The sequence below is a fragment of the Oryctolagus cuniculus genome, chromosome 2 (genome assembly GCF_964237555.1).
Source record: "Oryctolagus cuniculus chromosome 2, mOryCun1.1, whole genome shotgun sequence".
Taxonomy (NCBI): domain Eukaryota; kingdom Metazoa; phylum Chordata; class Mammalia; order Lagomorpha; family Leporidae; genus Oryctolagus; species Oryctolagus cuniculus.
Window position 1 is genome coordinate 58081729 of NC_091433.1, and position 288358 is coordinate 58370086.

At 37.5% G+C, this 288358-nt stretch overlaps 5 protein-coding genes and 2 long non-coding RNA genes across 14 annotated transcripts; 4 read left to right on the forward strand and 3 right to left on the reverse strand.

Moving 5' to 3' along the window:
* The first annotated feature begins 1407 nt into the window (after positions 1-1407).
* WDR17 (WD repeat domain 17) lies at positions 1408-107327 on the forward strand. 4 transcript variants are annotated; one of them, XM_051832497.2, is made up of 31 exons: positions 1459-1589; positions 24192-24314; positions 35640-35768; positions 39897-40080; positions 45562-45792; positions 47840-48091; positions 50884-51006; positions 53352-53536; positions 56328-56496; positions 60594-60685; positions 63355-63437; positions 64460-64546; positions 68198-68362; positions 69858-70060; positions 71860-72009; positions 72097-72227; positions 72526-72651; positions 74097-74252; positions 76713-76777; positions 83615-83747; positions 84111-84202; positions 85933-86032; positions 87015-87154; positions 88793-88813; positions 90790-90901; positions 95417-95558; positions 95878-95980; positions 97649-97750; positions 103436-103534; positions 103819-104002; positions 106479-107327. In XM_051832497.2, the coding sequence occupies exons 2-31, from the start codon at positions 24249-24251 to the stop codon at positions 106596-106598; spliced, it is 3945 nt and encodes a 1314-aa protein (XP_051688457.1). In that variant the 5' UTR covers positions 1459-1589; positions 24192-24248; the 3' UTR covers positions 106599-107327. The 4 variants fall into 4 exon arrangements, with proteins under 4 accessions (XP_051688468.1, XP_051688457.1, XP_069924407.1 ...); XM_070068305.1 differs by lacking the exon at positions 1459-1589 and adding an exon at positions 11606-11710; XM_051832508.2 differs by lacking the exon at positions 24192-24314 and having other exon boundaries at positions 1408-1589.
* Positions 107328-111757: 4430 nt separating this feature from the next.
* On the reverse strand, positions 111758-123154 carry SPATA4 (spermatogenesis associated 4). The gene is given in 7 exon segments (XM_002709324.5): positions 111758-111922; positions 111924-111987; positions 115848-115967; positions 120408-120628; positions 120739-120857; positions 121909-122038; positions 122872-123154. Coding segments are annotated over 7 exon segments (1011 nt in total). The 5' UTR covers positions 123090-123154; the 3' UTR covers positions 111758-111783.
* A 16900-nt stretch (positions 123155-140054) lies between these two features.
* On the reverse strand, positions 140055-214249 carry ASB5 (ankyrin repeat and SOCS box containing 5). 5 transcript variants are annotated; one of them, XM_070067913.1, is made up of 8 exons: positions 214161-214249; positions 194446-194730; positions 149764-149843; positions 146488-146595; positions 145262-145412; positions 144955-145089; positions 141748-141939; positions 140059-140686 (listed from the first exon to the last, which is right to left on the reverse strand). In XM_070067913.1, the coding sequence occupies exons 2-8, from the start codon at positions 194639-194641 to the stop codon at positions 140559-140561; spliced, it is 990 nt and encodes a 329-aa protein (XP_069924014.1). In that variant the 5' UTR covers positions 194642-194730; positions 214161-214249; the 3' UTR covers positions 140059-140558.
* Positions 214250-222697: 8448 nt separating this feature from the next.
* LOC138848470 (uncharacterized) lies at positions 222698-231510 on the forward strand. Its single transcript, XR_011386285.1, has 3 exons — positions 222698-222938; positions 227811-227942; positions 231260-231510. It is a non-coding gene; the product is annotated as an uncharacterized lncRNA (long non-coding RNA).
* On the reverse strand, positions 229933-240946 carry LOC138848471 (uncharacterized). The gene is made up of 3 exons (XR_011386286.1): positions 240809-240946; positions 237051-237195; positions 229933-230990 (listed from the first exon to the last, which is right to left on the reverse strand). It is a non-coding gene; the product is annotated as an uncharacterized lncRNA (long non-coding RNA).
* Positions 240947-241074: 128 nt separating this feature from the next.
* On the forward strand, positions 241075-251025 carry SPCS3 (signal peptidase complex subunit 3). The gene is made up of 5 exons (XM_002709480.5): positions 241075-241490; positions 243865-243938; positions 246223-246299; positions 249830-249945; positions 250870-251025. The coding sequence occupies exons 1-5, from the start codon at positions 241348-241350 to the stop codon at positions 251000-251002; spliced, it is 543 nt and encodes a 180-aa protein (XP_002709526.1). The 5' UTR covers positions 241075-241347; the 3' UTR covers positions 251003-251025.
* A 14249-nt stretch (positions 251026-265274) lies between these two features.
* Positions 265275-269241, forward strand: LOC100351224 (FAST kinase domain-containing protein 2, mitochondrial-like). The gene has a single exon (XM_008250029.4). The coding sequence runs from the start codon at positions 267088-267090 to the stop codon at positions 269062-269064; it is 1977 nt and encodes a 658-aa protein (XP_008248251.3). The 5' UTR covers positions 265275-267087; the 3' UTR covers positions 269065-269241.
* Positions 269242-288358: the final 19117 nt, after the last annotated feature.

Sequence of the window (288358 nt, forward strand, 5' to 3'; positions counted from 1 at the left end):
TAATTTCTATCTCCCATCATATCTTTGGATACAGACCCCTGCCTCCTCTAGAGAAGTCACACAAGTCAAAATCAACAAAATCAATTGTCCACTTTCACCACTCTGTGCTTTTTGGCAATGCTCCTTTTGCTACACAGTACATTCTTTCTCCCTTTCTATCAAGTGAAACCTTATTTATTAAGTTTCTGCTCAAATAGGACTCCTTTTTTTCTTGAAAGATTCTTTGAATACCCTGGAAGAAAAATTTTCTCTTCCCTCACCGGAAGTAATTTCATATTACTTTTATATGATTCTATTTTATAGTATATATTTTATAGTATTTTATTCTATTTTATAATATTTTATAGTATTTGTTCCTAATACTTTCTCTAGTAGGTTACGTGTTCAATTTTTTCTTTCTTTATTGGTTCATGCATTAGATATTTGTTGAAGACCCGCTGTTCATCAGGCACTTTGTTAGAATGTGGGGAACAGAATTGCAGTAACTGATGTGAGCTTTTAACCAGCTATTGTCCATGTGGAAAGTCAGCTTTAAAGTAAATTTTAATTTACAAAACAGGATATGGGACCTGGTAGGGAATAGTTTCTGCAAAGAACACTTTAAAAGAAAGGAGAAAAATCTGCACAGAAGGGATTGCATCTAGGGACTTCCCTTGTTTGAGATACACCACTCACTTATCAAGTATTCACTGCTTTGCACATAAAGCTTGATAGATTTTATTAAACACACTGTATTTGGAGTACATGCAGGCTTTCTCTAGGGTGTTGGGTAAAGGCCATAAGTAGTGGAGGTATTTCAGAGGTAGAAATAATCTAGTAAGAATGACAGTTCTCAAGCAACCCAACAACCATATTTCACAGGGAACATGTCAGTGTTGCACACTGTGAAGGCACATATATTATCTTCACACAACTCGAGTAATAAAACAATTTCAGCCGTACTGATCTGCCTCAGAACTACTGGAGTCCAAGAGACAAGAATGGAATGCATCAGAAACAGCATTCTGCACTCACTTTGCAGGAGACAGTTCTAGACCAGTGCAGCCTGGCCGCCCAAAGAAGCTCAAGGCGCTCCTCCAAGCTCCCCGCCCCCGCCCTCAGGAGCTAGAGATAGCGTGATTTATTGATTGTATATTTGACTCATTTTCCTAAAAAGCGCAGACTCAGTATGAAAGGTGGTGAGAACGTTGGAGGGCCGTAGTTTTTGTTCACGTTTCGGTCCCACTGCAAACCCTCCTGCGGGAAGCCTCACCCAATGCACAGACGCCCCAGTGCACAGCCACTCCGTTGCCAGGTAACCACCTCACCCTTAGCCAAGTCTCCGGAGGTCGCCAGCCGCTTCCGCCTCCCCTCCCAGCCGCTCCAATCAGCGCCCAGTGTGTACGTCACGTGAACCTCAGGGGCGGGGCTGGAGGGCACAGCCCGCCTCCCAGCCTCGCGGATCCCGCGAGCCGGGCCGCCCCGCCCCCGGCAGCCCGCGACCTGGCGGCGGGGAGGGCGGGGCGGGACCGCGCGCATCCTTGCTCACTCTCCCCGGTGCCGGTTTCAGCACCTTCGGCTGTCCGCAGCAGCAGCCGCCGCCTCCTCAGGTAAGGAGCCGGTGGGGCTTCAGGGTGTGAGACCTGGGCAAGCGCAGCTTTGTGAGCCGCTGCAGCGTCGTCTAAGGAGAGTCTGGACGTCCCTTAGATCAGACTTGGGGTATGTGCGTCCTACAGGGCCTTCCACGCGGTGATGCCTGATGGGTTAATCCCCTGGGTTGGAGTGGCATACACCTGATGATTGCAAGGCACAGCAAGCAGTCAACGTGTATGTACCTGAACTACCTCTGGAATGTATGCTGACCGTTTGGCGAGACGTTTTATTTTCATTCCCTAAAATGATTAGATGTATCCAGATTGATATATAATATAGTTCAGATTGCTGATTCTCAACACTGCGCTGGGCAGATAGTTCTGTATAGTTTCCTTATCCCTTTGAACGTGGTTTTAATATTAGCATTGTAACAAGCTTTGGGTAGAGAAGGAAATGCATTTCAGAAAAACTATTGAATGTAAGAGAGGTGTAAGTAAGCCATAAAGCAAGAAAAGTGCAGACTTTTACAATCAAGAATGAAAAGGAAAAAGACATTCGAGATGACTTTTTTACTGTATTAATGAAAAGCAATTGATTGTAATGAGACTTAGTGAAAAGTTTGATTATGCATCAAAAGTCTCTCTCGCTCTCTCTCTCTCTCTCACACACACACACATAAACACACACACACACACATACATTTCTGAGTGAGAAATATTTTGACTCCAGAGAAAACTGAACAACAAAACAAGCATAAGTTCATTTTTAAAAATTTTGCAAAATTTATTCAACTAAAAACTCAACAACATGAGTTTAAAATCACCAATTTTATCATTCAAATAACATTTCTAGGTAGCAGCAACCAGAAAATAAATGAAAAATAATTTATGAGGATTTGTAAACCCAACAAGGATTTAAAATTCTGTATCTGTAGATTTGTGAATTCTCTCATCACTGCCCTGCTTGAGCAGAGCTGATGCAAGGCTGGCAGTAGAGATTCTGCCTCAGTTGCTTAACTCTGCAAGAAAATGCATAATTTATATATATATATACATATACATATATATATATATATAGTATTACCTGTTGGAAAGCAAAAGTCTGACAAGGTGTCTGACAATATTTCCTGTTCTGTGATGTGAAATTAAATAATCAGTGACTATGAAAGTTTCAATTCAATAAAATTTTTGGAAACAATGCTTTAGGGCTTTGTTTACAAATTAATGTTATAAATAGTACGTTTAGGTCATTACATTAAGAATTCCTGGAAAGTTTTCTGATTGGAATAAACCAATGATCTATTTCAAAGGACATGCATGGAAAGGAGATTCACATACTTCTTAAGTGAGCCCCACAAATTTCTACTGCATAGAAACACCAGCTAACTTTTACTTACATTGATCTTACTTTCTCCTGTGATGGTATAAGAGGAGTGCTTAAATAGCTGTGAGCATCCATGAAGAAAACATTAAACATCCTTACTTAAAACTTTTAAAAGTCTTCTTTTTTATTTTAATACCTAAGTTGGTATACTAAAATTTCTCAAGTTATCCATTATATATAATAATTCCATGATTCAACAGTCACAAATTAATTTAGCTTAGAAAAACAATCTTTTAAAGTTCCTCTATTCCCAGGAGAGGGACTAGTAGGACTAGAGTGTTTTTGTTGTTGATACAGATTCTCCCTCGCAGCCCTTAGCTGGGCCAGAGAGGCTCCTGGTGATTTTTAAATTACTCAAAGAAAAGTAGGAACAATTTTATGTTTGTTTTGCCCAGATAGATACTTGAAGTCTAATCAGAATGATTAGGTTGTCACTACTGATAAAATGTGCTGCAGACTACCTAGTTTTATTCACCTAAACAGTGCCATGAGACTAAAATGCAGTTTCTCAAATGACCCTTATATAGGCCAGCGCCACGGCTCACTGGGCTAATCCTCCGCCTGTCGCACCCCAGGTTCTAGTCCTGGTTGGGGCACCGGATTCGGTCCCGGTTGCTCCTCTTCCAGTCCAGCTCTCTGCTGTGGCCCAGGAGTGCAGTGGAGGATGGCCCAAGTGCTTGGGCCCTGCACCCTCATGGGAGACTGGGAGGAAGCACCCGGCTCCTGGCTTCAGATAAGCACAGTGCGCCGGCTGTGGTGGCCACTTGGGGGGGTGAACCAGCAGAAAGAAAGACCTTTCTCTCTGTCTCTCTCTCTCTCACTGTCTAACTCTGCCTGTCAAAAAAAAAAAAAAAAAAATTGACCCTTATAAGGTAGAGTGTGAGTGGTATTAATTCAAGGCGCATTATGATATTGGACGTGGTTGCTTCTTGTGCTGGTAATGTCCATGAAGCATTCCATTTTTGAAGCTTTACTTGGGAGTACCATGAACTACTAAATGAATAGCACTCCTGAAAATGTAACAGCAAGTATATTTGATGAACATTTCCATTTCCATTGTAGCTTTTTGTACATAATGTTTCACTTTCATAATTCATTACATTAGTTCATTAGTTTAGAGGAAACTTTATGTTGACTGACCCCATAAGCTTTTAAGAAGGGGGCTATCTGGGCCGGTTCTGTGGTGCAGTGGGTTAATGCTCTGGCCTGAGGCACCGGCATCCCACGTGGGCACGGGTTCGAGACCCGGTTGCTTCACTTCCCATCCAGCTCTCTGCTATGGTCTGGGACAGCAGTCGAGGATGGCCCAGGTCCTTGGGCCCCTGCACCTACGTGGGAGACCCGGAAGAAGCTCCTGCCTCCTGGCTTCGGATCGATGCAGTTCTGGCCGTTGCGGTCATCTGGGGAATGAACCAGCGGATGGAAGACCTTCCTCTCTCTCCCTCTGCCTCTCCTCTCTCTGTGTAACTCTGACTTTCAAATAAATAAATAAATCCTTTTTTTTTTTTTTTAAAGAAGGGGGCTATCAATGGGATTAGCAACTTATTTTATCTATGCATAAGTCCTGTCTTTGCTGATACAACATTTTACTTAGAAAATTTTAGGATTAATTTCAGGTCTCTGTCAATATATTGGATGCATATATCTAGGAAATTTTTTAGTTTAGTGACATTCCATTTGCTGTTTCCTTGAATTCTCCTGTTTGATTTCCTTTGCTGGCTTTTCTCAGTTGGATTGCCAAAAATAATTTCATATTAATTTCTTAGGTTATTTATGTATGTGAAAGAGTGTTAGAGGGAAAGAGGGAGAGAGAGAAAAAGGGAGGGAGGGAGGAAGGAAGGGAGGGAGAGAGGGAAGAAAGATGCTTCTGTCTGCTGGTTCATTCCTCAGATGGCCACAGTAGCCAATTCTGGGCCAGGAACTCTGCCCTGGTCTCTCACGAAGCTGGCAGAGGCTCAAGTGTCTGGGCCATCTTCCTCTATTTTCCAGGTACACTTAGACCAGGTCACTTAGACCGAGGACAAGGACAAGGAAAGGGGCTTAGGAGGGGGTTCTGTGGTCACCCTCACAGAACCCAACAGCACACAAAACACCGAGGGGCCTACTTGCCAAAATCCAGGGGGGACCTTCCAAGTCCGACACGCTGTCTCTTTCTCAGTCACGTTAGCACGCCAGATGTTGAGGTTGATTTCTCCTTTAAAAACTCATATACAAAATCCTACTCAAATGAGATTAAGTAGAAGAGGGAGGGAGTATTGGGGTTTACAGATTAATTTATGACACAGCTCCTCTACTCTTCCTTCATGAGGAATGGTTCTATTTATAAGAATAAAGGTAAACATTTTGGTCATGCCTATTATAGAAATAATCCTAAATCTTTTATGAAAATATTTTGATAACACTCTCAATGGATTATTTACTCGGAATTTCTTAGCTTATGGATGACAGTATGTGATTTTGTTTGACTGACTCAAAATGGAGGTATGAATGAGTTTATTGAAGTAACAGTGAATTGCTTGTTCAACCAGATGAAAAAAATCATTTCCACATTTTAGCACCAAAGACTCCATAATCTTCCAAGCAGCTAGATAAATCTAAATAAAAAAAATACAAATTTGTATAATTTTCATTTTAGTGGTTAAGATGTAGGAAAGTAATCAGATAAATATATGTAGATGTGTGATGAACACAACTACATTCACCTTTCCACATCTTTGAATCAGTTTCTTGCTTTTCTTGGCCTTCTCTGGAACCTCTGTGTTTTACTGACCAAATTGGAGTTTATACTGGTTGGTATAGGTGGTCATTTGTTGAGACCAAATGAAAACTGCCATATTGACCTTAATTTTCCTACTTAGTGCCTAATCCAGGATCTTAATGGAGGCTAATACTGTACTTGGTGTGACCTATTTTATCATCTAAGCTTTTAAGAACTTCATGATTTAACTCAATACGCAAGTATTAGGAATATTCAGATAAAAATGCCCTGACAAGCATGTAAAAGGTAAACTCAGGAATGGTAGAAATTTAAGAGATTAATCCTAGTTAGAAGATAACAGAGGCAGTTTTTTTCTGCTAATTTGTTTCTAACTTATCTCTACTATTATTGAACTAGATGAGTAGTTCTAAAGCTTTATTGTGTATGTAAATCATCTGTAAGTAATATTTTAGAGTTTTACCCCCAAGATTCCGAGTTGTTAGATTTGGGGTCTGATCTCTAAATTGGAATTTTTAGCAAGTTTCAAGGTTAATTCTTATGGAAAATCCTTGAGAACCACACTTTGAGATGCACTGATTTAGAGATCTTTAAAATATTATTTATGCGTGATTATCTATGACTCTACAAATCATAGTGAGAATAATGGTTATTTAGAATAATGGTTATTTAGAATTATGGATACTAGACCCAGGAAAACATAAATTTAGTGAGATAATGGCTGATTTTTCTAAAAAAAAGTTTTCATTTACTTAGTTATTTACTTATTTGAAAGGCAAAATGACTGGGAGGAGAATGGGGAGAAGAGAGAGACTGAGAGCGAGAGAGACAGAGAGACAGAGAGAGAGAGATTGATTTTGCATCTGGTGGTTTGCTTCCTAAATAGCCACAGTAGCCAGGTCTGGGCCATGCCAAAGCCAGGAACCAAGAACACCTTCTGGACTCCTATGTTGGTGGCTGGGGCCCAATAACTTGGACCACCAACCATTGCCTTTCCAGGTGTTTTATGGAAGAAGTGGGATTGGAAGTGGAGTAGCCTCAACTTGAACTAGCACACTAATATGGGACGCTGGTGTCACAAGCTACAGCTTAGCCTGATGTGCCACAGTGCTGACCCTTCACAATGGCTGTTTTCCAAATAATACACATGCATTAATTATATAATTATAAAAGATAATTGCTAACTTGTCTAACTTATCTCTATTATTATTGAACTAGATCAGTAGTTTACATAGGTCTGAGACTGTGGTATATTTGGATTTTAAACACTGATTTCTCAAAAGACTTTTTTTTTTTAGTATTTGCTTTTTGTTTTTAGCAATAAAGGCAATGCATTTTTATTACAGAACATTTACAAAGATAAAAAGAATATAAATGTGAGTTTGACAAAACTTCCCTGAATGTCAATATATCTCTGTATATATCTCTGAATTTCTAATATACATTTTTAGGTATTTTTATTGATTATTTTATTTCTCAAGCCTACCAGAAACATGAATCAGAATCTTTCCTTTTGCTTTTTCTTCTCCCTTTGTTTAGAAAGCTTTTCCATCAGATATCTTTATATTTTGTTCTTTCATCTCCTTCAAATATTTGCTTGATAGACATGTGAGATCTTCCCATTGCATCTTTTAAAAATTGCAATGTGAATTCCATCTCCAGAACTCTGAATCCTCTTTCCTTGCATTATTTTTCAGTGTACAATTTATCTAGTAATATATATCATTACTAATATTCTTTTCTCATTTTCTGATTTGCTCCTTCAAGGATAAAAGCTTTGGGAAAACATATCTTTTATGTTTTATTGGGTGCTTTACCTTCAGTGCTTGCCTGGCACATAGTTAATTGCTCAATAACTATTTGTCAAATGAATGAATGGAGAATTGAATATTAAATTAAAAAAGTGAAAAGAATAATAACATTTCCCGAATCCTACCACTCAGATATAGCTATTTACCTTATGATATATATTCCTCATTTTAAAATGTATATGTGTATAAATATAAATTTTAAAATACAGAGCTGTAGTACACAATTATGTTAACTGTGTAGACTTTTTTCAAATCATTGGTTCATAGTAACTTTGTGCATTAAGTATTTTATATAAATGACAGTACTTCAAAAAGTTCACGGAGCAAAAATTTTGAAAGGGCAGGCACTGTGGCGTACTAGATTAAGCCTCTGCCTATGGCACCAGCATCCCATATGGCCACAGGTTCTAGTCCCAGCTGCTCCTCTTCTGATCTAGCTCTCTGCTGGTGGCCTGGGAAAGCAGTGGAAGATGGCCCAAGTTCTTGGGTCCCTGCACCCACATGAGAGGCCCTGAGGAGGCTCTTGGCTCCTGGCTTTGGATGGGTCCAGCTCTGGCCATTGCGGCCATTGCAGAATGAACTGGCAAAGGAAAAGCCTTTCTCTCTGTCTTTTCCCCTCTGTCTGTAACTCTGCTTCTCAAATAAATAAATAAATCTTTAGAAAAATGTTGAAAGCCAAGCATATTATGGGTCTTCAAAAAGTTTATGGAAAATTTGTGTTATGGAAAAACTATTCATGTATTTCATTTTTCTGTACCAAAATAAACATATTTATTTGTGTATGTGTGTGTGTGTGTGTGTGTTGCACCAAAATAAATTTTAAAAAATTTTAGAGACTTAGAGATAGCACCCATTTGCTGGTTCATACTTGAAATACCCTCAATGGTTGGGACTGGGCAGAAGCAGAAACTGGGAGTTAGGAACTCCAAGGAGGTCTCCCTTGTAGTGGTAGGAATGCAATGACTTGAGCCATCACTTGCAGTCTCTCTACACCTGCATTAGCAGGGAATTTGCATTCAGTAATTGAAGCTGGGAATCACACCGAGTTACTCCTTTGTGAGATACAAGCATCATCATTACAGTAAATATTCACCCTCTCATCCTTTTTTTTTAAGTTGTAAGAGTGATGTTGACTCTATCTCTCTCATGATATTTTAAGTTTCTAGAAGTAAGTTGTCTATTATTTACTTTTATAAAACAAAAATTATATATGTGTTATTTTTTCTTCTTTACCTAATTCCCAATGTCTGGTTAAACAATTTGAGCTTTTTTTGGTGTTTATAACTAACATTTTATGCTGTCTATGATTCTCTTTCCATAATAACTTCGTTATTTCCATAATGGAAATGAGAAAGAAACAGTACTATGACTTCCATGGCATTGTGGAATAGACACTGATAAAAATTGTCATAGATCTGACTGAAATAGACCAAGTTTTTCTAACTGAGCAAATCTAATGAGACAATGACAGTTTAGATGTATACTAGGAGAGAGGCTTTTGAAATTTCTAGCAGATTTTTGATGGTCCACCTATGACACTCTGTTGTACCTTTTCCATAGCACCTATGATACCAATTGTAGTACCTGGGTATAATGGAAATGTCTCCCAGATCACAATGTGGTTGATGCTAAGATCTTGTTTTAAGTGTTACTGTGAGGTTTGTGTATGTGTATGTGTGTGTGTTTTTCTATGATCTTATAAGTACCATTGAGGGTTCTTTCAATTGTAGGTAACAGAAAATACAATTCTTATTACTGGCTTGTATAAATTAAAATGTCCAAGGACAGAGTTGCATGATGAGTTATGTCACTCATAGCTAGCTCTAGTGCTGAACTGCTATCATTTTGAGTCACCCACTGTGTATTATGGTAGTTTTTCCTCAAGTTTCAGGTAGAAGTTTCTGGTAATTTTATATATCTCTTCATGATGACCAAGATGAGATCTGTTACCTGTGTATGACTTCAGATGATCTATTACTTAAGTCCACAGAACAAAGCGCCTCTTTAGTTCATCTAAAATTCCTATATTTCATGATAAGACATATATGCTCTGTGTTCCTATCAGTGAACCATAAAAATGATCAGGGAAATGATTCACATAAGTCAAAATCATGTTCTTTAGTTAAGGGATTTGAATTTTTCCTAAACCTGCACAGAAGCAGAGGAGAGAATCACAAATACAGATGTAGTTCTATTTCAGAAAGAAAGGAATAGAGATGGTGGGGAGGCAAACCAATACTAACTACTGTGTTTAAATGAAAAGTTGTAAGAAGCCCTGTCAGGAGTTCCTAGAAATATTGTCATAACCTAGAACACGTCTGTGCTCCTGTAACACAGATGACTACAGGTACATTGAACCTATGAACAGAACAGGGCTTTGACCTTTATTCCTTGAGGGGAAATTCCTCCTTTGAAATATAAAAGTGTAGAATTTTTTATTAGAATTATATTTTATGGCTGGCACCGTGGCTCACTAGGCTAATCCTCCACCTGCGATGCCAGCATGCCGGGTTCTAGTCCCGGTCAAGCGCCAGATTCTGTCCTGGTTGCTCCTCTTCCAGTCCTGCTCTCTGCTGTGGCCTAGGAAGGCAGTGGAGGATGGCCCAAGTGCTTGGGCCCTGCACCCGCATGGGAGACCAGGAGGAAGCACCTGGCTCCTGGCTTCAGATTGGCGCAGCGCGCCGGCCTTAGTGGCCATTTGAGGGGTGAACCAACAGAAGGAAGACCTTTCTCTCTGTCTCCCTCTCTCTCACTGTCTAACTCTGCCTGTCAAAAAAAATTATATTTTATGTTTATCTTTCCAGTTCTACTAATACATTAGTTTTTGTCATGGGTTTTTTAATAAGTGATGGAATGTAAAATAAGGAAAAAACATTAGATTTGGAAAAACAAAGCCTAGGTTTTGTTAGTGATAAAAATATTTTCTCTTTCAGTGCTTTTAAAAATATACATGTATAGGCTATACTAAAATACAAACACACCCCTCAGTTTAAATAATTTAAATTTTGATTATCTATAACCCGAAGGTTCATATTAAGGAAAATTAAGGAAGAGTGCTTTATATATGGTCTTCAGTAGTTACTTATTATAGTTAGGTTTGTGGTCATTTGCCAAATTACAATAAAAATAAAAATAAAAAGAAGATAGGGATATATGTTGTGGGGTACATCAGAAGTTTTGTTTTGATGGTGAAGTTAAATTTAATTATAGACCCTCATCATTTCCCATCTACTTCTTTATGTTTTTACTACCCTCTCACCCTCATACCTTCTTTTAATAGTGTAAGATAATATTTGTCCATTATGTACTCTTGTAAGTTAGTTGTAGAAAAATAATTTTTACTTACAAGTTTAAATCCCACTTGTTTGTTGTAAAGTCCTGACCATTTGAAGCATATGTAGGCAAATTTTTCTTTCTTTTTCTCTAAGCATCTTGTTCATCATCAATATGCAATCAGACATTGCATATTGCTTTACACATTTATTTGTATCTATGGAGAATGAAGTCAAGTGCAAATAACAGAAAAATCAGTCGGTAAAGCAGACATTGTTTTTCATGTAACATGATGACTAAAGACAGGTGTTGTGGCACACTAGGTTAAGCCACCACGTGGGACTTCACATCCTATATCAGAGTGCCAGGCTCAAGTCTTATATGCTCCACACTGCTGATCCAGCTTCCTGCTAACACAGAGAGGGGGCAGCATCTTTCCCCCTTTGTGGTAAGCCCTAATGGAGTTCCTGGCTCCTGACTTCGACGTGACCTGGTCTTGGCTGTTGTGGGCATTTGGGGAGTGAACTAGCACATGGAAGGTCTCTCTGTCTATCCTGTCTGTCTTTGTTACTCTGCCTTTCAAATAAATGAATGAATATATCTTTTTTTAAAAAAGAAAAAATAACACATCAGTAATGCTAGGATTGTAATAGTTCCTCAGTTTTATTGGCTTTTCCTTCATGTATGCAAGGTAGCTACTGCAGCAATAGCATCACATCCACATCCAAGTCAGAAAGCAGATAGGAGAATGATGCCAGAGATTTCCATTTATATCTCATTAGTAGAAACTGGGTCAGGTATCCACATTTAAGTCCCTAATTACCCAAGGAGGATGGAATTTCTACAATAGGTTTAGACCATCGCCATTCTCCTAACGGTGGAATAAGAACCTCTCCTCCCTTAGATGAACATATTTCTACCCGTATCAAAGTGGGAGCTTTGTTAACAGATAAAGGTAAACTTTCCCCTCCCCCTTCTGGAGTAAGGGAAGTGGTTTTTGGTTAGACAACATATATTATCTGCCTTTCGATTGTCTGTCTCTGCTCTAAGCTTCTTGAAATAGTGATTTTTCTTTTCTGTTTGTTTCTTGTTCTTGTATCTTGAGGAACCTGCTTCAGTGCTTAGCCATGATACATGTTCACTACCTGCTGGAAAGGAATGAAATATAATGATGCAGCAGAGCTGTATGAATTCATATATTTTCATGAAATAATATGTGATATTAATGAAGTGGATACATAGATAAATAATTTATTATTTAGCTAAAATAGTGTCAACGCTGCTTATATGTTTTGGGTCTTATTCAGTAAATCTTCTACTTCAGAGATTCAGTATTATTATTTTAAAGCTTTACTATTTACTTTGCATATTAAAATTTTCAGTTTCGCATTTGTTTGTATTCTGTGAGATCAGTGTCAGGTTATTTTACATTTTCTCCTAGGAGTATTGAATTACCTATAAGTACTTATTGAATGTATATTCTTTACTCCAATTACTGCATTATTACCATCATTATACATTATATAACAGTATATGAAAGGAACCATTTTGTACTCAGATTTTGTTCTGTTAGTCCATTTGTGTATCCTTGCGTCAATCCCATACTGTCTCTATTGTTATAGCATTATGAAAGATATTGATAACTAGTAGTACAAACTTTCAGCTTGTTGGTGTAAAACCTCTGATTTTTCAAGAACACCTTTGCTATTCTTGGCTATTTGCATTTTCTTATACATTTTAGAATTCACTTGCAATTTCCACAAAAACCTAATAATTTGATAAGAATTGTATTGCTTCCTTTTTTAAAAGATTTATTTGAAAAGCAGAGTTGCAGAGAGGGAGGGAGAGACAGAGAGAGAGAGAGAGGTCATTCCTCCTGTGGTTCACTCCTCACATGCCTGCAATGGCCAGAGCTGGGCTAGGCAGAAAGCCAAGAACTGGGAGCTTCTTCCAGGTCTCCTACGTAGGTGGCAGGGGCCCGAGCACCAGCCCATTAGCTGCTTTTCCTAGACCATTATCAGGGAGCTAGATGGAAAGTGGAGTAACCAGGACACAAACTAACTTCCACATGGGTTGCCAGCATCCCTGGCGGCATCTTTACCCACTATGCCACAACAACAGTCCTTATATTGTTTTTTTAGATTAATTTGAGCTAATTTACATGTTTACAGTATATAATCATTTGTCATGATTTATATTTACTTATTCTACATTTGATTTAAAAGATAAGTTTCTTTGTAATTTCCTTTCTTGTAAAGTCTTTTTTTTTGAGATTTCGGGAGGATATAAATAATTGAAAGGTAATTATTTTATTATACTCTGAGAAAGTATGTAACTTTTCTTCTTTAAATAATTTTGTAAATTTTGTAAATTTACTGATGACACTATTTGGGCCTGAGAGATTATTTTTGGAAAAGTTTTAAATGTGGACTCATTCATATTCAGACTATTTAATTTTGTTGTTCTTTCATTAAATTTGGCAATTACTTGAGTAATATTTCTGTTCATACTTATTGCTACCATATTGCCGTAGAGGTGTTCTTAATATTCTTTTTTGATGTCAGTAGTTTGTATAGTGGTATTGAGTCTATTTCTAAGATTAATATTTGTACTTTTTTCTGATTTTGTTTGTTTTCCTTCATTGAACTTCTAGGAGTTCATCTAAAGGAATTGGCATTTTGTTTAGTTGACTGTAAATTTCTAAACTTTTTCATTGATTTCTCCACTTTTAGGAATGATTTCCACTCATATCTTTTTTTTTTTTAGTCTTATTTTATTTATTTGAAAGACACAGAGAGGTAGAGCGAGAGTGAGAGCAAGAGAGAGAGAGAGAGAGAGATCTTCCATCCACTGGTTCATTCCCCAGATGACTGCAATGGCCAGAACTGAGCTGATCTGAAGCCAGGAGCCAGGAGCCAGGAGCTTCTTCCAAGTCTCCCATGTGGGTGCAGGGACCCAAGGACTTGGGCCATCTTCCACTGCTTTCCCAGGCCATAGCAGAAAGCTGGATCTGAAGTGGAATAGCCAGGACTCAAACCAGCACCCCTATGGGATGCCAGTGCTACAGTGCTTTAACCCACTGCACCACAGCGCTGGTCCCACATTTGTAGCTTTTTAAGATTCATTTCCCATTCTTTCTCAGTTTTTTGAGAACCTTCATTTTTTGAACCTTGATTTTCCTTCATTTTTCTTTTCTATTGGGAAAGCAATCAAAGCTGTAACGATCCTCAACCCAAGCATTGCTTTATCTTCAGCTCACATATTTCTGTGTGTTGTGACTTTGATATTTAGTACTAAACATTTTACAGCTTCCATTTTTATTATGTTTTTGATTCGAGGATTATTTGAAAACAATGTTTTCTAAATTACTAGCAGTTGTGGATTTTCTGGTTATTTTTCTTACTTAATTCAGACTAAATTCCACTGTGGCAAGATTTCAATATTTTGATGTTTTGTAAGGTCTTCCTTATGGTTCAGCATACAGTTCATCCTTGTAAATATTTCACATACATTTGAGAAAAGGTGAATCCAATCATTGTCAGGTATAACATTCTATATAGTAAATTGAGTCAATTTTATTGACTATATTATTCTGATGTTTTATACCCATATAGAATTTCTAGGACATGGCTACTAAAATGAATTTCTTACATTCGGTTAGCATGAAAACGTCATACCTTTGCCTTCAGTTTTTGAGGGATATTTTTATTAGGGGTGTAGTTATCTTTTTCTCAGTGTTTTAATTTCATTCCACTTTTTCTGACTTCCATTATATCTATTTTTTTTTACTGTAATGTTACCATTTTTAAAATTTAAGATGTTTTCTTTAGTTTTTAGAAATTTATTATGGTATGCCCTAATAAAATTTTGTTTAACTTAACCTGCTTGAGATTTGGTGAACTTCAGAAGCCTGATTTTCAGAATCATTTTTTTGGAAATTTCTTTTCTATTTCTCTGAATGTTGGTTCTGTTGTCTCCTTTCTGCACTTGTTCAGCATTGTTATTGTCTCTTAGCCTCTGTTCTATTTCACTCTTCCTTTCCTCTTTGCATTTATTGTGGTATGTAATATTTATTTATATTTCACTGCACTAGTATTAACTTATCCTAGATCCAACCAATGACCTCATTCTTTGAGATACAAATTCCATTTTTTTTCAGTTTTAGAATATCCATTTTATTCAAGTATCCAGTTCTCTAGTAAAAATACTTCACTTTTTAAAAATATTTATTTATATAAATTTGAGAGTCAGAGTTACAGAGAGAGCGGGAGAGAGAAAGAGAGATCATTTGTCTTCTGGTTCCCTTCTCAGGTGGCAGCAATGGCCAGGACAAAGCCAGGAGTTACATTTGAGTCTTCTGCTTGGGTGGCAAGGGCCTAAACACTTGGGCCATCTTCTGCTGATTTTCCCAGGCCATTAGAAGGGAGCTGGAAAGGAAGTAGATCAACTGGGACTCAGACTGGTGTCCACATGGGATGCCTGCGACTCAGGCAGCTTTACTCACTGTGCCATAGTGCTGGCCCTGAACACTGCACCTTTTAAGCTACTTGTTTGTAACTATACTGTAAAAGGACTATGTTGCCTAAGCTAAAGGGAAGTGTATTGAACATTTTGTCACTTAAAAATTCTGCTGTTGGGATGCTTACATCTCAAATTAAGGTGTCTGGGTGTGAATCCTGGCACCAGTTCTGAGTTCAGGTTCCTGATCATGTGCACCAACAAATGATGGCTCAATTTGTTGGTTCTTTGAAACTCTTATGAGAGACTTGGATTGAGTTCTGAGTTCTTGGCATTGGCATTTGCCCAACTTTCATTTTTATGGGCTTTTGTGGGAGTGAACCAGTGGATGGGAGCATGTGCTCTCTCTCTCTCTCTCTCTCTCTCTGTCTCTCTCCCTCACACTCCTCCTCAAAATACATAAAGAAAAGAAAAACAACTGAGAATATCAGTGACACCAAGAAGAAAATTACAAATCAGAATTAAATACCTGGAATTTGTTGTTGCATTAAAATGTTGTTACTTTAAAAGATAAGCTTTCAGAGTTCTCAAGATGTAGCTAGTACTTTGGAAAGTTTTATCTAAGTATGAATTGCGGGATGAGAACTACTTGTGTAGCAGATATTTTCAGACATTTAGGAACCTGCTAGTGGAGATATGCTGCAGTACACATTTTCAGTGGAATAGAAAGAATTAAGATTCAGAGGATCTATTGTTGATGTGACATGAATAAGGCATCAACTGTGGATGATCATGCAAGGTTACCAGATTCTCTGTAAATGTTCCTTTGAGTCCCCAAACACATATCATAATCAAACCCATCTCTCTCTTTTTTTTTCTTTTTTCTTTTTTTTTTTTTTTTTGACAGGCAGAGTTAGACAGTGAGAGAGAGAGAGAGACAGAGAGAAAGGTCTTCCTTTTCCTTTGATTCAACCCCCAAATGGCCACTACAGCATGCGCGCGCGGCGTGCTGTGCCGATCTGAAGCCAGGAGCCAGGTGCTTCCTCCTGGTCTCCCATGCAGGTGCAGGGTCCAAGCACTTGGGCCATCCTCCACTGCCTTCCTGGGCCACAGCAGAGAGCAGGACTGGAAGAGGAGCAACCAGGACAGAACCAGTGCCCCGACTGGGACTAGAACCCGGGGTGCCGGCGCCGCAGGCGGAGGATTAGCCTAGTGAGCCTCGGCGCTGGCCAAACCCATCTCTCTTGAAGCTTATTTAGATAGGATTGAGTTTTCACTCTGTCCCATCATGGTGATTATTTGTTCTTGTGTCTGCTTTGTTCATCTGCCTGTCTGTGACATTGCTTCAAAAATTACTTGTGGAATAGAGCAGTATGAGCCGGCGCCGCAGCTCACTAGGCTAATCCTCCGCCTTGCGGCGCCAGCACACCGGGTTCTAGTCCCGGTTGGGGCGCCGGATTCTGTCCGGTTGCCCCTCTTCCAGGCCAGCTCTCTGCTGTGGCCCGGGAGTGCAGTGGAGGATGGCCCAAGTGCTTGGGCCCTGCACCCCATGGGAGACCAGGAGAAGTGCCTGGCTCCTGCCTTCGGATCAGTGTGGTGCGCTGGCCGTGGTGGCCATTTGGGGGGTGAACCAACGGCAAAGGAAGACCTTTCTTTCTAGCTCTCTCTCTCACTGTCCACTCAGCCTGCCCAAAAAAAAAAAAAAAAAAAAAAAAAAAGAGCAGTATGAGGAAAATGGAGCTAAAAGATAGGTTTATTTTGGTGCAAAATCATTTGAAATCCATTTATAACTTCTTCATAATATACATTTCAGTGAACTCTTGAAGACCCCACCTATTAGTGTTTTATCTGAGAGATAAACTTAAATATGTCTGAAATATGATGGCTGGGGGTGGTGAGTGGAGCAGGAAACTCCAAGGGAAAAATGAAACGATAAATGAAGTTTCCCAAATATAATATAAAATGTGATTCGAGTATACATTATCTGTAAATAGACTTGTTCATTCCAGCTGTTTTTCTCTCTTAATTTTGTTAGTATTAGAAATCACTACTGTGGATGATAGTGTTGTGTAGCTACCAAATTTACTTACTGGCATCCTTAGCAAACTCTGTACTCCCTGAAGTTCCCTCTCATGAGTTCTTGCTGTTAGTTATTATTTCATTTTCCCTGAAGAAATATCTCTCATAACTTCTAGTAGCATAGATTAATTTTATTTTAGAACATTTTATAATTGGAGTAATGGAGTATGTATCATTTTAAGTTTGACTTTTGATCATCCTACTTCATTTTAATGATGGTATAATAAACCCAGTGTAGGGTTATACAACAATGTTTATCTCCCAGACTGGGAGACTCTGCTTCTTAGGGTGTGTGTCTCTCTCTCACTTCAAACTCCCTTCTGTGGTACCAAACTCTGCTTTGTGTGTATATATGGTAAGTGTTGAGTAAAAGAGATCTTTTTGCACAACGTGTGCTTTGTTTTAGTGTAGGTTGTGGCCTAACGTATTTTCCTCCTCCCCTTCCAGGGGCGGACACCTTTGTTTCTTGCCTTCTCCCAGAAGCAGTCATCTCTGCCTGTTTCTGAGGTCAGAAAGAGTGTTATGTCTCCTCCACAGAGGCAAATGAGGTTTGCTTTTACTTTCTCCATTGTCCCTGGAGTGAAGGTGTTTACACTTTTCTTGCAGCTGAAATATTTTGCTTCATATGTAAGAAGCTTCGGGGGAGTATATAGTGTTTCATGGATAGCCATGGTTCCATGAATAGCCAATTGTAAAGGATGAGCCATTGAGGAAAATTGTCTGATTCTTCCCCATTCTCCTAACCATCAAATTGAGGCCTGTGGAGAAGATCATAAAAGTGAGTGCGAGCTCACCTTATGTGTCAGTATTCTAAACTGATACTCCACACTTGACCTCTAGGAATTACATATACTTTTATCTAGATTTTTACTATTAGATTTTATGGCCTACTTTGTCCCATACTCTGTGAAATACAAAAGATAAATATGTGCTGTTGCTTTCCATAGGGGTTCTAGATTCTTTGAAATTCATTAGTGTGCTCAAAGAAAGATATAATTTTTTGTTATCCCTTTTTTCTCATTATAGGATAGGAACAATGTTTATAGCTTACTGCATTAGAAATGAAAACATAATTCCCACTTCTTTTGCATTTTTACCTACCTGTTTATTATTTTAGCAAATGCTAATAATTTAAGGCTACCTTCCTCTAGAGGTAATATACTTTTACTTTGGAGAATATTAAGGTAAGATAACTCACCTTAATCCAATCATTGAAAGAATGTTGAAGTTGAGCCTAAGATTTTGTGAGATGAGGTGTGTTTTTCCCTTTCTTATAGTGTAGACCCACATGGTCCTCACTAAAAGAATATTGTTAGCAGGTAACTTTTTCCTTAACAACATCTCATCCCTATTTTGTTCCTCCAGACATATGAAGTTATCAGAAGTTCTTAGATTCTCTGAAATTCAACCACCACTTTATTTTTTTAATATTTTATTTTTAAAGATTTATTTTATTTATTTGAAAGTCGAGATTACCCAGAGAGAGAAGGAGAGGCATAGAGAGAGAGGTCTTCCATCCACTGGTTCACTCCCCAATTGGCCGCAATGGCTGGAGCTGAGCTGATCGGAAGCCAGGAGCCAGGAGCTTCCTTTGGATCTTCCCACATTGCTGCAGGGGCCCAAGGACTCAGGCCATCTTCCACTGCTTTCACAGGCCATATCAGAGAGCTGGATCAGAAGTGGAGCTTCCAGGACTTGAACTGATGCCCATATGGGATGCTGGCACTGCAGGTGGTGGCTTTACCATTTTAATATAGACAAATTTTCTAGGGGTGGAGGAGAAATGTAGTGCCCACCACCTACCCAAGCCCACCTAGATTGGCTTTCTGGACTTCCATGTCTCTGGAATCTTTGAGATTTTACCTATTTTATATACTTTCACACACACAGACACACACAGACACACACAGACACACACACACATATGTCTACTGTTGCTGGAAACCAAAGTCATATTAGTTTATTTTTATTTATTTATTTATTTTTAGTTGTTGGATGGGCAAGAAGACAGAGACAGAGAAATCTCCCATCTAATGATTCACTCCTCAAATGCCTGCAGCAGCTGGGAATGGTTCATGCTGAAGCCAGGAGCTGGGAACCCAGTTGAGTTCTCCCCTATGGTGGCTGTGACCCAACTATTTGAGCCTACATCTACTGCTTTCAAGGATGCACAATAACAGGAAACTGGTGTGGGAAGCAGAGCTGAGACTTGAATTCAGACACCCTGATGTGGGATCTGGGTGTCCCAAGTGTCAACCCAATGCAATGGCAAATGCTGTCCCTAGTAACAATTTTTCTTCAAAACTCAAAATAATTCTGACTATTCAAAGCCCACTGAGTAAACTAAGTAACTATTCTGTATCCCAGACTTTCTTTTTTTATAATTTTTTTTATTTAGTAAATGTAAATTTCCAAAGTACAGTTTATGGATTACAATGCCCCCCCCCCATAATTTCTCTCCCACTCGCACCCCTCCCATCTCCCGCTCCCTCTCCCATTCCACTCACATCAAGGTTCATTTTCAATTATCTTTATATACAGAAGATCGATTTAGTATATATTAAGTAAAGATTTCATCAGTTTGCACCCACACAGAAACACAAAGTGTAAAATACTGTTTCAGTACTAGTGACAGCATTACTTCACATTGGACAACACATTAAGGACAGATCCCACATGAGGAGTAAGTACACAGTGACTCCTGTTGTTGACTTAACAATTTGACACTCTTGTTTATGGCATCAGTAATCTCCCCAGGCTCTAGTCATGAGTTGCCAAGGCTATGGAAGCCTTTTGAGTTCGCTGACTTCGATCTTGTTCTGACAGGGTCATAGTCAAAGTGGAAGTTCTGTCTTCCCTTCAGAGAAAGGTACCTCCTTCTTTGATGGCCCCATTCTTTCCACTGGGATCTCACTCGCAAAGATCTTTCATTTAGGTCTTCTTCTTCTTTTTTTTTTTTTTTTTTTTTTTTTCCCCAGAGTGTCTTGGCTTTCCATGCCTAAAATACTCTCATGGGCTCTTCAGCCAGATCCAAATGCCTTAAGGGCTGATTCTGAGGCCACAGTGCTGTTTAGGACATCTGCCGTTCTATGAATCTGCTGTGTATCCCACTTCCCATGATGGATCGTTCTCTCCCTTTTTGATTCTATCAGTTAGTATTAGCAGACACTAGTCTTGTTTGTGTGATCCCTTTGACTCTTAGACTTATCAGTGTGATCAATTGTGAACTGAAATTGATCACTTGGACTAGTGAGATGGTATTGGTACATACCATCTTGATGGGATTGTATTGGAATCCCCTGGCACATTTCTAACTCCACCCTTTGGGGCAAGTCCAATTGAGCATGTCCCAAATTGTACATCTCCTCCCTCTCTTATTCCCACTCTTATATTTAACAGGGATCACTTTTCACTTAAAATTTAAACACCTAAGAATAATTGTGTGTTAATTACAGAGTTCAACCAACAGTGCTAGAACAAAAAAAAATTCTAAAATGGATAAAGTATTACATTGTACATCAACAGTCAGGACAAGAGCTGATCAAGTCACTGTTTCTCATAGTGTCCATTTCACTTCAACAGGTTTCCCCTTTGGTGCTCAGTTAGTTGTCGCCGATCAGGGAGAACATATGATATTTGTCCCTTTGGGACATTTTTATATTGGTTTTTAACCTACCTTAGATGAAAAACTTCCCCAAATTATAGTGATCATTGTGTATGGCTCTTGACATTTGCCTTCCACTAATTCTGATTGCATGAGAGTGACATTTCTGAATATACTCTGATAAGTGTGTATAAAATGGAATTAAAAACAAGCTTATTTTAATGTAAAAATCCTTTGGAGAGCATGCATAGTTTTTTCATAATTTTTTTCATTTTTGAAGGAAGTTTGAGTTCACAGTAAGAGTAGACAGGTGATCTTAGATCTTGAGAAAGATCTTCTTAAGTCTTTCTCACCCATAACCCCCTCTCCTACCATGATTCTAGGCAGCACAGATACACATATGAAAGATGATTTCATATATTGTCATACATTTTATACTTGATTTTACTCTGTTTGATTAAACAAGCAATGGCCTGTGTTTATGTGTTCCCCTGGTTCATTATACAGTTTTAAATAAGTATCAGTGCTATATTAAAAGACAGAAGAGGCAAGGGCTGGATAAGAGAATCTAAGAACAGCAAATAGTGCAACAGGTAAGAAGGAGGGGGAAAGATTTAGTAGACAAAAATGATAGCCTGTAAATACTAAAATGTCAGAGGAATAAGCCAATATCTTGGTCTGAGAGATCAAGTAGAACTAAATGGAAAAATTTTAATGTAGAATCAAAGTGGAACTTACTGAGACCAAGCTATAGAAAACAGGCAAAAATTATTTTAACCAGGCTTGATTGAATAAACTGTTATCAAGTATAGGCAAAACAAACAAAATAAGCATTCTAAGCTATGAAGCAGATAGATTCACATAAATCATAGCCAGAGAACTTGTAGTGCTTTCAGTTCTAGGACAGAATGTGCATCCTGTGTCTTGATTATAGTTCCTATTTTTTATAGTAGTGAATTGATGACTGGAAGATATAACCAACTTCTCAGAATTAGAGCAGGTTCCTGTTTGTTTATAAGCACTATAATTCCTGGGTAGTCCTAAGAGAGTTCTAACACAGAGAATTGCAAAGAACTACTGTAAAAAGGATGAGGGATAACAAAATGGAAACATCATACCGTGTATGAATTGTTCACACAGCAGGTGCCATTCCTCATTGTGGCAAGACTCTATTTAACTTTTTTCAATGATTAATTGTTAGATTGAAAAAGAGAACAACTCAAATTCCTTTAAATGTCTCATATATTTAGCTAAGGGGAAAAATCCAATTTTTCACAACTATGTTTTGGCCACATAAATAAATAAAACAAATAAATAAAACAAGAATATCATTCAATGCATAAAGTCATGAAAGTATAGGACAGCATGCGTGGGAATTTCAATGGCAACAGGGTCCTGATAAGTAAATAATGATTGATCTGTACAAGATGGGTTTTAGTAAAAACAGTGACATTAGGGATGGAGCAAAGGGCCTTTTGGAAAGATCTTTTAAAGGTAGTTTGATAAAACTTGGTAAACAATTGTGGTAGGATTTGGAAGCAGTGTTAATGAAAGCATGAAAGGTGGCCTGATGTTTTCTCAGATTTTGTCCGGAGTGTAAGGATAATCATTGCAATTGTCAGTCCAAGAGAATGGATATTTGGGAATGGTAGAATCAGAAACCTCACTTGAAAGAGATAAGGAAAGTTTAAAAATGTTAATGCGCTGACTAGGCAAAAAGCTGAGAAATCTAGATCCATCAAGTAATTTGAAGTGGAATTTAAGAACTTGGCACGTGTAGAAATAGTACTGGGACAGAAGAGTGATTGGACCAGTGAATAAAGGATCAAAGTAAGGCTGAAAAACCTTACAGTTTGATTTAAACCAAGAACTGCAGCTGAACATAGAATAAACAACAGACTTGAGTAACAGCAATGAAGAGAGGGGAAATCCAAAGGGTAGAATAAAACAGGAGATACATTTGCTGAACAGATAGGCAGGAGCAAAGCATTCCATGGGAAATAAAAAGACTGGGCAAAATAGCTATGGTCCAGATTCATCAAAGGATAAACAAGCGTAAACAGGTTTCAAGCAGGTATAATTGAAAATACTGCTGGAGGATAAGGCTTCAAAATAAGATAAGGCTGTTTTCAACTCACTACAGTGATATTTATATTTCATACAAGTGAAATGCATTTCTATGCTAGAATAATAGCTGCCTTACTTTATGGCTATGAACAGTGAAACAACCAAATTAATGAAATTGCTATCTTCCTCTCTTCCTCTCTCCCTGCCTTCCCTTTGTCTTCCCCTCTTTTCCTTTTCCCTATCCTTTTCCCTTTCTCTTCCCCTTTCACGTTTCTTTCTTTTTCCTCTCCTTCCCCTTCCTGTCCCTTCCTTTTCCTCCCTCACTCCCTCCCTCCTTCACTCTCACTCCTTTCTTTCTTTTTTTTTTTTTTTTTTGCCTTTCTTCCTTCTTTTCTCTTGTCTGTATTGCAACATAAAGATCTGATGAGATTGGTCAGGAAAATATCACTTGAGACAGTATAGGTGATATTTTTAAGTCCAAGTATTGCGCAGTGTAGCAAAACAAAAACAAAAACAAAACAAAACAAAACAAAACAAAAAAACCACCCTCATATGTTCCATAAATGGTAAATGATTTCTTCCACAAGTGAGTAAAACTGAAAATGAAATTTATCTAATTTTAATTCTCTATTGGACACATTGCACTATAAGTGATGTGGTCTCTTTAAATTTTTGAAGACAATTGGATGACTAGCAATAAACTGTAAAAATGATTCAAATCTCAAACATTGAGCTGGAAGCAAATACAAATAGGAATAACATTGTCAATGTGCACCTTTTAACCTATATGCTTTCTGTATCTTTTATGTCCAAGTGTTAAAGTTGGAACTAATCTTCTGGGCTTTTGTTTGTTTGGTTTGTTTGTTTGTTTGTTTTTTGCTTGGTGATTTTTCACCAAGTTGAAATCATTTGCTTCTTTCTTGCAAAAGTTGAACCTAAGTTTTTTTTTTTTTTTTAATGTAAAATGCAAAGCCTAGTAAAGACATTTGATATAATATTCTCTGGTACTATACAATAAAACAATTAGTATTTTACTTTTTCCTATTTCTTCTATATCGCCTTACAGTTTTTGTTATAGCATTATTTTGAGACATACCATTATTTGTAAATTATTAAAATTCTTTCAACTGAAATGTTTGTGCAGTTCTAGCTCCCAGAACTGAACCTCATATCAGAAGGTAACTTTTGGTAAAGCCTGTTTGGTTGAAACACATTGTTGTTACTTTAGGTGCTGACTGTTCTTATGCTGAGTTTCCAATTGCCTCGATTAAAGTAGAAACATTCTATGGCTTGGATGACTTACATTTCAAATTGGTTTGAGCAAGATGATTGGTATGAAGGACTACAAAGAGTAAGATATATTTACCTTGTTGTCATGATTTTCTGTGATTATTTTTCTGCTTTGCTTCTCAAACAGATGTATTTCTGTATTATTGATGTTGTGGACATTTTCTGATTTTAAAGCAGAGGTTTTTAGAATATAATTTATTAGGATAATTATATATTGGAAAAAAGATCTTTTTATCCTGATTTCAAATAAATTCTTAATATTTTCAGATTTTCTTTAGAAATACAAAATCACTTATATATATTGAGATTAATGTGGAAATATCAATAATTTTAAGAAAGCCATTTTACATAAAGAATAATATTTAATGAAATAGAAGCTAACCGTAAGATAACACCATGTATTACAATAATGTAATATAGTGCTAAAATTTTGAAGAGAGCCATGTTACATCTGATACATTTTTCACTTTTAAGCAATTATTTTTCAAAAAGAATTGCATCGTTACCATGGCAACTATTCCATAGTATTTTGAAAAGAGGTTTTCTGACCTATTATTGTAATAGTAGAAAAATTATTTAAAAACTCACTATATCAAGATGGATTTAGTTTAGAATAATATGATATGCTCTGATTATTTTCACCTTTTCAATGGTTGATTTCATAATTGAAGTAAAGACAATTCTGGATTTTTCTTTTCATTAATTACTGGAACAGAAGAGCCAGAATAACTGTGTGATTTGACTAGATTCTCGCCATTGTTATTCCAGAGCATATGCTGCTAAAGATGTGCAGCACTTTATGTTTCTTCCTTCCTGCTTCTTCAAATTCCTAATCTGTTCACATCAATTACAGATATTTTTCTAGGATTCTACATTTTAATTATAAATCTGCAGCAGTGGAAAACCTTTGGGAGTTTTTCAGGTACTTTTGTTAAAGCTGTGAATCAGGCTGGTAAACTTGTCTGGAGCCAGTAAACATCTAACTGGGCAATAAAACTCATATTGTGAATCCTAAAGCATTCTTTAGAAAAGAGGTTATGAAGTACTGAGTAACTTTCATCCAGAACCCCAACTTCATCCGCAAATGATGGAAATATTCCGTTTTATAAGTTTAATAAATCCAAACCCCACTGAACACACACACACACACACACACATATACACACACACCCCAATGTTAGTATCCTTTGTTTTGTGTGAGTGCAATTTATAGGTAGTAGCAAGTTCATTACAGATATTTTTAAACACAAGAATTGTTTTCCATTTCTCCACAGAAAGGGCATAAATGATAGTGTAATTCTGGGGGTTAGGGGACTAATTTTAAGAAAGATACTTTTTACTAAAATATGTGTTTCTTTAATGTGACTTTTAAATGGGTCATGATGAAGATTATTAGTATTCAGAATCTTTTTTTTAAAAAGATTTATTTTATTTAATTGAAAGAGTTACAGAGAGAGGTAGAGACAGAGAGAGAGGTCTTCCATCTGCTGTTTCACTCCTCAGATGGCCACAACAGCCAGAGCTGCGCTGAGCTGAAGCCAGGAGCCAGGAGCTTCTTCCAGGTCTCCCACATGGGTGGAGGGGCCCAAGGACTTGGGCCATCCTCTGCTGCTATCCCAGGCCACAGCAGAAAGCTGGATCGGAAGAGGAGCAGATGGGCCTTATGGTGTCCTTATGGCATGCCAGCACTTCAGGCCAGGGCTTTAACCCATTGCGCTACAGCGCTGGCCCCAGTATTCAGAATCTTACCATCTTTGACCTTTACCACAACTATTGGCCTTTGTTAATGAATTCCTTATTCTGAGTCCAATTTAATAAGTAGCTTTTCTTCAATACAGAAATAAATTGACTCTACAATACCCTGTTATCTTTTTGAGTTTCAGTTCCTTCTGGCTTAAGTTTGGATCAATTTTCATACAGACATAGACAAGAACAGAAGATTCTGTTCTAAACAAAGAAAACTGGCACCTGGATATTGACTTTAATTTGTTCTGAAGTTCCAGTTTTTTGTTTTTCCACTTATGTATGTATGCATATATATCACATTCCATGTAATCAGCATTCACCAAAACAAAATTTTCAATATTTCTTATTATATGTTTGCCAAAAAACATATAATGGATTTTTAGTTAAAAATTATAAATTATAAATGTAGCATGTGTAAAAGCATGAGTATGAATTTGTTAATAGAACAGTTACTATTTGTGTTTAACATCTGAACATCCACAGAATATGTTTGTATGTATGCAAACAGGCACATATTTTAGCTTGATGATTTTAATTTACTTGTGTAATTTTTATTTTTTTGCAATATTGTAACTATATCATCTGTGTTTTGAATTTCATTATGTTTAATTCATATCATAATAATCTTGTATATTCAAAAGTGAGTTTTATTTGTGCAAGACTAATGTTGATATACTCACAGCATTTGTCATTTATACTTCATTCGCTTACTGAGAACACCTTTTTACTATTTATTCCTTATTGAGCCTGAGAAGAAACCTAGAATAATTATTGTATGTGTATAGTTTGTGTGATATGAGATTCAAATAACAAATAGAATTTAGGTTAAAAAATAACAGTATATGCCCGAAAAGACTATAGTTGCCAGGCTGATAACATGGATATGAGGTGGCACAAAGCTCAGACTTTCTTCCTGAATTCATTCTACACCTCCATTATTCAGTGAGCTGCAATGTTTAGTACTTCATCTCTAAAGTGTATCTAGTGTTTCTAGACCAAAAATATTGTGTTTTCCGAAATAACAGATACTTGCAAAATATGTGAAAATTCTTATGTGGCTCACATAAAATTGAAATATGTTCTGAGGTAAAAATAATAGATAATATTTATCTGAAATATATTGTCTGTTACAATCTAATATATTTACTTATCTTTATAGGTGACATATTTTGTAGAATTTATATTTAAAATATAAATATATGATTTGAAATGGGCATTTCGTGGAGTATTCTATTTTCAGTAATGCATTTCATTCTGTGACCATTCATAATGACTACAAAGATAGCAAAAAACATCTGGGCATTCCATTTCATCTCCTTGACAACAGTAGATATCACTTAATAAAGGCTATATACATAAGTATTACATGTATTGATAATCCTTTTACAGAATTTTGTGGAAGTTTAAAATAGTACCAGGTGTTTGATTACATAGTTAAAAATTATTTTTAAAAATTTATTTATTTATTTGAAAGTCAGTTACTTACATAGAGAGAGAAGGAGAGGCAGAGAGAGAGAGAGAGGTCTTCCGTCCACTGTTTCACTCCCCAGTTAACCTCAACGGCCGGCACTGTGCCAATCCAAAGCCAGAAGCCAGGAACTTCTTCCTGGTCTCCTATGCAGGTGCAAGGGCCCAAGGACTTTGGGCCATCTTCCACTGCTTTCCCAGGCCACAACAGAGAGTTGATTGGAAGTGGAGCAGCCAGCATTGTAGGCAGCGGCTTCACCCAATATGCCACAGCACCAGCTCCGTAGTTAAAAATTTTATATGCAATGATGTTTATATAGTCAATATGTTTCTTTCTTTTTAAATAAGATTTATTTACTTTTATTTATTTGAAAGGCAGAGTTACAAAGAGGGAGAGACACAGAGAGAGATCTTGCATCCACTGATTCACTCTCCAAATGGCTGCAATGTTTGGGGCTGTGCCAGGTCAAAGCCAGGAGCCAGGAGTTACTTCCAGATTTCTCACTTGGGTGCAGGGGCCCAAGCACTTGGGCCATCTTCTACTGCTTCCCCAGGTGCATCACCAGGGAGCTGTATCAGAGGAGGAGCAGCAGGGTCTGGAACGGGCGGCCATATGGGATGCTGGTGTAGCAAGCAGCAGCTCAACCCACTACGCTGCAATGCCAGTCCCAATGTGTTTCTTATATTTCATCCATAATCATATATTTTAAAAATAAATTGCTATTGTTTGTCCTATTATTCCTTTTTAAATGTTTATGTATTAATTTTCATCTATTTAAAAGGCAGAGTGACAGAGAGAAAGATCTTCCATTTGCCGGTGGTTTACTCCCTAATTACCAGCAATAGCAGGAGCTGAGCCAGACTGATGCCAGGATCCAGGAGCTCTATCAGAATTTCCCTTGTTAGTAGCAGAGACTCAAAGACTTGATCCATCATCTGCTGCCTCCCCGGTGCATTAGCAGTAAGCTGCATTGAAAGCAAAGGCGAGACTCGATTCTAGGTGCTCCAGTATAACCCACTGCACCAGAAGCCTTTATTGGTTTAATGAATGGCTTAGACAAGTTATTTTTTACTTATTATCTCCTAGTTTAATGGATGACTTAAAAGCAGTTATTCAATTCTGCATTTTAAAAGGATATAAGTTTCTGGACTGTAAGACCTGTAAAAACTCTTTAAGAACAAAAGCATACACCAAATTTTATGTCAACACAAAAGTGCTTATATTACCTAATTTTAGAAACTTAAAACATATGAAATAAAGATATACTGATAATTAAAATATATTGCACAGATATAGAAGCATTCTGTTTTTAATGAATAAAACATTAGCAGAATGTGGCTGAGGCTGACATTTAGTCTAACAGTTAAAAGAGTCAGTTGAGATGTTTAGATCTCATGTAGTTATGCCTGGATTTAATTCTCAGTACCAGCTCCTGACTTGAGCTCCCTGATAATACAGATCCTGGGAGGTAGTAGTGATTGTCCAAGTAATTGGTTCTCTACCATCCACTTGGGACACATGGTTTGAGTTCCCAACTCCTGGCTTTGGCCGGGCCTCCTGGGCCAGTGCTTTGAGAACGTTTAAGGCATGAACCAGTAAATGGGAGTTCTCTCTCTATCAATCATATTTCTCTCTCTTTCTTTCTATCTCTCTCTCTCATCTCTCTCTCTCTCTCTGTATCTTTCTCTCTCATATCTATCATTTATCTATTAATTAATTTGTTAATAATTAAATGTTAAGAGAAGGACTTCTAGTTTCCAGTGTAGCATGTAAGGTGCTTAGGAGTTACCATTCCATACTACCAAGTAAAAAGCTGAACAAATTGAAAAATAAACACTTCTTATATCCAGCTCCCCAAATTAGAGAGACACAGAGGATCACAACTTAACTAGAGCAGAAACTTCCCTGAGAACTGTTGCCAGAGTAAGAAAATGAGAAAATGTGAACTGTAATTGAGTGGATGGAGGAACCGTCTGGACAATCTGAAAGTTAAAAACTGGAGAAAGACCTGCTTATGGTGTGGGAGCATGCTTTTTTGAGTTTCACTTTTAGGAGTTAGGTGATCATGGTGAACAATGGAGAAAAATCCACTTTTTTTTTTTTTTTTCTATCAGGGCGAGTGGAGAAGGAACCATTTGAATTACACCAGGGTTTTCTGTTCTTGTTAAGAAAATTTGCTCTCAGAAACTGTTTTATCAGAATTTAACATTCTTGGGTTTATCAGAATTTATAACCTACCTGGCAAAATATTTAACTCCAACCTGGTGTAGCTTCCCATTTTGGACATGAAGAATATACCACTCCAGCCTCCTTAAGCCACCTAACCCCACTAGACGAGTAGAGGAATGGACTGAGAAGCCTGCTAACAGGCATTGGCTCACCAAAAGATTATGAAATGCTACCCCTGCCTACATACCTTATCACTACATTACTAAAGGCCTGTGTAAAGCACTTGTACATGGTACCTTGAGTCCACTGTCACAAAACCATAGTAAAGGCAAGAAAATAAATATTTTCATTTTTAATCTAACAGATAACAGTTTGTGCAAAATAATACCCACAAGGTGCTCAATGATGTGTGCTTACATATAATTATGTGCTTGTACACATTTATAGATAAGTAAATGAATGACAACAAATGGATAGGAGGGAGGCATTTGGACTATTGTTTTTACTTTAAGGCACTTACAATATCCATGAAGCATAGACGCATATAGTGTTCTTTGAAACTGGACTAGAATTAGTCCCAAATATATATATATATACATATATATATATATATATATATATAGTAAACTACTGAGCAACCACCTAAAGAAGTAAGCAATGAAGTATAATTGATATGCAAATAAGAGAATTTAGAATCATACAAAATGCTCAATGAAAACTACAAAAAGCAAAAAACACATGGAATGCAAAAACAAGGGATAGGGGAAGGGAGGGAAGAACAAGAAAAAACAAATGGAGTGTCCAGCTCTGTAGCATAGTGGGCTAAGCCTCTACCTGCGGCACCAGCATTACATACAGGGGCCGATTCAAGTCCAGGCTTCTCCTCTTCCAATACAGCTCTCTGCTATTGCCTGGGAAAGCAGTAGAAGATGGTCCAAGTGCTTGGGCCCCTGCATCCATGTGGGAGAGCCGGAAGAAGCCCCTAGCTCTTGGCTCCTGGCTTCAGATCAGCCCAGCTCTGGCCTTTGCAGCCATTTGGAGAGTGAACCAGTGGATGGAAAACCTTTCTCTCTGTCTCTCCCTCTCTCCGTCTATAACTACCTCTCAAATAAATCATAAAAATCTTTAAAAACTACCACCATCAACAACAACAAAATACAAATGGATAGCAGAAAGAAACATGCAAAAAATAGATCTGTCTATATCAACAATCACTGTAAATGTCATGGTCTAATTGCACCAATTAGAAGAGATTTTCAAAGTACACTAAAAAACAACCCAACAATATGCTGTCTATAAGAACAAAAAATGCATACACTTTAATAGTAAGTGGATAAGGTGAACTATACCATTGATATATACTTTTGATAATAATCAAAACACAATGGGAGTAGCTAATTGCAGATGGAGCTAACTTCAGAGTGTGAAGAGGTATCAGGGATAAAGAGAATTGTTACAAAACGATGGAGCAAGGCCTGGTGCTGTGTTGTAGCAGGTTAAGCCACCACCTGCAGTGTCAGCATCCCATGTGAACCCTGGTTGGATTTCTGCCTGCTCCACTTCTCATCCTACCCCCTGGTAATGCACCTGGAAAAGCAGCAGAAAATGGGCTTCTGAACCCACGTGAGATAACTGGAAGAACCTCCTGGCTCCTTGCTTCAGTCTGGTCCAGTCCTTGCCATTGCAGCCATTTGGGGAGTGAATCAGCGGATGGAAGATCTCTGTCTCTCCCTCTCTCTGTAACTCCACCCTTCAAATAATACAAATAAATCTTTTTAAAAAATGATGAAGCAGTCAATTCTCCAGGAAGACATAAAAATTCTTAATGTATATATACCTAATGATGGGCTAAGTATATAAAGAAAAATTAAAGGCTAGGATAAGATGAGTCTGTTATTACATTTGGAGACTTTATCACCTCTGTATCAGAAATGGACACATCTACCAATTAGAAAATCAGTAAGGACATTGTTTTTGTTTGTTTGTTTGTTTGTTTTTGTTTTTGTTTTGACAGGCAGAGTTAGACAGTGAGAGAGAGACAGATGTAAATGTAAATCCCCAAACTATAACACTATCAAAAGAAAACAAATTGTTTTCTTCAAAACATTGTACTTGACAGTGATTTCTTAGATATGATACCAAAAGCACAGGCAAATTGCAAAAGTGGATTTCATGAAAAAAATGTTTCAAAAGATACTCTCAACCCACAGAAGGGGAAAAGGATTCATAAATCATAAATCTGGTAAGAAATTAATACCTTAAATATATATAGATCTCCTAAAATTCAGCAACAAAAGCAAATGATTGTGACTGGCGCTGTGCCATCATCCAGGGTTAAGCCGCTGCCTGCAATGGGAGCAATCAATAGAGTTGCTGTTTCAAGTTTTTGCTGCTCTACTTCCCATCCAGCTCCCTGTTAATAGGTCTGGGAAAGCAGCAGAAGATGGTCCAAGGGCTTGCGCCCCTCACCCACGAGGGAGACCCCGATGAAGCTCCTGGTTCCTGGTTTGTATCTGGCCCAGCTCTGGCCTTTGCAGCCATTTGGGGACTAAACCTGCAAATGGAAGACTTCTTCTCTCTCTGCCTCTGCCTTTCCCTCTCTGTAACTCTGCCTTTCAAGTAAATAAATAAATAAATCTCCTTTTTTAAAGCAAATTACTTACCCATTCAAAATGGACAAATTACTTAAGAGACATTTCTTCAAAGCCAAATTAAAAAGAGAAAGGAGAAAGTGAATATTTTAAAATGATTCCCTTTAACATGTGTATTTAAAGATTTTTCCCTTTTCAAGTATAAAGTCAAAATTTTGTTAAACAGAAATCAGAAATTATTTTTACTTATACACAAATGTTACCAGTAATAATCATAAATCTCTGGCTTAATATACAAATCTCTGGCTTAATATACAAAGCCTAAATAATTCACATCGAGGCTGAAATAGTATCCATTTTCAGCATGTCATAATAATCCTAATTGGAAAAGGTGTACATCTTCTTTATTTTGAATGTTAATGCTTGAAGAAACATAGTTGTCATTAGAGGAAGAATAAAAGAATTTCTATAGTACTAACATTGAAAGCACTTTATCATGTCAATTTTACTTAAAATAATTTATTTACATTTTGGGTAAAATTATCAGTAGTTCTGCTCACATATCCCTAGTTCTGCCTTTATCACGCTAGAGTGAGATAAAGGTGATTATTGGGATAAAGATAGGAGAAAATGGATAAGAAAGAGAAGAAAAGAAGAAAAAGTAGATCCTTTCCAAAATTGTAAAATATGAAATGGCAAAGATAAAAAGGAGAAAATAGTTTTGTAATTAAATATGAATTATGACCAATTGGAGAAAAATAATTGATTAGAATTTGCTAATTTCTGAGTGTTAAAGAAGAAAATTTGGTTATGGTCAATACAGTTTCACCTGAGAAGGTAGATAATAAGAAGAGACACCAGATTATTTTTCCATGGCAATTCCGGATATCATTGGTTCAGAATAACCTGCTTTAAAGATAGGTAGCAGGATAGAAAGAGATGCTACTTTGAGGCAGACAGTTCCAGGGGATTCACTGAGCAAGGATCTGCAATGCTTGTGCCATAGATCAGATCTGCATATATATTTATATGTCTGTGTTTAGTATGTGTCATTTTACATGTTTTGGTTGTGACATTAAACATTTTAGCAGCATAAGCCAAATATCAACTAAATATTAATTATTGTATGTGTTAGGTAAACCAAAATTACTATGTCTCCCAGTTTCCTACTTAGTTTTCTAAAACAAAATGTGAGCACTGTAATTGTTATTTGCACTTTTTTTATTTGAATATCAGATGTAAAATTAACAGCAGTGAAAAATAGAGAATTACATGACATAATTTTGTAGCACAAGTGGAAAATGATCTCTCGTATTAGGAGGAATTGTCTGTTTCTTCCTTGATTCATTTTTAAAACTGTATCCTACACAAAGAATGTTGTTTCAAGCTCATTTATTTCCACTAGTATTTAGTACTCATTTATTTTAAATTTTATTAATATAAAGAGAACAGATTTTATGCATTTCATAGGTACAATTCTAGAAAAATAACCATACTTGTTCCCTCCTTCAATCCTTTTTCTCCCTTTTTTCTTTTTTTCTTTAATTTTTGAACAAACATGATTGCATTGTACTCTATAGTCACAGGCTTAATGCACCACTAACCATAATCAACAAGTAAAAAGAAAAAAAAAAAAAAAAGAAAAGCAGAGAGACAGCAGACAGACATCTTCCATCTACTGACTTACTCCCCAAATGCCTGCAATTGCCAGGGCTGGCAATTCATACATTTTCCACACAAAGCCAGAAGTACAGAACTTAATCCAGGTCTCCAGCATGGGTGACAGTGGCCCATCTAATTGAGCCATCGCCACTTTCTCCAAGGTTGTGCAGCAGGAGGATGCTGGATCTGAAGCAGAAGAGCTGAGACTTGAACCAGGCATTCTGATGCAGAATGTGGCATCCCAAGTGGTGTTTTAACTACTGTACCAAATGCCTACCCTTTGTTTTTATATTTTTAGACCAGTACATTAGACTGTATTTAAAAATACAACTAATAATGGTCTGGATTCCACCTTTAAAAAGTCTATTTTGTAAGTAATTTAATTTTTAATGTGATTCATTAGATAACTTCAAGTGTAATATTCTACACAAGTGTTTCTTGTTTTGGTATGATTTTCCTTTTTGATGAGATTTTAATACAATCATAGACCACATAGTCTCACTCTTCGCTTTCTTTTCTATAAAGAGTGTTGCAAATATTTAGAGTTCATACATAGATTTATAGAATTTTTGGAACTGAAAACAATCTTCCAGAAAATCCGGTTGAGAAGCTGTGTTTTAGATACAAGAACCAAGACCTACGATTAGCAACTAATAGCAATCATACCCTATTGCTTGGTGCAAAGTTGTCTCATTTTAAATCCTTAGTTTTCCTGGATAGGATTTCCTGTCCTACTTGTGTTGCATCTCTAGGGTTGTTCACTCCAATATTCTTTGTCCTTCCACATAAAGAATTTTCATTCAAATATAAACTCATTTCCAGCTTCCTTCCGTTCAATTAGCATTGAACAATGTTATTAACGCAGCTTGAGTGTCTGCCTTTTATACCTTAAATGATTTCTGTGAGCATAAAGATTCCATGTAAAAACTATGAAAGTTTTGTGACATGGGTCACAGTCCTCCTAATATTGGCCTGTAATGTTTTAAATCTGTATTTGCTGCCATGAATGAATTGCCAATATTTAAAAATTCATAATTTTCTACATAAATCTTAATATTTCTAGTTCTCTAATAAATTTCATAAATTTCACAATGTGGGATGGCCTTTTCTAATAGTAGCAAACCCTTTACATAGAATTTTTTTTTTTTTTTTTTTGACAGGCAGAGTGAACAGTGAGAGAGAGAGAGACAGAGAGAAAGGTCTTCCTTTGCCGTTGGTTCACCCTCCAGTGGCCGCTGCGGCCAGTGCGCTGCGGCCGGGGCGCCGTGCTGATACGAAGCCAGGAGCCAGGTACTTATCCTGGTCTCCCATCGGGTGCAGGGCCCAAGCACTTGAGCCATCCTCCACTGCACTCCCGGGCCACAGCAGAGAGCTGGCCTGAAAGAGGGGCAACCAGGACAGAATCCGGCGCCCCGACCGGGACTAGAACCCGGTGTGCCGGTGCCGCAAGGCGGAGGATTAGCCTAGTGAGCCGCGGCGCCGGCCTTCTTTACATAGAATTGTACTTTCCCATCACTGCTTATGGATTTCCCAACCCTTGTCCAGGTGTTATAAGTCATTCATCATTTTATGATCTGTTTCTTCTTTAGTTTAAATTGAATTTCTTGATGTCTATAGAAATTTGAAACTTTGGTTTCTATTATCTGAAAGACATGAAGATCAGGACTGGGGGAGATAGGTGTATGCCAATGCAAAAGAAGTTTATCAGATAATGGAAATGATTGACTTGTTTTCAAATTTGTTTTTCAAGGCAAACATGTCACAGGTAAGGCAAGTTGGATTGCTGGCTGCTGGATGTCAGCCATGGAACAAAGATGTGTGTGCTGCCAATGGAGACAGGTTTGCATATTGTGCTACCCTGGCAATCTATATTTATCAGGTAAAATAAAACTAATTATTTTTAAATTATAATAGATAAAAATTAATATTTATTCAACACTTACAGCCCTTATCATGTGAAAAGCATAATGCTGTTAATTTCACTGTATGTATATTTTCTATTTTTGCTGTTTATACTATATTGGCTTTATAAGTTACACTTCTAGAACCTGTTTATATCATATATTGTCAATTTTATATGAAAAGATTCTGTCAACAATTGAATAATTTGAGTAGTCTGTATAAATAATTAGAGTAAGTGAAGGTATGATATTTATTTAAGACAAAAGCCTTTATAACTATTGCAGCTGCTTTTTAAAATATCCTATGGGCATGCAATGATTTCTTAACAGTTCCCAATTTATACAGCTGATGACCTCTTACTAAATTTTTCCATATAGAGGTTCCATAATCATCATAAATCCAAGGCCATGCTTTCTCCTTAAACTCAGAGGTAATATATCTGTGTGACCAACTAACTTTTGATCTAAACCAGAAATGTGAGAGTTGTCTGAATTCCTCTTCTGCTCACATACTATAGCCTTGGTAAACAAGAGTGAATGGTTCTAGTATTTTGTATCTTCTTTACATCCTTCTCATTTAAACAAAAAGTCTTTACTACTTCTACTCTGCCTCTTTCTAATTTATACTTCAGAAAAATAATCATCTAATACAAATCTAAATTTGAAAAATTTTAATTACTAATCACACTTTAATAGTTTTAACATCTAAACTTCACAGTATAGTTTTCAAGATTTCTTGTGATCTTGCTATCTCTGTTTCTCCTTTCATTCTGTGTTCCCAATCTACCAAACTGATTGTATTTTTCCAGAACATCTTGGACTCTTTCATATATTGCCTTCGCTTACAGTAGTTTTTCAGTTTGCCTACATTGCATATCTGAAGAATATTTCCTCATCTTTCAGATCTCAGGTTAACATATATAAATACTCTTTTCTGTATTCTGCTTTTGACCCATTTTTATTTGTGAAGGACTTTATAAAGTAGACTGCTTCTCGACATGCTTCCGTTTACTAGAAGTGAATCTTCCCCATCTTTGAATTCTCAAATGCTTGCATACTCTCAGAAACTTAGTAGACATCCATTAAATATCTTAAATGAATTAGATGATTTTTTTTAAATGTATCTTAAAATAGCAACTCATTTGGGGTAAAAGTAAAAACTAATGTCTTATTCTCCAGTAAAATCCTTTTAATTATGGTATACTAGTTAATTGTTGGTACTGTCGTGGTTTACGAATATTTAAGAAATACTTTCATTGATCCCTAAAAGATAATTTTCCATAAAAACAGAGTAAGATTTTATGTAATCTATTTCAAGACTAGAAACATTCAGCAATCAAATTGTACCTTCAATTTAATGCATTCATTCACATTAGACAGCAGCAAGCCTTCTAAATGCCTGCTTTTTTCCTCCTATCTTCCCTTTTTGTACTCTACATTTACTTCCAAGCTTCTCAAACCCAGATTCTTCCTATAAGTCCTCTACCCTAGTTTTCAGTCCCTTTCTTTTTGTCTTTTATCTTGTTCTTCTATTTTTTATTTTGTCTTTTATTTTGTCAGTCAAGACAGACTAGTCCTCTTAAAGAGGTAAGCGTGGTAAGAAACTGAGTGGATGAAAGTAGAGACCATTTTTTCAAATGTGTATACGTCCAAATATTATGACATTTTATGAGAAAAATATTGGGAAGATTAAGTTAAAATTAACATAAAGGGCCTATGTCACTAAAGACTAATGCAAACAAAACTTATCCTGATTTAGAAATTAATGCAAGAAAACTCAGGTGACAGTTCATTATTGTATTGTATTGAAGTACCCTAACCATGGAGTAATTTGTGATCCATCTCAGTCTAACAATATAATCTCATAATTCTGAATTGTAAATATAAAGGAATGTACTAATAAATTGATACTTACAAATAGTTAAATATTCTATAGTGTACTTACAGATACTATATGGATAACTTGAATAGTATAGCCAGTGAAAGGTCACTGATGTGCAACATAGTTTCCTTGTATATTTTTTGTAATTATGGATTATTCTACTGAATTTTTAACTTAAATTGCAGGTTTTCCTATTAGATACATTCACAGTATGTAGCATAGGTAACTTAAGTTGCTAAATACTTTAAAACTCAAAAATTTATTCATTTATAAATATATAGCAAACATAAAATTACAGGCCAACTCAAATTATTTCTACATAGCTAAACAGAAGAAGACACCCTTGATACTGGATAGTCTTTAATAATGTTTTCATCCACAGTTATCCAAGATTACTGAAATTACAGAAAAAGAAAGTTGGAGAAAATAATTTGGTCATCAATTAGAATTTTATATATAACATACAGCTCCATTTGTAATAGAAAAAAGTGACAATTAAATATTAAATAATATAATAAGTGCCTGTTCCTTCAATAGTATTAATTGAATGTTTTCTACTGGCTAAGCAATACTCAGCACTAGAAATGCAACTATGAACAAACTAGGCAAATTCTTCTTTTGGAATGTAATATTCTTAGTAAGAGCAGAGAACAGAGAGAAGTGATAAAATGAGTAAACAAATTAGTAAATACTTCAGGAAGAAATTTATTCTACAAAGGCTGTAAATTTAGGTAATAAGATAGAGAGTCATGTTTTGGGAAGAGTTATGAATTTGGATAGCATGATCAGAAAACATTTCTCTAAAGAGATGCTTTTGAATTCAGACATGAGTAGGATTTTGAATAATCCTGGGAAAATCAGTAGTAGAGCCTTAGAGAACAAACAAACAGCCATTATAAGGTCGAAAAACAGAAATTTTGCAATATTAAAAATCAAGATTTTCAGAGTAAAAAAGGAAGAGGGTGTTGTGAAGTTAGTTTGACAAGATAGTAGAGGTTTGATCATGATAGGGTATTGTAGGTCATGTTAGCAGTAAGGATTTTACAGAAAGTGTATAGTTAATGAAAGTGTGGTATAATAAATATTTAATATAATAGGGATTTAAAAACTTGCAAAACACTGAAAGATTCCTTAAATGTTGAAAGGCCAGTGCATAAGAAAATGACATATATGTATAATCTAAGAGATATAATGCGATGGATCAATTAGGCCACTAACTAATGGAGGCAGGTTTACAAATAAAATAGAAAAAATAGGACCATTCATTTCATCTGTTAACATATGAAAATATAAAATAATGCCCCATCTGAAAGCCAATAACAGGAAAGCATCCATAATATCATTGCACTGGAAGCTTTGGGCAGCTTAATAATGTAATAATAAGCACTTGGTTTATTAAACCTAAATTTTTTTATTCTTATATAAGTGAAAAATCACATACCGATATTTCAAAACTAAGATTATTATCCCTTAAGAAGTATGTATAACTATAGAAAGATATAATAAAGCTCTGATTTGTCATGCATGTATAAAAGGAAAACATTTATTTTTACTTATTGTCACTCCCCCATTCACAGAGGAACGACACAGGACCCTGCGCTGTTCTTTTGTCTGCTCGGCCCTTCCCGGGTTGGCTGCTGACCCCTCCACCTCCATGGAGGGGCGGTTCCCCCTGCCACTTTCCCCACTTCCACGGGGGAGCGGCACACCGCCAGCCGGCTCTCTCGGGGGCTGCTCAGATGTTATGCGGATGTTCCCAGTGCATGTTGTCTCTCTCCTCCTTTATAGTCCTCTTCCACCAATCCCAACTCTGCTACCCACATGCCGAGCACGCTGCTCTCCTCCAATCAGGAGCAGGATCAGCTCCTGCAGCTTATCAGTCAAGTTGGCGAGAGGCAGCTGCGTAGAAGTTGTTTACTCCCTTTCAGTGCCATATTGTGGGAGAGCAGATGCATAGAATAAGTCTTAATTCCAGTAACTTAGCCTAGTCCAAGTTACTCCCCACACTTATTTTTAAAATTGATGTTTCATTTCATTTCAAATGGTTTTCTTCAGATGATTGAATACTCTTGAATGTAAACCGAGACTTGTAATGTGTTCATATCTTTCTTCTTATTGCTGAACTAATTTCACTTATGTATGCTTTGTGTAATGTGATTAGTAATGCGTAGTGAGTTGTCTAAAGAGGAGCACTAAAGTGTTTTATTTATATATTTTGTTTTAGTTGGATCACCGTTACAATGAATTCAAACTTCACGCAGTTATGTCTGAACATAAAAAAACAATCACAGCAATCTCTTGGTGTCCTCATAACCCTGATCTGTTTGCAAGTGGCAGTACCGATAACTTAGTGATCATTTGGAATGTTGAGGAACAAAAAGTCATTGCTAAACTCAACAATACAAAAGGTATACTTATAACTGGGATTTATTTTACTGAATAAAATACTTTCAATATTTCTACTGGTATTATTAGTTCAGGTTTTAAAGTAATGTTTTCAGACTTTCTAATGGTAACCTATGTAAGAAAGACATTTCACTGCATATCCTATAAGTGCACCAAACTGAAACAAGATTTTGTGAATTAATTGTCATTAGACTATATTATCAACCAAGAACAAAGTCAATACCAAACAATCTCATTGATGTTTAAATACAGTATGAAAATTTCCAAAATAAATATAAAAATGAGAAGAAATGATTTTAATAAGATTTGCCTATCCATTACTCTAACCCAATTTTTAATACATGGATAATTTTGTGCATATATTTGGTACAGAGATTAACTGGTTTTATGATTTTCATTTAAATTTGGTCAATTCCTACTTCAAGTGTTTGAATTTGAATAATACCATTAAATTATTCTATGTAGTATGTGGAAATCTTTACTCAATCTTTTTAATTTTTATTTTTAAGGTTTTAACAGGTTCAATATAGTTCATAGAAACATTTCCTGAATCTAGTGATATTACCTCATGATGATAAGATTGAATAATCATTGTTCTGCATTAAATTTGCATAATTTACTCCTTTTTTGAGCACATAATATTGCTCAATTGATTATGGTTTTTGGCTACTGCTGAATGTTTTCTCCATATTCAGCTTCAAAAATGAAGATTGTAAGTTTAAGATAGAAAACTGAAACAGGAGAATCTTACTGGCTATTATGTTCAAGATTCTTTCATAAGATTCTTCTAATGTATAGCAACAATATTCATAATTCATAGACAGTTATCCTGAATTTTTTCATGATAATACCTTTTGGAACCTTTAGATATATTCAGCATATTTAGCATATTGTGTTTTCCCTTGTCTTTTCAAGTTTAAAGAATGCTAAAAAATCAATAAATGCATCTATTTAAATATATACAGTACAAAAATATATATCAGTGAAATTGACATATTGAGATTTAATTATTGTTTGTAGCCTTGTCTATATTCCTGAGGAATTCTGGTCTTTCTGCTTACTACCTTACTATCCTTATTTAGTGGAGGATTAAGATTGTAATTATAAACTAAATTGAAAGAATGTCATCAGAAAAATAAGAAAGAAAGGAGGAGAATGGTTGGAAAGTATCATTATGTTCTTAAAATTGCATATATGAAATACATGCAATATATTACCTTTATATTAATTATTAATTAATTTTAAAATGTAGACAAAACTCCAGCCAAAAATATTTGCTAAATGAGTTAATTTTTAACTAGAAAAATGTAAATCTCAATTCCATGTTCATATAACCCATTTTTAATTTTCACCTGCAGTAATTTATTAGACAATGAATAAAGTTTTCTCCAATCTCTGAGCAAAATATTTTTAAAAGTCAATTCTTCAGTGCTCTTCTGTGGACATAATGAGCAGATTTCCTTTATTTTTTTAGTACATCAAGGAGAAAAAGACAAGTTGTCTTTGGTACAAAGCTTTGTGATATATTACAGTGATTGGTGGACTCAAAATTATTCATATTTCATCATGTTTTCTGGGCATATGTCTTTCTCCACTTAGCATGTATCCTCCACAATTATATATCCTGACCAGGAATGTTATTCCCCAAATATTTTAAATTCAGTTTTGTATGAGATTAATTTTAAATAACTCAACACATCTTCATTAAAATACTTCCCACATTTTGTGGCATAAACTAAAAATGTTTCATAATATTGTTCTCTTAAAATTGCAACAAAAACCTCTGTGAGACTATACCTGCATAATAAGTATATCTTCTAAATGTTATACAAAAGTAGAGATTAGGCAACCTATTATTATATTATTTCCTAGTGTAGCCATGAACTTATCATCAAACATCATATAGATCACATCCATTTTTGGTGAAGAAATTATTTTCCTTCATCAGGTGTGAGCACTGTGTTTTCATTGACCACTGTAATTATAAATAAGACTTTCTGGTTAGCAGTCATCGAACTAATAGATAATTCTGGTAAAAATTTTTGTAAACTTCACATCATTTCTTTCTTTGAAACCTTTAAAAGACTTGTCAACAACTTCATACTTCTTAATTTGAAGATTGAAAGTTTTGGGTTTGTGAAAAACAAAAGAGCATTTTTGTAATTTTAAATAAATAATTTTGAAGTGTGCTGAATTTCATTTTCTGTTATACAATCCAACTTCAGTAAAGTAGTAATTGCTTTAAATGAACTTCTCCGCAACTTCCACATACAGTAATTGGGCTTGAAGCTATTTCTGTTTTGTTTTTCATTGCTTTTTCCAAATAAGCAAACAATACTCTTGAAGGAAAATGATTTTTAATTAGTTCAAATGTAAATGTAATTGTCACCACCTTGGATAATGTCACATTTTCTGTAACAATGTATAATACTGCTTACCTTTTTCAGAATATTGTTGAAATTATTAAATGACTTGATATTTGCAGAACACTTAGAAGTGCTTGTATGCTTGTATATAATACAAGATACTACAGAATTGTTTTCTGTTATAATAATATGGCATTGTTTCTGGCTTACTCATTTACCTGTTGCCTGCTCAAATATGCATTCAGAGAAGCCAACACTGTATTTTCCTTTGTCAACTCTGCTGTGGCGATTTGATCATACAAATTAGCATCCCTTATTGGGGAAATACATATTTTAATGTAACCTAAATCTGTATTAATTTTATATTTGCCTTATTGACTCACTCAACAAATGTATATGGAATGCGTCAGGCCCTAAATAGGCATTAGGCTGCTGGTTTCTGTCTCTTTGAGTACATAGAGTGTTGATGCAAATTGTGCTTATTGTCCACCAACAATTTTCTTTTTTTTTTTTTTTTTTGGTTGGAATTTTTTTCTTTTTTTTTTTTTTTATCTTTTATTTAATGAATATAAATTTCCAAAGTACGACTCATGGGTTACAATGGCTTTCCCCCCCATACCGTCCCTCCCACCCACAACCCTCCCCTTTCCCACTCCCTCTCCCCTTCCATTCACATCAAGATTCATTTTCGATTATCTTAATATACAGAAGATCAGCTTAGTATACCTTAAGTAAGGATTTCAACAGTTTGTTCCCACACAGAAACATAAAGTGAAAAATAATAGATGATTTTTTTAAATGATGATGAAATCAGATCAGACCTATTGTCATGTTTAATCCCAGTGAGAGTCAAGTTGGGAATTGATAATTTCTTTTTTTTTTTTTTCTTTTTTACAGAAGATCAGTTTAGTGTACATTAAGTAAAGATTTCAATCGTTTGCACCCCCATAGAAACACAAAGTGAAATATACTGTTTGAGTACTCGTTATAGCATTAAGCCTCAGTGTACAGCACATTAAGGACAGAGATCCTACATGAGGAGTAAGTGCACAGTGACTCCTGTTGTTGACTTTACAAATTAACACTCCTGTTTATGGCATCAATAATCTCCCTATGCACCAGTCATAAGTTTCCAAGGCTATGGAAGCCCCTTGAGTTCTCCGACTCTTATCTTGTTTAGACAAGGTCATAGTCAAAGTGGAGGTTCTCTCCTCCCTTCAGAGAAAGGCACCTCCCTCTTTGAAGACCTGTTCTTTCCACTGGGATCTCACTCACAGAGATCTTTTTGCCAGAGTGCCTTGGCTTTCCATGCCTGAAATACTCTCATGGGCTTTTCAGCCAGATCCGAGTGCCTTTAGGGCTGATTCTGAGGCCAGAGTGCTATTTAGGACATCCGCCATTCTATGAGTCTGCTGAGTATCTCACTTCCCATGTTGGATCACTCTCCCCTTTATTTATTCTATCGGTTGGTGTTAGCAGATACTAGACTTGTTTATGTGCTCCCTTTGACTCTTAGTCCTTTCATTATGATCAATTGTGAACTGAAATTGATCACTTGGAATAGTGAGATGGCATTGGCACATGCCACCTTGATGGGATTGAATTGGCAGAGTGGACAGTGAGAGAGAGAGAGACAGAGAGAAAGGTCTTCCTTTGCTGTTGGTTCACCCTCCAATGGCCTCCGCGGCCGGCGTGCTGCGGCCGGCGCACCGCGCTGATCCGATGGCAGGAGCCAGGAGCCAGGTGCTTCTCCTGGTCTCCCATGGGGTGCAGGGCCCAAGCACCTGGGCCATCCTCCACTGCACTCCCTGGCCACAGCAGAGAGCTGGCCTGAAAGAGGGGCAACCAGGACAGAATCCGGCGCCCTGACCAGGACTAGAACCCGGTGTGCCGGTGCCGCAAGGCGGAGGATTAGCCTAGTGAGCCGCGGCGCCGGCCCCACCAACAATTTTCAATTCTGTGTCTTTGTTCATACTATTTCCTCATTTTATATATTTAGACTACTCATCCTTCAAGATTGAATTCAAATCTAGTTTCTTTAAAGCTCTGTAATCTATGTCCATGAAAATCATTTTGGGAAGCTTGTTAAGTCAATTCCTGGGCCATAATTCACATGATCTGTTATGCTATATTCAATTTGTTGATTCTGATGCAGCTGACTAGTGTATCGCTATGGGGAGATTCATAATCACTCTGGAGTGATTTCCCTATAACTTATTTTATGTGTGATTTATTTGGTCACACTATACTAGGAATTAATAACTTTTATAATATATTTTATGATTTCAAATGTATTTTACATATATTATATTTCTTTTTCTTAATATTCATGTGTAATAGGTGACCAGCTGTTTTTATTATTAATCTCCACTTTATAGATTCAGAAAGAGATTTAAAGAGATAAAGTGACTAGTTTATTTCCTCTAAAGCAAAGATTTGAAACAAACTCCTAAAGCATTGTAACAAGTCCATTGTTATTAAATTTTTATAATAGCACTTATCTATTCACAGTTGAACCTCATCTCCCTAAATTGGTATTTATTTATTTATTTTTAATTTTTGAAATTTATATAAAAGGAACACATTTCATATATACAGTTTTAAGAAAATAATGATATTTCCCACCCTACACCCCCCCTTTCCCTTGTTTCCACCCTCTCTCCTCCTTCTTTTCTTATTATTTTAATTTTTGCAATACCCCATTGGTACTTAAAATCCTTTGAAGCAAGAATTGTATACCATATTGTGTTGTATATATAGAATGCCTAAAGAGGGTCTTATATACAAATATAAGCATTTGTTGCTTTGATATATAATTTACTAAGATAAATAACTTTATACATTTCTTTCAATATATGAATCATATATTCATATTAGTAATATTTGAACCTAACTCTACTTTTCTTTTTTATTATGGAAGTTTTTTAAATATATACCATGCATTCTGTGGGGTTACTTTATAAATCCAGTCCTCAAGTAAGAAAATAGCATATTTCTTAAATAATGAACAAGGTTTTTATTTTGCTTTGTTTCATAAATGTACCATATGAACACTATTGAATGGTAGAGAATTATGCTTCATCTCCTTATTATATACCTATGTTTAATTTACTCCAGGGATACCTGCCTGTCTTAGCTGGTGCTGGAATGCAGATGATACTGTGGCATTTATTTCCCACAGAGGTCCACTGTTCCTTTGGACCATATCAGGACCAGATAGTGGAGTCACTGTACATAAGGAAGCCCATAGCTTCTTGTCTGATATCTGTATATTCAGGTGGCATACCCAGAAAAAAGGAAAAGTTGTGTTTGGTCATATTGATGGAAGTCTATCAATTTTTCAGCCAGGTAAGAATTGAATTACTGAAGTCTCTTAAACTATATTTTATTATCATGCATAATTTCTTACTTGCAAAGTATAAGCCCAAAAGGAATAAAATTTTATATAATATTTGTGAAAATATTATACTGCATTGTACTGATTTCAAATACTGCATTGAAGGAACCTTTATTATAGGCACTGTAATATATTCAGTTCAATTGTACAGATTTTTCTTTGAAGCAAATCAATCAGTTGTCTCAAATTTTTACCTTTTGTCAATTATTTTTTATTTATTATTTGTGAGAAAGCATATTTTTAATTTACATTTTAGTCAAAGGATTATTGGCCCCACTAAATACAAAGTTCAATAAGTATAAAGATCATAGTCCAGCAAGAAAATAGGCAAAGGCTGGAAACAATAGTCGGATGAAGAGATGCCCAACTTTCTTTATTTCTGCACACTTATTCAGAAAATAACCTGGGGGCTGGCGCTGTGGTGTAGCAGTTTCTTTTTTTTTTTTCTTTCACTACTCATGTATAAATTGTGATTATAAAAATGATAAAATGAATGAGAAAGAAATAACCATAAATGTGGATGTGCTGTTTGTAATGCACGCCCCTGATCTATTTATTTATTTATTTATTTATTTGACAGGCAGAGTGGACAGTGAGAGAGAGAGACAGAGAGAAAGGTCTTCCTTTGCCGTTGGTTCACCCTCCAATGGCCACCGCGGCCAGCACGCTGCGGCCGGCGCTCTGTGCTGATGCGATGGCAGGAGCCAGGTGCTTCTCCTGGTCTCCCATGGGGTGCAGGGCCCAAGTACTTGGGCCATCCTCCACTGCACTTCCCTGGCCACAGCAGAGAGCTGGCCTGGAAGAGGGGCAACCGGGACAGAATCCGGCGCCCCGACCGGGGCTAGAACCTGGTGTGCCAGCGCCGCAAGGCGGAGGATTAGCCTAGTGAGCCGCGGCGCCGTTCACCCTGATCTAAGTACTTCAGTAAACTAACTCATTTAATCATTTTTATGTTCATTTCTTATAGTTTTTAGGTTATTTTTCTACTAGATTGTAGGTATTTTTATTATTTTTTAAAATTTCTTATATATTGTTTAAAAAAGGATTTATTTATTTATTTGAAAGTCAGAGCTACAGAGAGAGAGAGAGAGAGAGAGAGAGAGAGAGAGAAGAGAGAGAATATCTTCCATCTGCTGGCTCACTCCCCAAATGACCACAGTGGCTAGGAGTGGACCAGGAGTTAGGATCTTCTGGGTCTCCCATGTGGGTGCAGAAGCCCAGGTACTTGGGCCATCTTCTGCTGTTTTCCTGGGCATGTGATCAGGGAGCTAGATCGGAAGTGGAGCAGCCGGATCTCGAACCTGTGCCCATGTAGGATGCCGGTGTCACAAGCAGCAGCTTTACCTGCTATGCCACAACACCAGTTCCCATATATTTCATATATAAAATTTTAAACCCCTGCCTCCCTCCCTCATTCCTTTTTTTGTTGTACTTCTTAATTTTCGTAATAACATACTTTGAATTTACTTTATCATTACAGGTTTAACCCTGTGAGGTAAGTATTGTCATATCATCCATTACAAAAATAAAAAAACTGAGGGACACAGAGGCCCAGTAGCTTAGCCGAGAGCACAAAGCCAGTAAGTATGAAACTAGGATTTGGGTCTAGACAGCCAGCTCCAAAGTCTATGCTTTAATCACTATATGATGTTTTTCATTTCAGTACAAGTTTCCCCTATTCCTGTGCTGCTGAAGCTCAATGAACTTTGTAATTGTTGACATAATCAGCTATATTATCTGTGTGTTTTTTTTCTTTTGCAGTTTTTCTAACAAATAGGAAAGCTATTCAAGAACCTTAAGATTGCAAAAGCAAAGCATTTGCATATGACCTTCCTCACTTTGACAAATTCTCCTGCATCCATATGTCAGTTATGTCTTCTGTATCAAAAGGCCAGATTTGCATTCTCAGTGTTCTCAGAGCTTAGCAATACACAAGGAGAAATTTAGTATGATTGTAATTGAGGAATTTTTTAAAATAATTTTATTTATATTTTAAAGGGAATAAAAATCAGAAGCATGTTCTGAGACCTGAATCTCTTGAAGGAACAGATGAAGAGGATCCAGTTACAGCCCTGGAATGGGACCCACTGTCTATAGATTATCTCCTGGTGGCTAATTTGCATTATGGAATTCGCCTAGTAGATTCTGAATCACTTTATTGCATAACAACATTTAATTTCCCCAGTGCAGCAGCTTCTGTTCAGTGCTTAGCATGGGTTCCCAGTGCTCCTGGGATGTTTGTAACTGGAGGTAAGCTGACTGCCATCATCCAGGTTTGAACTGTCTGTATATTCTTTAATAGAATCAAGTAAATTGTAGCAATTTGTACAAAGTTTATTAATATATCTCAGATATTATCATCTATCTTGATAAATACCCAGTTTACATTTATATATGCTATATATCATTGACATAATGAGAAATAAAAATTAAATTAGATTCTTGTGTTTCTGGAAATTTCTGGAAATACGCTGCAATATTAAGAGTGTTGTGATGCTTACATTTCAGGAATTGCTGGTTGTCAGTGAAGGTACGGACCAGAAAAAAAGTTTGCCTGAATGGGAACACTGTTAGCCTCAGCAGTGATTTGATAGCCTGTGATACCAAGGCAGACCTGAACTTTCCTAGACAGTGGGAATTATGACTTTGCATTAAAAGCATGCCTAGATTTCCTAATGGTTAATGGTCTCCTAACATGAGAGCAATGGCAAAGCTCAGTGATGATGAGATATGGCAAGATGAGACAATTTAGGAATAGTAGCTAGAAGTTAAATGACTTTTTACTTTTACTGTTAAGTTCAGAGAGGCTTCTAAAGAGATAGTACACTGTCAGCCACTGTATAAATAATCCCCATATTTGGTTAATATAAACTAATACATAAAAATTCTTTATCCTATCAACATTCTTAGAGAAATGTTTTTACTTCTTAAATTCTTACATTGTACATGGGTGTAGATAGTTTTTATGTATCTTAATTGCCTTTAATTTTACATTATATAATTAATACGCATGAACATTTTAATGTTTATTCTTATTATTGAAATATACTTAACATAAAATAAATTAACCATTTTTAAAGTATACAGTTCAGTGGTTTCTAGTATATTCATAAAATTGTACAATCATCATCACTACCTAATTCCAGAATATTTCCTCTTCTCCTCATCTCTAACAAGCCCTGTACCCAATAGCAGTCACTCTTCAATACTCCTTTTCCACAGCCCCTGTTGCACAAATGCGCATTTGTAAACCACTAATCTGCTTTGTATTTCTGTGGATTTTCCTGTTTTAGACAGTCCATGCAAGTCAAAGCATTCAATATGTCTACTTTTTTGGCTTCTTTTACAGGAAAAAAAAAGTTTTAAGGCTCTTACATTTTGCAGCATGTATCAGTACTTCATTCCTTTATATTTAATACATATCTGTTAAAAGCATTTGCCAGGTTTTAGTTATCGATTCATCAGTTGATATACCTTTTTGTTTCCATATCAATGCTATTATGAATAATGCTGCAATGGGCATGTATGTACAAGGCTTTTAAAACTTTTAATTGACACATAAGAATTGTTCATCTGTATGGGCTACCATATGGAAATTCAGTATACACACACACACACACACACATGTATACACAATGTTTAATGATCAAATTGGAGTAATTACAATTTCTGTCTTCTTAAACATGCATCATTTCTTTGTATTGGGAGCCTTCAGACCCCCTCTATAAAGTACATAGTAAATTGGAGATAAACTATATTCTCTCTACTACGATTTTGTCTTTGTGTACCTGGCTCATTTCACCTGACATAATATCTTCCAATTTAATCCATGCTGCCACAAACAAACGACAGGATTTCATTCTTTTTTATGGCTGAGTCGTATCTCATTGTCTATCTACATATGCCACATATTATATAATCCCTTCTTCTGTTTTTTGGACACCTCAGTTGATTCCACATTTCAGTTTTTGTGAATAGGATATAATAGCGTTAGAGTATGTGTGTCTCTGATATATACTCATGTATTAGTCCATTTTCTATCATTATAACTAAATATCTAGGGTGGATGATGAATAAAGAGGTTTATTTAGCTCACACTTTTGGGGATTTAAGGTATGGCACTGGTATCCACTCAATGTGGCAAATCCCTTATGGCAGATGGCCTCGTGGTGGGAGTACATGGAACAGGCAGAGAGCACATAGTAAGCTAAGCAAGAGAACAGGGAAGGTTTAATCTTGCTTTTTCAGAGCAACCTTCTTGTGAGAACCACTGTGGTCCTGTGAGAACTGTTAATTCCTCTTGAATTTCATTTGCAGTACACTGCAGCACTACCCCACAAATACTGTAATGGAATAGTAGCTGTTTATTCTTTGTTGTGGCCCTTGTTTGTCAGAGGAATGTGTGTCCAGCACCTCTAGTCAGCTATCTTAGTAGTACTCAAAGTTATGTAGAAACTTTTGTATGGATATATGGTTATCATTCTGTTGACTAGCTACCTAGGAGTGGAACCACTGGGTCATAGAATTCCATGTTTCATCATTTGAGGAACTTCCAGACTGTAGGCTAAATGGCTGTTAATGTGACATTTTTGGAAGGAAGAGAATTTCCTAATTGGTCTTTGGGGGTGTTTAACAATTCTTATTTTATTGAAAGTGGACAGTGAAGCAGTTTTCAAACATTCAAAACAGAAATTATTATTTAATTCCATAATTAGATTTCCTAGAACACATGTATGTCAGTGAAGTGTTTTTTTTGGTAGTCACATTGTTGTGATCTTTATGGGAGGAAGCTGTAAAGGCAGGCAGTTGCTAGCCCTATAAATGGGATTGGAACAGAAAAACAGTGAAACTTGCCAAAACTGTAAATATTCAATTGTATTTCAATGGTTTCTTTGATTGTGCTACTTTATAGTATTATTACTTGAAAGATGTTAATAATAAATGTTAAAAATCTTGAAAGTTGAAGCTTCTATTATTTTTATATCTAGGTATTGTAATTTCAGGCAAAATTTTTAGCATGTACTTTTTTCTGATTTGAATAGATTCTCAAGTGGGAGTTCTACGCATTTGGAATGTTTCAAGATCAACACCTATTGATAATTTTAAATTAAAGAAAACAGGATTTCACTGCTTACATGTGCTTAATTCTCCACCAAGAAAAAAGTGTATGTAAAATTATCAGAAAAATTTTAATATGTTAGACTATCCTATTTTCTATAATTATTGATAGTGATTTAAACATATCAGATAGTATCAAATGCTACTTAAAAGCAATTTTAAAAAATAATATTTGACAATAAGTTTTCTAAAGGAACCATGAAAGCCAAAAAATGTATAATATTACTAAATTGAAAATATTTAAAGCCATTTTATATTTATAAATGCTACTAAGAATATTCAGATAATCTCAATTTTGGATATGAAGATTAAATGGAAATATTGGTGAAAATAAGTTGGAAATGCCAGTAGTGATGAGATTAAATAAGACTAGTCTAAACCAAGGGACTTTATATCTTAAATATGGCTTGTATATTATCTTATAGCTATAACTAAGCTAAAATAATCAAAATATTTGTTATAAGATCTAAACTATTGTTTCATGTATTCACCTGTTGTCACTGAGTTAGTAATTAGCATTACAGATATCCTATATCATCATTTATTTTTGTGTATTTTTATGATTATCACTCATTTCTTCTGTAATTAAGAAAAGATATCTGTAAGCTATAGAAAAATGTGGAAAATTAATGGGATACCTAGCATTAGAATTTCTTAAATGTAAAAAATAAATTGACTATAAGGTTATTATTGTTTGCATTTTGCTTGAATTATAAAAAATATATAGTAGAGTATTTAGTGGTTGAATATTAAAGGTAATTGGTTCCTCCTTATTGACCACTGTCTAACTTTAAAATATATTAAGTAAAGAGCAAGTGTTATTAAAATAAAGTTATTTTCATATCAAATTTAGTGGTTAATGGCAACTTGTAGAAACTCTCTGTGTTATAACTTCCAGCCTTTCCAACCTAAATTTGTCTGTGGAGTTCTAATACATTTACAGCTTGGAAACTCCAGATGTGGATTTATTAGCAATGGAGAAGTAATACACTGGAGACCTGCATGTTGTTTATGCATCCTGCATTCTTCTTTTCATTTTTGTGGGTTTCTTTATTTAGTAGCCAGTAACTTCCGTATCCTAAAATGACTGACATATCATAGATACTTTTCTTTTATATATTATTTTTCTCATTAAAAGGTAACCCAAGTCCATTAGACATAAATCAGAAAATATTAAGAAGCACATAAAAATCATCATTTATTTTTTAAGATTTATGTATTTATTTGAAAGTTAGAGTTACACAGAGAGAGAAGGAGAGGCAGGGAGAGAGAGAGGTCTTCCATCTGCTGGTTCACTCCCCAATTGACCGCAACAGCTGAAGCTGCACCGATCCAAAGCTAGGAACCAGGAGCTTCTTCTGAGTCCCCCACACACGTGCCAGGGCCCAAGGACTTGGGTCATCTTCTGTTGCTTTCCCAGGCTATAGCAATGAGCTGGATTGGAAGTGGAGCACCCGGGACTTGAACTGGCTCCCATATGGGATGCCAGCACTTCAAGCGGTGGCTTTACTCACTGTGCCACAGCGCTGGCCCCAAGAATCATTTTTGAATAATGTTTTTCAGGTCACTTGTTGTTGAGTTCCAGGTTTTTGTCTTCAATTTTTAGTGTAAGACAAGTATAACCAAGCTCACTTGTAAAGCTGAGATTTTAAATATATATATATATACACAAATTCCCCCAAAAAATGGATTACAAATAGAGGTTACAAATGTATTACAATGTTACTACAAATAGGATTACAAATGGATTACAAATATAAAGGTTATAAAAAATTAGAAAACACAGTCATAGACCATATGAATTTTTAACCAGACTGTCAACAAAATTTCATTGAACCAAATCGACTACTATTAAATGCCGCTTTTTTTTTTTAAGATTTACTTAATTATTTGAAGGGCAAAGTGGATGAAACTTATATAACAAACAAAATTTAAAAATTTTTTTCACTGATTTGGATATTAGTGGGAAAGAGTTACCTGCTTTGAAAGAAAAGAATTCACATTTATGTATGTTTATGGGGAGGGTTAAGGCTACAATGTCAGTATTTTGAATAAAGATTATAATTAAAAAATAATCATGCTGTGCTTTACTTTATGGGGAAATATACAAACCAGATATTCTGAACAGATTGTGATTCTTCATACAATAATTTTTATCCATTTTGCTCCTTTACTCCATCTGCTCTTCTATACGCCTCTTCAAAATAATATCCAATTTGTGCTTATATTCCCATTTACTTTGGTTATGCCACAGTGTTCATGTGGCAGAAAATGTAATTATTGCCTAAGGATTTACTGAGTCGCATTCTCAAATTTAAAACAAATTAAGGCCATAGTTTCATTCCAGTTGGAAGCTGGTGATATGAATACTTGTTTTTTTCTTCTTTTTTAGTTCCAATCCAATCTCCAATCAAAAATCATTATACATCCTCTACCAGCGAAGCAGTCCCATCACCAGTTTTGACACAGAATCAAGCATTTTCTCTTCCTCCTGGTCATGCGGTTTGCTGTTTCTTGGATGGTGGAGTTGGACTTTATGATATGGGAGCCAAGAAGTGGGATTTTCTTAGGGACTTGGTATGTCTGTGGTCATTCCTTATATTACATGTACTTATTTTGTGTAAACTAGTATGTGATATTTACTTTTATCAGTATAAGAATATTGTTAAAATTATATTGTAAGCAATGATTTTGTCAAGACTTTATCTTAATTGTTTAAAGATTTTAGAAAAATGTATAGAAATAAATTTTAAATATTAAACTTTAAAATTTTTATTTGAGATGCAAAGAGACAGATATACATATATATAGAGAAAGAGAGCTCCCATCCACTGGAAGCTATAAAACAGTTACACTAGTAGAAAAAAATCACACAATTTGAATCCAGTAGATTTTCTGTCAAGTATATAGCTACACTTTAATATTTTACTTAAAGTCTGTGTTAAATTTATAATTCCAATAAATCTTAAAAAGATGTTACTTAATTGTAAATTATTTTCATTGCTTTTCTCACTTTAAAAATGTCTACCAGTAGACAGCAAGCAGCCATTGTGTTCCTTAGACTTTTTCACATCTTAACACATCCCCAAATTTGAAATTGCTGAAAATATTACTAGAAACATCTCATTGTGATCTTCTGCTCTATTTAAAGCATCTACAACGATTTCAAATTATATAAGATAGAAAAATATTACTAATATACATTCTAAAATTTGTACTTATGTTTAAATGTTTGCTTTAATAAAATTAACAAAAGGGCTATAACATTGTGCTCTTCATCCATAATCTTCTTGCTGATAAGAAGAAAACAGGAAAAAAATGCATTTTTCCATCATCTGCAAATTTTAAGGTTTCCAAAAATAAAATTTGAAGTCATGGCAGTGAGATAACATTTTAAAATTCACATACAGACAGACCCTGTCTTGAATATGTTCTTAACACTGGAAGTGACCAAATGGAACAATTCAAGCTTGGTGAACATTTAGTCACTATAACAACTTGTCTTCCTTCCCTCTTGCTAAGCCTTGAAATATTTTCCCCTAACCTTTTACCTAAAAGATATTTATAGCAGTGTTGCAGTTGCCCAGGATTGTGAAATCTGACATTAACTGAAGTACAAAGATTTTAAAAGTCTTCCTTCTCTATTTTTACTGTATTAGTTGTAGAAGAGAAAGCCCTGTCCCTGTGTTTAAACTTCCTCCCTAGATTCCAACATTTTATAATTTCTGCTGCTTAAATAGGAGTTTCTATTCCTATTCTCCAATACAAGCATTGTTCAAAAATTAAAGGAAAAATGAAACAATAATATGTTTATTTTGGTAGAAAACTTTTTGAAATCTATGCATGGTTGCAGTTGTTTCATAATACATATTTTACAAGAATTTCTCAAGTCTCCTTATATTTGGAAGAAGAAAACTTGTAACTCTAGCCATTTAAGTAGTTTTTTGTAGATTTCCCTATAGTCACGTAGTGATTCGTAGTAACTTTAAAGATACATACACACACACACATCTGTATTTACCACTTTATAGTCTTCTGGGTGTTTGGGATCCAAATGACTAAGTAATGGCAACAATTTTTCAAGTCTCAAGGAATAGAATTGCTAAAATATTTTCGAACACTGCTCAGTAATAATTGTGTCATGCTTGATTCTTTCACTTATGCCAAAACTATGACGGAATCTTGAAGTATGTCGTTAGTATTTATTTTTTATTTTTTAAAGGAATATTTTCATTAGAGAGTTTCAGTCAGTTTTTTCTTGGCCTTCTATTATACTATTAATCTAGTAACTATTAAGAGTCCATTGTTTCGGCCGGTGCCGCGGCTCACTAGGCTAATCCTCCGCCTTGCGGGCGGCAGCACACTGGGTTCTAGTCCCGATCGGGGCGCCGGATTCTGTCCCGGTTGCCCCTCTTCCAGGCCAGCTCTCTGCTGTGGCCAGGGAGTGCAGTGGAGGATGGCCCAAGTCCTTGGGCCCTGCACCCCATGGGAGACCAGGATAAGTACCTGGCTCCCGCCATCGGATCAGCGCGGTGCACCAGCCGCAGGGCGCCGGCCGCGGCAGTTATTGGACGGTGAACCAATGGCAAAGGAAGACCTTTCTCTCTGTCTCTCTCTCTCCCTGTCCACTCTGCCTGTCAAAAAAAAAAAAAAAAAGTCCATTGTTTCATAAAGTACTGGCATATTATTTATGCATTAAAACATAAGAGAAAGATGCTTTGTATTGGATGAAATTGAAAAATGGCACATTTCAACATCTTTGTATTTGGTTGCTGACTTAAACAGTTGTGATTGTGTAGAACCCATGTCTATACAAAATATAGATTGAACATCCCTAATCCAAAAATCCCAAATCCAAGATACCACAAAATCTGACACTTTCTCAATGTTGACATTTGTCACAAATGGAAAATTTCACACTTGAGTTTATGTGACAGTTTGCAGTTGATGCATGTGCACTAAAAATATTGTATAAAATTACCTTCAGGCAGTGTGTTTAAAGTATGTATAAAACATAAGTGAATTCCATGTTTAGGTTTAGGTCATATGCCCAACATATATCATTATGTCTAAGTGACTATTCCAAAATCTGAAAAAAAATCCAAATTCAAAACAATTGAAATCTGAAACACATCTGGTTCTAAGCATTTCAGATAAGGGAGACTCAACTTTTAATGCAAATTATAGCATAGAGAAAATTCAGTCACAGTGATAAATCCAATTTTCTGTATATTTTGTTTGTCTATATATCATTGGATTAATATTTGAGACACCACAGTATTTGTGTCAACTTGATCAGATATTATGGTTTGTTTATTATAACACAGATTTTTCTCGATAGTTGTGACATTTCATAATACATTCCTAGGGACATGTGGAGACTATCTTTGACTGCAAATTCAAACCTGATGATCCAAATCTTTTAGCAACAGCTTCATTTGATGGCACTATAAAAGTCTGGGATATAAATACATTAACAGCAGTGTATACTTCTCCGGGTAATGAAGGAGTTATTTATTCCATTTCATGGGCTCCAGGTAAGAAATATTTTATTAAAATTGAGAATTAAGTTACTTATCTGAGTTTTATTTTCATTTATATTATTTCTTTCCTTTTGATGTCTTTGTTGAGATAACTGTAGAGGCAAGTGAATACCAATGTTATTGGTTGGTCAGTTTTTGAGAGGTTCTAGAATATACTACATATGGTGATACTTTGTTTCTGAGCCCTTTTGTATAACTGGGTCACATGGAAAAGATACATCTATTTGTAGCTATATTTATATAGCTATGCCTTTAAAGATACAGCAACTTTACATTATAAAAATTTTCCTGAAATTTTTCATGTGAATCAAATTTATGAAAATAATAAATCTATTTTCAGAGTTTATAATAGATTACTTTTTCTGTTACATCTGTTTCATAAATATTAATGATTACATGAGGGTATTTCACAATGTTCATGGGAAAATCGAACTAAAAGATAATTTGCAATTTCCACGAACTTTTGAAGATCCTTTGTGTACCAAGTAGAATTAAAATTGTAAACATGTAATTCTATATGAAATACTTTTCCAGTATTAAAAACTTCTATGGCATAATAGGATCTGTTCTTTGATGTCAGAAAGATGCAACTCACACTACCTGTACAATCCAGAAGAGAAGAGTTGTCCATGAAAACCTTTGACATTAACTCTCAAAATGCTATTTCCCTATAACAAATTATTTTACACATTAAAATGGATTTTTATCTTTATAAAGTGTGTATATATATGTATAAATACTTTACTTAATGTTCCTAATAGTGATATATTTATTTAATAACCACTTAATAATCAGTATGAATCTTATCCTTAAATATTTTATGAAAAAATTTTTATTTGAAAGGCAGAGTTACAGTGAGAGAAGTGAGAGATCTTCACCTGCTATTTCACTCTCCAAATGCCCACAATGGCTAGTCTTGTGGCAAGCTGAACTCAGGAGCCAGGAATTCTGCCCAGGGCCTATCATATGGGTATCAGGGGCCCAGGTACTAGGATCTTTATCCATCACTTCCCAAGCACATTAGCAGGAATCTGGATCAGAAGCAGAGTGGCCTGTCCTCAAACCAGGCACTCTGATGTGGGATGCAGGCATCCAAAGTAGTAAAGAACCTGCTGTGCCCCAATTTTATCCCCTCTTTATTTATTTATTGTTTTAATGAAGCCATCAGGCAATATGGAGTCACTTCAGTTTCTCCTGCCACTTCATTCCACACTTTTTTTTTTAAGATTTATTTATTTATTTATTTGAAAGTCAGAGTTACACAGAGAGAAGAGAGGCAGAGAGAGAGAGAGAGAGAGAGAGAGAGATAGAGAGAGAGAGGTCTTTCATCCAATGGTTCACTCCCAATTGGCCGCAACAGCCAGAGCTGCACCAATCCAAAGCCAGGAGCCAGGAGCCCGGAGCTTTTTACAGGTCTCCCACACGGGTGCAGGAGCCCAAGGACTTGGGCCATCTTCTACTGTTTTCTCAGACCATAGCAGAGAGCTGGATCAGAAGTGGAGCTGCCGGGATTCGAACTGGTGCTCATATGGGGTGCCAGCACTGAAGGTGGTGGTTTCACCCACTATGCCACAGCACCGCCCCCTCCTTATTTTTAATTTATGTCTGCAAATGCAGGGATTCTCAACCCTGAATTTATGGGTATCTGAGGATTATAAATATCTTCAGAGAGTCTAGGAATCTCTTGAATTTTTATAAGTATTTTTAAGTGAATGGATGTGTAAACCTGTATCTATCAGCATATCATAATGATCTGACAGAGCAATTTGTGACACAAATGAAGGTAAGGATCACTGATTTTATATGTGCTTCATCTTCCACAACCAGAGATATTGAAAGGGTTCTTACAACTCTTTTCTTTTCTTATTTATTTATTTATTTTTGACAGGCAGAGTGGACTGTGAGAGACAGAGAGAAAGGTCTTCCTTTGCCATTGGTTCACCCTCCAATGGCTGCCGCGGCCAGCGCGCTGCGGCCAGCACTCCGCACTGATCCGAAGGCAGGAGTCAGGTGCTTCTCCTGGTCTCCTATGGGGTGCAGGGCCCAAGCACTTGGGCCATCCTCCACTGCACTCCCTGGCCACAGCAGAGAGCTGGCCTGGAAGAGGGGCAACCGGGTCAGAATCCGGCGCCCCAACCGGGACTAGAACCCTGTGTGCTGGCGCTGCAAGGCGGAGGATTAGCCTAATGAGCTGCGGCGCCAGCCTCTCACAACTCTTAATAACAATGTTTGTTGCTTTAACTAAAATGTATCAAAGCCTGCATTCTTAATTATTCTGATATGCAAATTTATAGCACATTCTTCTGGCCAGTTTTACAAAAATTGCGCCAAGCAGTACAGTAACATAAGTAACTATAAGTGCTTCTAGTTTATATATATATATATATATATATATACATATATGCATATCCCAGACCTACAACTTTAAATAAAAAATCTATAAAAACCATTGTTTCAAATCAGAATACAAAAGGATCGATTCTACTGAAAGCATTATTTCACTATGCTGAGGATTTGCAGCAAGAAAATAAAAATGTTGCAAATGGAACATCTGTCATTTTTTTGCTGTGTCATAACTAATAAATCATGATTTTTAGATAAGTTTGAGTGAACTTTAAAACATAATAAATATTGACAAGGATGGAAGTAGAGTAGAATGTAGATGATTGCATAATTCCTCTATATTTTAGAGTAGCTACCACAGAAAAATAAAAATATGTGCAAGTAAATTTGAAAATTTAAGAACCTATAAAGGTAAGCAAAATGGAAATGTTAACAGTATTAAAGAACAGTGAAGATTTTTCTTGAGTGTTTATAATCAATCATGTATCACAAAGTAATTCCTTCATATTTTTATTCCTAGGGAGATGCTTCTTTTTTCTACAGGAGAAAATCTCTCCGTGCTGCAAAATATATTTACTTTAGTCGGCCATCTACTAACTTAGCAGTAAATTCATTTTATTGGTATTTTTTCTGATAAATGGAAAATATTGTTTATTTTTTGATATAGAAACTATTTTTCATGTACTTTTCTAATAAAAGACTCAACCATTAAAATATTACTAGATAGTCATTAAATATGAATATTGAAGAATTGTTGATAATTTTTGTGGTAATTGTGATTATCATAATTTGTTCCTTTTTTTTAAGATGTTTTATTTATTTATTTGAAAGTCATAGTTACACAGAGAGAAGAGGTCTTCTATCTGCTGGTTCACTCCCCCGTTGGCTGCAATGGCCGGAGCTGCGCCGATCCACAGCCAGGAGCCAGGATCTTCTTCCTGGTCTCCTATGCGGGTGCAGGGGCCCAAGGTCTTTACCCACTACGCCACAGTGCTGGCCGGCCCCCATAATTTGTTCTTGATAGTAAAATAGCCCCTGGCCGGCTCTGTGGCTCACTGGGCTAATCCTCTGCCTGCGGCGCCGGCACACCGGGTTCTAGTCCCATTTTGGGGCGCCGGTTCTGTCCCAGTTGCTCCTCTTCCAGTCCAGCTCTCTGCTGTGGCCCGGGAAGGCAGTGGAGGATGGCCCAAGTGCTTGGGCCCTGCACCCACATTGGAGACTAGGAGGAAGCATCTGGCTCCTGGCTTCAGATCAGTGTAGTGCGCCGGCCATGGCAGCCACTTGTGGGGTGAACCAACGGAAGGAAGACCTTTCTCTCTGTCTCTCTGTCTCTCTCTCTCACTATCTAACTCTGCCTGTCAAAAAAAAAAAAAAAAAAAAAAGCTCCTGTACTTAGGCATCCATGCTGAAGTATCTGTTGATAAATACTGTGTCAGATTTTTGCTCCAAAGAAATCCTCCAAGGACTGTGCACAAAACAAAATGGGTCATGTTTTAATCATTGTTGAGGCTATATAATTGACACATTGATTTTATTATTGTTTTTATTTGATGCATTTATGTAATTCTATATTTGATAACTCTCATTTAAAAAAGTTTTGAAACTTTGCAAATCTCAAGTCTTATATTTTCAAAGATTATTTTTTCCTTAACCCACTGCACCACAATACATGCCCCGAAAAACATTTTCGAAAAGAATTATATTTATGTCAAGCATTTCATATAATGTCTAACAAATTGTTTTCAAAGGTGGTTTAAATTGCATTGCTGGGGCAACTTCCAGAAATGGTGCTTTTATTTGGGATGTTCAGAAGGGCAAAATTTTACAACGATTTAATGAGGTAAGATGTATTTATTGCTACTGAGTAATGTAAGTTTGAAGCTGATTGACATTTTCTAAATGTCCCATAACAGTAACCTGGTGGCAAGTATGTTCTTTCAGTTAAAAGAAAATGCAAGAATATATTTACATGCTAAAATGAAATTCTGAAAATTATAACTGAGCCTAAGCTACTTATAGCCCTAGTTCTGTTATTAATTAGCTGTTGACGTAGGGAGAATCATTTTGTTGCCTAGAACCTTTTTCTTCAAGTACAGAATGATGAAGTTGAAGTGTATAATTTTGTTAGATTGCCTTCCGGTTCTCAAATTCTATTATTCCATGACAGGCAGGCTCTTAAAACCTAGCAATTTTCTGTTTGCAATGTCACATATTGTATTTATCCTCAGACTCAGAGATTAAATTTTCAACTCATATTTTGCTGAGTTCCATTAATACCTTAAAAATATGTATAATCTAATTATAATATGTTAGGTATGAATTTAAGGAAAATATGATTAATATCTAGGATTGTTTGTCACTATCCTGAAACTTCATTTACTTTAAACAGTTGCTGAATCTTATTAAACATAATTTCTTTGAAAGTACTCTATATATTTGAAGATTTAATGCCATGTATTTAAAAAACTGTAATCCCTTTGAGGATACTCTTTAGTAACCTAGATTTCTCAGTAATTTCTGTAGTAATGTAGCAAATGCAAAATGTTAGACAGTCTTTACCAACCACCAGTAAGCAATTTTGCAGTCAAAAGAAGAATCTTTTACAAATGATTTTTAAAATTACATCCTATATGCAGCAAAGCAATGCTCTTTTAGTTCAACAATGCCCACACTGCCCTTTGTCTTCCATCACCAAGACAACTTAATCCATAATAAATACTAGGATATAAAAAAAATTATCCTGAAAATGGAACTTCTGACCTAGAATCAACAATTGTAATCTTACCTATCAGATCTGTTCATTTTATCTTGTGGCATTTCGGCATCTTGTGATCTAAAATGTCTGCCCATCAGTGCTTTAAAAGTTCCAACATGAGGCCAGCGCCACGGCTCAAGACGCTAATCCTCCGCCTTGCGGCGCCGGCACACCAGGTTCTAGTCCCAGTCGGGGCGCCGGATTCTGTCCCGGTTGCCCCTCTTCCAGGCCAGCTCTCTGCTGTGGCCAGGGAGTGCAGTGGAGGTTGGCCCAAGTGCTTGGGCCCTGCACCCCATGGGAGACCAGGAGAAGTACCTGGCTCCTGCCTTCGGATCAGCGCGGTGTGCCGGCCGCAGCGCGCTGGCCGTGGCGGCCATTGGAGGGTGAACCAATGGCAAAGGAAGACCTTTCTCTCTGTCTCTCTCTCTCTCCCTGTCCACTCTGCCTGTAAAAAAAAAAAATGTTCCAACATGATTTTGGCAACTCAGCATCTCAGTACAAGGGCCACCTCTTATATCCATTCACGTCTTTCGCAACATTTAGTAGCACAGATAAAACCAATATCAGGAATGCTTAAGTACTATCCAATAAAATCAGGGAAAATTAACAATGCCGGATACAAATAAGCTTCATGTGCCCCACAAAAGTAAATGCAGACTATTAACTATAAGTGTACTTTCCTTGGGAATAAATAAAGCTGAAAGAAAACTTGTACCATGTAAATTGAATAAAAATGGGAGCTAGTTTCATTTTTGTACCTGCTGTGTCAGCTCTCTTTGACCCACAAAGAGATAAAAGCAGTAGACTAAAGATTGACTTAAGAAATTTGAAACAGTACTTACAAAGTAACCTTCTCCTTAATGGTACCACAATTTCCCGCTTAATAGCAATACCATTTATGTTCTATACTAAATAGAAATGTTTTAATTAAAATTTACAAACGAGCTGATTATAACCTTTATTCATTATCACAAAGTAGAGGAAAGATAATACCATGTATAATGTGTTGTAAAACTTAGCACACCAGATGTGGTTTTACCCCTTAACCTTTCCCCAGTTCTAGAATACAGATGACAGGCAAATACAATTATAGAAATAACTTTAAAACTGCTTTTTTCACAAAAGTAAAATTTTGAGGGTTTTCATCTCTTGGAGCACCCTCCTGGCTGGTGCAGCAGGAGGTTTCTGACTTAAATATATCTTCCTTTGCTCATACTAACAAAAAAATTGAAATTTAGAGAAGCAAACAATAGTAATTATAATATTTCTTACATTATATATCTTCAAAATGTTCATGGAAATGCATATTAAAACCTATGCATGAATTTTGCAACAAACTAAACTAATCTTTTAATTCTGTTTTCTATGAACTTGTTGAATTATCCATATATTTGTAGAAATACTGAGTTTGAAAGCATATAAAGAATTATCTTCATCTCAATACCAGTGCTTCCAGGAAAAGTCATGAAGCAGAGCTGAAATACACAGGTGGCTTAAGAAGCATGGTGTCCAGCAAAAAGAACTAGAGTTGCCTAATTTATGTCTTAAAAACAGTGGAGTTATTTCTTAAGTATGACAGCTTTACAATTTCCTGGAGAGTATACATTCTGATTTCTGCTGTTGACAGGAATGTCTCTTTTAGTATAATGCAGAGTAAGTTCCTAATAGAAAAATGATACTCAGAAGAAGTAAGTAAATAAGAGAAAAAAGGGGTGAATTATTTCTTATTGATAGGTATTTTGCATTTTTTGAAGCATGGAAAAAATGGAATATTCTGCATTGCCTGGAGTCATAAAGATTCCAAAAGAATAGCAACCTGCAGTGGTGATGGTTTCTGGTAAGTACAATATATGATATTATGAAATTGCACTCTTTATAAAAAACACACTTGATTATTCCAGTTTTGTATGAGTGATGTTTTATTTTTCCAGCTCCACCAACTATCATAAATATGATTTATAAGCCCATGTTCTTTTGCTACAATATTTCACCAATAAATAACAAGGCAATAGTATTTTTTAAATGAGCCACTCATTGCCTTTTAAATGAAAACATCACATGAGTTATGACTACAAGACTGTGAATTGCCTCAAGGAAACTTTAAGAACTTTAAGAATTAAGGATGTCTATGTAATTCTCACCACATAGTCATATACTTCCTGGGCATTTTTTATTTGGTAGATGCAACATCCAGCGACTAAACATTTGTAAGCACTAGTCACCATCACTCCCAGTAACCTTAAATGTTTTTGTTGGGACTGTTGATGTTTAGTTTAAGAGTATCTCTTTAAAAGACTTAAAACTCTATAATACATTAATTTATTCACAGATTCTTTCTTATCCTGATGCAAATAACTATTATGGTAACTATAAAGTAGGGTACAAGACTTCTTTTATTTTTGCACTTATGTAATATGAAATCTATTTTTTATTGGTGGCAGAGGTCCAGATATTCTCTGAATTTCTAGTTGTATCACTGAGAATATACCATGAAAATGTTATAATTTGTAGGTCTTGGTGTCAGCACATACCACCTACTCTGTAAATTATTTGTTTTAAATACTGTAAATGTTAAACTATGAAATGTTGAAGCCTACTATCCAAAACATTAAGTTAGTTATATCAGTAAGTTTTAAAATTTTTAACCTATATTTTCCTTAACTAAAAATATAAGAAAATAGTTTCTAAATAAAAATGTATCATTTTTGATTTAAATGTATTGCTTAACTAGTTTTACAAACTTTTCATTACAAAGTCTCTATCCCAGAATACTTCTATTGAAAATTTGCAGTGCTGACTTTGTCCTCATGAATAATGTATGTAGAATGTTGTTTGTTAATGTATCATTATTAATTTCAGTATTATTCGAACAATTGATAATAAAGTGCTACACAAATACAAACATCCAGCTGCAGTGTTTGGTTGTGATTGGAGCCAAAACAACAAGTAAGTATTTTTTCCTGAAGTAATCATCACATTTCAGATATTTTAAATAATCTTAAAGTTTGGTGCTATTCCCATAGATTATACTTGTCACTTTTTTAGATAACATTTATCCAACCAGCAAATAAGTAGGGGCTTTATAATTGCCTTTTAATTTTAGCTACTTTTATCCAATGAAATTTTCACATGATTTAGAAATACTGATTTCTTCAACTCTTGTCTGTAAAATGAAGCTAATACCCTCTAGCCTGTCTTTGCCTATTAAATTATTATGCAAAATAGTAGTAAATTTAATTATTTATAAAGAAATATTTCATTAAAAAGAAGAAATACTGATTTCCTACTCTCAAAACAACTTTTTGATACTTCAGAAAAAAAGCATGAAAAACAAAAAATGGGAATAAGTCCCATTTTGTTTTTGTAGAAGCCCTATGTGTGGCTTCTACTATAGGTAAGTTGCCCTTTCCTTACCTTGTTAGAAGCTATGCAATGATATACTTCTACTATGAATTTATATTGTCTCCTGACTAATGCTAAGGGTTCTTCTGTACTAAATAATTTCCCAAGACATGGAGTTTAAATGGGTGGTTTTCAAAAATCAACCTGGCTTGAAATCTGAGTGTTTGCCATGTAAAAATCAGTTTAGATTTAAAATTAAATCTCCTCTAAAGTTGAACCTTTAACTCACTCCATTTCCAATAATTATATATTTGAAACCTCTTATTAATTTGATAAAAATTATATTTTTAAGATTTATTTATTTATTTGAAGGAGAGAGGGCAAGAGAGAGAAAGAGAGAAAGAGAGAGAGAGAACACTCCCCAGATGGCTCTAATAGCCAGAGATTGGCCAGACAGAAGCCAGGACCTTCATCTGGGTTTCCCGTGTGGGTGACAGGAACCCAAGTATGTGGGCCATCTTTTGCTGCTTTTCCTGGGCCGTTAGTAGGTAGCTGAATTGGAAGTGGAGCAGCTGGAACATGAAATGGCATCCATATGGGATGCCGGCTTGGCAGGCAGCAGCTTCACCCACTATGCTACAACACTGGCCCCATTAATTATATTTGAAAACGCAGATTTTCTTTATATTTATCAAAAATTGTGGATTATTGTATGCTTTAACATACTGCATATGGATATATAGAGATTAAAATATTGGAACCCATTTTACTTGATTCAAGTCAGATCACATTGTACAAAATGATGGCCCTATGTATTTCTTTCAGTAAATATCAAAGAATTTATAACACACTGTTAGATTATTGGAAGAGTGAATTCATGACCAGCAGATCCTCCAGTATTTCCTGGTTCAATGACTGATATTGTTAACCACAAAAATCGATAAAACTAGTATCTTTTGCCTTTTCTTTTGCAAATTTTAGTTTCTCATTTTCCATTTCTGGTCAACTATCACCTTCTGTCATATTTTTTATCTAAATATTTACTTTTTTTTTTTTTGGCAACCATTCCCTTGCCTCTAAGTCAATCACAATTGACTGATTGTTTATATACTCCTATAAAATCTCAATCATTTCCAGAATTGGCACCCTTTATCACCCTTTCTTCTCTTCCCATATTATTGCCCCTGTGTTGCAGTTAAAATGAACATTTGAAATGCAGATCTGAACTTAAATCCTTCATTGCTTTCCCACTGAGCTGTAGGATAACATTAAAACTCTTAGCAAGTTCTACAAGGAAGTTCCTATTCAATCTGATTCCTATCCACTTTATTAATCTTACTTCAGGTCTGCGCCTCCCTTGTTCCTTTCATCAAGCCACATTGCCTTTTAGCATTCCACCAGCCAGCAGATTGTTACCTCAAGACTTTCACTCATACTGACCCTTTTTATCTAAGATTCTACTACCCACCCCTTACGGTATACCCTACATGGCTTAGGCTTACATAACTACAACCTAACTTTTGGCTCTCAATTCAAAAGTCACTTCTACAGAAAAGCGGTCCCTGGTCTCTATGGTAGGTAAATTTCCTTGATAACATGCCTTTGGAGCACTTAATTAATGGAACTAATTTTTAATTGTGTCATTGTTTGCATATTGACTGTTTCACCTTCTAAAATGTAAGCCCTATGAGATCACCAACTGTGTTCTCTATCATTAGCAGTATATCATTAGCAAAACACTGTATTGCTAACCTTCACTATGCCTTGAAAATAGTAGAAATTAAATAAATATTACCTTAATATACAAATCAATCAAATTATCTTGCATCTGACCAATAAAATAGTTTGACATTTTTATTTCTACCACTTAGGATGAAAATTATATATTAATGCAGTATGTTTAGTTGGTTAACAAATTTTTAAATGGAAATGACACTGAAGTCCTTTGTACTTAAAAGTTACTCTTACTACCAAGCACACCAGTAAATTTAAAAACCTTTTAAGAAGTGTTCTAATTGCACTATTCACATTCCACTCAGCACTTTTTGTTCAAAAGGTGAGAAAGTGAACACTTACATACATGTGAGCATGGGTTTCCCCACAGAGATAAATACTTGTCTTGAGTGGGCAATGGGCCAAAAGGTTACCCAAAAGGAGGAGAGGTGGAGGAAAGGGGAGAGAGAGAGGGAGTGAGCATTGCAAAGAGCATGGAACTGCACCTCCGGCTGTGGTCTGTGGCAGAAAAGAGCGCATTCCAGTTGTTGGCCTCCTTTGTGAGGTTGAGAGGTAGTACCTCTCCAGGTGTGAAGCCACCTGGGAATTATACACAGCATTTCACAGGTTTCACGTGGAGCTCAATATTCATATTTTCATGGTTGAGCCCCCTTTAGGTCAGGGATGAAGCAAATGCATCCTGGGAAAGCAGACTTTTTGATTGACAATTAAGAGGATAGAATTAAATAGGAGCTTGTTAGTTTCACCTCTGCAGACCTAAACTTGCTCCCTGGCTAACCCACATCAACATGTTTTCCACAAGTTTGACTGGTACTCATAATTTCTTTCCTTTTAGTATTCTTTGTGTGACCACCATTAGGGTTTGAGTAGCTGTTCAATTCACTCTTGAAAGAAGAACACAGAATATTAAAAATCACATTACATTTGCAGAATACCCTTAATTACATCATACAGTGCAAGCATCTCAAGGGAGAAAATCCATCAAAGAGGAATGGGAAACTGCACTGTGACTTTCTGTCTCACGAGACAGCTTGCGTCTGCAGGGAGTCTTCCCAGCCTTCTTTCATTGGGGAGCATTGCTATCTGTACCCATGCTACCAAAAAAAAAAAAATTGGCCAGGTCATGTAATAATAATTTTCTTACAACTAGTTAGCAACATTTATTATTAGCCATCTGAGAGTCTTCTGAGGAACTGATAGTTCCACAATATAAAGTTTGAGAAACATTTGAGAAGCTATGGAGTCAACATTTTGAAAAAGAATATATAAAAATATAAATATTGCTTCTGATTTTAAATAAACAAAATACAAAAACAATTTGTTAAAAGGGAACACTGAGATAATTTTCTCTACTAGAATATTTTCTGCCAATGCCCACTGTTTTCACATGTGTAAGTGTTTTGTCTAACCTCATTAAAAACCTGTCTCTAGAAATTAGAGCTACTTTACATTGTAAAATTATTTGTAATAAATAACATCAAGTTTTCACATGTTAATAATGTTCCATTGATGATATTTCAGGGACATGATAGCCACTGGCTGTGAAGACAAAAATGTCCGTGTCTACTATGTAGCCACCAGTTCTGATCAGCCATTGAAAGTTTTTAGTGGACATACAGCAAAAGTGTTTCATGTTAAATGGTCTCCTCTGAGGGAGGGAATTCTTTGCAGTGGTTCTGATGATGGGTATGTATTTTTGTATTCTGAATTTTCAGCCATTAAAACCATGAGTTTATATTTTCCTAGAAATGTACATACTTGTAAGACAAAATAATACGGGGAAATATTTTAAATATGTACTTAACAAGTAGGCAGGTAACATGTACCTAATTGTAGTGGATCAACACTATTTAAAGCTTGACCAAAAATCATAAGTATCATAAGTTGTGAGTACAAAACTCAACAGTGTCATAAAAGGAAGGGCAACTGTGTTACTGCCTTCTATAAATTAAATTATTTTAACACAAATCACTTTAAGTATGATTTCAACCTTAAAATATTTAAATGCTAGCTATATATATAATTAGCACAAAAATTAAGTTATAATATATTTGGATATATAGTCATTACTTGGGATCCATGGGAGATTGATTCCAGGACCAAGGATCCCCATGTGTACAAAACCTTGATGCCCAGGTGCCTTATATAATATAGGATAGCATTTCCATGTAACCTCTGCATATCCTTTCATGTACTCTAAATCATGTCTAATTTACTTGCAGTACCTGCCACAAAGTAAGTGCTATACAGATAACTGTTATCCTATATTGTTTAAGGAATAATGACAAGGAAAATGTCAGTGCATGTTCACCATAGACACAATTCACTTTGAAAAAATGTTTCTGATCTAGTGTTGATAGAATCTGCAAATGAGAAATCCTCAGATATGGAGATCCAATTATATTTTACTGGGCTAGGATAAGGGTGAATAGAAAGAGTCCTTTTATATAAAAGAGAAAGAGTTATTCCTTAAAGATAAAAAATGTGTTTTATACCATGAATAACTGGTATTTTATTATTTTGGTATTGTCTAAGTCTGAGACTAAAAAATTATATTGAAATGTGAAAGTAAAATTAGCATTTGGAAATCATAATTTTATTTTGAGTTCAAATTTTAATTTTAGTAATATTTGTGTTGTATATAACAGTAGACACAATAATTAATTATTATAGTTTGTGTTTTTACTTCTTATGAGGTTGATTCTATACTAATCAAGCAAATTACTTACTGGCAAAAACCACTAAGTAATGATTTACTCTATAGGTAAAAGCATAAATATGAAATGATTTTTCAAATAATGCCCATAATTATAAATATACTTTCAAGATATGCAAGTAATTTGAGTGTTCTTAAATTATTTTATCTATGTTATTAGTCACACTTTCTCTGATTATATGTGTTCTGTATATTTCCTTTAAGATAACAATTTTTCATATATAAATTGTGAAACAGTACATTTACCATCAGTAGTAAATGACAAAAAGCGTAAAAGAAAACATATTGGAATAGACAAACTCTAACCTCATTAAATATTGATTTAAACTGTTCTAAAGAGAATATATCATGAAACATAAAATGCTTTTAAATGTACTGAGAAATAAGCATTGGGCTCTATTAAGAGTACGTTAATACTTTGGATAAATTATAATTTGAGTTATACACATAATATTCTGTTTTCAGTTCTGTTCGAATCTGGGATTATACTCAAGATGCTTGCATAAATATTCTTAGTGGACACACTGCACCTGTAAGGGGATTAATGTGGAATACTGAGATTCCTTATCTACTAGTATCTGGCAGCTGGGATTATACTATAAAAGTATGGGACACTAGGGAAGGAACTTGTCTGGATACTGTCTGTGATCATGGTGCGGATGTATATGGTAAAGTATTTTTCATGTCTTTATTATATTGATATATCAATGCTTATAACTTTTTAAAAAGTCTTTGAAGAGTTTCATTTTAAATAACGTATTTCTCGTTATGAAATAGGAATACTCATTGGTTTTCTTTGAAGATTTATTTATTTGAAAGACAGAGTTACAGAGGCAGAGAGAGGTCTTCCATCTGCTGATTCACTCCCCAAATGGCCACAATGGCCAGAACTGGGCCAATCTGAAGCCAGGAGCCTTAAGCTTCTTCCAGGTATCCTACGTGGGCACAGGGGCCCAAGGAGTTGGCTATCTTCTACTGCTTTCCCAGACCATAGCAGAAAGCTGGATCAGAAGTGAAGCAGCCAGGACTCAAACCGGCACCCATATGGGATGCCAGCACTGCAAGTGGAGGCTTTACCCACTACAGCACAGCACTGGCCCCAGAATATTTATTGTTGAGCCATCAAAAAACACAGAGACAATAAAAAAAAAAAAAAAACAGTAGAAATGACAAAAAGATGACTATTGATAGCACTGTGGTATTTCTCTATTTCTCTCTCCCTCTCTCTTTAACTTTGTCTCTCTTCCTCCCTCCCACCCTTCCTCACTTCATCTCTCCCTCTTTCTCAGGTTTATATCAATGTTTCTGTGTATACACACACACACACACACACACACACACACAATGCACACATTCACTTAATGCACATATGAGGAAGATTCCAAAAGTTCATGGACAAATGGAAATTTAAAATAATGGGCTTTTTACAGCCCCCTAATTTATAACAGTAGTGCTTGAATTTCCTCTCTTCTCTTATCACTCCAGAAGTAAATTTAAAACAGGAAAAATCAGTAATAGAATAAATATAACTTATTTAGCCATTCTCCTATTCTTGTATATTTAGGGCAATGTTTTGTGTTTGAATATGATACTATTTGATATAATTGAGCTGGTTTTGGAAAATGAATTTACTTGTTATTTGCATATCAGTTTATTCTCATTTGCATTTGTATTCACTCTCATTGCCATACCTTGATGAGAAAGAAGTAGACTGATAATGCAAAAATAATTCCTTAGAGAAAGTAACTCTAATACAACCAATTAAACTTATATGGCTTGCTGGTGCCGTGGCTCACTAGGCTAATCCTCCACCTGCAGCTCTGGCACAATGGGTTCTAGTCCTGGTCAGAGCGCCGGATTCTGTCCCGGTTGCCCCTCTTCCAGTCCAGCTCTCTGCTGTGGCCCGGGAGTGCAGTGGAGGATGTCCCAAGTCCTTGGGCCCTGTACCCGCATGGCAGACCAGGAGAAGCACCTGGCTCCTGGATTTGGATCATCGCACCGGCTGCAGCAGCCATTGGGGGGTGAACCAACAGAGGGAATACCTTTCTCTCTTTCTCTCTCTCCCCCACTGTCTAACTCTGCCTGTCAGAAAAAAAAGAAGAATATCTTATTTTTTAATACTTTAAACTGTACAGTCTCCTATTCTCTATTAATATTATGCATACTTGTTGCTTAAGCAAAAGAAACATAATTTCAATATTTTAATTCAGGGCCATTTGTTTTTTAATGATTAGAGTTATTCAGTGTTATATTCATATTTACAGAATATGCTAAATAATTTGTTGCATTCTTACACTATTTTTAGCTAAGATATTAATTAATGCAAGTTAAGGTTGACTGTGGAAACTTTTAACTTATTCACATTTCTCTATAATTAATTCTGTGTAGCTTTATGAGGTGCATACAAATGCAAACTGTTTTTTAATATTTTCTCTAATTAAAATAGGTTTTGGTGTTTTTCCATCAGGCTTAACATGTCATCCAAGTCGCCCCTTCACTATGGCCTCTTGCTCCCGTGATTCCACAGTGAGACTCTGGTCATTAACACCTTTAATCACTCCTTTGCAAATAAATATTCTGGCAGACAGACCTTGGGAAGAAATTATCGGGAACACTGGTACTGAACATATGCATGGATGAGAATTTATTTTCAAATAATACTTTAAAAGAGTCATTTTCTCACTGAATTATGTCTGTTCTTCAGATAATGCTATAGAACAAGGCACTCCTCCTCTATTGTGCGGCAAAGTGTCAAGAGATATTAAACAAGAAATAGAAAAACAAACTGGTAATCATCGAGCAAAAAAACTAAGATGGTTTTCAGAATGTTTATCAGTAAGTATTATAGGAATTAAACCTAATCATTTTCCCGTTAGCCAAAATGAATCTATGAAAATATTAAGTTGCCAGATATCTACATGAACCACTCCGATTTAGTGGATCCCTCTTAACATAATCTGTACAGATGAGATCAGCATAAAACCAGAAGCAATAAACAGAATAATGTATAGTCATTATTTTGTTATTTTTTCATTTTAAATATGCCTGCATTGTACTATTTGTAAAGATGCAAAAAGCTGTGAATTTTTTAAATTCACTGTTATATCTTTGGATATTTTATATAATCTTTTAGCCTCCAGGTGGCAGTGACAATTTATGGAACTTGGTTGCCGTGATAAAAGGAAAAGATGATAGCTTACTTCCTCAGAACTACTGTAAAGGAATAATGCATTTAAAACATCTGATTAAATTTAGAATGGTAAGGAAAGTATGGAAATATGGTATACTCAAAATAAGGCATCTCAAGCATTTTTTTCTTTAACACTGTGAAAATTAAAAATGATATTGCATACAAACGCATACAAGAGGAGTCTGCAGAAAGTTCATGAAACTACATATTATGAAAAATCTATGCATGGAGTTCAAAAAATTTCTACACCAAAATAAACATCTTTCTTCCACCAACTTTTTGAAGTGATTTCTTTTGTATTATGAATATTTGTGTGATTAATTTGGCAGTCTGAAATAAGTGAACGTGGAGGAGATAAGTCTTGGATAAAAATGATCATGAGAACATAAATTATTTGAGAATGTATTATGACATGGTTTTGATAGGTTGACTGTCATGAAATTCTGCAAAAGTCACTGGAACTGCTTGAAATGCTATCTTTACCCTCTTCCTGGATGATAGTGACAAAATGTATTCTGATTTTGATCTTGGAGGACCTAATGGACTATATTCTGAATATGTTTTATTAAAACTGGTTATATTGTAACTGAGTGAATTTCAGTACAAAATATTAGTTACCTTATTCATGGGGCAATGTCCAGTATCAACAACAAAACTCATCCTGAGGCCAGAAAGAAGAAATAGTTTATATATTTTCAATGAAATATCAAAAGTTAACTATTAGAACATAAAAAGAATTGCACCAAGGATCTGGATTTGATGGCCACATGAAACAGTTATTTTAATAAAGTCAAAGTACTTTCTTTAATAATAAACTGTTGACAATGTAGGAGCCAATTAGAATGAGGTAGTGACTGGGGTAGGCTGTATCCTATTCTCTTTAAAATAATCTAAGTGTTGTGGTATACAGAAGTCCAGGGCCCAAAAGGTAGTGATGAAGTGATATACCATTGATCAAATACAATAAATAAAACTAAATTGAAATTAAAATCACTACCTCATTTTATTTTAGTTTAGTTAGTTAGTTAGTTTAGTTTAAAGATTTATTTATTTATTTGAAAGGCAGAATTACAGAGAGGCAGAGGCAGAGAGAAGGAAAGGTCTTCCATCCACTGGTTCACTTCCCAAATGGCCGAAACAGCCGAGCTGGGCCGATTGGCAGCCAGGAGCCAGGAGCTTCTTCCAGGTCTCCCACACGGGTTTAGGGGCCTAAGCACTTGGCCCATTTTCCACTGCTTTCCCAGGCCATAGCAGAGAGCTGGATTGGAAAAGAAGCATCTGAGACTTGAACCAGTGCCCATATAGCATGCCCGCACTACAGGCAGTGGCTTTACCCACTACGCCACAGCGCTGGCCTCCAAGAAGTATCAGGTTTTATGCAGAAAATATTTTAGTATTGAATTTCTATATTTGGTGCTTTTAAAATATTTACCCATATAGTGTTTTTATGATTATTTGTTACTACCAGGTCTTATGTAACAAAGTTTTTAAATTTTTATTTGGTTTTAACTCAGTCTGAAGCCCAAGAGCTGACAACTGTCAAGATGTCTAAATTTGGTGGTGGTATTGGTGTACCCACTAAAGAGGAAAGATTGAAGGAAGCTGCCGAAATACATTTGCGATTAGGACAAATTCAGAGATACTGCGAACTTATGGTTGAGCTCGGAGAGGTAAAATGCTGTTTAAGTAAAATTAATGAGTTTACAATAGCATTCAATGGATTAAGAATATGCTTAATTATAAATTTTAAAATATGAATCTTATTTTTGTTCACGTCTAATTGATTCTCTACAAATTTAATATCAAGTGTAAGTTCTAGAAAGGTAGTTATTATTAACAGTAGGCGTGAGTGTCAGCATCATTTGGGAACCTATGAGATAGCATTTCCCACTCCAGATCTGCAGAATCAGAACCTCTAGGGATAAACCCAACACTCTGCTTTTTCATAAACCCTCCTGGTGATTTATGTGTATTCTGCAGTTGGAAACCCCCTTTCCTAGACTAGAGCTTTGATCCTTAAAAACATATCCATCGTAGTCAATTTTCTCACATTGAAAACTCCTTGCTAGTGCTATTTGTCATAACTAAATCTTAAACTAGCCTCAAGAGGAGTTTCCATTGAGGATCATCTGATGAAGTATATTGCTTAAGGCCCTTCCTGATGTTTTCACAGAGGACTGTATCAGCAAAACATACTTCTCAAAAAGGTTAAGATTAATCTATGCTATTGAAACTTACTGCAGCGACTACCTTTACTAGGTCTGTAGTGACTGGAGTGAAGCACAGCGGCAAGTGGGAGCTCCTGTTTTGTGAGTCTGGGTGTTTGTTGGTTACAAGGGTATCTTCAGTTTTTGAAAGTTCAGAATTATAAAATTGGGCTTTTTTTCTGCATAAGTAGTTTAGTTCAACAAACTACCATACCATTCCCTACCATACCAAAACAAAGTTTGGAATAGCATGGCACATTTCATAGTTTATTGAGTTTTGAAAAGCTTTAGGTTAGTTAATTTTGTCGTTACAAAGCATCATATAATATACTTGTAAATAATATGAAATAACACCAAGTAATACAGTTACATTAAAATGTATCAAAATTAAATTTCACTCACCTTTTTACTTTCCCATACACTTAGAGACAGTGCATTACAACTTGCTCTAAAATAGTAAGTACTATTAAAAACTGTTATTGGAAAGACATTGTAAATTTAAAAGTATTTAGGAGCAATGCAACACTGTTACTAATGCAGTAATAACGATTTGATTTAAAAGTTCCTTTTTTAACAGGACATTACTAAACAACTTATCAAAAGTCAAGGAGAAAATGAATAATTTTGGTGTAAAAATGTAATTTTGTCTCTAAGTTTCATATTTGGGTATTTGTACTTTAAACTCTCTTAACTCAAAACTTATCTGAATCAAATGCCTGTCTATTAAATTTAATAGTTATATTGTTAGGAAAGCTCATTTATGGACTGATGGACTTAATGATTCATAAAACTTTGCTTTCAATTGTTTAGAATTATGGGTATCCTTGTAATTGTTCATAATCACTTGCTTATTTTTTCTAGTTCTGTAAGCTTTCTACTATGAAGTTAGAAAAACTTTTAATCCTTTCACTTTTAAGACATTTATATTAAAAGAACTTGGTGACTTCAAAGTTAATTTAGTCTACATTTTAACTTCATTTATCCAGTTTCTACTACATTAGAGAAGAATTTCTCCCAAAAACATGTTTTAAGTTATCTTTTAGGTAACATAATTTTAAATATGTAGTATTAAAATTTAACATATTTTCAGTTAATTATTTTTATACTTATTTCAGTGGAATTTTAGTTTTTTGGAGAGCTTTAATTAAAATGAAATTTTGATTCATCTAGTTCTTTTTCAGAATATTTTCTCCTCAGTTCCCTTCTAGCTTTGAATAAAGTGAAACTCATTTTTTCAAATAAATGTCACAGTCACCTTGGATTGAACATGAGCTGCTTCAATAATAGTCAGTCCAGTTTTTTTATAATATGAAGACAAGTATTACCAACTGGAAAAGAAGAAGTGGCAATAAATAAAGTTTATAAAAATCAATAGAGAAATAATAAAATAGAAACAACCGACATATATGTTAAATATAAGTAAATGTGAAGTAAGAATTTCAGTGTTATTTTGACAAAGAATATCATAGAATGGATTGTTCTCGTATTGCATTATAAGAGTTAATCTGTGTATATTTCAAACCTCATATTTGTCACTATTCCTTTCCTCCCTATCATTTCTCTCCTTCTTACCACCTGCATCTCTTCCCTTTTTATTTTCTATTTTTTTAATATAATGAGGACAGGTTTAAATGTAGTTCATAGGTACAATTCTAAGAATATAATGATACCTCTTTCTATCTCTTTCTCACCCTTTACATTTGGAATTGAATTTTTATTTTGAATTTTGCATTTTTTCTTTTACTTTAAAATATCTTAACTTTTATTCTGAGTGGAATTAATGAGATAGAAAAATATACATTGAAATCTAAACTTTAAAATTCTATGTTATAAATATAACAAATTGACTTTTAAAAACGAGTTCAGAATTACACAGTGCAATCAAAACAGATATGCTTCTACTCTTCGTTCTTTCTATCCTAGTGGGACAAAGCCCTGTCCATTGCACCAGGGGTATCTTTGAAATACTGGAAAAAGCTAATGCAGAGGTAAGGCCGTAAGTGTGTGTATAAATATGTTTTATAATTACATGTAAAATAGGAACAGTATATAAATGTGATAGTAGTTATTGATATTTTTTACCTTTTTTTGTCTTATGTAATAACTAAATTTATATCCATAGATAGAACAAAGGAAATGAATCAGTTGTAAGTCATTTTGGTATTCTTATATTTTACTTTAATTCTGTTGAAGACAGTGAAAAGCAAATTTCCTCCATATCAGTGGACAAAAAACATACTATCAAATTATTAACAGGTTATTGTATTGCTATTTAAATAGAAATAGTAAGATTTTTTAAAGGTTTTCAGAAGTCCACAGAATATTGCTTTATAAATAATCTCCAAAATGCTCTGTGTAGACACTAACTCTTGCCATTTCCTTCCATGGTTAGAAGGGAGATACTGTTGAAAAAGAAATATCTGACAAGTAAGGAAACATTACTAGGTGTCCTTGTTTTAGAATCCAATACACACACACACACACACGACTTTTTCACAGATGTGTTAATTTCCAAGGATTGCCTTCACAAATTACCCTAATCTGGATGACTTAAAGCAACACAAATTTACTCTCTCACAGTTTTGGAGGCTAGAATTCCCACTGGTAGAGTTTGTTCCTGCTGGAGTTTCTGCAAAAGAATCAGTTCCATGCTTCTCTCCTACCTTCTAGCACTTGTTAACCATTCTTGACCTCTTACAGATTATAGATGCATCCCTCCAATCTCTGCCAGATCTCCACATGTCTATCTTTGTGTGTCTCTGTGCCCAAATTTCTTTTTCTTATAATGACACAAGTTAGATGGCATTTAGGACCCACCATAGTCCAGAATAATCTGAATAATGTAACTAATTACCTAACCAGAAACCCTGTTTCTATGTAAGGGCACATTCATAGGTTCCCTGGGTTAAAGCTTCAACATTCCTTTTGAGGGGACGCAGTACAACCTGCAGCTTACAACTATTTTAGTCTGTTCTTTCAACAAATATGTATTTAGTGCCCCTGTGTGCTAATCCCTGTGCTATGCCTGTGGAGTACTATTTAGTGAGTAGTTACCTTGCTTCTGGCATTGAAAAGAGAAATTTTGATTTCTAATGGTTTAGGAGAAAACTAATCAACTACTGCTCACACATGCAGAGAAAGAGAGAGAGAAGAGAGAGAGACCAAAATCTAAAAGGATTAACACATTTGCCATGGGAAAGTAGACTATTCCCTGACACCTCTTCTCCCAGTAAGTTAAGCAACAGGCTGTCACTAGCTTGCTGACTGAATACTCTCTGTTCTAAGCTCTAGAATCTCGAATACTTCTATGTTCCTGTACCTTTACAGCACACTTGTGAATGCTAATTCTCCCACTGGATCCTTAATAAAATCAAGACAGCAGGGGATATTTATTTGACAAGACATTCTTTCAACCTCACCACAAGCTTTCTTGAATGTCACTTAGGCTAAAAGTATAGTCAATCTATGGTAATAATTCATAGAATGAAAGTAATAATTATTTTGTAATTTTTATAACTATTGACATACTTTTAAAGAGGCTAGTAATATTAATATGCTACTACATTGCTTTTTATGGTAGGTACCTAATGAGTTTAAAATATGGGGTATGCTCAGATATGGTAACAGGGGAATCGTGACCTAAATTAGTGTATTTGAATTGAACTATAAGGGATACACAGGAGATAGCCAAGAGGCTAGGAAAGCATTCCAGGCTTACAGAACAGAGTAAAGGAGCTAAAAAGAGGTATCATAGCTGACATAGGTAAGCCTTAGAAGCGGTGAGTGAGAGTGAAAAGGTCAGTTATGGTTTTACTTATTAGACCCAAATTTTCTTGTTATAGATGTTTAGACATAAATTTATTAGAAATAATTTGCAACTTTCCTAGGCATTTGTAACCAGAACCAGGATTGAGAGACTATCAATCAATTATTTAGAATGGTTGAATCTATCAAATATAAACCCCAGAGTTGGGAGGAGGCAATTTAGCTTGAGTGAGAGTTAAATGGTCAGGAGGAGCCAGCATTTTAGCAAAGCACGTTGTTTGCAGTGCAGGCATTCCATACCTATGAGTTCTGGCTACTCTATCAGAACATGCCTCCTGCTAAGTGCTGGGAAAACAGAAGTTGACCAAGTAATTGGGCCCCTGCCACCAGTCTGGGAGACCTGATGGAGTTTCTGGTTCCAGCTTTGGCCTTGCCCAGACCTGGCTGTTGGGGGCATTTTGTGAATGAATCAGTAGATGAAGACCTCTCTCTTTCCTTTTTGTTCCTCCTTTTCCTCCTCCCCCTCCTCCCCTTCTCCTTCTTCCTCTCTTTCTTCTCCTCTTCCTCTTCCCACCTCCCCTTTCCCCTCCTCCATGCTCTGCCTTTGAAATAAATAAATCTTTTCTGAAAAAGGAAAAACAAGGCAAGAAATAGATGTTTTCGAGGTTTGTACACATGTTAAGCTTGTTTTTTTTCCTTTACCCTAAATTCAACAACAAGAAACATTAAGGGTCTTAAGGCAGAAAATGACCTGATCAGATTTTCATTTTGGAAGTTTGCACAACCTGACATCTCAGGAACAGATTAGACAAAGTCAATAGCAGATATGAGGAGACTAATGTAAGGGAAGCTGGAGTAGCCAAGTCAAGATATAGTAACAGGATGAAGTCTTAGGTGGTAATTAGGAAGATGGAGAAAAGTAAACAGATTTATTATATTTAAGACTTAAAATTAGCTGAACTTGGTAATAAAAATAAGAATAATATAATTCCAGATTTTTTGTTTGAAAACTGGATAGAAGCTGTGGTATTTACTGAGATTTTGAGATAATACAAAACAAATAATAACAAAAACTTGCGGATTAAGATTATTAGTTGTTGAGCCGGCGCCGTGGCTCAATAGGCTAATCCTCCACCTTGCGGCGCCGGCACGCCGGGTTCTAGTCCCGGTCGGGGCGCCGGATTCTGTCCCGGTTGCCCCTCTTCCAGGCCAGCTCTCTGCTATGGCCAGGGAGTGCAGTGGAGGATGGCCCAGGTGCTTGGGCCCTGCACCCCATGGGAGACCAGGAAAAAGCACCTGGATCCTGGCTCCTGCCATCGGATCAGCGCGCTGCGCCGGCTGCAGCGGCGGCCATTGGAGGGTGAACCAACGGCAAGGGAAGACCTGTCTCTCTCTCTCACTGTCCACTCTGCCTATCAAAAAAAAAAAAAAAAAAAAAAAAAAAAAAGATTATTAGTTGTTGTTGGATATATTGAAATTGGAGTTCCTTTGTGATTTAAATGTCAATGTCTAATATCTAATCTTGGTTCTGTAGCCCAAAGAGAAAAATAGGGGCAACATAGAAGATATTGTTGACTATACTGAGAGCATTTTTTGGCAGGAAGAAGGAGACTGAATCAAAATTAGAATATTAAAGGGAAAAGGCGGGCTGGCGCTGTAGCTCACTTGGAGTTAATCTTCTGCCTGTGGTGCCGGCATCCCATATGGGGGCCGGGTTCTAGTCCCAGTTGCTCCTCTTCCAGTCCAGCTCTCTGCTGTGGCCCAGTGTGGTGGAATAAGAAATATGGTGGAATGAGAAGGCCATGCCAAGATGGCTGCTGGCAAGTGAGCATCAGTTGCTCGGGAGTGGCTTTGGAAACCCCCAAAAACCCCTCAGGAAACCACCTGGCAACAGAGCCTGCCTGGCAACAGGCTATGATTGGATAGCTTCGGATACTGCCTGGCAACAGGCTGTGATTGGTTAGGGCGTAGACTGCCTCTTGACTGGATTGGCTGACTTTTTTTTTCTCTTAAGACTTAGAATAGGGCGGGCGCCGCAACTCAATAGGCTAATCCTCCGCCTAGCGGCGCTGGCACACAGGGTTCTAGTCCCGGTTGGGGCACCGGATTCTGTCCCGGTTGCCCCTCTTCCAGGCCAGCTCTCTGCTATGGCCCGGGAGTGCAGTGGAGGATGGCCCAGGTCCTTGGGCCCTGCACCCCATGGGAGACCAGGAGAAGCACCTGGCTCCTGCTTTTGGATCAGCGCTGTGCACTGGCCGCAGGCTGTGTCCATTGGAGGGTGAACCAATGGCAAAAAGGAAGAACTTTCTCTGTCTCTCTCTCTCTCACTGTCCACTCTTAGACTATCTCTCACCATTCTCTTCTAGCCTATAGGGTTTTTTATGAGAAGTCAGCTGTGAATCTAATTGGATATCCTATGAAAGTAATCTGGTGTTCCTTTCGTGCGCATTTTAGAGTATTTTCTTTATGTTTTACTGTGGAAAGCTTGACTACAATGTGTAATGGTTAAGATCTTTTCTGGTCATGTCTGTGAGGAGTTCTATGTGCTTCCCCTATTTGGATGTCCCTTTCTTTCTCCATATTGGGAAAGTTTTCTATAATTATTTCACTAAATAGGCTTTCTTGTCTATTCTCTCTTTCCACACCATCAGAAACTCCTAAGACCTATATGTTGGGTCATTTGAAAGTATCCCATAGTTCTCCAACAGTGTTTTTTTTTTAATTTATTTTATTTGAAAGGCAGAGAGAGTCAGAGAGAGAGAGGGAGGGAGGGAGTCATTTCCATCTGCTGGCTCACTCCCCAAATGGCTGCAATGTCCAGAGCTGAACCAATCTGAAGCCAGAACCCAGGAGCTTCCTCCAAATCTTCCATGTGGGTGCAGGGTCCCAAGGACTTGGGCCATCCTCCACTGCACTCCCAGGCCACAGCAGAGAGCTGGATTGGAAGTAGAAAAGCCAGGACTTGAACCAGCACCCATATGGGATGCTGGTACTGCAACAGGTAACCTCACCTGCCATGCCACACAGAGCTGGCCCCTCCCACACTGTTTCTAATTTGTTCTTTTTTTATTTTTTTGGTCTGACTGAAAAATTTTCAAAGATTTGTCTTCTAGTTTAGATATTCTTTCTTCTGCCTTACCAAGTCTGCTGTTAAGGCATTCCACTGCATTTTTTATTTGATCTATTGAACCCTTCATTTCTAGTATTTCATTTTGATTTCTCTTTAAAATCTCAATTTCATGGTAAAAATTTTATTAATGTCATGTGCTGTTTTCTTACATTCGTAAATTTGCTTGGATTGCTTTTCAGTAATCCTATGATTCATTTGTTGCATTCCATTTCTGGCATTTTCTCAATATCTTCATCTTCACATTCTAATATGAAGATGTTGTGTTTCTTTGGGGGTGATGGTCATGGTATCTTCCTTATTCTTGTTTCTTGAGTTTTTGCATTTATTTTAGGCATTTTGGGGAGTTGATTGTTTTTTCTTCTGATGGCTTTTATTTTTGAGCTATTCCTTGGTGGCTTAGTGGAATGTCTTCACTTTCAGTGAATACTAAGAGCTGTGCAGTGGGTGTCACCAGGGAGCAACCACAAGCTCTGAACGTGATTGCCCAGAGACTCAGCTACACCGTGCACCTTCTCATGTAACCACCAAGTCCCCACAGTCTCAGCACACAAGCCTTCCTCAGTCACCAGGTGCAGAGGTTTTGCCCTGTCCTGCCATCGTGTCCAGTTAACAAAGAGGCAGATGTTCCCAGAGCCATCTTACCTAGGCATCTGGATTCTGGGAGGCTGGGTATGCCTAACAGCCCTACATGGATGCCCTGTCATCTCTCTGCAAGGTGCAAAATCAGTGGGGACTGTAGATTTTTCCCTCCACTAGAATCTTTGGATCACATGCATACACAAGAGCCACTGACCAAATGTTGCTCTCTCTGCACCGCTGCTGCTAGTACTTCCGAGAAGGCGTCCTGTCTCTGTGCACATGCACAAAGGCTACCACAGCTGCTACCCAAACCCAAAATGTCTCCTGCCCTTTCTCAGCCAGGCAGCAGGTGCTGTTTTGGGGAAATTGGGGTAAGATAAACATGTCCCTCTATCTCCACTACCTCCACTGGCAACTCTAGCACCCAGGGCTCCAGTCTGTATTCATGCCATGCTTACCCTTTTGCTATATCACTATGGTTTGCTGCAGTCCAGTCTCACCCCCATATCTAAGCTGCCACCCACTCAGGCTTTGCCAATTGCAGTCATTTGTTGTGTTCACATTTGCTGTATGTACACACCCTCCACGGCATTCTTCTTCCTTTTGTAGGATTTCCAGTGCAGTTTTCTCTCTAGTTCTCCCCTGAGAGTGCACTTCCTACACTTTTTTTTGGTATTTATTCCTAGTTTAGCAGAGTATGTTATTCCCTAATCCGTGATCTTGGAATCCCCCAACTACACTGATTTTCAGATCTACCATGTTTGGGGTATTTAAAATATGGAAATATGTAGTGCTCTAAGGGCCAACAAGTACCAATAGTATATATTATTTTACAAAAATTTTATTTGTCTCCCCTATGTATTTGACTACAGAATATAAATCTTTTAAAAAATGATTTACAGGATGGGATATTTTGGGGCAGCAGGTCAACCCACTGCTTGGGCTGCCTACATCACATATCAGAATGCCTAGGATCAAGTTCCACATCCACTTCTGATTCAGCCTCCTGCTAATGTGCACTCTGGGAAGGCAACACATAATGGCTCAAGTAGTGAGTCCCTGTTGTCTGTATGGGAAACACAGATGGGGTTCTTGGCTCCTAATTTTGACCTGACCTAGCTGTTATGGGCATTTGGAGGATGATCCAATGAATAGAAGATATCTCTCTTTTTCTTCTTTCTCTCTCTCTTTCTACCTTTCAAATGAATACAATTTTTTTAAATAGACTTGCTAGAATGTTCTTTGAAATCTGCCAAAAATTTTAACTATCCTTTCGGAAGAATCTCAGTCCAATTGAAATTAATGTTTCAATCAAAATTAATATTGTTAAAAATTACCCTTATTTTATTAGGAGAGCTGACCAATTAATACAGGAAGATAAAGATGATGTCATACCATACTGCATAGCTGTTGGTGATGTGAGGAAACTTGTTAATTTTTTTATGTCAAGAGGCCAACTTAAAGAAGCTCTGCTAATTGCACAGGTACAACTACATCATTATACATGCCACATATGTTGGTGGGTGGACTTCCAGCAGGGAGAAGATTATGTTGATGGATTCACCTTCATGTGATTGATGACTTGGCATCTGTCTACCTCTCTTGACCTATGCCTCAATATTTCAGTCATACTATCTTTGTTCTAGTCACATTGAACATATTTTAGATCTTTAAGTGTACAAGCATTTTTGAATTCTGAATTTTTCACATGCTGAATGTTATATTTCATGTATTTGGACAGCTTCTTTTTTTAGTAATCACTTACTGGAACCTCATTTTTCTCAAAATAATGTTCTGAAATTATCAATACTATCTAAAGATTAATTAAAGGTTTAATTAAATTCTAGGCAGCATGTGAGGGAAACATGCAAACCTTACACATTTCTACACCTAAAGGAGCTTCATATACTGATGATATCTACAAAGAAGATTTTAATGAGTGAGTGATTTATTCTTTGTTTCTGTTCCATATTTTTTTAAAGATTTTATTTATTTATTTGAGAAGTAGAGTTACAGGTAGTGAGAGGGAGAGAGAGAGAAAGGTCTTCCCTCTGTTGGTTCACTCCCCAAATGGCTGCCATGGCCAGAGCTGCGCCGCTTCGAAGCCAGGAGACAGGTGCCCCCTCGGGGTCTCCCATGCGGGTGCAGGGGCCCAAGCACCTGGGCCATCCTCCACTGCCCTTCCAGGCCACAGCAGAGAGCTGGACTGGAAGAGGAGCAACCAGGACTAGAACCCAGTGCCCACATGGGATTCTGGTGCCGCAGGCAGAGGATTAACCAAGTGAGCCATGACACCGGCCCTCAGTTCAATATTTTTTAAGGTTGCTTTCCCTTGATGAGTTTTTGAAGACATGTAGTTCATCTGTCTGAGAACTTGGCTATCTGTGTCCTCCACTGCATTTCTCATTATGATCTAGTTCCATTACAGCATCCATGCCTAGATAAATCAGGAAATAGTTGGCATGTAGACACAGCTACACACATTTCACATAGCTTTCCATAAAAGCAAAATGCATTTCAGTAGAGAAGTTGTTTGTAAATTACCTAAATACTTAAAAACTTACCAATCTGTTGGGGAGGGCATGCAGTGAAAGAAAAAATGTGCTGCTTATTAATGTTTCACTGTAAAGCAAGTAAATATAAAATCATAGTAATGCAGTTTATAAGCCCATGAACCAGGAATCCATGTTTGAAATAACAGTTAGTTACCATCTAAAGAAGAAACTTATTTATTGTAAAAAACCTATAGACATTAGAATTTTTCAGCCTTCCAACCCTTTTTAAATATCTGACAGCCTACCGTCTACTTACTGTTAGTTCCACTTAATGCCCTAGAAATTGGATATTTAAACTTCTAGGACACTCATCAATTATGTTAAGCAAATGTTAAACAAATAACGTGGTGGGAATATGTATCCCTTCCTGGATCTTTGCTGCTATTCTCTGTCAGTTCTAAATGTGGCACTGTAAATATCCACTGCATTAGTAATATCTTGATTCCAACTGAATTTTGAAAAATTTCAGCTCAACCTATTTTTCTTCTAAGGTTATCACCTCTGTAGCTGAGCCATAATTATCCAATGAGAAATAGGAAGTTTTGAAAGCCAGGCTTTTCTTCTGACACTTTATAGGAGCCAGACATAAAGGGAAGTTTCTCAGATCACGTATTTGGGAAGACGGCTTCCCTGATTTATTTTTTCTGAAAAATAGGGTTTTAGGGACCAGTGTTGTGGCTAAGCCTCCGCCTGTAATGCAGGCATCCCATATGGGCTCTGGTTTGTGTCCCAGCTTCTCCTTTTCCGGCCCAGCTCTCTGATAGAAAGCAGTAAAAGATGGCCCAAGTGCTTGGGCCCCTGTACCCGTGTGGGAGACCCAGAGGAAGCTCCTGGCTCCTGACTTCAGATCCTCTCAGTTCCGGCCAATGGCAGCCATTTGGGGAGTGAAGCAGAGGAAGGAAAATTTTTTTTTCTGTCTCTCCCTCTCTCTGTCTGTAACTCTACCTCTCAAATAAATAAATAAAATTCTTTAAAAAAATAAGGCCTTGTACTAAATCAAGGTTGTCTAATTAAATTCTATTTAATCCTTTATTCACCATGAAGAAAGGGCATTGGTTCACTTTTGTGATGGAATTCTTGTGTTTATATAGAATATCTGTTCTTTTCTTTCTAGACTCCTGCACAAAGTCAGTAAGGAACTTGCAGAGTGGTATTTTCAGGATGGTCGAGCAGTACTAGCCGCATGTTGCCATCTAGCTGTAGATGATATTGAGGTACAACATTCAAATTGGCATATATATTTTAGCGATTCCATAGTGTTTAGGGAGATATGGTAACTTCATAAAATCTAGTTTTGCATTTTTCCAAGCCTGAGTAATAGCATCCCTAATAAGCACATATACAGACTGTGAAATCTTTTTTATCGTAATATTAATATTTATAACAACATCCTTTAAATATTTTATTATGTATTAAAAGTGGTAGTGTGGTGAAGGGAAGATTAACTGAACTTGGACTCAAAAGATCTGACTTTGAGTCTTGTTTCACATACTGACTTTGGTATGTCATTTTAGCTCTTGAAGTCTCAAAAAAATAGACATATGAATAACTGTTTTACCTTATCCACATATACTTGTTAGGTTATACAAATACAAATTAAAGCACTCATTTTTGTGTATATTTTTATATATTACTAACAAGTTTTATTTTAAGGTACTTGCCATTTGACTCATTCATGTAATAGGGAAAATATTAAGCTAAAAATTCCATTTTACATTTATCCTTAGGTACATTTACTTTAGAGAATAATTGGTGGTTGTAATATATTCTTTCTCTTTTTCTTTCTTTATTGATTACTTAAATTTTTATTAAAATAAAGAACGCAGATTTCATGTAGTTCCTGTGGTGTATAATCTTGAAGAGTCTTTTAAGAACGTTTGTGTTCTTCTGATAGGATCATTAAAGGATGTGTTGAGGATATTGCTGTGTTACTACTTAATTACAAAAGTAGGGCCAAGAGTTCTGAATTCTTAAATTCTGACCTGATGAAATTTCCTGTATTCTGTTATCACTTTTCCATGTGAAAATTTCAATTACTCATTCATAAGTACTTCATAGGAATGTTACAATCAATATTTTATAAGAATAATTGATTTATAGGTTAATGCTACTTTATGTGCTTTATGAGCTTGGAGGGGAATGATGATCCTACCCTGCATCTATGCAACTGAAGAAATTATTTTCTTATTGAGCAAGCTTGCTATGGCATACCTGATTCGTGGAAATGAACTGGAGTTGGCAGTCTGTGTGGGCACAGTACTAGGAGAGTCTGCAGCACCAGCAACACACTATGCCCTAGAATTATTGGCACGAAAATGCATGATGATTTCAACATGGTAAGAATTGCTAAACTCAAAGAAAATTGTAAACTACATTTGATAAGATATGTGTTGGGAGACTATAGGATCTCCTTTTTTGTGAATGATAAGATTGATAAGATCATGACAAGAAATGGCAATACAGGAAGGAATTACTGATGAAAACTACCATGTTTATATAATGAAATCCGCCATATCCCATTCTGAAGGATCTTATATCTTAGTTTGATGTTTCAAACCACCTACAATATCATGACCAATAAATATGTGATTCACATTTTTAAAGATTTATTTATTTATTTGAAAGTCAGAGTTATACAGAGAGAGAAGGAGAGGCAGAGAGAGAAAGAGAGAGAGAGAGAGAGAGGTCCTCCATCCGCTGGTTCGCTCCCCAATTGCCCGCAATGACCGGAGCTATACCAATCCAAAGCCAGGAGCCAGGAGCCTCATCCAGGTCTCCCACGCAGGCACAAAGCCCCAAGGACTTGGGCCATCCTCCACTGCTCTCTCAGGCCACAGCAGAGAGTTGGATTGGAAGTGGAGCAGCCAGGGCTCGAACTGGCACCCATATGGGATGCCGGCACTGCAGGGGTGGCCCCACCCACTATGCCACAGCGCCGGCCCCAGCTGTGTGATTCTTAAGATCATCAGAACAACAAATTCCACGTCTTAAAAATTCTTCATATCATCAGGTATTCCTTTCAGATCATGTGTCCTAGTTGAAACTTTATAAAATAAAGTTGCTTTTCTAAGAGAAAACAATATCAAAAATTGTTTTGCTGAAGACGTGAAATGGACCATCTTCCAAAACTGTGGCTGTATACTAAGAATTAGATCCTGGGAATTCCACATCCAAGCAATTGTAGCTCACATCTTCAGAGCCACAGTCTTAGGTCAGACAATCCAATCACATTGGAGTCACCTTTAGGAATTATGTGGTTCTATCTTCCAGAGAAGTTTGTTGAATTAAGACGATTTTAGAATTGTATCCTTTTTCCCTAAATACTTCCATACCCCACCAAAATGTGTTTGTACCTTACCATCTTCTCATAACACCACTGACCTTCTGTTGAGAACTATGTAGCCAGTTACATAGTTAAAATGATTTGCCTTAGACTCATCCCAAAGTATGAAATATAACTCAAATTATTTATTCACAAAGGTGGCTGACTCTATGCTAAATCATCATCTCATCTAAATCAGATGGGTTTAGTTTTAACAAAGTAAAAATAAAACATAGCAAATATAAAATAAGCTTTTTTAAAAGTTTAAATATCACCTGATGGACTATGTATCATCACTTTTAATAAAATCCAAACTTCTCTTTACCTATAACCACTCCTCTGCAAGAATTCTTAATTTCTGTGACCATCGATGTGTATAGTAGAATTTAAGATAAAACTCAAGTTCTGAGAAATACAGTGCTTAATTTAAAATACTAATTTTAAATATAGTGGTTAATTTCTCAAAGAAATCTAGAATCCTCACAGCTAATAGTAGAATTTTACATATTAAAAAAACTTGATTAATTTAAAGAGAGTGTTCATAATTCTATAAACTAAACACAATTCAATTTTAATGTTTATTGGGTAAATTTGTTGCTTCTTGGTATTCATTGTATTTTCATGATATTAATACTGAGTATTTTCTTTTTAGCTTTCCGTCTGTTGGATACAGGTATTATCTAGTTTTATTTGAAAGCATGTTTATTACAATCCATGTACTATTTTATTCATTTTGAATACTACCTCTATAGTAAAAAATGTTCATTAAATATTTTCAGTTTGTTTTACAATATGCCAGACCATATGTGCATGTGTATACATATATAGAGAGATAATTATATAACTGAAACCACAGAAGGCTAACTATAGAGTAATATGAACTATGTACAATATCATTCAAGATTTTATACTTAATATTTATACAACAAATGAACTATGGATCTCTACAATACTGTACCATAGCCAACTCAACTAAGCAAAATAAAATACCTGACCTTATGGTGAAATGTAATAGTTCAGATAATTTTATTTGTATGTATTTTATATTTATATACATATACATATATTTATTAACTTTATTGGTGTATCAAATTCTTATGATGGTGAATTAAAGAATGAGTAAATTAACTGTTCTGTTATAATTTTCACTACATGCCAATATAATTCTATAGTAAGACAGTTGTAGTTTGTCTACAGTTCATAGAAATTTGAACAGAATTTTAGCATTGCTATTTTATATATGCTGAAAGAAAAGGATAAATCTGTATTCTCATGGACATTATTTAAAATTCCTACTAAATTTCCTATCACAAAACAGATAAAGTCATTCATACTTTTCAGTAACAACATATAAACTATTATAATTTGAAATATGGAAAAATACTTAAATATTTACTTGTTCAATGATAATAGAAAATATGGCAGGTTGGACATTATATTTAATGTTAGATAACTTGAGAAAATATTATAATGATTCATTGAACTCTTGGTGATTCTCTATTGACATCATCCTGAATATTAGTTATTAGTAAAATGTTATGAAAATAGGAAAAATTTTATGAAACCTCATTAAAGTGTTTTTATTGTCAAAGCCTTAAAATAAGCTTACTTCAGTGCTAATTATCCCGTTTGTGATGTGTCTGTATTTTTTTAAATAAAATTTTTTATTTGACACCAGATGTTAAAAATTACCTCTATGTCCACTTTAGGCTCACCATATATTTGATTGGGCACCTCTTACGTTTTTTGTTTTTACCTTTTATGTTTTCAGAAACAATTGGTTAACATAAATGAATGACCAATTGAAATTTTGCTGAAGTTTTCACAAAGAATAAAGAAGATTTTACTTTCAGAGCCCTTGACACACAATTTTATAAAATCTTGAAATAGCATCTGTTCTAACATCATACTGAATGAATATCTATATTTCAACTTATTAAAAACCAAATAATATCATGAATAATTGAAAATAATGTGGTTTCTCAGTTATGATGCATGCAGCCAAAAACTCCTCAACCAATAATTTTAAATATATATATATGTATATATATATAATGTTTTAATGTGAAACTGCTAAGTCCGTATTCTTATATTTTAAAAAAAATCTTAAATTTTATATTCCACTGTCTGAATCTATTGAAAATAAGTAAGAAAACTATACTTCTCTCTTTGATTTTTTTCACCTAAACTTTAGAAAAATGTGCAGGATACCTAAAATTCTAAAGTTAAAATAGTTAAGTATTCTACTAGTTTCAATGATCTGGCTAAACCAATTTTCCACTGTTAATAAGTATAACAAAAGTTGATAAAATTAGGCTTCACAAAGTTTCTTTTATAATTTTCTCCAAAGAACTTAGTTCAAACTACTTAGCTTGCCTAGGGAATTAATTTGTAATAATAAAATCTATTATACAAAGAATTATATGTGAGCTAAAACTTTAAAATTATTTAGCAATTTTATAAGATGTTTCTCTTTCACACCCTTTGTTATCTATTGTTTAAATTAAAACTAATTTCATAATTAGGTAGGAAGTTAGTACTACTTGTGTAAATAGAAAAACAAATCATATGTATGAGTTTCTTGCCCATGAAATATTTTAAAATAGTAGCTTTTTCTCCAGATAAGTTTTCCCTTTTTTATGTGAGCAGGAATTTGGCAGCTGATCTTCTTCTGATGACTCCCAATAATGAACTACATTTAGTAAAACTCTGTGCTTTCTACCCAGGATGTACTGAAGAGATAAATGATCTTCATGAGAAGGTATGCTGATGATATTAAATATCCTGGTTTGGAATGCAATGCTAGTATTTAATTAGTTTTAGGTTGTAATATAGAGAAACACAGTATCCCTTTGAGATACTTTTAAATCCAATAAAAATCATAACAAGGAATAACATTTGTTGAGCTTCTAGTATGTGCTTGGTACTGTTTTAAATTTCTACATGCATTAGTATCTTTGATAATTCTTTTGATATCCTAGAAAACAAGGACCGTTGCTATATTTTTACAGATTCAGAGAGGATAAAGAACTCGCTCAAAACATTTAATGCTGGGGTAAAAATTTCAAGTTCAACATATCTAATTCCAAATTTTAGGTCTTTTTCACTGTACCACTTTGCATATTAAGCTATTATATGATAAATTTCTTAAATAGAAGGCTTAGAATCTTTAAAAGAACACATATAATACAACAAAATTCACCAGCATTATTCTAAGGTGAATAAGTATTAAAAATAATTCTTTTCAGAATATAAGAATCTGTGTATTTGTATCCAATATTATATAAAAGACAACCAAAATGTCTAACAAAAGGGAAGTTATTTATATAAATTACAGTACATTTCTGTGTTTCAATGCTATTAGTCCACGAAAAACATCATGAGGCTCTATTTTTATTGTGGTGAGTAGATGACTTTAAAACATGGCTAAATAGCAGATTACTGTGCAATTCGGGACATGCTCAAGCTGACTTACCTCAAATGGTAGAGTTAGAAACATACCAGGGGATTCCAATTCAATCCCATCAAGGTGGCATGTACCAATGCCATCTCACTAGTCCCAGTGATCAATTTCTGTTCACAATTGATCATAATGATAGGACAAAGAGCCAAAGGAAGCACAATAAACAAGAATAGTGTCTACAAATACTAGCTGATAGAATCAAAAAGGGAGAGAATGATCCAACATGGGAAGTGAGATACACAGCAGACCCATAGAGTGGCAGATGTCCTAAACAGCACTTAAGGCATGCGGATCTGGCTGAAAAGCCCATGAGAGTATTTCAGGCATGGAAAGCCAAAACACTCTGGGGAACAAAAAAAAAAAAAAAAAAAAAAAAAAAAAAAAAAAAAAAAACTAAATGAATGAAAGATCTCCGCGAATGAGAATGAGATCCCAGTGGAAAGAATGGGCCATCAAAGAAGGAGGTACCTTTCTCTGAAGGGAGGAGAGAACTTCCACTTTGACCATGGCCTTGTCTAAATATGATCAGAGTCAGTGAACTCAGGGGGCTTCCATAGCCTTGGCAGTTCATGACAAGAGCCTAGGGTGATTACTGATGCCATAAACAAGAGTGTTAATTTGTTAACAACAGGAGTCACTGTGCACTTACTCCTCATATAGGATCTTTGTCCTTAGTGTGCTGTACATTGAGATTTAATGCTATAACTAGTACTCAAACAGTATTTTTCACTTTATGTTTCTGTGTGGGAGCAAACTGTTGAAATCTTCACTTAATGTATGCTAAACTGATCTTCTGTATATAAAGAGAATCGAAAATGAATCTTGATGTGAATGGAAGGGGAGAGGGAGTGGGAAAGGGGAGGGTTGCGGGTGGGAGGGACGTTATGGGGGGGGGAGCCATTGTAATCCATAAGCTGTACTTTGGAAATTTATATTCATTAAATAAAAGTTAAAAAAAAAATTAAAAAATAGAAACCCCCCCAAAAAAATAGCAGATTACAAAACAATACACATGCCATATGACTTCATTTTGAAGATAACTCAGAATGCACCTATTATTTGTTTATAGCACATAACAGAAGATACCTAGTGCCGCGCCGCGGCTCAGTAGGCTAATCCTCCACCTTGCGGCGCCAGCACACCGGGTTCTAGTCCCGGTCGGGGTGCCGGATTCTGTCCCGGTTGCCCCTCTTCCAGGCCAGCTCTCTGCTATGGCCCGGGAGTGCAGTGGAGGATGGCCCAAGTGCTTGGGCCCTGCACCCCATGGGAGACCAGGATAAGCACCTGGCTCCTGCCTTCGGATCAGCGCGGTGCGCTGGCCGCAGCACACTGGCTGTGGCGGCCATTGGAGGGTGAACCAACGGCAAAAGGAAGACCTTTCTCTTTGTCTCTCTCTCTCACTGTCCACTCTGCCTGTCAAAAAAAAAAAAAAAAAAAAAAAAAAAAAAGAAGATACCTAGAGTTTCTTTTTTAAAAAAGATGTAAGTAGAACATTTGCTCATCTTTGATTTTCAAAATAACATTTTGTTTTACTTGCTTGAACCACCCCAGTTGGTGAATGGCTGTATTCATTCAACAGATTCTAGTTCCTAACTAAGTGTAATGTAAATACACTTGATCTTGTATAGGTGGATGTATGCATGTAAATGTGTGTGTGTGTGTGTGTGTGTGTGTGTGTGATTATCCAGGAAAAATCTGTGAGAGGATAAATGTCCAGTTACCTATGAGTTGTGAGATTATCAGTATTTTTGTAGTCATTAAGTTATTCTTTATATAAAGCAAGGTTTGCTTTTATTAACTTGGCAACCAAAAGCTATTTTTATGTTTAAATTTAATTGCATTTAGAAGGTAGCAGGAATTATAATTTCTTCAACTATGCTTTGCACTTACTGTGTAGTGGTTGAATATACACTAATAGATATATTGTGAGGACAGAAGTGCAGATGTTAGTATCAGGGCCTAGAAAAGCGAAATGACTTACCAATAAGTTTATGTAGTTTTTAATGAGGGGGCAAGAATAATATTCACCTGGTCTTTTCATGATACATTCTAAAGATATAATTATATCTCTGGTATGTGAAAGGTATTAATAACTTTGAACAGTTTCATAATACTAAAATTATCTGTTCACATTGATGTTAACTCATATGGCTTTTAAAATTTTAAAATAGAACAAGGATTACAGGAATGACCTTAGCTTTCTTTTTATATTCTATTTGAGAATGAAACTTTAATGACAGCCTTATTTATCCCCTCTATGCTGTGGATATACATCAAAATGAAGAAGCTTTTTTCTATTTCCCTAGGCCAAACACTTAGCACATTACCTGCTCAGTAGATAACCTACCTCAATGTGTTCTGATTTATATTTTGAAAGGGATAGGAAGATCTAAAATGTTCCATTTACCTAATGTTAAACAACAGAAAATAGGGACTGGCATTGTGCCATAGCAGATAGAGCCGCTGCCTGTGACACCCACAACCCATATGGGAGCTGGCTGCTTCACTTCAGATCCAGATCCCTGCTAACAGCCTGGCAAAAGCAGCAGATTTGGGCCCCTGCCACCACTGAGAGACCCGGATGAAGCTTCTGGCTTCTGGCTCCAGACAAGCCCAGCGCTAGCTACTGTAGCCATCTGGGGACAGAACCAGCAGGTGGAAGATCTCTCTGTCTCTCTGTAATTCTGACTTTCTAATAAATAAATAAATATTTACAGAAAAATAAGAAACTAAAATAAATGCATTATAAGTAAAACAAAACATTAAACTGTATGTTAATGTACCTTAGAAAGAAATCATTTTTATTCATTTTTATTTCTAAGGAACATTAACATACAGTTTAATGTTTTGTTTTACTTATAATAAATGCGTAAGGGGCCAGGCTTTGGTACAGTGATTAAGCCACTGCTTGGCTGCCTTCATCCCATAGCAGAGTGCCTATCACGAGTCCCAGCTCCTCCATTTCCAATCCAGTTTTTCTGCTAGTGCATACTCCAGGAGGCAGCAGATTATGGCTCAACGACAGGGGTCCCCGCTACCCACCTGGGAAACTCAGGTTGAGTTCTGGGATCCTGACTCACCTCTTGGATGTTGCAGGCATTTGAAGTGTGAAGTGGTAGATGAAAGATATCTCTCTCTCGTCTCTCAGCCTTTCAAATAAAAACTTAAAAATAATTAAATATTAAAAAGAAACAAGTTACAAATGTACCAGAATATAATATAAAAGATATCCATACTCTCAGTTTTAAGCAAAAATACTATAAGGAAAATTGGGGAGTGTTGCTTTTTGTTTTATGTTGATAAAATTTCATGTACTAAAAGTTTCCACTTTGTAATATTTCAAAATGTTAAGTGCAACATCTTTTACAACTGCTGCATTTTTGGCCTCTGAAATAAATTTACATTTTCCCAAAAATCCAAGTAAAATTAAATTATAAAGTAGAGGACATTTAATAATGTATCTTCTTTTAGTTTGCTACATTTAATGTAGTTTTTGACAACAATCAAGATATTTGCCTAAAACAACATATCCCAAAATTTTTTGCCCTATTTTATTTGTGGATGCTAATTCCAAAATTACAATCAGAATAATTTGATTCCACCACTTTCATTAGATATTTATGTATTGAAAAACTACTGACTTAATAGCTAATGACACCACTTTTAGAAAGTAAGGAAATTCCGATGCATGTATTCTATAATTTACATCTGTTGTGGCCAACTTTAGTGAGAAAACTATACTGAGTATATTGTAAATATATTTACAGTTACTTTTATTTTAGTGACACTGTCTTCAAATCAATTGTTTTCTAGTGCAAGCTACCCACAGTAGAAGAATGTATGCAATTAGCTGAGACAGCCCACACAGATGGTAATATATTTGAAACTGTCAAGTATTACTTGCTAAGTCAAGAACCTGAGAAAGCCCTTCCTATTGGCATTGATTTCATCAAAGGTAAGTTTCTGGGTGATAATATAATTTAAAATCTACTTATTTATTTGATCTCCTCATTTATAGTGATATTCAGCCTTAAATAAAGCACTAATGATCCTAAATTTTAAAAGGAGAGATTATTGATACAAAATTTGATACCCCTTCTGATTTTATTGTATGGGAACCTGAGAAAGGGTGAATAGGAAAAATACTCGTGATCTAGAAAATAAAACAGTAGGTAGACTAATTAGCGAAGATTTTATTATGTAAATTATATATTGGATGAACAAATTTTAAATATATTCTTTAAAGAATGTATCCTTTGATTTTATTTTACCAGAATACATCAGTAGTTCAGATTGGACTTTGGATACCATTTACCCTGTTCTTGACCTCTTAAGTTATATTCGTACTGAAAAATTAGTCTTGCATACATGTACTGAGTGAGTACTTTCTCTCCAAATTACAAATGTAAATCTGTGTGTTTTAAAATGATTTTGTTTTTCTGAAGTACAAATGAAGAAATAGAATCATCTTGGAATGATACCTACTGCACATGTAGAAAAATTCTTTAAAAAAATACAGAGGATGGGGCAGGTGTTGTGTCATAGCAGGTAAAGCTGCCACCTCCAATGCTGGCTTCCCATATAGGCACTTATTTGAGCCCCGGCTGCTCCACTTCCAATCAAGCTCCCAGCTAATGGCCTGGGAAAAGCAGCAAAAGATGGCCCAAATGTCTGGGCCCCTGCCATGCACGTGGGATATCTGGAGGAGGCTCCTGGCTCCTGGCTTCCAGCTCCCACGTCGCCAAGCTGTGGCTGTTGTGGCCATCTTGGGAGTGAAACAGGGCTCAAAAGATTCTCTTTCTCTCCCACCCCCTCTCTCTCCTTCCCTCTTCCTCTGTCTCTCCTTCTCTGTAAATCTAATTTTCAACATAAATAAATAAATCTTTAAAAATATACAGAGGTCAATCTGAAACAAATATTAAATGATGGTGGCAATACTTACTGATAGGGCCAGCGCTGCTGTGCAGCGGGTTAACACCCTTGCCTGAAGCGCTGGCATCCCATATGGGTCCTGCTTCAAGTCCCAGCTGCTCTACTTCCTGTCCAGCTCTCTGCTGTGGCCTGGGAAAGCAGTACAAGATGGCCCAAGTCCTTGGGCCCCTGCACCCATGTGGGAGACCCGGAAGAAGCTCCTGGCTTCACAGCTCTGGCAGTTGCGACCAATTGGGGAGTGAACCAGCGGATGGAAGACCTCTCTCTCTCTCTCTCTCTCTCTGCCTCTCTTCTTTCTCTACTCTTTCAAGTAAAATAAATAAATCTTTAAAAAAAATACTGGTATGTAATACGTGTATGTTCATATATATGTGTATCTGTACACACATACACACTTGGATCAAAGAAAGCTAGTTAAATGTTTCAGATGGTTTTGAACTTCAAGTCCTCAAGAAACTAATGGTTATATTTATTAAATATCCATTGTGAGTAAGGCATCATACTAAACTTGGGGTAAAGAAGTAAAAATGCATGGAAGTAGAAAATAGGCATCATCCTTGAATTCAAGAACCATTTAAAGACATTATTATCTATATAATTGAAGCCATTAAAAACTCGTGTATAACTTGCAAAAGAGGCATTCACCTCTTTGTTTTAATACCTGCATGGAAAAATGATGCAACAGCCTGGGAAATAAGCAAACGCCCCGAGCAGAAAATGCGGGAGATAGCCTTTGCCCTTTCCTACAGTCTCCACAATCTGTCAGGAATTCCTAAATCTCACCAAAGGAGGTACTTAGAGATAAATCACATGAAGAAGCAGCCAGGGAATAGAGAAAAACAAGCAAGCAAGAGTTAAGTACAACTTAAATATTTTTGTCATATATTACAATTTATGATATAGGATAAATGTCTGAATAGGAATTATTAGCTGATGAATAAGTTATCTTCAAATTCACAATACTTTCAAAGTATCTTTGCATGTAAATGCTGCCATAATAATATAGAGATATCAGTATATGAACTATGTGAGAAAGTAGTGTTTTTTGCCTCTAATTGTGGAATTTAAAAAATATGTATATAAATATATACATATATATATCTTCTCTTTTAGAGCTAGAAATGAGTTGCTCATCTTATGTGGCTATATTGGTGCATTATTGGCTATCCAAAAACAGTACCAAAGCATTGTTCCAGCACTTTATGAGTATACAAGGTAAAAATAATTTTTCTCCTTCCATGACGTTAAAATCATTTCACAAAGATGATCATGAAAGCCACCAAATGTATTATTATGTGCATCTTTACACTTATTCACTGTGTGCTTTATATTAAATCAGCAATTAACTGTATGAATAATACAGAATAACTGTATGGCTGCAAATAGCAATCCTAATTGCTTAAACACATAGGATTGATTGGTCTTACATGTCAGGACACTTGAACGAAGCATTTCTTGGCTGTTACATCTCCACTGATTCCATCAAGTGCCTAGAGTCCTTCCTTCTTTCCACTCTGACACTCTTGGCTTCTTTCCTCCTGCTTGAATTTCCTATGATTACAAGAACGTGTTTTTTCCACATTCTGAACAGGAAAGAGAGGTAAGGGTGAAACAGATGACAAAGGACTTTCTCATGGTAAAACCATCTTACCTAGAAAAGAAACTCCTCCTGAGGGTTGTATGCCTACATCTTATTGACCAGATTGTGCAACAGTACTTTTTTAAAAAAATGAAACTTGGTTATCTGAGCTTTCCAAACTCCCGAATAAAAAAAGACAAGGTAAAGGGGGCATTTGTGCAGCAAATATTTATTTTATATTCAACTATAACCTACCAAACACTCCTATGTTTTATAATAGCTTGTTGACCTCCAATCATTATGCTTAAAACTTGAAAAAAAATTCACAGTGTTTCCCATAAAAAACCATTGCCAAATCTACCATTTTGCTAAATGGCATAGTAAGTGAATGTTTTAACTCAACAATATCAAGAGTCTTACAGATGAGTAAGCAGTTTTTCATAAGTGCCCTTCAGATGACTGAGAGAATTCTGAAAGAAATTAAAGCCTTTAATATCCCTAATTTCTCCCAATTGTGTCATTAAAGCAGGGTCTGTCATCTAGTTCTAATTAAGGATTTGAGACTTAAAACTATGATGACAAAGAAAACTATTTCTACACAGACTGCATAGCCAAATGTTGAAAGCAACTTTATTTTACCACCAGAAACCTTTTATTTAAGGTATACAAACTTCATGCATTTCACAAGTACAAGTTTAGGAACATAATGATTCTTCCCACTCTACCCACCCTCCCACCTTCACTCCCACCCTTAGTCCCCCTCCCTCTCCTGTTCTTCTTATTTTTACTAAGATCTGTTTTCAATTACTTTTATACACATAAGTTTAACTATATACTAAGTGAAGAGTTCAACAAATAGTATGAAAAAAAAAGACTGTTCTTCAACAGTAGAGACAAGGTCTGTTCAAAGTCATCACATTTCAAAGTGTCAATTTCACTTCTACAGATTATCTTTTAGGTGCTCTATTAGTTACAACAGATCAAGAAGAACATATGGTATTTATTGTTTTGGGACTGGCTTATTTCACTAAGCATAATGTTTTCCAGTTTCACTCATTTTGTTGCAAAAGACAAGATTTCTTTTTTTAACTGCTGTGTAGTATTCCATAGAGTATATATCCCATAATTTCTTTATCCAGTTTTCAGTTGACAGACATTTGGGTTGATTCCATATCTTTGCTATTGTGAATTGAGCTGCAATAAATATGGAGGGTACAGATAACTCTTTCATATGCTGATTTCATTTCCTTTGGGTAAATTCCCAGGAGTGGGATGGCTGGGTCATATGGTAGGTCTATATTCAGATTTCTGAGGTATTTCCGTATCTTCCACAGTGGCTATACCAGGTTACATTCCCATCAACAGTGTACCTTTTCCCCCACATCCTTGCCACTATTTGTTGTATGTTGATTTCTATATGAAAACCATTCTAAAAGGGGTGAGATGAAGCCCCACTGTGATTTTGATTTGCTTTTCCCTGATGGCTAGTAATCCTGGGCATTTTTCATGTGTCTGTAGGCCATTTGGATTTCCTCTTTTGAAAAATGTTTGTTTAAACACTTTGCCCATTTCTTAACTGGATTGTTTGTTTTACTGTTGTTTAGTTTCTTGAGCTCTTTATAGATATTGGATATCAATCCTTTATCAGTTGTATAGTTTACAAGTAATTTCTCCCATTGTGTGTGTTGCATCTTCATTTTACTGAGTGTTTCTTTTACAGTGCAGAAGCTTCCCAATTTGATGTAATTCCATTTGTCAATTTGAGCTTTGATTGCCTGTATCTCTGGGATCTTATCTAAGAACTCTTTGCCTATGTCAGTGTCTTTCAGGATTTCCCCAATGTTTTCTAACAATTTGATGGAATCAGGTTGTAGATTAAGGTCTTTGATCCATTTTGAGTGGATTTTTGTGTAAGCTGTAAAGTCAGGGTCTTGCTTCATGCTTCTGCATATGGAGATCCAGTTTTTGTTGTACTATTTGTTGAAGAGACCTCCTTGCTCCAGGGATGGATTTTAGCTCCTTTGTCAAAGATAAATAGGTTGTAGATGCATGGGTTGATTTCTGGAGTTTATTATCTGTTCTATTCATCTACAAGACTGTTTTTTTGCCAATACCAGGTTGTTTTGATTATAACTGCCTTGTAAATGTAGTATTTAGAAATGTAGTATTCCTTGAAATCTCGTATTGTGATGCCTCCAGCTTTATTTTGGTTGTATAAGATTGCTTTAGCTATTCATCTGCTGTGTTTCCATATGACTTTCAGCATCATTTTTTCTGTTTATGAGAAGAATATCCTTGGTATTTTGATTGGTATTGCATTGAATCTGTAAATTGTTTTTGGTAGTATAGACATTTTGATAGTATTAATTCTTCCAATTCATAAACATGGAAGATTTTTCCTTTTTTTTTTTTGGCATTTTCTTCTATTTCTTTCTTTAATGCTTTTACTTCTTTTTTTTCTTTTTTTAACTTTTAGTTAATAAATATAAATTTCCAAAGTACAACTTTTAGATTATAGTGGCTTTTTCCCCCCATAACTTCTCTCCCACCTGCATCCATCCCATCTCCCGCTCCCTCTCCTGTCCCATTCACATGAAGATTCATTTTCAATTATCTTTATATACAGAAGATCAGTTTAGTATATACTAAGTAAATATTTCAACAGTTTGCACCCACCCACACTGAAACACAAAGTGTGAAGTAGTTTGAGTACTAGTTATACCATTGATTCACATAGTACAACACATTAAGGACAGAGATCCTACATGGGGAGTAAGTGCACAACGACTCCTGTTGTTGATTTAACAATTGACACTCTTGTTTATGGCATGAGTAATCTCCCTAGGATTTTGTCATGAGCTGCCAAGGCTATGGAAGCCTCTTGAGTTCACCAACTCCGATCTTATTTAGACAAGGCCCTAGTCAAAGTGGATGTTCTATCCTCCCTTCAGAGAAAGGCACCTCCTTCTTTGATGGCCCATTCTTTCCGCTGGGATCTCACTCACAGAGATCTTTCATTTAGGTCACTTTTTTTTTTTTTTTTTTTTTTTTTTTTGCCAGCAATGCTTTGATTTCTGATCGTAGAGATCTTTGATGTCCTTGGTTAAATTTATTCCAAGGTATTTAATTTTTGTTGCTATTGTGAATAAGATTGATCTTAGAAGTTCTGAAAGCTACTTTTAACAATATCAAAACATACTAGTGGAATAATAGGCTACATAACATAGAATTGAAATAATGCTTAATTAAATATGTTGTTTGACTCTCACTGGGATTAAACATGACACTAGGTCTGATCTGATTTCATCATCATTAAAAAAAATCATCTATTATTTTTCACTTTATGTTTCTGTGTGGGAGCAAACTGTTGAAATCCTTACTTAATGTATACTAAGCTGATCTTCTGTATATTAAGATAATCGAAAATGAATCTTGATGTGAATGGAAGGGGAGAGGGAGTGGGAAAGGGGAGGGTTGTGGGTGGGAGGGACGGTATGGGGGGGAAGCCATTGTAATCCATTATTCGTACTTTGGAAACTTATATTCATTAAATAAATTAATTAAAAAAAAATTAAATATGTTGTATTATATATATATATGTAAAATTTCAGTAATGATGAAGATAAGAAAGAAAATGGTTGCTCAAATTTATATCAAGAATAAAAACGGCCGGCGCCGCGGCTCACTAGGCTAATCCTCCGCCTAGCGGCGCCGGCACACCGGGTTCTAGTCCCGGTTGGGGCGCCGGATTCTGTCCTGGTTGCCCCTCTTCCAGGCCAGCCCTCTGCTGTGGCCAGGGAGTGCAGTGGAGGATGGCCCAGGTGCTTGGGCCCTGCACCCCATGGGAGACCAGGAAAAGCACCTGGCTCCTGGCTCCTGCCATCGGATCAGCGCGGTGCGCCGGCCGCAGCGCGCCGGCCGCGGCGGCCATTGGAGGGTGAACCAATGGCAAAGGAAGACCTTTCTCTCTGTCTCTCTCTCTCTCACTGTCCACTCTGACTGCCAAAAAAAAAAAAAAGAATAAAAACGAGGAGGACCAGTGTGGTGGTGCAGCAGAGTAAGCCACTGCTTGCAACAGTGGCATTCCATATGAACAGCAATTGCAGTCCCAGCTACTCCATCTCTGTTCCGGCTCCCTGATAATGCTTCTGCAAAGGCAGTAGAAGATGACTCAAGTACTAGGGACCCTGCTGCTCCTGTGGGAGACCCGTATGGAGTTCCAGGCTCCTCCTGACTTGACTTTGGCCTCGCACAATCCTAGCCATTGTGGCCGTTTGAGAAGTGAACCAGCAAATGGAAGATTCTCTTTTCTGTACCTCCCCCTCTCCCTCCCCTTCTCCCTCTCTTCCCCCATCCTGTAACTATGCCTTTGAATAAAACAATCTTTTCTTTAGAAAAAAAGAATAACAAAAAGGGTTTTCATTTGTGAGGTGAGACATGAATTTGAGAAACATGTTTGTTTCAAAAGAGAAATTTAAGAATTCCCTGATTTTAAAGAACTTTTATGATAATTCCATCTTTGTTGTCTTGTCTTTCTACCTGTATTTCTTTCCCTAACCCAATGGAATATGATGACCCAATGTTTTTCTTTCATTCCATTCTCTCCTTCCCTTTCTCCTGCTCCCCATCTCACTCTCCTCTCTGGTCTGCACTCCTTTCACATCCTGCCTCTCTACACTCTGTCCTTCAGAATCCTCATCACTTTTCAGCTTCCATTGTCATCTCTATGGAGATAATTCACTATTGTATAATCTGATAGCCTCCTCCTCGTCAAAGCCCTTTGTATGTTGCTAGCAGTTTGCTGATTTCCAGCCTTAACCATAGGGTGCTCAGAATTAAAATCCTCTTCCTTCTCTATTCTACTTCTTCTCCTATTTCTCTCTGTTAATCATGTCATTAATCTGTCTACCAGAATTAAATGATCAGGGTTATGATTAAGTGTTCTCACTGTGGCTATTACTCAGCATTGCTAGCCTTGTCTAACTGTTCTCCGTACATTATACAGTTCATTTATTCATCCAACAACTCATTCAATCACTCATCCAACCAATACTTATGGAATACCTTTGGCTTCAAAAAGACTTAAAATGCTAAATATACAAGTGTGTGTATGTGTGTATTATAATATGAATGGATTTAAAATTGTTTATACCAAAAATCTTATCACTTAATTCCATTTTCCTTGAACATTTAGAGTACCCTCATACACACATATTCTTAGCAATATTTAATCTAAAATTGCAGTTATTTTAAACATTTTTGCTTTTTCTGATATCCTGGGTTTTTATGTCAAATTGGCTAATTTATTTTTAATGTTTCAGTCAGCTACTAAAACGTCGGAAGGTTTCAGTACCCTTAAAACTTGAGCGTCTTTCTGAGGAACTGGATGCATGGAGAGCTTGCACACAATCTACCAACCGGTGGGTAAACATAGTGTAAAACTGGAATAAGGAAAGCAAGGTTACAGAAAAGGAAAACATTGGAAATGTGCATGAATTCATTACTAAACTTAGCAGCACAATGACTCCTAATTCATTCAGCATATAATCAAGAAAAATTTGCCATGCTATTCTTCTCTACCTTTTTAAATTGATTTGCCTCCTTCCATAGTGGAGACCCAGTAGTCATCAGAGACTGTTCTAATCTAAATCTATTATTGTATGATTCTGAAACAATGAAAATTTAACATTTGTTGAAAATACAGATCGTCAGAAGAATTCACATATACACCCCCTTCTGATTCACAAAGAATGATTTATGCAACTTTATTAAAGAGACTAAAAGAAGAGCCATTCACAGGAATTATTGGACCAGACTATGTGACTGGATCAAATCTCCCAAGTCATTCCGACATTCACATCTCATGTTTTACAGGATTAAAAATCCAGGTACAGTTTCTCAGACATAAATTTGCATTTTATGTGTTTTTAGTTTTGGAAATGTTATCTTAAAATCAGCATAATTTGAATAAGAATTGGTGACTATGAAGATGTCTGTGGCTCAGTAAGAAAACATTGCCTTAGTGCTTCCATAGTTGGTATAAACGGTTTCTTTGCTCCTTAGAATAAATTCAAAAAGACAGTTAATGTATTATGACAGGAACAATTTATGTAACACATATACATAGTAACCAAAGATTATATACTTAGTAACAAATGTTTTGAAATCCACATAGGTCAAGTCCTGAGGGAAATAAAATAAAGAAGACAAAATTGACTGACAAACAGTCAATACAGTTATGAGAGATTAAATCATAATTCTAAAAATTAACTTTCTTGTCTCTATTTGTGTTGTACAAACATAAGGCAGTTAAATACGGACAGATATATATTATTGATATACTAGGCATGTTATTATATTGTCACTGTACTTTTCAGTATTTAAAAATTATTCAAATTAATCATGGCAAATGGCAATTCCCAAGGAATAGTCCATAATGTACAATCAAGTTAATGATGATGAACCATGCCAGAGCTTCCCAGTGTGACCCAAGAGTGTTATTATCTTGAATAGAGAATTTCTCACCACATTCTCATGAAGCAAACATTTAAGCTGAGTCCCTTTAGAATGCTAATTTAGACTCAAAATTGTACTAAAAGAGCTCCACCTCTTAGTAATATACATATTTTATTGAATATATTTCTAATGTAGTCAGGAAATTACATTTCTCATGCTGACACACTAGGCTAATGAAGAAAGTATTTTTAGCACAATCAGAATTAATGAAATCACTGATATTAATGAAGATGATAACCAAAGCTTAACCTGCCACTGCAAGCTAGTAAGTGTTCAGCATGTACCAATCTGTTCAGAAAAATAGGGCATATAGTTGTAAACACTTTTATTATCCACCTACATGCAAAAGTAACCAATTAAAAGCAAGAAATTCATTGTTATAATTAGAGAAAAAATATGAAGTTTTCAGAGAATGTCGTCACTAACATTGCCTACCCATTATGTATAATTTTTACTGCTCAATACATTTATGTTACTTCTTTTCTTCTCCTAAAGTTTCTTTTTTCTGTCTGAAATAGCCAACCTCTTAGATATGATCTAACCCCTCCGTACCCAAATCTACATTCAGGATCTGCGGAAAAGTGCACATGATTAATGGAGATTGAGTGCTACCTTTCCAGATTTCAAATTCAACAGAAAATTAATGCATTTAGAGTATAATTATCAAATGTCAAATACCTACTAATGGGAAGTTTATCTGTTTCTATGATGAGCTTTCAAATATCTAAAAATACCATACTAACAACAAGGTGTATCATTTAAGACCATGACAAAAAACTTGATAGCTTTAGAACCACATTAAGAAAATAGAATGTGTTCCATATTTTTTTCTTCTAAGAGTTGAGTAATATAGATTAAAAGTATTTTTATCTATAAGTATATTTGGTACTTTATAAGTACCCTTGCTATGCATAGTAGCCAATGCAACTAAATTATTAATATGTTGGTAAATCACATAGTGAAACATAATTCTAATTATATACATATACATAAAGCAGTATAGTCATCTTCTGGAAAGCAGGTTCAGAGTTTGTGGCATAAATAATTTCTGCAGCTGTGTTGACACAGGCTACATGCTTAAAATAGGGAAACGCATTTAAATGTATTATTAAGAGAAGGTGTTTTCATAAAATAAGTTAGTTTTGTGGGAATCAATTTGTTAAAAATACCTACTGTTATTGGCAGAAAGTCTAAATGAACTATTTAGATGTTATATTGTCATTGGTTGTATTTCACTGAAAGAAATTATGAATGACTAATTGACCAAATAACTGTATATGGGTGAAATGGTCATTTATACATTCAATTATTGTTTATAGCCATTGTCTATATTCCCACTAAATTAGAGTCCTTTTGCTTTTTACTTGCTAAACCTCTTATTCAGTGAAGTATTAAGCTTTTTTTTTACTATAATGTAAATTTGAAATATGTTATCTCCAAAACTGAAAAAAAAAGGGGGAGAGTAAAAGGAATAAGGGTAGGAGGGAGGGAGGGAAGAGGGGAATATCATTGTGTTCTTAAAATTGTACCTACAAAGCATACTGAGCCTGTTAAAATTAATTAAAATTAAAATTAAAATTAAAAAGCACAATAAAAAAGAATTCAAATTATGAAACTAAATCTTATTTTGACAGACATCAGGAAATACCATGACATAATGTTAAGATATTTGAAAGTATCTCTATATTTGATGACAGTTCAAAAACTAATTTTTCTCATATTATTAAATTTCCCACTAGTGTGGCCTAAATATTTTTTTATTTCAGTGGTTGTGTTTCTGAAAGTTTACAGATATGTTGCAAATTTATAATCTCACTTTCTCTTTCTTTGTTTTTTCACCATGTGCAGGGTCCTGTATTTTTCCTTGAAGATGGGAAGTCTACTATCTCTTTGAATGATGCTTTGATGTGGGCAAAGGTGAATCCATTCTCACCTTTAGGGACTGGAATACGACTCAACCCATTTTGATAGAGATTTTTCTCCAAGCTGACTTGTTTTTTAAAACAGCACTTGTGGATTAGTAATACCTTAATTTTGATTGTTCAGGAGCCAGAAGTTGAAAAGAGGATTGGGGCTGGAAGAGGTGGAGAGGAACAGTGAAATTTATTCATTAACTCTGAAAAATAAAATATTTACAAAACATAAAGGAAAAGGAGGTGTCTCCTTTATAAAATATAATAGCCACATTTGGGAAGAAGGCAAGAATAATCTAAAATGCAAAAGTTTCATAAGACATAAAAAGTATCAAAATATTATATTGTTGGAACATATAAGAGTACAATACCTAGGAAAGTGCTTGACATAGCAAGTATTTAATGAATATTTGAAGATTGAATTATTAAAATAGCAAAATGTGGCTGGCACTGCAGCTCACTAGGCTAATCCTCTGCCTGCAGCGCCAGCACCCACGTTCTAGTCCCGGTTGGGGCGCTGGTTCTGTCCCAGTTGCTCCTCTTCCAGTCCAGCTCTCTGCTGTGGCCTGGGAGTACAGTGGAGGATGGCCCAGGTCCTTGGGCCCTGCACCCGCATGGGAGACCAGGAGGAAGCACCTGGCTCCTGGCTTCAGGTCGGATCAGATCGGATCGGCGCAGCGCACCTGCCATAGCAGCCACTTGGGGGGTGAACCAACAGAAAAAGGAAGACCTTTCTCTCTGTCTCTTTCTCTCACTGTCTAACTCTGCCTGTCAAAAAAACAAACAAACAAAAAAATATATATAGCAAAATGTGAGGTGTACACAGTTGATCTTCAAGTTAACACCTATGTTTGTCCTTTACAAAATATATAAAAAGTCACTCAGTTTAGCCATACTTTACAGAAGTTTTCAATGTTTATTACATATCAGTAAATGGATACACAGCAAAAACACTGCTAAATTTATAAAGAGAAAATATTACCAAGTTTATTTGAAATTTAACTATCCAATTATGATTATATAAACAGTAAAAAAATAGGAGGTGAAAGCATAAAATGCCGTTGAACATGTGAGAATGTGCATCAGATTATAACTGACTTAAAAATACTGTGTGTGGATATTAGTTTTGATTAATGCATTTAATATTTATAATAATAAACTGGTCCATTGGTCCACTTACACTTTCTCTGACAATTTATATGGCAAAAATTAATTTAAAATAAATTTCTATAAGTAAAAGATAACTGAAATTTTAGACACATTATATAAATTTAAACTTTAAAATATTTTTATGAGTATAAAGCTCTGAAAAGCCTATCAATGTTAGAGTTTGAGTAGAATTTTGACTCTGAAACTTGTGAAATCAATTCATACCACAAAGATGGTACTTTGATACTCAAGTTATTTTGCAGGTTTTATGTTAGATTTTTTTTTTTTTTGCTAAAGAGTAAACTCATGTACTTAGAATAATTTTACAAAAAAAAGCTTTTCTTAAAATTTATTGTATTTAAATATTTTTAAAACCTTGTCAAACAAGCTTCTTAAGACCATATATATTTTGTGTATATATATATATGTATATATATATATATATATGTCATACATATTTAGCACATTGGACACTTCCAGCTCCTCAAAAATAATTTTAGGCTTAAGTTCCATTTTATAAAAAAAAATCTAGAAGAAAATGTTTTCAATGTATTGATGTAGTGAATAATATAAAGTGCACCTGAGGAGCACTTTTTTAACACTCACTGATACCTAATAAGTCAAATATTTCATACTTGAAGATTATTGATTGGCACATGTATACTAAAATCTCCACTAAAAATTAGCAGCATAAAACTCATTTTCAAAAATATATTAATAATTAGAAATTATTTGTGTTTAAAATACTTCAAAGAATATCACTAAATTTAAGCTACATATAAATAATTATTACCCTCTGTATTTGTAATGAAGGAGGAAATTATATATTTATCAATAAAATATGAAGAAAAACTCATACACTCTCACAAATGAATACAACGGAAAAGTGATTCACTTTTCATCTAAAATATAAATTAGATTTATTCAATTACCATTCTAATATACATTGACTTTTACCATTTTCTTAATAGTTAGTATTAACTAATAATTCTTCATAGAATTTTAAACCTGTCATTTGACTCCATCAATCTATGTATATATTGTGCCTTAATATGAAAAAATATAGAAAGGAATTTTTGTTAGGCTTCATGTATTCATGAGAAACCAAACTATTAACTAATAGTACTTCATTTTACTATTTGAGAGTGTTCATATTACCAACAATGTGGACACATTATTTTACAGGCTTAAATATGCCTTTATGAAAGAAAAAAAACTGATTAGACAATGATTCTTGAAACATTGAAAACATATTTTGCCTACAAAAGTTACCAGGTGGTTAACTAAACTATAAGATCACACTTAGTTACAGTCAAAATATATGATTTTAATGTCAAATGTTTCTGTGAATTTGTCCAAATGTGTTGAAAAATATATTTACATTGGAGAATGACTGTATTTCATTGTCCTGATATCAAAATTTACTTATTTTAAGTCAAAAGGCATTCTGAATATACTTAAACCCTACAGATTATTTGTAAAATTTGTGTCTTATATTTAGTGTACCAGTCGTGTAGAAGACATCCTTATGGACAAACTTAATAAATGGTTGGTGTACTAAATCTTCCAGACATTTGTGCCTGAATAATTGAAACCTGTACCTTCTTGCTGAATTTAAATACATATGACTAAGCAATGATATGTCATTATCTGGTAAATATGTATGTGCATATCTCAGGCCCCCTAATTTTAATAAATTACACAGTTAAAACCTGATGTAAGATGAAGAAAAGTATTTATAAAACCACCACTGAGAGACCACTGTTTCTCCATAAACAATAAGCCGAGTTGGAGTCATCAGATGTATGAAGGACTGAGTTCTCTGAGTTGTTACCCTGCTTAAAAATCTAGGAAAATAACTGCTTTGGCTTGTTCAAGGTCTTGAGTCTCCACTTGTAAGAAACATTAGACGACAACATATCCTAAATCAAGTGTAAGAGGGGAAAGCACTTACTAATCAATACAAATGCTAACCCTAATCACAGTAGTTTTTATGCCCATGATAAGCATTCTGCCAACTGGGAAGTTTCTGTACCTCCAGATGCTGCTGCTGTTGCTCTATCTCCCTGAAAAATGTCATTGCTTCCCTCTGCCAAACACCCTTTGTGAAGTAAATGGTTTTCCTGAAACATGGCCAGAACTGTTAACTTCTGTTGACAAAATTTATCTCAAGAAGTTCTTTAGGTTACCAACTTCAACTATACTTGCTAGCTTCATCTGCTCTCTATATAATAATACCTACAGACTATTTTGTATTTTCCACAGTCTCCATGAGCTCCACAGGAGTCTTTGAAATTTAACTTAGTCAAGCCACGGGTGATTAGCTCTTCCACAGATTGAACACAGCAACAAGAGAACAAAGAAATTTATGATTTTATTGTCTAACAAAACCTAACTCTACTCTGGAAATTTTCTGGAGCTGAGTTTGATGATTTGTTTCTAAACCTATTTCCTAAGGAACTATGTTTAATATGTTAAAAAAATTATTCTCGCAACTTTTTTAGATTGTCCTATTAAAATGCAAGGTAAAAGGTAAATTACCTATAGCTCATTAAGATACACATTTGAACTACATCTCTTGCCTCAGATAAAACTAGATTCTGGACACATTCCCAAGAAGTTATTTATGTCATCAAGGCTCTTTAAGTTCTCTTCATAAAGTTACCCCAAAAATGTAAAACTTAACAAGGAATTCTCTGGAAATAAAAACACTGATAAAATTGAACCATTAAAAATGCAGGAGGCCGGCGCCGTGGCTCACTTGGTTAATCCTCCACCTGCGGCGCCAGCATCCCATATGGGTGCCAGGTTCAAGTCCCAGTTCCTCCTCTTCCAGTCCAGCTCTCTGCTGTGGTCCGGGAAGGCAGTGGAAGATGGCCCAAGTGCTTGGGCCCCTGCTCCCGCTTCAGATCGATGGAGTTCCGGCCGTGGCGGCCAATTGGGGAGTGAACCAACCAACTGGGGAGTGAACCAACGGAAGGAAGACCTTTCTCTGTCTCTCTCTCACTATCAGGTGAAAAAAAAAAATGCAAGAAAACTGATAAGCTTAATGGGAAATATTTATATTGTCAAATTCAGAATTAGTAATATTCATCTTGGAATTAAAATGAAATTTATTGTGATTAGATTAAAACATGACTAATTCCAGTTGAAGAAAATTTTCCACATATGAATATAGGATTACCAAGAATATACGAAAGATAATTAAGAATTTCATGGTTTCAGTCTGCTTTTGTTTCCCTTAAAAATAATTACAAGGCAGGGCTAGCACTGTGGCACAGTGGGTTAACACCCTGGCCTGAAGCTCAGGCATCCCATATGGGTGCCGGTTTGAGATCTCGCTGCTCCACTTCCCATCCAGCTCTCGGCTATGGCCTGGGAAAGCAGTAGAAGATGGCCCAAGTGCTTGGGCCCCTGTACCCACGTGGGAGACCCAGAAGAAGCTCCTGGCTCCTGGCTTTGGATCAGCACAGCTCCGGCTGTTGTGGCCAGTTGGAGAGTGAACCAGCAAATGAAAGACCTCTCTCGCTGTCTGCCTCCTCTCTCTGTGTAACTCTGACTTTCAAATAAATAAATAAATTTAAAAAATAATTACAAGGCAGCAGCAATCATTAGGAATTTTTTAATCGAACCAAATAGATTGCTAAATGCCCAAATCAAATTCCAAGCAAAGTATGATTTTGTCTCCCCACAATTCATTATTAATAAGAAGGGTATCTACTCTTTAAAAAATAGGTGATAAGTATATTCATGTAGAGGTGAACTATTTACTAAGAACTAATGCACAATAAATAATCGTTCAGAATAAATTAATGAATATGACATGTAAATATATCAGGCAAAGTTGTCATTTTTAATGCTAATGAAGAAAACATATTACATCATTCCTATGAAATTCATAAGAATTCTTATACATCAGAATGAATTATTTTTAATCCTACTTTTAAAATTATTTTTGCTCATTCTGTACTAATTTATTTGATTTTCTATTTTCAAAGTACATACACACAGGTGTTTAATAAACAATTGTTTAACTGAACAGAAAAGAAATGTTCTTTAGCACAGTTATGAATACAACAGCATTTTCTTTATTATTGAAAGATGTCCAAGATTAAGTGATCATGTCCCTTTTGTATGGCAAGAGATGGTAACATCACTTCTTCAAAGTGATTTGACAGGTGTTTTTCAAAGTTCTTTTCCATGTTTCTCATAGAAATCATAACAGTCACAAGAATCTTGTCCAGCTTGCTTCACATGAATTTCTTTACATAGATTGCCACAATTACCTATATTTGCTGGGATATTTAAATAAACAAAATTAAAGGCCATTCATAGTTAGCAAATATACAATCACCAGTGTTTTTAATATTGCAAATGTATGCAGAATGGGAACAACAGGCTGAGTACACATTAATCTAAGTGCCTGGAAAACAGAATATTTAAATCATGTATTTTAGTAGTCATGGGTTTAAAAAGATATCTGAATGTCACCCACCTCCAAAAGTCATAAGCAGTACTAAAAATATTCAGGGTTTAATCTGGAGTATCTGATACTGAATATGACTCAACTATTTTTAGACATTGCTTCAGAAAGCAGCTGAGGCAACAGTGGCACAAGTTTGTACTTAGATTTGGCAAATGTACATGATTCATAATTCTGTTTAGGAACTCTGATTACACTGAGGCATCCAAGCCATCCACCCAGACTCTTTTAAGTCACTCAGGTCTAATGTAAGGCGCCAGTGGGAAAACAAGAAATCTGAATATATTCCATTGGCCCATAATTTTGCTAGACACTAGATATTATGTAAACAAATAAAGGAACTCAGACTGAAAACAGAAAAAAGCTAAGTTAAAAACCTGCCTTACAATTAATTTGGGTCATCCTGTTCGCTAATAAGATTTTCAGATAGGGCCAGCGCCGCGGCTCACTAGGCTAATCCTCCGCCTAGCGGCGCCGGCACACCGGGTTCTAGTCCCGGTCGGGGCGCCGAATTCTGTCCCGGTTGCCCCTCTTCCAGGCCAGCTCTCTGCTGTGGCCAGGGAGTGCAGTGGAGGATGGCCCAGGTGCTTGGGCCCTGCACCCCATGGGAGACCAGGAAAAAGCACCTGGCTCCTGGCTCCTGCCATCGGATCAGCGCGGTGCGCCGGCCGCAGCGCGCCAGCCGCAGCAGCCATTGGAGGGTGAACCAACGGCAAAAGGAAGACCTTTCTCTCTGTCTCTCTCTCTCACTGTCCACTCTGCCTGTCAAAAAAAAAAAAAAAAAAAAGATTTTCAGATAAACAATCTGTGATTTTAATGCCATTTTGTGCAATGTTCGATGGTAAAAGCCAGTTGAGTTCTTATAGTACTAGCCTCTTTCCATTAGCTTTCAAATTATAACTGACCTTAACTAATTTCTCTACCCTTTTATCAGAAACAAATGAAATGGAAGTCCTTTAATAAACCTAGACAAATCATTTAACTAGTTAGCAAAATAGTTTGTATCCAAATAACTACAAAAGTCTAATTACCATTCATTATTTTCCAGACTAGACTAAAGGAATACAAAGCTCTGCAACAAGATTAATAGAAACTTTTAAAAAATATATTTGTTCACCTTCCTGTCCTGGTATGGACAGTCTAGTGAAGGCTTTCATAAACCCATTAATTATTTTAGAAAAGAAGAAAAAAAGACCATTGGTGTGAAAGAGAATCATAAAAGAGAGCACTGAAAAAATGAGGAAGGGATTATTTTTAAACTTTTATACATTATTAAAAAATTTAAAAAACAATAATGAGTTCTAGTTGGAGCCTTGACCTTAAGTAATTATACCATACAGTTTCTAGAAACTCACAGCTAAGCCTTGACAACTTCCCAGAAAGATTCCAACCGTGAGAAAGATTCTTTAGCATTTCAAATATCATCAGGCATCATTTCTGTATGTGGTCTATTCATGTCTGTTTCTTACACGGGAAGGAAGTCCTGCTGTGACTCATTACTACTCCTTCCTATCTTTTCAAAGCAAATGCCCTAACCACCCCATCAGCACAATGATCCCACTACTAGCGATCCACCCCTAGTGAGACCCAATTTGTCATAAGTGGAAAGAGGCAAGAAAGTTAGGGATGGGGGTGGAGGAAAGGGAAAAAAATAGAACCCACCGGCAGTCTCCTTTCCATGCCTACTCCCATTATGATGCCCTCTATCCAATCCCTCTACTTCGCTGGTTTCAGCTTCCATCCTGCTGGATCTTCATGCAAATATCACTAACAGAAGAGAGTTTAGCCAAGTTGAAGGAGTCAAAGGTGAAACTGTATGTGTGTGTGTATATATGCGTGTGTGTGTGTATACATACATATATAATTTTTTCATAGAAACATTGTTACTTGCTTGCATTGCATTCCGTTAGGAGGCCTCGGATCTATGATGAGTTAAAGGGGCTTTGATGGGCTGGCCTGAAGTCTGGATGTTAAGAAATGTGCTCTAAGGAACACTAGTTCTACAAGGCTATTAAAGCAAAACTAACAATGATGGGTGATCAAACAGACTTTGGAAAGCACTTCATTCTGTACTTATGTTTAATATTTATGCTGCATATTAGCATATTAAAGGCTCTGAGGAGCTTTAAGTTTAAAAAAAGCAATCTGTTGACCTTGTTATCCTAGACCTTACTTAAGCAAGGAATTTCACCCCCTCCACACACACACACAGTGAAATCTTTCTTAACACTAGGCAACATGCTTTATAGCAGAAGCCAAGAAACAATTTCTGTAAAGAGCCTGATAATAAATATTTTAGCCTTTGCTGTATGGTTCCCAAATGAAATATGAGTTACACACAGTTAAATCTGAATTCCAGATAAACAATGTTATTAATAATATTTATTTCATTAGGAAATGTGTCCTAAATTATTTGTTATATTTCCCCATGTTTCAGTTTGGTAAATCTGGCATCTCTGTTTTGTGGACCACATTGTCCCAACCCTGATGTTGTAGTATGCAAGCAGCATGGACAAGGCATAGAAAGAGCAGTGGTCTGTATTTTTATGAATATTGACATTTTCAGTCTTGTGGCTCAGGAAATATTATTTTATTTTGACATCTTTCTTTTGCCACTGAAACATCAAAAGTAAGCAGGAACAGGCTGAATGTGGCCAATGAGTGGTAGTTTTCTATAATATAAAAGTGTTCTGAATTAATAGAGTTTAAATAAGTGAATTCTTATAATACAACTGGTAAAGAAGTCTAGCTGTACGAATATTGATACTTTAGAATTATGTTTGAAGATTTATTTACTTATTTGATCAGCAGAGCAACAGAGATTGAGAAAGAGATGCCTTCCAGCTGCAGGTTAATTCCCAAATGGCCATAACAGCCAGGTCTGGGCCAGGCCAAAACCAGAAGCCAGGAACTTCACCTGGGTCTCTCACATGGATGGCTGAGGCCCCAGTACTGGGCCCATCTTCCACTGCCTTCTCATGATATTAGCAGTAAGATGGATAAGAAGCGGAATAGCCAGGACTCAAATCAGCAGTCCAATATAGGATGCTGGCATCACAAATGGCGGCTTAACTTTCTGAGTCAACACCAGCCCCAGGACCTGAGTTTTCAGTGCTATCAGCGAGCTTTCCTGGTTTCAAACTCACCTATTTAAGGTTAAATAAGAACTCAAATGGCATCAAAAATAAAAGTGGGGGGGGGGTGGTTTAGAACACATGCCTCTCTATCTATCAGAAAGCACAGCAGAGAGCAAAAATTTAGCCTAGTAGTTAAGACATCCACATCCCACATGAATGGCTGGGTTTCATTTTCAAATCTGGCTCCTGATTCCAGCTTCCTGTTAATTCAGACCTTTGACTGAACGGGTGATAGCTCAAGTAACTGGAGTGCTACCACCCATACGGGAGACCTTCCTGGTTTCCCGTGATTGGCCCTGGTTAAGCCACAGACTAAGTTCCACCCACTGCAGGCAATGAGGGAGTGAACCAACAGATTTGCTCCCTTGCTCCCCCTCTTCCTCTCAAAGTAATATTTGATAAAATGCACTTAGCATGTCAATCTAATACACACGTTTAAAATGAATGTTGATCTAGACCAACATTTTAGCCAATTTTTAAAAATTTAAAATACAGTAATCATTTTAACAGGCAAAAATTTGGAACAATAACTTACGTAAAGCAGAAGCAACTTTTTTCTTTGATACTTTTGAATTGCATCTGCGTAGAGAGGCTTGGACACGAGGAAGTCCATCAAGAGTGGCTTCCCCCACTGTTGGTTTGACGTCAAACCAATCTATAAACATGAAAGTTATTTTCAACAAGGTTACAATGGCCATTGTCAAAATAAAATACTATAACCTAAAAAATTAAGTGGATTATTTTGAAACATTTATTTTATCAGTTTCCTAAGAGTGATATTAATTATATCACTTCCCACTTTGTTTATTATATTTTGATGCACAAGTTACTGAAAGTAAAAAATATTTTTGTTCCTATTAATTTTTATGAATTTTTACTTAATGATTACATATAGACAAAAAAGTAAACAAATCACATCCTTAATTCAATCTAGTGAGTTTTTGGAATGAATAGACCTGAGGACCCATCACCCAAATAAAGAAATGATGTACTAGTAGTATCCCCCAAACCTTTTCCCATCTCTCTCAGATAGTATCTTAAAAGGAAAGACCTATTTTGATTTCCATCAACATAGGTTATTCTTATCTATTTGTTATATTTCATATAGATAAAACCATATAGCACTTATCTTTCAAAATTTTATACTATTAAACAATGGCAAAATTATTAGCACATTTCCTATATTTCTTTTTATCTAAGTCTATGAACTGCAGAACTTGAACCATTTTCCTGTACTTGTAAAAATCACTTCCTCCTCTACAGCTTACCCTTCAAAGAGGCTGGAAGTAGGCTTGGTGAAGCTTTCTTCTGCCAAGGGCTATTTGGAAATTTATAACATCATTTTCAGGCCACACAAAATTATCAGCTTAAATATTAGCCTGATAGAGATTTATTTTGAGTCCAACCTGTTGTTGCCTTGGCAGAGCAAGACCAAACTGATTGCAAAGGCCGTAAATGGCCCATGGGCCAGACATTCCCCACCCGTGTTCCACTTACAAGTCATGCCCTGTTAACCCTAAATGTAATTCTGGACAGTAACATTTTCAAACCCTAATTATCACAGTGAACTAATTTGGCAATAGATAAGAACCTTTAAAAATCAACAATCTCGAGAACCAACACTAGAGAATGAGACCAATTGGAAACAGAGGTGATTGTGGCTAAAGACAAGATATATTCAAAAGAAAACAGCAGATGTACAGGATAGCTTGGCACCAGGATGAGCTTTAAGAATTAGAATAAAAAGAATGATGTCTGATATATGCTGTTTTTTTTTTTTAATTTATTTGACAGATAGACAGTGAGAGAGAGAGGTCTTCCTTCCGTTGGTTCACCACCCAAATGGCCACTGCAGCCAGCGCACCACGCCGATCCGAAGTCAGGAGCCAGGTGCTTCTTCCTGGTCTCCCACGCAGGTGCAGGGGCCCAAGCACTTGGGCCATCCTCCACTGCCCTCCCAGACCACAGCAGAGAGCTGGACTGGAAGAGAAGCAACTGGGACTAGAACCTGCACCCATATGGGATGCCGGCACCAGAGGCAGAGGATTAACCAAGTGATCCACGGTGCCAGCCCCTGATATATGCTGTTAAAAATTAATTTGTGGGGTGGCGCTGTGGCACAGCAGGTTAACGTCCTGGCCTGAAGTGCCAGCATCCCATATGGATGCTGAGTTGAGTCCTGGCTGCTCCACTTCTGATCCAGCTCTCTGCTATAGCTTGGGAAAAGAGTGGAAGATGGCCCAAGTGCTTGGGCCTCTGCACCCACGTGGGAGACCAGGAAGAAGCTCCTGACTCCTGGTTTTGGATCGGCTCAACTCCAGCCATTGCGGCCAATTGAGGAGTGAACCATTGGATAGAAGACTTCTCTCTCTGCCTCTCCTCTCTTTCTGTGTAACTCTTTCAAATAAATAAATAAATCTTTAAAAAAATTAATTTGACATAACTAAAATTCAAGATAAAAAAAGAACTTAAGTTAGGCATGGAGGTGGCAAGAAGTGTTTATTAGAGTCACAGTGATCTAAGGTCCTTATAGTTTGAAGAAGTAATTTTCCTTGAAGATAAATACTCATGCTAACTAAAGAGTAGAAATTTAAAATTTTTCAGAGGCAGGCATTTGGCTCAGCAGTTAAGATACCAATGGAGTGGTAGCATACCATAGTGGAGTGCTTGGAATCAAGTCCTGCCTCAGTGCCCGATTCCAGCTTCCTGCTAATGCATACCATGGGAGGCAGCAAGGGATGGCTCGACTACTGGGACTCTGTCACCCATGTGGGAGAACCACATTGAGCTTCTGGGTTTTGGTTTTGGTCTGGTCCAGCCCCAGCTATTGGGTGCAGTTAGGGAGTGAACCACATGGAAGATCTCTCTCTCTCTCTTGCTCTCACTCTCGCTCTCTCGCTCTTGCTCTCCCCACCCCCCCCCTTCACAAATAAATACTTTTTCATAAAATGAAAGCTCTAATATTAGCAATGGAAAAAAGTCTTTAGAAAAATATTCTCTCCAAAAGAGAAGATATAAGAAAACAAGAGGGGCCAGCGCTGTGGCATAGCAGGTAAAGCCGCCGCCTGTAGTGCCAGCATCCCATATGGGCGCCAGTTTGATTCCCGGCCGGTCCACTTCCAAACAAGCTCCTGGCTGAAAGCCTGGGAAAGTAGAAGATGGCCCAAGTCCTTGGGCCCCTGCACCTGCGTGGGAGACATGGAAGAAACTCCTGGATCCTGGCAGCTGATCGGCACAGCGCTGGTAGTTGCAGCCAATTGGGCAGTGAACCAGCGGATGGGAGACCTCTCTCTGTACCTCTCCTCCTGTCTCTCTGTAACTCTTTCAAATAAATAAATAAATCTTTAAAAAAAAGACCCCATGTGGCTTGACTGGTGGCCCAAGAATAATCCAGCATACATTCCCTATAATAAGGTTCATAACTTTGCATCTAAAAATTCTCTTTTGCCCTGTAGTGTAACATATTTTCTCTGCTTTTGGGGATTAGATCATGGACAATATGAGAACTCATCTGCCTACTGCAAAGTTTGATGAAAGCAATTAAAGTTAAGAAATATATATGAATGAAATTAAGAATAACATATAGTATGCATAAGTAAAATTATTTAAAATGTTTTCTTTAAAAAGATTTGAAAAGCAGAGACAGACAGACCAGGCGAGGCTGAAGGGAGGGGCCCAGAACTCAATCCAGTTCTCCCAAGTGAGTGACAGGAGCACAAGGGTTTGAGCCATCACCTACTGCCTCCCAGAGTGTGCACGAACAGAAAGCTAGGTTCTGAAGTGTAGCAGCAAACTGAGAAGGGATGCAGGTAACCCAAGCAGTGCCATAACCACGGCAGCAAATGCCCATTCAAAAAACTGTTTCTTTAATCAAAGAAATTATGAACAAAGGCAGCTGGGCAGGAAGGGAGTATGAAGAATACAATCAGGAAAGGACACACAAGGAAAGGTAAAGCTATCGGTCGTGTTCCATTTCTTAAACATCTTAAGGGCTGGGGCCAGTACTGTGGTGTAGCAGGTAAAGCCACAGCCTGCAATGCTGGCATCCCAATTGGGCGCCAGTTCGAGTCCTGGCTACTACACTTCCAATCCAGATCTCTGCTATGGCCTGGGATAGCAGCAGAAAATGGCCCAACTCCTTGGGCCCCTGCACCCGCGTGGGAGACCCGGAAGAAGCTCTTGGCTCCTGGCTTTGGATTGGTACAGCTCCAGCCATAGTGGCCACCTGAGGAGTGAACCAGTGGAAGGAAAATTCTCTTTCTCTCTGCCTTTCCTCTATCTGTGTAACTGTGACTTTCAAATAAATAAATAAATCTTAAAAAAATCTGACGGATACAAAAATGTTAATTCATTGTCATTAGCTTTCTATAAATTCTACATATACATTATGTGCATGTATGTGTGATAAGTTGCTCAGCAAAAATTTGTTAGAAAACATACAAAATTTTGAACATATAATTTTACAAAAGGATTAATGACTTGAATTCTCCCTTTACTCACAAATTCATGAGTCGAGCCAGAAATGAGAAAAAAGAAGGAGACACAAAAAATATAGGAGATTAAAGAACAGACACTGTAAGAGGAAATAAAACCCAAAATCTCTCTCTCAATTTTGGATGATGAGGGGATTAGGGGAGGCAGGAGTTGGCAAGTCACCTCCTCCTTCCAGAGAAAGAAGATAATCTGTTCTCCAGAAAAAGGAGTTGAAAAGGGGATAGAAATTCTAACAGCCTGCATCTGCCTCATTCGTGAATGATTTGGGTGCTTTGGAAATGATGAGGTCTGTAGGTGTCTGGAATTAAGTTTAGATAAGATTCTAACATGAGTGGTGTCCTGAATAAGTGTAAGAAAGCAAAAGCAAAAAAAAAAAGTCTCTGTGACACTTTAACCTATGCTCTCATCAACAAGAAAGAAAACTGTGAATGGAATCACTCCAGCGATGTAAGGACGCTCACTTCGTGTGTGAGAAGTATTTTCCCTGTAACCACTACCAGAGGGTAGCAGAAACGAGGTTGTGAGTCTTGTCTTTTCATCTGTGCTCAAACAGCCTCATCGAGTTTGAGAGAACTCACTGGCCTCTCCGAGGAGAACTTACTTGGATTCAGTTTTCTGCTCAGTGTCCTTTGCAACATGTGTAAAAGGAAAAGGAACTTTATTTTAAGTTCATTGCTGAGCATGTTGGGATTGCTCATTAGTTCTGAAAGCCTAATGTTATCTTTAATTGACTTGGAAGCTGTCGACCTGGGAACCAGGGGTAAATGCATCTGGTAGCTGTAGTCGGTAAAATTCACACGGTCATCCTGGATACTTTTAATTCTGAAAATAAGAAATAAAAGACTGTTCACAAGCCATATTTTACTAACAGGAGATGAATTACCAAAAATTTCACATTAAATTGTATTATTAGAAAATTCCAAATAACTTACTCTCTCTGTGTTAATAAAGTGTAAATCTCTTCTATCAGAATTTCAGGTACTCCGGCTTTACAATGAATTGTCCCATGGATTAGTTCTTTAGGTAATTTAAATTTTTTTCTTGCCAGGAACTTTAATAATAGAAAGAATATATTTTCATCTTAAGAAGTTCTATAAAAACCACCAATTACTATGAATTCACTTTAATCCCCAGCTAATTTTCTGATGTTTAACAGGTTAATTATTAAAATACATCATTAGGCGGGCACTGCAGCTCACTAGGCTGATCCTCCACCTGCGGCACCAGCACCCCGGGTTCTAGTCCTGGTCAGAGCGCTGGATTCTGTCCTGGTTGCTCCTCTTCCAGTCCAGCTCTCTGCTGTGGCCTGGGAGTGCAGTGGAGGATGGCCCAGGTCCTTGGGCCCTGCACCCGCATGGGAAACCAGGAGGAAGCACAGTGCACCGGCCACAACACACTGATCGTAGCTGCCACTTGGGGGATGAACCAACAGAAAAAGGGAGACCTTTCTCTCTCTCTCTCTCTCTCTCTCTCTCTCTCTTTCTCTTACTAACTCTGCCAGTCAAAAATAAATAAATAAATAAATAAATAAAATACATCATTGTATAGCAAGAAAAGCTATTATACTCCTTACTAACTGAAATAAATATGCTCAGCTGCATAGGTGACTCCTGATATAAACTTGGCAATACATGGAAACAAGCTGACAACACAGGCCCACTGTTACCCTAGTACAAAATCAACACACATATATTAACTCATCCAAGACATTAGGAATGCCCCCTCTTTTTAAAAAGATTTTGTTTATTTATTTGAGAGGTAGAGTTACAGACAGTGAAAGGGAGAGAGAAAAAGGTCTTCCCTCCCCCAAATGGTTGCAACGTCTGGAGCTGCACTGATCTGAAGTCAGGAACCAGGAGCTCCCTCCAGGTCACCCATGCGGGTGCAGGGGCCCAAGAACCTGGCCCATCCTCCACTGCCCTCCCAGGCCACAGCAGAGAGCTGCATGGGAAGGGGAACAGCGGGGACTAGAACTGGCACCTGCATGGGATGCCGGCGCTACAGTCGGAGGATTAACCTACTGAGCCACGGCACCGGTCCCAGGAATAGGCCTTTTAAAACAAACTTCTTAACTATTAAACTCTAAAACATTGCTGACTTACCTTCTCCAACTGTGCCCAGTTATCCAACTTGACTTTTAAAGAGGTTCCATTTTCAAAGGATGATAATTGAAGGTCCCAGGGATAATACATACTGAATATTTCTGCAATCAGGAAGCCATTTGAAAAATCTCTGGTCCGTAGCAACGAGGAAATGAAATAAATTGTAGTTAATTATACAGCTTGCATTTTATGGTTAACATCAATCTGATATTCCAAACTGACAGAAAAGGTTCTTGTAAAATCAGTTTTGTTGGATCATTGCTTTGAGGATGTCCTACTGTGGAATTGCATTTTGTCTAAATTATACACATATGAAAAGCTTTTAGTATTTCTTAAAGAACCCAAACTGTTCATTTGTACTGAATGTGCATGTTAACAAGATCCCTAGGTGATTCATGTGCACATTAAAAGTTTCAGGTCCCTCTTTGTAAGGTACACAGAATGCCACAATTGGTAAGCCAGAGACTTTTCCTGCAAAACATTTTGTTTCCTAGTTCATAGGTTTTATATTGTAAATATTGTCTTAATTTTTATGGAATTTAGTTTGCATTTCAAGAAAATCTGCCAGTCACTTTCAGAATGGTAAAGGACAAAATTTTCAAAGATCCTTGCTTACCGTCAAACTAGAGGACATCTCTGGTGGAGATTAATTTTATTCTAATATTAATGCCTAGTGTCCCTGAAGAATGAGCCTTGACTATTTTAATATTTTTGTAGTCACACTGAAGTTTTCTGTACTCACTTAGGTGTGTGGTTTAATGACAGCTCTTCTGAATCAATGAATGAAATGCTTCATGGTATGTTTCTTAAGTCTGGGTCCCTGTTTGTTTTCTTGTGTGTGCGAGTGTGGTGGGTGAGTGGGAGCATTCATCAGAAAACAGAAACCCTGCCAATGCAGGGAACCCAAGGCGCAGGGGCCCGGTGCGCCCACCCAAGCGGCTTGGGACCTGCTTGCTTGAGCACCTTTTGATATTCTTTGGAGAGAAGCTGAGATCCAGGCCTTGGAGCCATCGAAGAACGGAAGGAGACAGACCGGAGCGCTTTGGGGGATGTGGATACACCAGGCACTTCTTGGGCTTCGCTCGATGGGCAGCTGCTGGCTGTGGCAACAGCGACGGTGATTTGGATAGGGCTGCCGCCGGCTGTCTGGAAGACTCCTCTTCCTGGCCGGCGGCGGCCATGGCGCTTCCGGGGTTTCTATGGCAACTGCGCCTGCGGTGACGGGGCGGGGCCTGTGGGGCGGGGCCTCCAGGAATGGGGCGGGGCTCAAAGCCCGCGCAGGCGCCGCTGTAGCCTGTGGTAACTGTAGTCCTTAGCGGAATGCGTTAAATGTGAACGCAATACAGAGGCTTAAAACTTGGGCGGAGCTTTCCATTTCAGATTTAGTGGACCTCACCACTTAGGGGTTTAGGGCTTGCCCTACCCCAATTCTGTTTCCTGGTTCATAGGTTTTATATTGTAAATATTGTGATTTCTGATTAGCCAAAAACTTATTTTCAGTCAAGCAATTTGGCAAGTGGTGTAGAAGGCTTCAGAGGACTTGGACAGATTGTACTTGGAAAGACAATGTTTTTACTCCAAAGCTGTAAGGAAAAAAATCTTAAAACTTGAATGTGCCAACAGAACTTAAACTGCATTAAGTATTGGAGCTGGTGTTGAAACTTAACTGAAAATTGATCACTGTTAAATATAAGAGTGGGAATAAGAGAGGGAAAGGATGTACAATTTGGGACATGCTGAAGCGGACTTGTCCCAAATGGTAGAGTTAGAAACATACCAGCGGATTCCAATTCAATCCCATCAAGGTGGCATGTACCAACGCAATCTCACTAGTACAAGTGATCAATTTCTGTTCACAATTGATCATAATGATAGGATTAAGAGTGAAAGGGGGCCAGCGCCCTGGCTCACTAGGCTAATCCTCCGCCTAGCGGCACCTGCACACCAGGTTCTAGTCCCGGTCGGGGCGCCGGATTCTGTCCTGGTTGCCCCTCTTCCAGGCCAGCTCTCTGCTATGGCCCAGGAGTGCAGTGGAGGATGGCCCAGGTACTTGGGCCCTGCACCCCATGGGAGACCAGGATAAGTACCTGGCTCCTGCCTTCGGATCAGCGCGATGTGCTGGCCACAGCACACTGGCCGCGGTGGCCATTGGAGGGTGAACCAACAGCAAAGGAAAACCTTTCTCTCTGTCTCTCTCGCTCTCTCACACTGTCCACTCTGCCTGTCAAAAATTAAAAAAAAAAAAAAGAGTGAAAGGGATCACACAAACAAAACTAGTGTCTGCTAATACTAACTGATAGAATAAAAAAGGGAGAGAACGATCCAACATGGGAAGCGGGATACACAGCAGACTCATTGAATGGCAGATGTCCTAAACAGCACTCTGGCCTCAGAATCAGCCCTTAAGGCATGCGGATCCGGCTGAAGAGCCCATGAGAGTATTTTAGGCATGGTAAGCCAAGACACCCTGGAAAAAAAAAATGAAGAAGACCTAAATGAAAGATCTCTGCGAGTGAGATCCCAGTGGAAAGAATGGGGCCATCAAAGAAGGAGGTACCTTTCTCTGAAGGGAGGAGAGAACTTCCACTTTGAGTACAACCTTGTCTATGACATATGATCACTTTGAGTACGACCTATGTCTATGACATATGATCAGAATCGGTGAACTCAAAAGGCTTCCATAGCCTTGGCAACTCATGGCAAGAGCCTAGGGTGATTACTGATGCCATAAACAAGAGTGTCAATTTGTTAAGTCAACAACAGGAGTCACTGTGCACTTACTCCTCATGTAGGATCTCTGTCCTTAATGTGCTGTACATTGTGATTTAAGGCTATAACTAGTACTCAAACAGTATTTTTCACTTTATGTTTCTATGTGGGTGCAAACTGTTGAAACTTTTACTTAATATATGCTAAACTGATCTTCTGTATATAAAGAGAATTGAAAATGAATCTTGATGTGAATGGAAGGGGAGAGGGAGCGGGAAAGGGGAGGGTTGTGGGTGGGAGGGAAGTTATGGGTTGGGGGGAAGCCATTGTAATCCATAAGCTGTACTTTGGAAATTTATATTCATTAAATAAAAGTTTTAAAAAAAGAATCAGATTAGGCCATTTTGTGAGGGATAACATTCTCAAAGCCAAAGCAACAAAAGCAAAAACAGACAGGATTATATCTAAAAAAGTGTATGTGTGGCAAAACAAACAACCAAGGCAGTGAAAAAACAACCTACAGAGTAGGAAAAAATGTTTGCAAAGAATGCATGTGAAAAAGGACTAATGTCCAGAATATGTAAAGAACTTAAAAAAAATGAATAGCAATGAAAGCTCTAATTTTAAAATGAATAAAGAATCTGAATAGAGATTTCTCAAAAGAAATGCAAATGATCAGAAATACATGAAAAATACTCATTATCAATAACTGTCAAGGAAATGCAAGTCAAAGCTACAGTGAGATATCGTGCCATAATCAGTATTATCAAAAAGATAAAAAATAGCACACACTGGCAATGATGTGTAGAAAAAGAACCTTTACATACTGTTTTTGGAATGTAAATTAGTATGCCTACTATGGAGAAAAGCACAGAAATTCCTGCCCAGAGTATTAGTAGATCTACCATATGACCCAGCTGACTGAATGTCTGCATTTGCATGTTCCTTGCAAGACTATCCCTAATAGCCAATATATGGAATCAACATGGTGTCCATCGATAGATGAACAAATAAAGAAAATAGGGAATGCATACAAAATGGATTATTAATCGGCCATAAACACAATAAATATTATCATTTGCATTGAAATGGATGGAACTGGAAGTCACTATGTTACCTGAAATAAACTAGACACAGAAAAAACAAATACTTTATGCTTTCTCTAACACATGGCAGCTAAACAATGTCAATATAAATGTAGATTGGTGATTATTAGAGGCTAGGAAGGATGGAAAGCAGGATATTGATAGTATAGAGGTTGGGTGAAGGGCATCAAAGCACAGAGGAAAGGAGTAAGTTCTAATGTCCCACAGTACCACAGTACCACAATGTACCTATAGTTTACACTAATGTACTTTATGAAGAACTGGAAGAGAGGAGCTGGTGGACTCCAAACAAAGATATGATAAAAAAAATAAGAAATGTTAATTACCTGATTTGATCAGTTCTCATTGTATGCATGTGTTGAAGTACTACACTGTACCCCATTAAAAGTACAAGTGTTATATCTTGCCCAAATTCTGAAAATAAAAAAAACCTTAAATTGTAAAAATAGTTGTTTCTAAAGTGATGTTGAAACTCTGTTGGATGAAGAGAGGAGCGAGTAATTTAGCACAGAATGATTAATGTCAGTGAAGGAAGTCATGGCCATATGAGAGCTTTCTTAGGAGTTTCAGGAAACAAGTAATAAACGAATAAAGTTACTGAAAATTTTAGCATGAAGGCTAATGCAAGATTTGGGTGGTAGTTGCTAGAGAGGTGTATTAGGTCTATGTATTGTGATTTAATCTTGTAAAGGAGTCAAAATGTTTTCTGCAATAAATATGCCAATTGTTATGTTAATTCCACTCTGTCACAAACACACTCTTCTATATTCTGCTCTGTGACACTGGAGTTGGAACTCTGCAGCCTATTCTCATTTGCTAGGCATTTGGTACATTCTGCCAGGAGGGGGAACTAGAGAGGGAACAGGAGGCCCGAGGAAAGGAAAAGGGATTTGCTATTTCCTATTTGCTTGCTGTTCACTTTGATGTCTCCACAGTGACAAAGCTTCTCCTGGCACTGGTAGATGTTTCCAGCCTCCAGCTGTTTTTAGCACTCCTGGGGCAAGTTTCATCACACTCCTTCACAGAGTTCCCCTCTTTCAAAATCAAGATCCAGATTTTTCTGTGGCACTGCTCCCTTGAGTTCCTGAAGTACCCACATAAGCAGTGTACACTGGCTCCTCAGAAGTCTAAGTCTACTGAGCTTTTCCTCCATATCCTGGGTTCTTATAGCCAGTGTATTCTCTAGGAATACTAACTGCTTCCGGAAACATTTATTTTGTTGTTAATTTGACAGTCTTAATTTAGTTTTTCAATTCGACATCTTTTAAACCAGTTTCTTTTCTTAAATTCTCATTGTTGCCTCTCTTTTCCTGACAGGATGTTGGATGATATGTGAAATGATGTTTTACTCCACTATGAGCTTATCTACATCTTACTAAAGCATCTAAGGAATTTCTTCTTCCTCTTCATCAGGTCATGTCAGCCATATACCAATGCACCGGACTAGTGGAATGTGTGACATGCTAAGACACAAAAATCTCTACCAATCTTGTGACAGAGAGCAGGAAAATCAGTTTGACCTTAGGCAACAACATGAACGTGTACTGTTGATCCTGACAGGAAAAACCAAATTGCCTTTAGTGTTTTTGCAGATATTATAGAAGAGTAAAGCACTTCTGGATAACAATTGCTACAGAGTGTGATGATTTATTTCAGTATAGACACTTCAAATGAAAAAGGAGATCTAATTGAAGTCACCTTGCCTCATGAGTAAGTTTGCAGTGATTCAGTCATTCTCTAAGATCCATCCAACTTCGGTATAAAGTAAATAGCCAGGAGCTTCTTCCGGGTCTCCCATGTGGGTACTGGGACACAAGCACTTGGGTCATCTTATGCTGCTTTCCCGGGTCATAAGCAGAGAGCTGGATCAGAAGAGCAGCAGCCAGGACATGAACCATCAGTCATATGGGATGATGATGCAGCAGGTGGAAGCTTAGCCTACTACACTATGGCGCTGGCCCCCAAGATTATAATATGTTTTAAAGATGGAAAAGAATATTCAAAACTTTCAAGAAACTTGAAGGGAATGAGTTTCTACCCCCAGATACATATTTTAAAATGTTAGTCTTCCAGCTTCATGGATAGTATCAAGAAACACAAGACTCCTGGGTCAGAGATAAACGACTTTATAAAATGCAGCAGAGGGAGCAGCATGAGCCACACGTTCATGCCAGTGCTCTTGCCTCCAGGTCTTATGGATGACACTAAGGGGAGCAACCGGAAGCTTTGGACACAGTGAGTTTATGTCAATGCTGAGGAGTCCTAGCTTAGGAATTCCATTTTTTTTTTATAAATGGATACAAGAAAACCTGCCTAATCCTTGCCCCAGATGGAGACATTACCAAACAAGCTGGTACTTCCCTGTGAGACAGGACACTAAATCTTCTAATGCTGTTAACTATAAAAATATTTTTGAAAAAGATTATCTGGTACAAAAGCTGTCAGCTTCACTGCTATCAAAATGTGTAGAAACACAATAAATCCACAACAGATGGATCTACTCACAGGCAAAAATCAAATAAATGTCTGTTTTCTGATCACCACCATCTATTTTGGCTGCAACATTACACCGTGTTTGTGTTCACCAGTATTTTTGGTTAAGTATCTGTATATATGTTATGTATGTATAATTTCATAATTGTCACCAGACTGTGGATTGTCAGGGCTGGTTATACTAAAGTGCTTGGTTACTTATAAGGAAGAAAAACCCAGGAACCTGTGCTGTGGGTATGTTAAGCCTCTGCCTGCATGGCCGGCATCCCATGCTGAGCACCAATTCGCGTCCTGGCTGCTCCTCTTCTGATCTGGCTCTCTGCTAATGGCCTGGGAAAGCCGCAGAAGATGGTCCAAACGTTTGGGCCCCTGCACTCACATGGAAGACCCAGAAGAAGCTCCTGGCTCATGGCTTTGGATCGGCCCAGCTCTGGCCATTGTGGCCACTTGGGGAGTGAACCAGTGGATGGAAGACCCCTCTTTCTGTAACTCTGCCTCTCAAATAAATAAGTTGTTAAAAAAGAATAAGAAAACTCCAGTTTCAAAGGTTCTTATAAAGTAGAAAACACTTTTAACATTTATACCATCTCATAAAACATTTTTTTAATTATTTATTTATTTATTTGTTTGAAAAGCAGGGATTATTTATACAGAAAGGCAGAGGCAAAGAGAGAGAAAGAGAGGGCTTCAATCCATGGTCCGCACCCCAAATGGCCACAAGGGCCAGAGCTACACTTACCTGAAGCCAGGAGCCAGGAGCTTCTTTCAGGTCTCCCACATGGGTGCAGGGCTCCAAGGACTTGGGCCATCATCTACTGCTTTCCTAGGCCATTAGCAGAGAACTGGATTGAAAGTGGAGCAGCCGGGACTCAAACCAGCACCTATATGGGATGTTGGCACTGCAGGTGGCAGCTTTGCCCACTACGCCACAGTGCCAGCCCCTCATAAAAATCTTTTTGAGTTGAAAGGCATAGCCATAAGAATGCAATAAACTGGGACCTGAAAAACTGGGGCCGGCAGTGTGGTGTACTGGGCAAAGCCACCACCTATGATGCTGACATCCAAAATGGGCGCCAGTTCGTGTCCTGGCTGCTCCACTTTTGACCCAGTTCCGTGCTAATGGCATGGTCGAAGCAGTGGAAGATGGCCAAAGTGGTTGGGTGCCTGTTACTCACATAGGAGACCTGAAAGAAGCTCCTGTGTACCAGCAGATGGAAGATCTCTTTCTCTGTGTGTGTGTGTCTCCCCCTCGCTCTCTGTAACTCTGACTTTCAAATAAATAAATAAATCCTCAAAAAAGACATATGAATTAGAAACGTCACTTAAACAAGCAGAATTATAAATGTAGCAGGAAGGTATCTGCCATTTATATGACTACTTCAATAATGTGTATTATGAAATTGCTATCAACCTCTTAAAGGTGAATATGAGATTTAATGACTTAAAAATTTTGGTATCTCAGATGCTAAATTTAGTTTTGACTAGTTCTGAAGCTAAATAGTGGGGAGCATTGGTTGTTTATCTACTCTCAATGTGATTTACTGTGTCATATTCAGGCCAGAAGCATTTTCCTCAATAGTGCATTAAAGATGTATTTCACAAGTTCTATCTCTGTCTGTGCAGCTGGAACTGCAGATAATGTTCTGTAATGTAATTATAATTACAGCGAATGGGCAAGTCAATTATAATTGATAATAACTAAATGAGCTTTAACCATCACTATACAAATAAAAACTACAAATTTCAGTAAAAACAGATATCTCATTTGCCTCATAAATACACAGACTTCAAATTAAACCTTTCTCACTGTGTTGTAAGTTTGTATGGGGATGAATCAAGCAGCTTGAAAGTGATTGGCAAGGAGAAAGATCTTGAGCTTTTAGTCTAATTTCTGAAGGGCAAAATCAAAAGGAAATTAGTGTATTAGTCAAGACAAATGATCACAGCTACAGCACACAAACTAGAAAATATATCCGCATGGCTTAACACATCAAAGGTTTATTTCTTGCTGATACTTTCTAGTTACTATGGCTCAACCAGAAGGGAAACGTTTCCACATGCAGGGATCTAAGTTGGTACAGATGGCACCGCCTGGGACATGTGGTCTCTGAAGATACTGTGGCAAAGGAAGAGACGCGGAGGATGCACAATGGTTCCTAGGCTGCAAATAACGCATGTCCCTTTTGCTCATGTCTGTCGTATAGTCTCATCCTACCTTCTTGAGCATCCCAGGATAGTGGAGGGGTCCAGGGATATTTAGTGAGCATGAGCACTAGTCATCTCTAGCAGGATTAGAATCTCTTTTTCAAGAAAGGCTAATCCTCTTTGGCGTGCAAATTTTTTGAAGGAAACAGAGGAAAGTATCCTTATACTTTCCCTTTACATGGGACAGGTGTATGTGGGGCAGGGGTGCATGGCTCTAGTTAATGAATGTTGTCAAGGATTTTGTCAAGATTATATTTCTTCCTATGTTTTCCCTTTTCTCTCCTGGTTTGCTAAATTATAATTTTGGTTTTACCTAAATAAAAAGATGAAGCTGTTAAGTTGGAAACATTTCTTGTAGTATGAAGATAATACTTCTACATTCAATTATTATCACAAGTAACAGACTTTAAATATCCCACAGACTTGTAAAGGGGTCCTCATAGTTACCTTTTTTTTAAAGGAAATCTAATATATTAGATTCTCAGGTTCACAGAAAATATTTAATAATTACTGCAATACAATTCTCATCAATTCTAATGTTAAAGTGATATTAATACAAAAAGAACAGATTCAATGTAGTTCATTGATAGAATTCTAAGAATGTAATGATACTTCACTTCTCCTTCCTTCCTTCCTTCTTTCCTTCCTTTCTCTTTTTTAATGTTTGAGGTATGATTTTAATTTACATTATAATTAAAGGCTTAATGCTTCACTAAATAAAGAGTTCAATAAGTAAAAAGTATAAAGAGCATAGTTCAAGCAAGGATGTAGGCAAGAGCTGTAAACCATAATCAGATGAAAAGATGTCCATTTCATTCATATGCAGTAAATTTTAAAATAATCAGACTGTTACAACTATAGTTGTATATCTCTCTATATATAAACAACCACAAGTAAGAGACAAATGTGATATTTTTCTGTTTGGGTCTGGAGTATGTCACTCAGTGTAATGACCTCCAGATGCATCCATTTTCTTGCAAGTGTCAGGATTTCATTCATTTTTGATGGTTGAGTAATATTCTATTTGTATTTTCTTTGCCAGTCATCAATTAATAGATGTCTAGTTTGGCTCCACATCTTAGCTGTTGTGAATTGAGCTGCTGTAAACTGCTGATGCCACAGGTGGAGGCTTAGCCTATTACACCACAGTGCTGGCCCCCAAGATTATAATATGTAACTCTTTCATATGCTGCTGTCGTTACTTGAGGATATATTCACAGGAATGAGAAAGTTGAGTCCCAGATGGAAGATCACTTTAAATTTTCTGAGGAATCTGTCTACTGTATTCCATAATATTTCTATCAATTTACACTCCCACATACAGTGTATCCTTTCCTCTACATCTTCACCAGCACTTACCATATTTTTTTTTTATTTTTGAATGATTGCCACACTGGAGTCCAATAAGGCAATACCTCATTGTGGTTTTTATTTGCTGTTCCCTGATGGCTGGTGATCGTGGGCATCTTTTCATGTGTCTGTTGGCCATTTCTATTTCATTCTTTGAAAAATGCATGTTTACAACCTTTGCCCAATTTTCAACTGGATTTGCTGTTTTATTGTTGTTGAGTTTCTTGAGCACCTTATGTATTCTGGATATTAATTCTCTATTGAGTGCATAGTTTGCTAGTAATTTCTCCCATTATGTTTGTTGCCTCTTCACTTGGATAATTGTTTTCTTTGCTGTCCAGAAGCTTCTTAACTTGCCACGGTCCCACTTGTCTATTTTTGCCCTCATGGACTATGCTTCTTAAGTCTTATTCAAAAAGTCTTTGCCTAGGCCAATGTCTTACAGCATTGCACTTATATTTTCCTCTAGTAATTTGATGATTTCAGGTCTTACATTTAGATCCTTGTGTCTATGTGAGTTGATTTTTGTGTGTAGTATAATGTAGGGTTCTTGTGTAAATCCAGTTTTCCAAACACCATTTGTTGGAGAAACTGTCCTTTCCCAAGGAGTGATTTTAGCTTGTTTGTAAAAGATTAGCTCGTTGTAGATGCATGGATTAATTAAATAAAAGCAAGGACTGCGAAGTGAGGAGACAAAAGATGAAATAAGAAGAAATAAGAAATAAGTAATAACCCTTTCTTATAGGATATATATTATCTAATAAAACCATTCCAAAAATTAACAGTTTGATTTACTCTAAAAATTATTTTTCAGGGCTAGCACTGTGGCATAGTAGGTTAAGCCTCCACTTAAAGTGCCAGCATCCCATGTAGTCACTGGTTCAAGTCCTGGATGCTCCTCTTCCAATACAGCTCTCCACTGAAGGCCTGGGAAAGCAGAAGAGGCTGGCCCAAGTACTTAGGCACCTGCACCCACATGGGAGACCCGGAAGAAGCTCCAGGCTCCTGGTTTCAGTTAGACTCAGCTTTGGTATTGTGGCCATTTAGAGAGTAAACCAGCGGATGACGATTTCTCTCTGTCTCTCCCTCTCTCTGTCTCTAACTCTGCCTTTCAAATAAATAAATAAGTCTTTAGAAAAAGTTTCACAATGACATAGAACTGTACTTGGGGTGGGCCATGTTAGTTCTTCTGCTGGTCTTGCTTAATGTCCCTCAAGTGATTCAGTTCTCTGGCTGCTGGAGCTGGGATGCTTGGAGTCAGATGGCCTCACTCACACAATTGGCCATTGGTGTTGGCTGTTGGTGGGCTTCTCTCTCCATATGCTTCCTCCTGCTTAAGGAGAGAGTCCAGGATTTTACACTGGGTGTACTCAGGCTTCCAGGAGGACAAAAGCAAAAGTAGAGAAATCATTTTTTCTTTTTAAAGTTTTAATGTAATTTTTATTATTTAAAAGAGAGAGAGCAATAGAGACAAAAATACATGTTGAAAGAGATCTATCATCCACTGATTCACTCCCCAAATGCCTTCAACATCCATGGCAGGGCCAGACCAAAGCTGGGAGCTGGAAACTCAGTCTGGTTCCTGCTATGGGTGACAGAGACCTAACTACTGGAGCTGTCACATGCTGACTCCCGGAGTGCACATTAGTATGAAGTTGGAATCAGAAGCAGAACCAGGACTCAAACCCATGAGGTTCAGTGGCTTAACCACTGATCCCATCCCTCAGATGTGTCTTGAGGCCTAGGCTTAAAATTAATGCCACATCACAGGAAAGAAACAGGACCATTCTGAATTCAAGAAATGAGGAAATATATTCTACCTCTTGACGGGAGGACAAGGAAAGTCACAGTGAAGAAGTCTGTGCATAGGAATGGGAGGAATTGCTGTGACTATGTTGCACAAAATCTTCTGCAGCTCTCCATTGCCCTTTAGGTCTTAATCAAATATAATTCAGTCGAAAATGAATCTTGATGTGAATGGAAGGGGAGAGGGAGTGGGAAAGGGGAAGGTTGCGGGTGGGAGGGACGTTATGGGGGGGAAGCCATTGTAATCCATCAGCTGTACTTTGGAAATTTATATTCATTAAGTAAAAGTTTAAAAAAAAAACAAATATAATTCAGTATGGTTAAGGTAATTTTCCTACAAAGGATTCAAGAGAATAGAGGGACAAGTTACACTCACAGTGGTAAAACTTAATGCTATTTTTGTCCTGTGATTGTGCTCTTCTCTATCTACTTGTTTTAAGTTCTAGAATAGGTTAAAGGGATTGTCTGCAAAGTTTTCACCTGACTTAAGAAGGAGAGTCTCGGAGCTGGTATGGTGGCATGGTGGATTAAGCCACTGCCTGGGATAACAACATCCAATGTGAGCAATGAGTCTTGACTGTTCCACTTCCAATCCATCCTCTTCTGGGAAGAAAGCAGAGGATTACTCAAGTGTTTGGGCTACTGCACCCAAATGGGAGACCTGGAAGATGCTCCTGGCTCCTGGTTTCTAACTCTTTCAAATAAAAATATAAATCTTAAAAAAAGTAGGGTCTCCACCAGATGACAATTTACTGGTATAGGAATCATTGCAAAACAGAACTGGATAAGCTACATAATTTGTGGGGCACAGTGCAAAAATAAAACTATGAGACTCATTTTCTTTGCCTCTCAAACAATAAATAAAATTATAATTTTAAAATTCATAGAAATGGATTTTTAAAATTTTATTTTAACAGAAAACAATAATTTCATTCCATAAATATGAGAGGTCTTCTAAAAGTCCATGAAAAATATATATTTTGCATGGATTTTAAAAATTTGCATCGAAATAAACATCTTTAACTCCGTTTTTCACAAACTTTTTGATACAATGTAGTATGCATTTTACAGTGAGAACCATGGTAGGAAATAAAATTTATAATTTGACACCTGTCTTTGCAAATCTTATATTTTGTTTCCTGCTATTACTAAACATTTTGGCAGCAAGATAGTTAAAAAGTTGGCTCCTGGTTATGAGGTGTGAGTCTTAGGAACAAGTTACTCAGTCCATCTATAAAGGGAATCAAAAACATTCTTTCCACCTCTCCTGAGTTCTGGAACAATTCTGACCTAAGACAAAACACTGAGCAGTTGCAGAAAACTCGTCTGTGTCTGGTGAGCATTTTATTTGAGATATGCTTTAAGTCTATAAGCAAGAGACTCAGACCAAAATCTGAGTCATGGACATGCTGAACCTGGGCAGCATGATAACTGCCACTGTAAACTGTGTGGACAAAAAGGCAGAGCTGAATGTTTGCTCCCTGTCAGTAGCTCAGTTCAGAGGAAGGAGATTGCATACTCAATGTCCCTCCCAGGTTAACTGATCCCCTTCAGTTGTTCCTTCCGTTGTGAGGTGGGGAGCAATGTGGTTGGAAAACCAGCATAGGTGCGTAAGAACAGAGCAGGTGGCTGCTATAGTGGCTTTGTCCAGGTAGGAAAACAGCAGGAGTGAGAGCAGGTCACAGTATTCTGGGCAACCAGTCACTACCCTTGGGGAAAGAGAATCGATGATAGTCAAGCTGCTCCTGCTAATGAGAATGGAGGAGAGAATAGTATTGAGGAAGGGTCAACTATAAGATTACATCCTTGCCATAGATGGAACTGCTGAGGAAATAATCCCCTGAAACAATCCTGCTTGAGTGCAAAGAGATGGAATCACAGTTTCCTTCATTTCCCACAGTGTCCCTCCACCCCATAGAACCCATACTTTTTAAAAAGCTTAGAGGTGCTTTAAGCCTATGGCTGTAAAGTAAACTGGAAATATGTTATTGCAAAAATGAAAGGAATAAAAAGAAAAGAAATGAAGGAGGTCAGGGTTTGGGGGAAAGGGAAGGAGGGAAATCTGGTTATCTTCCTAAAATTGCATCTATGAAATACATGAAATCTGTTCTTATATTAATTTAAAAACTATAAAAAAGATGGGGCCGGCACTGTGGCGCAGTGGGTTAACACCCTGGCCTGAAGTGCCGGCATCCCATATGGGTGCTGGTTTGAGACCTGGTTGCTCCACTTCTTATCCAGCTCTCTGCTATGGCCTGGGAAAGCCGGAGAAGATGGCCCAAGTCCTTGGGCCCCTGTACTCACGTGGGAGACCTGGAAGAAGCTCCTGGCTCCTGGCTTCGGATTGGCACAGCTCCGGCAGTTGTGGCAAATTGGGGAGTGAACCATTGGATGGAAGACCTGTCTCTCTCTCAGTCTCTCTCTCTCTCTCTCCTTCTTTCTCTCCCTCTTTTCTCTCTATGTAACTCTGACTTGCAAATAAATAAATCTTTAAACTAAATCTAGAAAAGATAAAATCATAAGAAAAAATTTGGAATACTTAGAATTGAGTGGCAGCAAGAGCAGTGCATGTCAAAATTTATAGGACACTGCCAAAGCAGGGGGAAGAGAAATTTATGATTCTGAATACAAGTTCACTCATTAAAAACTTAAGAACTTGGGGCCAGTGTTGAGGTGTAGCTGGTAAAGCCACCACCTGCAATCCCAGCATCCCATATGGGCACCAGCTCGTGTCCTGGCTGCTCCATTTTCTACACAGCTCCCTGCTAATTAGGAAAAAGCAGTGGAAGATGGCCCAAGTGTTTGGACCCCTACCACCCATGTGGGAGATCTGAAAGAAGCTCCTGGCTCCTGGCTTCAGCCAGACACAGCACTGGCCATTGGGGCCAGCTGGGAAGTGAACCGACAGATGAAGACCTTTATTTTTGTCTTGCCCTCTCTCTTTCTGTAACTCTGCCTTTCACATAAACAAATAACTCTTAAAAAAAGGTAAAAAAAATGAATAGAAAGTATAAAAAAAAAAGCTTGGTATAGAATGTGATATTATGTGTGTGAGTAAGAGAGAGAATATTGCCAAACTTTGTCTTCTGCACATTTTTATTCGTTTGGTCTAATTCAGAATGCTCACATCATGATAAAGAAAGTGTGAAGCCAGCTGGCACTGTGGCTCAATAGGCTAATCCTCCAGCTGTGGCACTGGCACCCCGGTCGGGGCACCAGATTCTGTCCCGGTCGCTCCTCTTCCAGTCCAGCTCTCTGCTATGGCCCGGAAGTGCAGTGGAGGATGGCCCAAGTCCTTGGGCCCTGCACCCACATGGGAGACCAGGAGAAGCACCTGGCTCCTGGCTTCAGATCAGCATGGTGGGCCATCCGCAGCGGCCATTGGAAGGTGAACCAATGGCAAAGGAAGACCTTTCTCTCTGTCTCTCTCTCACTGTCTAACTCTGCCTGTCAAAAAAAAAAAAAAAAAAAAAAGTGATGCCAACTTGCCATGCAATTTACCCTTGGTGCTAGTTCCTCACACTATACCCTTTCCTACATTCCTCATGTGAGATAATTTTGCAGGACCCATGGTGAGGCCTGTGATAGGACCTGCCCTGTTGTTGAATATCGTAACAGATTACTTCTGTACTGCATCAAGAAGGGATCTCTTTCCTAATTCTCCTCTGGTAGATTTCAGGTCATAGGCCACCAGGAATGCTATCCTTTTTCTACTTAAGTCTTTGGAAAATCCTCATTGGTTGGTGGTTCATTAGCATGCTACTCTAGTGTTCTGGCACTGTAATACTAATATCTCATATTTCTAGGAACTGAACAGCTTTGCTTGTGTGGTACAGAGTGAATGAATGCACTTAGAATAGCAATTCCACTGGAGATTTTCTTCCATCTGTTTAGGCTATTTATGTTTCTTATAGTGTACCTCTTCCATTATGAAAAATTCTCTTTGATAATTATTCTGAGAGAATTTCAAAAGCAAAAATCCTGATATATTGAATTTTAAAAAATATATTATTGGCCTCACAAGACAGGCATTCCATCCTTAACAACATTCAAGATTTTACTTCTGTAATTTCTAGAGCTACTGAATCACCATTGTCTAGGCGCTGGTGCTTAGCACCCCTGCAAGGGTACGCAATTCACATCAGGGTTTCCAATTCCCATCAAATGTTGACTGCTTGGACTTAATAAAATTGTTTTTCACTTTCAAGCACTTTATTACTTACTGTAAATTATTTTATATAACATATACAGGGACCTCAATGCCAGAGCCAGTTAAGCAGGGAAATGGATCCTTAACTAGAATACTCAATCAATAGGAGGATAGCTTCCTTCTGAGCTTTTTGAGATATTTATGGATTTACTTTTCTAGAAAAGTCCACACGAGATTAGCATAGAAGAAAACAAAATCAGTTACCTTCCTACTGCAAAGATTTCAATAATATATTACTAAATATTTTTGCCCCTGTTTTTCCCCCATCTTCACTATGGATATTTTGGACATGTTTAAAATAACCACTTACCCACCACTCTGTCCTTTGGCACTATTTTGATCCTGATCTGAAGAGAAGTAGTGATGAGTGATAGAGATCAAGAAGCTTTTGATCTCTGTGATAATCTCTTGCTGACTTCGGACCAGTTACTAACATAGGTGCAACCAAGCAAGATGTTCTTTTATGAGGGAATATGGAAGCTTCCATTTATCTTTTTATTTTGATTTTGTATTTTAGCTATTTTTTTTGTTTCAAGTCCTAGAGACCCACTAACCTCTCTAATGATTAGAGAGGGTGGATGCTATCTGAAGGGCAGAAGAGTTCACATTTACTACTCAGCTCTCAGCTATTTGTTTTTCTGTGTTCAGCTTATTTCATTCAATATGAGGTCCTCCAGTTGCAACCATTTTGATGTGAATGGTAGAATTTCATTCTCTTTTGTAACTGAATAATATTCCAATGAGTGTGCATCACATTTTCTTTATCCGTTATCTGATAAAGGACACTTTGGTTGAGTTCAAACTTTGGTTATTCTAAACAGTGCCACTATAAACATGGTGGTGAAGGTATCACTTTGATACAAGATGTTCATGTCTTTTGGTTAGATACCCAGTAGTGGAACTGCTGGAATATAAGACAAGTCTATGTCTAGTTTTTTAAAGAAATCTCCTTATTGTTTTCCACAGCACTGCACTAATTTACATTCCAACCAACAGTGTATAAGTGTTCCCCTTTCTACACAGTCTTGCCAGCATTTGTCTTTTGGATAACAGCCAACTGACAGGGGTGAGGTGATATCTTATTGTGGTTTTGATTTGCATTTCCCTGATGGCTAGTGATGTTGAGCTTTTTTTTTGTATATTGATTGGACATTTGTATTTCTTCTTTTGAGAACTGCCAACTTCAAAGCTGTAAGTATTTCAATTATATTTCTAAATACACAAATAGACACAAATCTAATCTGAATAACAAAGAAAGCAAAATGTTTTATATTATTCAAGTGTATTTAAAGATGAAGAATATTTAGTAATAACTTTTTATACAACATTGTGTTTTGCTTTTACTTTCAAATACAGTATACTCTGAATCCTTGCTTTGTGTAAAAAGAATTAGAAACAACAATATTAATGTATAGATGTATGTGTGTATATATATATATATAGAGAGAGAGAGAGTAATTTTAAGGTCTTTAAGTGTGCATTCCTTTTTACTTTCATTAAAAATCCCAGGATATAAGGACCTGTTTTTAAATTTGTTATTCAGGTACTTCAGAAGCAAAGAGACAGTTGGAGAGAGACCCATCCTCAGGGTTACTCCCCAAATCCCCACAATGGCCAAAGTTGATCTATAGCTGAAGCTGAGAGCCAAGAATTCAATCTGTCTCCCACATAAGTGGCAGGAATCCAGTTACTTAAGCCATCACTGTTGTTGTCCAAGGTGTGTATTGGTGGAAAACTGAGATAGGTGCTAAAGCCCAGAATTAAACCCAAGGTACAAGATGTGGGATTCAGGCATCTTAACTACCAGGTCAAATGCCCTGCCCCAGTTTTTATTTTTTTTCTCCTTGTCCCTTTTTTTTTTTTCCTTTTTGTCTGCCAGTGTCTACCACCTTGTACTCATCTGATGATTCTTGGAATATGACCCAGGGATTTTTTTATTGATTAGATATGAAGTTCAATTTCTTCAGTGCAGCTATCACAGCAGTTGATACTTTCTGAAATGGAAAAGACCTTGAATGATATATAAAAGCACTGAAGAGAATCTTTAAGAAACTATGCTTGAGGAAGGGGTCTTCAAATAACCTCAGCAGGCATATAATATCTCAAATATCTCAGGGAGATAAGATAGTATTGGTTTATAATCCAGTGGTATCTACAACAGGTCCATTTCTTGTGGAGAAGTGACATGTGAGTTTTTTGCATGGTTAGGACAATTTATCTTTTCTGTATGAATTGATAATATAATGACAAGTACACATTCAAAAAAGTGAATTTCTTGAATAAAAGTCATCTTTATTTCAAAAAGCATATTCATTTTTCTTTACCTAAACCATACTTATATGCTGTGTCTATACAAGGTAATGAATTAACATAACCAATATTAAAAATTTGACAAATATAGTCCTTTTAAAATACAAAATGAAATTTATAATTTTATTAAGAGTTCATATTTTTTCCATTCTGATTAAACATACAATGGAGAACTTCTCATGTTTCCCTAAATCAACTTTTCCTTAAATCAACAAAAGCATATATTGGGATAGCTGATAACATAGATATAATAAATATATTATAACCCAAAGACAGTAAAAATGCATAAAATAATAGTACTAACTAGTACACTTAAGATGAAAATTGATATTTCACTGATTCCCTGGGTGATCTCATACTCACTTTAACCCTATCTTTAGTATAATTTTATAGTAAGTATTCATAATGAGAATAAAGTAGAAACTTTTGATTTTCAGATTATTTAGAATTATTTTACTGCTTTATCGATATTGTAGGAAATTCTGCAGTAGTGTTGGCAGCTGGAGCTGTGGGATGAGATGCAGTCTTGGTCTCCCTATGTAGTTTCGGATACAGAGTCGGCAAAGCTGGCAAAGAGAGCTTGGTGTAGCTACAAGGAGACATGAAAATTTTTTTTTAATTTCTAGATTATTTAATTTAGTTAATTTCATTTTTACTTGAAAGAGATGTAGACAGAGATATTCTATGCACTAATTCATTCCCCAAATGGCCATAGCCACCAGGGTAAGGCCAAGTCAAAGCCAAGAGCCTGGAAATAGGATCTTCCAATTGAGTGAAAAGAACCCAAATACTTGAGCTGTCACTTGATAGCTACAAAATCAGACATGGAGAAGCCTTCACTCAAATCAGACACTCTGATATTAGATGCAGACTTCCTATGCAGCATTTTAACCACCGCATCTAACGCCTGCACCTGAATTTTTATGTGTTGTATGATACATGAAACAAGGCCATAAAAATTATGACATTAATAGGATAGTATGATCGCCATAATAAAAACATTTATATAGAATTATAGTGCTTTTATTTATGATATGTTATTATAAATGAAATATATTCCATTTATAATATTTAAAAACAATTTTCAGGCTTATGAAGTTATTCTTGCATATAAGGCCTCAAAAAATTCTGCTTTTTGAAGGAGAGATAAATCAACATCCCTAAAAAGTGTTATATAATAAAAGGAGAAAATTTAAAATTATATATTTTTCCCAAATAGGGTTTAATAGCTAAGATAAAGGGGGTTTATCGTAGTCTCTAAATTAGGCTTAGGGTTTTAGAACAGAAATTTTAATGTTTGAAAATATTTACTGATTACATTTCTATAACACCTTACAAAAGTACATGCTGTTAAAATGGGATATATTCTCAAAGACACATTAACAAATATTATATCAGAACTGTATATTATGCCTTGCTAGAATGAATGAAACACATTTAACCACAGGAATGTGAACATTTGTATACAATGAAAGAAGAAAATTAAAAATCACCATTATCTCTCTTTTATAGATAGGATTTAAGTTAAAATGTTCCTACATTCACAAGAAAATTCCACATTTATTCCATTATTTCTTATGTCTTTCAGTTTCATCTATTTCAGACAAATATATTTTTGTATCTATCCATTTCCACATGCATACTTCATACCTTCATGTTGAAGCAATATTCTTTCTACCATGCTGCTAGTTGTAGCTACATCTACAGGTCGCAGAAGCTCTGTATTTTTGGCATTGATATCTGCTCCAAATTCTATCAGTAAGTTTACAATTTCTGTACTGGATTGTTGAGCAGCAGCATGTAATGGAGTATCCCAATATTTGCCTTTCTGTACATCAGCACCTGCATTTAAACAGGGAGTGATGATAAATACAAATAAAAAATAATCAGGTGAAGTCAATTACAACAGCAAGGGCAGAAAATGGAAGGCAATGGAGGGAGGGTCTAAAGGGGCATTCAATTCTATCTATATAATTAGTTATTTCTTTTATGTCTGCTTTTATGGACATAATTTTTGCAAAAAGTTCAAAAAACTAAGTTAAAAAGGTCTTACACATTTTTGCTGTACATTTCTCAATGTTGCAACTTTTATGTACTGGAAAAATACATACTTAATTTTCATATATGCCACATTTACATATATATGTATATATTTAAAATCTTAAATTATAGTATATATAGATATGCATTGGCATATTTGTTATGTTGTTCTCTAATACTTATGGTATTATTATGTTTGAAAGATCTCACAATAAAAAAGAATCTTAAATTTTTAATAATTCCAAAGTAACCATATCCTTTATTATAAACTGTACAGGGTTAAGTTTCTCATGTCTGTTTTAACATGGTTGATAGCTCTTAGGAAAAATCAAGAGCTTATTGCTTTTGTACCTTCATTTATTTTAGGAAAATAGACCTCTTTGGTGTCTTGGAAAACTCATTAATCAAGTTATGTGAGTAATTTATGTAAAAAGTATAAGTATTTATATTTTCTTCCACTTCTCACTTATACATGTAAGACAATAAACACATAAAGACACTGAATCTTTTAACTGGAAAAGCATATTAATGATACCTGCATGCAAAGTAAAAATTTTAAGATACTAACACTGAAAAACAAAATCCTACATGTGAAATTTCCTACTCTATAGCTATTTTATCTTAGTGCAAGCCCTGGCACATGGTGGTCAAACAATACATGTGCAATTAATAAATACTGTTTTATGCTGTAAAAAAAAAAGTCCCATCTTCCAGTACATGAATAGTTACAACACAAAGAAATGTCTAGTGATAAAAATGCACAAGTCTTTTTAACTTTGCTATAAAATTAGTAGAAATAATGTTGCCTGCAAGAAGCAGGACATTTTCAAAATATTTTTATGGCCCTCCTGCTACTTTCAAATTTGAGTAAATGTAATCATTTTCAATATTTATAAAACAAATACAAAATATTTAGTGAAAAAATATATTCCGCAGCAAAATATTTCCACAAAGAAGCATAAATTTTATGGGTTTTATCAATTTTATGGGAGAACAGAGCCTCAAAATAGTAATTAGTCAACAGCTACCATCTTCACCTTTTCAATACTTTTTAAAACACATTTGGTGGAAAGAATAATATTCTAACAAAATAAAAAAAGATGATAAAACATAAACTCTATTGGTTATATTAAATTTCTTGGTGAACATGGGCAGGAAATAATCTGTCAATGATTATTAACAGAACTCGCATATATGACTCTTACTGGTATAATGAGAATTAAATAGTAGATGCAAATCCTGCTTGTAAGAAGCTAAGAAGGCCGGCGCCATGGCTCACTAGGCTAATCCTCCACCTGTGGCGCTGGCACCCCGGGTTCTAGTCCTGGTTGGGGCACCAGGCACTAGTCCCAGTTGCTCCTCTTCCAGTCCAGCTCTCTGCTGTGGCCTGGGAGGGCAGCAGAGGATGGCCCAAGTACTTAGGTTCCTGAACCCGCATGGGAGACCAGGAGAAAGCACCTTGCTGCTGAACCAATGGAAGGAAGACCTTTCTCTGTGTCTCTCTCTCACTGTCTATAACTCTCTCTCTCTGTCTTTCTCTCTCACTGTCTAACTCTGCCTGGCAAAAAAATAAACAAACAAAAAAAGAAGCTAAGAAAATGAAACACATACAGGGTTTACTAAAAATATGTCTTATATAGCAGAGATCAAATAACTGTCAAGAGTAATAAATATCATAGAAGTCCATTAACTCATTATATAAATATCTTCTAAGCATTTACCACATGAGAGGGAGCCATAATGTTTTTTAAAAAAGAGATGATGGAATAAAAATACATAATACAGGTCCGTGGCCGGCACCGTGGCTCAGTAGGCTAATCCTCCACCTAGTGGCGCCAGCACACCAGGTTCTAGTCCCGGTCGGGGCGCCAGATTCTGTCCCGGTTGCCCCTCTTCCAGGCCAGCTCTCTGCTGTGGCCCGGGAAGGCAGTGAAGGATGGCCCAAGTGCTTGGGCCCTGCACCCCATGGGAGACCAGGAGGAAGCACCTGGCTCCTGGCTTCAGATCGGCAGCGCGCCGGCCGCGGCGGCCATTGGAGGGTGAACCAACGGCAAAGGAAGACCTTTCTCTCTGTCTCTCTCTCTCTCACTGTCCACTCTGCCTGTCAAAAAAAAAAAAAAAAAAAAAAAAGGAAGACCATTCTCTCTGTCTCTCTCTCTCTCACTATCCACTCTGCCTGTGTCAACAACAACAACAAAAAATACATAATACAGGTCCTATAGGAATTCCCAGTCCTATGGCAGGAGAGAGGTCACTATGGTCTCAATAGCTTAGGAACACTTCTTTGGGGGCTAAAGTTGAACCCTGAAGGACCTATTTGTTTCAGGTGAGGGCACTGAGTTTTTTCAAGCAAGCAGAACAGGCACTAAAGTCTGAGAATGTATGGTTGGTAGAACATAAGGCTTTATGGTTGGTATAAAATAAGGTTTTCCAAGCAGTTACTATCTCTAAAATTGCTTTTGATGGATTTAGTCACAGGTATATATATTTATACATAATTCTGCCAAATATATATATATTAAAATTTGAGAATCTTAATTTCATAACCTTTCACAGGCACAGGTAAGCTTTAAGAGTCCATTATACATATCCAAAATCTGCTACTGCTGTTTATACAAAATATGTTTATGAATGTATTTATCTACAAGCTTTGAAGCAGACTTATCAGGAAAGAGGTTCTTTTTTGTTGGCTATATACATGTGAGAATTTTTACAAAAAAGCACAATTTGAGCAATGAGATCTATTGTTAGAGAAGCTTATTTATAGAAATAATTCATTGTATGTATGAAGAAAACAGATTTTGTCAATACAAATACCGGCATAAAGAAGCTTCCAGATGCAATGGAATTGCTGTGACATACAAGCTACATAGAGAGGAGTTCCCAAATGAGGAATGTCTTGGTCAACATCTATGCCCCAGGATATTAATAAGTCGAGACATTCGTGGTGACCTGCCAATGCAAAATAGACATGAGTTTATGTTGACTTAATGCCCACCCCCCATACATACCCCTCAGCCCATGCAGCCCCTCTTGGGATATTATTCATTGAAAAATAAGTGGAGCACTACAAGCTGCTAAAGGAACTTTCTCCTCTAGTCATTTAATCTCATAACTAAGTTACCTTTACTGGCAGCCTCATGTGTGGGAGATGGAAGACATGACTCGAGCTGGGCTTTGGCACCATATTCCAAAAGAAGTTCTGTACAGCTTGTGCTGCCTTGTGAGCATGCATTGAATAAAGGAGTCACACCATCTATTGTGATTGCGTTTACCTAAACCAAACCCAAAATCTAGTAAGATCCATAAATCATACATGAGTAAGTTAAGTTACACATTTTTTCGAAAGTTATGTGATCTATTGATAGAAATGAGAAAATGTGTACAGTAAATATGACAAAGTATAATTAATTCATACACAGCAAAGACAAAAGCTTGACAACTTCAAGAGGTAAATAGAAATAGGATGTGGCAGATAATCACAGGAATGAATATATAGTAAATGAAAATCATAACAAAATATCTGCTTAAGTGTCAATGAGCAGATACTTCTTAGTAAGAAATATAATGCAAGCAGACAAACTATAATGGAGATATGAGAATGAAGCCACTTTGTTCTGTTTTTAAAAATGAGTCATATATTTATGTATTTTTAAAAATATTTATATATTTATGTATTTGGAAAGGCTGAGTGGCACCGAGGGGTAAGGGAGAGAACAATAGAGAGAGAGAGAAAGAGAGATCTTCCTTCAGTTGGTTCACTCCCCAAATGACCACAATGCTGGGGCTGGAGCAGACCAAGACCAGGAACCAGTAATTCCATATAGGTTTCCCAATGGGTGGCAGGAACTCAAATACTTGAGACATCATCTGCTGCTTCCCAGGCACATTAGCATGGAGCTGGATTGGAAGCAGAGTACCTGGGACTCAATGTGATATGGGGTTTTGTTGTCCCAAGCAGTAGCTTAACCAGCTGCACCACAATACCTGCCCCAGCTGGTTTTATAAAGTGGTTAAATTGGTAATTCCATTCTGAGAATTAATCTAAGAAAAATCATCTAAAGGATGGACAAAAGCATAAAGACATCCAACTATTGCTATTTATAGTCATGAAGCAGGAAATTATCTTAAAATTTTATATATTATTATGCAGCAAGCTGCCCATTTATGAAATGATTGGAAATCCTCTTTAGAGTGCAAGGGGAAATCTGCAGCGACTTTAGAGCTATACCTCTATTTGGCTGTTATTGAAAACTATTAAGAAAGAAGGAAAGAAAATAAAAATGAGACCTTTCTTGATTTTCTCAGTCAGTAGGTATGAAATTATTCATGTTTCTAAAAGATACTTACATTAGCTCCAGCTTCCAGAAGTGTTCTGGCACATGCCACATGATCACCAAGGCAGGCTTCATGCAATGGAGTGATATGGTCTATGGTTACTGCGTTTACATTATAGCCCTATATATGACATAAATAAGCCACAAATTACAATCATCTCTATAAATTTCATTGGGTAATTAACGTTAAATATCCTGATTTGATTAGCATACATCATATACATGTATTGAAATGTCACACTGTGTGCCACAATATATACATCTGTTATTCATAAAGTTTTTTATGCTTTAAAAAAGAAAAAAATCCAGGGGCTCACTTGGTAATCCTCCAACTGTGGCGGTGGCATCCCGTATGGGCGCCAGTTCTAGTACCGGTTGCTCCTCTTCCAGTCCAGCCCTCTGCTGTGGCCCCGGGAGTGCAGTGGAGGATGGCCCAGGTCCTTGGGCCCTGCACTCGCATGGGAGACCAGGAGGAAGTACCTGGCTCCTGGTTTCGGATCAGCACAGTTCTGGCAGTACCAGCCATTTGGGGAGTGAACTAACGGAAGGAAGACCTTTCTCTCTGTCTCTCTCTCACCACTGTCTATAACTCTGTCTGTCAATTAAATAAATAAAATATTTAAAAAAAGAGAGAAAAAATCCAGAAAACAACAAAAAAAAATCATTACAGAGTGATATATTTTGAAGATCAAAGAATCTCTAACAAAAGCATGGCAGTAATGGTCAGTTCAAATGCCTTAGAGTCTGTGAGTTGTCCAAATTATTTAACGTAATTATTGCAGGAGCATTGTGCCCTTCAGTATTTTGCTCAATGGATTTTGGTGTGTTTCTGGAAAATTTTGCTTTTTTAATTTTTTTGTTTTTTTTTTATTTTTAAAATTTTATTTATTTATTTTGTAGAACTAAATATTGTGCACAGGATCACTTGGTTTGCTTGGGGCTATATAACTAAAGTTCAGCCAAGAGTGGGAAAAATATTTTGAACTATAATAAACTGCTTTTTGAACTTTTATCACTAAATAGTTATGATTATGTTATGATTTAATTATAGACTTAGTGGTTAAGATCTCTGATTATGGAGTCATTTAGAGTATGCCTGACTCCATGCCTGACTCCATCACAAGGTAACTGTTGTTTTATTTAAGATTTTATTTAGGCCGGCGCCGCGGCTCACTAGGCTAATCCTCCACCTTGCAGCGCCGGCACACCGGGTTCTAGTCCCAGTCAGGGCTCCGGATTCTGTCCCGGTTGCCCCTCTTCCAGGCCAGCTCTCTGCTGTGGCCAGGGAGTGCAGTGGAGGATGGCCCAAGTGCTTGGGCCCTGCACCCCATGGGAGACCAGGATAAGTACCTGGCTCCTGCCACGGCGGCCATTGGAGGGTGAACCAACGGCAAAAGGAAGACCTTTCTCTCTGTCTGTCTCTCTCTCTCACTGTCCACTCTGCCTGTCAAAAAAAAAAAATATTTATTGATTTCAGAGGTAGAGTTACAGACAGAGATAGGGAAGCAGAGAGAAAGCTCTTCCATCCTCTGGTTCACTCCCTGTAAATGGCTGCAAAGCCCACAGCTGGACAGATCTGAATCCAGGAGCTTCTTTCAGGTCTCCCACCTGGGTGCAGGGGCCCAAGCACTTGGGCCATCTTCCACTGCTTTCCAAAACCACAAGCAGGGAGCCAGAGTGGAAGAGGAGTAGCCAGGACATGGACTGGTGCCCATATGGGATGCCAGTGCCACAAGTGGAGGCTTAGCTAACTATTCCACAGAGCAGATCCTGAGGTCACTGTTTTAATTTTGACAAATACTAACCTGTAATTTTAGGATGACCCTTAAATTAGATGATGCCTGTAAATAATTTTTTTACTAGTGTCCAGCACATAAAAATGCTAGATTTTATTGTATTGTTACTCAATAAAAGCTAAGTAAATACTTTAAATTATATTTTAATCAAATTAACAATATCAGACTAAACTAAATAAATATTATTAGCCTTCTTGCTCTGTTTGGTAATTCACGGTCTACTGATAATCACAGTGAACACTATAATAGGAGCAATATCCATACTACCTCTTCTCAACATATTACAGATTACCATAATCTGTTATTTCATTGAACATGAAGGATTTTACACTGAGGAAAGAAAATAATTATTCTAAATCTTTGTCACTGACAAGTAGAAAAATTTTAAGACCTTTTAATTCTCTTTTCAAAGGTATCAAGTTGGTTGCCCAGAAGTCAGGTTTGGAGAGCTAATCCCAACTGCCACACACTAGAGTGACCAAATGACACAATCAAGAGAGGAGTTTCCTACAAGGAGTGACTCCCTTTCCTATCGGACTTTGGGGGCAGCGGCTCCCTCTTCTTGGGCAACTCATCCCTGGATGTGAGATGTACACACACTGAGAAATGCCTCTCAAAGAACGGCCTGAACCTTTCCAAGGGATGATCCTTTAGAAATTACTGACCTTTTACCCCTCCATTGAGTAAAAAGCAAAACAAAATGGTCACATGGTTCTCACAGAATTGGGCAGCCCTACAGGAGCATCCCATCCTACATCTTCACATCACAGCTGAGAACACGGAGACTCAGGCCATGGCTCACATCCAGGACCAGCCTGGGATCCAGGTCCGCCTAGCCCCAACCACTGTCGTTCAAACTTTCTTCACACTCATCTGAGAACATTCCCTTCTCCTTCATACTGGGAAACACTGGATGCCATGAATGATGACTATGAAGAACACTTGTGTGTACATATGAACCAAACTGTAAGCTTTAAAAAAGACTATCTAGGTCCAAGGCAGGGTGCTTTCCCTTTCAGTGAAGATCTATGCTTTTAGTTTTTTCCTTTGGTGAGTCTGATGAGCAGGCAAGTGAGGAAACCATTCCTACATCACTTCCATAGACAAGGTCTCATAAGATATCTCAGACTACAGTCTAATCACTATATTTTAGGTATTTTATCACTGGACAAATTATGTAATAATCTGTGCACATTGTACAAAGTTAAACATATTTAGAATGTCTAGTAAATAATACACAATCCTATTAGTACTTACTTAAGTAAGTCTATCAATGAACAAATAGAATGCATGAGAAATTTAAAACACTAAGACTTATAATTATACTAAAGTATTTACAGGAAATTTCAAAGATAAATCGGAAACCATTAAATGGCTGAGTTAAGATAAAGACAGTAGTAAATTGTAAGCAGTTTTCTTACTTGTAATTGATTTTTTGACAACGTTTGATGCACATGTGGAGGGGACCCATTTTAAGCCATTTGTAATCTCACCTGTGATAATAGTGTTCTGAGAGCAAGCAGACGACCTTGACTTGCTGCTTCATGTAGTGGTGATCTATCTGCCCAGGAACCTGTCAAGAAGGAAAACAAAAATCTGTGAGTCAAAATAAGCCCTAATAGGCACAATCAATTCCATTGGAATAAAAATTATTCATACTTAGCATTCAGCAAGGTGACACAGATACTTATCATATACCAGGAGATTTGATTCTTATGCGTAGGGTCTGGTTAGGCAGTTTGCAAATCTGGAGGGTCATAATGGAAGTTCTGCAGTTGAACTATCCCAGACTTGCTGTTTTGAATTATCCCCCAAAGCAGAGGAGTATTTAAATCACTGGATCAGCCAAACAATCAAAAAACTAAAAACCTTTGTTGCCTGATTTTTCAGAAACCAGAAAAAACATGACTTTTAGCAGGGAGAGCAGCTGGAATGCTCATCTCTGTGCACCCTAAGCTTGCCCTGTAGTTCCCCAGCTTCTCCTAGAGGCCACAACATGTGCCAAGGAGGGGAAATGGCTGAGCCCCATTTGAAAGGTGGAGAGGTTGGGTGGGCTTTTTGGAGGGGATATTATGGGTTCTGAGGGGGCATATTGTCATCTATATTTAAAGAGGGCAGACAATACCAAGGGTTCACTCACAAGTCATTGGTTCTCCATGTGCCAGGAGTGGGTAGACTGGTGAAACCATGCTGGGTTAGCATGCAATGTCCCTTCCCTTCAACTTTTGCTTTTGTTATGTGGCTTTTGCAACCCTCCCTTTAGAAATATTGATCCCCTCTCACATGGCAATCCCCCTCTCCTTCTCTCCTACAGCCTCTCTTGACTCCCAGCCACCACCCACAGGCACACCCTTTCCGCTCACCTGTCTCACCTTTGTGGTCCACCCTGGGTGGGTTTGTAACAAAGTGGGTTGGTACACAGTGCTTTTCATGTAATTTAAATAGGACCAACATTGATTTAATGAACAGAGATTATGTTAGAAGTTTTAAAGTGATTAACTGAGTACAGACTATGCCTACCAGAAAAAAAATAATTTAATGATGTTATTGGTTGATAAATGAGAGCAAAACTGACTAAAGAGAAAATCTTCCAATGTCAAATGATTATGGTTACTGATATCTGCTTCCCTGCCATTCCCTGCCTCGCATTTCTAAATCCACAGGATGCAATAAATAAAACTATCTTTTTTAAAAGATTGCAGATCAGTTTTAATATGAAGTCACTTAGTTGTTAGAAAAAGATTGCAGTAGAGGTTTTTAGGAACCATCTCATTACCCTTACATTTCATACCTTTGAAGAGGTCTATACATGTATCTATGACCCTATACTTTGGTCTTATTGTAGAACTTTGCCACAGCAGCCTAAGTGGTGATCCAACAACTCCACTGAATTAAGATGTGAGGCACATAACACAAGGCTCATGAAACAGCCAAGTGAGCCTGGGGCAAGGGATAGAAGTAAGTTGCCAATTATTAACCTTTTAATTTCTAATGATATTTTAGGGTTTTATTGAAAATACAAATCCCAAGGAAGAGGGGATAGAGTCTGTCTTCTCCTTGCTGTTGATTTATAAGTAATGGTAATAATAGTTAATATTGAATAGATTTACTGTGTGCAAATACTAGTATAGACTCTATGAACATCATCTTACTTAGTTCTCACAACACTTTGAGGCATATACAATTATTACTTCCATTTTAAAGTTGAGAAACTAAAGTCTAGGAGAAATCAAATAATTTAGAAGATCACATAGTCTAATCCCAGAGCTGATGCTCCCTACTGGCACCCTGCACAGTGCCCTTTGTTTTGGTGTTTGTGTATGAAGAGTGATTTTACCACAGAAAAAGTACTAGCTGTCTCCATGTTCTTTACTGAAGCCATATGACCAGTTTTATGGCAACAGGTCGATAGCACACTCAGTCACTGTGACATGGTGAAGTCAATTCCTGGAGTTTGGGAGTAGTAACAGTGGTACTCTTAGCTCTCAGTGTTTTACTAGTGTCAGAAAACTAATATGAATTCTACTCACACTGAAGTTTGTGAAGAGTATTCTGTAGAAATTAAAACTATCTTCAAAAAACCCAGTGATTCTCCAAGGAAAGACACTGCTGAATGCTTTTAAATCTTATCACATACATCTAGAGATCTGTGTTAGGAGACACCTCTCCTCTAATTCTTCCAACTCTCCGTAACTGTTAATTCACAATTTCTGCAGTCTGCTTTTTTCTTGTGACTGTATTCAGTGTTTCCTTTAACTCCAGCTACATTAAGGTTTATTTTAAAAGTAACTTCAATTTTCATGTTATTCTGAAAATTCTAGAGTTGATAAAAAATTAGATTGAGCAATTACAATTTGTTCCCTAACACTGAGATTATGTCCTTATCCCATGAAGTGGGGAAGATCCAACCTATTAACAAAGCATGAAAAACACACAACCCACTTCCACTAATAGACTTACAGTCATCCTAAATGTGCTGGATTACTGTTTCAAAATGTATGTGATTAATGAAAGCAATTCTTGTGGCACAGTTAGGTCTTTTGGTCATGAAATATTTTCTCCTTCAACATGCAGTGAATGAAAAAGTTGGGGACAATTTCTTAAGTCCTGAGTGTTACTGACAATTCTTGGAGTAACAGTTTTGCAGTTGAGAAAAGTGAAGTTTTTTTCTGTGATAGCATGCCTAAATAAAAACAGCACAGTTACTCAGTCCCCACCATATGCCCTATCACTGGGCCTAAATTTACTTTTATTAACCCATACACTGCTCCTTTGAAGTGGTCATTACTAATGTCCCTGTTTTCCAGTTGAGGAAAATGAGATAGAGGTTAAGTAATTTGCCCAAGGTTACATAGCTTCTAGTTGCAGTTGTAAAATTCCAACTGCGATTTCCAAAGACAATATTTTGAACTCTGTCTTTGCAATCTTTTCTCTGAACACACAAATACATACATACACACACAGTATGCTAAACATTTCAGTACCTTGTAAAATGAAATTTTCATGGGAATTTTTTGTTGCTATTAATTTATTGATTTATATTTCCTTCCAAAATTCTTCTAACTCTGCCTGTCAAAAGAAAAAACTTTCTAAACAGTTTCATTTCATGCTTTCAATAGCACAAGAAAATGAAAGTAGTTAGTTGTCCATTGCTGTGATAAGATAAGGCTTTCAGTGGCAGGATACTCTAGGGTACCATAGAAATGGTACAGGAAGGTTTCCATCCAAACCAAAATGTAACTATGTAAAAGACTAAGTCAGAGAAACAAAAGCTATACATGATTTTAAATTTTGACTGAAAATTGCCACTAACTTAGTTGGATAAAAATTAAAAGCAGTTTTCTGCTATTTCTGCTTATTAATAGTTTTCTGCTATTGGAGTCCATTCCTTCAATATTCAGGGAATTTCAATTGTGGGCAGTCTTTACTAATCATATTACAGCTTTAAAATATAGCCCTTTCATTCAGATTTCCTTTTTATCATATTTTTTTCTGTACTCTGACTTAAGGAAAAAAGGGCAGTGAAAATTAAGTCATCAAATATTTATAAGAGAAAGAGAGAAACTCCTTAAGTATGGCCTGGAAATAATGAAACTCTTAGTTTCTTGTTCAGGTTTACCTTTAGTCCCAAAACAATAATAATTGGGATTTAAAGTTGGGCCTGGCATTGTGGCATAGCAGGCAAAGCCGCCACCTGCAATGCCAGTATCCCATGTGGGCACCAGTTTAAGACTAGGTTGCTCCACTTCCAATCCAGCTCCCAGCTAATGCCCTGGGGATAGGAGGGGAAAATGGCCCCAGTGCTTGGGCACCTGCTACCCACATAGGAAACCTGAAAGAAGATCCTGGCTCTTGGCTTGAGCCTGACTCAGCCCTGGTCATTATAGCTATGTGAGGAGTGACCCTGTGGATGGAAGATCTCACTCTCAATGTTTCTCCCTCTCTCTCTCCGTAGCTCTTTCAAATAAATAAATAAATCTTTTAAAAATGTAAACAGTATCATGAGTCTCAAAGAAAGATTAGATTATATTTTCTCTCTTTATAGATAGATTGGTAGATAGACTTTAAAATGTTGATATAGTATCATTTCTTGCTTTTCTAGAAAAAAAGTAAGTCAGACATCAAATCTGAATTTTAAGTTGAAACAAGAAATATTGTTACTAGCTTTTTTATATTACTTCTTTTGAGTGTTGCATGGTACTATTACATATTCAAGGAATAATTACAATAATACACACCAATAAATGATTGCTGGCAGGACAGAATTGGTAGGCAAACTAGCAATTTGTAAGAAATTGAAACACTATGTTCTCACTAAAGTGCAGAAATTGCCATCATAAATAACATTTTTTAAGGAAATGGACCTATTTCAAGTTCCAGCTTATAAAATGCAATCTAATGTTTTAAAAGTCATTTGAAATCGCTTGTTTTATCATTAAGCAACTTGACTGCAAAGTGAAATTCTGAAGAGCTTCAGAATATATATAAATTTTCAATTGTGAATATTTAAATAAGAAAACATGAATAATGTAATTATTTTCCAGGTAGGTTGCATATGTGACACCAGTATGGTCAGTTTAATTAGTGGAGCGATAGTAAATTAATCAAGTCTAAGTAAGCACTGCTTGCATATGCACTAGAATTTAAATAACCACAGTATTTATAATACGAGGTCTTCCTTTATAATGACCTAATGAATTTCATTGTCTTAATTTATCCTTAAAAGATACATGCTGAGTCACTTGAAGCTGACCCATTATCACTGTCTATTTTTCAATTTTTATTAGTTGACATAACTAACCAGATGATGGGAATGGCAAAAGCCTAGAGAAGACATTAATTTTGGGCTCATTCATTTCTAATATATTATGAAGGCTTTTAAGGGGGCAGCAAAGCTAACAATATTTGTAGTTGAGGGCTACTTGGTATTCCTCCCAGACAGCTCTCTTTCCTTGCATTCTAATATATTTGTTCATCAAACTGATTGCATGAGTCTTCTGAACAATTTCTGTGTTACTTGCTAGTGTTCAAAAGAGAGAAAGTGAGAGAGAGAAAAGGAAAATAATCTTTTAGAAAATAGAGTATACAAGGGACCAAATAAATAACAAATATTCAAATTCATCACTCCATATCCATCTCCTAGTTTTCCTCCTGAGACTACCAGATAGCTTGCTGTATCCTTTGTCATTCTTTGTCATAAAGGCTTCAGTCCAACAAGATAAAGAAAAACTGAAGCCAGATTTTATTTGTGTATAGATATAATTTGCTATTACTTGTATCAATATAACCTCCATTGCCATGGGAAAGAAGTTCGATGTCATTGTAATCTGCAGAAGTGTACTGTGGATACTGAATGAGCTGCACCTTGGTCCACAGAGCAGGGGAAAAGCTTGTAAAACTGTACTGTCCTGTTCTTTCTCCAGATGAACTGAGCTCTGTATAGCAGCCTCAAAGCCTCTCACTATTCTTAAAAGAAGTGGAATAGAGTGGAGGGTACAAGGAAAGAAGAAAATAAAGACCAGGAGTAAGCAATGAGATGTTGTCCGGGGCCCGGAAGGAAGAAGACTAATGGAAGGCAAGCCTGGATTTGCACCCCGGCTCAGAACAGTGGCCTTCATTAAGTTAGCTAACCTCTCTGTGATTCCATTTGCTCACAAAATGAGAAAGCACTATCCATGAAGTAGGGTTTTTGAGAAAGGTTTAGAAATGAGCATGCTAATTGCCTCCTATATAAATACATAGTAAATAACACCTAGTACTGTTGGCTGGACATAAACTGATAAACATAAGAGACTTTCATACGAATCTTAGGGAACAATCTTTTTCCCCAAACTAGAGAAACACAAGCCATAAATGACAGCTTCTATTGACTAAAATGCTTTACAGAGCTGTCAGCTTAATTAAAGAAACAGAAAGCAACAGAATGGGTTATAAGTGTATTTAAACTAGTAGCTATCACAATGTTGCATTTGAACTTCTGAAGAAATGAGAAATAAAGCTATATCAGTGTATTAAAGGAATAATCTTTAATGTCACACAGGCCACCAATGAATAAAAACGTTTTGTTTTTAGCTTTGCTTCTGAACTCTCCAGCAACTGCACCTCATTTGCTTACGTGTAGAAGAGTTTCTGTAATTAATCTGGTAACAAGTGAGAATCAAAGTATACTATATCAAGTTCCAATTTCTGTTTTGAACTAAGCTTTTACTTTACTCCCTATTTCTTCTCTTCAAAATATGAAATTCAGCAAATACAAATTTATGTTCAAATGTCTTCAATATTAATTCAATATTATTTTGATATGATTTATATTAGAAGGTTTATAAACTTTCTCAATATCGAACAAAATATAAGTATCTTCAAGAAAAACTATGTCATAATTTTGCGGTTGTGTTCTACTTTAATAGGGTATCTAAGATAAAAGCAATGTTAGCCCTATTTTAACAAAATTCTGCTGAACTCTTCAGGATAAATTACTCAGTGAAATTGTTTTACAAAATATCTGTAACCTTCACTTTTTAATCTAATCCTACTGTTACCCTCTCTCTGAAGCAACACAGGAGGTGACTCTGCCTATATTTAGAAACAACACAAGTTCCCAGACATCTGGTAGATAATTTACAGAGAGTATCCACCCTGTTTTGTAAACACCACTTTGCTGGAGCAAAAAACATTTGCATTTTTAGGTACATACAGTTATGTAAGGTCCATACCTTACCTAAATCACCATCACCCCATGGCACTTCAAGCCAGCCACTGTTGAGATAAATCCGACTCATTTTTTTTTTTTTTAATCAGCACCAAAAGAAAAAAGTCACTTGTCACTTACTAGTTCTGTTCAGCCATTTTAGGAAGCTCTAAGCTCCTTGTAATATGACCGTCCACCTCCAGAAAGAAAACTAGCTTTCAAAAACCTGATTTATTGTCACAAAATTACCTTTTGTTATTTATTGCTTCTTTTTATTGGAGAAATTGATAATTCTAATTTATTTTTTTCTTACAGTTTGTGCTTTGCATTGAAATAAAAACATTACAATTAGCCTCTGTGAGGCTACAGTGAAACCATTTAATAATTTAGGAGGTCTTTGTTCCAATCTCAGACTTTTAACTTAAGTTAGACTCTTTTGAGAACTAACTTAGCACTGGTACAGAGCGCCCCCTGGTTTTGGTCACATCCAAGTTTCCTCATTGTTAGAACAGGAAATGCTGGACACTTTTCTTGGATCAGGAATTAAAAGAAGAGGTAACAGAGGATATTTGCATATAACACTTTCATTTCTCATATATCTCCCTCAGCTATAAAATAGTAAATCAATAATCTGCTTCACAGTATAGGCAGCTTCACCATAAAGCCGATGAAATTTTAACTCCAGGACCCCTAACTTGCAGGAACCCTTTCTCAGTCTCTCTATCTAATTTCCTATCTTGTGTTTCTTAAAGAACCCCTCCAAATATGTATTATATAAGCTTCAGACCCAACAACAACCAACCCATCCCTACTCACAATTTTACAAGCAAATTAAAAATCACCAAGCATTGACTGACATTTATTGTACAGTTTAAGACAACTTGATTAACAAAGCCACAGAAATTCTTTAGGGCGTGGTTCATAAGGAGGGAAGCACAGTGTTGCCAAAACCAGACTCTTCAAAGATTGAGACTATCCTTGTCCTTCAAGTCTCATCATCTCTCTGAAAATGTCCTCAGAATAATGCCTTTCCATATATAACATCACCATACTTAGCTGCATGCAGGGAGCTAATGGTATATGAGGGTAACTTTATGAGGGTAACTTTTTGAAATTCAAAGGAAATATGTGTTATGAAAAATGTCTGTAAATATATTCAAAATTCCACAGACCTTTTTTCCCTAGTTTTTTACCATAAACTTTTTGAAGTTCTCTCATCTATATGAGTTGCATGCAATTTATTCTAATTGATTTCTTGTTGTTCATTGCCTATATGCCCTTCATTATTTTATAAGAAAATAACGTATATGACTGGGCAAGAAAATTACAAGTGAAAAAATTGCTACAGATTATCTCAAGAAAAGGAACTAAATATTCAGCAAAGTGAACATAGTGGTTTCCTCCATGTATATCCAAAATGAAGACAGAAAAGAGTTTTAAGAACTTTTCAGAAAATAGTGCTGCTATTGGAGGATATTACTCAACCATCCCAATGAGCCATTATTAATCATCACTACCAGGAGCACACCATGCTGACCCAGGTCATCAAAGAGATCTCAGTTCAAATTTCAATATACTAGTCCTGTAACCTTTGGCAGTGAACATCTTGAAACTCAAGTTTCTAAACTGTAAAAGTGAAAATAATTCTAATTACCTTATAAGAGAGGAGCGAATGTAAAATACTGAACATAGCACAGAACACATTTGAGAAATCACACGTACAACTTGAATTCCAGTGTAAACAATTTCTTCCATATATCTTTCTAATAATCTTTTAAGTACATCTTCTAAACAGAAGAAATGATAATTTATTTAAGATTATGAAGCATGGGCCAGTGTTGTGGCATAATGGGCTAAACCTCCACTTGTGGTGCCTGAATCTTGTACAGGCACGGTTGTGTCCCAGCTGCTCCTCTGCCAATCCAGCTCTCTGCTATGACCTGGGAAAGCAGTGGAACATGGCTCAAGTGCTTGGGTCCCTGCATCCGTGTGGAGACCCAGAAGAAGTTCCTGGATTCTGGCTTTGGATCGGCTCAGAGCCAGCAGTTGTAGCCATCTGGGGAGTAATCCAGCAGATGGAAGACCTTTCTGTCTGTCTGTCTCTGTCTGTAACACTGCCTCTCAAATAAATAAATAAATAAAATGCCTTTTTAAAAAGATTATAAAGCACTATCTCACCTTATTACTTTTTCCTAAAGATAGGGAATGATCAAAATTTAGGGACAATTATCAAATCTGTATGGATAACTCTACAATTGGTAGTTTCTACCCTAATGTAATCCATGATTTTCACTGGGTTTTCACTTCAGGGCATTTTCCTGGGTACTTTGCTGGCATCTCAATACTTTCCAAAAGCAAATTTAAATTGTACCTTTAACCTAGCTATTTCTGTTTTGCATGGTTTAAATAGTATTTGTGTATTCACTGCATCATCTGGAAGTAATAATATCTTAAATTTAAGTACAAGCCTTCATATATACTATTTCATGTGCTTCTTTGAAAAGTTATTCATCACAGCTGGTGTTCTTTTGGTTTCTCTCTCCCTTAGATCCTTATCATCCCAAATTTAGTCTGCATCTATCTGTATTCCATCTTGATATCTCTCTTCAATGCATGAATAGAAATATTATCCACATGCTGGTTAACCAAGTTTATACCTCCAGGCCAATCCTCTAAATGTAAAATGTTCATTTCCAAATAGTTGCTCTGATTTATTTCTAATTCTCACATCCCACAGGCCAACAGCCATATTCCTCTTCCCTTATTAGTTAAATGTTAGCCAAACTTTGAGTATTTCTTAACCTTTACTGAGACTACCTCAATCCAAGCCACCATTATTTTCACTTGACTTATTCTAACGAGCTCCTAACTGACCAGTGTGTTTTCTCCCATGATCTGACAATAGTCTGTGCTAAAGACACAAGCCACAGCAATCCGTTTTAAGTCACAAAGAATCCAATGTCTTGCTTTCCCACCCATAGTGAAATCCAAATTCTTTATCATGAACTACAAGTGTATGGTTTTCTTCCATTTCAATTCTATTTGTACCATAACCTCCTAAATGATTTTCCATAGTCACCAATCTTTATCCAGTGATTCTTGTCTGTATACAGCATTCAGAAAGAGATCAAGCTAGCCCAAGTAGTGCTATTTGGATAATTAGAAAAAATCACTCCCTTCCTTTGGCAGACAGGCCCATGTCAGGTGCACATGCCCAATCTGTGCAACAGCACACATACCTTGTCACTCTTGTCACTCTCTGTCACAAAACGCCAATGGCTTCCAACTGAATATAATCTAACATTCTTACCCTATTGTTAAAAATTATTGGTGGTGGAGCCTCCTTTTTTTTTATAATCTACTACTGCATTCAAAGATCCCCTACTGGGCTGTGTTATGTATTCTCCAAAACATCTTTTGTCTTTCCTTTTCATATTATCTTCTTTCTGCTCAAATTGTGCAGTAATCTGAGTGATATTTGTTATTTTATTTCCCTTGTTTTTCTTACTCAGCTTAAAGGGGTTTATGAAGTCTGAACAGCATAGTGGTTTGAAGATAGTTTCATTAAGTCAAGAGTGAAGTTGTTGGTGTAAGAAAGACACATTAGTATGGTGAGAAGGAGAGATTGAAGAATGAAGAGGTGGAAAGGACTATGTGGGAGAAGAAAACTCCAAAGAATAGAGAGGAAGAGGCAGAGAGCAATAAAGAATATTTTTCATGCTGCTCTTGAGTAATCATAGGAACCTAGGTCTATGCAATGGTCATGCCCCAGCGAGATGAGAAGACCTCACATTGAAGAACAAGATTGATCCTGGGTTTTCAGGTCTTTACATGCAGGATAGAGTTGCTTGCAAACCTTAAGTTTTGTATAGACACAACAGATTTGCAAGAGCTTTTTTTCCTTCCTAAAAGATGAAATGGGATTAGTCAGTGTTTCATGAACAAGTAAGATATAGGGTGAAGGTTAGTTGTGTTCCCTATGCACCAGGTTCAGTTCCAACCTTTGTACAGATCTAAGGAAGAGAATGGGAGGAGATACCATTAAACACGAAATTTCCAGACTGCCTGGTAGGAAGGGACCCCAGTTCGACACTGAACAAGCCTATCATGTTTTGACCATGTCAAATTTTGGAATATAGTTCTTTTTACACCAGATCAAAATGTTTTCTCTCTGATCTCCACCCTGCTCATGTTGCAAAGCCCCACTCAAAAGCTTCCTCCAGAGTGGGTACTTAAGCTGGCAAATAAGATGCTCAGATCCCATATTGGAGTGCCTCAGTTTGATTTTAGGCTCCAGCTGCTAATTCCAACTTCCTGCTAATAAACACGCGGGTAGGTAGCCATGATAACTCAAGTAACCACGCCCTCCTCAAATTACCCCCAAGAGAACTGGGCCTATTTACATCCTCATTACCAGTACTGGGGATATTGGAAGCTAAATCTAATGAAAGTTTGCCAGAACTTGTCCTTTTGCTTTCTATGAAAACAGAGTGTTTATTACAGTTTCAAATTTAATTATGTTAAAGAAGATTGTATAAAAATGTGTTGTTGGAGCCAGCACTGTGGTGTAGCAGGTAAAGCAGCCGCCTGCAGTGCAGGCATCCCATATGGGTGCTGGTTTGAGTCCCGGCTGCTCCACTTCCAATCCAGTTCTCTGCTATGGCCTGGGAAAGCAGTAAAAGATGGACCAAGTCCTTGGGCCCCTGAACCCGCATGGGAGACCCAGAAGGAAGCTCCTGGATCCTGGCCATCTGGAAGTGAACCAGTGGATAGAGGACCTTTCTCTCTCTCTCTCTCTCTGCCTCTGCCTCTCTGTAACTCTGCCTTTCAAATAAATAAATCAATCTTTTAAAAAAGTATTGTCTTTTACAAAATTGGATTTTTGACATAACATTATAGCTTATTTTTAGCTGTCTCTTGAATCTCTCTGTGCATGGGACTCAACCAAGTGAATTAATTTACTTATTTCTGTATTTTTTTTACCATCTCTCTCATTTCTATTATGTTTCAAATGCCTATGATGTGCATAGTCGGGTAATTTAATCTTCATGTAAGAATCAACAGGATTCTCTTTTCTTCTGTTATATTGGAGATCCACTAAGCTGTATGCTAATGGATAGATTGTTATTTTAAAAAAGAATCTTTCATATAGCTTCTCTTTGGTACTGTGTTCATTTTCCTTTATTCCTTTTCTATTTTTCTACCACTGAAATGAATAACTCTGTCAGTACTTTAGGAAGTTCCTCTACTCACTTTATTTCATAAATTCTCCTACTTGATGATCTGATATACATGATCTAAAATTTCTATATTGCCTGTAAAGGATCTTTTCTTTCTTCCATACAAACACACACCTGCCGACTTGAAAATGTAAATAACCCAAGGAGTTTATTGTATTATTTTAATGATTTTAAAGCTACTAATTAAATGTAGTTAACATTATAATCACTATATTATGATTATTATTAGATAATTCAATGCTATTATCAGATCATGTTTAATGTATAGCCACAAAAATGAGTCAGCAGATGCATTTTCTATATACTTAAAAGGTAAAAACACAGTACAGCCCATTACTATGCCGTATATTTCCATTTCAGAACCCACATTTTAGAACGTACCCACAATTTAAAGTTAGTATTAGCGGAATCAGGTCAATATAGTTTATTTCAGGACACCAATAGATTTGAAATGGCTGCTGTACTAACCTTGGCTGGTCAGAATACCCCAGCTAATGTTTCGCTCAGAAGAACATTCCTCTATATTCACTAGCCTTCTTTTCGTGAGGATCTGCTCAAGGCAGTCTCCCTTCACAGCAATAACTGCGGACATAATTTGGTTGCCGTTTCTATCTGTGAAAACCAAGTGTCCTAAGGACAAGTGTTCCAGCCAAAAGAAATAGCAGCACTTAGATTTCTACCTGCTTCTCTCCTTCCCTTGAGACTTTCACAGAGGTTCCTGGGTGCTAACTGGAGAATGGCTTCGGCATGGAAATCTATTCAGAAACACATGGAACAGGGCTGCTAGGTGCAGTGTGGGGGATGGGACAGAAATGCTGTAGCATTTTCTATTTTTGAAGTGGAGACTCATGTTGGCTTTGGCAGCACGTAAACTAAAGTGGAGACTCCCTGCAGCCGGAAGTGTTTAACTATTTGTGCTATATAGAAAGTAAAAAAAAAGGGGGGTAATATTGTTTTTTTGGGGGGAAGTAAAATGAAAATAAGAGCTGTCTTTAAAACATAAAAGCCTATTTGAAAAGTGTACAAATCAATCAAATGGAAAATTGCCTGATGATAATGGCTGCAGAAGCCAGAACGCTCATCAGTGATCCGTGACTAGGTAGTCTTTCTCCTTCATCCTGAAGAATAAATATTATGTGTGCATTAGAGTCAGCTGCTAGCTAGCTCATGCTTTCATTTTTAAATAATCTAAGTTTAGAATTGGCCTCAGAACAAAATCAGAGACCTCTCATTTATATAGACAAAATTAATTATTGTGATTTTCCTGAAGTCATTTTTAAACCAAGAGACGTCAGCAATCAATTTAAGTACAGCTGTGATTTTTCACCGTAAAAGGCAGAAGAAAGCGTAGCTGGAGAGTTGAGAGGAAAAAACAAACATGTGCCTGGCATTTCTCACTGGCATGTAGAGTTGAACAAGGCACACAGTCCATGACTGAACTGTGATGAGACTCCAAGGATTAACTGAGCTGGTGATCACGTTACAGGGTATTAACATATTGAGATCTGTCTTGATGAAAAATGGTGACAGATTCTGTTTTCTGTCTTTAGTTTTTATCATTATTTGTTAGACTTTATCTTCTAAAGGTATATGTAGGAAAAAAATGATTGAGGTATTGCCTTCATGTAACAGGTAGGAGAAAAAAAATTAAACCAGTAAAATTATTTCACATGCACTACCCTATTTTAATATTTACTGTCAGTGTTTACCTCAAAGATATTACTAATGGATACTAGGAATATCTTTTCCTTATCTTCAGTTGGGTCCTAATCTTACCAACTGTTTGTGTGACCTGATGTAAATCGCTTAATGGTGACTGTTTCTTTTTCAATGAAATGAGGAGCTCAGATACCATCATTCTTTTCTAACTCTAGCATTCCTTGATTCAGAATCTATGATTAAACACAAAGGGCAAGGCAGTGTATAAGATTTAGTCATAATATGTATTATCTCAGAAGAAGCTAGATATTCCCAGTGAAACTGAAACTCAGAGCTAATTCAGTTAAGCCAATTTTTATGGGTAACAATTTTGTCGATTAAGTTAGAAAAATGTTGAAGGAGCCTATTCAGTACAGCATATTTACAGGATCCAGTTTTCAATATACTGGCTTTTTCTCCCTTAGATTGTTCTCATGAAGGGGATATCATAATCTAGACAAACTGTACAGTAAAAGCAAATGCTAATATTTGATATTAATTTTTAAATTAAAATTATTTTTTAAAAAATTGATGAAACGAAAAGAGATTTCGATTTTAAGCTTGTGACTTTTCAGCCTTATATGCTTGTCATTGTAAAATAAAATAAACTTGGGAAAATCTTCATTCTTAAAACCGTTTTAGGCACCATCTATTATAATGTAGTATTTCTGTGTCTGTCTCCCCCCACTAGGTTGTGCACTGCTATTGCAGGGACTGAGTATACACATCTGTTATTGCACAGGCTACAACTGTGCCTCTCAAATAGAGGGCACTCAAGGAGTAATTTGAATATGGAATTCCCAAGACTACTACCAGAAGGTTTTCCGTAATCTCTTTGAAATTAAACCAATTTCCAGTACAGTGAGGGGGAAAATGAAGCCACATACTTAGCTCAGGTGTACTCATATGCTGTCTGCAGGAAACAGATAACAATTCTCATAACAGTCAGGCAAGAAACAATAGTTACTGACTTCTTTCAAGAAATGTAAGTGATCCAAAACAAAAGTAATTTTAAAAAGTAACCCCTTGGAATTGAGTAAAATTGTTAATTTACTAGAAAAAATAAGTAACAAAATATTGAACAGATTCAGAGTGCTCAGTGCTATATACTTTCATTAAAAACAATGAACAGTGAAGAAAACATGTTTTGAACAGAATCATTTAAATACTAGTATCTATGATTGATAAATAAGAGTTCATTGGGAAACTTCTAGGTACATATAAGAAGCTAAAACTTACCCTATTGTGTAAATACAAAAGCTAGTTGGATAAATTGAAGGATATTGTTAGGTTCTATGAGGGCAGAAGTTTTAAAGAGAACCAGTATCTGATAAAACACTAAAGAAATCAATAAAAATTATATTCTATAGAAGATAATGGACTCTGAACTATTATGTCTCAGAAAAGTCATCTGAGATAAATTATAAATTAGAGATAGTACAATATTATACCTACAAAGGCTAAAATAAATGTTTTAAACTTGTAGAAAGGATATGGTATATGAAAAAGGGGTAGTTCTATTCCCAAGAAATATTCTATTTCCATTTTAACATATGATCATGTATCTGAAGACATGCCTGGGAACCTATTTGGTGGGGGCACCATTCCTCAGTGAAAAAGTAGTGTTAAAGTTGGTATAATTTCAAATAAGGGCATTGGAAACCATTGAGAAGTAGAGCCACTTCTTCATGAAAGCACCCGGACTGGAAAATTGTTATCTATGAGATATTTAGTCAGAATTCTCCATCATCATGCAAGGCATAGTTAGGAGTGAATAAACATTTTAACGAAATTCCCCCAAAAATGGAGACTGTAGAACCACCATCTATCAAACGTAACATCCTCAGACTGTTTTGAAGCAAAACTCAGGGTGTGATTTCATCCACAAATAGTTTAGTATGTATCTCCAAAAAATGAGGTATATTTGTAATCATAACTGTAGTACCTGAATCATATATGAACAGAGTATCAGCAAATGCAAGTTGGCAAAACTATTTTCTAAAGAAAAGCTCAGTTTATAAACTGCCTTCTGTAATGATATCTGAATTGATATAACCTTAAATGATTATATTGAAACAAAAATCTGTGATCTCTCCATTTTCAGAATGTCTTTTTTCAAAAGGTAAGATTCTCACCCTTAAATGAAATTAGAACCTATTTTCTCTAATTACTAAGGACTAAATAGAAGATAAAATCTTTATTTGCGATCATCACAAAGATATCTAAGTTTTATTTTACCTGTGAGTGCCACATTTTCACCCTTGCAAAGACGCATCTGGAACAGGCCATTATTCAGTTCTCAGAGGGTGTGCTTTTGTGTGCCTCTTTACAAGGCCCTGCATTCGTACAATCACTAAGAGCCATCCTTGAGTCCCATTCTTGCTCCATTTTATTCGTTACTTTATTTTATTTAAACATGAGTACCTAAATCTGTTGGCTTAGTGATAGTGAATGAGGGCAGATGAAACCTCTGGGCAAGTCTGACATAAGTCTTTGGGAAAGGAGAGCAATTGTTATCCAACAGTTAACCTTTGTTTCAAGGGCCATTCACTTCTTATATAAAGGTTGCTGGGATACCTGAAAGTGTCAGATCTTGTGATTCATGAAATTTTCTCTCTTAATTGGAATTGATGGTTAGGAGAAGCCCCACAGGCTTGAAAATATCACTGGTGGAGAAAATTTGGTTGAGATCATTAGAGAATCACACATGCAACACTAGGGCCTATACCTTGTGGGGGGCGGGTATTTATTAGTATGTGTGGGTATGGCTTTGAGTAATAATGTTACATAAGAAGGTATTTTCAGTTTTGCAAACTTTAGCCCCATTTTAAAAAGTTGTTAGAATAGTATTAAACCTAATTATAGTTAGGAATAATAAAGTTACATGGTTTCCAAAAGTATTAGCTTTTGTCACAGATCTTCAAACAAAATAGTAAAAGCTTCTGTTGACGAAAATGGACCTGTCCCTAATGTCCAGAGAACTTAACCAGCAATGAAGAGTAATTCTCCTTTGACTACTACTCAAAGATGAGTTTTATTATCTGCAAATGTTTGTTAACATTGATAACTAAATGTAAGATATCTTGTATAATTTTATAAAAGAAACTATATCCTTGAATTGGGAATTTTTTTCAAACTAAATCGAGTAATATTTATGATGTGTTTCAAAAGACACAAATAATCCCTATATTCAGAAAGAAAACAAGAACATACAATTTTAATTCAAAATGCATAAACATATAAAACCTGATTGACTCAAATTCTAACTACTAAATACAGTAATTTTCAGTTGTATGATAAATGAACGAGATGGCTGAAAGTCATTTATTCATTCCCCCATTCATTTAATATTTGTTAGATGCCTCTCAAATGTTGTGTCCTGGGAACACAGAGGGGAAGAGAATTGTTACCCCATTGACCTTAACCTTTAGTGAAGCATTTTAGAGTTGCATGAACCTCAACCACAGAAGGCAACCTTTATAAATCAAAGAGTCAAATCTTCTCATGGTCATGACTAACTCAGAAATGACCATAGGTAGCAGAGAAGGTCCCTTAGAACTGTGCCTTACACACAATTTTCACTGATGTTAAGTAAATTGTAAATGGCACCTTAAAACAGAAATTCCCAATACAGATGATGATGCTATCATAGACAGTACATTTTCATTAGTACAATTCTCAGGAAGCACATTAGAGTTGTGTGGAACAGTAGGGTAAAAGGCTACTGCTGATCTTTACATGGTGTCCTTGAAAGCGTTTGGCTGGTAAGTGTACTCTGAGATTAACAATCATTTGATCTGGCAAATTGGAGTGGAGACAGCCAGAACTACACATTCCAGTAGACTATAAGGTTAGGAGCCTCAGCTACACAATCAGAACTGGGTTTGAATCCTAGCTCAGCCAGATACTGAATTTGTTCCCTTGGGAAAGTTACCTAATTTCTTTATGCTTCAATTTTTTTTCTCTGAAAAAGTGAGGATAATGGATTTACTGAATTGAAGGGTGCTTCAAGGGGTTTCTGGATTAATGTATAAATTTCAAATAATTAATAAATCAGAACAATGCTTAGGAATATAGCCAGTCCTCAATTAATGTTATATTTTATGGCATTATTTTTATTAGTGCATAATGTAAATATGAATGTACCATTCTTGCTTTCTTCATCCACACTTGTGTTTCTACTGACAGATAAAGTTAAAAATCAAATTAAATACAATTATCAAGCACTTGAGTTATTGCTAATCCCCACAAATATGAGGGTATTTCAAAAAGCATGTGGAAAATAGAATTCAAAGATAAATTTATTTTAATGTAAAAGCATTAAACATTTTGAAATCCATGCATTTGAGTGATTTTCAGAAAGTTCATTGAGAATGTATATTATGAGAAAATTAGGCATGAATTTCACTTTTTTGCACCAGAATAAATCTGTCTTTTAATTTCAGTTTTTCCATAAGCACTTTGAAGTAGTCATATATAAAATAGCTCTTGCGATGCTAGTATACCTTCATAAATAAAGCAAAACAATTCAAATGAAAACATCCCATAAAAATCAAACAACAACAAAACCATACAGACTACGGGAGACACAGAGACTCAAAAATATATCAAACCTATGTCATGGGTGAGTCTACAAGCTGCAAATACATATATTTTGTTTGATATCATACACAATAGACTAGCTCTTTTCACCTAAAAATAAAAAAGAGGAAGTACTCAAAATACTAGAAGTAAGAATTTTTCAAAAATAGTCAGGGGCTGGTATTTGGCCTAGCAGTTAACATGCCATGCCCATACACCTGCATCTGATGTTAGAGTACTCGAGTTCAACATCAGGTTCTGTTTCTGATTCCAGCTTCCTTCTAATGCGGATCCAGAAGGCAGCAGGTGATGGCCCCGGTAGTGGGTTTCTGTGATTCTAGTGGGAGATCTGGATTGAGCTTTTGGCTCCTGGCTTCATCCAGACCCAGTCCCACTGTTGTGAGTATTTAGGGAGTAAGACAGTAGATGGGACTTCACTGTGTCTATCTGTCCTTCTGCCTCTCAAATAAAAAATCTTAAAATTAAATTTAAAAAAGGTTCAGGAGGAAGTCACAGATTTGATAAGTTGTTCCTTTTACTATTGAGGAAAGCATTTTTTTTTCTTCTTACTATTTGTTGAACTCTTTACTTAGTGTAGGGTTAATCTTATGAACATAAGATAAACTGAAAGTAGATCATTGTAAAAAATAAGAGAGGGAAAAAGAGAGGAAGGAGGAGGAAGGGTGGGAGTATGAGCAACAGGGAGGGTGCGGTGGGAAGTATCAATATTTTCCTAAATCTGTATGTGTTAAATACATGAAATTTGTTCATCTTAAATAAAATATTAAAAAATTTGTCAGGTGCGGCGCTCTGGCATAGCAGGTAAAGCTGCCGCCTGCAGTAACGACATCCCACATAGGTACTGGTTTGAGTCCTGTCTACTCCACTTCTGATCCAGCTCTCTGCCATGGCCTGGGAAAGCAGTGGAAGATAGCCCAACTCCTTGGGCACTTGCACCCACATGGGAGACCCTGAAGAAGCTCCTGGCTTCAGATTGGTGCAGCTCCAGCTGTTGTGGCCAATTGGGGAGTGAACCAGTGGATGTAGGACCTCTCTCAGTGAACCAGTGGATGTAGGATATCTCTCTCTCTCTCCTCTGCCTCTCTCTCTCTCTCTCTCTCTCTTTTTTTTAAATTGTCTTTGGATTGTTATAGAATAACAACTTTTGTAAAAATCTCAGCAAGAACTGCTATTATGTCCCCTTATTATTAATGCCAACTAATGCCTATTTGAATCTTTTTGTCACTGAATGGTTGACAGAGGCATACTAACCTTATTATGATCTCAGAGGACCATTTTTTGGATATGTTGATCCTCCTTATCTTTTTTTATTTTATTAATTTTTAATTGCAGTTTTCATGCTTTATCCTTTAATTTTTGGAAGTTTATTATGCTGTTCTTGTTATTATTTTGATTTCTTGGCCATACCTAATAACTACTTAAATGTATTTTTTTTCATTTGCAAACATGGGAGTTTTGTACAAATTACATTATGTTAATGATTCCTGCATTAATTTTACTGAGGTCAGTGAACATGTTCCATATCAGAAAGCCTAGCAATCTGTGGCTCAGGGGCCAAGTTTGATCCACCACATGTTTTGTGAACAAGGTTTTACTGTAATAGAATCACACTTACTTTTTTACATATCATCACTGTTTGTGATTTACAGAACTGCAGAGTTGAAAGCATGTGATTTACAAAGACTAAAACATTCTCTAATCGTACAGAAAAAGTTTATCAACCTCTGAACTACAGAAAACTGGACTCAATTTTCATAAATGTTCAATATCTATATGAAAAGAATGGGGATGTGAAGTTTCATATATAAATTATAGCTCCCCTTTAATTTATTCTGTGTATTTATTTATTTGGTTAGTTAGTTAGTTTTATTTGACAGGTAGAGTTATAGGAAATGAGAGAGACAGAGAGAAAGGTCTTCCTTCCATTGGTTCACTCCCCAAATGGCAGCTACGGCCAGCGCTCTGCCGATGCAAAGTCAGGAGCCAGATGCTTCCTCCTGGTCTCCCATGCGGGTGCAGGGCCCAAGCACTGGGCCATCCTCCACTGCCTTCTCGGGCCACAGCAGGGAGCCAGACTGGAAGAGGAGCAACTGGGACTACAACCTGGCATCCATATGGGATGCAGACGCCACGGGCAGAGGATTAGCCAAGTGAGCACTGGCCCCTATTCTGTGTTTTTATATAATTAAAATGTTGTCAACTTTATCAACTATTATGATAATTCCATTAAAATTTTTCTTTCCTAGTTTTGCTATTTATACTTTAAAGCAAATTTATCAGGTAAATACACAGAATTGTTAGAACTTTTTAGTTTACACGTGTAGCCTTTCATCATTCCATAGTGGCTGTCTGGTAATTTTTTTCTTTACTTTGTTAATACTGTTAATGCCTGTCTTAAACACATCTTTCTTGATCCTCCTATTTTCCAATTTTCTCAATCTTTTTTTTTTAATTGGCAGCTTCCAAAACTATGTTACAAAATTTCAATGGGAAAACTGTTATTTTAACTGGAAAATTCAGTCAATTTATAGTTATTTAGTAACTGTACATGTTTAGTTTCATTTTCCCATGTTAATTTCGTGCTTTGTATTTGACCCACCATTTTAGGATTTCTTTGCTCTTTTTCATTAGGTCTTTTAAACTTATTGTTTGCAATTCAATTTTCCTCCTATTCTGAATGATGTACATTATTTTTAAATACTCTGCTTAAACTTGTATTCAGACTGAAACATTAAGGGAAATTAGGATAAAGTTATGGCCATGAACATGTCTGCAGAGAGGACATTTTTCAAGTATAAATCTGTCAGCTGCCTTCTGCACCAGAACCCAGGTGGTGTGCAGGGCATCACACATAAACCACATTCACATTCACAGCACTGAATAAATAAACTGCCGGGCTTTTTATCTGCCAATGATCATTCCAAATTACTGATTATAATTTAAATCTGGAATAGTTCTTTAGAAACAAGATTTCACACCCAATGCAGAAAAATATTCTTCCTCTAAAAATGGCTACCTCTCTGATTTTTTTTTTTAATTTGACAGGCAGAGTTAGACAGTGAGAGAGACAGAGAGAAAGGTCTTCCTTCTGTTGGTTCACCCCCAAAATGGCCACTACAGCCGGCTCACCGTGCGGACCCGAAGCCAGGAACCAGGTGCTTCCTCCTGGTCTCCCATGCGGGTGCAGGGCCCAAGCACCTGGGCCATCCTCCATGGCCTTCCCAGGCCACAGCAGAGAGATGGACTGGAAGAGGAGCAACCGGGACTAGAACCCGGCGCCTATATGGGATGCCGGCACTGCAGGCAGAGGATTAACCAAGTGAGCCATGGTGCTGACCCTGCTACCTCTCTTATTAATTCAATTAAATCTCCTACCAAGTAAAAATGGCCCAACTGTCAACAGTCATTACAATTAAGACGATTCGGGCCTCACCTCAGCCACTATACTCTATGTAATTTATCACTCCAGAACCCAGCTCTTTAGGAGTTTCTGTATCACTTTGAGTATCTATCAGTTCATTATCAGGAAGAAATGACATACATGTATTAAGAAGTTATGCAAATATAATAAAATCTCCCAGGGCCGGTGCTGTGGCACAGTGGGTTGAAGCCCTGGCCTGAAGCGCCGGCCTCCTATATGGCCACTGGTTCGAGTCCCAGCTGCTCCTCTTCTGATCCGGCTCTCTGCTATGGCTTGGGAAAGCAATGAAAGACGGCCCAAGTCCTTGGGCCCCTGCATCCATGTGGGAGACTTGGAAGAAGCTCCTGGCTCCTGGCTCCTGGCTTCGGATCGGTGCAGCTCCGGCCATTGCAGCCATCTGGGGAGTGAACCAGTGGATGGAAGACCCTTCTCTCCGTCTCTACCTCTCTCTGTAACTCTGCCTTTCAAATAAATAAATAAATCTTTAAAAATAAAATAAAATAAAATCTCCCAAAAATCAACCCTCAAATTGATTGTGGTATAAAATTGGACATATAATGGGTATTTAATTTACTCTAAGACTTACTGCACTGCTGTTAAAAATCAGAGTTGAGGATGGCAGGAAGTATTACTATATTAAAATTATTTAAACTATAAGGAAAAAGCCTTTTACAGATAATGTGAAAACAATGGGCCAAGATAAAGGAAGAACAATGCTGTTACATGAGAAAGAATCTCATCTTCAAAAACAAAAGAGAGGGGCAGAACGTTGGGGCAGTTTAACATGCTGCTTGGGATACCCAAAACCCATATTGGACTGCCTGGTTTTGAGTTCCACCTCTGCCCCCTATTCCAGTTTCCTGTTAATGTGCATCCTAGGAGGTAGCAGGTAATGGCTTAAGTAATTAGGTTCCTTCTGCTCACATGAGATCTGGATTAACTTCCCTGCTTCTAGCTTTAGTCTGGCCCAGTCCTGAATGTTACAGGTATTTGAGGAGTGAATCAGCTGATGAGAGATCTCTCTGTCTGACTCTATTTCTCTGCATTTCAAATATAGTTGATCAATCAATAATAAATATTAAGAGGAAGAAACTTCTAGATCACCTGTCAGAAATGTTCAGTGTATGGTCCGAGATGTAAGTAGTAAACTCTTAGAAAGATCATACAGTTTAAACCAGGGTCGCAGTACTAGATATGACTACAGAATGAAAGTGTAGGCAGCCTATTTTACACAAAGGTGCTTATATAGTGTGTTCAGGCACTGTGGTTTTGTCTAGATAATGCAGTTGAAACATAAACTACATCATTAGTGTTATGAAGAATGCTTTAAGAAAGGCATTTGTAGAAGCAAGTTCTCCTTTGAGTAAACTGAATATTCATTCAGATGTACGAACAGCTGGAAGTGAAATTCTTTTGTAAAAATCTGCTAACCCTTAAAAATAGTGGGAGGTAGCTACAAAAACAAAAAGTTTTCTGTACAAAAACAGACGGATAAACCAATGGAACAGAATAGAAACACCAGAAATCAATCCAAACATCTACAGCCAACTTATATTTGATCAAGGATCTAAAACCAATCCCTGGAGTAAGGACAGTCTATTCAATAAATGGTGCTGGGAAAATTGGATTTCCACGTGCAGAATCATGAAGCAAGACGCCTACCTTTCACCTTACACAAAAATCCACTCAACATGGATTAAAGACCTAAATCTACAACCTGACACCATCAAATTATTAGAGAGCACTGGAGAAACCCTGCAAGATATAGGTACTGGCAAAGACTTCCTAGAAAAGACCTGGGAGGCACAGGCAGTCAAAGCCAAAATTAACATTTGGGATTGCATCAAATTGAGAAGTTTCTGTACTGCAAAAGAAACAATCAGGAGAGTGAAGAGGCAACCAACAGAATGGGAAAAAATATTTGCAAACTACGTAACAGATAAAGGGTTGATAACCAGAATCTACAAAGAAATCAAGAAACTCCACAACATCAAAACAAACAACCCACTTAAGAGATGGCCAAGTACCTCAATAGACATTTTTCAAAAGAGGAAATCCACATTGCCAACAGACACATGATAAAATGTTCAAGATCACTAGCAATCAGGGAAATGCAAATCAAAACCACAATGAGGTTCACCTCACCCCAGTTAGAATGCTCACATTCAGAAATCTACCAACAATAGATGCTGGAGAGGATGTGGGGAAAAAGGGACACTAACTCACTGTTGTTGGGAATGCAAACTGGTTAAGCCACTATGGAAGTCAGTCTGGAGATTCCTCAGAAACCTGAATATAACCCTACCATACAACCCAGCCATCCCACTCCTTGGAATTTACCCAAAGGAATTTAAATTGGCAAACAAAAAAGCTGTCTGCACCCTAATGTTTATTGCAGCTGAATTCACAATAGCTAAGACCTGGAACCAACCCAAATGCCCATCAACAGTAGACTGGATAAAGAAATTATGGGACATGTACTCTATAGAATACTATACAACAGTCAAAAACAACGAAACCTGGTCATTTGCAACAAAATGGAGGAGTCTGGAAAACATTATGCTGAGTGAATTAAGCCAGTCCCAAAGGGACAAATATCATATGTTCTCCCTGATCGGCGACAACTAACTGAGCACCAAAGGGGAAACTTGTTGAAGTGAAATGGATACTTTAACCATTTTAGTATTTTTTCTTTGTTTTGTTCTAGTACTATTGGTTGAACTCTGTAATTAACACACAATTATTCTTAGGTGTTTAAATTTTAACTGAAAATTGATCCCTGTTAAATATAAGAGTGGGAATAAGAGAGGGAGGAGATGTACAATTTGGGACATGCTCAATCGGACTTGCCCCAAATGGTGGAGTTAGAAATGTGCCAGGGGATTCCAATACAATCCCATCAAGATGGGACCCCCAGATCCTATCCTGGGAGTTACAGAAGCCTACAAGAGAGACACAAACAGCAAAAAGATGAATCTGGGAGTTGGCACCTACCGGGATGATAACGGGAAGCCTTATGTACTCCCTAGCGTCCGGAAGGCAGAGGCTCAGATTGCTGCAAAAGGTCTCGACAAGGAATACCTGCCCATCCGGGGACTGGCTGAGTTCTGTAGGGCATCGGCAGAACTAGCCCTGGGCGAGAACAGCGAAGTGGTGAAAAGCGGCCATACTGCAAAAATGGTGTTTTGTGAAAACGAAGAGTCTGTTGCTACTGCAGCAAGAAAAATAAAATGTGTTTCTTGTTTTTTTAAGAAAAGATACTCTTTTTCCCTTATCACTGCTATTCTTTTCTTTAAGTCAACAACAGGAGTCACTGTGTACTTACTTCTCATGTGGGATCTGTCCTTAGTGTGTTGTCCAATGTGAAGTAATGCTATAACTAGTACTGAAACAGTATTTTACACTTTGTGTTTCTGTGTGGGTGCAAACTGATGAAATATTTACTTAATATATACTAAATCGATCTTCTGTATATAAAGATAATTGAAAATGAAAAAAAAGTTTTCAGAAAACATTGTGTCTAATGGCAAAATGCTAAAAACTTTACCACTGAAGTGAAAAACAAATGGACACTCACTGCTATTCTATTCAACATTGCATTAAAGGTTTTTTTTAACTTTTATTTAATGAATATAAATTTCCAAAGTACAGCTTATGGATTACAATGGCTTTCCCCCCCATAACTTCCCTCCCACCTGCAACCCTCCCCTTTCCCTCTCCCTCCCCCCTTCCATTCACATCAAGATTCATTTTCAATTCTCTTTATATACAGAAGATAAGTTTAGCTCTGTCCTTAATGTGCTGTACATTGTGATTTAATGCACTCAAGATTTTAATACACAGATCAAGAAGTAAAAATGTTTAAACAATTAAAAAGAGGAAGAAACCTAACTGTGATTAATAACAAATTATATAGTTTTCTACATAAGAACTCTTTGTAGGGGAAAGCAGCAGATGATGCTCCATGTACCTGGATCCCTGCCACCAATGGGGGAGACCTGATGTAGTTCCGGCCTCCTGACATTGGCCTGGCCCAACCCTGGCTGTTGCCAGTCATTTGGGGAGTGAACCAGTGGGTTGAAGACCTCTCTCTCTCTCAAACATATACAATCTCTCTGCCTTTCGAATAAATGAATAAATAATAAATCTTTTTTAAATTAATTCCAACACAAAGCCAAGTATTTTGTGAACTGTAGAAGCTTCTTCCAAAATTGATATATGGAATTTCAACTTGCCAAGAAGAGTCAAACTGAAAAAATTGCAACACAATGGAGGTTTGCTCTATTGGGATCAAGACATACTTAGAAGTTATAGAATCAGTGTAGAATACTTCAAGAGAACTTAATTCATAACAGAACCCATAAACAGACCCATGCAGACACTAGACTTACGGTGAGTGAGCATTGTATTGACATAGAATATGTAACTGGCTTTCCAATAAATTATGTACAAATAATCGAATATATACTTGGGAAAAAGGAGCTTAAAAATTAAAAAATAAATTCCAAGTGAATTCTTTTGAAAGAAAATCTTTAAGAGAATGGAGAAAAATGTTTCATTATTTGAAAGTAAAGAAGGATTTTTAAAATAAATTACTCAGGGGCCGGCACCGTGGCATAGTGGGTAAAGTCACCACCTGCAGTGTCAGCATCCCATATGGGCACTGGTTCTAGTCCCAGCAGCTCCTCTTCTGATCCAGCTCTCTACTATGGCCTGGGAAAGCAGTAGAACATGGCCCAAGCACTTGGGCCCCTGCTCCTACATGGGAGACCCAGAAGAAGCTCCTGGCTCCTGGCTTCGAATCGGCACAGCTCCAGCCATTGCAGCCATTTGGGGAGTGAACCAGCAGATGGAAGACCTCTCTCTCTCTGCCCCTGCCTCTCTTTAACTATCTTTCAAATAAATCTTTAAAAAATTTTTTTCTAGTTCTAGTTCATTTTATTAAGACAATTCAAATGACCATAAAAGCCCAACCCAAAACATTTTAAAATTGAGAATAATGTTAACAGAAAATGCAACACCTCAATAAGAGACCAAAAGAAAAAGCAGTTAGGTCTTCTTTATTCTGATGTCTTTGTCCTAAGCTACCGTGTTATTGGAATTCCCTGTTTGCAGTAACTGCTTAAAGCTGCTGGTTATCTACTGTACAGCTGAGGGCCATAGGAGACTTCAGCTCTCCTCTCATTGGTACTGAGGATAACTTCATCTCTGCGGAGCCAACAGAGCACTCAAGCTGGTCTGAGAGTACTCAGAGCTCTCTCTTACTATTGAAGGTGCTCAGTGGAGAAGATGACAGCATTTTTAGTTGAAGCGTACAGAGTGGCTGAGGAAAATCACCAGCAATGAGCTGCACGTGAGCTTGCATGAGCCTTGACAGGCGGTGATAAAGAGAAATGCTAGGTGGGAAACTAGAAAGAGTGTTCCAAAGTAATTGTCATTTGGTGACTTGCAGCAAGCAGTTCAGTCCTGAAGATTCTCCACATTCTGGCTGAAGGTCATGGGTGCAATGGATTCACAAAAAGTAACATGGAATTCTTTGTGGTAAAAGCTTCTCTAGTATAAAAATGATTCACCAAAAGTCAAAATAACATGAAAGAACTATAGTGCTTCATAGCTAAATGTGGGCTTGGATATCATCTATTTTAGGGATTTACAAATGGCTTCAAAGTGTCCTGTATGGAGCTGCCTCAGAGAGTGATAGTCAAGTGTGGGCTCCGTCTTCAAACAGCACAGCTGCACTCTGTCCATTTTACAGAACGAGCTTCCAGATCACCACAAAAGAAAGGGTCAATGGCTGAAAACATTAATCAAAGACCACTTATCCTAACTGCTACATTTTTCAGGCAAAGAAACAGAGGTTGAAGGAAAACAGGTGGCATGCTCAGAGCTACCCACAGGATCACCAGCGAAGCAAGATTGGAAGCAAGAGTGACTGCTGGGGCCAGCGCTGTGGCATAGCAGGTAAAAGCTGCCTCCTGCAGTGCCGGTTCTAATCCCAGCTGCTCCACTACCAATCCAGCTCTCTGCTTCGGCCTAAGAAAGCAGTAGAAGATGGCCCAAGTGTTTGGGGTCCTGCACCTGTGTGGGAGACCGGGAAGAAGCTCCTGGCTCCTGGCTTTGGATCAGCTCAGCTCCAGCCGTTGCAGCCATCTGGGGAATGAACCATTGGATGGAAGCCCTCTCTCTTCTCTGCCTCTGCCTCTCTGTAACTCTGCCTCTCAAATAAATAAACATATCTTAAAAAAAAAAGGGATGACTGCTTTCCACTGGTATTCTTTCTAAAATATTCTAATACTACCTAACACCATTTGCAGACAAATTTAAACTAACACATACAAAACATCAGACAAAATCATTTCTGATAATCAATGGCACTTAATTATGTGTTTTGTGAGAATTCAATGAGTTTGTAATGGCACATGTTTAGAATAGTCCCTGTTCTAAAAGGAAGAAGTACATGCTTACTATCCTCATAAATTGACACCTTTTTGAGCTTTTCATTCTCTTTACTGATTTTGCTAACACTCAGTTCCATCTCTACCAATTGCCAGCTTGAAATAGTACTAAGGTCACAAACCCATACAAGAATAAAAGCAGCAACCTGTGTTCTCTACTCTGAGGACAACAGCTGCATGGGAGAAAATTTGATATGCACCATGGATAAGGACTTAATGTAAGAACAATTTTACACATAATCCTCCTCCTCCCTGTGGTTCTAGCCACAGACAGTTTAATCATCAACAAGGCAGTGGCATCACTTAGGGTGTTTTGTGTTGCAATTTTCCATCAAAATGGAACATGTTTTCAGAAGCTATTTCCAAAGAGGGGAAAGCATAGAAAGTTAGGCCCTCCCATGTGTGCTGACTTCAACTCCAATTTCACATGCCGAGGTAGCAGCACGTCCATGCTGGCAGACTGGCTCTGAGTATCCAGCAGCCAGGTTTTGAATAAGCCAGTTGTCTGTATAGGCCAAAGCAAGATTCTAACATTTTTGTTTTAATCATTCCAACTACGTTACTAACTGGAAACAGATAAGAAAGAAATCGGTGTACAGATGGAGTGGTTCACAATGTGAATATCTGCAGTCCAGAGGTACTGCCCTCAGCAGGTGTCAATTCTCTGTTTTGTGTCAGCCCTATCCCTCCTTGTCACACCTTCTAACACCTGACAGCTTTCGGATCTACTTTAGATTAAAAAAGAGCAATCTCTTGTCAGTCATAGTTCAAGTATCTGGTGGTTTTTTGCAGTTTGAAGTATCATATTCCACATTAAGCAAAGAAGTATTATTTAATAATAGTTCAAGACAGTTCAGAGAGTTTAAAATATTAAGAACGAAATTGTATTTACTTACAATGGCAAGTCAAAAGGTGAATGAAAAGCCTTCTTCATAAAAACACCAGCAGTCTTTTTGTTAATAAGACATCAAGAAGATAGTTGAGTAGGTTAGCAACCATTAACTGGTCTTACTTAAAAGAAATCAAGGGGGTTGAGGGGTTAATGCCAGTTGTGTGAGGTTAAAGGGAAGTGAGTAAAGGAATAAGTCTAATTAAAAAGCAGTAGCAATGGAAAGCATTACATACAGACCTCTTTTCTGTGTAGTTTTGATTTTCTGTCTTGTCATTTGAAAATTACCCATTATCATTATTTAGTGGATATATATCAAAACATTGAGCCATACACAGTTAGAATGGGTGCACCCTGTGCTGAAAGTGGTAATAAAATCCATTTACTAAAGTTGGAATCCCCTCACTACCCTCCTTACTCTTTTCCTTCTTCCTTTATGCCTTCCTTCCTTGAATACTTATTAAGTACCTGGCACGTGCTAGGTATTTTTCTGTGCTCTGAGAATGAAGTAAGTCCCTGTCTTCATTAGGCTTACAAGCTAGTAATATGCCAGCATAATGGTGCAGTCAATGTTGAATTTGTTCAGGCTATTAAGAGGATGGGTAGCCTGCAGCATAGGATGTATTGAGTAACTTTATTTTGCTAGGATTGCTCCAAAGATCTTGAAAGGTAGAAAGTGACCTAATACAGAGATTATCTCAGCAAAAAGGACATTGCCAGTTTTCTAATATAACACAAAGAAACAACTTTCACAAACGGTAAGGATGAGTGATGGCAGAAGCAATCAGAAGGCCAGTGCTCACATTTTTACTTTCTTTTAAGTATGTCAATAATCTTTAGCAACTGCCTCTACATTTCCAAGCTTTGTTTCCTTCTCTGCAAAAGTACAATACAGTTTACTTGTGTTTAGTTATGTGTATGGAAAAACTTTGTGAATTACAAACACACAGCATGTTATTATTAGAAAGTGTGAGGTAGCACACACATCAAGTGAAAGTCTCGGAGTAGAAAATGTCAAGAGGCTTGCTTGCCTCACTCCTGTTAGGTTCAACTACAAGGAATTTGAGACACAGAGATTATTTTTATGTTGAAAAGGATATTTACTTTTTTCCATTTCTCATTATCTCCTCTGTCTGCAATACTAATCACATAATATTTACTGGAAAAGCAACATAGAAATGTATTTAAATTTAACAAAATGCAGTATAGTATACAAAAATTTATATTTATAAAATGAATAGATTATTTCCAAAGGGAATTCATTAAGTAGCAAGTTGACATAGTATGACAAAATGCTATAATTTGCTAAAAGCTGTATTATACACAATTTATAAAACAAAACTGTACACAGATTCTGGCATTTGTGAATATATTGGAAGACTTCAAATGGAACTTGGGAGAATGAAATTAAAATATTACTTAATTTTGATGCAAAACTTTTTAATCCATGTGTAGTTTTATAAATACACATTTTCCATGAGTTTTTCAAAGGCCTTTTATATTTGAATGATATTTTACTAAACTATAAACACAACTTTTAAAGTACCTAAGATTTATTCTCTTTAAAAATAGCAATTCTATTAGAATACCATTATTCTAATATCATATGGAAGTGGCGTTCTGTCATCTCAGGGAACAGATGGCCATTATTGTATGACCAACATTATATCTTAGGCAACTATTAAAGATTAACGTGTACTCAGTTATTCTTAAGTGTTGAAATTTAACTGAAATGTGACCCCTGTTAAATATAAGAGTGGGAATAAGACAGGGAAGAGATGTACAATTTGGGATATGCTCAAGCTGAGTTGCCCCAAATGGCAGAGTTAGAAACATACCAGGGGAATCCAATTCAATCCCATCAAGGTGGCATGTACCAATGCCATCTCACCAGTCCAAGTGATCAATTTCTGTTCACAATTGATCATAATGAAAGGACTAAGAGTCAAAGGGATCACATAAACATGTCTAGTGCCTGCTAATGCTAACCGATAGAATAAAAAAAAGGGGAGAGCGATCCAACATGGGAAGCGGGATACACATCAGACTCATAGAATGGCAGATGTCCTAAACAGCACTCTGGCCTCAGAATCAGCCCTAAATGCATTCGGATCCGGCTGAAAAGCCCATGAGAGTATTCCAGGCATGGAAAGCCAAGACACTCTGGCAAAACAAAACAAAACAAAACAAAACAAAAAAACAAACAAAAAAAACCCTAAATGAAAGATCTCTGTGAGTGAGATCCCAGTGGAAAGAACAGGTCTTCAAAGAAGGAGGTACCTTTCTCTGAAGGGAGGAGAAAACTTCCACTTTGACTATGACCCTGTCAGAATAAGATCGAAATCGGCAAACTCAAAAGGCTTCCATAGCCTTGGAAACTCATGACTAGAGCATAGGGAGATTACTGATGCCATAAACAGGAGTGTCAATTTGTAAAGTCAACAACAGGAGTCACTGTGCATTTACTCCTCATGTAGGATCTCTGTCCTTAATGTGCTGTACCTTGTGATTTAATGCTATAACTAGTACTCAAACAGTATTTTTCACTTTGTGTTTCTATGTGGGTGCAAACTGTTGAAATCTTTACTTAATGCATACTAAACTGATCTTCTGTATATAAAGAAAATTGAAAATAAATCTTGATAAGAATGGAAGGGGAGAGAGAGCGGGAAAGGGGAGTGTTGCGGGTGGGAGGGAAGTCATTGGAGGAGGGGAAGCCAATGTAATCCATAGCTGTACTTTGGAAATCTATATTCATTAAATAAAAGTTAAAAAAAAGTCTTTGCCTAAAAAAAGTAAAAAAAATAAAAATACATAACTCTAGAAATATTATTCTGTAACATTCTCAAGGAACACTGTTGTATATTGATTCAATCTTGACCCTCCCCTTAGGAAGTGTTATTCAATAAATTTACTTAAACTAAAAAAAAAAAAAAAAAAAAAAGATTAACATGTACTGAGCCATGTCAGATACTTCCCTGTTCTCAGAATTGAAACACTCAAGTCTGTGAAGTCACCATGAGACACTCCGCTTGCCTTCATCACATCCTGCAAAGCTTTCATGAGGAAACCTTGTTTCCGCCTTGAGGGTGACATGCACACCTACCAGTACATACCATAGGAAAAAAGCAGGGGTCTTGGATATCGCAAGTATCAGCATTAATTTTTCTGTTGTTTTGATGGTAACTTTTTCCTTGATTGTAAATTTATAATTTAACAGTCTCATCTTAATAAGGAAAACAAAAATCATTATTTGTGATTTATTGTTTACTGAAAAGAAGTTAGCCATATTCAGATAGCCTTTGCAGTGGGCTGATGATGGACCAGGTACTCCTGAGAACCATATCTCTTGGAAAGCACCTATGCAAACCTGAGTATAAGGTCCCAGATAACTTCTAATATGGATCAGAGTTTGAGATTTTTCAATGATTCTGTGAAATAATTCTGCATCCTTATCTTCAGATTTCATCTATAACAGTTTATGTTGCTCCTTCTTCACAAGAGAAAAAATAAAGCCTTCTGAAAGATCTGTCTAGTGAAAAGCTATGTTTTGGTCACTTCCTGGAGAGACCAGCTGGCAGAAGGGGACAGAAAAAAAAAAAGGGAAAAAGCCAAATGCCTGAACTAGCTGACTCAGTGCTTCTCTGTTAATGCTGTCATTATTTGTTGTGTTCCATTTTCAGCTGCCAGGGATTAAGAGAAAAGAAAATAAAAGGACAAGAGCCTTTTTAGAAGGATGGTTTGGCAGAGGATGTTGATATCCGGTGCTTTGGTGTGTCGGAGGTTAAGCAGCCTCAACTCTGTGTGGCACTGATTCCAAGAATATCCAGAAATTTGCCATTGTAGGCCACTGTCGCACACTGTGACAAATTATCACAGAAGCCAGGAGGAACAGCTGACTACTTACAGCCATGACCAGGAATTTGGCCAGGTTTGCCTGAGAAAACATTTCTTTCCAAAGAATTTCAGTCAAGAAAGTTTCTTCTTTTTGTTAAAGATTATTTGATTGATCTGAAAAGCATAGTTATAGAGGGAGAGGGAGAGACAGAGAAACAAAGAGATCTTCCACCCACTGGTTCACTACCCAAATGGCCACAACAGTGAGGGCCAGGCAGAAAGCAGGAGCCTGTAACTACTCAGGGGTCTCCTACGTATTTGGCAGGGGCCCAAGTCCATAGGCCATCTTCCGCTGCTTTCTCATGTACATTTGTAGGGAGTTGGATTGGAAGTGAAGCCACTGGGACTCAAACCAGCCCTCTTATGGGATGCTAGAGTCACAGGTGGCAACTTAACCCACTGTATCACAATGCCAGCCCCAAGAAAAGGATTTTTTCTTTAGACAGAGTAAAATTGTAAAAACAAATTCTGTGAGTAATTGTACAACTACCAGTTCGGGACTAAACTTGACAACATAACTTTCTGCCTAGGTCCTGGTTACACCAGCCAGACTCTACAGAACTTTGCTCCAAACCTCCGTCTTGGCAGAGAACGTTTGGCTTTGCTTCATGAAGCTTATCAGAGGGAGTATCTGAGTGACAGTCATAGCTTGAGTCTTTACAGGCATAAATTGAACTGTTTATTTTTACTAGTGTTTTTGGCCAACTTTGAATATTGTACACTTTGTAAGTGGTTATAATTCTCAAGTGTCCTTTTGGCTGCATGGAAAAGGCCAATAAACAAAACACATGGGTGGCACAGAGCTTATGAACTTGAAACATCCTTTTTCCACTCACTATTGGTTTCCTTGCATGAAAGACCAATATGTGCGGTAGACACTGGCATATGGGTTAAGCCTCTGCCTGTGATGCCAACATCCCATATGGGTGTCGGTTTGAGTCCCAGCTGCTCCACTTACAATCCAGAATCCTGGCTAATGGACTGGGAAAACAGTGGAAGATGGCCCAAATGCTTGGGCCTCTGCACCCATGTGGGAGACCTGGAAGAAACTCCTGGCTCCTGGCTTCAGATTGGCTCAGCTCTGGCCATTGCAGCCACCTGGGGAGTGAATCAGTAGATGGAAGACCTCTCTTTCTATCTGTAACTCTGCCTCTCAAATAAATAAATAAATCTAAAAAAATAAATAGACCAAGAAGAGTAAGAGGCCATTGATCTAAGAATAATTGCTTGGTCAATGAGATCTGAGTTGAAATTTCATTTCTTTCAGTTACTAACTAAAAAAGTTGACAACTTACTAAACATTTCTGAGCTTCAATAGGTTATTATTAAATTAGTATAACAATAAAACCAACCACTTAAGTTCTGAAACTTTCTACCAAATGAACTAACACGATGCTAAATGGAATATGTTCTTAGTAGATACGCACTGGTATTACACACTTGTAGCAACTTTTTGGCAAACTAATTAATTTTAATTTTACTATGTTTTATGAATGCTTCTTTAGGTCACTAAGTTTTGGGCAATTCTGTATTGTTATTGACATTTTTAATGAGAAGTTAATATTTCTGAAATATAAAATCTATGTCCTACACTGAGATCAATGGTTTAGGTAACAAATTATATCTCATAGAAGATTTGCATTAATCCTTTGAAGTAAGCATCAGTATCTCTATTTTATTAAGCAACTGAGGTCTATACCTGTAAAGCAACTTCTCTAAGATTAAATAGGTAGAAAGTGGTAGAATTATAAGAGCAAATCACTATACTGCATGCAATGAGATTTCAGCTTCTATTTTCTATTTAGGGTATTATATTCATTTTATAAATATTTGCTGAATTTCTTCAATTTCAAGGCATTGTTTGTCCTGTATGCCATTTATAGGAGTTTTTGTCTAATAAATTATAATTTCCTTTTCCAACATAATTGTAATTTTGACAGATCTACTTTCCTTGCTGTTCTGTTACAATTCAGTTGCTATTCAATTGTTTGTCAAGAATCACGTTTGCCTTATGGACTGTAGAATAATTACAAATTACCTTTTCCCTTTCTACTTCCTTTGTGTTTCAAAAGTAATCAAATAATAAAAATCTTTATAATGCTGTAGAAACAGATTTGTGGTTATTTTGTGTGCTTTTTAAAATCAAGGCTTTTTTTCCTTTTTTATTTATATAATGGGAACATATTTCATGTATTTCATATACACAGTTTTAAGAGCATAATGATACTTCCCACCAACCCCTCCCTCCCTTCCTCACTCTCACCCTTTCTTCTCCTTCCTTTCTTATTTTTCTCATATAAAATTAAGTTTAAAAGATTATAACAATCTCAATCATTGACTCCACATAACTTCTACAAATAAAAATTCTTTTTGAAAAATATTTCATCATTTCCATTTGAAACTGAATATTGAGTTTAATTAAGCAGACTTCTCTTTCTTTCACATTCTGGGAATTCAGATAAATTAGAATAACTAGATAAATTCAGATAAATTATCTAATTAGATAAATTAGGTAAGTATTGCCTTATGTGAACATGCACTATACAAGGAGATTTTTCTCTTCGTGCAGTCCTGCTTTGTTGGTTTCTTTGAGTCATGGTAAATTTACATAAAATTTAGCTTCTGTTTGAGGTTTTACTGGTTGAGTGCTTTCATTGTAACTACAGGAGATGGGAGAAAGAGATGCTGAAATTTTTATTTAGCTCCTTTTCTTTTAGTTCTTGGATATGAAGAAATATTCCTTCTTTCCCAGATGCAATAGTTATTCTGTTTAAACTTTAGTTCCAAGGAATGGAACTTTATTCCTTTCTAAATTCATCTTTCTGGATCACAGTTCAAGAGTGAAGCAAGGGCCGGCGCTGCGGCTCACTAGGCTAATCCTCTGCCTTGCGGCGCCTGCACACCGGGTTCTAGTCTGGGTCGGGGCACCGGATTCTGTCCCGGTTGCCCCTCTTCCAGGCCAGTTCTCTGCTGTGGCCAGGGAGTGCAGTGGAGGATGGCCCAAGTGCATGGGCCCTGCACCCCATGGGAGACCAGGATAAGTACCTGGCTCCTGCCATCAGATCAGCGCGGTGCGCCAGCCCCAGCGCACCGGCCGCGGTGGCCATTGGAGGGTGAACCAACGGCAAAGGAAGACCTTTCTCTCTCTCTCTCTCTCTCACTGTCCACTCTGCCTGTCAAAAAATAAATAAATAAATAATAATAAAAGAGGGAAGCAAGACACAAAGCTTCCAAATTCAGGAATGCATTTGGTTCATCATTTCATACTAAAAATGATTTCTGACTTTCATGCCATGGTCGACAGAAATCATTATTTCTCTAAAGAAGGAGAGAAAGTTGGGAGAACATATAAATCTCAGTGGTTCATCAAATATGTGTTTAGTGAGCAGTCACTCATAAAATTATCATCATTTCTCTAGTAATGACTACTTAAATGTCATGGTATATTGAGAACTTTTTCGAAAAAGGATGGCTTCCTCTCACATTTTGGCAGCTGCACCTGATTCAACCTGTGAACACAGGCACTTTGCAGCATTATGATGTTGAAGAGCAGATTACCAGTGAATGAGCTTTGCCTTCAATACTGTCATTGTCAGTTTTCATTTAAATCAAGCGGCACACTTGACAGTTGAGGTGAGCCAATGTTTCTATTTAGGAACATGAATGGCATTTCGGTATTAAATTTCAGTTTGTTTGTACTCTACTCATAGTTTAAGACTATAAGCCTTTGGGAAAGAGCCTATGTATTTCTGAAGGTTTCTATTTTCCTCAGCAGGTAATGGTGACAAGGAAACTTTAGCTGCCCTGATGGACAGAGGATGCCTTCGTGCCATTTCACGTAGTTAGGCACATTCCTGAAAGGCCCCAGATGTTTACTGTTCTTCTAATCCCTAGGAAAGAATGTTGAAAGGATATTCAGTTACTACCTCACATTATAGGGTGGTTAGGTCTGCAAAGAAGCATGTAACTTAATTAATATTTTAAATATACCTGGACAGTTTAAACATTATTTTATCTTTTCTTATGGAGAAAATTTCTCTTAAAGCCCAACACTTTAAGATTCATGAGAGCAGAGTTGTTGTTTAAAGAAAGAATGGAGATCTCTAAGAACCTTGGCCTTGTGCACTGTCTCCAGCCTCTCAGGCCCTGAGGCTATTCTAGAAAACCCATAAATCTGCTCAGAGTAAAGATTTTAAAAATCTTGCCCCATACAAACAAGTGTGGAATTACAGATTGAGGGAAAGAGTATTTCTAATACATGTCTATTACATGTCTGTTACAGAGAGTTGATTTTATAAATCACAGAACACCTGGTAGATTATTTTAATACTAATAATTTTTTTTAATTTGGGCTACAGATAGTGAGAGAGAGAGGCGGAGAGAAAGGTCTTCCTTCCATTGTTCACTCCCCAAATGGCCGCCAAGGCAGGTGCTGCGCCAATCCGAAGCCAGGAGCCAGGTGCCTCCCTACCCGCTGCCCCCGTCTCCCATATGCGTACAGGGACCCAAGCACTTGAGCCATCCTCCACCGCCTTCCCGGGCCACAGCAGGGAGCTGGACTGGAAGAGGAGCAACAGGGAACAGAACCTGGTGCCCATATGGGATGCCGCTGCCGCAGGCAGAGGATTAGCCAAGTGAGCAACAGCTCTGGCCCCTAATAATAATAATTTAACAATTTCTGATACACCCTAATTCTCTCCCTCCATGACCTGATCTTTAGATATTTCCAGTGTAAAAGGCCAACGGTCTACTTTGTAGTGTTGCTGAGGAAAGCCTGGAAAGAATGAATGACTTGTTTCCCATGCAGCTGGCGAAAAAGAAATGCCAACATTTCTACGTATGCTGAAGCAAACTCTCTCTCTTTCTCCCCCTCCTTTCTATTCCTGCCTAATTCCATCCCTTTCTCTATCTAATTGATTGCAACTGCAGAGAAATAGACATTCTAGTACTCCATTTGCTTTCAATGATATGGCTTGTCTGTCACTGGGGATAATCTCTTTCTGCAGTCCAGAACATGGCTTTAATGTTCTAAGATTGTTCTAGGGATCCAGGACTGGCCATGGAGTCACTCTGAGGATGCGCACTCTTGAGTGCGTGTAGAGAAGGTACTTCAACTTCTCTGAGATGCAGTTCATAAACAACACATTAGGACCTAGTCAATCATATCACCAAGGACTGTGTAAATAAAATGTTTTTGATGGTAACAAGTTCCATCATTAGCTAATGATTCTTTTGCATGTTAAATTGAGTGAAGGCATTGGAGAGCTCTTAAGAGAACTGTTTACTTTTGGGTGTATGATTTGAGAAAACATCTTCATTTTACCCATTAGCATCAACGACTAAATTATGTATCCTTATTTCTATCATTCATGCTTCAATTTTGGCTCAGGATGAACCAGGTTTATTTGATTCCCCATTCTAAACTTTTATTTTTCTTTTCTTTGTATCAGCTTGATTTTATTTCCAGTTCTACATAATTAAATGTGTCTGCCTTTGAATTTCTGCCTGAAGTAATGCCTTCTCTGTGGAGTGCTTTATCTCCTGCCTGACCTGTCTCTCCTGACTTCTAAAACAACATTAGACAAGCAAATATGGCTCTTTTCCATCCAGCTTCTTATGACTTTGTACTTCTTTGCTGTTTTGCTGTTCTATGTGTCTAACATTTGACTTCTCTCATGTAAGTTTTGTATACATAATATATAATGTATTTAATATAGATTTATTAGTTGTATGCAGCTAATACATATTTTTATTTATGTACCATAGCACATAACATTGTGCCAGGAATAAACTAGGTTTCTAAGTATTTATTGTACTGTGTTAAATTTAAACTGCATCAGTTATGCCAATGAATAAGAAAAAATAAATTTCATTAATTTATCCAAATATAGAAGAAGAGGAAAGATGTTTATATATTATAAACTTAGAATTTGACAAAGTCATTATAGCTTGCAACCTTATTCCAAGATTCCATTTTTAATTCAGGAAGTTAAAATGTGTTCACAAAAGTGTTCTAGCATCAGTGAAAAAAATAATAGAGCTTGGAGAAAAATAAAACTTCTTTTAAAAAAAATTTAGTAGCACTGTTTAATATAGTGGCATGTCTTTGTCATAAAAGGGCAATCTATTGACTCTAGTTTTTGTTATGGACAGTTAATTCACCTAAGTATAGAAAATGTATTCAAATACCTCTCAGTTTCAGGATATTTTTATACAATTTTATAACAAACACTTTAAAGAAATTATCCTACAGATTTGCCTCCTGAGAGTTTTCATTGCTGAGATTCTGGAAAATGTTTCTTATGGAAGTAACCTCACGCATATCTGGCACAGCAACACCCAGACTCCCATGAAACAAGTTGTTCCTCAGAAAGGGGTTAACGGGGCAGGCAGTTGGTGCTGCAGTTAAAGCCACTACTTGGAATGTCCGCATCCCAGATCAATGCACTTGGGTTTGCCTCCCACTTCTGATTACAGCATCCTGCTAATGTCCACCCCTTGAGGCAGCCTGTGATAGCTCAAGCAGTTGGGACCCTGCTACCTACGTAGGAGACCTGGATTGAGTTCCAGGCTTCTGACTTGCTTTCACAGTCATTTGGAGAGTGAACCAGTAGATAAAAGCTCTCTCTTTCTCTATCCCCATCTGTTTCTTTACCTCTTAAATAAATAATTTAAAAAATAATAAGACAGGAGTGTTATGACATTACTTTTGCAATTGCTAACATTGACTGTAAAGTTAAATTCCTAAAGTCAGTTTTAAACCTAGGGCAGACTTTATTGATGGAGAAATAAAAGATGTTACATCATATCACATTCTAGCTGCTTTTCATGTCCAGATTAAACCATTACTCACAATGAAAAAGTTTTTTGCCATTTGAGTTGAGGTGTCATATTTATACAATAGCCTCTATTTCTCAATATCAACCATAGATTTGACAACACCCATTCATGCTTCATGGCAACCCTAAATCCAAAGCTCAGAAATGATTCTAATTAGATGTTTTTACATGCATCCTGTATTCAGCATGAAGTCTCAATCAGGAAAGGAACGCCTCAAGAATGTACTTGTCACCATATTGTTTCACAAGTAGCCCCACATAGTACATTGATGAACTTTCACAATTTTGGTCCTTGGCCTTACAGCCTCAGAAACCTGACCTACCAGCACAGCTGGAGCAAACTCTCATCTCAAAGGCAGACTTAGAACTCAAAGACCAAGAAATACTGAAAATTGATATCCAAATGCAAATATACTAATTTACAACAAGAAATGAAAATAACAAATTGACTAAAACATTGTTTAGGGCAAGCTGCCAGCACATTCCCTTTTGGTGGGCAGATCGAGATGAGGAGAGAAATCATAAGCAGAAGGCTACTTGGTGATTTTTACTTAATGTATACTAAGCTGATCTTCTGTATATTAAGATAATCGAAAATGAATCTTGATGTGAATGGAAGGGGAGAGGGAGTGGGAAAGGGGAGGGTTGTGGGTGGGAGGGACGGTATGGCGGGGGGAAGCCATTGTAATCCCTAAGTCGTACTTTGGAAATTTATACTCATTAAATAAAAGTTAAAAAAAAAAAAGTGGAGCAAAGAGAATATGTTTAATAATTCAAAAGTCCAGTGAAGACTAGAATTTGGGCCCTAGTTTTACTATTTCCTAATTTCCACTGATTTCATAGTGGAAATCAGTAAGTGACCCACCATACTCACCAAACAGTCAAGGATCCAGATCCCAGGTGTGTCTTGGCTAGGGACTGGAGGTTTTATCTACGTGGTTAATCAAACTCTTTTCTGGGGGCATACTAATATTTAATCTTGGGAAACAGTAAGTTACCCTAAGGTAACGTCTGATTTCCCTGACAATGCTATTTAAAGACATCACTAGTTTTGTTTATTCTTTTATTTTTTTCTTTGGTTTGTGATGTTGTTCTTTCTTTTCTACCCAAGCTACCACCATCAAATCAGTCTAGGTTCTCTTTTAGGATCTTTGATCCTATCTGCTCTACCTACTTTAAGTTTGTCCTATTGTTCAAGTCCAGAGATTACTACTACACAAATTGACCTTAAATGATTGCTTCAAACATGTCCTTTCTTATTTTCCCACCTCCATTCAGACCAAAGCTCCCAGTGACTTCTATTGTCTTCAGGGTAAGTCTTGGGGTGAGAATTTAACATAGTGGTTGGGATGCTCACATCCTATATCGGAGTGGCTGAGTTCAAGTTCTAGCTCTGCTACTGGATCCAGCTTCCTGTTGATGTGTACCCTAAGAGGCAGCAGGTAATGGTTCATGTATTTGTGTCCCTCCTGCCACCCACACTGGAGACACAGATTGAATTCCTAGCTCCTGCTTCAGTCTGGCCCAACACCACATGTTGTGGGCATTTAGGGAATTGTTTCTCTCTCTCTCCCTCTCTCTCTCTCTTTCTCTCTCTCTATCACACACACACACTCTCTCTCATGCTCTCTCTCCCCCCATCTGTCTTTCAAATAAATAACTTTAAAAAAGTTAAATCTGAATTTCTTAGCTTGTCCTTCAAATTCTTTTGTACCTAGGCCATATTTATTATTGTTTTACTATTGCCTAAACTCTCTGCTCCAGCCAACTCTACTCTCTTCCAATATTCTATATACACCCCTAAATTCATGCCTCTGCTCATTCCTTGTGTTAACAACTGCCTTCTTCAAGAAGATATGTTTGAATGTCCAAATCTGAAATAGCCCTCTTTTACTCTTTAGCTCTTTGGTGTTTACTATGCCTGGAGGTATTTATTATATATAGATATACTATCTCCTCATTTATAATACAAACCACTTAAGGGTAGAGAACAATACATTTTGCCTCTTTTATACTCCATTTCCTCGGTGTCACAATATCAAAAAGCAGGTAATTAGAACTGACTCTGTCCACTTCCAGGTAAAGCTGTTGACCTTCTATTAGTGCTTAGGAAAGGATTTGAAAAGAATTGTCTCTAAGGAAAGGAGTTGCCCCTTAAAGCATCCCAGACATATTAGTAGCTCATGGTTTGTTCTAGGCCCTTGGAGTGCTTCCACCAAATTAAGGGTTTTTTTCCAACATCCCCATTTGCTCTGTTTTTTAATATCACAGTTGGAAGTGTCTTTCAACTTTTGTTAGTATTACTGTCAGTCTCAAGTATAATGCTAAGTTCAAAAATGGATTCGAACTTTAAAATATAAAGATTGTAATCAGGACATTTATCAGCGAGAACCATACAGGAGGGTGCATTACAGAAAGGCACAGCAATGAATAATTCCTTTTAGTTTGATGGTGGGGTAGACAAAAGTCTTCAAACAGATTTGTAAAGTTTATTGGACTAGCAATAGAATCAAGCAGGAACTGTCCTAAGTTTTTTAGCTACTATTTAGCTTTTCAGCAGTCTTGTATATAATACCATAGCAGTGCTTGGAAAAAACTACACTACAGTTGTCTGATACAATGAGGTGATTTGCAATAGCAGCTAGGAAAACTAACAGTTTCCTCTATTTACACCAAAGTACTACAGTCAATGGGGAGGACATCCAGAATAATGTCAGCAGATCCTCTATGATTATGAAAGGTATAGAAATACACACATCATATCTTATTTCATGGAATTTGGCAACTCCACATCAGAAATGTTGGGGAGCAATCTGGCTAAGCCTTGGAAGTAGGATTGAGAAACCTAATTCAAAATGGAATGAAGGTGATAATCTTTTCTAGGAAGGAGGAAATTACTAGATTAAACAAAGATAATTAAGTCTAACTAGTTAATTATAATGGCATAAACAAAATTTAAATATTGTAATTATAGTACATAAAAAGGGGAAAAAGCTATGTTAAAATGGAGAAAGCAATAATTTCCTGGGCAAGAAAGAATTAACTATTAGAAGCAAGAGATAAAGAAAGAATTCTTGTTAAAATACTTGGTTTGTTCTCTAACGTTAAAGTAACAACAGAGATTAATTATGTTCTGTGATATAAGAACAATGTTTCTACTGTTTACTATATAGATTGATGCATGTTTTTGGAATGCAGAATTTTATTAAATATATCTAGCATTAAAAGCAACAGAAAATTGTTTTAAACTTTATTATCATTTTAAATTTCCAGAAAAAGTATTTTCTATTAGTGAATATTGACTTCTTTCTTTCAATTCTTCTTGTAAAAAAATCCTGGAATTTTAATATATCCTAGGATAGAATCATCATGATTTCCCACAGAAGAGCACTAAAATCAGTCTAAAGAAGGATGATTGTTTCTTTTAATTTTTAAATATGTAAAAAAGAATTTCCATAGTTTTCCTGTAAACCCTTTAATAACCTACAAAAAATGTCTTCCTTTTAGCTGATGTTTCATATTTTCTTGTATGACAATTTTAATAATACGCAGAATTTGACAAGAAGAAATGAGCTATAGGTTGCCTACAAGAGTGAATTTTATCACCTTGTTATCATAAAACATATTTAGTTTTATATTTAAGCATAACTTTTGTTTAAACGTAGTTTTCTATGTTTGCTTTTTTGTGTACAAATGTTCTATAAAACAACTGAATTTTTAAACTTTAGTTGGATCACTTAGTACGTACATCACATTTAAGCATATTACACCTGTTCTGAGATGATATATAAAGGGTTAAAAGTGTAGATTTCATATTTCCTGTGAGAGTTTTATATTGTAATTTGGATTTTCCTCAATTTGAATGAGTACATGAATTTCTCACTTTGCTCAAGAGCAATCCTTCCCAGGAAAATCATGTTCATTTACCTCAAACATGTGAAATAGTTTCCACCTTCACTCATATTCTCATTTACAGACAGAGAGGATTTTGAATTGAATTATGTCATAAATTGGAAAATATGGTATACAAAGGTGACTTTCTAATTTTAAGTTTTTTAATTAAAGATCTGTGTAGTAGTAAGTTTGATTCTGAAAATTTAAGTTGCTTTAGAGGTAGTTGAACTGTAAAACATTCATTTTTACTTGATGATTTTCACTTAGAAATTAATTGAAAGGCTATAACCAATTAAAATGTCACTTGAAAGTCTACCATTTTTATTGTGCATATTATTGTTCCCATAGACTATAAATGATTTTTACAAGTTTTTAAAATCTACAGCTAAATTTATTGTTTCTCATTGGATCTCATACTTCTAAGGAATATGTGAATACACTGCTCCACAAACATAAAAGTATGTTCTTATCCTTTTAGAATTAAAGCAATAAAAATATCATCAGGAAAAAAAATGCCATAAATTCCATTTTTTGTGCTTTACTTTTGAATGCAATGTCTAATCTGATTAAAATAAAATTGTGAGAAACAAAAATCTTGAAACAAAATAAAATTGTGAGAAACAAAAATCTTGCAACAACCTCCATTTAATACACTTATTTTAAATATAATCAAAGATTTGATTTTAAAATCCTATGATCCAGGTACATCTTAAAGGACAACTGGAGTGTGATTAGTTACCTCTAAAACCAATCTATAAAACTTAGTGAATGAAACGTTTAAAGTTCTTACATATTTACTAGTAGAAACATGTATTTTAATAATATCTTTTCATTATTTATTTTGTAATACTACTTGGATTTTTAACTTAATCATTGGCACAGAACAATAATTTGCTTCTTCATAAAATTATGAAGTGAATTACAAATATTTTCCTTAAGGGAATTTACAAAACATTCACTTTGAAGCAGTCCATAAAGAAAATCATGTGATGTTTTGTTGGATTGTGGATCAAACGATAGCTAAACTCAACAGCGCATTATCATAAACATACCTTGTCCTTGAGTTACTCCGTAAAATTCAGCTGCTATCCTTGCCGCTTCCTTGCGGTTGCCTTTCACAATGTAGAAATGACTAAGGATGGCAAGGCTGATTTTCACAAAAAGCTTAAAACAGAAAAGTGAAAGTATTGTAAAATAGACATTGGATAACTGTTGAGCAAACGGTCGGCTCTCTTCTAACACCGACATTGCTGCAGAAGAATCTGCGGCGGTCTTCAGTTAGATCCAAGTCTCAAATGTGCCTGGCTCTCGTCCGGGATGCTCCTGAACAGCTGGTCCTGAAGAAAGAAAATATCAGCTGGTAATGATGCCTACAGCTCAAAATATTTATACTGTCCATAAAAGTTCTCCACAAACTCCTATTGGCCTGACAATATTCCATGGAACCAACCGCATCACGTGTCTCAAGTCTCCTGACTTTCCATTCTCAATATAAAATGACACCCCACCTCTCAGCTCTGAATTGCAAAACTCAGATATTGAAATATATATACCTATTCCTCCTATTTAGATCTGCTTGTCAATAACAATTGGAAGAATTTGTGTACAGAGTGCCCATGTTAATGTAAATCATGCTCATAATCAAGGAAGATAAGATTAAGTCCATCACTTCAAGGCTTTAAAATTGTGCTATTTGTAGACCATGAGGTAAATCAGCACATGGTTCATGAATTGAATCTTAATGATTACTCATCAAATTAGCCAATTAAGTTGTTTTCAATGTTATTAGAAAAAAATCCCAATTTTCTTACATGTGGTTAGACTGGCATATCATTGACAAATAACTTTGCACTGGAAATTCACCCAATGAATACTAAGAACCTGTTATATGTCAAACATTTTGCTAAATGGTGGGCAAAGATGAATATAATGCCCCTGTCACAAGGATTTCATAGTCTAGACAAGAAGACAGACAAGAAATCAGATAAATACAATACAGGTAAGGACAAGGTGTCAAGCCAACAAAAAGAAGATGAGTCTAATCCTTATAAGATTAGGGAAGAGCCAGAAAGGGCTTCCTGGAGGAAGTAGCATATGCAGAATTACCAAGCAAACAGAAATGTTTCACCAAGACTATCCTAAACAAAATAAAGCAATATATGTTTCAGCCCAAAGTCTGTGTTAAGTACAATTTGATTTATTCTTCAATAAAATGCAACTGCATAAATTGGCCCAGTTAGGCAGGCTGTAATTTTAATAAGAAATAGTAAATTATTAGGAAAAATAATGTGGAGTGGCAATATTCTAGCATTCAACCCAGAAATAATAGCCAAAATGTAAAGTATTTTTCTTTTTTATATGACCAGATTTGGGGCCTGTTAATTGTTTTAGTGCTTCCTTGTTTTTCTGAGAAGCTTCAAAATAAGAAATAATAAAGACATGAGAAAACAGAAGTCACTCTTAAAATAAAGGATATATCAATAATCTGTCATACTGGTGTTATACACTTATCTATCTTGGTGTGTACTTGTTATGCTATATTATCTTGCATGGTTAGGCTGATTCATATGAAACCTTCCTAAGACAAGGGATAAATTATCATAAAATAAATATGTTGTTGGTGGGTGTAGTGGTACAGCAGGTTAAACCACTGTTTGGGACACCCACATCCCAAGCAAACCGCTGAAGATGGAGTCTCATCTCTGCTTCCATTCAGCTTTCTGCTAATGCACTTAAGAGGCAGAAGATGGTGGTTCAAGTGTTTGGATTCGTACTACACATGTGGCAGACCCAGATGGAGTTCCTGGCTCCTGGCTTGATTCAGGCCCAACCTCTGCTTTCACAGGCATTTGGGTAGTGAACCAGTGGACAGGAGCTCTGATCTCTCTCTCTCTCTCTCCCCCCGGCCCCTCTCTTTCTCTCCCTGCCTCCCTCCTTGTCTCCCTCCCTCTGAGTGTATGACTGTGTGTCCCTCTCTGTGTGTCACATTCTACCTTTCAAGCAAATTAAAAAAACAAACAAACAAACAAACAAAAAAACCTTTAAAAAATCTATCAAATAAAGCAGGGTCCTTATTTCCGTGGTGAATGAGTGGCTTCTGAGACAATAAATTGGATCAATACTTTAGAAAGAAATTACCAAGATCTTTGAGAAAGTAGACCTTAGTCACAGTCAGAGGCAGAACTAGTTCAGCAATCGTTGATTGGGTCCAATGTGTCATTTCCTGCGTGCTTTATGAATCATTGAAAATTATCTTCCACTTGCTGAAGACCAAGTGCTCCTCTTTCGCTAGTGGTCACACTGTGCCAGGTAAGTAAATCCGTGACGATTACTCTCCAGATAGTCTTCCTTCAGGCTGGTGATGCCTGACCGCACAGTGGGCACACATGCCCATGGACAGCTGGACCATCACAATGCTCTGAGTCACTGCATGACTTCCACTTCGGTGCTTTCGATTCAAAAATAAAACCCGCCTTAGTCACAACTCACTGCCTGTCTAGGGTTTCACTCCTTTCTCTTTACCAGTAAGTGCTATTATAATTACCTCCATATCAGCTAACCAAGAGTGTGCATTCTTTTAGGAGAAGAAGCACTCATTTCACCACAGCTGCTATCATTAGTACATCGAGTTCAAATCCTCATAGTTTCACTATTAGGAAAATATTACTTTACAACTTTTAGGATTTTCTGTCAAGAGATCAAGTTTTATTTTCATAGTCCTACTTCTATTTCCTATGTTGGTATACTCCACATCCACAAATTTTATCATTTCCATCAATCATCAAAAGTCAAAATCAAATCAAATAATTCAAAGTGAATTCATCAAAAATAAATTAAATACTCTGTTTTCATGTTATAGATTCTTCCAAATAATACCCTGGATGACTGTTGATATTTAAAAGACACATAGAAGTATAGTGCATTTTTTCCCTGGAATTCTCATTTCCTTAAAAAATAAAATATTGATTAGTAATTTACGTAACCTTTTGAGTTAAATGCCTTTATAGTTTACTATTTTGAGAGTATATGGCAGAGGGATTTTGTTGATTAGTCTAGTAACCCCAACTGTTATAACATGGCTCATTTCAATCAATGGATCAAGCCAAAATGAGCAAATTGAGCTTAACATTATATTTCTAGAATGAGTAATGTAAGGGAAATTAAAAATATAGGAACAGGTCGGCGCCACGGCTCACTAGGCTAATCCTCCGCCTTGCGGCGCCAGCACACGGGGTTCTAGTCCTGGTCGGGGCACAGGATTCTGTCCTGGTTGCCCCTCTTCCAGGCCAGCTCTCTGCTGTGACCAGGGAGTGCAGTGGAGGATGGCCCAAGTGCTTGGGCCCTGCACCCCATGGGAGACCAGGATAAGTACCTGGCTCCTGCCATCGGATCAGCGCGGTGCACCAGCCGCAGTGCACTGGCCGCGGCGGCCATTGGAGGGTGAACCAACGGCAAAAGGAAGACCTTTCTCTCTGTCTCTCTCTCTCACTGTCCACTCTGCCTGTCAAAAAATAAAAAATAAAAAAAAAATTAGGAACATAGAGGAACATAGAAATCATTTATTGGGGGTCAATTTTATGATATGTGGGTGTGTTTGTGTGTGTATGTACACACACTACTTTTTTTCTGTCTTGGTACAATAAGTGTATTGTGAGCAACAGCACTATTAGAACATAGTTCTGACTCTAAAATACATGCTTAAGTTAGCTCTAACATTTTCTATTTTTAAGCACAATCTTATTGCGTAAATATGACTCATGCATGCAGAGACTGAGACAGTGCTTATGCTTTGAATATGATTGGAGTTTACTTCCCATTGTGAACTACTGAGAGTGAAAATATAATCTGGTATTTACAGGTGAAGTCTTTGGAAAGGAATTAGGGTTAGATAATGTCATCAGATGGGAACCCCTATAGCTAAACATTGGTGGCTTTATTAGCATAGAGTTAGAGACCAGAGGACAACCCATATGCTCTTCCTACATTACCCTGTGCCACTTGGGACTTGCCAGCAACGAGGTGGTCATCAAATGCACCCTCTCAACCTTAGATCAGAAATGTAAGCAAAAATAAATCTCCTTTAGTTGTACAAGGGTGCTTCAAATATTCATGGAGGGATGGGTGTGTGGCACAGTGGATTAAGCCACCACTTGAGACACCCTTTTATGATATCAGAGTGCTATTTAGACTCTCAGCTACTCTATGCTTGTGATCTTGTTTTATACTAATACACCTAGGAGGCAGTGGATGATGACCCCAGCACTTAGATTCCTGCCACGGATGTGGGAGAGACTTGGATGGAGTTCCTGGCTCCTGGCTTCAGGCTGGCCGAATCCCAGCTGTTGCAGGCATTTGGGGAAGGGAACTGATGGGTGAGATCTTGCTTAAAGATCCTGGGGATTATCACTGATGATAAAGAAACAGCTTTTCAGGCTGGCTTTTTGGCCTACCAGTTAAGCTGCCTACATACCCTACTGGAGTGCCAGGATTCAGCTTGTAGCTCTGATCCTGATTCCAGTTTCCTGCTAATATGTACCCTGGGAGGCAGCAAGTAATGCCCCAGGTACTAGTACTTGACTCTGCAACCCATGTAGGGGAGCTAGACTGAGTTCCAAGTTCCTGAATTTGGCCTAACCTAAAACCCTGGCCATTAGGAGTATCTGGAGAATGAACCACTGGATGGAATTTTTCTCTCTCTCTCTCTCAAATATTTTTTAAAGAAATTGCCTATGAATTAATCCACTATAATGGAAAGCACAATCAACTTTGGAAAAGCAGTATCATGGTACCTCCATTTGAACTTTTGGATCTAGTTGCACTTGAAGCAGCTAAATCTCACAGTAATAGGGATTTGACAGTATATGAGGTATTACATGTCTTTTTATTGTTGTTAACTAAACAACAATGGAATTGTTGAGGGTTTCATTTGTGCAGACAAGGTTCTCGCATGTTTATACTTTCTGGAGTCCTTGTAAATTATGAAGTGGTATTATTATCTTTTGGTGCTATTATCTTTTCAGTACAACAGATGAGAAACCAGACTTACAAAAGGTAAGCATTTTGCAAGATTACGTATCTTGATGTGGAAGTATTAAGATTTCAACTTAGGTTTTCCTCACTGCAATTCTTCTCAGGCTATTGTTCAAGCATTAGTGTTGAAACATTGACATTGACCCACTGCCCTCTCACTCTACCACACCCTGTGACTCATTGCATATATTTGTGCAATCTGTGGGTTATTAATAGCCTTTGGCTAAATACCTGTGTATTTTGCTAGGCAGAAGCTAACAGGCCCCACTGAAATCTTTTGTGATTAAGAATTTGCTACAACCATCTCACTTTAAAAGTCTTGTATTTAAGAAACTAAAGGGATACCTCTCACCACGGCATTGTTTTGAAGATCCAGAGTGTGGGGACAACATTAGAAGTAAAATGATGTTACAATAATTCTTCAAGTACTTCAAGCATGACAATTTGATGAGTATTTTTGTAAATTTCATGAAATCAACTATAGTTATCTCATCTGAGAGATAAAATATATCATTTACCCTGGAATGTGGCCAACTGGCTAATAAAATTGGGATCTAGAGTGGCCCTCCTTAAAATCCAACAATCACAGCTTTTAAAAAAGAAGATTTACCGAGCCGGCGCCGTGGCTCAATAGGCTAATCCTCCACCTTGCGGCGCCGGCACACCGGGTTCTAGTCCCGGATGGGGCGCCGGATTCTGTCCCGGTTGCCCCTCTTCCAGGCCAGCTCTCTGCTATGGCCAGGGAGTGCAGTGGAGGATGGCCCAGGTGCTTGGGCCCTGCACCCCATGGGAGACCAGGAAAAGCACCTGGCTCCTGGCTCCTGCCAGGATCAGCGCGGTGCGCCGGCTGCAGCGGCGGCCATTGGAGGGTGAACCAGCGGCAAAGGAAGACCTTTCTCTCTCTGTCTCTCTCTCTCCCTGTCCACTCTGCCTGTCAAAAAAAAAAAAAAAAAAAAAAAAAAAAAAAAAAAAAAAAGAAGATTTACCTATTTATTTGAAAGGCAGAGTGATGCAGAAAGAGGAAGAGACAGAAAAAGTGAACTTCCATCTGTTGGCTCACTTCTCAAATGACTGCAACAGCCAGGGCCTGGCCAGGCTGAAGCCAGGAACCAGGAACTCCTTCCAGATCTCCCACATGGGTGGCAGGAGCTCAAGAACTGACGCCATCTTCAGCAACCTTCCTAGGCACATTAACAGGAAGCTAGATTGGAAGCAGAGAATTGTGGACTCAAACCAGTACCCTGATATGGGATGCGGGTGTCACAAGTGGCAGTTTAACACACTGCACCACAATGCCAGTCCCTCGTATAAGTTTGAACGAACGGTAATCTCCTGGTGCTTCAACTTCCTCATCTGTAAAGAGCCCTAAAATAAAGGAATCTATTTCATGTGTTGTGAGGTTTAAATGTAGTAATTTATATCAAGCACTTCATTTGCTGCACTGTACAAGCTCAGCAAATGTTGGCTAAATTGTAATGATTTTTACTTATTACTTAATTGAAATTAGATCCCATTACACCAGAGTGTTTGTCTAATAAAATGTCTAACTTCCAGTAGTACTATACCTACTGCCTGCTGTAGACATGTGGTTATAAAAGAGAAATCTAACAGACTCTGTTTGGGATTAGAAAATGTGCATGTTTCTATGACTGGAATTCATAGCCAATGTTACATGCATAAAATGATGTACTCTTTTGCTTCATGATATGAAGCATAGCTGTAACTTCTTAAGAAATTTATCACAAGCCCCATGACAGTTACTCAGCTGTTTGAAATACACTGGCAGAGAAGATTTGTTGGGTTTTAGAAATAAAGATGATCTCACAATGGCATCCTTGGCTGCTGGATGGTTCCAGAAACTAGGATTCTGGAACTTCAAAACCTCATGACAAGGTTTGATAATAGCAATAGTTGTAAGAATGGAAACAGTAAAATATGTTTTGCTACATGTCACTGAGACACTAATCCAATCCAGGAGTTAAAGTTGTGCTTGTAAGGGAATGAAGACAAGGGAACCTGTAGGTCCACTGCAAAGCCTGGGCATTTGTTCGGGTGACTATTTGCTCTGATTAGGTCCCAGGATAAACAGGGCGTGTCAGTAGGAAGTACAATGGTAAGGTCTTTAGAAGAACTAGTTAAAAATCACAGTTCAATTGGGTAAGGTCTTTAGAAGAACTAGTTAAAAATCATTAGTTCAATTGATATGAGTTGTATAAACTTGGGAAAGTTCTTTAACTCCTCTGAGCCTGTTTTCTTATCTGTAAAAAGAAAAATAACAGTTATATTACAAACTTATTGGAAGAGTTTATGAGAATATGACCTAAATTTTGTTTTATTTCCTTTTAAAAGCAATTCCACACTTTGTGAGTTCTAATTTTTATTGCCATTTTAAAAATAATAGTCTTTCCCCAAACAATAAATCAAGTTCCAATTTACTGCTGTTGGATAACTGCCAGCTACTGTTCTGCCTTGCAAATCCAAATATGGCTCCTTCATCCATACTTCTTGAATACCTCCTCCTGATGCTGGCATGGTTGGAAATTGGAATACAGCAGTGAGCAGACAGATAAGGTCTCCGTTCTCCTCGTGTAAAATTCAACATCATTTGATTTAATCTGGCTTTGAAACTAATAAAATATCCAGTTTTTCTATCAACATTAGTGAGGAATCTCTTTACTTTGCAGTTTGTTTCATTCTTTATTGTTCTGAATGCCAAATCAAAAAGTAAATTGAAGCGTTCAACTGAAAACCAACCTCAGTGTGTAGCTTTTGTAGTCTCACCTTTCTCACTTGGTGCATGGACATTTCTCAAGTCTCCATTTTTCCTTCCAGTTACATTTTGGCTTCATCTTTTCATTGTCTCTTAATTTCATTTCATTTTTCATGGCCTCCTACTTTGGCTGGGTCAAGTTTTCTAATATAGTGTCTTTGAGGAGCTCCCCCACCTGGCCTTAGTCTGTAATATCACCAAAGGCAGTAGTGGCTTTGTGAATATTTTGAAAACAAAGATGGATATGCACTGCAATGAGGTCCATGAAACCAAGATTAGATTTCTTTATAAAGGTCAAGGAAAAGAAGATTCCACAAGAACACTGAGGATGCTGGCAAGACAAGAGCTTGCCTCTTCTCCCCTTATAGGAGGATAGTTTAAAAAGTTTGTGGAAAATTTGAATTGAAAGGTGTTTATTCTGTTGCAACAACATGTTTCAAGCCTATGTACATTTTTTCATAATGCATATTTTTATGAAATTTTTGAGACCTCTTTTATACAGGGATTTCAAAAAATTTTTGCATCAAAATAAACATTTTAATTCCATCTGCCTGCTAACTTTTTATTTTATATTTTAAAAATATTATTTATTTACTTGAAAGGCAGAGTTACAGAGACACAGAGACAGCTCTTACATCCATTGGTTCACTTTCCAGATGGCCGTAATGGCCAGAGCTATGCTGATCCGAAGGCAGGAGCCAAGAGCCCCCTCGGGGTCTCCCATATGTGTGCAGGGGCCCAAGGACTTGGGTCATCCTCCTCTGCTTTCCCAGGCCATAGCAGAGAGTTGGATCAGAAACGGAACAGCTGGGATTTGAACCGGTGCTCATATGGGATGCCAGCATTGCAGGCAGCAGCCTCACCTACCACACCACATTTTTAAAGTACCCTTGTATTTGGCATATGCTTTTGAAGATTCATATGTAGAGAAAATGAAAGATCCCTCTCTGAATAAGTGGACAAACATTAGTGAGGAATCGAATGAGGTCAGTAGGACTTTAAATTGTTTCTTTTCCCCATCTTTGACTTGTGATTTCTTCCGTTTAACAACTTTCTTGCACAAATATAAGTACATTATGTATTATCTAATTTTTACTATAGAGAACATTGTAGTAATTCTTTTTTATTTGAGAGACAGAGAGAAAGGGAGAGAGAAGAGAGAGCCCACTTCCCAGATTTCCACAATGGCTGGGGAGCCAAAGCTGGGGGCTGGGAATGCAATTCAGGTTTCCTATGTTGGTGGCAGAACCCAATTACTTGAGCCATCCTGCTGTCTCCCTGGGTCTGATTTGACATGCAGCTAGAGTTAAGGAGCCAGAGATGGCACTGAACCCACGTACATGAATGTGGATGCACTCGCTCTTATTTGCAGCATATTTAATGGACCTAGTTATTGATTCTTAGGTTACATAGGGCTATATTGAGGGTATTCCCCACTCAGATGTGAATGCTTCCAGAGAACAGCACTGCATCTGGAACCAGAGTGCCTGAGTGTGACCCTGACTTTCCTCCCTCTGGCTTTGGGCTCCAGGAAGTTAGCCTTTATATGCCTCTGTTTTTTCACTTGAAAATGTGAAAACTAATAATGCATATCCTAAGAAGTTGCTAGGCTTATGAAATAAGTTAATATTTTAGAATGTTTGGAACAGTGTCTAGCACACATTAAGTGCCTTTTAAGAATGTATTAAACAAATATTAAAATAAAAATATGACAACTAAAAGCACTGATAAACAGTAAGTTGGAGGATGGAACATAGTGTAGTTTGATGTAATAAACTTCAAAAACATGGATAAGCCTTAAATTTGAATATGAATATCCTCTCATTTACCATGGAAAACTAAATTACAAAAGATATGTCCTGAGAATGTTCACAAAAGACATTTGAGGATACTAAAAGAAGTTCATGGAAAAATGGAACTAAAATATACATTTATTTAGTCATAAAAATTTTTGAAATTTATGCATAGATTTATTTTATAATACACATTTTCATAATTATTGAAGAGCCATCCTATACTAGTCAAAACATTTTGAAACAAATAAACCTAACCTTTAATTTCGTTTTTATGACATTTTTAAATTACCTTTATATTTACATTAACTAGAACTGGAAACATATCCATCAACAGGAAATAGATAAACAAATGATGGAATACTCATGTAATGTAGTAAAATTGAACAATAAAAAAATCTACTGATATGTTCAGAACATGGCTATATCGAAAAATATGTTGAACAAAATAGGACTTGTTATATTACTGTTTCTGTATTAAGTTTAAGGTCAACAATATAATATGTGAGAGAAATAAAGACTGCTTAGAATAGAAGGAAGTAGGAGAATTGACTGGAAAGGAGAATGAGGTAAATTTCCAGCAAGATAGAAACAACATTTATCTTGTTTAAAAAAAAGATTTAATTATTTTATTTGAAAGGCAGACTTACAGAGAGGCAGAGGAGGAGGAAGAAGAGGTGGAGGAAGAGAGAGAGAGAGAGAGGCCTTCATCCACTGGTTCTCTCCTTAGATGGCCGTAATGGCTGGAGCTGAGCCGATCTGAAGCCAGGAGCCAGGAGCTTCTTCCAGGTCTCCCATGTGGGTGAAGGGGCCCAAGGACTTGGGCCATCTTCCACTGCTTTCCCAAGAGAGCTGGATCAGAAGTAAAGCAGCCAGGACTTGAAGCAGAGCCCATATTGAATGCCAGCATTGCAGGCGGTGGCTTTACCTGCTATACCACAGCTCCGGCCCCAACATCATTTTTGTAAGAGTGACAGTAACATGGGATACATTTGGGGAAAAATAACAACATCATAAATTGTCCATTTATGATCTGTTCATTTTACTTTATGTAAATTCTACTACAATAACTATATATCTATCTTGAAAAATAATATATCCTGGTTTCCAGTAATAGAAAGTTACCTAATTCAGAATAACTATACCACTGGAGACAATAACAATTTCTACATGAAATATTAAAACCATGTTCCCAGTAGCATCAATGATATATAAAGAAAGTGAGAAATTATTGGACCAAGAATCTAGGACAATAGGAGAATTTAGAAAACAAGAGCTTGGAATTTAGAACATTTGCCTATCAGGAATACTCCTATACTGCAGATAAATTAAGCAATCTAGTAAAATGTCTTGGGGGAAAAAGGAAATAAAAATTGAAATAGAAGGCCCACCAAGATGGGACAATGGCAACATAAAGCTGCACACTTAGACTTGATATCCAAAAGAGCTGAAATCTAGGAGTAAGAATGAACAGCTATAAATCATCCCCTTTCAATGATCACAACTGGCATATCTGGAAAATTTAGTTCCTGAAATTGGATTAAAGTCATTCAAGATTGCTAGTTCTTTAGTAACTTAATAGCAAGACAAAAAAAAAAAAGCTCTCTGGACAAAGATAATATTCTAGGCCTTAAATAATTTCTATACATATTTTTCAGCTATGTCAAGCAGTTATTCAAAAATAAAAAAAGCAAAAATACAAAAATACATATCAATGTGAATGAGAGCCAATACAAACAACAAATAGAAACAAACCATAGGTTTTCCAGATAGCAGAATGTCCAACAAAAGAATATATATGAAGTATTACACTAAGCATATATGGGAAGAAGCCAAATTCTCAACAGGAGACTCTGATATTTAAAAAAGACATTACAGGCCGGCACCGCGGCTCTCTAGGCTAATCCTCCACCTAGTGGCTCTGGCACACCTGGTTCTAGTCCCGGTCGGGGTGCCGGATTCTGTCCCAGTTGCCCCCCTTCCAGGCCAGCTCTCTGCTATGGCCCAGGAGTGCAGTGGAGGATGGCCCAAGTGCTTGGGCCCTGAACCCGCATGGGAGACCAGGATAAGCACCTGGCTCCTGCCATAGGATCAGCTCGGTGTGCCGGCCACAGCGTGCCGGCCGCGGCGACCATTGGAGGGTGAACCAACGGCAAAAGGAAGACCTTTCTGTCTCTCTCTCTCACTGTCCACTCTGCCTGTCAAAAAAAAAAAAAAAAAAAAAAAGGAAAAAAAAAAAGACATTACAGATTTTTAAAAGAAATCAGAAAGTAAAAGAATGGATGGGAGTGGTGTTGTGGCACAGTGGATTAAGATGCTGTCCCCAATACCAGTGTCCCATATAGGTGCCAGTTGGAGCCCCAGATGCTCTACTTCCAATCCAGCTCCCTGCAATATGCCTGGGAAAGCAGCAGCAGATGACCCAACTCCTTGTGCACTTAAATGTGAGACCCAGATGGAATTCCAGGCTCCTGGTTTTGGCCTGACCCAGCCCCAGCTGTTGTGGCCAAACCAGCAGATGGAAGATCCCCTGCCCCCCCCCCCCCCCCCGCCTTCTCTCTCTCTCTCTCTTTGTAACTCTGCTTTTCAAGTAAATAAATACATCTTTAAAAAAAATATATCATCAACACGAAACAATGTTAGCAGTGGAAGTACCACAGAGAGTCCCAGGAGAGGTTCAACAGTCTGATGTAGGCACTCTTCCAAAATTGGGCTGGGGCATGCATCATGACAGATAGCCTTGTTCACTGGGGACAAATAAGTCAGCTTCTGATAGAACAAAAGCGTAGAATCCTTTGCTTGTCCCTAGTCTAGGATGATAGATATGCTGCCATAGTCAGTGTGACAACAAATGTGGCAAATGTTGTGTGCAAAGTAAGTAATGCAGGCTCTGTCAACAGATTGGTTGGTCTTATCTTGCTGGTCTCATCACATACCCAGATTCACATGAGTGACCTAGATGGTTCCTTTGGTAGTTTGGATTTGCTTCCGAAGTGTGTGGCCTTAAAGAGGAGCGTCACTAATTTGCTAGTCTGCAGTGTTGCAATTGAAAGATCAAAGAGCTAGGCTACTGGCAACAGCCCAAGAATCAATAAAAAACCTAACAATGTTCATCAAGTGGAATATTGGCCAGGACTATGAGAATGGAAGTAAAATCTCACAAGTAACAGTCACAACCATTTTCAGTTCTTTTTTTTTTTTTTTTTTTAGGTCAATGACTTTCTTTTTTTTTTTTTCTTTTCTTTTCTTTTTTTTTTTTAAACTTTTATTTAATGAATATAAATTTCCAAAGTACGACTTATGGATTACAATGGCTTCCCCCCCATACCGTCCCTCCCACCTACAACCCTCCCCTTTCCCACTCCCTCTCCCCTTCCATTCACATCAAGATTCATTTTCGATTATCTTAATATACAGAAGATCAGCTTAGTATACATCAAGTATGGATTTCAACAGTTTGCTCCCACACAGAAACATAAAGTGAAAAATAATAGATGATTTTTTTTAAATGATGATGAAATCAGAGCAGACCTATTGTCATGTTTAATCCCAGTGAGAGTCAAGTTGGGAATTGATAATTTCTTTTTTTTTTTTTTTTACAGAGGATCAGTTTAGTATGCATTAAGTAAGGATTTCAACAGTTTGCACCCCCATAGAAACACAAAGTGAAATATATTGTTTGAGTACTCATTATAGCATTAAATCTCAATGTACAGCACATTAAGGATAGAGATCCTACATGAGGAGTAAGTGCACAGTGACTCCTGTTGTTGACTTTACCAATTGACACTCCTGTCTATGGCATCAGTAATCTCCCTATGCTCCAGTCATGAGTTTCCAAGGCTATGGAAGCCCTCTGAGTTCTCCGACTCTTATCTTGTTTAGACAAGGTCATAGTCAAAGTGGAGGTTCTCTCCTCCCTTCAGAGAAAGGTACCTCCTTCTTTGATGACCTGTTCTTTCCACTGGGATCTCACTCGCAGAGATCTTTTGCCAGAGTGTCTTGGCTTTCCATGCCTGAAATACTCTCATGAGCTTTTCAGCCAGCTCCGAATGCCTTTAGGGCTGATTCTGAGGCCAGAGTGCTATTTAGGACATCTGCCATTCTATGAGTCTGCTGAGTATCTCACTTCCCATGTTGGATCACTCTCCCCTTTATTTACTCCATCGGTTAGCGTTAGCAGGTACTAGACTTGTCTATGTGCTCCCTTTGACTCCCAGTCCCTCCACCATGACCAACTGTGAGCTGAAACTGATCACCTGGAACAGTGAGATGGCATTGGTACATGCCACCTCGATGGGATTGAATTGGAATCCCCTGGTATGCTTCCAACTCCACCACTTGGGGCAAGTCAGCCTGAGCATGTCCCAAATTATACATCTCTTCCCTCTCCCATTCCCACCACCATGTTCAACAGGGATCACATTTCAGTTAATTTTCAACACTTAAGAATAACTGTGCATCAATTACAGATCTAAACCAGTCATATTAAGTAGAACAGATAAAAAAAACTACTAAGAGGGATAATGTATTAAGTTGTTCATTAACAGTCAGGGCTATGCTGATCAAGCCACCGTTTCCCATAGTGTCCACCTCACTCCAACAGGTTTCCCTCTTGGTGTTCAGTCAGTCGTCACCGATCAGGGAGAACATATGGTATTTGTCCCTTTGGGACTGGCTTATTTCACTCAGCATGATGTGTTCCAGATTCCTCCATTTTGTTGCAAATGACTGGATTTCGTTGTTTCTTACTGCGGTATAGTATTCTAAAGAGTACATATCCCATAATTTCTTTATCCAGTCTATCGTTGATGGGCATTTAGGTTGGTTCCAGGTCTTAGCTATTGTGAATTGAGCTGCAATAAACATTAGGGTGCAGACCTCTTTTTTGTTTGCCAATTTAAATTCCTTTGGGTAAATTCCAAGGAGTGGGATGGCTGGGTCGAATGGTAGGGTTATCTTCAGGTTTCTGAGGAATCTCCAGACTGACTTCCATAGTGGCTTGACCAGTTTGCATTCCCACCAACAGTGGGTTAGTGTCCCTTTTTCCCCACATCTTCGCCAGCATCTGTTGTTGGTAGATTTCTGCATGTGAGCCACTCTAACCGGGGTGAGGTGAAACCTCATTGTGGTTTTGATTTGCATTTCCCTGATTGCTAATGACCTTGAACATTTTTTCATGTGCCTGTTGGCCATTTGGATTTCCTCTTTTGAAAAATGTCTATTGAGGTCCTTGGCCCATCTCTTAAGTGGGTTGTTGGTTTTGTTTTTGTGGAGTTTCTTGATCTCTTTGTAGATTCTGGTTATTAACCCTTTATCTGTTGCATAGTTTGCAAATATTTTTTCCCATTCTGTCGGTTGTCTTTTCACTCTCTTGACTGTTTCTTTTGCAGTACAGAAACTTCTCAATTTGATGCAATCCCAATAGTTGATTTTGGCTTTGACTGCCTGTGCCTCCCGGGTCTTTTCCAGAAATTCTTTGCCTGTGCCAATATCTTGAAGGGTTTCTCCAATGTTCTCTAGTAACTTGATGGTGTCAGGTCGTAGATTTAGGTCTTTAATCCATGTTGAGTGGATTTTTGTGTAAGGTGTAAGGTAGGGGTCTTGCTTCATGATTCTGCACGTGGAAATCCAATTTTCCCAGCACCATTTATTGAATAGACTGTCCTTGCTCCAGGAATTAGTTTTAGATCCTTGATCAAATATAAGTTGGCTGTAGATGTTTGGGTTGATTTCTGGTGTTTCAATTCTGTTCCATTGGTCTATCCATCTGTTTCTGTATCAGTACCATGCTGTTTTAATTACAACTGCCCTGTAGTATGTCCTGAAATCTGGTATTGTGATGCCTCCGGTTTTGTTTTTGTTGTACAAGATTGCTTTAGCTATTCGAGGTCTCTTGTGCCTCCATATAAATTTCAGCACCATTTTTTCCAGATCTGAGAAGAAGGTCTTCGGTATCTTGATTGGTATTGCATTGAATCTGTAAATTGCTTTTGGGAGAATGGACATTTTGATGATATTGATTCTTCCAACCCATGAGCATGGAAGATTTTTCCATTTCTTGGTATCCTCTTCTATTTCTTTCTTTAAGGTTTTGTAATTTTCATCGTAGAGATCTTTAACGTCTTTGGTTAAGTTTATTCCAAGGTATTTGATTGTTTTTGTAGCTATTGTGAATGGGATTGATCTTAGAAGTTCTTCCTCAGCCATGGCATTGTCTGTGTATACAAAGGCTGTTGATTTTTGTGCATTGATTTTATACCCTGCTACTTTGCCAAACTCTTCTATGAGTTCCAATAGTCTCTTAGTAGAGTTCTTTGGGTCCCCTAAATACAGAATCATGTCATCTGCAAAGAGGGATAGTTTGAGTTCTTCCTTCCCAATTTGTATCCCTTTAATTTCTTTTTCTTGCCTAATAGCTCTGGCTAGAACCTCCAGAACTATATTGAATAGCAGTGGTGAGAGTGGGCATCCCTGTCTGGTTCCAGATCTCAGTGGAAATGCTTCCAACTTTTCCCCATTGGCACTGAGGTTAAACAGCTGCAGCAGCCCAGCAGACACCATCTGGTTTCAGCATATCCACACCAGCCTTGAACCAAACTCAGGCACTTAGTCAGTTATGAAAAAAATTACCCAGGGTTGGTGCTGTGGTGTAGCAGGTAAAGCCTGTAGTGCTGGCATCCCATACAAGCACCACTTGGAGTCCCAGCTCCTCCACTTCTGATCCAGCTCTCTGCTATGGTCTGGGAAAGCACTGGAAGATGGCCCAAGTCCTTGGGCCCCTGCACCCACATAGGAGACCTGGAGGAAGCTCCTGGCTCCTGGCTTTGGATTGGCTCAACTCTGGCAGATGCAGCCATTTGGGGAGTGAACCAACAAATGGAAAGCCTCCCCCACTCCCCCCTTCTTTCTCTCTCTGCCTCTACGTCTCTGTAACTCAATTTTTTAATAAATAAATAAATCTTTAAAAAAATTATAGCTGCACACATACGACTTTCACAAACATCATGCTGAAGAAATGATTCCCATACCCCCAAAAATACTGCTTAATTTTGTTTATATAAAGCTCGTCTAAAGGTAAAAGTGAACCATTGTGTTTAGGGATTTATACTTAGGTTGTAAAATCATAATTGTGTGTACCAGGATATTAGTTATCGTTAGGGTTCAAGAGGTATGTCAGTAAGGGGCCATGTCCTATTTCTTGAGCCCTTTTACTACGTTATAATAATTTTTAAGATACATTTTATTCTATTTATCAGTATGTTGTTGAATTTTACATGTTCTAATAAAAAGGAGTAAATTCCTTAATATGTCAATGTGTAAGTAAGTTAATCTCCAAAATCAAATTCATTTGCTCTTGTGAGTTACCAAAGTCACAAAAACTTAAGATCTGAACATGACTTTCCTAAGTTCTTATTCTGCTCAGTCTCAGTTAGGGAATCTCAGGTACTGGATAGACTTAAAGTTCTAGCAACAGCCTCAGCTTGGGTTCTCATTTGAAGAGCTGTAATACCTTTAGAGCATCAGAAGTCATGTTAACACCATGGCAGGTCTCTGGTGTTCCACCCTTGTCAAAAGGCTTAAAGAGATGGAGGGTAATGGAAGATTATCAACAGACCTGTCCCCATACCCAACCAACCAACCAACAACAGCCAGTCCTCTGCTGCTGGCAATTATCCCAGGAAGAATTACATCGCTCTGATCTAGGAGTGTTGCCACAAGCTATCAAGGAAACTCAATAGTATTATAAGTGTAGGAGAATGATCCCCCCCCCCCAAATCTATATTTTATCTTTACCAGATTGTCTATGCCAACAGCATAGCATCCAAAACTGTGAATGTAAATAGAAGAAGCTTCTCAGAAAGCTTATTCAATTCTGGTGTTCTAAATTTATTACTTCTGGAAAGAAAGCCTGTCCATACTATCTCTTTTCTTGGAGAGCGACATTTGTGAGTGAATTTTTTTGTAAAGATTCAATACAATGGAAACAGTCCCAATCACCAGGTCTTGTTTCAGGTACTTGTCGATCCATCCAAAAAAACATCATAATTTCCATTTCCCCTTTGAGCCTCATATTGCCAACAATTACTGTTATGTGTGTGAGTTCTATAAAGTAATTGGCTCCCCAGAGTATCTTGTAAGTATTAATTTTTGGCCTTGTGCCCCAGAGGCTGCAGCCACTGTCATTCTTGTGGAAATGCTTAGGCTTCAGAAACTTGTGTAGGCTGGGTGTTATGGTTGGGTGTTATGGTTAAAACACCACTTGGAACACCCATACCCCACATTGGATCATCTGCTTCAAGTGGCTATTCCATGCTTCTGATCCAGCTTTCTGCTAATGCACACTTGGAAGGCAGTGAATGGTGGACCAGGCTTGGACCCCTGCCACCCACACAGGAGACCCAGATGGATTTCCTGGCTTCTGGCTTTGGCCTGTCCTAGCCCAAGCTATTTCAGGCATTTAGGAGTAAACTGTGGCTGAAAAGTCAGTCTCCCTCTCTTTCCCTTTTAAATAAATAAAGAAGTACTAAACTTAAAAAAATCCAAATTTAGCAAAAGAAACTTGTATCTTAAAGAAAGCATTCACCAAACTCCCCACATTTTTCTTAAATGGAAAATCACCTTCAATAAACTCCTAAACTATTTCTCATTGGCAATTTTTATTCCACATCCCATGAAAGATTTAGGAAGATTCATGTGTATTTGTCCAGATACTTTTTTAAAAGATGTATTTGTTTATTTATTTATTTGAAAGAGTGACAGAAAGGGAGAGACAGAGACAGAGACAAAGAAAGAAATCTTGTATTCATTGGTTCCTTCCCCAAATACCTGAAACAGCCTGGGCTAGGCCATGCTGAAGCCAAGAGCTTATTAGTATATCCAGGTCTCTCAAATAAAAGGAGGAAACATACATGGTATAACCTTCCAGGAACTCTGAAAGATGGGAGAAACATTTACAATGTAGCATTCATATGTTGTTGCATCTGCAAATATCTTGCCCATATCGGACATCCCTGAGTACTCTGGGAATTTCTTTGCAAAACAGGCTACTTTGATGTCAGTCCCCTGATTGGCCCATGTTGAATGCTTCATTAGCATATAGCTCAACCACTCAGATGAACTTCCTCTTTCAGAAACACATAAAAACTATACACAGCTCTTCATTGGCGGTCCCTTTTGGGGAAGCTCCTCATAGCTGCTGGGCGCTTTCTCTGCTTCTTTCAACAAACTTCCTTTGCTCTGCTCACTCTTCCTTGTCTGTGTGCCACATTCTTCATGCCATGGGACAAAGAACCTGGCAGAGAACAGAAGTTGTAGCAGAGAAGACCACAATATCCCTTGCAAATCTGGCAAAGAGAAGCTTTACCCAATGGGAGAGGAGAGGCTATAACAGACAGAGCTGAAACAGATAGAACTGTAATATAAATCAGAGTCCTGGCATTTCTAAAGAATCCAGTGAAAAGAAGAATCTGCCACATTTCTTGGGGACGAGATACAGACCTGAGAGACTGGAGCCACAGACTTCCTGCCACTACCATTTCTGCCACAATTGAGTCATCATGCTCTGCCTCCCTAGGCATATTAGCAGGAAGCTGGATATCAAGTGGAGTTGCTGGGACTTGAACAGGAACTCCAATAGGATGTGGGCCTCCAAAGCAGTGGTTTAAACCACTGTGCCATGTTGCCCACCCCTCCAGATGTTATCTTTTCCCTTAATCTAGGTGGTGTAAATCCATCCAGCAACTTGATTCTGACCTTCATGTGCACTGTCACTTTGAGGTTTATTTATTGATTCTTTGTGTACTTGTATATTTGATCCCATGGATAGCACCATAGAGTCAATATTATTGCTCTATAGTGCAGCTTGAAACTAAATGTAGAATATGAGACACATCAATTTTAAGTTAGAACCTTACTCATGATTGAAAGGAGCAAGGCAATCAGGTGTCATGCATTATGAAAACAAAAAATGGGTTCTTCCTAGTATCTAGAAAGATATCTAAATATCTTTCTCTATAAAGACCTTTCCCTCTAATGAATCCCCTTTTGTCTTGTCACACTTGCAACACTTAGCTCTTGTCACACTAGCGACTGTTGAGTCCCCTTGCTCTGAAAATGTATGCAAAGTATACTTCAAGGACAAACTGTAGCAACCTATAAACCAAGACTGTACCTTTGCTTCTAACTTGTACTTCTGCTTTGGAAAGATGCAGCTCAAGTGCTCTTTGCTTTGACCTCTCAGACTTGGAATTCTAGGAGTAGTCACTCTAGACAGAATAGAATGATCAACAGGGTCAATATCACAGAAACAACTTAACCTTGATCAAAGTAATTAAAATCTGACTGTAGCAGTGTAAATGACTGCCAGCCTAATGGAGAATCCTTTACAGGCCATCACGTAGGGCTGCATTAGGCATTTTGTAGGCTCTGAGCACATTTACCCTTAGGGACCACTTTCAACAAATAATTTTTTTAATATTAAAGCTGCATTTTACTATTGCATTGTTATAAAGACAACTTGAAGCTACATTTTATGTACTTCTTCAGAGTCGAAAGAAATGAAAACATTTTGTGGACTCCAAAAAGAGTCATTAGCCTTGGGCTCTATGCCTGCTGTGACTACAAGATTAAGTCAGCCTTGACACCAAGTCAACTTGCCCTGCCCACACATGAAAGTGTGAAGTCCCAAGCCCAGGTTTTGATCAATTCATGCTGGGTTCTGTTCCTTGTATCTTATTTTTCAGTGATGTTGGCCAGTGTAACAAATGGTGAAGCTTTGAAGAAGTCCAAAAAATAGCACTTTTATCCTTTAATGAAACACAAAGCAAGATGAGGGTCCAAATATCACCATTATTGCCAATAGGTAGGTTAAAAGGATGACATCCATTTGACTCTTACATTGACTATAAGAATTAGGCAACTGTATCCCTGCAATTTCAGGAAATACTGAATGGAAACAGAGCAATGAGTCAGGAAAGAACTTTCCTACAGAAGCAGAAGAGAGTGGCTCCTACTGTGTAGCACTCAGAATGGAGAACAGAGGTGAACATATCCTCATTTCAGTCCCCATATGACACAGAATTAACCATTGATTCTGGGGACAGGAAAGAGGTGAAGTAAAGAGCTAGGGAGGGAGGGGCTGGCGCTGTGGCTCAGTGGGTTAATCCTCAGCCTGCAGTGCCCACATACCATGTTTTTTGGTTCCAGTTCCAGCTGCTCCACTTCCAATCCAGCTCTCTGCTTTGGACTGGGAAAGCACAGGAGGATGGCCTGGGCACTTTGGCTCCTGTGTGGGAGACCCTGAAAAAGCTCCTAGCTCCTGGGTTCAGATTGGCCCAGCTCCAGCCATTGTGGCCATCTGGGGAGTGAGCCAACAGATGGGCAACTATTCTCTGTAATTCCCTCTCAATGTCTGTAACTCTACCTCTCAAATAAATAATAAATAAAATCTTAAAAAAAAAGAGCTAGGGAAGGAAACCAGTGAATCGCTACACTTAGGAAAAAGCATCAGCTGAGAAGATGCACTCCCCTCAAAAGAGTCCATGTCAGATGTCAAGAATATTTGAGAACTCACACAGAATTGGAAGAACAGGCAAAAAATTAAAATCAATATTATTATTTTTACCTTTTCAGTATATTCTGAAGGATCAGAATGAATGAAGCTAAAGTTTTTTATAACACACACACACACATACACACCCCAAAACAATAATACTTATTTAAAAGGTTATGCCTAAATCATTTGAAAGAAAGAGAATTAAAAATTTTAAAGCAGTTTTTTCAATGCATATGACAATAGAAGAGTATTAATTATTTGTGTTTTGTAACTTTTTTATTTATATAAAGGGAACAAATTTCATGTATTTCATATATACAGTTTTAAAAGCATAATGATACTTCCCACCCTACCCTCACTCATTCTCAACCTCCCTCTTCCTTCTTATTTTTCTTTTAATTTTTACAATGACATACTTTCAATTTACTCTATAGTCACACACTTAACCATCAACTAAATAAAGACTTGAATAAGCAGTAAGAAGAAAAACCACTGTTCCTCAAGGCAAGGGTTATATAATAATCAAACTTCAAAATGTCAGCTTGCTCATTACTTTAAATTTTTTGTACTCTGTATATCACAAATTAGAGAAAAAATATGATATTTTCTTTTTGAGGACTGGCTTATTTCACTAAGCATAATGGTATCCAGTTGCATTCATTTTGTTGTGAAAGACAAGATTTCATTGTAATTTAATAAACAATTCTAGCATATATAAAGAGGAAGAAAATAACTACTTATTTCTGTTGCTGAAATAAGTATCAGTGAAAATAAACAAAGCACATAAACAAGTCTTTTAAAATTCTATTTATTCTAAAGAAATATTATATTCTAAATCCATTTTTATATCTCTATGATGTCCATCCAGTGAAAAATAATCATTAAGGAATATCTATTCAATAACTGAGAACACAATGATAACAATATGTAATTCTTGTTTTCGTTGAATTTCACTTACATTCTTGTATTTTTTTATATATTATAAAACAAAAGGGACTCAGAACTCAAACACTAAAAGGAACGTGTACACCAAAATTTCATATAAGTTCTACTAATGAGACCTAAAACAATGAATATTATTCGTGAAAAGTTGAAAAAACGAAAAAAAGCTTTTGCATCTTTGGGGACTACTATGATTAGTAAAATTTATATTTATTGGTTAGCTGTGGGTCATAAACATTATTAGTTGCTAATCCATTTTTTCTCTTTCACATATGTGTGTAGATGAAAAAGTACATGCTTGTAGTCTGACAGCAAAAAATTATCATAATCAGGTTTTGGTCTAACAGGGGAAAACTTGTTCAATAGCAGTGTAATTGGTATAAATATCCCACAACTATTTTGGAGACATTTTCATATTTAAAATCTTTTGGTTTTTTCCTTACCCAGTTTTATCTCATGATGATCCATACTTTATCAATCAATGTCCAGCTTAATGGACTGTTCATCTGTTTCATCAATAACTGTCTGGCAAAGTTGGCCAATCAAATTTATGTTATAGGTCTTATATAACTGTATGAAGTGACCTTGTCAAATTATTATCATTTAAGTTTTCTTCAACCAGATACCCATCCAGAAACTACACACCTACATATCAGTCTCTTCTCAAAACCTATTTGTTGCCTTTTCAATATTATCCCTGAATAACCCTTTAGTTAGGAAAGTTCTATTTTTAACTAACTTTAGTATAATTAATGATAACAATATTGTTATTTTATTATAATACAGTCACTGTAATGATTATTTTATTTTGATAATCACATTAAAATGGTTTTATAAATTATTAGTATTAATCATTGCTAGTGTCTGAATGTTGCCCACAATCAATTTGACCAGTCTGAAATGGAGCATAATGAAGCTTCCAAAATGGGAAAACATATGGTAAACATTTATGTTCATTTATTCCATAATAAGCATTATAATTGAATAATGAGCATCTATCATGCAGCAGCACTATATTAGACAAAGTAAGTGTGAGCAAATATAATTTTCTTTTGTCATGGAGCTTATATTCTATGGAGAAATCAGGAAACAATGATATAAAAGATAAAGACTGTGATGAGTTCAATGAAAGAGATAAAATCAGTGTTACAATAAAGAATAACCGTGGAGATTCACAACTGTAGAAGATTTGGGTTCTCTTTTGGAGAAAGCAGAATTTAAGCATAAGGCTGAAGACTGAGAGACTCAGCTAAGTCAAGAGCTGTGGAAGAGTATTCCAAGGCTCTTGGGCGAGAATGTATGAATCCTGGGACAGTAAAAGATTTGTGGTTACTGGAAATGAACAGAAGGCAAGTGTGCCTGAAGCATGAGTGAAGGAAGTGGTGCAGAATGGTACTTGAGAAGTTAGCAGGAACCATTGGTTTAGGTCCACGTATTGTGGACCCTGTAATACTCCATTAATTCTTTCAGCTGCTAGTAGTGGTGCCCAAATGACTGCACTCAACTCTGTTCTTATTAGAATTTACTTTGATGCTGCTTCTATTAGTCTGCTTTTTATTGCTATGAAAATATCTGTGGGTCGGTACTTTATAAAAAGAGGTTCATTTAGTTTGGGCAGTCCCCATATTTTCGGCTTCTGATAACAATTATGATGTCTGTGTCACTCCATGGCTGGAGTACATACGAGAAGGAGATATCATATTGTAAGACAGGAATTCACAGTCAGGAGAATAGCTGATCTAGTTCTTTTTTAACAACCCTCTCATGAGAACTAACGAGGATCCCACAAGAACTACCATAATCCCTTCCCAGGACAGTGCCCCCAGTGACCTAATGACTCCCCATTAGACCCTACTTCTAAAAAGCTCCATCGCCTTTTCACATTGCCATACTGGGACCAAACTTCCAACAAAGAACCCTTGAGGAACACACTGAAATCATAGCCAAACTACTGCATCTCATAATAAACCTCCTGTATGCTAAACCTTGTCTCAGAGACTTCTTGAGGAACCCAAAATGCAGCTGCACAGTAAGTTCATAAGATTTTATTCTAAGTTAAGTGGCAGGCTACTGAAAGGCTTTAATGAAACCTTAGAGAGGATCTTGACATGACTAGAACTAAAGGGCAAGAATAGAATCAGAGGGAAAGTTAGGAGGATTTTGCAGTAATTCAGGTGAGATGATGATGGCTGGAACTAGGATAATGGGTATAGAAATTGAGAAAATGGAGTAGAACTGACAGAACTTGATGACTAAATTGTGAGAGAAAATAAGGCATCAAAAATAACACCAAAGTGATAGCACAACAACATTCTGGATGTGAAGAAGCAGAAAATTAGGTCAACAGAATTCACAATCGGGGAGGCTTGGATATAACTACATAAAAGAAAGTAACAAGAAAAGACCTGTGCTAAACATCATGTGAAATAATATTTGGGCTTCATTTTTAAAATTAGCCCCAAAGAAATGTGTAATCAGTACAAATTGAAAAATATAACCACAGATGATTATGTAACATAGTTTAACTCTCTATATTACATGGAGTTTGCCTAATATATAATTTGCAATTTGTTGCCATCTGGCACACTGTAGTCACATTAAGCCTAAATGTTTTAAACTGAATTACTGAAACTAAGAAACACGGTTCATGTTCATTATAATTCATTAACCTAGGCACAGGTGTCAATAATGCCTTTATATTCTTTATAATATAGCTGCACTGATAAATCTGATGCCTCAAATAGTCATTTTTAAACAGGCGTTACATAAGGTCAGTATATGTGAGTGAATATGGAATAAAAAGAGTTGAAATAGTCCCAGAAAAATTAGCAGTATGCTTGCAGTAACCTAAAAACAAAAATTAATTTTTATTTATACAAACCTCTGGTTTAACAATTCTTGTTCACTTAGACACCTGGTCTATCATATTGTATATACTTGCCTTTCCATGTTCCTGGTTGCAGAAAAGAGAATCCATAGTAGCTAGATTAAGCAGAAAGGGTTTTATGAAAAGATGTTAGGAAGTCCACAGAATCACTATAAGTCAAGGCAGAGTATGCTAGGTTGGCCTTCCAGAAACACCTTCCAGGATCACACAATAAAACTGTCCTATTAAGGGAGTGACTGCCTCATCTGACCTCAGACATATGGTGCCTCTTCCATGACCTAGAACTTGCTGCAACCACCATCACCAACTCAACTTTCACTGCCCCTGATGTGACTCCAGAGTGCTTCCCTAAACCTTCAAACTCAAGGATACTCACACCAGCAAATAGGTGGTTGGGGAGATCACATCAAATGTCCATTAAGCTAGATCTGATTCAAAGAATCTAAGCCACATGTTTGTAACCTAACAGAAAGACAGGTCGGGAAAAGTAGGTTTTTGGATATTCCACTGGAGAGGCAGAATGTACAATGTGGGGTACTATCATCATAAATAAAAAGCATTATAAAAGTTCATGACTGACAGATGTAATGATTGATGTCTACCATAATTAACATTCTAAAATCTCCACTCTTAGAAAGCCTTTTTGATAATATCATCAAGGTGTCGCTCCCCCTCTTCATGGAGGAACGACACTAAACCCTGCACTGTTCTTTTGTCTGCTCGGCCCTTCCCGGGTTTGCTGCTGGTCCTTCCCGGGTTGGCTGCCGACCCTTCCACCTCCGTGGAAGGGCGGTTCCCCCTGCCACTTTCCCCACTTCCGCGGGGGAGCGGCATACCGCCGGCCGGCTCTCTCGGGGGCTGGTCAGATGTTATCCGGATGTTCCTCTTAGATGTTCCTGGTGCATGTTGTCTCTCTCCTCCTTTACAGTTCTCTTCCACCAATCCCAACTCTGCTACCTACACGCCGAGTACGCTGCTCTCCTCCAATCAGGAGCAGGATCAGCTCCTGCAGGTTATTGGTCGAACTAAAGGCAGCTGTGTAGAAGTTGTTTACTCCTCTCCCAGCGCCATATTATGGGAGAGCAGATGCATAGAATAAGTCTTAATTCCAGTAACTTAGTCTAGTCCGAGTTGCTCCCCACACAAGGTACTTGGGCTTTCACTGAATAATATAGAGGTACTGCTGAAGTAATCAAAATTAGGAACCAAAGAATCGCACAAGCTTGATTCAGAATGTTCCTGATAAATAATGATTATTTGAGAATCTGCATTAACATCTTCAGTGAAGAATTAGCTGTGCATAATCCTTTCTGCAAAGTTAGATATTAAAAGTTTTTCAACAAAACTATAATTGATTGAGCTCACTGGATAGGGTTTCTGTATAAGGAAGTTATTTGTAGGACGTCAGATCTAAAATTCACTGGGAACTAATGAATTGCTTCTTTTATAATTCCATAAGCTGCAGAAGCTTACTCCAAGATAAATCAGGGACAGTGAAGATTGTTTTCATGAGACATTCTATGCACAAACCTGAGTCAATGAGCTCAGCAAACGAGTTTCAGGGTTTTCTGTTTTCATTATTTCTGTATTTAATCTGTATTTCTGTATTTAATCTATCAGTGTATGAGTATTTAGAAGTAGGCAGACCGACATCAGTTCTTATAGTATTGTCCAAAGAAGTTTTTCTTTTTTAAGGTAATCAACTGAAGTTTTCAGTAGCAGGCTCCATATGAGTCCTTCCAATAGTAATAGAGAATTTGTATTCCATTGTTCAACTTTCTTTTCAATTGGCTTTTTTATTACCAAAAATGTGTCTGCCAGGCAGCAATAAAACAGATAATGAACAAATTAACATTAAAGCAGTCTTCTATACACTCAGAAACCCTCTGGAATAATAACCCTAAATCAGATATAGAAAGGAACACAATGAAAACATCATGCTAGTGGCCTATAAAACAGACTCCTACTTTTGCATGATTGACTCATTTGAAAAGTTGTAAGTTTTACCCAGTCTAATAACATATTATTATATTTAGAAAGATGATTCCAGCAGCTCATATATCTATTTATCTGAAATATATATATATATATATATTTAGATAGGTCCCAAATAGTTTAAAATACATTTTATTATTTAACACACATATCACACTTACTGAATTAATGACATTGTGTGGACTGAACTTAGACTACAAATAATAAGGGCAATTTAGCTGTTCTTACACTACATTATCTGAAAAGTTGTTTTGAATCATTTGAAATCACTAAATATTTTGGTTTTACTAAGTTGACATGCACAGATACTAACGTGCTCCTTGTTCTGAGTTCTCTACTGAATAGTTCTACGTAAAATAGCAGTGGTTTAGCAAACATGAAAATTCACTGTGAGAGTGAGCAGCAAAAGACTCACAGAATTGTAAATGTAAGAAGTCAAAGACTTTAAAAGACTGATAATAATGTACAACTAATTAGAAGGTAAGCATACATCCCTACCATCACTTACTTGCAGTATTTCTTTGGATCCCAAATGTTCCATACAGATATTCTATAATTTTACATTGATGCACACGCTTGGATCATACCTACTATTTTTCATTGTTCCATAAGGCTGTTGAGGGGGCCTGCATTATGGCACAGCAGGTTAAGCCTCAATTTTGATGCCAACACTCCATACTGGAGCACTGGCTAAAATCCCAGCTGCTCTGCTTCCAATCCAGCTCCCTGATAATGCACCTGGGGAGGTATTTCAAGATGGTCCAGGCACTTGGGACCCTGCCACCTGTGAGGGAGACCAGGATGGAGTTCCTGTCTTCAGCCTGGTCAAGACTTGGCTGTTGTGGCCATTTGGGGAATGAATCAGCAGATGGAAGATCGATCTCCATTTCTCTCTCTCTCTCTTTCTCCTCCCCCCTCTCTGTGTATGTGCATCTGTGTGTGTGCATGTTCATGTGTGTCACTTTGCCTTTTAAGTAAATAAGTACATATAGTTTTAAGCTGTTGAGTTTTAATTTATGTAAAACTTCTGAATGCATTTATCCAGCTATTGGTTTACAAACCAGTGATTACAATGTTATAGCCTTAGTTTTCCCTTGTAACCCTATATTTAAGGCTACATTTTGCTTCTGAGATCTTTGTTCACCATCCCATCTCTTTTTCTTTCTTCATAGTGTTGGTACAAATGTAATTTTCCAAATATAAGTGACCAGCAAGAAGGTTCCCTTAGTTTCATCAGCACATGGATTATGGGGATGTTTATTTTTAAGAGCAAGTTCCCAGCAATAGCTCTTATCTGTGTATTAAAAGGCCACAGCTCATCCCAAAGTAATTTAAACACTGTCAGCAATTCTCTCTTTGGAAGTTCTTTTGGCCCACGTTAATATGCCAGAACCAGTGTGGGACATTCTATGAAATAGTGTCATACTCTCTGCCTGTGACCTGGATCTCCCACAGAGTGGCATTGACACTCTCTTGCTTCCTGTTCTCCTTTAGCATTTTCTCTTTCTGCCTGCACCTGCTCCCTGTGACTCTAGACCTGAGTAATCTAAATTTTCTGCTTCAGCCAGGAGGTAGGAAAACACTTTTTTTCTTTCTTCTGCACTATTCTTGGCAAGGCAGGGTAGATGAATGTTTGGTTTTTAATATTCATTTTATTAATTCTTCCTGAATGTGCATATGTAGTGTTCTGAATCAGAAAGTTTTGTTATTAATTATTTTACAGTAAATAGGAAGTGCATTGGACTCTTTCCCTAGAACTTTTATCTGGAGGAAACAGACAGAAACATCTTCTGCATGTGTGGATTCTCCCAAGGTGTGGGCAGAGAACAACAAATCTTCTACTTTTATATAAGGTGCTTCAAAACGTTTCTGGAAAATAAAATTATTTATTTTATTTTGTTGCAAAAAAAAGGTGTGAAATCCATGCTTAAGGTAGTGTTCAAAAAGTTCATGAGGAATGTGAACCATGAGAAGCCGAATAGATTTCAATTTATTTTATTTTACTTTATTTGTACCAAAACAAACTTCTCATCCCACTTCTCCATGAACTTTTTAAGTAGTAGGACCACTCCTTCCCCCCAAAGTTAGAGAAAAACAAGAACAAAATCATTGGGAATATAAACCTCTATAAATAAACCTAGGATGTCCTAGGCCTTTGTAACCTAGAGAACTGACTTAGATCTGGTGTTTACCTCTTTTGCAAAGCAAATACTATCTAGCAGTTGGTGCTACAGGTATTCTGACACCTTGGGGGTTAACTTAGGGACCAAATCCAGCTGTAACCATTTGTTCCTAGGAAGACAGAAGTGTTATCTTGGCAAACAAAAGCAATTAACCTCTCTGAATTAGGTGAGAGTGCAATGTTGCTGGAAAAGTCAAAGCAAACATCAGGTGACTTAGGGGAAGGGCTTCTCCTAGGAGCAGAGAGAAGGCCAGGGAAGTTTTCTTTCCCCCAGGTAGCCAGTGTCCTGTTCCCAGAGCAGAGTTGCTTAATTCTTAGTAACAGAAGTTTGTTTTGTTTCTGATGTTTTTCTTAAAAAGTCTTTCCATTCCATTGCTTCCTCCTATGGCAGAAGCAAGGGTGGGAGGTGGTGGTAGTGGCTGGAGCTCACCTCTTCGCTTCTCTCCATACATGTCCTCTCTTCCTTGCTGCATTTTAATTTTATCCAAATCTTCTGGATCCTACGATTTATTGTTCATAAACCACAATTATAGGCACTATTCAAGTTCTATTCTTGAAATTCCTGTTTCAATTAAATCTGAAGTTATGAATAAATATGAAGAGTGTCATCAAAATACACACATTGGCATTTGTGAGCCTTAGCCCTTACTGTTTTAAACCAAAAGAGGATGAATAAAATGAATACCGTTTATAATAAAATAATAAAACTGCATATATCATAACTGTGTCATTTATGATGAAGGCACTTTTCCAAATTGACAGATGATAACAGTAATCACCTTATTGTTTGCTTTATTCTTTCAAATAATACTTGAATGATTTTTATGCTTTATTTCCAATTCCTTTTGTATAATATCCCCCTACACTCTGGCACAATAAAGCAACTGACTTATGTTGCAACTTTTAATTTTCTTATAGACAATTATGATATATGAAATCTTATTATTTTATTATAAGCTATATTAATCTTATTCAACATCTCTAGGTTTTAAATAGTGACTATATTTGTATATAAATGCTTTTTAATTATCTATCAAATATGTTAAATGTATAAAGAATATACAACTATTCTAAGTGCATTTTATGCAGTATCTCATTTATTGCTCATAATGGCCCTGTTTTGAAATGAATTGTGTCCTCCCAAAATTCATATGTTGAAGAATCTAAGCCTGTTTGTATTTGGAGATGTGGTCTACAAAGAGGCAACAAGGGTTAAAAGAAGTCATAAAGGCAGATCCTATTCCAATAGGACTAGCATCCTTATAAGAGGACGAAGAGACACAAGAGAACTCCCCCTCTCTCCCTGTGTGCACACAGATGAAAGGCCATGCAAAGAGAGTGAGGAGGAGGTCATCTACCCACTAGAAACCAATCCTGAGAGCATTGTGAAGTCAGACTTCTGGAATTATTATTTACAAAGCAGACAACAGATTGATACCCAGCAGACTGGATGGCTGGAGGATCTGGTAAAGTTAGAAAAGATTTGGAAAGAAATGTCATAAACAATAATATTTAAAACACGTATAGTTCATAACAGCAAGAATGCATATACCATTACTTTATTTTAGGATGAGAAATCTAGGCAGACAGAAACAATCTTGTAGATTGACAGGTGAATCAGAAAAGACTGAAATGGGCCATTATCTGTTTTTCTGAGGCTGGATAACCCTTGGAGTCAATTCAGTAAGATTTTTCTAGAAACAGAAACAAGGAAGTAGGTAGAAGCTAAAGTCTGAGAAAACTGTAAAACCTGATGCCTGTATTGATACAAATTGAGAAAAAATACTGCTCGAATTCCTTAACATGGACTGTATTTGCAGTATAATGATATAATTTATTACCCAAACAGGGACATTTTTGCAAGTGAAAAGGGGCACTATTATAGTTTGTTCAGGAAAGTATAGATAAGCTAGGAAAGTTCTAGGCAAACATGGATATATAGTTATCTCAGCAACAAGGCTCTGTATCAGCTGAGCCCTGTCGTATGTCATATTATCCTTTCATTTACCATAGGGACTTTCTTTCAGTTCTCTGTTCTTGCTCAGCTCCTTTTGGTTATTTTTTAACTAAGTCTCTGCAATGGTCATACCCTGTAAGACAGTGATTGAGCAACATTACCCACTCACCCACCCCCCCTTTTTTTTTGACAGGCAGAGTGAACAGTGAGAGAGAGAGACAGGGAGAAAGGACTTCCTTTTTTGCCGTTGGTTCACCCTCCAATGGCCGCCACGGCCGGCACACCTCACTGATCCGAAGCCAGGAGCCAGATGCTTCTCCTGGTCTCCCATGCGGGTGCAGGGCCCAAGGACTTGGGCCATCCTCCACTGCACTCCCGGGCCACAGCAGAGAGCTGGCCTGGAACAGGGGCAACCGGGACAGAATCCGGCGCCCTGACGGGGACTAGAACCTGGTGTGCCGGCGCCGCAGGGTGAGGATTAGCCTGTTGAGCCACAGCGCCGGCCAATCCCCCTTTTTTTCTTGATTAATTTCACCTTGATTTTGTCCAGCCCTCCATCACACAAACCCCATTGCTCAGAGAACTTTATAATCACTTCCTTAGTCCAGGGAAATAAATACTGAACTAGTCAGTACGACAATCCTTTGTCCGCACAATACCTTACAGAGAGTATATTAAATTGAAGTTGCACGTAGCAAAAATTACTCCCACTTAGTAGTTAGAACAACATAGAAATGAATTTCTTTCTCATTTAAAAGAAGTGTGAGGGAGACGTTCGAGTGATGATACGGTGCTTTAGCTGTCAAGCACTTAGTATCTGTACTGCTTTCTCATCTCTAATATTTGGCTGAAGATCTCCAGTCATCAGATTCATGCCAGGAGTAGGAAGGAAGAAAGGACAAGGAAGGGCATACTTTCTCCCTGTAAGGATATATCCCAGCAATGGCATAGATTACTTCCACTTAAATCTCATTGCGAATGGAGTACCGAGGCCAAAAGGAGTTCTTAAAAAGCAGAGAAATGTAATCTTTACTGAAGTGGCTATGCACTCTGCTAAAAACTGAGGCTAATAGGACAACTAGCAGTCTTTCTGCCACAGTGGCCCAATTAAGGCTGAAGGGGAGAACTTACTCTGTAAACTCATTTCTCTTTCCTTCTGTGGCATTTCCACAAGAATGAAAGTAATCCTAGTTGCAACTAACTTTAAGTGAAAGGCAAATACACTTCATACATTTCTAATTCTTTTAGGAGACAGCTTATAAAAAAAGACTCAGAGAAGACTCATAGAAAAGACTCAGAGGTAAAAGGAAACTGATAGTGTGGACAGCAGAGCTAAAAGAAAAACCCATACTGTGGTCACAAGGTTGAGCCAACGCATCCAATCCACTACCCACGAAAGCTGCTGTACCTCTACATGGCCTACTATACAGGAGATATGAGATACCTTTAAGCCATTCTGGTTCAGTGTTTCTTTTTCTTGAAGATGAAAGTGCCCTAACTGAATTCCTGACGGGTCTCCCTAAACACTCAATCTCTGTTACAATCTTAGTAACCTCTTCTTCTCCTTCCCAGCACTGATGTCAAAGTTGAGCCATTTATTTTCAATCTAGCTCCACTGCTGGGGTGTAAGGCCTATGCTTTGGAACCAAATCTGTTTTGTCCACTACTAGATACTTAGCAAACGAAATGAAGTGTCTGACACAATGTGTGCTACCCAGCGACTTCTCTGTCAATTTTCATAGAAATGATGTCGACTAAAAAGCTTCATTCATTGGAAGAGATCTTTTCTCCTTAATGGTAGAAGTAGAGCCTCATGAAGCTTTGTTACTCTTTAGGCTTGTGTCATATACTATTTACTATTTCAACTCTATCGAACGCTTGCCACACAGTTTTGATTTGACTTCAAATTTGAATAGTGGGATACTTACAGCTTCAGCTTGCAGTGTTGAAGCAGTGAGCTTCCAAACACTGAAGACCTTCATTTGTTACCCTCAGAAGGCATTCCCATTCACAGTTGGCTTTCAGATACACGGTTTTCTTCCCAACAACCTATTTCCAGACAAGTTTTCTTATTTCATTCTCTTCCTACCTGACTTCAAACATTTCTTTTTTATATTTCAGTTAAAAGAAATTAAATAATTAATATTTTATCAATGAGTAAGCACTAACGTTTCTTACATGCCACTCTGGAATGTGCTTCTAAAGCCTTCATTGTGTCTCACACACTCACTGTTTCTTCATATATCTATGGCATTAAAAGTGTAACCATGCTGCTGATCATTGATAAATCTGCTTCTGTTCCAGTTTCATGCTAATTCGCCTTGGAAGGCAGCAAATGATGTCCCAAGTGCTTGAGTTCCTGTTAACCACATGGGAGACACTCTGGTGGAGTTCTGGGCTTCTGACTTCAGCCCGGCCCAGCTCCAGCATTTGCAGGTATTTGGGACATGAACAAGAGTATGTTAGATCTCTTTCTCTCTCTCTTTCTCTGTCTCTGTCCCTCTGTCTCTCTCTCTCTCTCTCTCTCCTTTTCTGCCTCTCTGCCTCTTTCCCTCTCTCTGCCACTTGGCCTTTCAAATAAATAAATAAATCTCAAAAAAATTAAATGGAAATAAAAATAGACTGTTTAGTGCACCAGTTGAGATACTGCCTAAGATGCCTGCATCCTATAACAGATACAAGTCTGATACAAGTCTCAGTTCCTCCATTTTTGATCCAGTTTGCTGCTAAAGTGCACCCTGGGAGACAGCAGATAATGGCTGGAGCAGCTGCATCCCTGCCACCCATATGGGAGACCTGGATGAAGCCCTTGGCACTTGGCTTCAGCCTGGCTCAGCACTGGTCACTGTGGCTACCTGAGGAGTGAACCGGTGGATGAAACATCTCTCTCTGCCTGCCTTTCTCTCTCGGTCTCTGTTTCTCTTGCATATAAAATGAAAATAAATAAACAGGACTTTAATGTCAGTTCCTCTACCCTGATTTCTTTCCCTTAGGCCCTCTGTTTCCCAGCTTTCATGGGGATAGCTATGATCCACAACTTCCTCTCTACCTCTAACCTACATGTCCAGTTGTGTAGCTATTTAGTCAGTCCTGACTGTGGCAAAAAACATATCAACAACATTGACACCCTCATGCTCTTGCATTCAGCATTGATAATCAAAGATCACTAATAGGGATTTGGGAGCCCAGCTAGGACAGCTTAGCTTCTTGAGCCTCCTTAGTGAGTATTCATGTATGTTTACAAAGAGCAATTTTTCCTTCTCATTTCTCTCCCCAACCCTCTCATTCCTGCATTATACAGAACTGAGAATCTGATATGCTCTCTATGTCTGAATTCAGCCAGCTTATCCAATTTATTACCTTTGGAGTCTTGTCCTGAAAACCTACTCTTATCCTATAGTGTGCCTCAGTACATCTTATTTAGCTATTATTTACCTGCTTAGTGCTTCAGAAAAGCTTCTATTTTAACTCATTCAACACTGAATTCTTTTCTTACAATCATAATTTAACTCAATTAGTGTATGTCAACATTATGTGCCTAGAAAATATAACTATAGAGAAAAGATTCAGTAAGAATTATTTTTGTTTGAATTAATATAAATGCTCAAGAAATATTCCCAGATCTACATCATCTACTAATACTATATTATCTACCTAGCAGCTCTCTCCTCAAAACTTTAACTTTTTAAATTAGTTACCTAAACAATTAGTGTGTGTGTGTGTGTGTGTGAGAGTGAGAGAGAGAGAGAGAGAGAGAGAGAGAGAGATGCTGCCATCCATTGGTTCACTTCCAAAATGCTCACAATAGCCCTGGCCCAGGCCAGGTGCTTTGAAGCCAGGAGCTGGGAACTGAATCTTGTTCTCCCATGTGGATGGCAGAAACCCAATTGCTTGAGCAGTGATGGCTACCAGAGCCTGCATTAGCAAAAAGCTGGATTCAGGAGCGAGAGCCAGAGCCAGGTGTTGAGCCCAGATACTCTGATGTGGGAAATAGATGTCTTAACCAGTGTTTTACCCACTAAGCCAAATGCTTGATGCTCTCCTGCTCAGAATTTTGATTCCTTTAAAAATGCTTCACATGCATAGGAAATAATTGTTATCTTTTTTTTAACTTTCATTTAATGAATATAAATTTCCAAAGTACGATTTATGGTTTACAATGGCTTCCCCCCCATACCATCCCTCCCACCCACAACCCTCCCCTGTCCCACTCCCTCTCCCCTTCCATTCACATCAAGATTCATTTTCGATTATCTTAATATACAGAAGATCAGCTTAGTATACATTAAGTAAGGATTTCAACAGTTTGCTCCCACACAGAAACATAAAGTGAAAAATAATAGATGATTTTTTTTAATGATGATGAAATCAGATCAGACCTAGTGTCATGTTTAATCCCAGTGAGAGTCAAGTTGGGAGTTGATAATTTCTTTTTTTTTTTTTTTTTACAGAGGATCAGTTTAGTATGCATTAAGTAAAGATTTCAACAGTTTGCACCCCCATAGAAACACAAAGTGAAATATATTGTTTGAGTACTCGTTATAGCATTAAATCTCAATGCACAGCACATTAAGGATAGAGATCCTACATGAGGAGTAAGTGCACAGTGACTCCTGTTGTTGACTTTACCAATTGACACTCCTGTCTATGGCATCAGTAATCTCCCTATGCTCCAGTCATGAGTTGCCGAGGCTATGGAAGCCCTCTGAGTTCTCCGATTCTTATCTTGTTTAGACAAGGTCATAGTCAAAGTGGAGGTTCTCTCCTCCCTTCAGAGAAAGGTACCTCCTTCTTTGATGACCTGTTCTTTCCACTGGGATCTCACTCACAGAGATCTTTTGCCAGAGTGTCTTGGCTTTCCATGCCTGAAATACTCTCATGGGCTTTTCAGCCAGATCTGAATGCCTTTAGGGCTGATTCTGAGGCCAGAGTGCTGTTTAGGACATCTGCCATTCTATGAGTCTGCTGAGTATCTCACTTCGCATGTTGGATCACTCTCCCCTTTATTTATTCTATCGGTTAGTGTTAGCAGGTACTAGACTTGTTTATGTGCTCCCTTTGACTCTTAGTCCTTTCATTATGATCAATTGTGAACTGAAATTGATCACTTGGAATAGTGAGATGGCATTGGTACATGCCACCTTGATGGGATTGAATTGGAATCCCCTGGTATGTTTCTAACTCTACCATTTGGGGCAAGTCAGCTTGAGCATGTCCCAAATTATACATCTCTTCCCTCTCTTATTCCCACTCTTATGTTTAACAGGGATCACATTTCAGTTAATTTTCAACACTTAAGAATAACTGTGTATTAATTACAGAATTAAACCAGTCATATTAAGTAGAACAGACGAAAAAACTACTAAGAGGGATAATGTATTAAGTTGTTCATTAACAGTCAGGGCTATGCTGATCAAGTCACCGTTTCCCATAGTGTCCATTTCACTTCATCAGGTTTCCTTTTTGGTGTTCAGTCAGTTGTCACTGATCAGGGAGAACATATGGTAAGGAAATAATTGTTATCTTAAAAATATTGATCGCAGATTTGGCAAAATAATTTTAACTTCACTCTGAGCTGTTAGACCAGAGGAAAGTGCAAATGTCATTCATGTCTCTCTTTGTATTCACATTTATATCCAAAGGCTCAATGAAGATCAAAAAATGAAGAACTAGGGGCCAATATTTTTGGTGTAATGGGTTAAGCTGCTTTTTGCTACACAGGCATCCCATACTTATGCTGATTCTTGTTTCAGTTTCTACACCTCCAATCCAGCTCACTGCTAATGGCTTGGAAAAAGCAGAAGATGGTCCAAGTGTTTGGGTCCCTGCATTCTGCATGTGAGACCCTGAATGTGAGTTCCCAGCTTCTGGCTTCAGCCTGGCCCAACACTGGCTATTGCAGCCATCTGGGGAATGAATCAGTGGATGAAAGATCTCTCTCCCTCACTTTCTGTACTGCTGATTTTTAAAACAAATAAATAAATCTTTTTTACAAATGAAGAAACATAGTTTGTATATTGAATAAGGGTTAATTCTTTATGTTCGTAAGAAAATAAGGAAGAAATTATCTATTCATTGCTTTCTTCTAAGTGTCACCTTTTTACGAATCACTTGGAACCTCTTCCAGAAAAAACTGTCATAAAAATTATTATCTGCTAAATACAATAAACTACAGGCATTGTACAAATGATCAACCTAGATGCAGAATGATGTCTGCAAAGTTCATCTATACCTCAGAACACATATTTTGGTTGTTACCCAGGTCACAACTGTCCTTACCCCATTCTTGGGCACTGGGTACTGACTGCCTGTTTGGTAAAATAAGTGTGCATAGCAAGATTAATGTCTTGGCATCTATCAACAAGGCTCAAGTTCTCCCCTTCCTCCTTTTCTAGAATATCATGCACTTTATGACTGACTCCCATTATATAATAAATGATCAAACCACTAAATCAAGATTTGTGCTTCAAGAATTTCCATTTTATTAGTATGTTGACAGAGTACTTTGTACTTCTTCCCAGTGTAGGGGTTCACAGACAGGTAATAGTACAAAGAAAAAAGTCAAGCACATGTCAGCACCTAGAAACTAAAGTCTAATAAAAATATAAAGCCTTTTTTTTTTTTTACTAGAATAGACCTTTCAAAGTAAGATACAAAGAATTCAGATATTTCTTCATAAACACTTAAAGTTAGAAAATGAAATAGTGGAGTTGCATATGGAATTTTAGCTTTGAAGATATGTTCACCAACTAATAAACCATATATATGGGATTTTCTAACCTTCTCTGTTATGTGTATTTATTTAAAATTCTTCTCAGTTTATATACATAAAAAGGAGCATGAATGTGGCAATAGGTCTACACAAAGAATACTCTTATCTACAATAGTGGATTTGGCTTGGTAGAATACTTTCCTGGTAACGTTCCTGGATTCCAGCCAACAGCCAACCTTGTGAGAAGATCTTTCTAAGGATAGAAGTCTCCAACAGGTTATGTTAATTGTTTCTATGCAGTTCCTAGAATCATTTTCACCTTCTATTTCCTTTACAGATGTAGCTGGCTTTGTTTGCCAATGATCTGCAGCAATTTTTCTATAATAATAAAATAATTCTTTTAATAGTATGCCATAATCCCCTCTATAGGCATGGTCTGAATTTTGGATCTTACTTATCTAGAACTTTGGTTGTCTGAATGAATAATAAGTGGGAGCTAACCCAAATTCATGTAGCACATATGGCCCAAAAGCAAGCCTTAAGATAGCTATTTTATACACCCAATGATCTCAACAAGAACTAGTTTCTTGGGGCCAGTGCTATGGCATAGTGGGTAAAGCCCCTGCCTGCAGTGCCAGCAACACATATGGGCACCAGTTCATGTCCCAACTGCTCCACTTCTGATCCAGCTCTCTGCTATGGCCTGGGAAAGCAGTGGAAGGTGGCCCAAGTCCTAGGGCCCCTGCACTCACGTGGGAGAACCGGAAGAAGCTCTTGGTTCCTGGCTTTGGATCAGCGCAGTTCCGGCCGTTGCAGCCAATTTGGGGGTGAACCAGCGGATGGAAGACCTCTCTTACACACACTCTCTCTCTCTCTCTGCCTCTCCTCTCTCTGTGTAACTCTGACTTTCAAATGAATAAATAAATCTTAAAAAAAAAAAAAAAGAACTAGTTTCTGTGGATGTATTTTGAGTGAGACACATTAGAACTTCATTTCTCCTATGACCAGATGTCCACCATGGCATATTAGACAGAGTTTCAATGGTAAGTCTCTGGGTGAATCAGAAGAAGCCAGGAGTAGAGAAAAGTTGATTAGATTATTCAACTAAGACAATGCTGCAGGCTTAACTAGGTGCCAAGCAAACCCTTCACTTTCCTGAAAAGGATAACTGTCTAGATGATATAAGCAGAGAAGCTGGACAATAATTGCCTAAACTATTCAAATAATTCAATTTGGAGGTATGTCTTTAATTGTCAGTAGAGTACGGAAGGGATTCTTGTCCATTTCCCTTGGGAGGATGTGATGTAATTCTTCAGAAACCAATGGTCTCTCTGGTGTAGTTCTAATATATAGCTTATCAGTGCTCAATAAACTAGTCTGACATGTGCAGGTAGGTCAGGCAGCCATGAATACATGGACTAATTTACCAAGCAAGCTAATAGTCAAGTGCCTGTAAGTAGGCCCAGAGACAGTGGTGCAAATGGCTTGGTTCAGAATGCCAAGTCAGTGAAAGGAGGACCTGAGAAGGAATGCAGAAGCACAGTAGAAAGCCAAGATGCAAGACAGTGACAGTGGTGAGAGGATAAAGTATAAAGTATAACTAATTGATTCAAACAGTAGACCATGGGTGAGCTTACAAAAGCCATTTTAAACCACAGGCTTAAGTATCCCAAGCAGCTTCTGTTTGAATCAATTAGTTTCATTTGAAGAGCTTTGGACCAAACAGGCAGTTTTAATGTAAGGGGAAAAAAAAAATAAAGGAAATAATTGTAAAAAATAAAAATAAAAATACATTCTTAGATTTCTATACATTCCATAGAAATAATTCTTGGAAAAATTTTCAATGGTAAATGACATGAGACTAAAATAGGTCTGAGCCTTCTACCCTTAAAAAGGCCTGCTTGCAAGGTTAATCTTGTTGGTTATCTGGGAAGTTGACTAGCATACCAATCCCTAAATTCCCTTAAGTGGTAAGAGTGGTCTACTTTGCCTAAACTGTAGAAAAATACAGTTTGGAAATACTTATTTTTTTCTTCTAGGAATATGGAATTTTAGTGTGTGGGAGACAGAAATGGCTTTTCTGTGTGTGTGTATGTGTGTGGGTGTGTGTCCCTCTCTTTAAAGAAATTCATGAACATAAGACTCCTGGAATTATCAGATTGGTATAGTCTATATACAAATCTTGTGTATTATAGATCTGTTAATTAACCAAATGAGTATCTCCAAAACAGTGAAGTCTGCTGCAAGTATCTCTCACCTGGTCTACCCGTTAGCAATGTCATCCTTCCCTTATCCTTACTTATCCTCAGAGTCTAGTGGTCATGGCATTCAATTTATCTAAAATCTTCTCTTTTTTATTATTTCTTTATTTATTTTGAAAATCAGAGTTAGAGAGAAGCAGAGACTGAGAGACAGAGGGAGGGAGGGAGGGAGAGAGGAAAGGAGAGAGAGAGAGAGAGAGAGAGAAAGAGAGAGAGAGAGAGAATCTTCCAGATGGCTACCACAGCCAGTGCTGAGCCAGGTTGAAGCCAGGAGTCAGGAGCTTCATTCATTTCTCCCATGTGGGTGGCAGGGGCCCAAGTACCTGGGTCATCTTCTGCAGCTTTTTCCAGGCCATAAGCAGGGAGCTGGATTGGAAGTGGAGCAGCCAGACACGAACTTCTGCCCATAAGGGATACCGGTGTCACAAGTGGTGGCTCTACCTACTATACCACATTGTCAGCCCTAGTGATCTAATATTTCCAACGATAGCTGATAGTCTCTGAATATTTGAACAATACTGGCCTCATTTCAAGCCTTCTACAATTTGTCTTGGCCTACATATTCAATTTAGCTTTATATTTTTCCAATTTACCAATTTATAGTTTAAATGTTTGCTACCCGTGTATGACATGTATTCTTTTCATGGAAAATTCTTCAAAAATATCACAGTCTGGATTCAGCATATCTCAATTCAATAAGAATTGTTTTGAGTATCAAGTATACACGAGATTCAGTGTCCTGGGCATTGGAAAATGCTAGAAAAGTGTATAAGATATGATCCTCTCTATGATGAACAGTGTAATCTATTATCTCCTTTAAAAAAGATTCATATATGTACTTGAAAGGTAGAGTTATACAGAGAGGGAGAGAGAGAGAGATTGATTGAGTTTTCATCTACTGGTTCACTTCCCGAATAGCCACATGGCCAGAGCTATGCCATGCTGGTGGCAGGAGCCAGGAGCTTTAACTGGGTCTCCCACATGGATGACAGGAGCCCAAGTACTTGGGCCATCTTCCAGTGCTTTCTCAGGTGCCTTAACAGGGAGCTGAATCAGAAGTAAAGGGGCAGCTGGGATTTGAACCAGTGCTTGTATGGAATGCCTGTGTCACAGGCAGTGGCTTTAACCTGATGCACTACAACACTGTCCCCTATTATCTCTTTTTGAAAACCATTTCAAATTTGAGACCTTAGTGTGCGTGGCTTGTAACCTGCTTCATTGGAGGAACTTCCTTAGGTGGTTTGATGCTTCAGATACTGCTAGCAATAGTATATGTGATTAGAATATTTATATCTTTGGGTTCATCCCCTTTAAAGAACTGTCCACATGCATGCAGTTTTATTGAAAGTCTTTCAATATAAAATTATTTATCCCTTTCTTCCTTGATGGATGTTATAGATGGATAATGATTTGCAAATAAGAAAACTGAAATTTTACTTTTTATTCTAGACTGCTTTCTTTCCTTCAGCAATGTAATTAGCTTGCCTTCCTCATTTGGCTATTTGCCATTTATTCAAGTTTGATAAAGCATGTCAATTGCTAACCTTATTGTTGTCATTGAGTTGAGTAGAAATTAAGTATAAGACACTTAGTATAAAACCCCTGCATTTTACATTGAAGTCCATAGTATTATTTCAAATAAATAACTACCTCAATCTCCTTCTGTGAAATCTTGGACTTTGATAAGCTAGAATTTGGATTAACAAGCATTAGCAGCATAAGAAAGATACTCTATAATACTAAAGACAATCATTTATAATGAATATGTAAGAGTTATTAATACAATACAGCCTATCAAGTTATCTAACAATTTTTATAAAACAGAAACTATAGGAAATGTGAGGCAAAATATATCAATACGAGAGCCTTTAACACATCTCTCTTAAGCCAAGAAAATCAATATAACAAAAAAAATCACTAAGGCTACAAAAACATAATAAGGCATATTTCATTAATATATATCAAATTTTGAATACTAGTAACAGAAAATACATCTTCTTTCAACTGCAAGTTGAATATAATAGTTCCTGCTATTTGTGGTTTCACTTTTCATGATTTCAGTTACCCAAAGTCAACTGTGGCCTGAAAATATTAAATAAAAAATTCTAGAAATAAGCAATTCATAAGTATTAAACTCTATGCCATTATGAGTAGTGGGATGCAGTCTCAAACCACCTATTTCCTCCTCACCCAATGTATCCATCGTGTATATGCTATGGACCCACCAGTTTAGAAGCCATCCCAGTTATCAGATCCAAGTTGGCAATATTGGTATCAAAGTGCTTGTTTTCAAGGAATACTTATTTTACCTAGTAGTCAATACAAAGTGCAAGAGTAGTGATGTTGGCAATTAAGATATGCTAACAAGAACCCATAAATTACTCCCTTTAAATGAAATGTTCAGATAGAGACCACATTCTTTAATCATTTTTCCGGTATATTATTATAATGATTCTATATTAATTACTGCTAACAATCTCTCACTGTACCTAATTAATAAGTTAACTTTTATCATAGGTATGAAAGTATTCACATAGGAAAACATATAGTATATACACAGTTCAATAGTACCTGCAGTTTCAGGTGTTCACTGTGGTTCTTGGAACATCTTCCCAGAGGGTAAGGAAAAGATTATTCTATTCACAAAAGTGAAACTTCAGGCCACAAAGAAGACCTCAATATTCCAAAGAACAGAAATATTAACAGGATTTTTGGCCTACATGAAATAAAGTCAGATTTTAATTTAAAACAATCAAAAAGAATAAGTTCCTTCCTCTAGGAAATTCACACACACACACACACAAAACACAACTAAACAACTCTGCAGTCAAAGGGGAAATATAAAATTTAAACATATCAGATATTTTAGGATATAGCTAAAACAGTTTTCTGAACGATGAAATTGAAAAATATATCAACTAAATACCCAGTTCGCAAAGCTAATAAACCAAGAAAAATGGGATAAAAAATGATGCTAATAAAAATATTAATGACATGGAAAACAAGAAATAGCAGAGTTAATCAGTAAATGCAAAAACTGATCTTTGAAAAAATCAGCACAAGAACAGTAATTAAAATAATAAATTTAAATGGTAGAAGGCACAAATATATATATATATATATATATATATATATAATGGGAATTACTTTTTTTTAAAGGATTTTATTTATGTGAGAGGTAGAGTTACAGAGAGAGAGAGATAGAGAGGTTTGCCATCTGCTGATTCACTCCCTGGATGGTCTCAACTGCCGGAGCTGAGCCGATTCAAAGTCAGGAGCCAGGAGCTATTTCGGGTCTTCTGCACGGGTTCAGGGATCCAAGTACTAGGGCCATCTTCCACTGCTTTCCCAGGCCATAGCAGAGAGCTGGATTGGAAGAGGAGCAGCTGGGACTCAAACTGGCATCCATATGGGATTCCGGTGCCAGAGGCAGAGGCTTAGCCCACTATGCCACAGTGCTGGCCCAGGGAGTTCTAAATATCCATTAAAACAAAAGAATAGTACCCCACGGGAATTTCTACCCAACTTTTAAAGATCAGATAACTCAAATGCTATTTAAAATATCCTAGTGCACAAATATGAAAAACTTGAAAAAATTCATTTTCTCATATGAGTGTAATAGCACAATAAACACATATCAATTTCACATGAATATTAATAACAGAAATTTTTAAAAAATAATCTAGGAAAGCTCCAAGGCATATGAACAAATAATTTACTGGACCAAATGGAGTTTATTGCAGGAATGCTTAATGAGTCAGTATCATTTAATCATATAACCTATCATATTAGCAGAAGAGAAAAATCATATGATCACATCCAAAGGTATAGAAAATGTATTTGAAAATAATTCAGCACTTGTTCATCTTTTTTAAAAATTTCCCAATAAAATAGTACTAATGGTATCTTCTTAATATCAACATGCAGCTTATGTTATATAATGATAGATGCACACATACATTTCCTCAGTTCATTTGATATGGAGATGAAGGAAACTTTCTTCTCAAATAAGGAACAAGTCAAATTTTGGTTGTTGCCATTATTACTGCATATCATGTTGGAAATATTAACCACTGAAATGGATGATTACAAGTATAAAAAATAGACAGGAAAAGGTAAATTATATGAAATATCTAGAAAATCCAAAGAAATAATGGGGAAAATATAACAGAATAAGAGACTTCTCTACCCGATCCATAATCTACTCCTTTTGTGGATTTATATGTGTTTTTGGCACACCAAATTATTCAGGTTCAATACCATGGTGTCATAACAATATAATTAATTTCACTTGTGCTTTCATAATCTACATTTACTCTAAATTTTGCAGGCCCCACCCTTATCTAAGCAGTTGCCAAGTCAGGTAGATTTTATCTTTGAAATGTCCCTCTTTTTCTTATGCCATCACCATTATCTTCCATCGCTCACCCTCCAAGTATGAAGGTACTTCAAAAAGTTTATGAGAAATGGAAGTAAGAGGTAAGTTCATTTTGACGCAAAATTTTTGAAGCCCATGCATATGAGGGGTCTTCAAAAAGTTCACAAAAATCTATATTATAAAAAAAAACTATGCAAGGATTTCAAAATTTTTGCACCAAAATAAAATTAATTCAATTTCCCATGAACTTTTTTGAAATACTCTACCCTCCTATAATTCATAAATGGCTGCCTGTTTAGTGATGTCACTCTTGTTCAACACACAATTTCCTTGACATAAAGTCCCAATTTCTTGGCCTGATTTTCTACAAAAGCCTGTTATTTTTGCTGGCTTATTCCCACCTAACCAACATAGTTTAGTTGGACCAGATTATAGATATCCCTTAGTTATTCTATACTTATAGTTCATTATCTTGTGGAATAGTCTTTCTAGATATCACCACCTGTACCAATAAGCATCTTATTTCTAAGTCACCTATACTAACAATCGAAGTGTATTTTTCAGGCAATGTGTTAAATACTTGTCATATGTTACTTTGTTCCACATTACCACAGATGTGATTTCTTCCTCTTTGGAAATTCACAGCACTCTGTCACTGGCCTTGGTATGCATGTTTCACATTCAGGATTTCTGTTATGTAATCAAGTAGATTAGCTCTATCTGATTACATGCTTCATGAAGGTAGAGAATAATTACTGCATAACTCTGCACCACTTACAGCACGCCAAGCATTCAATAAATATTTGCTCTATTGTATAAACTGTGGTAGCACAGATAACAGAAACTAAGGTTTTAAACTCAATTAAGGTTCTCTCTGTGGTAGGGAGTTAATACATTTTTTATTTCTTGGTTCTATTCCACTGGAGCAGGCAGTTTGCTTTATTAATGCTGTATTCTCAAGGTCTAGAACTGTTCCTAGTTTGTGGCAGGCACTTCGTAATAATCCCACCTGTATAGGTGTATGAAAATTAATTTTGAAAGCTAATAGGCCGGCACCATGGCTCAATAGGCTAATCCTCAGCCTGTGGCACCGGCACACCGGGTTCTAGTCCCGGTCGGGGCGCCGGATTCTGTCCCGGTTGCCCCTCTTCCAGGCCAGCCCTCTGCTGTGGCCCGGGAGTGCAGTGGAGGATGGCCCAAGTCCTTGGGCCCTGCACCCCATGGGAGACCAGAATAAGCACCTGGCTCCTGCCTTTGAATCAGCGCGGTGCGCCGGCCGCAGCGGCCATTGGAGGGTGAACCAACCAACGGTAAAAGAAGACCTTTCTCTCTGTCTCTCTCACTGTCCACTCCACCAAAAAAAGCTAATGAATATGCAAGGAACCCAAGGCTCAACCACAGTCAACATAAACCAGGGTCAGTTCTTCAGCACTTTCTGGTTTGTAGCTGTCTAGGACAGATATTCTTGACTTCTTGGTTTGTGTATACAAAACTTAAAAAATTATTTTGGTGGATTACTGGACTCTCTGATTCCCATTTGTATAATCAGAAAAATCTCTAGCTGTGACAAAAACAAAGCTTTTGGCAGACATGATATTTAAAGTCTAGCACTGGCACCCTAAAACCCTTCCAGATATTAGGAATGTGATAACTGGTTTCCATTATTTGTTGGTGGCTTAACTTTAAATTCGTATACATTGTGCTGTGTAGCAATTCCACAACTGTTCTCCCCATCAATCCTAAGATCCCAGGGCGGCTGTCTTTTCAAGTTGTGGAAAAATATCCCTATTTTAAGATGCACGTATTTAAAGCATCAGTTCTTACTAATTGAAACAGCTTTATCTATTTACAGAACAGAGCGTTCATTGGAATTAGACTAATGACCTGGGTAGCCTCAATTTATCACTCTCCTCAGAAACTCCCCAAAAAGCTCAGTATAAAGGGAAATCACCGGGTGCTTTGCAGAGTGCTGCTTCCGGACTTGACACATTGAGGGCAAGCTCCAAACCACCTTCCTCTGCCGCAGGTTTTCACGGAACATTAATGGTCCCTAAGGATTCAAGAAGCCCCCGTGTTAAACCACCTACTCTAACAATCAGAGAGCCTGGCAGGCAAACCCTACCCGCTTCTGTGAGCCAACCAGCCTAGGAGGAGACGCCGGCACTGAAGGAGGCGGGTCTTCCGCGACGAAACCCCGCCCCTCCCATGCCCGTCGCTGATTGGCGGCGCCGTTAGGCCCGGGGAGCAGGGGCGGGTTCGCGGCTCGGGAGCCCCTTTCCGAAGCCCGATCCTTGACGCCGGGTGGGTGTGTCCGGGGAGGCGGGTGCGCGCGCGCTCGCGTCGGAGGACCGGAAAGGAGGCGGGGCCGTGGCGGCGCGCGCCCCCGGAACGTGCGCACCGCAGGCGGCGCGGATCGCTGGGAGCGGGTCCGCCTCCTGACCGGGAGCCGGGCTAAGCGTGTAGCGCCAGGGCTCGCGGGAGACGGTCGCGATGAACACGGTGCTGTCACGGGCGAACTCGCTGTTCGCCTTCTCGCTGAGCGTGATGGCGGCGCTCACCTTCGGCTGCTTCATCACCACCGCCTTCAAAGACAGGAGCGTCCCGGTGCGGCTACACGTCTCGCGGATCATGCTGTGAGTGTGGCCGAGGCCCGGCCAGCGGGGCAGGGCTCCCGGATCGGGCCCGGGCTGGGGCCGGGGCTGCCGGCAGAACGCCGCGCCTCCCCGTGGTCCCCTCCTCCCGGGCGGCCATTCGTCGGCGAGGGTGGACGTCAGGGGTGGACTTGGCGGGCTTTTCCGGCTTCCCGTCGGAACTCTCACTCCTCCACCGTAAATTCCCGGGCTTGCTCTTAAATTTTAATTTTGAGTGTTCCTCGGGTCAGCGCCTCGGCTTCCTTCCTGTTCCTCACTTCCCTCGCCCGCGCTGGCCAATGAGGGAGCAACACAACAGCAGCGCCGCGGCGCCGCCCGCCCTCCCTGCCGGCCGGGGTCGGACGCGAGGCCCCAGGGGTCCGCCGCCCGGGTCCGGCCCGGCGTCGCTGGCCTCTCTCGGCGGCCGAGGGGCGGCTTGTAGGCCGACTTCGTCCCGTTTGACATGCCCGTGGCCGTTGTCTCGCCGTCTTGCGAAGGCGGTGACTCCTCGCATCTGCTTCGAAGTTGGCCAGGGAAAGTGGCAGGGTGCGCGGGGAGCACTGGACACCCCAGCCTGCTGCTAGGGCAGGGCTTGAGTTTCTTCATTCGTCGTCTTTTCCAGAGCCCCCCGCTTAAATAACTCTGAAAACTTCCAACATTCGGGTTTTGCAATGGCAGTGTCCGTTCTCGATTGCAGATTTTTTCTTAAGTAGTTTTTTCTCTCTACTGCTTTTATCTTTGATACGCAGCATTTCCCTCCCAATTCTCATCCCCTTTCTACTCAGTTCGTTCTTGCTCATTCTTCAGCCTTAGTTTACTTAATTCCTTTGTCAGAATCCCTGAAGAGCCAGTTATGTAATAGCGACCCCCTCCTTCCCTCCCTTTGTCCTCTCCTCCCCTCCCATCCCCTCTCCTCGCTCCCTCTCCGTCTGTCTTCCTGTTTTTCTTTTCGCTATATCAATATTTGGTACATACTGTTTGACATCAGATAGCCCTGGGGTGGGAAGCCGCACTGCCCTCAGCAGCCATATGGGGGCTTAAAAGACCTTGACACATACTGAACATTGAACACATGTTTTTGTGGTCTTAAACAAGTTTCTTACCTTTTGGGGTCTTAATTTCCTTTTGTTTAAAGTGAAAGTGATACCTGACTGGTAGGCTTGTTAGGATTGTTTGGAGTAATTTTGAAAAATGCACAGTGGATCAGACACACAGTAAGCAGTAATAAACACTCAGTAAATACGTGGTACTTCAGAAAGTTCATGGAAATGGAGTTAAAAGATTGAAGTTTATTTTGGGGCCAAACGTTTTTGAAATCCATGTGTATGAGTCCTCTCCAAAATCTGTTAATGAAAAATGTGTAGTATGAGGAAACTATGCATAGGTTTTTTAAAAAACGTTTGCACCAAAATAAATGTATATTTTGATTTGTTTTCCCAAGAGCTTTTTGAAGTACACTTGTAACACGTGTAATGTTTCACACCATATTGAAGTCATCTGTAATTTTCTTCTACCTGTTCTACAAAAGTGCTTTTACATAAAGTATAGTTCCTTTTAGCGTTTTTGTTGCTGATGATGTTAGAGATTCTCTCTTATTTTTAAAAATTTTCTTTAAGGTATGTGAACTTCATGCATTTCATAAATACAAATTTAGGAGCATAGTGATTCTTCTTACCCTACCCTCCCTCCCGCCTGCACTCCCACCCTTCTTCCTCCTCCCTCTCCTATTCCCATTCTTATTTTTTACTAGGATCTATTTTCAATTAACTTTATACACATAAGATTAACTCTGTATTAAGTAAAGAGTTCAACAAATAGTATGGGAAAAATAAAAACAAAACTGTTCCTCAACAATACAGGTAACAGGCTGTTCAATGTTCAAAGTCATCCCATCTCAAAACGTCAATTTCACTTCTATGGATTACCTTTTAGGTACTCTATTAGTTACCATAGATCAGGGAGAACATATGGTATTTGTCTTTTTGGGATTGGCTTATTTCACTAAGTGTAATGTTTTCCAGTTGCAACCATTTTGTTGCAAATGACAGGATTAGTATTCCATGGTGTACATATTCCATAATTTCTTCCAGTCCTCAGTTGACGGATATTTGGGTTGATTCCATATCTTGACTATTGTGAATTGAGCTGGGAGAGATTCTCTTAAGGCACATGAAAACAGCTGAAGATCTACTTTGATATTTGATTACAATGTTTATCCTGTTTTTAATTGCAGATTTCTGTGGATTTTACTGGTTTCTTTATGGGGTTGCTATTTCACCTGTTCACACAAGTGGATCCTGTCTTTAATTTTATTTAGAAACTATATGGATTTTGCATGATGTTATGTTTGAAGGATGGTAAAACTTTTATCTTCCAGAAAAAATGTGGAAGACTTCACTGGACCTAGAGAAAGAAGTGATCTGGGATTCATTACATTTGATATAACTGCTGATATCCTTTAAGAGAATATTTTATTGCTTTTTCTGTAGTTTTATAGTGAGTAGGATTGTCCCTCAGAATCTGTCAAACCTTGGAAATTCCTGTACCTGTATTTTTATTAGTAAGATAACAGTCACTCACACTTTGAGAAAATTTGCAAATTTCTATGTTAGTTGTATGGGCATTAAATTCTTCATGAAAACATTAAATTGATTCAAATATAAATGAGAAAAGATTGATTCTTGTATAGACAAGAAAAGATTGAATCTGAGTTTGGAGGTCATTTGGCTGGCCCTAGTGAAAGCCGGGACTCAGTTCATTTCTGTGCAGTGGGTAGCAGGAGCCTGATTACTTGAGCCATCACAGCTGTGTCTCAGGAAGCTCATACGCAGGAGTCAGGAGGTAGAACTTGCTTGGAACCTAGGCATTATGATATGGGGTGCAGGCATCTTAACCACTATGCTTATATCCACCCTTTCTAGAAGCATTTTATGTAAAGTCCCAGCAAATATATTCATTTCTTCTCATAGCTGAGAGAAGCATGTTTAAGAAGTGAGTTGTATTATTATAATTTGAAAGACCATTATCAAAATGATTGTTTTAAACCACATTAGCATTTGACCATTATAATTCTTTCTTTAATAAGAATCAGAGACGTCTTAATTTTCTTTTTCTTGGATTTTCATCTTGATAGCTCAGATTACTTTGGTTACTTTGATCTTCTTAGGATCATAGATTAATATGCTGACATTTTTGTTCTCTGCCATATCAGCCTGATCTTACCTGCCTGTTAAGACTCTGATCAAAAACAGTTATGGAGACTCAAGTTGGAACTTATATAAAGCAACAGTCAACAAATGGAGTAGATCATATGCTTCACTTTACTTGATGTGCCTTTCTTACTTGCATGGAAAAACTGAATTTTTTAAAGAAATAAATGATTGGATTTAGACAATAGGTGGAATAAAAGAGGGAGCATGTGAGTGATTGAGATGCAGGTTTAGATGCTCTGGTCCTGTATCGGTACCTGGATTTAATGCTCAGCTCCAGCCTACTCTTGACTCTAGCTTTTTGCTAATGGGAAGCAGCAGTGATGACCAAAGTAGTTGGGTTCCTGTCACCCAAGTGGGATTCCTAGACTTTGTTCCCAAGCTCCTGGCTTCTACCCTTGGTCTAGGTCATTGTGGGTATTTTTGTGAACAGTAAATGGAATCTTTCTCATTTTTTCCTTTGTCTCTCTTGCTCTCAGTGCTTCTCAAAAAAATTAAGTAGACTGCGAATTAGTTGATACTGACATTTTAGGCAACACAGTATATATCAGAAAAATCTTAGACTAGACTTTGTATATGTACTTTTAAGTCTTCATGTCATTTAAGAAATATTGAGGGAATTTAAATTTAGTGTGAAAGTAGTAATTTTGTGTTCAGGGAATTGCCGTGAAATTTTCTAATACAACTAGCATATTTATGTGTTATCAATTTCATTGTTTACATGTAGTTTAGATTTTCACAATACTGGAAATAGTACCTGTACTTGTAAAGAACTATCCACAACTTACCAGTTTTAAAACAGTAATTCTTAGTGATTATACATATTTAAAAGTGGAATATAACAGATGTGTTGCTATTAGTATATAAATGCACATAATAAAATGATTTAGCAATTTTCATATAAAAATAAGATCCAAATACTCAGCTCATTTCTCAGTAATGACAACAGCCTTGTAGTTAATTTTGGTGAAGTTTTTTGCTTCCCATCCTGAAAGCCAAATGGTGCCAGACTGGTGCTGAGTTAGTTGCATTTTACTAAAACACTTCCTGTGTTGAGACATTTTGACCTCTGCTGGTATTTATGTGCAAAAGTAACTTGTTTAATTTATTATTCTTGCTTAATTACTTGGACCTAATTTATATTTGTTTATTGTTAAATAGTGGTGGTTGATTATACTTAGAACTTTGGTGGAATCATGTATTTCATATACTAAGTCCATACTTTTGGACTTAATTGCTGTTATAGAAAACTGAAATTTGGATTTCTTTTTTTATTTTCTTGTTAATAAAAGTATCTTGGTTAATAAGGCTTGGAGGAGCAAAGGAGGATACTGATTTTTGTGTTTTTTGCTTCAGAATGCACTGATTTTTACAGTATATCTGCTACAAATTTTTATTAAATTAGTGGTTCAGTATGTTTCTGGGCCACTTTTTTCTATTTTAGTACTAATATTGCTAAGAATATCTATGATCACTTTAAAAGTTGTATGCTGCTTTATGACTTACATATTCCTTAATTTATTTACATCTTGAGAATATATTTGATTGGAATGTGAAGCAGTTATTTCTTTATTTATCAGCTGAATATTCAACAAAAAATAATGTAAGTATATGTATTTGTATATATACATCATAGCTGTTTAAAATATTATTCTTTATGAAGGAATATACAAAACAACTGACCTGAATAGCCTAGTAAAATCAAGTCACAAACCTATGGAGAGGTGGCTGTATTTAGAAAACTCCTTTGGTTGCTTCTCTTTTTCTCTGTGTGTGGCTGTCTGATATTATGGTCTTCAGAATGATGTACATGTAAAGAAATTCATGAGTATAAATTAAACAAATATGTAATTCTAGTAATGTATGAAGGTACCTCAGAAAGTTTGTAGAGGGGCAGACGTTTGGGGCAGTAGTTAAGATGCTGGTTGGGATGCCCAAATCCGTTGAAAGAGTGCCTGGAGAGTCTTGACTCTGTTGCCAATTCCAGCTTCGTGGTAATGCACACCCTGTGAGGCGGGAGGTGAAGGCTTAAGTGCTTGGGGTCCCTGCCACCCATGTGGGAGACCTGGAAGGAATTCCAGTCTCCTCGCTTCAGCTTGGCCCAACTCTGGCTGTTGAGAGTATTTAGGAGTGAACCAGTAGATGGAAGATTTCTCTGTATGTTATCTCTCTGTTATTCTGCCTTTAAAATAAAAGCAAATATGCAAAGGTTAGAAGTTTGGAAAGTGAAATTAAAAGGCATGTTGATGTTGGTGTAAATTTTGAACTTCTTGCATTTGTGGGGGGTCTTAAGAAATTCATTGAAAATGAGTATTCTGGAAAAAGTATGCTTGGATTTTGTAATTTTTTGCACCAAAATCAATTTCTTTTAATTTCCATTAACTTTCTGAAATACTTTGAAATATCTCAACTTAAAGTAAAAGGGAAAGAAGTTAAGCTTTCCTAATATTTGCTACTTAAACTGATGTTAATACTCTTGTTAAGTCCTTAAGTCAGATGGTCATGTCTTCTGCAATACTACATGTATTCAGAGGAAATTTATAGGGCAAGAAGTTAATCAGTGGGTTTTTGTTGTTAGCATTTTGCTGAATATTGCAGTGTAGAAATGGATTATATTACTCGATTTTAAATAACCCTCACAAAATGTAAACATTTCTTTCATCCTCCAAAGAAATTACAGTTTGAAGATAATGATAATGGGACACAAATATGTGTAAACAATAGGAAAATGTCAGAGCTGCTACTTCTGTTGATCTTGCTAAGTCATATTAAAGGATTAAAAAAAAGTAATATAATAAAGGGTTGACTAAGACAATTGAACATTGGATAAGAAGACTATTTGAAATGAGAATTTTATTCACTATCAGTGATACTACTTAACTACTACATGTGTGTTTTATATGTGTATACACACACATGTCATTTATAAATATGCATGTTTTGGGGGTTTGTGCTCCAAACAATTTGTGATCAAAATGCCTGGAGACTGTTTCACATGGCAAGATCAGAAAGATTGTTGCTAAACTGTGCTGTGAATTACCTAGGAAATGGGGTTCTAGTCCCTGTGTTCCTCTTCCGGTCCAGCTCTCTGCTGTGGCCCAGGAGTGCAGTGGAGCATGGCCCAAGTGCTTAGGCGCCTGTACCCGCATGGGAGACCAGGAAGGAACACCTGGCTCCTGCCTTCGGATTGGCATAGCTCCGGCCATCGCAGCCATTTGGGGGGTGAACCAACAGAAGGAAGACCTTTTTCTCTGTCTCTCTCTCTCACTGTCTAATTCTGTCAAATTAAAAAAAAAAAAAAAAAAAAAAAGCAAAAAACAAACGCTGTGCAAGTTATTAAAATTTTTTGAATCATCTGAGATGATTTTAAAAATCCATTTTAGTCTGAAATAAACACAGATCAAGTGAGCTCTTTTGCTAGCTTATTAGCCATATGTCTGCAGTTAATTAATTTTTGTTTACTGAGACCTATTTTCCTTTATTTCAGAATTGTGTGGGATACATCAGTCTGAGTACTTGGACTATACTGTATAATTCTAAATTATAGTTATAATAAATTTTAATTATATTGCTAAAAATTACCTTAAAACCAATCTAAATGATTCATTTAAGGTTGAAAGCTATTCATGTATTGTAATAGACCTTTTGTTGCAGGTAGGGGAGAGATTGCCACATGTATTTAGATTATTGCTGAAACAAATCTTAGGTTCTGCTTCAGTGTTGACACTAAAGGTACCAAGTGATAAGCTTACAAATATGAAAATGAAATCTTTGGAAGTAAAATGTTGTTACATGTTGTTTGTCTTCGAGTTATCCTTATATTTATCATTAGTGTGACCTGGAGATAAATTTATTCAAAGGTGAATCAGCATTTTTTTTTTTTTTAATTTAAATTGGAATGACACATTAGTGAGATTTGTTTCATAGTTTGAAAAGTTAATTGGAGTCTTTGGTATTCATTTCATTATATGTTTACTTTGAGCATATGGGTACTCAAAATGCTGGATACTTTGTTAGACACTGGAAACATTGGGATGAATAAATTTTGATTCTTGCCCTTGAGAACCAACAAAATGTTAAAAGAAGCAAACAGAAAATTCCGTTTTTGAAGTTTAGAGTAACAACTCAAAGGAGCAGACATTTGGTCTGGTGGTTAAGACACCTGCATCTCAGATTGGAGCACACAGGTTTGACACCTGGCTCCAGCTCCCGACTCCTATTTCCTGATGATGTATATCTTGGGAGGCAGTAGTGTTAGGTCAAGTAAGTAGTTGGGTTCTTACCACTGATGTGGGAGACCTGGTTTGTGTTGCTGGCTCCTGGCTTTGTCCATGATCCAGACCTGGCTGTTGAGGGATTTTTGAGGCATGAACCCAGTGAATGAAAGTGATCTCTCTCCCTCCCTCTCCCTTCCTCATGAAGTAGAAATCAGTCAATCAATAAATAGAATGAATGTATACATATTCCTTGAGGTTCAATAGAATTTTTGAAATAAATGTACTCTTATGATGAGTATACCTAAATTTCTAATTATTTATCCTGGCACAACTAGTATGTTGATACTAATTTCTTTATTGATTCCTTGATCATTTACAAATCATAGCGATTCATGAATTTTCTTGGCATAATCTGGCAGAGTAATTTGTAATAACAGTGTGATGGAGCAAGGATTTTGTCTCTGTTTTCCTGGCACCATCAATCTCTATTCTGAGCTGGGGGGGGGGGGGGGCTCTGAAATTGAAGAGAAGAATGATTTAAAAGGATACGTACCCTCTGAGGATTTTTTCTCTAGTATCTTTGTTTCTCCAAGGATTTTACTTCTGGGAGAGAACATATGAGTAGGTCTAACATTTTATGAACTGTAAGAGCCCCAAGCAATACAGTTGACCTAAGTGAAGAAATGAATTCCTTTATGGCAGTATCCTTTTTTACTCCAAGAAAAGTTTGCCCCTTTATATCTATGTCACTTATTGTCATTTTCTGTACACATTAGTGAGTCCAACTTTGAAAGACTTGTTAAAATTACAGTTGGATTCACTAATATGTGAAATTATTTGCTTTTTAATGCTTTAATTTAAAGTGATAAAATGTCATTTCTGATAAGTTATCTAATTAATTTTCATTTTAATGTAGGCTCTGAACCAGGTTGTCCTCTGGGACAAGATTGTTCTGCGAGGTGATAACCCGAAGCTGCTGTTGAAAGATATGAAAACAAAGTATTTTTTCTTTGATGATGGAAATGGTCTCAAGTGAGCATTCTCTTTTGTCATTTTTTTACGTTTTATTAAGATGTGAAAGTGAGTGAAAGATGTATTTTTATTTTGAGGAAAAACATTAGGGTAAAAAGAAGGAATATTGAGAAAGAAGTATTTATACAGATCTGAACTGAAAGATTGGGTAAAAATACAAATTGGAGATAACTAATCAGTTCTTTTACAGTATGTGAAATGTAATAATCAAATTTCTACAGGCCTACTGTGTCTACCAATGTATATAGGAAGAATGGGCTTGTTGGTAGGTGGTTGTGATTGTCAGATTGAAGGGCTGCTTTCTGAACATGACTTAGGGAAACCTTAATGAGGAAGCAGTGTGTTAGGTCTAGTAGTTGAGTGTGAGGTTTCTGTTTGTTCTCTTAGCTTGCCTAAACTTCACTGGGCATTGGAATGATTGATCTCTCATAATTTTTATATGGAATGCTCTGTGACTAAACTTAGAAGGGATTTTTAAGAAGAGAGTTATTTTGACCAAACTAGGCCTGTGTTTCCAGATGGAAATATCAGGCAGTAAGATGTTTTAGTTTGTTCAGGTTTGCTCATCTAGATAATGCCAGAATTAGGCTTTTAAGAATCATCTTCTGATTCCTGGCTTATTATTCGTTTTATCTTTGCTGTATTTTACTCATTTAAAACTTTTGGTTAGTAGTTCCATTAATTTCATCAATGAGTGAGTTTTGGTCATTAAGAGATACTTGTAGTTGTGAGGCTGGTGTTTTCCACCATTGTCTTTGGATTTCAGATGACATGAGAAAATAGTTCTTTTCGGAAGTAAGGATTCCTAATAGGAATAGCTAGTTATGATTAAAGTACCTAATACCTCAGTATTTGATTTAAAATGCTTTTATTGAGCAACAAATATTTGTACTAACTTCTCTTTATTATTATGTCTTTTTACAGGGGAAACAGGAATGTCACTTTGACCCTATCTTGGAATGTTGTACCAAATGCTGGAATTCTACCTCTTGTGACAGGATCAGGACATGTGTCTGTTCCATTTCCAGATACATATGAAATAACGAAGAGTTATTAAATTATTCTGAATTTGAAACAAAATATTTTTATACTTAATGAATTGTGTCTCATTTGTCTCTTCCCTTGCATCTTCATTTGTTTTCATTTGTTTTTGCTTGTTACTTTTTCTTCTTCTTTTTTTTTTTTCTTGGTGTAAGAACTAACATCAAAAGGCATATTTGAAGAAAAAGGTTAGTGCGCTACTTAAACCAAATTTTCCAAACAAAGCCACTAAGAGTGGAGCATTATGAGACTAAGGCAACTACATAATAACTATATGTTAAAAAAAAAAAGTTGGACTATTCCCTCTATTTCCATTATTATTTATGGGAATTTATGGAAATTAAAGTGAGCATGAAGGGTGGTTAAACTTCCAGGTGCCTGTAGAGTCATAAGAACTCTGTTTTATGCCTTGCGTTCATGCAAGTTCACATTGGATGTGATTTAGAAGTAGACATTTTCTTTCTGTCTCTTAGATTACTGAAAGAATTAATATGGTTATTTGTTAGAAGCCTGGTTTACAAAAAAAAGCCAAAAGTAATGGAATTTTATTCCACTTGTCTTTAGAATGCCCATGACACTTGTTTTTCTTACAGGTGACTAGTAATTTTTTTCACTTAAAGACTAAATACCTCTTTATATTTAGCTATAAAACATTCTAACTCATTTTAAATCTCTTAGGTTAACCAAATGTGTGTCTTTCAGTGCTTTCTCTAAAAACATTCCATTGTATTATATCTGTATAATTTTTTTTTAGCATTGCCATTGAAAGTTGAAAATGTTTGCATGGTTTACCCTCAGAGTTTAAGTTTGTTCTAGTGAGCATGCCTAGTGCCACTAAGTGCTAGTTATTTACACTTTTTTTTAGGTCCACACTTTAATAACTGTTGGGGTAATAATAATTACCAGTATTTGTGGTGTGCTTTTCTATTTACAAAGCACTCGTGTATTTTCTTGTATTCTATCCTCAGTCAAATGAGATAAGTAGTACAAGTGTTAGCTTTTTGCAGATGAAGAAAGTGAAACCCAGAAGTTTATTGAGTTTCTACAAGGTTATATAGCTAGCAAAAAAATGGGAGTTAAAACTTGAACCAGATATTCTGATTCTATAAGCTTACCTTTTTATAATACCTCAGAATACAGACTAGTAAAATTTCACTTTTAATTTCCATAGTATGCTTGGTTATCCTGAAGCTTCCAATAACTCATATAATAGGGATATCTTATTTATTTCTCTGCGTAAATTCACTTTACATACATAAAATGTATGAGAAAAATCTGAATGTAATTAAAATAATTTAGAAATTAAACACAATACATTCTTGAATATATAATCATATTTAACTTTTTTTTTTTTTTGCAGTGGACAAAGAAATATACTTAAAGGTAGCAACTTCAAATCAGTTACCCTCAAGAGCAAAACTAAATACTATGGTTACACTGTTAGTAGTAACCAAAAGGGCTAATATTTTCTAAGAATAGTTTAAATTAATTGCTAGCAATTGTTCCATTTATCTCATATGAAAATCATCACTATTTAATTATATTAATTTTAATAGTTATTATATGTAATTGTATAGTTCATATAAAAGCATGTAGATAAGACTTTTTCAAACTAGCAGGAAAGTCAAAGAATATCATGGCTACCAGCCTTTTTATTAAGCTTTTTAGGGTCTTAGTTTTTTTTAATCTGTAAATTGGCAGAATTGAACTAGTTAACTTAAGTGGTGGTCCTTTTACTATACACCTATAAAATTTGTTTTAGCTGTTTGGCAAAGAGATGGAACAGGAAAAGCACCTTGGTAATGGGAGGTCAGGAAGATATTCATACTGGTCAAACTTTATATTAGATTTTACACTAGAAAGTTTATTTGATACAGATACATAGGCATGGAAACTCAAAATCTGCAGGTGTCAGTGCTTATAAATTGGGTTTGTTCTCGGAGTTTGGTGAGAAAAAAAGAGAGGCCCAACTAGTACAATGTGGATGAAGTTTTGTTTTTATCTAACGGAAACTACTCAGGACAGTGTTCCAACATGAAAGAAGGAACCTGTGTCTCAGGAACTCATTTTTGAGTTTGCACAGCTTTATTAGTTCATCTAATTCTACATTCAAAAAAATAAAGTTGTGTTCAGTTTGGTACCCATTTTCTTTGGTCTTGACATTTTAAAGGTAGCTCATAAAGTCTGTACAAAGACACAATGCTTCAGAATTCTGAAAATCTTAAGTGTGATTAGAAAAGTGGACACAGAGATGATTGTGAGAAAAGCAACTGCAAGACACTTACTTGAAGTAATTACAGTTAGGATGAATTAATTTTAAAATCTTGGGTTCATTATACCTTTTTCTCTGGCAGTTTGACCTAGAATAAATGACATTACCAGTGTTTTTATATTCCCCTAATTGATTATAATTTTGTGCTTAAAAAGAACATAACAAAAAGCTTCAGAAATTCTTAATATAAGAGGACAGTGTTCTATTTTAAATTTCTTTTCTTGAAATCACAGCTCTTTGGTGGGTCTAATCAGCAAATTAATAGCTGTAAGAGATGAGCTTTAAAGTGATAATGAACTTCTTTTCTTTTTCTTGCTATTTTCTGTCTAAAGCTAGAAATCTAAAGCTTTGAGTCTTTGAGATATAGGCTAACATAACAGAGGTATTTTGTAATGGTTTGAATTGGCCTGAAATGGGTTTGTGGGGGTGGAACATGAGCTGGGAACTTTGGTAATAAGCACCTTCATAAGAAATTCATGAAAATACTGAATATACATTTGAGGATTTTCTTAATTGCAATAAAAACTCAGCCTTTTTTCTAATGAAAGTGAATTTTGTTTACAAGTAAAAGTATGCATTTTAAAAGACTTTCAGATTTATGCTTTTATGTGAAGAAGTTACTGGAAAAAACCAAGTATTGTCAACTGAACAGTTTTATTTTTTTCTAGTGGGAGTGGGTGGTGGGAGGTGAACTGCGCCTAAAATACCTTCTCCAGAGACTGTATGCTCCTGTTCTAGACTGTAAGCTCTGTGAGGGCAGTCTGTCAGATTTTCCTTTGTTTATTCCCTAGCACCTAGCTGGTGCCTCACACATGATGGGCACCCAATAAATATTGATGATGAATGGAGTCATGTTTCTGATGTGGCCAAACCACAGGGACTGTAGGTAGCACTCTGTGTATGTGCTACCATTTTTTGTTGTTTTCATTCTTGAGTTCCTGTTGACATTAGATATGACTGGTTTTCCTCCTTCAAGTTCAGTTGTACTGTGCTACTCTTGCCACAGCTTTTATGACCTGTGTTTTCCCAGACTTTTCAAAACAGAACCAACAGTTCGTGGCTGGTGATGAGACAGATATTTGCTTTACTTTAAAATAGCAGTGGAAAAACCCCAACAGACGCAACTTTAAGAAAACAAGCTCAAGATAATGTTTTATGTATAGCTTAGGAAGAAATGGCTTCAGCTGACTCAGTTTGAAGGACTGGTATATTTGCCGAGGCTCTACCAGCTTCTTGGCCATTGGCTCTGTTCGCTTACTGCTACTGCACATCTGGCTTGCCTGCCTGACCAATACATTACTGAATTGTGGGATTTTTATTCTGTCTCAAAACAGTAATTCTCAGAACATTTGCCAATGAATTCAGAGAAACAGAATAAATACTCCATCAAAACAATAGAAAATATTTTTTAACTTGATTTTGTTCTGTCAAGGATGATATAGAAGGTCAGCTAGAGATCCAACCTGAGGAATCCTATGCTGGACTTTCTATGTAGTCCTGAAGTGGATACTCCTATACTTTTTTACTTCTTTCCAGATGAAAAGTTAAAGCAAGAGTTCTGGTTTTGGTATGCTCTTGCCTGATTAATGGATTATGGCTACAGAAAGGAAACATCAATATGTGTACCTTTGTATATTCCAATAAACTACAAGGTTGGAGAAGCTTGGAAGCCCTTCCTTAAGTGCAGTTTATACACACCCCACTTAGGAATATTTTCAGTGTGGTTGGAAGTAAGTCATATAGGAATTGAAAAATAGAGGGGCTGATGAGTAGTATTAATACTTGAGACGAAATGAACCTGTGCCTATGCTAAAATCTCCCACTGTGCCCCTAAGCCCCACTTTGCTTGTTGGGAATTCGGAATGGTGGTAAACCTTCCCAGTAAATGAATATGAAGGGGTCCAGGGGAGGAATCTAAAGGCTGTGAATGGGAAGGAGGAGGGCCTTGAGATGTACTGAGGATCTGAAATAGTCAATCACAGAGAGGATTGGGTCTTCATAAAGTCTAAAGTTGTGGGTATTGCCCAGCTGTACTTAAGAAGTCTGGGCTTCTTCCGCTTTGGCAGCCTGCACTGCTGCTTTAAGAATGCCATAAATGCTTTTACTATTCATGTATGCAGACACAACCAGGGACTGTTAATTGGAAATCATACTTTCTATTGCACGTTTGCAAATGCCATTTTATAAGAATGCACTGATTACTATTTGAATGTTACTCTCAGCTCAATATTTGAGAGCCCTATTAAATACTATTACATGGCATTAAGTGCTGTTAATAGGTAACATCAAATTGTAGTAGCCTAAGGAAACAGACCAATGAGATTCAGGCAGCTTTCCATATGAAGTGACTGAAAAACCCAGGTGCCTGGTTATCTAGTGACTGTGACTCAGAGTTTACAGCCATTGACTAAAAGCTGGCTGATGGGTTGGAGGAAAGGAGCAGAGAAGACACACTTCCTTGGCCTAGGAGTGTCACCCACCAGCAACTCAGATGAGAATGATATGCACTACTCTGCAAGCAGTATCTGGGGAATCTTACGGGTAGTCGTTTCTTCAGAAGCAACTTTGCTAGGAAGCAGAAATCTGTCTTCCATTGCTAGTCGTCTGTTCCTTTCTGCTCATGTGTGCCAGCTCATACTGATTGGCCACTTGTATTTCAACAAGAAATAACCAGTTGAGTACTGTGAGTGGTTTTTCTGTGTCTTGTCTAGTGTATAAGCATTAAGTCTTTTCAGAAGGTGAGAGTATTAGATTTAAAGATTTAGGGCTTTGTTTTCTGGTTTTGCTTTTAAGGATTGGGTTTTAAAGCACTTGTCAGTTACCTGATAGGTCTAATATTTCCACCCTAGTAGTAGTCCACTGAGAACTTAATTCTGATTTTGACCTAGTCTATAATTCTGTTCCTCTCCCGTAACATTTATTATTTAATGCAGTTCAGATATACAAAAGATCTCTTGCTGGATACTGCTTAATGTTTGTGACAACTTTGATCTAGAGTTGTCCAGATGGGTTTGAGAGTTTGAGAAATCCAGGTGGATTTGATAACTGAGAGCAAAACTGTCATGTGCAGGTACACGTGGACCCATCAAAAACTGCTGGATTCCTACAGCTTTGATAAAAGGAGCATCAACAAAATTTGCTTGACTGAAAGCACATCATGATATAGCATATACCACAATCACTATTGACTTCCTTGCTTATCCTCAAACTTGCCAAGCAGAATCCTGTTGTGGGACTTCTGCACTTCATGTTCCCTCCTCTTTATTTCCTTTCCATCATTTTTTTTCTTTTTATGATTTTATTTATTTGAGAGGTAGAGTTACAGAGAGAGGCACAGAGAGAAAGGTCTTCCATCTGTTGGTTTACTCCCCAAGTGGATGCAACGGCCGGAGCTACGCAGATCTGAAGCCAAGAGCCAGGAGCTTCTTCTGGGTCGCCCAAGTGGGTGCAGGGGCCCAAGCACTGGGCAGTCTTCCACTGCTTCCCCAGGACATAGCAGAGAGCTGAATCAGACTAGATCTGGTGCCCATATGGGATGCTGGCATCACAGGTGGAGGCTTTAATTTACTGTACTACAGCATCGACCCCTACATCATTCTTCAAAGTACTTGTGACCTGAAACTAACTTATACACAATACATATTTGCTAAATGAATTGAACTAACAAAAAGCAAGAAAATCAGTGTGGTCAATTAATATTGCTTTAAACAGGTGTTTTGTCTGGTTTCTCAATAAACTTTTCAAGAACAGTTGAATTTATTTTTTGTATTTGAGTCCCTCTCTCTTCTCTCTCCTCTCTCCTCTATCTCACACACACAAAGGGTGACCCCCACCTGCTGGTTCACTCTCCACATGTTAACAATGGCCAAAGGGCTGAGCTGGGAATCAGTAACTCTGTGCATTGAACTGTGACTGACTGACAATAAAAGGAAGCTGCAATCAGGAACCTGAGTTGGGAAAGGAACTCAGATACTTTGATGTGGGATGTGGGCACCCTAACTGGCAACTTAATCACTATGCCAAGTGCCAGCCCTTGAATTGGTTGTTTACTTTGAAAAGTTAACTCGAAATATCTTTTGGTAGTAATGGCTTGACAATGCAAGAAGGCTATGAAGGAATTTATATTTGAAATAGATTAGGCAGAGGACAATCAATGCATTTTTCATCTGTTGCCTTTTTAATGTTTTCAATTGGAAAAAAGAATAAAAGTACATGAGATATTTGCATAGAGTTGAGTTGTTATAAAGCAGGCACCTCTGTAACCACTACTCAAATCCACAAATGGAATAATAGCACTGCTCCAAGCCTGCCAGATCACTCAATACTCCCAACTGTCTTTACTTCTATGTTTTTGTTTTGTTTTGTTTTTTTTCTTCTTTACATGGACTTTTTACCACCTATGTTGCATTCTATCACTAAATTCCACTGGCATTATGAATAGTAGGGCAATCTTAGTGGCTTAAAACACATGTATCTCGGGTCAATGAGTGCTTATGGTTGATTTAGCATGTACTCTTCTTTCCATCTGGGTTCAAAGAACACTTCCTTTTAGGACAGCAAAGAGCAGTAGAACTGATGAAAACTCTTGGAGCCTCTGAGAGAGACAAGTTTCATGTCTACTCATTTAATTGGCTAAAGCATGTCACATGGCAAGAACTGGGGATATCAATTCCATAGGGAAGTAGCCAAAGACATGGCACAGGATGCTCCTGTCATGGGGAGGCCGTTCTTAAAAGTGTAATATGATTTTTAACAGATTTCCTAAGCAATATAGTTTTAAGTTTGGTTATGAATAAAAGGGATTTTACCATAGGACCTTTTGTATTTCTTGCTGATTTGACTAAACACTAAATTTGATTCTTTTGTGATTTTGTGTGAAACTGGTTTATTTTCATTGTTACACAGTAATTCGTTGTCATCCAGAGCAATCCATTGTAGGTCTAATAGGCATAGTTTATTTACCTGATATGTTGGTTGGCATTTGTTGGGAGCACTTTTGCACAGGTAGCCATGTGTAAGTATCCAAGAGTTTCTTTAGGAAAGGGATCTTCAAAACATGCTTAAACTTAACAAAACAAAAATTTTGCTTGCATTAGTGGTTTTTGAAAAACTATTAAAAACTTTAATTTTGTTAAAATAATTTTTGGCATATTGTAAATGTTAATATTTCACAGTACAAACTTACTTTTGTTTGTAATTTAAAATCAGTGTTTAAATTGATCTTTCGAGCATTTTTTGTGACTCCAGTGTTCTAAGGTTTAGAGTACTCTGTAATTGTTAGTAGGGTACAACTGATCAAAACATTGTGTATCAGACATTTTGATAAATAATTGCTAAGTAATTATAACTTGATGAAATTAGAGATGTTGGAGGGATAATTTATGGTGCTTTATTCAGAGAATTGTTTCAATATTCTTGTCCCCAAGGTTTTATAGCTTGCAGCAATGCACCATAGTAATTCTGCATGGGACATGCCTTTCTTTTGTGAAGGCTGATTTTGAAGAGAATAATGGGAAAGAGACTGTCAATCCTGGCCCCATTCTCAATCAATTCAATTTTGAAAAGTACATGAGAGAGAAGAGCTGACCTCCACAGCACAGTCCATCCCTATATACAGAGTTTCATATTACTCCTAACTGAAGATCATTGCCCTGGAATATGTACCCAAGACAGGGAATTTCTCCGTCTTGGGACATTCCTATCACCATCTTTACTCATACTGCTGCTTTTTCTCAAAGTGGTTATTCCCAGTGTGAGTTCTCTTTCTACACTTAGCTTACATTTGAGTTTGCAGACTGGTTTTTGCCATCTGGTAAATGTCTAAATGAAAGCTTATTTGGGTTACAATTTGTGTTTCCGTGATTACTGAAATGTTAGATTTTTCATATGTTTGTTGCTCATTTGGATTTCTTTCATAAAGTGCATGTTGCTCTCTGGCCTATTTTGTGTTGCCTCTTAGTGATTTTTTGGAGTGTTTTTTTTTAATATATTCTCAATTTGAATCCTTGGTAATTACTTGTGTTACACTCTCTACCTTACACTGTCCTTTCTGTGGTGCATTTTGATAAGTCAGAGTTCTTAATACAATCACATTTATCTGATTTTTCCTTGAACTTTTCTGCTAGTTTATGTGGTGCTGATGTAACAAGGGATTGAGCTTTGAAGTCAGAAATATCTATGTATGGATTTTGATAGTGCCACTTTTTAGCTTTGTGAACTTGGGTAAGTTAGATTCAGTTTCCTAACAGAATAACTTGCTTGAGTATTTTGCTTGATACAATTGAGTTGGATGTGCCTTGCATTGTTATGTGTGCTTTGCCTATATTTAACTTATTTAATGCTCACAACATTAGGTCTTATTATTGTTCCTCTTTTCAAAACAAGAAAGTAGATGTAACCACAGGTAAGTAACTTGTCTAATGTCAATAGGGAAGGTAACTGTAAAGCTTTTAACCCTGGAATTAAACAGGACATATAGAGTCTCTTGGCAAAGCACATGCTTTTTCTTTTACAAATAATTATAAGTTGTATAGTTGTTTCACATTATGCAAAGCAATTCTTACCCCAGTGTCTTTGCATTAATTTAAAGACACACATACTCTGAATATCAAAGTTATTTTTTTCTGGTAATGGGTAAAATTCATTTCTTAGCTCAGTTGTCTAGATTAATTTATTAATAATCCTAAAAATTGGGAAAAGTGTTTCCTACTTTTAACTGTGTTGCACCAAAAGGTCCAGAAAAAAAAAAAAAAGGAAATAGTAAAACTTAAACTGGAAGTTGGTGTAAAAGACAAAATGAGAGATGATTTTCTTCTGGCTGTTGCAATAGGAAGAACATTCATTTTTTTCAGAAGAGTGTCTTCAAGCTAAGGGAAGTGGCTTGGAGTTTTATAGAAACAGGCAAACAAGGGTGTCATGAGAAAAGGTTCAGAAAATATTCAACATTGCCATCGGTGTTAGGAGAGCTAAGAAAAACACAGAATCCTCTGTTTTAACAGCAGGGCCATCTCGGAAATCAGGAAGGTACAATGGTCAGGGTGATTTGTTACAATCCTAATCAAAGTGAAAAGGAACCTGAAGAAACTCCATCTGAAATGAGCTGTAACTTTTACGGATTAATATTTTGCTGATCCCCAAGTCTTCATATTCTACTATAAACCAACAAATTTAGTTAGATGAATATTTACTCAGTATCTCTATTTAAATTCTTATCTAATTTTTTTTAAAAAAATTCTTCTTTTTAAATTTTGATAATTCATTTATTTTTAAACCTTGAATCATCAATTTTATTTTTGAAAGGCAGGAAGAGAGAGAGATTTAGAGAGAGATCTTCCATCCACTGGGTTGCTCCCCAAACACCTGCAACAGCCATGAATGGGACAGACTGAAGTCAGGGGCCTGGAATTCAATCCAAGTCTTGCACATGGGTGTCAGGGATCCAAGTACTTAAGCCATCACCTTCTGCTTCCCATGATGTTTAGTGGGCAGAAAGCTTGAATTGTCAGTGGAAAAGCTGGGCCTCTAACCCTGGCTCTCTGATACAAGATGCAGTATCTTAACCCTTGTGCCAAGCACTCATTCTTCTCTAAGGTTTTTAAAGTTATTAAAGGCATGTAAAGGGATGGTAAATTAATTACTTTAATCAGCTTACATTTTGGGGCTACTTGGAATTGTCTAAAAATTTGACATTGAATGTATAAGTTGGAGGGCGAGAATCATTTGCTTGTGCTCAGCTTAGAGAAAGTCATTGACTGATCCCCTCCAAAGTAGGTGTCCCCCTCCTTTAAAAAAATTCTTTTAAAGGCAAAGAGATAGGAGAGGGAGATGGAGAGATAGATGAAGAGAGATCTTCCATTTCTGATTCACTTCCCATGTGCCCACAATAGCTAAGTCCAGGCTAGCCTGAAGCCAGAAGCCAGGAACTCCAACCAGCTCTCCCATGTGAGTGGAAGAGACCCAGGTACGTGATCCACCACCCGTTGTCTCCTAGGGTGCACATTAGCAGGAACCTGGAATTGGAAGTGGGGCTGGGACTCGAACCTTAACACTCCAATAATGGGATATGTTAATTCCAAGCAGCAACTTAACTGCTGCATACCATGCTTGCCCCTCAACATAATATTTTTTCTTTTCTACCAATTCTAAATGTTTATTTTCATTTAAAAATATGAGTATTACATTATTATTTCCTCTATTGATCATTTGTCTACTTAACAATTCTTGAGAATCATTCCAATAAAGAAATCTTACTATAACACTATTAATATATCCTAAAATTTTCCCTTTGTCTACCTGTTTCTACTAATTAGAAATACATTATTGTTAAGTAACTTAACAATAATTTCAAATTTTAAAGAGGCTGGTGGGTGGAAAGGGGATTCTGTGTCATGTAAAATCATTTATTGGAGCTGGCACTGTGGTGCAGTAGGTTCATCGTCCGCCTGCAGCACTGGCATCCCATATGGCCGCCAGCTTGAGTCTCAGCTGCTCCACTTCAGATCAGCTCTCAGCTAGGTCCTGGGAAAGCAGTGGAAGATGGCCCAAGTGCTTTGGCCCCTGCACCCGCATGGGAGACTTGGAAGAAGCTCCTGGCTCCTGGCTTCAGATCAGCCCAGCTCTGGCCACTGGGGCCATTTGGGAAGTGACCCAGTGGATGGAAGACCTTTCTCTGCCTATACCTCTCTCTATCTGTAACTCTGCATCTTAAATAAATAAATAAATAAAATCTAAACCCAGCTTGCTTCATTAAAAAAATAGTCATTTATTAATTCTTGGAAAAATGCTTACTGGGTCACTGGAAGCTGTAGCATTAAAAGGTCCCATGTATCCCTTTGCCTGGTTTTCCCTCATGGTGACATCGTATGTGTACATCAGTATCAAAACCTAGAAACTGGCATTGGTACAGTTCATAGGCTTTCCTCAGCCTTCCTCAGTTTTATATTACTCATTTGCCCATGTCCCAGCACCTGTAGTGTGCTTACACCTTGTGTTGAGGTGTGATAACCCAGAGAGCTCCTCAAAACACTCTGTACTGTCAGTGGGGACGAGGCTTGTTTTCTACTAAAGTGGGGAGTCTAACAGCCCTGCCTTTCAGATTGCCCCAGTTGTCCTAGAAAGTTCAGAAATGAAGTAAAAAACAATTGCAGTGTCAGTCAAAGAATAAAGATATTAACATGAATTGGAAACAAGGGTATAACATGTCACTGGTCACATCAAATCGCCTTGCCAAAATTCTGATGGATTTAGCAAGGAAGTTTAACTTCACAGATAGTTGACAATCTTTGACCTGCATGAAAATACCAAGGAATTTCACTTGCCCAAGTAACTTATACATGGTGCTTGGGCTTAGGGTGGCTGATTTTCACTGAATGCTATTGACCATTCTGTGATCTGTCAGCTGATAAGTTTTTCAGACTCTAAGGAAAAACTTGGAAAAGTTGTCAGTGTTCCAATTTCACAGATGACTTTTACTGCTTTCTTTTTTTTTAACACAGTTAAAATTTATTAGATGTGGGGAGCAACTCGGACTAGACTGAGTTACTGGAATTGAGACTTATTCTATGCAAATGCTCTCCCACAATATGGCGCTGGGAGAGGAGAAAACAGCTTCTACACAGCTGCCTCCAGTTCAGCCAATAAACTGTAGGACTTGCTCTGATTGGAGGAGAGCAGCATACTCGGCGTGTGGGCAGCCGAGTTGGGATTGGCAGAGGAGGACTATAAAGGAGGAGAGAGACAACATGCACCAGGAACATCTAAGGGGAACGAACACCTGTGCAGCCCCGAGAGAGCCGGCCGGCGGTGTGCCGCTCCCCTGCGGAAGTGGGGAAAGTGGCCAGGGGGAACCGCCCTTCCACGGAGGTGGAAGGGACAGTAGCCAACCCGGGAAGAACCAGCAGCAAACCCGGGGAGGGCCGAGCAGACGAAAGAACAGCTCAGGGTCCTGTGTCGTTCCTCCACGAAGAGGGGGAGCGACAATTAGACAAAGAAAAGATAGACATCTTCCATCCACTCATTCTGTCTCCAAATGCTCAAAACAGCTGGGACTGAACCAGGCCAAAGCCAGGAGCTAGGAACTCAGCCCATGTCTTCCACATGGTGGCAAATACCGAACCCTTTGAGCCATCACTTGCCGCCTCTTATGGTGCACAAGAACAGGAAACTGAAATTGGGATCAGAGCCCGAACTCAACCTGAGGCACTCAGTGTGGGCTGCAATTGCCCCAAGCAGTATCTTAACCACTAAGCAAAAAACCTGCCTCATCACTGTCTTTATGAGTGCTGCATTAAGTGCTAAGTGTGGGGACATGTCAGCAAAGTTTTTATAAAAGGAGACAGATATGTTGCACTACATGGTTGGGACTGCCAAACAATGCCAGTGGAACATACCCTTCCACATCCAGATTCTCCTGTGCTGGTCAGTTCTCTCCCAGAAAAGAGCCCTTCTATAGGAAGTAAAACGTCCAGCAGGGACCCGTGTTGTGCCATAGCAGATAAAGTCACTGCCTGCAATACTAGCATCTGTACGGGTGCCAATTCAAGACCCAGCTGCTTCACTTCTGATCCAGCTCCCTGCAATGCACTTGGGAAAGCAGTGGAAGATGGCCCAAGTCCTTGGGCCCCTGCACCCATGTGGGAGATGTGGAAAAAGCTCCTGGCTTCTACCTGGCCTAACCTCAGCCACTGCGATCATTTGGAAAGTGTACCAGTGCATGTAAGATCTCTCTCTGTCACTCTGCCTTTCAAACAAAATAAATCTTCAAAAAAATGTCCAGGAGAATTTATGAAAGGTAATTGACCTATATCAGCATGTTTTGTGCATTCTTGGTGTACTCAGACCACACACACAAAATTATAGTTAGCTTTTCACAAAATAATACTTGGACTATGGGAATATTCTCATTTATTCCAAATTATTTTTAAAATATTGGTTGTCATCTAGTAAATCATTATGAATACAGCTCCTTTAAAAAAGAAACAAATTAGTTCAATCAATAATAGAAACAGAAATTAATAATAAAAATGCATTTTAAAAATTTATTTTATTAAATTTATTTGAAAGAGTTACAGAAAGAGATAGAGACAAATAGAAAGAGGTCTTCCATTTGTTGGTTCACTCCCCAAATGGTCAGAATGGCTGGAGCTGTGCTGATCCGAAGCCAGGAGCCAAGAATTTCTGGGTCTCTCACATGGGTTCAGGGGCCAAGGACTTGGGCCATCCTCTGCTGCTTTCCCAGACCATAGCAGGAATCTGGATTGGAAGTGGAGTAGCTAGGACTTGAACCAGTGTCCATATGGGATACAAACGCTGCAGGCCAGGGCTTTAACCTGTTGTGCCACAGCTCCAGCCCCACAAAAATGCATAACAGCTAAAATTTACTGGTGAACTATCTATGTGGCAGGTGAATTACAAACAATATGGTAAATCATTGTCTTCTTGGTATGTGCGCATTATTCAACAAGTATGTATTGTGCTCCTCTTTGCCCAGCATTGTTGTACTAAAGATAGCAGGAACTACAGAGGGGGAAAACGTCTGTTCTCACAGAACTTACAGGGTGGTGGAGAGAACATCTAATGGACACGTGAGTAAGCAGAGTATACCTCACATAATATTATAAATATTACGAGGAAAAATAGGGGAAAGCAATGAGGAACACTTGGGTGCTAGTTTAAAGTGGGTTCTGGGAGGTCTCTTTCAGAAGGTGATACTGCAAAGAGATAGGAGAGGGAGGTTTTTGGATATTGGGAGGAAGAAAAATCCTGGCTCCAAGGCAATGCTACTGGGCTTTGTACATTAACTTTGTGTCCTGAAATTTTGCTGAGTTTTCTTTACATAAGATTATGTCATCTGCAAACAGTGACAATTTGACTTTCTCTTGTGCAGTTTAGATGGCTTTTATTTATCTTGCTTAATTGCTCTAAGAGTTCCACTATTATAGAGAAACAAATTGGGCAATTTTGTTTTGTTCCAGATCTTAGAAAGTCTTCAGCTTCAGAAAGTCTTCAGTAAGGTTTTACTATTGGTTTATTATATATGATATCAACTATGTGGAGGTATGTTGTTTCTTCACCTAATTTGTTGAGGTTTTAACATTAAATGATGTTGGGTTTTATTAAATGCCCTTTCTGCACATATTGAGATAATCATAGGTTCCTTTTTTCTGTTATTAATTTGTGTACGTTGCACCATCCCTGCATCTGTAAGGAGATTAGTTTACCATTTTAGCTGTACATATTTATGGGGTGCAGTGTGAGAATTGAGTACATGTATTCAATGGATGATAATCAAATCAGGTTAGTTAGCGTTTCCATCTCAAGCATTAACTTTTTTTTGATTAACATTTAGTAGTTGCACATATCTTTGGGTACAGCATGACATTTTAACAAGTGTACACAATGTGTGTTTACCATTTTCACCATGCTTTTCACTTCTATCTGTTCATGGAATATACAATATATTATTAAATAATTTTTAAGCCAATGCAGTCTGCAAAATCACTAGAGGGTAAGTAATTTTCATGCATATAAGCTAAGAATAGTTTCTTGGCTCTAACGTTTGTTTGTTTCCAATAATAATAATGATAATAATAATACCAAAGAGCCAAACCAAAGGCTTTCATATTATTTTAATAGGCTTATTATATTATTATAATAATACCAAAGAGCCTTTGTCTCACTGTCCAGAAACTATAGCTTGAACTGTTGTATTTCACATTGCTTTTAGGAAGTGGAAATTCTTCACACTGGCCAGATCTGTTCTTGTGAAAGTCTGGAGGAAAAAAAAAAAAAAACCCAGCGTGAAGAATCAGTATAGTGGTCTTTTCTGTTAGTAGTCCTTTGGTGCCCTCTGGTGATGTAGCTGGGTAAAACAAGTAATAGTGCCCTCTATATACACAGTTTTCCTGTTATATGGAGATGCCCTCTACAGTGTACAGTTTACAACACTGAATGGCACAGAGAAAACTTACGTGTAAGAGTATGTATTTGTCAGATCATTTAGTCATGCCTCACATAATAATTTTTAAAAGCCTTCAGAGTGTTGAAGTAAGAACAAGCAATGTCTAACTTCATAAGTTGAGGCTATGGCTCAAAAACTAGTGTCAGAAAAATATTACACACCTTTAAGACTGAGACTCACAGAAGTAAATCTGTCTTATCTCTTGTGGGCAGATCGACAGTAAATTTCCTGTCATTGAAAAAAGACAAGTTATTGGAAATCAGATTAAAAACAAAATAACTTACTAATCATAAGAGAATGGCTCCCCCGCCCCAGGCAGTCTGAACTATAAACTAATGGACAACAGCAGATGTAAAGTCCTTTGGTTTATAATTTTCATCACTCTTCCTTCCTTCCTTTCCTCATTCCTTGTTTAGGTGTGACTCTTCAATGGCATAAATCTGGCTTTTAAAAATAAAATCTGATAAACTCTCTTCTACTTCATGCTTACAGTGATTATCAATGTGCTTGAACTTGCATCTCCCCTCTTTGCACTTTATGTATCATGTATTTCTATGCTTTTTAAAAATTAATTGACCTTTTTGTCTTTGTTCTCATTTTATTATTTTTTCTTTGGTCCAAAAAATTGGTATGAATTGAGAAATATTACCATGCATTTGTAACAAATCCTTACATTAATGATTCTTAAATTAGTAGTTAAGAATGTGAGGTGCGCACTTCTCGGACAGCTGTCATGGCTGTGCCTGTGTGTAACCACGGGGTTCTCTTCTAAGGCAAACAACAGCATGTGCTCTCTTTCCCTAATAGAAGTGCTATTTCTTTTATATTGACAATTTGAGAGCCATTTGAAAGTGTTTCTGTGAACAACAAAATGAATAAGAAAGCAGGCTCCTTTTTCTGGAACTTCAAACAACTCAGTACTTTAATTCCAACAAGCAGAACCATGAGGCTATATTCTTTGGGATTTTGCAGACCAAAAATTGTTTGTGCAAACTGGAAACTAAGAAGCCTCTTAAATGACTTAGGTAATAGAAAGCAATCATCTATTAGATATCTCTTTCAGGATGCATTTATTTTTAAATCAAGAGAAGATAATTGTCAAGCAAAAGGCATAAGCACTGTAAGGATCCCTACAGTTCATAGACTGCTTTGTCCCAGAAGAATATTCTTTGATGCAAAATATTCTGTTGTCTGTGTTGATATACCTGATAATGGACTGAAGAAATTAAGCTTTCATCATGAGGCCTCCAGTGAAGATGTTCTCATCAAGGAAAGAAAAGCAACCCCTCTGAGTTCCCGAAAACTGTCTGAGGAGTGTAATTCCCTGAGTGATGTGTTAGATACATTTTCAAAAGCACCTACATTTCCTAGCAGTAACTATTTCTCAGCAATGTGGACAATTGCCAAAAGGATGTCCGATGATCAGAGGCGCTTTGAAAAACAATTGATGTTTAATCACCCTGCCTTTAACCAGTTGTGTGAACAACTGTTGAGAGAAGCCAAGATCCTGTACTTTGACCACCTGCTGTTCAGCCTGCATGCCTTGGTGAAGCTCGGCGTCCCTCAGAACACCCTGCTGGTGCAGACCTTGCTAAGGACCATCCAGGAACGTATAAATGAGTGTGATGAGAGATGTCTTTCGATTTTGTCAGCTGTTTTAGAGGCGCTGGAACCATGCAAAAATGAACATGCTCTTCGATCAGGATTGCGGATACTAGTTGATCAACATGTTTGGAAGATAAAAAGCATCTTTACGTTACAAACTGTGATGAAATACATTGGACAGGATACACCAATTGCTCTGAAAAAGAAACTGGAGATGAAAGCCTTGAAGGAATTAGACAGATTTTCTTTGTTGAATAGCCAGCATATGTTTGAGGTGCTAGCTGCCATGAATTACCGGCCTGTTGTTCTCTTGAACGAGTGCAGTGCGAAGGTCATAGATAATATCCATGGTTGTCCTTTCAAAATATTGAACAACATATTGCGATCCTGCAAAGACCTCCGATACCGTAATTTAAAACTCTTTGAGGGAATAGCAGATTATGTACGTACAACTTTTGACATCTGGACGTTGAAACAAGTACTTTTTCTCCTCATTTTATTTGAAAACCTTGGCTTTCGGCCTATTGGTTTAATGAACTTGTTGATGAAGAAAGTAGTAGAGGAACCTGGATCCTTAAACATGAAAAGCATTGTCTCTATTCTTCACGTGTATTCTTCTCTCAATCACAGCTGCCAATCTCAGGACAAAGAGTTCCTGGATGTTATGGCTGCTGCTCTGACTGGTTGTCTTCACCACATCTCTTCTCAAAACCTACTGAACGCTGTGTATTCATTTTGCATGATGAATTATTTCCCTCTGGCTCCTGTTAATCAGCTTCTCCAAGACGACGTCATCAGTGAGCTGCTGGCATCAGATGACAGGGAGAAGAATGTTCACAGACTTCATATTCTGGATACTTGTCTGAAACTTGATGATACTGCTTATCACAAGGCCTTAGACTTAGCCCTGCCACAGCCACCTTCGGTACCATCATGTCCAAATACAAAGGTGGCGGAGGTGTTAAGTAGACTCCTGGGAGGTGAAGGATACTTCTCAAAAAATGTGCAGTTGCCACATAATTATCATATCGATTTTGAAATCAGAATGGATACTAAGAGGAGTCAAGTGCTTCCATTTTCTGATGCAGATATAACTTGTGCTACAAATATTCAAAGAGTAGCTGTGCTATGTGTTCCTAGATCTTCTTACTGTTTGTATTCAAGCCACCCCAGAGGGATCCTTGCTATGAAAATGCGGCATTTAAATCTAATGGGTTTTCATGTGATCTTGGTCAATAACTGAGAAATGGACAATCTGGAGATGGAGAATGCAGTAGCATTTTTGAAAACTAACATCTATTCAGTTGAAGCCCTTCCTACTGTTAATGCAAATTGTCAAAGCACATAGTAAAGGAAGTCAGCCTTTCACCTTAGGACACATAGATTTGTAAAAATGACTTTAATAAAGACTATAATTCAGTTTTCAAAAAAAAAAAAAAAAAGAATGTGAGGTATTGGAAAGGCGCTGTGGGTCACTTGGTTAATCCTCCGCCTGTGGCGCTGGCATCCCATATGGGCGCCGGGTTCTAGTCCCGGTTGCTTCTCTTCCAGTCCAGCTCTCTGATGTGGCCCGGGAAGGCAGTGGAGGATGACCAAAGTGCTTGGGCGCCTGCACTCACATGGGAGACCAGGAGGAAGCACCTGACTCCCCGCTTCGGATCGGCACAGCGCCGGCCGTGGTGGCCATTTAGGGGGTGAACCAATGGAAGGAAGACCTTTCTCTGTCTCTCCCTCTCACTGTCTATAACTCTACCTGTCAAATAAAAAAAAAAAGAATGTGAGGTATTAAGAATATAAGCTCTATTTGCTGAGATTTTTGTCTTTCTCCAGAGCTATATTCCCAGCACTCAAGAAAGTTCCTGATGATGCATGGTCCCGAGAACATTTTAACCCTATTCACCTGCTCTTGTCCATTATTTTAGTTTTACTTAACTTAATAACACAAATTTTGCATTATCCCTGCAGAAACATTTTTCTTTGGAGTACTTGTATATTTACCATGTTCTTGATTTACCGTAACTGTTACTTTTTGCTTTTCACGTTTTCTTAAAGTCCATCTGTTAAATATTCCTTTGATGGGCATGGTGCTCTTAGTGTATGTTCATCAAAAGTATGTGTTGTTATGTTTTGGAAAAGATCTACTGGAGAATTGATATTAGATTCATTGCTATTTTTCTCAACATTTTCATATGTATTTGTGTGTTAGCTTTTAGGAATATATCTGTCATTCTAATTGTGTCTTATTCTGCATTTTTTGGAGATATATTTTATTTGGAAGGCACAGTTAGAGAGAGAGAGAGAGAATCATCTTCTATCTGCTGGTTCATTACCCAAATGGCCATAATGGTCAGGGGCTGCGCTAGGCCGAAGTCAGGAACCAGGAACTTTTTCCAGGTCTCCCACGTGGATGCAGGAATCCAGGCACTTGGGTCATCTTCCACTGCATTCCCAGGCACATTAGCAGGGAGCTGGATTGGAAGTGGAGCCCTGGAGACTTGAACCAGTGTCCATATGGGATGCTGATGACACAGGTGGCAGCTTCACCTGCTATGCCACCAACCCTCTGCATGTTTTCTCTGGTGGATTATAAGGTCTTTTATTTCCTTTTCAATTTCAGTTTTATTTTTTGTGACCGTGGATTCTGGAAATTTCTTGTGAAATATTTCTTCAAATAATGATGCTTTTCTCATATTCTTTCTTTTTTAATATTTATTTATTTATTTGAAAGTCAGAGTTACTCAGAGAGAGAAGGAGAGGCAGACAGAGAGAGGTCTTCCATCCACTGGTTCAGTCCCCAATTGACTGCAATGGCCAGAGTTGCAGCGATCCAAAGCCAGGAGCCAGAAGCTTTCTCTGGGTCTTCCCATGTGGATTCAGGGGCCCAAGGACTTGGGCCATCTTCTACTGCTTTCCCAGGCCATAGCAGAGAGCTGGATCGGAAGTGGAGCAGCCAGGACTTGAACTAGTGCCCATATGGGATGCCTGCACTGCAGGCGGCAGCTTTACCTGCTTCACCACAGCACTGACCCCTCATTGTGGTTTTGATTTGCATTTCCCTGATGGCTAGTGGTCCTGAACATTTTTTCATGTGTCCGTAGCCCATTTGGATTTCCTCTTTTGGAAAATGTCTGTTTTAAGTCCTTTTCCCATTTCTTAACTGGGTTGTTTGTTTTGTTGTTGTGGAATTACTTGATCTCTTTATAGATTATGGTTATTAATCCTTTATCAGTTGCATATTTTGCAAATAATTTCTCCTATTCTGTTGGTTGCCTCTTCAATTTCCTGAGTGTTTCTTTTGCAGTATAGAAACTTCACAATTTGATGTAATCCCATTTATTAATTTTGGCTTTAATTGTCTGTGCCTCTGGCATTGTTTCCTCAATGTTCTCTAATAATTTGATTGTGTTTCCTTGTTGATTTTTTGTCTGATTCTTCCATTGCTGAAAAGTAGGATAATGAAGTCCCCCTTACTATTGTATTTGAGTCTATGTCTCCCTTTAGGTCCCTAACATTTCTTTTAAATAGCCAGGTGCCCTGTAATTAGGTGCATGTATGTTTATAATAATGACATCTTCCTGTTGAATTGATCCCTTAATCATTATATAGTGCCCTTCTTTGTCTCTTTTAACAGTTTTTGTGTTAAAGTCTATTTTGTTTGATGTTAAGATGGCTAAACCAGCTCTTTTTTTGGTTTCTGTTGGCATGGAATATCTTTTTCCATCCTTTCACTTTCAGTCTGCGTGCATCTTCGTTGGTGAGATGTGTTTCTTGTAGGCAGTAAATAGATGGGTTTTGTTTTTTAATCTATTCAGCCAGTCTCTGTCTTTTAACTGGAGATTGAGACCATTTACATTCAAGTTGACTATTGATAAGTAATGACTTTGCCCTGCCATTTTTCCAAAAATATTCCACATTTTTTTACTTTGGATTTCCATTATTTTTTTTAAAGATTTATTTATTCCTTTGAAAGTCAGAGAGAGAGGTCTTCCATCTGATGGTTCACTCCCCAGATGGCTGCAATGGCCGGAGCTGCACCGATCTGAAGCCAGGAGCCAGGAGCTTCTTCCAGGTCCCCCACGTTGGTGCAGGGGCCCAAGGACTTGGGCCATCTTCTACTGCTATCCTAGGCCATAGCAGAGAGCTGGATCAGAAGATGAGCAGCCAGGACTAGAACCAGTGCCTATATGGGATGCCGGCGCTTCAGGCTAGGGCATTAACCCACTGCACCACAGTGCTGGCCCCTCCTTTTACTTTCACTGGGAGATTTTCTTCCGTTACTTTCCTTTGCAGTGATGACCATGTTTTTGTGATTCTGTGTGTAGCACTCCTTAAGCATCTTTTGCAGGGCTGGATGGGTGATGACAAATTTTTTCAATTTCTGTTTGTTATGGAAGGTCTTTATTTCACCTTCATTCATAAATGAGAGCTTTGCAGGGTATATTATTCTGGGTTGACAGTTTTTTTTCTCTTAAGACTTGAAATATATCTCACCATTCTCTCCTAGCCTGTAGGGTTTTTCATGAGAAGTCTTCTGTGAGTCTAATTGGAGAACCTCTGAAAGTAATCTGGTATTTCTCTCATGCACATTTTAGAATCTTTTCTTTATGTTTTACTATGCTGTGTTTGATTACAATGTGTTGCGGTGAAGATCTTTTCTGGTGTCAGTTAGGGGTTCTATGTGCTCCCTGTACTTGGATGTCCCTTTCTGTCTCCAAATTAGGGAAGTTTTCTATTATTATTTCACTAAAAAGACTTCTAATCCTTTCTCTCTTTCCACACCCTCAGGAACTCCTAGGACCCATATGTTGAGTCATTTGAGAGTATCCTGTAGATTCCCTACAGTATTTTTTAGTTTTCTAATTCCCTCTTCTTATTTTTGGTCTGACTGTATAATTTCCTGTGCTTTGTCGTCTAAGTTGGATATTCTTTCTTCTGCTTCACTGATTCTGTCGTTAAGGTTTCTACTGCATTTTTATTCATTCTATTGAATTCTTCATTTCATTTTGATTTCTCTTTAAAATCTCAATTTTGTTGGAGAAATTTTCTTTCATGTCATGTACAGATTTTAGTAGTTCGTGCATTTGCTTCTAATTTTCTATGTAATCTTATTATCAATGTTTTGAATTTCATTTCTTACATTTGTTCCATCTCATCATCTTCACAATCTAGCACTGAAGGGTTGTGTTTTTTTGGGGGTGTCATGTTGTCTTCCTTATTCTTGTTTCTTGAATTGATGCATTTGTTTTTTGGCATTTGTAGAGATACTTGTTGGTTTATTCTTTATTTTTTTTAAAGATTTATTTTATTTATTTGAAAGACAGAATTACAGAGAGAGGTAGTGACAGAGAGAGAGGTCTTCCATCTGCTGGTTCACTCCCCAGATGGCCACAACTGCTGGAGCTGTGCTAATCCGAAGCCAGGAACTTCTTCCAAGTCTCCCACGTGGGTGCAGGGGCCCAAGGACTTGGGCCATCTTCTACTACTTTCCCAGGCCATAGCTGAGAGCTGGATCAGAAGAGGAGCAGCTGGTACTCGAACCAGTGCCCATATGGGATGCCGGCGCTTTAGGCCAGGGCTTTAACCCGCTGTGCCACAGAGCCAGCCCTAAGGTTTCTTCTTTCTTTTTTAGCTGTGGCAGCTTTTATCTTTATACTATTCCTCTGTAGATTAGTGGAGTGTCTGCTTTCAATGAATATCTAGAGTCATGTGGTAGATGTGGCCATGGAGCTTTGCTCACAGGAGAAGTGCATGTCTAAGGTGACACGCTCAGGTTTGGCGTGGTAAATCTCCTCTTTTTTTTTTTTTTTTCTTAGAGGGATTTTTATTCTACTTAGCTGAGCACCTCTCCTCTTCAGTGTCTGAGCACTGTCCCCAGTGGGCATAATATTTGTCTTCTCTACCACAAGGACCACACAAAGAATCTGTGCAGTCCTCTGAGAATCTGAGTGTAAGCTCAGATTCCCCAGCAATGTCCCTCACCAGGTAACCAGGGAGCCCTGGGTGTGTGGAGTCTCCCACAGTGTCTGCCCATAGACCCAGCCACACTGTGAGCCCTCCCACACAGCCTCAGTCTTTTCACAGTCCTGGTACACAAGCATCCCACAGTCACAAGCATCCAACCCCCTGTTAGCTCTCCCTACCAGACTCAGGAGTCTACTCGGCTGGTTGCTAGGCATGGACATGAGCTGGCGCAGCTGTTATGTATGTCCAAAATGGTGCCCACTCTATCGGCTTGTTACAGGATGCTGTTGCAGGGTGATCAGGAAGAGAAAAATATGCCCCTCCTTATTTTTTTTTTTCTCCTATAGTTTGGCAGGGATGCTATCCCTCATGGGGCTCCAAGCCAGGTTCCCTTTAGGCTCTTCCTGCAGCTTTTTTTTTTTCTATTTTTTTTTTTTTTTGACAGGCAGAGTGGACAGTGAGAGAGAGAGACAGAGAGAAAGGTCTTCCTTTTGCCATTGGTTCACCCTCCAATGGCCACTGCAGCCGGCGCCCCACGCTGATCTGAAGCCAGGAGCCAGGTGCTTTTCCTGGTCTCCCATGGGGTGCAGGGCCCAAGGACTTGGGCCATCCTCCACTGCACTCCCTGGCCACAGCAGAGAGCTGGCCTGGAAGGGGGGCAACCAGGACAGAATGCGGCGCCTTGACCGGGACTAGAACCCGGTGTGCCGGCGCTGCTAGGCGGAGGATTAGCCTAGTGAGACACGGCACCGGCCTCTTCCTGCAGCTTTATCACCAGCTTGGACAGCTGCATTCTGATCTCACCTCACTGTCTAACACTGGTGCAGAAGCTCTTGGCTGCGAGGGTCTTGAGTTGTGGGCATCCATGCCCTCCATGTGGTCCACTGTGTCCCTCTAATTTGCATAGCATTTCCTTTGCTCTTTGCTCCTCAACTCTTCCCTGAGACTGCACTCTCTCTCCACTTTTTTTTTTTTTTTTTTGACAGGCAGAGTGGACAGAGAGAGAGAGAGAGAGAGAGAGACAGAGAGAAAGGTCTTCCTTTTGCAGTTGGTTCACCCTCCAATGGCCGCCGCGGCCGGCGCGCTGCGGCCGGCGCACCGCGCTGATCCGATGGCAGGAGCCAGGAGCCAGGTGCTTTTCCTGGTCTCCCATGGGGTGCAGGGCCCAAGCACCTGGGCCATCCTCCACTGCCCTCCCTGGCCACAGCAGAGGGCTGGCCTGGAAGAGGGGCAACCGGGACAGAATCCGGCGCCCCGACCGGGACTAGAACCCGGTGTGCCGGCGCCGCTAGGCGGAGGATTAGCCTAGTGAGCCGCGGCGCCGGCCTCTCTCCACTTTTTTTAAAAGTTCTCCTAGACTAGAGCAGTAAGCTCCCTCCCTACTCCACCATCTTGGAAGCCCCCAAAATTACATTTCTGAGACCCGCTTGTGGCTGTTGTTCACTATAACCAATCATTCAGGTTTTATACCAAGCAGCTGTACTCACATGAGACTGATTTGGAACTGAGTCCTAAGAAGAGAGAAGTAAAAATATATGGCACCAATTTTGCTCCCGTTCATCAGTAAATTAAGATATGCTCGTATTTCTTAGTTAATTGTGTTAGCAGAGATATTTTGTTTGTAGCAGAGTTGGAAATACCATTTCTGCCAAGATTTAAGGTGTCATTTGGGGTTGCATCTGCAAACAGGCTAAAGTCTGTCCCTTTCCTTGAGTTCTTGAGAGATATCAAGATAGTCTTTTATATCTCTTTCTGCCTAAACTACAATGGGTTAGATTGTTCCAAATTAAAAACTTATTTATAGATGAGTCCACACGCTTACTGAAAGATATTGCAGTCCTCATTCTGAGGGGGTTGAAAGATTGGGCTCCGAAGATAAATGAGACCCTTTTCATAGACCCAGAAATCTTGTTTAAGTTGTAACTGCAGTTCATGAGTTCTTGGCTATGATCAGAAATAAAGGGAGTCGTAACCTCCATGAAATTTGGAAAAGCAGAATCAAAGAGTTGACTTTGGGTAGATGTGGCATGGTTCCATCCCTTCACCCCAAGTTAATTACCAAAGAAATGGGAGAATTTATCATTTGGGAGTGCACATATACATGCATTAATGTGCTTTCATAATATATATTGTTATAATTTACACATTTAAATGTAAGATTAAAATTTTGTAAATATATTTCATAAATATAATTTACTAATAAACCAGATTTTTACATTTACTATTTTCCAATGTGTGTTTCATGTACTATATAATGAAAAGTTCACTGTGTTAAATATTCTGAAACATCAATTTGTGTAGATTATCAATATGAAGTAATTCAATCTACTATTTGATATTTAGAATTTTAAAAAGTTTATGTAACACATTTAATTTAATGTCTGTCGCCAGATTAAGCAGAAAATAGGAGTTTATGCAGGACTACCATGGATAAACATGCAGCAGCAGAGGAAAAAAGAAGTTGTAAATTAAGAACAAGAATAGCTGCTAATAAACAAGTGAATGAATGATACATACACACACATAATTTAACCACTTACTCGGAGTTCCCACCCCTCAATTAAAGCCTAATTCACATTTCAGATGAGTAAATGGACACTCCATTTTCCCTGGCTAGTTAGAGCTGGTGCTACTATGATAACATGGGTCATTGTGACTATAGTCCATGGTTTTCCTATACGCCAATGAAAGGTATATTTCATTTAGGCCTTTTCATATTAGCTAAGTAACATTTTATGTGATGACAGATTAGGTGTGAAAAATAGGCTACTGATTTAATATTTGATGTTTAAAAATGAGTTTGTTCAATACATTGTTTTTAACATTGTTCTCAAGGAAGTGGCATTTTATGTTGTGCATAAATACTTATTTCAAGGAGGTCCCCACTACTCCTTTAACCAGTGTGTTAGTTATTGCTAGGCACGGAAAAAAAGAGCAGTTGTGAAAACTAGTGGTAACCCTTCACTGAATAAGTCAACCTACAACATTTCTGTCTGATTTCCACTAGATGGTACTGTTGAGTTCAAGATTCAAGCTGCTGCTATGGCATTGCAGGAATTTCACATGTGATTATACAAGTCATTTCCAATTGTGCTATTTTTTCCCTTTATATTAATATTTAAAGTAATAGTCAGACTCTGGACATCTAAAAACCTGGTTAACTTCTTTTTTAAGTAAAGATTTATTTATTTTTATGTATTTATTGTAAAAGGCAGAGCAACAGAGAGGGATCTCCTACCTACTGGTTTATTCCCTAAATGGCTGCAACAGCCATGGCTGGGCCAGGCCAAAGCCAAGAACCAGGAATTCCATCCTGGTCACCCACATAGGTGCTAGGGACCTAGATATTTGCACCATCTTCAGCAGCCTTCTTCCCAGGTACATTAGCAGGAAGCTAGATCACAAGCAGTATAGCTGAGATTCAAACCTTATCCAATATGGGATGTGACATAGTAAGTGGTGACTTAACCCACTGTACCACACCACTAGTCTTCATGGTTAACTTCTTAAGGAGCTAATATAATATCTGATATTTTTATTGTAACTCATAGAAATGGTATTATAAAACATAGGGTTTGGGGCATCATTTTTGCTTGTGTTAAGGTTCTGTTCATTGCTATTTTCCTTTTCAGTCAAAACATGCATTTAATTTTTGGATTATTGAAAGACTAGGTATAAATGATACAAAGTTGGGGCTGGTGTTGTGGCACAATTGATTAAGCTACCACCTACAATGCTAGCATCCCATATGAGCGCTGGTTCGAATCTTGGCTGTTCTACTTCTAATCCAGCTCCTTGTAGCTGTGCCTGGAAAAGCACCTGAAGATGGTCATAGTACTTGGGCCCCTGCCACACAAATAGGAAATCTGAATGAAATTCCAGGCTCCTGGCTTCTGTCTCACCCAGCCCCGGGTTTTGCAACTCTTTGGGGAGTAAGGTGGTCTCTGTCTGTCTATTTCCCTTTAACTTTGCCTTTCAAATAAGTAAATACATCTTTAAAAACATGATATAAAATTTTTCAAATATTTAATCAGGCAAGATAGCAGTTTGAATGGGTATACTTTTGTGTAAAAATAGACTACTTTTGAGTCCATATTTTGACTTTGTTTGCCATGAGACATTCTAAAGAAACTAAAATGGTAAAAATGAGATACTCTTGTTTCACTTAATGAAAGATGAGCATAATATGTAATTAATTATACAGATTCTGTGAGTGTGTTATTGCAGGATAACAATGAACTGAACAACTCAGTCTGTTTTTTTCTGGATGCACAACAGGAAGAGATCTTAGGAATTATTTAACTCATTTCCATCATTGAACTAATGAAGACCTGGACCACATTGAAACCCTACCTGAGAAAGAAAGATAGAGTCTCTTGACTATGCTGAGCGCTCTTTCACCTGCACATCTTTAATTGTGTACAGAGAGTAACCTGAAGCAGGACTACATCATGAGTAAAGAACCTGTCTTTAGTTAGTGTTTGTGGGCAATCCCTATATTTAATAAAGGCTGTAGAGTTAAAAAGTGGCATGAAATGATATCAACACTGAGAGGTAAAAAACTTGAATCAGCTTGTATAGTGGAGTCAGGTAGAACTGAATAGTAAATTATAGCTCTGCCACTCAAACCTGTGTAGCCCTGAGGAAGTTTCACTCTTCTGAACGCAGTTTTCTTGTCCATAAAATAGAGTTAAAATACTTCTGGAATTGAAGTGCAGCCTAAGTGAAGCAACATAGTAATATGCAAATGAATACTTATCCCTTTACCTCATTAAGAAATCATTTTAAAAATGTGATATATGTTGAAAATCCCAGATTAAAATATAGGTCACCAATGTTTGATGGCTTGGGACTATCTGCTTGGGGGTTTAGGTTGTGTTCAGATTCCCCTAGTGATCAATTCTGACACTATGATCCTAGGTTGGTGTAGCCCATTTGATTGATTGCATAGGCATAGCTAGAGTCAAGCTGATGGAAACCCACAAACTACAAACAATACCCATAGAAACCAACAACAAGATATAGAAAGATCATAGGCAACAAAAATGCACTACTTATAGAGGCAGTATAACAGTTCTAGGGCCGAAGTTACTTGATTAGACTTACCATTATACAACAGAATAGAATTATACATTATAATTCTTTCCATTACATCTCATTACCCTTTTATTTCTGTGGATGTACAGCAATGTTAATGTTACAGGTTGTGGACATCAGTACGTACTAAAACTAACAGTTGGACATTGATTATACTTTAATTTTTTCTGTCTCATTTATGGTAATGTTAATGTTACAGATTGGGGACCAGCACTGCCGCATAGTAGGCTAAGCTGCCTGCGGCACTGGCATCCCGTATGGGCCCTGGTTTGTGTCCTAGCTGCTCCTCTTCGGATCCAGCTCCTTGCTTCTGGCCTGGGAAAGCAATGGAAGATGGCCCAAGTCCTTGGGCCCCTGCACCCCTGTGGGAGACCCAGAGGAAACTCCTTGCTCCCTGGCTTCAGATTGGTTCAGCTCTGGCCCTTGAGGCCATTTGGGGAGTGAACCAGTGGAAGGAAGACCTTTATCTCTGCCTCTCCCTCTCTGTAATTCTGCTTCTCAAATAAATAAATAAAATCTTAAAAAATGCTACAGATTGTGGACATTAATGAATTCTAAAAGTGGAACATTGATTATACTTTTCTTTTTTCTTTCTCATTTCTCTTGTATTCCAGCAGATGTCAGTAATTCTCTTTAGATAATCAACATTTATTCTTGCTGGCCTGTGACCAGATGAAACCACCTTTAGTTATATAGAAGTGACATGTTTGTTGAACTGCAACAATAACAATGTTCCCCATTAACCTTTTAGGGTCTTGAAGCATTTTGCCCTCAAAAAATGATGAATTTTATTCTCTCACTTAATTAAAAAAAGTACCCTCCATTTCAGTTTCCAAATTGTGTAACTGAGAAATAAATGAGAAAACAGGGAAGACATACAGGGAATTTAAATTTGCATTTTGGTCAGATGATTTGTACTTCCAAGAGAGAATACAAATCACCCCTCCATGTCAAGGTAAGGTTATGATTTCACTCTGTAGTTTAGAACAAAAAGCAGGCCATGTGATTTGTGGTGCATATTCTTGCAGATGTGTGTGAAACAAAGTGCTTTTTAATCATTCCTGCTACAATAACAAACAGTCATTGTATCCAGGCATTGATGCTGGCATAGAGCTTGTTAGCTAAGGACAGATTTTATAAAAACCAAGGTAAAACAAGCTGAATTTATATAAGGTAAGTTTTGTTAGGTTTCTAAAAGTGAGGAAATGCCTCTTTAAAAGAAAATACAGTAAATACAAACAGCAATGTATTCTTGTTTTTCAAAGATATTTTGTGTTTTATGTCTCTCTTTTTAAAAAAATAAGCAGTAGTAGTTTATTCTCAAAGACAGCTTCGTGAAAAAGGAGCAATAATATTGTCAGTCTTCCTTTATTGAAAAATCTGGAATTTATTGTGGGAAACTGATAATCTCTCTGCAATCTTTTTTCTTTTTTTTTTCTTTTTTTTTTTTTTTTGGTAATTATTAGACTTCCAATCAGTATATTGAAGTGGTTTGGCAGGATGTTAGTACTCACACTTGGTGGATCTTTCTGATGGAGGGACACTGCTTTAGAATGCTTCTCGGGGCGGCGCTGAGACTCAATAGGCTAATCCTCTGCCTGTGGCACCGGCACCCTGGGGTTCTAGTCCCGGTCAGGGCGCCGGATTCTGTCTTGGTTGCTCCTCTTCCGGGCCATCTCTCTGCTATGGCCCGGGAGTGCAGTGGAGGATGGCCCAAGTCCTTGGGCCCTGCACCTCATGGGAGACCAGGAGAAGCACCTGGCTCCTGGCTTCGGATCAGCGCGATGCGCCGGCCACAGCACGCCGGCTGTGGTGGCCATTGGAGGATGAACCAATGGCGAAAGGAAGACCTCTCTCTCTCTCTCTCTCACTGTCCACTCTGCCTGTCCAAAAAAAAAAAAAAAAATGCTTCTCGGGGCCGGGGCCCACACTGTGTAGCAGAGGGTTTAGCCACTGAGTGCCATGCCAGCACCCCCTGTGGAAATTCTGTTTCAAGTCCTCGCTGTTCTTCCAATCCAGCTTTCTGCCAATGTGCCTGGGAAGACAGTGGATGGCAGCCCAAGGGCCTGGGTTGTTGCCACCCTTGTGGGACATCCACATGGAGCTCCTTGCTCCTGGCTTTGACTTGCCCCAGTCCTGCCTGTTCTGACCACTTGGGATGTGAAGCAGTGGATGGAAGATACTCTCTCTCTTTCTCTGTCTTCCTGATGCTCTGTCTTTCAAGTAAATAAATATTTTAAAAAAATGCTTCTCAGGGGATTTCACCTTGGCCTGCCTTTCCCCTGACAAAAATCCTTCTTGTTTACAAGACCATTTGGAACAACGCAAAATAGAAATTACCAAGTTTCTCTTCATTTTGTTCATTCCTGGCCAAGAGCCAGGAATTCAGTCTAGGTCTTCATATGGGTGGCAGGGGTCCAAGCACTTGAGCTATCACCTAGTGCCTTCCAGAAAGCACATTAGCAGGAAGCCGGAATCTAGAGCAGAGCTGGGTCTCAAAACCAGGCACTCTGATTTGAGATGCAGGCATCCAAGGTGAAGTCCTAAGAGCTACAACAAATGCCTGCTCTTGACATAGCTTTAAATACAAAAGCCAGCTTTAAGGTAAGTACTTTATACAGTGGTTATTCATTAGGAAATATACAGAAATAATCACTATAAAAAGGATTCAAACTATGGAAAAATGAGGACAGAAGCATAGTACCATACTAAGAACTATTTAATAACTTTATGAAAGGCATATTAAGTAGAGCTTAATAGTTGAAAAATATGCAGTCATTAAATGTTAAAAAATCTCAGGTCAAAGAGTTTTGTTATGTGACTATCTAGAACAATTTTAAAATTTAAACACTGGAACTCTTTCCTCAAGGACTCCTTTAATATTCTAAATGTTACATTATCAATACATGCATCAAAATTTTCAAGATAAAAGAAAAGAGCATTCCTTTTGTTCCTTATTTATTTACACTTTTTCCATTTTAGAAGTGGCTGAGTAGTCAGTTATCTAAGAGACCCCATACTCAATTAGCCAACTTTTTAGGGCATGTAGGAAACAAGGCAGATAATTTCAGAAAGGAAGAGGCAAGAGGGAAATTGTAGAAGTAGTAATGATGGTACAGGGACATGATGAAAATTGCAGAATGAAGCAGAGAGAGGAGTGATATGTGTTCCCTAGGTGCAGGTTGCACTAATGAGCCGCTGGCATTAGAGAAACATTGATTGATGAGCTTCTCTGGCAATTGCTATGCAGCAATATTCCCATAAGAAGTGAAACAGTCATCACAGTATCAATGCATAGTAAAATAAACACACTGCTTTTTTCATGAACTTGAATATTCAACGTTAGAGATGAGTACAATGGAGGCAAAAAAAATTCTCTCCTTCCCATTTTCCCACATTCCTACTTTTAAAGAGCTGTCAGGTATTCAATCATTGTCGTAGTTGTGTGAGACTTTAAGTCCCCATAGTTTGTTATTTTTTCGTAGTGTTTTTGAAATACAATAGTTTAGAGAGCTCTTGACTCTCAGATTTACATAACAAATGCTAGTGATAGGAAGCTCTGTTAAATTGCCGTATGCTACAAAATATGGGGTTTAGTATATTGTACATACATCTTAAGTTGAAAGGATTGTTGCCATGATCTTTGTTTAAAGAATTTAAAAGTAGTTTCTAAATATCAGTAAGTTTTTGCCTTCCAAATATTTTGCAAATATTGTTTATATACTAATGACTGAGAATGTGGGAGATTCACTTAAAACAAGAGTAGTAATCAGAATTAAATCTTTTCTAGGTTCAACATTTTAAAAATTCCCTCTGCAACTTGTAAAGAGCTGAGCTGGAGAAAGCTGAGCTGCCAGTTGTTGGAACAGTCAGGTAAGACAACACACCACAGTGTGAGCATCGGCCGACTTTACTGACTTTAAAAGTAGTATGAGGGTCTGGCGTTGAGGTGCAGTGGGTAATGCTGCTACCTGCGGCTTCCATATAGACTCAGGTTCGAGTCCCAGCTACTTCACTTCCAATACTGCTCCCTGTAAATGTCCTGGGAAAAGCAGCAGAAGATGGCCCAAGTGCTTGGGCTCCTGCAACTACTGAAGTCTAAATGCTTGTTTAACAAACAGCTTTAAATTATTCTCTTGTTTTTGTAAATATTAAATTATGTTACTATTTAAATTTCAGATATTATATTTCCCTGTTAGTCAGATAATGTATTTGTGAGTCCCCTGAGTGGCAGGCACAGTGCTTGGCCTTTTCATTTATATCATTTTTTTCTTTTGTTTATTTGAGAGAGGGACAGGGAGTGGGCAAGTGACAGGGAGTGTCTGTCTACTGGTTCACTCCCCAAATGCCCAAGAGAACAGAGGCTGGACAAGCTCAAAAGCAGGATCTTGGAACTCAATACAGGGCTCCCACAGGAATGGCAAGAACCCAAGGACTGAGCCATCACCACTGCTTCCTAGGTTACAAATTAGCAGAAACTGGAGGCAGGAGCTGGAGGCAGGTATTGAACCCAGGTACTTTGACCTGGGATGTGAACATTGTACATGCTAGACACCCACACTTAGTCATGGTTTTTATGATGACTTCATATAAGATAAAAACTTAGAAGTTTGAGCTCAGTTTTGTCACATGCAAAAGACTGGTCAAGTGAAAATCATGAGATCTGTCTTGCTCCAATATCCATGCTTTCTTCCTTTTTAAAGATGTTGCCATTGAAGCACAACAACAGAATAAATGAATGAGATGTGCTACTAATTTATGTTTACATAGTCTCCTCCTTAAGAAAAACTATCCATGAAAATTGATGTTTATTAATTTCAACATTTTTCCTTTTTTTAATTGACACCAAATGGAGGTGTTATTAATGTTAAATGCAGTTAGAGGAAACAGAGGCATTGTGTTTTGGATCCAAAGTCTTGAGATTTCATTCAAGCTGTGCTTTTTTTTTTTTTTTTTTTTTTTTGGCATGACACTGGTTAAATTGCCATAAACCTTGGACCTTAATTTCCTCATTTGTATGAAAGGAAGACCTAATTATTGATTTCTGAAGTCCATTCCAGGACTGAGTTTGTTTTACAAAAAATTACACAATTCTCTTTTTTTGCACAGTATTATACAACATAACTTAATTTTTTTTTTAAGATTTATTTTATTTATTTGAAAGAGTTAGAAAGAGAAAGTGACAGAGAGAGGCCTTCCATCCACTGGTTCACTCTCCAAATGGCTACAATGACAGGGACTGGGCCAGGCTGAAGCTGGGAGCCTGGAGCTTCATGTGGGTCTCCCATGTGGGTGCAGGGCCCCAAGCACTTGGGTCATACTTCACTGCCGTTCCAGGCACATTTAGCAGGGAGCTAAGTGGGGAGTGGAGCAGCCTGGACATGAACCGGTGCCCATGTGGGATGCTAGCACTGCAGGCGGAGGCTTTACCCTCTACACGCCAGTGCCGGCCCAATCCAATATAACTCTTCATCATGATATCATTCTTCTCCAGAGAGGTTTTGATCTGAAAACTGAGGGCACAGCTGATTCAAATACACTGCTTGGGGCATCTGCATCCTTATCAGAATGCCAGTTCCAGTTCTGGCTCATTTGCTTTTAATCCAGCTTCCTATTAATGCATGTGAGAAGGCAGTGGATGATGGCCCAAATACTTAGGTTCCTAGCACCCATTGGGGAGATTCAGATGGAGCCTGGCTCTTGGCTTGGGCCTGCCTATTGCAGGCATTTGGGGAGTGAACCAGCAGATGGAAGATCTCTCTCTTTCTCTCTCTCTCACTCTCTCTCTCTCTCTCTCTGCCTCTCCCTATATATTTGCCTTCCAAATTGACAAAAATAAATAAACATAAAAAAACCTGACAACTGGAACCTGACACTTGTTTTAATTTTCATCATATGACTTAGAGTGCCACATCTTCGCTCTTGAATTTCTCTTAGAAGTTGCCATGACAGTATTAGTACTTTCACTTAAGAATGTAACATTACCATCATTATCTGTTTATTGATTATTCTTAAAATCATAGCTTTCATACTTTTGGCAGTCAAATGATAAAGTTATGCATAGTTTCCCATTTCTTCAAGTCATGGATATTTTTAAAAGAAAAATACATTGATGCTATCATTGTCATTGTTTGTTAAAACAATGTTAAAATGTTATCTTTGGAGCAGATATCATACAAAAATATTCAAAGACATATGTTCAGTAGGAGTGGAAAGAAGAAATTTATAGCCTTTTTCCCCCAGTCCAACAAAAGGAGAAAAAGAAATGTAAATTTACTAATTATGCTATTGTGTGGATAATATAATCTTGCAGTTAAACAAGAGTTGTGTATGAACTTCAAAGCGTGCAGTAGTAGAAAGTCAAAGCAAATTGCAAATTCATCTTGCTATATTTCTCACTGCATGTGCAGTGTATTTCTTAAAACATTGATTTTTCCATTGCTGTTTTTCAGTCTTGAGAAAGGGAAATGATGCAGAATGAGATGGTGAGAAAAGTTAAAGGAAACAATGGTAATGAGTCACAGTGTGAGTCTGTGTCTCACAGATTCCCATGTTTAGCAAAAATGCTTGTAAAGCAGATGAGAGGGGAAAAATCCGAATTGTTTCAAAAAATATTATAGTAGCCAAGAAGAAAGTTCAAATTTTAAAAAGCAAAGTGAATGCCCACGTCATTACATACTGCCCTATTTCCTTGAATTATGGCCGTGTGAAATTGATTTCTGTGCAGATTGGATTCACTGGCAGCTTCCTTTCCTACAAAGTCCCACAGTTCCTTTTCCTTTCCTTAAAAAGCAAAAGAACCCCTCAAATTTGTTATAAGTTGTAGTGTCCATCCCTATAACAGGAACCAATCTGAGATAGCACTGATTTGCTCCACAGAGGTGGGCTTTGGAGACCTCCCCACGTGCTTTTTGACTTGCACGTTTGCGATAAGAGAGGCAGCTGCTGTTTTGAAACAATGCAGCCCAAGTTTACACTGGCAAGTGGCTTTTCCTTATTGGTGTGGAAACACAGCTACACCCTCCGTTTACCAGAGTTTTCCACCATCAAATCTCTAAAGCTATGATGTGACTTTCAAGTATTTTGACTTCTGATAAAGTGAAAGCTTCCCTTTTTTATAAAATGAAAACAGGCTTTCTCCCTGAAAGCCTGGATCTTAACAAATTTTCTTTTTCTGTTGCTAACCTTCCCCGCCTTTCTTCATATAAATCCAATTATGAAAAAAAACCTAGCATTGGAGACACTTATTTTCTAATAAATATGGTAACTGTCATGTTAAAAAGTAGAGTTTGAAAGAAATGTCATTAGTCATTTCTTACTGATTGCAAGGCTTACAAGCAAGGCTGCTTATCTAAACTGGTTAAATCTACCATCCAGAAGGCAATAGATCTACCACAGCCATTTTCTCATTAATATGTTACTGCTTTCTTATTAAGCTCCTTAATTCACTTTAGGAAAAGACAGCAATTTATCTGGCTTTCACAGAAAGTATATTATTATTTGCAAGCCTGTCTTAACACCAACATGATCAGCAACAGAAGATACAAATGCCAGACCTCATAATATTTGGCTAAATATCTAGCAATTGTAAATCAAGCTAAAAGCAAGTAAGTAAAGTGTGTCATATTTTCCTATGCTCACAACTTTCCTTCATTTTGTCTTGGAAATACATGTTTGAATTTAAATTTCTTGTACTATTCCAAGTTCTGAACTGAGAAGTGATGGTCGGAATGCAAAAGCTGGTTTCTGGCTTGTGACCCCCCTCTGTCCTTTGCACCCTTAGCTTTATCCCCTACCAAGAGGATCCTCATGTGCACTGAAATGGACAACCACACCCGGATGCAGATGCATATATTTTTAAAAATATGTGTATGTATTTGAAAGGGGGAGAAAGAGAGAGAGGGAGAGTAAGAGACAAGTCTCCCATCTGTTGTTTCACCTACTAAATACCTGCAAACATCAAGGCTTGGCCAGGCTGAAGCCAGGAGTCTGAAATTCAATCTGGGATCTCCATGTGGGTGGCTGAAACCTCAGTACTTGAGTGATCATCTACTGCCTCCCGGGGTACACATTAGCAGAAAGCTGGAATCAGAAGTGGAGCTGGGACAGGAACCCAGCACTCAGATATGGAATGTAGGAATCCCAAGTGGCATTTAAACACAGCACCAAATGCCTGCTCCCACTTTTTGTTAATTTATTTTTATTTATTTGAGAGGCAGAGATGGATACAGAGCATTCCTATAAACTCGTTCATTCCCTAAAGGGACAAAAGCTGGGGTTAAGGACTGTCATGTCTTCCTTGTGAGCGGCAGGAACTCAACTACAAGAACCATCACCATTTTAGCAGGAAGCTATAGTCAGGAGCCAGGAACTGAACCAAGGCACTCTTACGTAAGATGTGCAGGTGTCCTAACCATTAGGCCAAACACTTGCCATCCAGGTGCATTTTCTGAGCTTGGTCCATAATTCTCCCTTCCAACAAACAACTGCCCATTGACCACCTCTAAGACCTATAAATGTAGATGTACATCTATAGCAATTCACCCTTGTGGGGAAGAGCTGCGAATTAACCTTAGAACCAGGTTTGGAGCAGTTAGAGTTGAGGATTAGTGTATCTGGGACGTAGTTCTGACAGATTAATGGCAGGCTTTTCCGGGAAGGGGAGAACATCCATTTGGTCATAACTTCTCAGTTCTTGTGAGGACATAGCTAAGGAAACACAGGGGTTTAGATCAGGGTGCTGGTTACTTGAATCATTGTTGCACAGATTTTATGGAATTCTGTGTTGAGAACAGTTGGGAATATATGATAACAAAGTAATAGCCATACCATTAATGGTAATACTTAAATTTACTTTTAAGTTGGGAATCTAAATGGAGTAGATGTAATAAGTTACATATGATGCTGTTTTAGGAGCAAAATATCCTGTTCTAAATAGCAGCCCCATCTGTATGCTATACTCAGATTTCTAATAAATTACTATTTGGGGGGCTCTGGTATACAAAGAAAATAGTATTTTTTTTAATGGAAAGTGTTTATTGGGGAAAACCCAGCAGGCCGGAGGGAAGGGGCAAGGAAGGAAAAAGAGAGAGTAAGATAGAGAGAGAGGAGAGAGAGGAAAGAGGAGAGGAGAGAGGGGAGCAAGAGAGAAGACGAGAGTGAGAGGAGAGAGAAACTGAGAGAGAGCAGAGAGAAGGGAGTAAGCAAGAGAGGAGAGGGGAGGGAGAAACAGAGTGAAAATAGTATTTTCATATATTGCCTCTACATCTTTAAAAACAATTCAGTCATTTGTTTAACACAGAGTTATTGAGCAGCTGTATTGTACCAGATTATGCTGGGGGCTGGGTAATCTACATGTGACTGCTACTCCAGATTTCAATAAACTATAGATCTCATGTTTGATGTTTTCAGTATTCAGGGAAGTAATTATGATGGCATGTGGTTAAGTACGGTAAGAGAAATGTTTAAGATACTTTGGC

Coding starts and splice junctions, on each gene's coding strand:
- WDR17 (XM_051832497.2), top strand. CDS start 24,249: ATGGCTTGGATGACTTACATTTCAAATTGGTTTGAGCAAGATGATTGG. Junction 24,315..35,639: donor GGTATGAAGGACTACAAAGA/GTAAGATATATT, acceptor TTGTTTTTCAAG/GCAAACATGTCACAGGTAAG. Junction 64,547..68,197: donor GATTGGAGCCAAAACAACAA/GTAAGTATTTTT, acceptor ATGATATTTCAG/GGACATGATAGCCACTGGCT.
- ASB5 (XM_070067913.1), bottom strand. CDS start 194,641: ATGTCGGTGTTAGAAGAGAGCCGACCGTTTGCTCAACAGTTATCCAAT. Junction 145,413..146,487: donor TTCTGGAAGCTGGAGCTAAT/GTAAGTATCTTT, acceptor GGTTTGGTTTAG/GTAAACGCAATCACAATAGA. Junction 141,940..144,954: donor CTGGAAGCTTCTTTATGCCG/GTATTTGTATTG, acceptor GTTTAAATGCAG/GTGCTGATGTACAGAAAGGC.
- SPCS3 (XM_002709480.5), top strand. CDS start 241,348: ATGAACACGGTGCTGTCACGGGCGAACTCGCTGTTCGCCTTCTCGCTG. Junction 243,939..246,222: donor TACATTTGATATAACTGCTG/ATATCCTTTAAG, acceptor TAATTTATTTAC/ATCTTGAGAATATATTTGAT. Junction 249,946..250,869: donor GATGATGGAAATGGTCTCAA/GTGAGCATTCTC, acceptor GTCTTTTTACAG/GGGAAACAGGAATGTCACTT.
- LOC100351224 (XM_008250029.4), top strand. CDS start 267,088: ATGAATAAGAAAGCAGGCTCCTTTTTCTGGAACTTCAAACAACTCAGT.